Raw genomic sequence first — 232,382 nt, 5'->3', positions numbered from 1 at the left:
CCTGGTACTGAGGATGGCAGTCCTGTGGTTTCTCCCCCACATTTCTCTTCAGTTCCTGGTGCCTAAAGAGGATTTTTTTCTTCCAGTTTTATTTGTTTGGGTGTGAAGTCTGTGGGTAGATCAATGTATGAACTTTGAATGTCATTTTGATCTGAAATCTACACTCTCTGCGGCACCTCAGTGGCTCAGTCAGCTAAGCATCTGACTCTTGATTTTGCCTCAGGTCATGATCTCATGGTTTGTGGGATCGAGCCCCATGCTGGACTCTGTACTGACAGCATGAAACCTGCTTGGGATGCTCCCTCTTCCTCTCCCTACCCCTCTTCTGTGCTCTCTCTCTATTTCTCAAAATAAATAAATAAACATTTGGGGCACTTGGGTGGCTCAGTCGGTTAAGTATCTGACCGCAGCTCAGGTGTGAGTTCGAGCCCCGCGTCGGGCTCTGTGCTGACAGCTCAGAGCCTGGAGCCTGCTTTGGATTCCGTGTCTCCCTCTCTCTCTGCCCCTCCCCCGCTCACACTGTCTCTCTCTCTCTCTCTCTCTCTCTCTCAAAATAAATAAATAAACAAACATTAAACAGGTTTTTTTAAATAAACAAATACACATTTAAAAAAAAAAGAAGTCTGCACTCTTTCATTATCTTATTAAAAAACAACTAACAAGGGCAGCACACCCCACTCCACAGGAGATGTCTGAGTGTGCGCTCCCTCTCTCTGCAGGCTACAGCCCCACTAGCCCGTAGCACACCATGGACGGTACATCCTTTAAACAGCGTATCATCCCTGATGACAGAACAAGGGGAAGCTACAGTGATTCTAAACCTCTCTCTATTACAAAAACTGAAAGGTAAATTGCATTAAACATTTTCTCACAAGAAGAAAGGTAAAAAATGTTCACATGCATTCAGCTATAGTGATGGGATGTCTTGTGTCAACCTGGAAGACACAACTGGGCAGTGGCTGCGGCTTCCTTTCAACTACTGCCTCCTAGAAATTGTGAACCTCATCACACTGATGCTCCCATCTCTTGGTCACGAGGGAGGGAAAGCTGATAAAAATCAAGCATTGGCTCACCAAAGAAACCGCAAAAAACCCACTGTTTAATACGAGTTGTAATGGATTTTGAAATCTAGGATAAATGATACTTATAAAATAAACATCTCAGAATCATACTTGTGATGTTTTTCTCCCCTTTCTTGGCAAAGAGTGGGATGAAGTTGAGAGAGGTTTACATTTGGATTTGTTTTAAATTTTCAGAAGCTGTTCTTTTAAATTTACCATCTGTTATTTCAGTGCTTCAAAGTGGCTATGGTAACTGTTCAAGGATACCAGACAGAACCATGGTGTAATCGGGTATGGCTTGACCCCTACTGTGCCTTTCTAATGGAGGGAGACCAACTCATTGTGAGTCTTGTCACATTTCAAGAGAGTTTCTCTGCAAATATGTTAGCAGTTGGTTAATGCACAGCAGAGATAAGAATTAATTATAGACATTCTTATGAATCATTTGAATTACAAGGTGCTAATTCTGAGAACAAGACAATTCTACCATCGCCTCGAGCTGGACTTCCACGCATACTATCCTACTTCCACTGACCTTAAATAACACCACGTAAATATGTTTAAGCCATTCCATGAGTCTTTGCTTCCGAAAGAATCATCCATACTGTCAGTTTTCTGATTCCATCTCTTTCCTAGAGATACTTTTATTTGAGTTGAAGAAGTTACTGGAAATATATTGTTGATAGTGGTGTTGATATGGTAATTTAGAGACTGTGATGTGTGCACTGTGGTACAAAGTAAAAGAGTGTCATGTTTGTGTCATTGAGAACCGGTGTTAATAGCATGGGAGAAAAGACATCTCCACTAAGATCATGAGTTTAACTTTATGATTCTAAGCTGAACTGAATTGGAATATCAGTTCACACTCATTTTTAATAAAAAAAAATTATTTTTAGCACTATCCAGTGAAATGGCCTAGAGATATTGACCAATACAATAGCAATGAATTACCCTAGTGCCTAGATTTTGGTCTTTAAGTACCATTTTTCACCAAAAGAGACCAGATGTAATGACATAGATGGAGCGGGAGTGTGTTATGCTGTGCAAAGTAAGTCAGAGAAAGACAAATACAATATGATTTCACTCATATGTGGAATTTAAGAAATAAAACAGATGAACATGTGGGGAGGGGATAAAAAGAGAGAGGGAAACAAACCATGAATGACTCTTAACTATAGAGAACTAACTCTGGGTTGCTGGAACAGAGGTGGGTGGGGATGAGCTAAATGGGTGATGGGCATTAAGGAAGGCACTTGTTATGAGGGGCACTGGGTGTTGTCTGTCAGGGATGAATCATTGAATTCTATTGCACTGTATGTTAACTAGTTGGAGTTCAAATAAAAATTTGAAAAAGAGAGAGAGAGAGAGAGAGACCAGGGCTCTTGAAAAAAAAGGAGTTGGTTGGAAATCTGAGGTAGGAAATGTACTAGATGATTCTGAAACTTTTTGTCAAAGCCTAGCAGGATTGTGTCGAAAGGAACCAGAAGCCAACTTCAATAAGCTCCCGCTGTCCAAAGATCACACAACTCAAGTATCAATAAGGACAATAACTACCATGAGTTGAAACACATCAAATATGTTTAAATCTACAAGTTCAAAATGCTACTTAAATGCATGGATCATCTTTGGAGCATACTAGGGCTTTGAGTTATTATTTTGAAAACTGGTAAATAAAGGAGAAAGCCTTTATTCTATCTTTTCTATACAAATTATGGGTAACCAAATTATCAATGAGAGAAAGTATCTCTTAATAACTGTGTTTTGGCTAATAAATCAGAAAGGAAAAATAGAATGAGAAAATTGCTTTTTGCAATCTCTAACACATTGCTAATACCTTCCCCCCACAATGAAAGACATTATGCTCTTCTGACGAATGTACCCAATACCACTTCCTAAGTAGTCTTCACATACATACACCACACCACCACCACCACTGCCAAAATTAAATTTGACCATATCTCAAAACATAGAAATACATGGGCCAAGAAAAGTGTGTAAAATACAACAAAACAAAAATATAAACTGCAGGAAACTCTATGAGACAAGTAATTACCTTCTTTTCTTTCTCTCCCTTCTCCCCGTCCTCCTCCACTTTCCCTTTCTCCTTCTTCTTCTTCTACAACAACTACAAAATTCCGAAATGGGGAAAAACAGATGGAGAGAGAATCTGTATATTAAAAGAGACAAGAGCATGTTAACCAAAAGGCAGTGTATGGAACTTTCTGAATCATGATCAAAGAAACTCAAATAGAGAACTTTTATAGCATAATTTGGGGAATGTGAGCACTGTTTGGATATTTGAGGGGATTAAGGAATTCTAGCTGATTTGGGAAAGGTATTGGTGATATCGTGTCATGTTTTAGAAGTGTAAGCATAGTAAATGTAATATAGCAAGCACGCTATTTTAGCCACCGTTGAACCAGTCTCCTGAAGCTGGAATAAGTGGGAGTAGGTAGGGATGGAAGACCGGGGGGTCATGGAGGTAGAAAGGAAGAGTTGTTGCTTCCTTTTGCCAGAAGAATAAATGATAAAATGTGGTTCAAGTTTGGTTTTGGTTCACCCTGAAGCATGTACATGAGTAATTTAACAAATGAATTGATGATGCTTTTAAAGCACATAGATAGTGGAAAAATTTTCTCTCTGGCTCATTTTTCTCTACTAAAAACAAGAGTATCCTGAAATTTTGTAACAGATTCAAGCATCTCCACATATATTGGATTTATAGAAGTCAACACCTTATGAAAGAGTTAAAGATACAGATATATGCCTGCATTTTAAAATTCTGTGTTTATTAAAAGTGGATAGAACCGTAAGATTTTTTCCCCTCTTCTCCCTAAATTAACCATCCAATACTGAGCCAGAAGGCAACCGTAAGAGTGAAAAATAATAAAGAAAAAAGAATTCTTGAGGCCAAATACTTTGATACTTACATATTTTTGCTTCCTGAGGCACATATTTCCTTTTCTGTATCAAAGTATCATGGAGTTAATCACTTCAGCAGTATACACCTATAGCATTTCTTAAGTGATTTTGCCTCCATGTAACAACTGTTGAAAATTTTTCCAAGCTGTGCCATCTCCAAAGTAGTGAGATACTAGATCCAGAAACCCGGGTGTGCAAAGAGAAATGGTTGGTACCTGGTGAGTGGAAGTTATTATTTTTGTATCAGAAAAAAATTAACACTGGCATATGCTTTGGTTTTCCCCCATTTTCCTACCTATCAAAGAAAATCTGCATTGGGAGGCCTAATTTTCCACCTCTTCCCCGTGTCTAAAGGGGATGGATAATTTTATGCTGAATTTAGGACTAAACTCTGCTAAATAATGTGATGAGAAAGAGGAGAGAGAAAAGGAGGAGGGCAATATTCAGAACTGAGAGTTTAAGAGAGTTCTGGTGGGGAAGAAGGGTTGGGAATGAGGGAAGGAGATTTTAATAAAAGTGGTTGTATAGTATGTATTCGGAGCCCATTGAATGTCCTTTGAGAGTCACTAGTAAAAGAGAATTCTTTTTAATTACCCTTGAAGAATTGAACTACACTTCTTAAATGTAGCACTGTTATGGGACTGAACTCTGAGTGTGTCTGGATTTACAAGCTTATATTATTATTTACTTGAACGTTGTTATGTAGTAAAAATCAACCTAAAGAGAGATTTGGCCTTTCCCTGAGTCTCTGGGCAGGCAATGGTGGGGTGGGGGGGAGTGTTTAAAATGTTCTGCCTGCTAAGTGTGTATCTTTGTTTACCTGGAGGTCTTGGACCACTCCAGATATTCTCAGCTGACAGTGATAAATCTCAGTGATTTATGGTGGGGTTTTGGGCTACACACTGTTAGAGATTAAGGTCAACTATGCCAGCAGTCAACCAAGTTTACCTGACTGAACCCCAGTAAAAACTCTGGACACCAAGGCTGGGATGAGCTTCCGTGGTTGTCACAGCTCATTGTGTATTGTCACATATCATTGCTGGAAGAAACAGGAGAAGCCCACACAAATCCTCTGGGGGAAAGACAACTAAAGCTCTGTGTTTGGTGCTTCTTGGACACTGCCCTATGTGCCTCTTCCCCTGGCTGATGTTAATCTGTACCTTTTCACTGTAATAAACTGTAACGTGTATAATAGATTTTCTGAGTTCTAGGTGTCTTTTTGTAGTTATTGAACTGTGGTCCAGGAGAACTCTTGAACTTGCAGTAGGTGTCAGAAGTGAGGATGGTCTTGGACATCCACAAACTTAGCAGAAGTGCATGATGAAATGTATCTCTACACAAAATGAGAAGTGAAGTGTTCATGGAAAACCTTAAAGTGAAAAAGAAAACCAGATTTAGAAGGGAATAAGTCTAGAATTAGAGACCAATAAACTGTATTCCTAGAAGAAATATTCGAATACACATTCAAAGTAGCAAAATATGGAAAATAAAGGAGCAAATCCTGATCTAATTTTTTTACAATAATGATAAATATAGTAAATTGGGGGCATATTATGGATACAACACATATGAACTTCAGTAAAATTTTTATTTGGTCCCAGGGTTTGACTCTTTAAAGCATTTGACATTAAATAGGATCCAACTAATTTAATAGTGACACATAGAGAGTACCAAAAGCAGCTCATGAAAAAAGAAATCTATACAAATGCGAGCTAGGACAGAACTTGTTTTGCAAATGTATGGCATAAGATGATTTAGAATCATACAAACCACAAGATAAGTAGGACTTAGCAGTGTGTCACTGTAATTCTAAAAGTTAATAAAATACTGAATTACCTAAATAAGAGAATGGCATGTGAGGCTTAGTCTGTCAATGTGTTCCATTCTGGTGAGATCATTTTTAGATCATTGTATTCATTTTTAAACCCCACATTTAGTGAAAGAGACTTCAGCGTGCTGGTTTCCAAACCCAGTTTTGCTGCTGACAAACTGGCTGTATCATGGAACCGTTCAGAGACTCAGGCCCCCAATTCTCTTCATCTGCAAATCCCATAAGTTGAGAGCATCAGGTCAGAATCATTCTCAAAGAGCACACAGATCTAAAATCCTTTGTTTGTAGGGGGAAAAAAACCCTTATTAACAATGACTGTGGGGAATCTGATCACAATGTCTTTGTATACAAAGACGTGTTTTATAGGAGACGCTGTATTACTATCCACTGATAAGCTATCACAGGGGAAGGATGGGGAGCCCCAGGTCACAGGGTTCTGTATAAGGACTTCTACCTGCTCCAACAGCCCATTTGTCCATCTTCCTTTAGTAGTAGGAATCTCAAGTTATCTTAGCAGACACATGGCTAGAAACTATATGTCACCTTGCAGTTAGGTGTGGCCAATGGGGCATGAGTGGCCAATTGGATGTGAGTGGCAGGAATAGGGCAGCTTTTCATCACATTCTTTTTTTTCTCTCTTCCCTCAGGCAGGGCCACGGTTATGCAGCTGGTGAGCCAGCTTTGATTGGGAGATACTAGGCAATGGCCGTACAACGTATGCTCTAGAAAATTTCATGGACAGAGCCTCTATTTCTGTTTCAGTTTGAGAAGGAGAAAAAGCAGTCTTATCTCAGCCACTATACTTCAGAAGTTCTTTGTTACGGCCATTTAGTTGTGCCCTAACTTGTTTAGAAACTGGTGCTAGAAACAGTATGCTGTCAAACAAAAGCCTAACACATGTGGTGTTAGCTTATTTTTCGTGTATTAGGCGATGAGGGAATAAATGTTGCAGGCCGGATGGAGATCTGGTAACCCTTGTTACACCAAGGCCAAACATTTGGCAAAGTTCTCACTTACCTTAGCTATGGCGCTCATGATTCAAGAAGAGATGGAAAAAAGCCAGAAAGAACCTAAAACTAAAGCCTACATTTTATTCCGAATTCTTCAGTTTTAACTTAAGTTCCTTTTTTTTTTTTCCCCAGAATCTCATCCATGTACCACGTTACATTTAGTTGTCAGGTGTCTTCTCAGCTATGACAGTTTCTCAGACTTTATTGTATTTGATGACTGACAGTTTTAAGGAGTGTTGCCTCTTTAATTAAGATGTGTCTCCTGTTTTCCTCATGATTAGACTGGGGTTATGGATTTTGGGGAAGAAAATCACAAGGATATTGTGCCATTCTTATCACATCCTATCAAGGATACATGTTAGCAATATAATTTATTATCATTGATGTTAATCTTGATAACCTGTCTGAGGTACTGTGTATCAGGTCTCTCCACTGTCAAGTTGCTCCTTCTCTCATCCCACACTGTACTGTGGAAGGAAGTCACCATGTGCAGCCCACGCATAAGAAGTGGACAAGAAGTGGACAATTGTACTCTACCTCCTTGAAGACAGAGTAGTTATACAAATTATTTGGAATTCTTCTGCATGGGAGAGTTGTGTCTCCTTTATTTATTGAATTTATTTACTCAATCATTCATTTCAACCAGCATGGACTTCCAGACCTTCATTTTATACTTTGCATTATAATTCAATACTACATTATTTATTTAGTTGCTCAGATTGTTCCAACTTTGTCCATTGCAAACTCCTTCTGTTGAATCCTATGTCCCTTTAACATATCCACATTATTTTGAGTGTGTGTGTACACATGTGCATTTGAACACTTCCTTATTTTCTAGCACTATAAGACGCTCCAGATTCATTTTATGTACATCCTACGGCAGTCCTAAAACCAGCCATTTTTCCAAGAAGCCTTAGTCCCTTTCATCGGAAAATGACATTAGAAATCAAGATCTAGCTATCAGCATACTCATTGCTATTGGAGTTTCATTGCTTCTCGGCCCTCTCAGCTGACAAAGCAAGAAAATATGTGTGTGCGGTAATCCATGTGTATGTGCATATCTAGAGATATTTCTATATGTAACCATCTGTACCTATGTTAAGCTAAACCTGAATCCATACCAACATAGCCATTATTGCACAGATCATTCTAGCCTCCTCCCCTTGCTTATTATCTGTAACCTCCTACTCCAACTGTGGGAAATGTGACCCCACTATCCACTATGCACTTAATTATTCAATTCCAGAATTTATCTATAGTGATTTCAGAATTGTTAACCTGGACCCCATAGAAAACAACTGTATCAGCTAGAATATAGGGTCTATGTACAGTTACTTTTGTCATTAGTCTTACAGAGGCCACTCATCTCCAAAGTTACTTAGGTCAGCATCAGTGACATGGTGTCATATATTTGTAATACAGTTAAATTCTTTTGGCACATTCTGCATTCTATCCTGAGATCCCCTGCCTGTGACCACCTAAATGAGATTTTGAATCTGCACATGATAAAGTTTATTTTTTGTACTGAAAAATTCTATGGGTTTTGACAAATGCATAGTGTCATTTACTTGCCGTTGCAGTATCATATAGAACAGTTTGCTTCCCTGTGCTTCATTTATTCAACTCTCCATCTTCCTAGACCCACTTTCCCTTACCTCTCCACCCCCCTGCCCCCACCAGCAATCACTGATCTGCTTACTGTTTCTATGGTTTTGTCTTTTCCAGAATGTCACAGAAGTGGAATAATACAGTATGGAGCCTTTGTCAGATGGACTTTATTAATTTACCAGTAGACATTTAAGAAGTATCCATGTTTCTGCAGATTTGATAGTTCATTCCTTCACTAGCCTGAATGGCCTTGAAGCTTATGAATTCCTTTTCTCTTGGGAAAAGAGGTAAAATTAACAAATTGTGACTGCCAAGAAAGTTATACCAAGATCTGAATGTTTCTTTTCACCAGATACATTATTCATATTGCAACAAGGGAAGAGAACATGTAATGTTTATAAAATTCCTATGATTACAGCTTTGTAGTAGAGGCTAAAGTCTGGGATTGTGATGCCTCCCACTTTGGTCTTCTTCTTCAAAATTACTTTGGTTATTCGGGGTCTTTATGGTGCCATACAAATTTTAGGATTGCTTGTTCTAGCTTCGATTAGAATGCTAGTGCAATTTTGATTGGGGTTGCATTGAATGTGTAGATAGCTTTGGGTAGTATTGACATTTTGACAATATTTATTCTTCCAACCCATGAGCACGGAATGTTTTTCCATTTCTTTATATCTTCTTCAATTTCCTTCATAAGCTTTCTATAGTTTTCAGCATACAGATATTTTACATCTTTGGTTAGATTTGTTCTTAGGTATTTTATGCTTCTTGGTGCAATTGTGAATGGGATCAGTTTCTTTATTTGTCTTTCTGTTGCTTCATTATTAGTGTATAAGAATGCAACTGATTTCTGTACATTAATTTTGTATCCTGAGACTTTGCTGAATTCATGTATCAGTTCTAGCAGACTTTTGGTGGAGTCTGTCGGGTTTTCCATGTATAATATCATGTCATCTGCAAAAAGTGAAAGCTTGACTTCATCTTTGCCAATTTTGATACCTTTGATTTCCTTTTGTTGTCTGATTGCTGATGCTAGAACTTCCAACACTATGTTAAACAACAGCGGTGAGAGTGGACATCCCTGTCATGTTCCTGATCTCAGGGGGAAAGCTCTTAGTTTTTCCCCGTTGAGGATGATATTAGCTGTGGGCTTTTCATAAATGGCTTTTATGATCTTTAAGTATGTTCTTTCTATCCCAACTTTCTCAAGGGTTTTTATTAAGAAAGGATGCTGAATTTTGTCAAATGCTTTTTCTGCATCGATTGACAGGATCATATGGTTTTTTTCTTTTCTTTTATTAATGTGATGTATCATGTTGATTGATTTGTGAATGTTGAACCAGCCCTGCATCCCAGGAATGAATCCCACTTGATCATGGTGAATAATTCTTTTTATATGCTGTTGAATTCAATTTGCTAGTATATTGTTGAGAATTTTTGCATCCATATTCATCAGGGATATTGGCCTGTAGTTCTCTTTTTTTGCTGGGTCTCTGTCTGGTTTGGGAATCAAAGTAATGCTGGCTTCATAGAATGAGTCTGGAAGTTTTCCTTCCCTTTCTATTTTTTTCGAATGGTTGAGAAGGATAGGTATTATCTCTGCTTTAAATGTCTGGTAGAATTCCCCAGGGAAGCCATCTGGTCCTGGACTCTTATTTGTTGGGAGATTATTGATAACTGATTCAATTTCTTTGCTGTTTATAGGTCTGTTCAAGTTTTCTATTTCTTCCTGTTTGAGTTTTGGAAGTGTGTGGGTGCTTAGGAATTTGTCGATTTCTTCCAGGTTGTCCAGTTTGTTGGCATATAATTTTTCATAGTATTCCCTGATAATTGCTTGTATTTCTGAGGGATTGGTTGTAATAATTCCATTTTCATTCGTGATTTTATCTATTTAGGTCATCTCCCTTTTCTTTTTGAGAAGCCTGGCTAGAGGTTTATCAATTTTGTTTATTTTTTCAAAAAACCAACTCTTGGTTTCATTGATCTGCTGTACAGTTTTTTTAGATTCTATATTGTTTATTTCTGCTCTGATCTTTATTATCTCTCTTCTTCTGCTGGTTTGGGTGTCTTTGCCGTTATGCTTCTAATCATCAAGACAGCATGATATTGGTACAAAAACAGACACATAGACCAATGGAATAGAATAGAGGCTCCAGAATTGGACCCACAAAAGTATGGCCAACTCATCTTTGACAAAGCAGGAAAGAATATCCAATGGGAAAAAAAAAACGGTCTCTTTAACAAATGGTGCTGGGAGAACTGAACAGCAACATGCAGAAGAATGAAACTAGAACACTTTCTTACACCATTCACAAAAACAAACTCAAAATGGATGAAGGACCTGAATGTGAGACAGGAAACCATCAAAACCCTAGAGGAGAAAGCAGGGAAAAACCTCTCTGACCTCAGCCGCAGCAATTTCTTACTTGACACATCCCCAAAGGCAAGGGAAACAAAAGCAAAAATGAACTATTGGGACCTCATGAAGATAAAAAGCTTCTGCACAGCAAAGGAAACAATCAACAAAACTAAAAGGCAACCAATGGAATGGGAAAAGATATTTGCAAATGACATATCGGACAAAGGGCTAGTATCCAAAATCTATAAAGAGCTCACCAAACTCCACACCCAAAAAACAAATAACCCAGTGAAGAAATGGGCAGAAAACATGAATAGACACTTCTCTAAAGAAAACATCCAGATGGCCAACAGGCACATGAAAAGATGCTCAACATCGCTCCTCATCAGGGAAATACAAATCAAAACCACACTTAGATATCACCTCATGCCAGTCAGAGTGGCTAAAATGAACGAACAGGAGACTATAGATGCTGGAGAGGATGTGGAGAAATGGGAACCCTCTTGCACTGTTGGTGGGAATGCAAACTGGTGCAGCCACTCTGGAAAACAGTGTGGAGGTTCCTCAAGAAAGTAAAAATAGATCTACCCTATGACTCAGCAATAGCACTGCTAGGAATTTACCCAAGGGATACAGGAGTACTGATGCATAGGGGCACTTGTACCCCAACATTTATAGCAGCACTCTCAACAATAGCCAAATTATGGAAAGAGCCTAAATGTCCATCAACTGATGAACGGATAAAGAAATTGTGGTTTATATGCAGAATGGAATACTACTTGGCAATGAGAAAGACTGAAATATGGCCTTTTGTAGCAATGTGGATGGAACTGGAGAGTGTTATGCTAAGTGAAATAAGTCAGGCAGAGAAAGACAGATACCATATGTTTTCACTCCTATGTGGATCCTGAGAAACTTAACAGAAGACCATGGGGGAGGGGAAGGAAAAAAAAAAAGAGGTTAGAGAGGGAGGGAGCCAAACCATAAGAGACTCTTAAAAACTGAGAATAAACTGAGGGTTGATGGGGGGTGGGAGGGAGGGGAAAGTGGGTGATGGGCATTGAGGAGGGCACCTGTTTGGATGGGCACTGGGTGTTGTATGGAAACCAAATTGACAATAAATTTCATATTAAAAATAAAAATAAAAATAAAATAAAATAAAATAAAATAAAATCCCTATGAGACATCTCTCCAAGATCAGAAATGATGCTGGCTGTTTCATGTTTCCATTTGGAAAACAGAAAGGGACTTAATCCTTAGTGTCTCAAATGAAGTGAGGAACTGTCATACCTAACCCATGGGTTCCACTCCGTTTGAGGGCTGGTTCAGACGTCTCTCTCTTCCTTCACCAGCTTTTTTGGCACAATCACCAGAACATGCCTGTTGGCTCCTTTATCTAAGTGAGGAACTTCCGCTGGAGGCCCAGGATTTCAGGAGCTGTTTGGTATAATCCACCCCCCTGCAGAGACTTGAAAGCTATCTGAGTAGTATTTGAATATTGTTTTCCATGAGGAATAGAGGAAGCTTAACATTTTTTGGCTGATCTCCACCTCCTGGCATCTTTGAACTTCCATCTTATTATGTTTAAAAGGAGAAAATGTCTGACTTTGGCCAATACTAGGACCTAGTTACTGTGTTTTATTTCCTTCACGGGCCTTATTACTTTCAGAAATTACTGTGTATTTTTTGTCTTTAAAACTGTTCCATGAGGGCAGGAACCTTGGCTGTTTTGTTCATTGCTAAGACTGGAACATAGGATCTAAATGAAGATTTTTAAGTTATTGAATAATAGAATGAATGAATGAATAAATGAATGAATGTTGGGAGATTATAAACTATGCATTATTTTATACAGCACCTAGAACAATCCAGCAATTCAATGTTATTAGGAAAAGAATGTATCAAAGAAACTACAGAGGCAATGATGTGAAAACGTCCTTCTTATATCATTCATAAGGCAATCATGATATTTAGTTTCCTCTCTTCTAGTGAAAAACTGAAACCTTTACCTGACCCATGTATCTGAACATTTCACTAATCTCCCTCAGGAGCCAGACTTCTCAAATGATGGGACAAAGATCCAGGAAATAAGATTCAGATGGTGCCAAACATTTATATTGTGATAAAGCCAACATGCAATTCTGAAGTACAAGAAAATATAACACAGGTAAATATTCATGCAACTAGCATAGGAACACCAAAATATATATAGCAAATATTAACAGACCTAAAGTGAGAAATAGACAGCAATTAAATAATAGCATGGGACTTTAATACCCACTTAAATCAAAGGATAGATCATCCAGACAGAACATTGATAAGGAAACATCAGCCTTAAATGGCATGTTAGAGCAGAAGGACTTAACAGATATACACAAAATGTTTCATTCAAAAGCAATAGAATACACATTCTTTGAAAGTCTACATGAAACATTTTCCAGTAGAGAATATATATCAGGCCACAAAACAAGTCTTACAAAATTTGGGGGGATGAAAATCAAATAAATCATCTTTTCCAAGCACAATAATATGAAACTAAAAATTAATTACATGAAGAAAACTGGAAAACTCACAAATAGATGGAGATTAAACAACATGCTACTGAATAATCAACGAGTCAAAGAGAAATCAAAAGAAATTTAAAAATACTTTGAGAAAAACAAAAATGAAAATATAGCATACCAAAATGTGTGGGATGTAGCAAAAACAGTTCTAAAAGGGAAGCTCATAGTGATAAATGCCCACCTCAAGAAATAAGAAAAATGTCAAGTAAACAACCTAAAGTTACACCTCAAGGAACTATAAAAAAGAAGAACAAAGCCCAAAGTTAGAAGAAGAAAGGAAATAACAAAGATTAGAGCAGAAATAAATGGAATGGGATTTTAAAAAATGAAATAGAAAAAAAAAAAGATCAATAAAATTAAGAGCTGATTCTTTGTAAGATAATCAAAATTGACAAGCCTTTAGTTAGACTCACGAAGAAAGAAAGAGGACTCAAATAAATAAAATCAGAAATGAAAGAGACTGTTGCACTGATACCACGGGAATACCAAGAATCATAAGAGACTGCTATGGACAATAATACACCAACAAATTGAACAACCTATAAGAAATGGATAAATTCCTGGAGACATACAACCTAACAAGACTGAATCATGAAGAAATAAAAAATATGAACAGACCAATTACTAGTAAGAAAATTAAATCCATAATCAAAAGCCTTCTGACAAACAAATGTCCAGGACCAGATGAATTTGCTAGTGGATTCTACCAAACATTCAAAGCAGAATTAATACCAATCCTTCTCAAAGTCTCCCCCAAAAAAATAGAAGAGGAGAGAACTCTTCCAAATTCACTTATTAGGCCAGCATTATCCTGATAACAAACCAGACAAAAATGCCACAAATTATAAGCCAATATCCCTGATGAACCTAGGTGCAAAAATCCTTAACAAAATACTAGCAAACTGAATCCAACAACGGATTGAAAGGATCATACATGATTGTACCATGATCAAGTGGGATACAAGGATGGTTTGACATCCATAGGTCAGTCAATACCACCTTAACAAAATGAAAGATAAAAATTATATGATCATTTCAACAGATGCAGGTAAGCATTTGACACATTCAACACCCATTTATGATAAAAACTCTCAAGAAAGTGGGTATAGAGGGAATGTAATAAATGTCATGTATAACAAGGGCACAGCTAACACCATATTCAATAGTGAAAAGTTGAGAGCTTTTCCTCTAAGACTGGGAAAAAGACAAGGATGCCCACACTCAGTAATTTTATTCAACATAGTACTGGAAGTCCTAGCCAGAACAATCAGGCAAGAAAAAGAAATAACAGTCATCCAAATTAGAATGGAAGAGGTAAAAGTATCACTATTTGCAGAAGACATATTATATATAGAAATCCATCAAAAAAATGTTGGAACTAAAAACAAAACAAAACCTGTTAGAACTAATAAACACATTCAGTAAAGTTACAGGATACAGAATCAATACACACAACTCTTCTGCATTTCTATATGCCAGATAACCACAATAAGATATCATCTCACACCTGTTAGAATGACTATTATCAAAAAGAAAAGAAATAACAAGGGTTGGTGGAGAAAAGGAAACCCCTGCTGATGGGAATGTAAATTGGTGCAGCTACTGTGGAAGATAGTATGGAGGTTCCTCAAAATATTAAAAATAAAACTATCCTATAATCCAGCCATTCCACCTCTTGGTGGTTATCCAAAGAAAATGAAAATGTGAATTGCAGCAACATGATGGACCTTAAGGTCCGTGCTAATTAAAGTATGTCAGATCGAGAACAACAAGTACACTATGATCTCTCTTATATGTGGAATCGTAAGCAACAACAACAACAGCAAAAAACAAAAACAAGATCATAGATACAGAGAATAGATTGGTGATTACCACAAGCAAGGGTTAGGGTTGGGGGTAGGAGAAATGGGTGTAGAGGGCCAAAAGATAAGAAAAAATAAATACATATAAAACATTCAACAACTCCTAGGCATCTAACAAAAGAGATCATCTCAGAATGGGATAAGCAGCAGGAATAGATTCCCAGATTCGTGCAATGTTTGAGCTGGTGGCTACAAGTTCTAAATGTTCTAAATCTCACATTTTATTTTTATTAAAAATATTTTTTTTTAGTTAAGTAAACTCTACCCCCAACATGGGACTTGAACTCACAACCCTGATATCAAGACTCTCATGATCCACCGACTGAGCCAGCCAGGCGCCTTTAAATCTCACATTTTAAATAGTGAATAGGCCCATGAGGGAAAGGTCATGCCCAAGTTAACAGATATTTATGGGTGCCCCTGGGAAATGCTGAGTACTTAAGAATAGGTGGAGGCAACTTATTTACATTGTCACAAAATAACCAGTAAATTCAGTAGTATACACACACAAGAATAAAAATCAACATCATCATTGTTAGTTTGCCATAATGTAGACCAAACAGTCCCTTGTTTTGGTAGAGCTCTGAATCAAGCTGAGTAGGAAAACGTTCCAAACACTCATGATGTTTTTATGGTAGTAAACAAGTCCGACTCTGCATTGACAGTCAGAGCTGGACCATATGTTGTCACTCATATCTAAGTAGAGGAGTGGTTGCAATCAGACAATTAGGGTGTACAGATTACTTCTCCAATACATTTTTATTTCTTCGCCTTATTAAAACAAAGAATACTATCTTAACAAATTCTATTTCCAAGATTATTAAATTTCTTCCATTTTGCTTTTTTAGAAGGATATTGTCATGCTGCAGCAGTTCATTCTTTTTAGAGGTATCTCTTAATTAGCAATAGAATTCAGGACCTGGTATTCTGAGAGTTAGGCAATTGTGTCCAGGAAAAGTATGCCAATAATAACATAATTGATTGGCTGCAAAAAAAAAAAAAAAAAAAGAGATCTTCCAAATGTCTTAGAAATCTGTATTCCGATGGTGCAAATAAACCCAGACAAAATGAAGTGGTCTTCGTGAATTGGAAGCCCTGATCTCTCCACTCTATATTTATTCCATTTTTATAACAGCTTTGGGTTTAATTTAATACATTATTATAGAAGAAAGGGTCCATTAAACAGCTACAGAAAAGTGAGAAATATGTTCCTTTTAAGTTTTTTTAAATGAAGCATTAAAAAGTAGAATACTTCTGAAATGATATTCAAATGATTTTTAATTACTACAAAGGCATTGAGATGTTAATACACTTTATATAAAAGGCAGGGATACTATTCCATCCTTCCTTTTCTGTCACTAATTTCAACCCTAAGAAAATTATTTCTTTTGATCCACTTTGATAGCATGTAATAAAAGAACAATAAAACATATGGCTCAATTACCACTGCTTCTCATCAAGCATGAATTAATGAATATCAAATTATTATTAATTGTTTTTTTCTGGCTTCTTCTCCATAGGACAACAATTATACGCTGCTGCATTTTGATAAGCGTTTTGTGTTTAACACTTTGTGGACCAGGCCCTAAGAGGAACAGATGCTTGGAATCATTATTCAGAAGAATAATTCTTTAAATTTATCAACACTCGGAAAATACATGATGATCATTTATTCTCCCTAGTTGATGCAGTTTTTCACAACTACCTTAAGCTTCCCTAAAATTCCACCCTCCCCTCAGTGTTCTATGTGCCTTCCTTTGAGAAGCAGTTGCTATGTGCATATAAAATAGTTTATAAGTTCAATTTCTCAGTTTTAACACTAATACTCATTCCTCACATATGATTATTGAATTTTCAATTCCTCGAGAAAAAAGCTCTTTAAAACTGAAAGCTATAGCTCAAGCAGCTAAAGAATTAAATTAACTAGCATGGCATAGTCTATAATAAATTGTGATCTCTGTAATTGACAAAATCAATGTCAGTGAATGATATTTATAGACACTTCACAAAAAGATCCTGTGTAACTGGTAGTTCATTTTATTTTTATTTATAAGCTGTCTGTAATTGTAAAGTGCTATGTAATATGAGTAGATGTGATATGCCAAAGAGCATGTCTCTGTAATCTATAACCATTATTTCTCAGAAATTATTCATATACCCAGATTTTGAAATGCATGCAAAGAAAATTTAACAAGGTATAATATGTAAACTATACATGTCATGAGATTTTACCCATTACCCACAAATCCATGTTTTTTGTTTTTAAAATATTCTATAAAAATCATTTCTGTGGTAAATTGAAGGATAACATTAAATTGTTTAGATACCCTATTTAGTTCAATATACTTAACAGACACATATTCAAAGATACTTTCAAAGAGCAAGCAACACATGTTTTAGAATCAGATAATCTGAGGAGCAGAAAGGGACCTTAGAAATAATTTTTTCTGGAAAGATCAAGTGATTCTCTGAGGTCCATACAGCTTTATATGAAACACCTTTCCGCCAAACTTTGTTTAAAAAAAAAATTCTATCAACATTTCTTTTGCATGTGAAAGATATACATGCATATCTTGCTTTTTTGACAGTTCATCAGGATGTCAATAATATCTGTAAATTCAAGTCTGTAGGGAAACAAAGATGACAAAAAGGGAAACTTGTCTACTATGGTCACCACGATGCACAGCTCACATACAGAGCAGAGACGGACCAAGTTAGTGTTGACAGAGCTCGCTGCCATGAGAAGCATCATCCTTTTGACATTGGTAACTGGAACCACTTGAATTTCTCATGGCTAACTCTAGCCAGATATTAGATGGTTTCTTTTATGTATATGACTTTATGGAAGGCAATCAGATTATTTATGCAATAGCAGAATTGTTAGTTGTATACAAGAGTCAATCTTCAGTGTGAAAGCTTTTCTAGATTACATATTCTTAAAATAAAATTTTAACATCCTGATAAATGCTTTTATCTTGATTTCCATGTGCCAGAATTATTGAATCCACTTTGCTGAAAAATTTAAAGAAAGTACCAGTTAGAAATACAACTTCAGCACAAAAATAAGCCTGTAACGAAAGTTTTTTAAATAGCCATTCATCAAGGGGTAGTGGTGGATTAAACATTTTATTTTTTATTTCTGCTGCATTCATCACTCTGGCTTTTGGTCATATACCATGAACACAAAGTACCAATGCCTGGCGCTCATATTTAGGAGATTCCTGAGAGTCATATCTTGACAACTGCTGTGTCCGATAAAATAGCAATGCCTATGGGGTGCACATAGTCAGGGAGGAAGGCACAAAGACTTCTGAGTCTTTTGATAGTCATATTTCCTAAACCATTTCGTGGACTTCTGGAAGACTGAAAGTTTTAGAGCTGCCACCATGCACATCAAGTCCCTTAATATAATATTGTATCATGATAAGGCTGCTGAATTAGGAAGAAAATGGAATATGGGAACTGGCTAGGGAAAGCAGAAAATAGAAGGCGAAGTATGAATATAATTAGGTTTGTTCTTGTAATTGGATCTGCAGCCTGATGGAACGTGGGTTTCTGAATATTTCTCAGAGCATTTTCCAGATGTAGCCTCCCAGTACCTCATTAATGTCACACATTTGTCGTTAAATTCCATATTTTGGATCCCATGTAAGAATCACACATTCTCCTCCTTCATTCACCATACCAATGAGGCATCAGAAAACTCACCTTCACATTGTGCTGTTGACCAGCTATCCAATATCATTCTGATTATTCTATCTACTTACCATTGAATTAAAAATAAAATACTGGCTATTAAAAACTGATCAAGTTTTGTAGCATTTTATTTTGCTAATTTAGTGTACATTGTACATATCTTTTAAATCAACTTTTAAAGTTTTCATGCTGTTTAAAGAAAATGAATTAAAAACTCAAGTCCTTAGTGTTTTCTTCTCACACCATTTATGCCAATTAAAAGCCCAAATTATAGTAAAGTTGGTCTTAAACTCACAAAAAATACTTGATGCTATATTTAATATAGAAGTATATAGAACTAGCTCTAAACTTCCCATTTAAAAATAACATTAAAAAGCAGTTAGTGGAATAATCAAATTAGGTACAAACGTATATTTCAGGACAAATATGAAAGGTCATTCACAGAAATGGACTTCAATTCACACAATTATTTGAGCAGAAAAGATCTATTTTTGTTCAGAAAAAAATAGAAAATTTTCCAAAATAAATCCTCTTTGCCTAGTTGTACTATGTCTGGTCTGATATCAGGAGACAATAATAAATGTTGGCTGATTTTATACCCTAAAATACTACCATAGTATAACTATCTTCAGCTAAATTCTTAACTAAGTAGAATTGATAAAATACTTTTTACTTTATTGAAATCTTTCATTTCAACAATGTTAAGTGCACATTAATATTAGTAAAAGCAATCATTCCTTAAAGAGCTTAACACTTACCCATAACTTTAGAGTAGCAAGGCTCACAGTGTATCGTCTGTCTATAAATCCAAATACTGTCACCCGCTTGTAGGTTTTCCAAAGGCTGTTTGCATATTTCACACTAAGGAAAAAAACAATATGTAAAATTTACGCACATTATATATGTAGACTCTTAACTGTAATAGGATAGAAAAGCCCTTTCAATTCATTCAGTACTATCCTTCATAGCAACACTCAGATTTGAAAGAGGACCCACAGGGAAAGTGGGAATGCCCTTGTTTATGATCCTACTGCTGAAATTTTCAAATAAATACTCACAACATCTCTCCACTCTGAAAATGTACATTTCAGGGTATATATACCACTGAAGTTTCTCCTGAACTCACAATAGAGTAGATAAAAATGTTCAAAAGTTGGTTATGCCAAAGATAAAATCACCACTCAATATCTCAAACAAAAACACAAAGCATACTTGTTTGCTTACTAAAAGTTTTGCTGTTCAGTTACAGTCTCATTGGACAAAACAACTTCTGATCTTACATAGGGTTTAGGGAACAGTTTGTTTTGTGTTGTGTTCATTATGGAGATAGAAAAGGGTTGACATCTGCCTTAGATCTGTGCTCATTGGAAACAAGTTCACCTGCCAACTGGCTGACTTTCAAGCAGGAGCCTGTCTCTGTTGGCTTTCAGAGGCGAGTTCACTAAAGCAAATTGTCATTGATCAATTAGTCCAGGTAGTTCTATTATCATGGCTATAGAATAATATATCTTTTCCTATGAGTGTGGGGACATTTTTATTTTCAGTTAGTAGTATTTTATAACTAAATTGAAAATCAAAACAAATCATTTGAAATATAATAAATGGACATTATTGTTCTTTACTAAAAGTCATAATCAGGAGAACTCTTTATTTTAAAAAGTTTTCTGTATAATAGCTTTAAGCAAATAATAAATAAATAAACAAATAAATAAATAAAATAGCTTTTATTTTATGTGGAATTCTATATACTATGGCCTAAAATTGGATTCTTTTTCTCAAAATGAGACACCATATATCTGATTGCTATGTGTCACTGTCTGAAGCTAATTGAAGGAGAAGCAATCAGTTGTTAAAGTATTACATTTACTTGACTGAATTAGATAATTTACATCAACCACAGAACGTCAGCACAAAAAGGACCCTTGGATTTAAGCAAATGATTCTCAAATTGGCTGCCCTTAGTTCTATCTAAGGAGTTTTGAAAAATACCAAAAGGAAGCATCTTTGAGATTTTTTATTTAATTGGGGCTGGCCCCAACCATTCTGTTTTTCTCCTAATTTCCCCAGATGATTATGACATACAGCCAGCATTAAGAACCACTAGTCTAACCAGCTACCCCATTCTATAGATAAAGGAACTGAAGCCAAGCTAATTAGGTGATTGTCCAAAATTATAGCCATAGTTAGTGAAAGTTAGAACTCGAACTCAGGCCTTCAGGCTTCCAATTCAGTGCTCATCCGTTTACGTCAACAACCGTCACGTTGACCTACCCGATATTATTGTGAGAAGTAAAGGAAATGGCATATAGCCACAAGCTGAAGCATTGTACCACATAAGCTTTATTATTATTATACTAAGCCACAATTAGTTAGAATTAATCACGTTCTCAAAAGCAGACAGTTTCAACTATTGTGAGGTCTATCCATCCTGAATACATATACCATATAAAAAGCTGCTAACTTTCTTCTCAATAATTTCTTTTTCTTTCTGGAGTTCATTATTTTTTTATGTAATGCATCGTTCATTAAAATGTTGCAAAAACTTTTATAAACAGAACAAGTGTTTATATTTTCACAGATTTAAATCTCCAGGGTAAGAGTAATAAATGTGTCAGTAATCAACTCTAAGCCTAAAGCCAAGATAGTAATTATAAACCTTTGAGGTTGAGGCTGCATAACTCCTAGAAATATTTAAGTAGTGCATTATTAATGTGGATGAGAACATTTCTGAAAGTTTTAACTTCATCGCATGTATTTCATTAAATAATTATTTTTATCCCAGTCATATGCAATGCTGTGTTTAATTAACTGCAATAAACATACCCTTACCTTGAAGCAAGTAGAATGGCAGCAAATTTGTAATTCATCTAAAATCATTTTAGTGTCTGTGCCCAGTGGTTGCCGGCAGTAAGTGCACATTTCTCTTTCGATGACAGACCTATAGAGACATAAGCAATTACAAGTAAATTTGTCATCATGCAAACGATGGATGTATTCCCCACAAAGACATGTGGAAATGATAGCTTAATTTTGTTGATACTTCAGGAAATTGTGTGAAAATCAAAGAAAGTTGGGGACTTACTTGTTCTAGCGATAGAATTGATTCTCCTAGATACCTCAAAATGATATCAAAGAATTAAGATGAAGACAAATCTCAAGTTATTAATTCATTAGCAATCAAGAGTGCAGCTGGGCAAGGCAAAGATGTTCACAGTTTCTTAATTGAACTAGGTCATGAGTACCCCTTGAAGCTAGAAGAGGGTTTTGAATTATTAATTTGCATATATTATAGAAAAATTATGCTGTAGATTAATATAAAATTTTAACTCTCAAAACATTCAATAGGACAAAAGTACAAATCCGTTCAAGAGTGTTTTGGTAAATTTGAGGCTCCAGGGTGCCTCAGTCAGTTAAGCGTCCGACTTCAGTTCAGGTCATGATCTTGCAGTTCGTGAGTTTGAGCCCCACATCAAGCTCTGTGATGACAGCTCATCTCAAAGCCTGGAGCCTGCTTCAGGTTCTATGTCTCCCTCTCTCTCTGTCCCTCCCCCACTCATCCTCTCTCTCTCTCTCAAATAAATAAATATAAAAAAATTTTTTAAATCATTTTCATAAATTCACAAGTGATGGGTCTGTAGGACCCCAGACTCTGGGGTCTAGAGTCCCCAAAATGTTCTCCTATGACAAGTCTCTTGGTGTCATTGTAACAATCAGAATATTGGTGTAGCTTTCATGACAAAATTTATATTCTCCAACAAGATATAACCCCACCACAAATTTGATGAGGAAAAGAGAGTATTGTTATTTACTTTGGAAAGAGAGTGTTCAGTAACAAATGAACCATAGATATGATCAGCAAGTCCAAAAGAGCTCAGGTCACACAGAACCTTAAGAAAGGCCAACAACTCTGTGATTTTTTTTTCCTTTTGGAAGGGACTAGGACTGTCTTAAATAGTACCTTGCAGAATTTACTAGTTTCAGGGAACTAGCAGTCAGGCCTGAAATTTTCAGAGTAGGGTACATAATAGAAGGGTAAAATAAAAATAGCCAATATTTATATAGTGCTAATATGCTTTATAATATATGCAGAGTGCTTTCCATGCATTTGGTTATATAAACTCATTTCTTGCTTGCAACATTGCTGAGAAGCTGGTGCTGTTATTTTTACATCCTTTTACAAAAGAAGAAACTGAGCACAGAAGGGTAATAAATTTGCTCTCATCATGCAGCCAGTTGAGTGGCAGTGGCAGGATTTGAATGAAGGCAGTGTGGCCCCAGAGTCCCTGTGTCACCTCTAGGCCTGCCCATGAGGACTATCAGGCTCACTGTGTGAAAGTGAACTAGTCGTGCCCAGGAGCCATGTTCCTATGATCAAGCCCAGGACTAGAAGCAGAGAGGAGGGAAAATGGGTGGAAGGAGGAGGTAAAAGAAGAAAGGGATTTAAGTAGATGAAATGTGTCTGGTTTTATACTCTCAGTCATTCTAAGAATTTCCTAGTCCTTATGCATATTAATAAATATTTTCCCCTTTCAACTAACTCTACAGCTAATTCCTTATATGTTCCTGGCAAATACTTCCCTATGGGGAAATTCATACATATGCATACACATACACATGTATGCACACATACTTAAATTTCCCATGTAATATTGTAATCCTGTCAAGAGTAGAAAACAGGCACTCTCCAATCTTCTTCCATTCCCAGAGGCACTGAGGTAAGAGCTGGGAATATAAAGAAGAGTAAGACAGTCTCCTTTTTTCCACGAGGGTAGCCAGGTGTGTGATTCAATAATCATAGCATATTATGGATACGTGGAGAGAGTTAGGAGAGCACGGCTAACGAAGCAACTATTCCCTGGGGTAGAGTCAGGAAAGCCGTTGTGGAAAAAGTGCCACATGAGTTAAAGCTTGAAGACAAAGGGGCTCTCAAGGTGTGTTGGGCGAGGTGTGGAGGGGCATAATGGGGGAATTTCAAGCAGGACAAACAGGACGTACCAAAGTGCTAGAGAAATAAAGTATCTGGAGTGATTAAACAGCCATCAATATTCAGTAGGAGCAGGTTCTAAAGGCCCATAAATAATTGTGCAAAGGAATTAGACTTTATCTTGTTAAGTGGGAAGCCACTTTCAATGGGATTGAAATGCTTAGATAAGAACTCTGGGGACATAGCTAATTTCACACAATAATCAACAGAAAAAAGTTGCTTGATGGGTTGGTCTTACAGAGAATTGACTTTTGCTCTGATGACTAAGGAAAATTTCAAGGACCACTTTAATAACGGAACTGAAATTCTTCATATTAAGAGCAATACTTTTGTGAAGAATGTTTTCCTTCCTTAAGTTAACAATGATAATATCAGCCCAGGGAAGGCTCGGATGATAGTGTTGTCCTTATTAATATCATACTGTTGGGGCACCTGGGTGGCTCAGTCGGTTAAGCGACCGACTTTATTGACTAGCTCAGGTCATGATCTCATGGTTCACGAGTTTCAGCCCCATGTTGGGTTCCACGTTAACAGGGATTCTCTCTCTCACCTTCTTTGCCTCTCTCTCTCACACACAAAAGAAATAAAATAAACTTTAAAAAAAAGGATCATATTGTTAGCCAAAGACCTTCTCAAAGCATTATGAAAAAAAGCTGTTTTTATTTGTTTGCTTCTGGTTATTTAGGCAGCATTTGTAATTCTAATGCTTGTGTAGATGACTTTATTTTTCTAAGAAGTGTGCTTTAAAAGCAAGACACTCAGAAGATCACTAGTAATACAAGATCTTAAAAGAGTGACAGAAAGAGGATAGAATTTTGGTGCCTGGCCCATCCATGTTTTCCTTCGCAAATACAGCATTAGTTTATTTTTTTCAGAAAACATTTACTGAGTAGCCTTAGGTGCCAAACACTGCATTACAAGCTTAGGCTGTGCATAAAAATAAGATATGTCCTTACCCTCGATAAGTCATATTTCTAGCCTCTCCTATAAAGGAACATCACTAATAGAATGTTACACATTTGCATTACAGCTGATTTCCAGTGGTTGAGTTGAAATGCTAATTATTTTAATTTTCTCCACTGGAAATCTGCAGGTCATACTCTCACGAGCATCATCTATGCACCCCACTGAACATTAAATGGTAAAAAAGGATTACCAGGGGCACCTGGGGGGCTCAGTCAGTTAAGCATCCAACTTCAGCTCAGGCCATGATCTCACGGTTCATGGGTTCGAGCCCCACATCCAGCTCTGTGCTGGCACCTCGGAGCCTAGAGCCTGCTTTGGATTCTGTGTCTTCCTCTCTCTCTCCCCTCCCCTGCTCATGCTGTCTCTGTCTCTCTCTCTCTCTCTCTCTCTCTCAAAAAAAAAGTAGACATTAAAAAAATTAAAAAAAAAAAAAAAAGATCACCAACAGTGAAAGCCTGGGGTCAACATACTAGCACTAACTTGATAATCACTGCAACCCCTGTCCTCGGAACTGACTGTGGGCCCAGACTGGGTCGTAGCAGCATCTCTATGCAGCTGTTTGTAGGTGAGCTGGCTCTGGAAAACCACAAGGAGAAAGGGCTGAGGGCACAATCAAGTGATGCAATGAAGCCTAGACACTAAATATGTGGCATTACTGGGGACTCCTGGGAATCAGCAACAGCAGAGGGGCTGGTCTGGCAGGCAGCTGTAGGGCATGGAAAGCTGCTGGAATAAAGTACAGCAATCAAAAAGCAGAAAGAGCCAGGAAGCCTCGGAATGAATTCCTGGATGCAGAGGTTGTTGTACATTGTTCCATCCATACACACGTATAACAATCACTTAATTAGCATCTCTAAGTTCAATGGATGAGAATCATGTATTTCAGTATTATATATATAATAAAAATATATCAAATATGAATATAAAATATATATTACATGTAAAAGTATATATACACACATGTGTATATACATATACACTAAAATATATAAAATGTTATACATATAAGTATATACACCTATATATGCCAATATATGTATATATAAGTATGTATGTATATATATGCATACGTATATGTGTGTGTGTATATATATATATATATATATGTGTGTGTATCTGGAGTGATTAAACAGCCATCAATATGTGATGTGTGTGTATATATACTTTTAGATATGGAAATGTAGACCAACTCACCTATCTGAAGTTACATATATAAGTATGTATGTATATATATGCATACGTATATGTGTGTGTATATATATATATATATATATATATATATATATATATATATATGTGTGTGTGTGTGTGTATCTGGAGTGATTAAACAGCCATCAATATGTGTGTGTGTGTATATATACTTTTAGATATGGAAATGTAGACCAACTCACCTATCTGAAGTTGAATAAACAGTTTGTATGTATTTTCCAGAGATATTCTCCTGATATCCATCCTTCAGTAATTTACTAGAAACAAACAAAATTGACATGTGAGGACTGAGCTATTTCCCTAGTGTTGATGTACACACCCATACACAGGTGACAAAGCACACACACCTCATGCAGCTTTGTCATTCTTCTCTATGATGTTACAAGTTAGGACCATGTACTAACCTCTTTCTTTTTTTTTTTTTTTTTTAATGTGGAAAGTGTTGATGCACAAGCCACCTCCAGGTTGATATAAATTGACATATCTACTGAAGGAAATAGAGCATAAGACAAGGAGCGCAGGAAAAAGCGTGAGCAGGAAAAGAAGTTATCATTTCTCATGAAATGCATACTTGCCCCTCCCTCATTCATTTGCTATAGGAAAGCCACATGTAATCTAACACAGAAAAGGAAATATGCAAAGCATGGGCCAGTGTAAGCACATAGAAACGTCAACATTCACAACATCAACATTCTCTGTGTAGAGACACAGAGACTCTTAAACTTTTAGAGAAAGCTGTAGAAATGTTTATTTTTACTTGAAAACATCCAAGAAAGAAGAGTCTAGAATGAAAGCAAAAAAGTGTAATTTTAAGTCCCCTTTGTTCTATTTTTCAGACTGCCCCAGTTTGTAAATGTCAGTCCTTCTGTAAGACAAATGAAACTTGCAATGCACTAACCAGCTGGCAGCTCATAATTGCTTCCCAACTACTTATGCTACCTGTGAGTATATTAGGGCTGGAAGCAATACATTCCTATTATTTCATAGGGTGAGTGGTAATTCCACAGACTTTACCTGGGATTTTTAAATAAGAAATCTTTCTCCCTCCAATTGTCTACAGGCAGACTATTGTCAGAAAGAGCACTGGGTGTTGTATGGAAACCAGTTTGACAATAAATTATATTTACTTTAAAAAAAGAATATAAAAAAGAAAAGAAATAGAGTATCTTCGGAATACATAACCCACAATGCTCAGTAAGAGTTTGCACACATTTGTGCGTGATACATATATTATTACTTCCATTTTCTTGATAAGGAAATTGAGACTTGAAGAAGTTAAGTAGATTTTGCCAAAACCACTTGGTTAGTAAATGACAGACTCCATCCCAAATCTGATGCTAGGCCTCTACACTATCCTACACCATCAGTGTGGAGTTTAGGGAGATTTAGATTCAGCAGAAAAACCAAACTTAAGCCTGCATTTTACAAAGTAAATTAGGTGTGGTTTTGAGAAACCTTTTTTGGTTTTTTGGAAAATTGTCCATTTTCTGACATGTACTGAATTTCCCAGAGCCCTTTCAGGAACCCCTCTCTAGAGATAGTCTCCCCTCTTTGAAATGGGCTCTGGTTAACACATATGTCACGTACATCACATTTGTAGTCCTAACCAGTATATTACTCCACAGGTAGGCTAATTCTTATTTTTATACTCCCTGAAAATCAAATAGGTTGTGAATTCATGATCTTGGTTGACATTCTTCTCAACATCCATCACTCCAAGTAGCAGATTTTTTTGGATATCCATTCTCTGTAATTTGGGCCAGAGTGTATCTACTGAAGGTAACACCCCTTATTTCAGATGAAAGGTAAACAGACAGATAGATTCGATTAGATAGAACCAGAATAGTGTATAGAACTATTTAATTAAAGTGTGACTCAAATTAGCATGAGAGTATCTGAGTAACTTTGTGTAATTTTGCATTGTGTAATTTTGTAGGCTTGTTATAATGTATAGTTATATATGATCATGTGAGAACTTTCACATGGTTATCCTATTATGTGTATACTTGTTATATTCAAGCATTTGGTTCATCCAATGACAATGGTTATTTGCCAACTACTTAATATTGGAAACATTATAAAGAATCATATACCTAGAACTCAATATACCCCTAAATGGTCTTCTATTTGAGAAAAGCAAACATACTCCAAAATAATAGCATCTCTCCTAACATAGATGATTTCAAAATTAGAGTAAATGTAGCAAAATATTTTAAATAAATTTCCAGTACCTGTTCTCCACATAGGTCCTTGTGTATACCACAGTATCCTTTGGTCCTGCATGCCTGGTTTCAGCATTGGAGCTGTAACACGAACCATTTACTTAATGTTTAAAGCTTATTTACAAGGATAATAAAAACAGCAAGGCTATTATCCAATTCAATGCAAAAAATAGTGTTTATATATTCCTTTTAAATTATAACTTTTGAAATGTAATTGTTAAAGTGATACTAATCCACTTCTGCAAAATTTCTTCACATCTCCTATTTTGTTCCTGGTGTCCACTGTTTTGGCCTACTTCCAGAACGCTGCTATGGAAATTGGTCACTCAGAATATCTGTTGTAGAGCATGAGGACTATTTTGAATATTTATAATACATTTTAATGTGTTTCCCTGGTGTCCCATTCCTATTTTTCAAACCATAACTATCCCCACAAACCTCAAAAGGTTGACCTTAGCTGCATATTTTTCCCATATATTAGGACATTGAATATATCATGTCATTCACTTCTGGTCTGCCAAATTTCTGTGGACAGATTTGCTGCAAACCTGATCTGTCTTCTCTAGTAGGTTAAGGATTTTTTCCTTGCTGTTTTCAGGATTCTTTCCTTGTCTGTGTATTTTGTGAATTTGACGATGATGCATCTTGGTGGTGGCTGACTTTTGTTGAATCTAATGGGAGTTCTCTGTGCTTTTTGGATTTTGATGTCTGTGCCCTTCCCCAGATTGAGGAAGTTTTCAGCTATAATTTGCTCAACTAAACCTTCTGACCCCTTTCCTCTTTCTTCATCTTCTGGGACTCCATTTTAAGAAGTTGCTGAGGTCTCTAAGCCTACATTTGTGAGAATGGCTAAAATTAACAACATAAGAAACAAGAGGTGTTGGCAAGGGTGCGGAGAAAGGGGAACCCTCTTGCACTGTTGGTGGGAATGCAAACTGTTGCAGCCAATCTGTAAAACAGTATGGAGGCTCCTCAAAAAGTTAAAAATAGAACTACTATATGATCCAGTAATTGCACTACTATGTATTTACACAAAGGTTACAAAAATACACATTCAAGCACAGGTACATGCACCTGAATGTTTACAGCAGCATTATCAACAATAGCCAAACTATGGAAAAATGTGTGTGTGTGTGTGTGTGTGTGTGTGTGTGTATGTACACATATACATAATGGAATATTACTCAACCATAAAAAGAATGAAATCTTGACCTTTGCAACAACATGGATGAAGCTTGAGTGTATTATGCTAAGAAAAATAAGTGAGAGAAAGACAAATACCACATGGTTTCATTCATATATGGAATTTAAGAAACAAAACAGATGAACATATGGGAAAGGGGAAAAAGAGAGAGAGAGGGAAAAAACCTTAAGAGACTCTTAACAATAGAGTACAAACTGAGGGTTGTATGGAGGGAGGTGGGTGGAGGGATAGGCTAGATGAGTGATGGGTATTAAGGAGGGCACTTGTGATGAGGACTGGGAGTTGTATGTAAGTGATGAATCAGTGAAATCTACTGAAACCAATATTTCACTGAATGTTAACTAACTAGAATTTAAATAAAAATCTGGAAAGCAAAATAAAAAGTTGACTTTAATGAACTTTAATGAACATGATAACAACTAATTTAATGAAACTTTAAAATCTGCCTAAAGAACGTCAACACCAGTGTCACAGTTTTTTTTAATGTAAAATTTTCAGGAAAAAATAATATTTACACTTTCCTACCCAGATATCAAAGCTTACCAATGACCAAGTTGCTAATGCAACACCTTTGTGTGGAGCTGTTTACATAAAGCCACTGATAAAATTAGAAATTTCTGCATTTCAAAGCAAGGGGAGGTTTAAAGTAAGATGAGTTTTAAAAACAGAAGGAGAAAGTCCTGTCACTTGTATATAATTGGCCGTGGTACCTGTGATTCTTCCTGGCTTCATAAGAATGGGCAGGAGTTCTAGTAAACTGGATGTTTATAGCATCAGTGGATCCACCGACTTGGCTGTCTAGCCTGGGAAAGCAGACACAAATATTTGGCACTTAAATGAAGGCCACTAGAAGTTTTTTTGTTTTATTAAAATTCTATTCAATTAAGTTTACATACAACAAACCTCTTTATGTTTGTCTGGCTTCTGTGCAGATACATAAATAGAATACATGTACTATTTTACACCTCCAGAGTGACCACTGTCTTACCTTAAAGAATAATCTACAGGCATGTGTCATATTATCTAACATTAGAATAACCTTTTTATCAAGGGCAAAAACCATCTGGAATTGGTTCCAGTAACCTTGTAATACCAGCAGTGCCACGGTAGAAAGCATCTCATGTACAATATGATAAACTTGTGAGTGTATCAATTTATGAAAATTATCCAGTGGTTGCTTTTGGAAATTCGCTTCCATCTTGTTTTTAATAGAAAAAATATTTTGAAGATTACAGAACTCTGACTCAGATTTCTGCTAATTAAAAAGTGTCACAACGTTTAACAAAGTGCAGGCATATTTTTTTTCCTCTGAAACAGAGGAAAATTTTAATGCAGGAATAGCAAAAATTTTAGCCACTTTTCATCCCTCCAGGTTAGTAAACTCCAATATAGAAGAGATGTGAAAAACAAGAGGGCAGGTTAGATCTTAATCAAGCCTTATCATTTTTAAACACACTTTCCTTCCATTTCCAGATAGCTCTTAAAGAAGAGGAAAACATTGTTCACATATTATCTCTGGCATACAATCATCTTCTACTTTTAAGACAGATGTTTCACAAACCATACAGCTACATTAAAATTATACTAAGTAATGAGAAAGTAGAATGAACATTAGAAAACTTTCTAACGTAATTATTAGAATATGTCATTCCAGAAATAATAAACCTAGCTAGGAATTGCTTAAAAATATTCAAATCATATAACATACAATAAAAAACCCATTTTTAACAGACAGCTTCAAGGAATGAAGGTTGTCAGTGAGTTTGGAATGTGTTTGCACCATCCCCAGCAATATAAAATCAAATATCACCAGTTAGTTAGCAAAATCTTCAAAGAAGAAAGGGGAATAAACTGCATACAGTACTATAATGGACTGAATTGTTTCCCCCCCCCAAATTCCCATTTTGAAACTCTAACCTTCATTGTGATTTGGAGACAGAGACTATAAGAAGGTAAAAAAGGTTAAGTGAGGTCATAAGGGTGAAGCTTTAATATCACAGGACTTGTGTCCTTATTAAAAAAAAGTGACACCAGAGATTTGTGTATGTTTGTTCATACACAGAGAAAAGGCCATGCGAGGCCACAGTGTGAAAGTGGCCATCTGTAAGCCAAGGAAAAATGTCTCAGGAGAAGCCAAACCTGACAACATCTTGATCTTGGACTTCTAGCCTCCAGAATTGTGAGAAAATAAATTTTTGTTGTTTAAGCCACCTGGTCTGTGGTCTTGATCTTGGACTTCTAGCCTCCAGAATTGTGAGAAAATAAATTTTTGTTGTTTAAGCCACCTGGTCTGTGGTCTTTTGTTATGGAAGCCCAGACAGAATAATAATACAAGTAGCATCTCCTAGCTGTGTTTATCATAAGATGATGATAATGGCTTCACTAAGATTTAATTTTTATAATTGTGAATGAAAACTAAATACTAGTAAGCAAATTTGAAATGTGGAACAATAAACTTTTTGATGGGTTTTGCTATGCCAGTAGGTTTGGAAGATGACAGATTTTTTTTAAAAAAGACCTTTTATTTTGGAATAATTTTAAGTGTATGGGAAAATTACAAAGACAGGTGGAGAATCTGTCTACCCTTCACCCAGCTTCTCCTAATACTAATATCATACATAACCATGGTATATTTGTCAAAACTAAAGAATCAACATGGTACAATACTATTTACTAATCTACACACTTCATTTGTATTTCATCAGTTTTTCCTCTGATGTCCTTTCTCAGTTCCAGAATCAGAATCAGGATATATCTTCCACATAATAATCATGTCTCTTTAGTCTCCTAGGCTCTGTAATACTTGCCAAGTCTTTCTTTGTTCTTCCAGAGATGGTGATAGATGTTAAAAAGGAAATTCTATCTTCATGCCAATAAGTGGTAACAATATATTTTTTTAATTATTTAGAACCATAGAAATAGTTAAAAAATACTTTGGCAACCAGTGAAATAACCTGTGGTGCTTTTTACAATGCTACTTGGCCCCACATCCAGATATTCTCATTTAATTAGCTTGGATTACAGCTTGGGCACTGGGATTCTTTTAAGCCTTTTCACTGAGTCTCACATGCAAGTTAAGGTTGAGAACCACCACCTAAGAGGCTGGGCAGCCCATCATCTTACCCAGAAGAGTACTGGTTCTCAAACTGTGGTCTTTCTATCAGCCGGTGGTTGTGACATACACTAAAGTTTGGGAACCAGTACAATTGAGGAACCCTGCCCAAGTATTGCTCTCAGATGCCTTGAATAATCCTCATAAAGGAGAACTCATGACTCACAATGTTTGTTAATTAACAGTTCTATCTTTAAAAGTTATTATTCATTGAAACAAATTGTAGAATTATAACTTCCAATTAATGGTCATAGTTTTGTGTCTTAATTAATTAAATAACAACTCTACAAAATATAAATTCAAACACTGTGTTGGATCTTACAGAATTTCAAATGGGATTACTCTTGAGAAAATGTCTCCTGTGCTGGAAATTCAGCTTGAAAATTCACCTATCTGGAACCTTCATACATTGCTAGTGAGAGTATAAAATGGTACAGCTGATTTGAAAATAGTTTGGTGGTTCCTTAGATGGTTAAACATAGAGTTACTGTACAATCCAGCCATTCCACTCCTAAGTATACACCCAAGAAAATGAAAACATATCCCACACAAAAACATATATGCAGCATTGTTTACAATAGTTAAATACAATCCAAAATTCAAAGACAATTCAAATGTCCATCAATTAATGAATAAACAAAATGCTGTTTAGCTATACAATGGACAAATACTATTTGGCAATAAAAAGAAATAAAGTACTGATACATGCTATTAAATGGATGAATCTTGAAAGAAGCCAGTCATAAAGGACCACATATTATATGAGTCCATTTATATGAAATGTTCAGAATAGGCAATTCATCGAAACAGAAAGCAGGCTAGGGATGAGGGGTTGGGAGGAAAATGATGTGTGACTGTTCATGGGTATGGAGTTGATTTCTGAGGTGATACATATGTTCTAAAATTGATTGTGGTGATGGTTGTACACTCTATGAATATGCTAATTATAAAAATATATTTACTTGGACATCCAATTACTATACAAAGTGAATACATTCATAAAGTGAATCAAGTCTCAGTTTAGCAGATTGGCCCAGGACTCTTATTTAGATTTCCATTGTCTTACTAACTTAACATTAGCAACCTAAGATTCAAACACCATAAAACAACTTCAACTGATAAACATCGATACCACTGCAAATTTTATAAATCTCTTTTGCATAAAGAATAAAATCTTATTAAGAGCTTACTATTTTGTATCCTATGTGTTGGGGTTTACTTCTATAAAATGTCAAGGTCTTGAGCTCTTGTAAAAAACTATAAATTTTAAACATAGTTTTAAAAAGTAGTCTACTATAAAAAATAAAGAGAGGACGTGATGCCAGAACAATCAGGTTCATCCCAGCCCTCTAATTACTAAACTTCTACACTTAGTCAAGTCTCTTACTCTCTGTGAATTTTCTTAATTTTCTTCCTATTAAATATTTACCCATTTACCCATTTGGAAAGTCCTTTTTTGTAGCCAGAATACATGGGCACAAAAATTGGGCCCAGAGATTTCTTTTTTCCATTCTGTTCCAGGGGAAATTTTTTATTACAGTTCTTGTGTCAGTGCCAGGGTGGTGCTTACATTTTCCATTTCATTTCTAGAGAGCAGACCATGAAACATTGTACATATTCAGGATTGTGATCGAACTGAAGGAGAATGAACACTACCTGGAAACAGAAGTCAGGGATCAAAAAATGGTTTTGTAGTGGTGGTAGTTAAGGCTTCTTGACATAGTAACTGAATGTGATGATTCCTGTCTCACTGGGAGAGAGTGGGTACATTTGTGAATGTATGTCACAGTTGGATTATGTCAGGCAGGAGACACAGACAAAACTGCAGGAAGGGAAAGGAGAATATGTGTATCTTATTGTCAACCATGGTGTTTTCCATCTATACACCATCTTCAGTGCAGATGGCCACATCCATAATGCCTTGCTTTAGAAGGCCAGACAGGCCATGAAAAAGCTTACCATGAGTAAGCTCAAGGTATGAGGAGGTAGAAACTGCAAAGCAGCAAAGATTCTTGGTTATCAAATAGATATAGGGTAAAGAATAAGAAAGCCAATACGCAGAAGGAAAAGCAAGACAAAAATAGGAAGTGGCCAATATTCAGGAAGTAGCTAAGTTATAGTAATAACAAAGAACTAGGGTTAATGTCCAAGGATTCCTTACGGAATGTCCTCTGGCCAAGAAGAAATAACCTTCCAGATCAGGCCTCTATGAGGTCCGCCCATGCTACCATTCCTGCTTTTAAATTTCCATAATATTCCATTTCTTCATTAATCCTTCATAAACAAGTCACGCTGAAATTGGAGCATGTGTCAAATCATATTAAATGAGAAGTTCCTTAACCATACATAAACATTTACTTGCAATTTTTTACCTTAATCATTTCCAGATAATACTTGAGTGAGACTGGCTAACTGTAAGACCAGTCCTACTTCCAAAATAATGGATGTTTTTCTAAGATAAACAGATTCTATTGAAAACTTACCCTCCCTAGTTTTATCAAAACCTTTTGTGTGATCACAAGAAAAGAAGGCAGAAGATGATTTAGGGAATTAATGGAAGAGAAAGAAACTAACATTAGATGCAAGAGTCTTTTGTAGACATCTTGGGGACCCAGATCTCTTTCTGCTTTTCCACTCTCCACACACAACATTGACAGTATCATTTCTTTGTATAGCAAATTTTTTAACAGAAAAGACAACTGTACCTTATGAAGGTAAAAAATAGGAACCCATTGTTTTTAGAGTCCCCCATAGGTCTGGGGAGACTGCAAAACACGGAAAACAATTTAATTCTTCCCTAAACAGTCTGTAACGACAATGAAGTAGAGCTTCTATCCCAACTTTTCTTGTATAAGAAACAAAATACAACAGTTTTAATGCCATTATACTGTGCAGTGTAAAGAAATTCCAAAACTAGGTCTTGTTTTGTAGCTGTGATGAATTTGCGCATTCTTTTAGCACTGGGTATCCAAGAAAGACATTCCCAGAGTGCTTTCTGCACCACTGAAAAACTACCAAGCAACAATAAGTAAAAATAAATTTTCACAGCCAAGTGCAGAGCTTTGAATTTCCATGATGCCTTTTACACTAAGCAATTGAATAGAAGGCCCTTAGTCAGAAATTCCAACAGAATTTGACTTTTGTTAACTTTTTTCCATATTATCTATTAAGTACTCTGCATATTGATTTTTGTATTTCAATCGTATTTATATCTAAATACCATAATACAATTCAACTCCTCAGTAAATCTTCTAATGTTATATAATTTGTGTAGGCTCATATGAAATTGATAACAAAAAAAGTAAATTATAATAAGTCTTACCTTCCATTTTTATTTTCAGAGACATTAGAATTTACTTCAATTAAATTTTTCAGGTCTTGGTCGCTATAGGTGAAAAAAACCCACATAATTATTATGTATAGTATAAATATGTATAAATAAATATATATATCATATAGAACATTGGAAATCAGACATTGAGCTATTTGATCTATAACTCAAATATGAAAGCATAGGTTATGTGTGAGAAAGAAAGAACTAATCTTTTGGAAGATTTGAGAAATCTGGTCTGTAAATAAACAATTATTTATAGTCTCATTCAGTTAACATTTAATGAGTACTAACTTTGTGTCACAAAGTACTAACTATGTATTTTCACATGGATTATCTCATTCAGATCTCACAAAACCCTGCAGGACAGCATCTGGGGCTCAGGAAGGCTAAGTGAATTTTCCAAGGTCAATTAACTAATTTGTAAAAGAGTCAAGATTTGAGGCCAAGCCACCTGCCCATCCAATGTCAATTCTTGGATATTTAATTAGAGACTTCATTCCATCTTTGTAGATCACAGAAACATGAAACCCAAAATTTGAATAAACAATACATAATGTGGAGGATAAATGGGACAATTAGATTCTTGAATCTTGAGCTGCAGCAATGATTTTCATATGCTTTCACGATCTACAATGTCCTCTGATATGTTTTTTTTTCAAATATTAGTTATTTATATATTGGCTATATCACTGGTGGTTCTTGATTATTTTTTCCCCCATGAGTTTGGAAAAGCCTTTGTCATGAACCCAATTGATTAGGACAGTTGTTTAGAAGCCAGAACAATGAGGCCATCTCTTCTATTTCTGTGGACAAGTTAATCAACCTTCTTAATCTTCCTTTTGTAAACTAGACTAACCCTATCTAATTTCATTAAGTTGTGGTGAGAATGAATGAGTTAATGTAAGTAACATTCATGGCACAGCGACCTCCGTTGTGGGTGAACTGAATAAGCACAAATAAATGACAGCTAACAGAAGTTCAGTGACACAGCAGGAGGCACTATTGATTTCACTATTTTGATGGACTGCCTTTTCATTTGTATTTCTGCTCTAATTTCTCTCATCTTTGGAATTAACTCTAGTTTTTATAAATCTCCCTGCTCATGATTTTGAATAGTAGATTTAAACAAGGAATCAGAGTATGGACTCTCACTCACATGGAATCAGAGTATGGACTCTCACTCACAAAATTAATATTGATAAGGATGAACAATACTACAAAAATTTCTTGTAGTGTATTGAGATTTAATACTCCTTTCATATAACATCCAAACCACCAATAATTGATAAATCTGCAAATTGGGTAGCATTCCATAGCTACATTTAAACTTCACATTTAAAATACTAGCTGCATAATTTTGAAAATGTAGAAATTAGTTAGATTATTTTTTAATGGGAGTTACAGTAGGGAAAATATGCTAAGTAACACAAGTAAAAAGCACAAGATTTCAGAAGTAGCTCAGAAGTATTGCAATCATCTGATTCTGCAGTCTGAATGATGTAAAATTCAGAACTGACTCTCTCAATGAACTATGTAAGGAAACTTCCCAGATCACATCATTCAAATTTAGAAAGGGAGACAGAAGACTTTTGCTAAACCCTGATGGCCCTTCGCTAATTATTAGAGCTACCTTCTTGGCCTCAAGGGCCACTGTACTACTTTAATAATCTGGGCATTAAGTAATCCTCCTTTGATAATTTTAAAATAATACTTTACTACATACTTGGGGATAATGAAATAAAATTAAGAGAAGTACCATGATGTCACATATCCAGTTTCACCAGGATATGTGAATCTTGGGAGAATTAGAATTTTGTCCCAGCAAACGATTCTCCTACTGCTAACCTAGGATGAACTGAGGGCCACTGATGGACACTGATGGTTTTCACTATAACTTGAGAGTAGAGTCTCACTGCCATGGCCTTACATGGCTTTGCACTTAGAAACTGCTCCCAAAGATTTCTGAGATTAAATTTAAATTCCCTTTTTCCACTTCTCTAGGGGAGACCTTTAACTACCTTACCTAGCTCTGAGAACAGATATTAAATGGGTCCCCAAGGGGAAGACATTAGACCCCGAACTTTTAAGGCAGTCAGCTCCACCCACATCCAGACGCTTAGTGTGCACCATGACCTTGTAGAAAAAGATCAGTAAAGGAAGTGATGGACATTTCATCTCCATTGGTGTCAGTCACCAATTGCATATATTTCTTTTTTTATGCAGGTCTTAGATCTGGCTTTGTATCCTTGTTCTGGGACATTGTTAGGGATGGAATTGTGTTTCCCCCACCAAATTCACATGCTGAAGTCCTAATGCTAGTATGTCAGAATGTGACTTTCCTTAAAGATAGGGTCTTCACAGAGGTAATCACATTCAAATGAGGTCATTAGGGTAGGCCCTAATCCAATATGACTGGTATCTTTACAAGAAGAGGAAATTTGGACTAAGACACATACAGATGGAAGACAATGTGAAGATACAGGATGAAGGCAGCCTTCTACAAGCCAAGGAGAGAGACCTAGAATAGACTCCTCTCTCAATCATCAGAGGGAACCAACCCTGCAGACAAGTCACCTTATTCTTGGACTTCTAGCTTGTAGAACTGTGTGAAATACATCTCTATTTTAAGCCCCTCAGTCTGTGGTACTTGTTATGGCACCCCTAGAAAACTAATAGAGATCTCCTGTGCCTTCACAACATGATTACCCTCGGTTTCTCAGCCTGATCCTGCACATCCTCACTTCTGCTGGCACTTTCTGTTCCTGGCTTCTTCGGACGCTGGGTCTTTGCACATCCTCCATCCCCGCCCAAGGACCCAAGCCTTTGTGGACCCCAGCTACTAGGAGGGAGAGCAGGAATAGGCTTGGACCTGAGAAACAAGGAGAAGCCAGAATCTAACAAATCCAACAACTACAAGTAGGTAACTCAAAATTGGAACCTATGCAAAAGCCTTCAAAGAAGCGCATGCCCAAAGTGGTATAATTGTGAATCATCAAATAAACCACATTAGTGGTTTCATAGAATCTTTGTTGTTTTTATTAAACAGCATCACATATCAAATTTGACAGAGTGGATTATAATATTTTATTCTGAATAATCTATACTAATATGCAAAGCAAAATGAAAAGTTCCAGAGTATGAGAAGCACAAAATGTGTATTTGCTTTGGTTGCTCACTCTGATTGACGTCATCAGCTAGATTGGAAGATCCAATAAAAGAAGTTCAGATTGCCCATAAACTTCCCAAGTTGAAGGATACAAAAATAAATTCCCACTCTCTCAGTAAGAACACATCTATTGCGTCGTGTTTTTACACTGTGGTAGAAAAGGAAAAGCTGTGCGCCAAAGTGTGACAAGCAGATTTTTATAGAAGCCCAGCTACATGCAGCAGGGTGGAGCAAAGGCTTGATTCCAAACCCTTTCCATGACAGTTGCAGTGGAAGAAAGACTTTATAACTGTATACATTTATGAGCAATTTGAATTAGCTCCAAGAAAAATTGCCAGTTCTCTGTGGATACAGTGAGGAAGGCTAAAAAGAAATTTTGTTAACCTTTGCACCTAAAAAGGCTTTTTTAAATGTAGCTTTCAAAATTGGGGGTGGGGTGGGGAATGAGTTACCTGTTATGTAAAGTCACAGCACAAATCTTAGATATAAGCATTTATCTTTGTTATAGTAATATCTATTTTCCACTGTCCCACTACAGAGCAGATGAAGAAAAAAATAGGTATTACTATGTCTGCTTTTATACAACTTTTCTCAAGATACGCTCTGCATGAGAGAAAGTTAACAGCTCACTCACCACTCTCATGAGGGCGTGGGAGGTATTTATTAAAAGCTGCAATATGTTTCTCTCTCTACAGCTTACTTAAATTGCTTTTGTAGAGTATCAAACACATTTGCAAAATTAAGAGCCTCCATATAAAAAATTTACTATGGCACTTCTTCTATGCCAAGAACTAAATCTTAGGCATTAAGCTTTAGTTCAAAAGGAATATTTGTCTTTCAAAAGGAAGTACAGAATACAGAGAGATAAGTGGTATAATTCTTCAGCTCTGTTGACATGGCAAAATGGGCCTGGTTTTATATATCTTTATAGGTCTTTTCAATGAGAAAGTCTTAAATATTTTATATTAAAGAAATTAACAGGTCCATAGGTAATTGGAAAATGTAGGTATTTTAAATGTAAGATGTACTCAAGAATTTTAGTGGCTTTAAGTCATCACCATGGTTGATTGAGGTTATGTCATGAGCAAGAGATAGCCAATGGCTTCAGCAAGCAGACCAGTCATATCAGATTCCTTCAATCTGGTTTCACTTGTGGGGGCTCAGAATGTTAGAGCTGAAAAGCAATAAGCTTTATCTAGATGGACGACCAAAGGTCCTTGATTAGTTTGAGATTTTAGACTAATTCACAGAGTTTTTGTTAAGCACCGAAAATGTGTCAGGCATTGTGCTCTACCTATATTGTAAGTAAAGAAGTGAACAAGACAGACCCAATCCTTACCCTCAAAAATCTTATAGTTGGGGAGAGGTGATTAAATAATAATTCCCTCTAGGAGACAAAAGCTTGGGACAGGAAGGTCAGACAGCTTGAGAATATCTAAAAGAAGCATCTGATGCAGATGTGGTGGGTCCGGGGTAGGGGCCTCCCTGAGCTAAGTGAGAGACACCTAATTTGAGACCTAAAGAATAAGTAGAAGTTATCAATGCAATATGAATGAAAGATGGGTGGGGTTTGCCTGTGGAGGGAGCATCACGGTGGGTAGGGGTGGGGAAAGCCTGTGAAGGCAGGATCAGCTAGGCTTCGGAAACCAGGTTAAGGAGTATGGCCATTGTCCAACGGCAATGGGAAGCCACAAGAGGATTTAATCAGAATGACGTGATCAGATCTGTGCTTCAGGAAGATCACTCTACAGTGTGGCTAATGGACTAAAGGACAGAAGGCGAAACTGGTAGCAGAGGGACCAATTAGGAGGCCGAATTGTATTCTGGTCCTGGTAGTATCGGAAAAGATAAGGTATCTTAGTTCCTGAGATAGAGGCATGCAGAGTGGCCTGCCAATTATGGGGAATGAAGCACTGGAAAGAGTCAAGGTCACCCCTTCCCCCAGCTTTCTTCCTTGAGCAGAAATATGAGAAATCTGCAATAGGAAGATAGGAAGAAACTCTTCTCTTGTTGGAATACTAAAACTTGGAGGTATATGTCTTAGGAAGTAGGAAGCCCTTAAAATTATGGAAGTATAATAATACAAATAGTTCAGAATCTTTTTTCTACTTCAGATGAAGGATGTCTTTTCTAACTGTAAAGGCCTCCATGGCACTAGCTGCTTTTCAATCTTCATTTGGGAGCAGAAGTTTGTAGCCTCAGATAATTGAATGCCTCCTTTTTATGTTGGTTCATGACAATGCGAGGCTGTCACTGCTAAAAGCCATGCAGTTTCTCCCTGAATAAATGAAAATTCTGTGCACATTTGCATTTGTTCATGTTGTTATGTTCCTAGAAGGAGCTCAGGGACACCTGCTTATATTCTGATCGATGACCAAAGTTTATTCCACCCCTAAGTGTGAATTACATATACAGCTGCTGGAAATGTCAGCAAAGTCACATAAAAAGGACTCTAATTCACTGCTGTTCTGCTATTAAATAATCAGTGGCCATGTCACATTGAATTGGATGTAAAATTGCCTGTGGCTGTTATCCCTCTGGGAGATGCTTTAAAATGCCCCTCTCTTTACCCATTAAAATAAAGTGGGCAGGGTAGATACATTATAGTTACAGGTGGCTGAGCCAATTGAATGAAGTCACTTTTTTCAAGTAAACAGCTTTCCTGTTTGTCTGTTCTGCTCTAATTCTTGATAACCTGGCTGATTATCATTAAATCTGGTGTCACTCGTAAAGAAGAGTCAGACGTTGCTTAGGTTAGATTTATGGATCAAGCCTCCATCCGAAAGCCACATGATGGCCAATATTTTAAAATTTTATTTTTATAGGAATCTCGTCCATATAAGGAAAATGCCTTCTTTCTATAGATGTTTTATTAGAAGTTGCTGAAATACAAACTACCTCTTTATAAAATTGGCATCTTCTAATAAACAAAAGATAAAACTCTTACCAGAAAGTTACCATGGTCTGTCAACATAGCACATGTGCCAGAGGGAAGGAGGGAAGGAAGGAAAAGTGAGAAAAAGAGGAAAGTGTGTGTGTGTGTGTGTGTGTGTGTGTGTGTGTGTGTGACAGAGACAGAGACAGAGAGACAGAGAGAAGTACATTTTGTGGAATCAGACACCGAGGGAGGGGTTGGCTATAGGAGCCACTGTTAGTTATTCTGTACATGGTTATTAAACCTAATCACTTCCAGCACAGTTGGGGACCTCCTAACAATCCTAATACTATTACTAATAAAAAGAAAATTCCATCCCAACCAAAACCACTATGAAGAAATGCTTCCACTTAACAGAGATATTTCCATACAATCATCAGTGGCAGGGTTGACACCAAAATCTGTTATTTCAGCTGGTAGGAAACCTCTATGAGGTAAGTACTTTCTCTCTTCCCTGTCACTTAAGTGATAATTTGCTAGAATAAGCATACGTAATTGTACTTCTTTCGCTGCAGGAAGGGGGATTTAGAAGGGAAGGGACTGTGGTGAGTATAAAGGATGGAAAGAAGATGGGAGTCTGTTTTTCTTCTAGGCAGTGGCATCAGAAGGACGTGAGTTTAGACCCAGGATATGTTTTCTTTCTTCAGAAGGTCATTTAATGTCTTTGAGCTATACTCCCCTCTTCTATAAAGTAGGTTATATGAATATATTTCTCATGAATATGTTTCTCATTGTAAGGATTGAATGTATGTAAATTGCCAGTCACATGAAAGGGGCTCAGTAAATGCTACTTCTCTCAGTGACGGTGGCTCTTCCAGTGCCTCCCTCCTCCAAAGACACCATCACCCCAGTGATAAAACCATATAAGCAGAAATAGCAAAATCACATACTAACATAGACAACAAACTAGGAGACGCAAGAGTTGAGCCATGAATGTACTACACTGCCTTCTTTCCCCCAGTGGGTTCGAAGCACGTTTCCGTATGTTAACTTGCTTTCCTCATCTTAGAATATTGACACTATGGTTCCCAGCTTTATGTTTATAGTGATAACATTTCAGGTCAGCAGGACAATTTGAATTTCTGATATTAGGCACTTGGGTGCATTATCTATTATTACCTTATTGTCTATTAATAAGCCCCTTTAGGTGAAAGATGTAGATATCACATAAAGATACTAAATCATACTATATTTGCAGAACTCAAAATGGAAGTTCAAGGTTAAAAATCTGCTGTAATATTCTGTGAGTCCACACAAACTGTGGATCTGTAATTTGAGGACCCTGAATATCCTTTCTGATGCTCTATAGTCATCTATATAAGCCACCAGTTTGGTTCAGTTTCTTGGAAATACGTTTTCTTCTGATTTGATTGCATTCAGTTTTCATTTCAGTCCTAACATGCTGTAGACAACAAACAAAGTTGCACTCCTGTAAATAAATAAAAAGTACAGAACCGAGTCCCAAATAGTGCGATTCCAGAGGAGTGCAAGATGTTTCCTTGCTGACAGGAGACACATGACTTAGAACTGTGTCTTCATTTGAACACTAAAGAAAAATAAAAGGCTTCTTTTTAAAAAAATTTTTTATGTTTATTTATTTTTAAGAGAGAGAGAGAGAGACAGAGAGCAAGCAGGGGAGGGGCAGAGAGAGAGGGAGACACAGAATCTGAAGCAGGGTCCAGGTTCTGAGCTGTCAGCACAGAGCCTGACATGGGGCTCGAACTCACCATCTGTGAGATCATGGCCTGAGCTGAAGTCAGATGCTTAACCAACTGAGCCACCCAGGCACCCCAATAAAAGGCTTCTTTAAGAGAGAGAGAAAGAAACACAATTCCTAACTAGAACCTTGAGAACACCTCAAGATAGGCAAAGTCATTTACCGCTCAGTGTTTTTGAGACCTGAAGATTTCACTTTAATGAGACTGTCCAAGCCTTCACTGTTCAAAAGAGAAAAAAATAAATAAATTCAGCTTAGTGATAGGTTTTGGTTGCGCTGGGTCAATAAAGCCACATTATAAATCCACTGCACCCAGGGGCAACAGACAGATGAAAACATGAAATGACTATTTTATTTGATTACCTCTGACTGCTCCTGGTCACTGCAGGACTCACTTTGATGAGGTTATCCAGATCCTGGTTTCTTTAAATAGAAAAATAAAAGGAGAGAAGGTTAATGGTAAAGTTCTTTTGGCAGGAGCATTAAGGTTATAAATCTGCTTGAAATAATAATAAACCAAAATATTCTTCCTGCCCAAAGCACAAAAATTAATATAGTTCTATTACCTTTGGTTGTTAGTGAGAGTTTCAGGACTCACTCTGATGAGCTTATCAAGATCTCGATTTCTTTACGTGAAAAAAAAAAATTAAAGCAGCTTGGGTTAGAGGTAATGCGGGTTCAAGTTGGTTGGAATTAGAAGAAAGGATTAGCCGTCTTATCATTTAGCATGAGACATACTGGTTTGGCATAGAACAGCCTTCAAATAAGTTTTCTAGCTAATTTGGGGGGACAGTCTATGCTGGATTTGAAGAGAAGTTGCTCTGACTTTACATGCTTCATAGCCAGAGCACATCTACGAGGGCACGCTGGCTGGTGTTCACAGCAAGCATCTGGGATTAACAACTTTCCACTCTGCAGTGTTTTAACGTTATGAAGATACAAGCTGATTTTAATGTCCTTGTCCTTGTTAGTTTTTAAATCATATTCACCAACTGAAGATATTTTTTAAAATAAGCTCTAAAATTGGGATTATACTTAGCATAAGACTTGGCAAGGAGCGTTCTAGAAATCCTTCAAAACCATGACATTTCTTTCCTTTACAATGACTAAAAAGCTGAAATGAACTCAGCTGTTCATGGTCAAATTAGTTACATGCTCTGAAGACTGTCTGCTTCCTATCTGAAGCCACACCAGTTCGTTTCCTCAGTCAAGAACAGTATTTCTTCCCACATAGTTTGCTGCCATTCACTGCCTTCGTGTCATACCTTGTTTTAAGGGCTGGCAGGTGGTGATTTTTCAGTTGTTCCCGTAAACCCCTTTTTAATATTTATTCAGAGAAATGTGTCAGCCTGTAATGGCAAGAAATCATAGGACTGGGGTGCCTGGATGACTCAGTCAGTTAAGCTTCCAACTTTTCATTTCAGCTCGGGTCATGATTTCACAGTCTGCGGGTTCGAACTCCATGTCAGGCTCAGCGCAGACAGTGGACACAGCCTGCTTGAGATTCTCTGTCTCCCTCTCTGTCTGCCCCTCCCCCACTCATGAGCATGTGTGTTCTCTCTCTCTCTCAAAAATAAATAAACATTAAAAAAAAAATAGAAATCACAGGACTGAGAATGCCTGCTTTCAGTACATCTTGGACACCAACTTGCCTGTCTACCCTTCCCTCCAAACAGTCCTTTCTCCTTATATAAAAATAAGAGACATTTTACTTGTCAAAAATATTAAAACAATGTTGAGAGCTGAAGGGGAGCCCTTTAGAACTTCATCACTGAAAAGTTCTGAGAAAAAGTCTGCATTTCCCTCCCCCAAACCTAATATTTCCATTGAATGTGCTTCCCAGCCCCTGGCTTCCATCATTGTTCTCAGATTTCCACGGTAGACAGAAAGCTGCTAACTGAATTTTCACTGTTTTGAATTATCTTCAGGAATAGTATTCGCAATTAAAGATAACCAATTGGTTTCTACAAATACTATTAAAGGAAGGATTATCCTATAAGAGCTATCCAAAATATAATTTCCTTGTATAAATTGATTGCAAGATTTAGTATAAAGTCAACTGTGCCTAAAAGACAATGACCTCTAAAGTGAGATTATTTTACACCTTAAAACTATTGTAACACTGTATGTTAACTGTACAGGAATTAAAAAATTTTTTAAATAAAATAAAGTGAGGTTAATTTCATATATTAGGATAAAAAATACAAATAAGACATTGTAGAGAAGATAATGTGTTCAAAGGCCATAATATTTTTTAGTGTAACTACATACAACATTCATGTGCCAACATGATTAAACTGCACACACAACCATGGGAACTTCCATTTTCACTCTTCTGATGAGCACAGAAAATGTCATTTATACAACAACCTAGAAAAGTGATATTCAAATTACTGTTTCATAAAGCGCATTAAGAAATACATTTTAGGGGCGCCTGGGTGACTCAGTCAGTTAAGCATCCAACTCTTGATTTTGGCTCAGGTCATGATCTCAAGGTTCGTGAGATTGAGCCCCTGCCATTAGCACAGAGCCTGCTTGAGAGTCTCTCTCTCCTACTCTCTCTGCCCCTTACCCACTCACACTTGCAGGCATTTGTGCTCTCTCTCTCAAAATAAATAAATAAACTTAAAAAAAAGAAATAAGGTTTACATCACAACTCAATACTCTCTTCAGATAGAGATATGCACACTCACACACACACATAAGCAAACACAAATTTCATTAAATAATACCCTTCCTACATAATAACTCTCATGTTTTCCACTCTATTTAATTAATTTTATTTAATTGAGGGAAAGTGCTGATTGCTACTTGCTGTATTAATTACAAGACCCGTTGGTGGGTTTTGACCCATAGTTTGAGAAATCCTGGCTTAGAAAATATATAATTGTATGCTATGTTCTACCACTACTGAAAAGACAACAGTGTTTTAACAAAACGAGGATCTCAGTATCAGTTCTGAATTGCCTTGATTGATAGCATCACGCAATTTATCTCAATGACTTGAAAATAACAAATTTATAGACCCCTTTTTCAGGCCTTGGGTCCCTGAAAATGCAGAAATCTTATATCTAAACTTTATCCGGGAAAAATGTGACATTCTTTCTGTAACAAGTTTCTGCTCTCATTTGTTTTGCTTTAAGGATATAGTAAACGGGTATGTTAGAATATTTATCTATCACTGACTCCATGTAGTTTAAGAGCTGCAAAGTGTTTTGCAGCCATTTGCACATTTGTGCCATTGTCACCTATGAAATAATATTTCAAGTGACCCTGTAGAGCAGTAAAGGACACCTTCTGGCTGTCCCATGGCAAGAGCAACAATCCTAGCTCTATAAACCTCCACTATTTCTGGAGGTGTTTAATTAACTTTCATTTCTTTTAAGATTAAAGTTGGTGTGCTGGGAGCCCCCAGGAGTTGGGCTGGGAGTCAGAAGAACTCACGGAGTCTATGAGATTTTTGCTCCTGGCCTCAGTATTCTCATCTGTAAAATGAGGAGACTGGAACATCTCTAAGACTCTGCCCGTCTCCAACGTCTTCTACTCCTAGGAAACTATGGATATGGGCTTGACTGCCTGTCATGTTTATTAAATGAGCTATTCAGTGCTTCTTTTCCCTTTTAAATGCAATGTACTGACAATGCATTCTATATTCAGCAAGCAGTACATGAGTGTTCCAAAATGTAATATATTAAATTGACAACCTATTCTTCTCTTGGAGTAACATCTCTGTGCCCCCCAGTACATAATTAGCTTTAATCTATGATAATTGCCTGCTGTTAATAAGACTGAGTATGTCTACTGAATTCTCTTTTTGGCATCCATGGCCTATAATTATACCTAATGTGCAACTAATGATACCTAGTTGCAAGCTTCAAACCCAATAGGTTCCTCATAATTATTCATTCCCTAACAGATCACAAAACTATCAGTCTTCCACTAGTTTTCTCCATGACCCTGGTCAGATCACTTAACCTTTGTGAGTCTGTTTCCTCTTCTGGAAATTGAATAGGTTTGACTGAAACAGGGGTTTTCAAAATTGTTCAGACTAACAGGGCTGGGAGTTCTTTGGGATTCCTTCTTTGATCTCTAAAATTTTGCAGTTTTTATATGTACCAACTAAACTCAAAAAGGGAAATCAATATATGTATATAGTGTGCAATAGTTTAAAAATCTTCATATACCCAGAGACAAAAAGCGAGTTTTATTATCTTACAGACACTGCCTAAAGAAATACCAAATTTTATATCCACAACTTTGCTGGGAGCATCAAACTATCTAAGAAACAATAAACCTCATAAAATTTCCACCGACTACCAGAAAATGTTCTATGAAATGAAGTAAAGGTAATGCTGCTACTACATCTAATAAAGTGTTCTAGGTGTTTTTAGGAATTAACTATTATTAACAAATTGTCATCAGTTCAAGAGACAAAGGTGTTAACATCAATATCATAAAGGAAAAAACAACAAATTAGCACATAGACCAGCTATGTTCTCACAATCGGTCTCTTCAACTGCTTCACTTGAGGTGGAAAGAAGTAAAGACACCAGCATATTATTTTCTTCAGCTACCTCTCTTTCTTGCTAGGAACAAATAGATATTTATTTCCAGGAATATATCAAAATCATGATGGTTTTTCAAGACCTATATTCAGTTTGCCCACAGAATGACTACAAATTATTTACATCTGTATTGTGTTTTAAGAGGAAAAACAAAACACAACAAAACAAAACAAAACAAAACAAAACAAATTAACATCTTTCTCTTACCCAGTCATGTTTTTGACAGCTTTGGGGCCTACATTAATAAGTTCATCAAGACTTGCTTTACTGCTAAAACAAAATAAAATAAAAGGTCAAATTCAGCTGGAAACCAGCAAATTTTATGACTGACATTTTTTCTTTTGACACATGTAAATCATACAATGGGATCCTAGATAAAAGTAACAAGTTTACTGAGTTTCTACTTCCCAAAGTTTTTAAAATCCTCAAAACAACCCACTGAGGTAGATATCACCATCTTCCCTTTACAAATAAAGAAACCGAGCTTCCTGGAAGGTAGGGCACTCTTTGGGGGCAGGTAGGAAGAAGTGATTAAGAATGAACCAGTTTTTAAACCATAGCAACTGGACCCCAAACCTCACGCTCCTTCCCACTATCATCCTTTCTCTCTGTCCACAGTAACTGCTTACATCTCCACCATGCTCTTCACCAACATCATCACAGTAATCCTGAGAGGGAGCTTGGACTTATTCTGGTATGCACTTCTTGACTTTTGACCCCATATACAATGAGTCTTAACTTCCCAAGAAGACAGAAATATATTCAATGTCATCCAAAAATATTCTAGTATAAGAATATTATAAGAATAGTATAGGAATGTTATGCCACCAACTTTCTCGAGTCATTTAAAAATCAATCTTTGGGTTTGTGAAAGAGTAGAAAGCCAATATTCTTTGTTTTATCCGGCTTTATGAATTTACAATTAATTTACTGTGAATTTACAGTAATGATCTAGTTATGCTATTATTGTGTCAAAACGAATTTCTCAAATGGTAATTATGAAGAATTTGCTTCAATACTATAATAAAGTAAATTGAAACAATGAAAAAAGAAGAGCCTATCCAACACCACTACATATCAATAAATCAATTTGTTCTCATTTTTTTTCATGTCCTCTTTCAGAATGCCTTTAGCCAAATGATTAATCTTATTTTTCGGCAGAAATTGGAAACTTGCTCAAAAGTCTCAATAATCTTGGTAAAACCTACCTTGTGTATGCTGAGGGAATGAGTTTGGATCCTAAAAAAATGTTGCAAGTTGCAATAGGTGGTAAAATCAACTAAAATCAATAATAACGTGTACATTTTTTTCAACTTGAATATTAAATTAAATAATTGTTGCCAATTTAAAACTTCATCATTACTTGAATTCTTTTTAGCCCAATGTAAAAGCAGGTGGCTATGAATTCATTTCTTACACAATTATGTACATATGAGAATTTAATTTAGTTTTATTCTTGTTTCTTTCAAGACAACCCCAAATTTAAATTACTCTTGAGCTTTTGACTTTCCACATTATATTTGGTAGCAGAATTAGCATTTAGGATATTTTGGGAGGTTGTAACAAACAAAAGAAGAATATAAACATATAAGATTTATCATTTCCATGTGTTCCCCATTTCCATCCCCTCCAAAAACAACAAAAACGAAAGCAAGCAAGCAAAACAACATAACCTAGGACTTTTAAAAAACAGAGTTACTTCCTGATTTAAGGTATGCAGGTAATACATATAACGTGAATCTGTAACATTGAGGCTACTCTAAGATATTAATTAAATCACTTCAGAATTGCACTTCATGTAGTGCTAAATCAGAACAAGCAAGACTTCAGATTACATAAATTGCTTTTATTCTAAACACTCAAATGAATAATCATAGCTCTAAAGACACATTATTATAACAATGGGCTTTCATACCAACATTAACACCAAAAGCCTAAACAAGAAGGTTAATGTGGTATACCTTATTATTGTACAATATGCTATATACCCTGAAGAGAAAAAAAGGCCAGAAATGTTTGTATCATTTAATTAATCTTTCCAATTAACTCATAAACTAATTTAATCACACACAGGCCCTTTCATGTAAATGATTGCAACGTATTATGTGGACCTATTATACTGAAATAGAATTATGTTGAAATCCCAAGCACAATCGCATACTGATAAGAGACATTATAAGAAATTCTCTATCCTCCATTAAAGCTCACGGCCTGGGAGCCCTGAGCAAGGACCTGAACACCAGGTTTCTAACACAGCTGTTGATTTTTGGTCCCATCACTGGCTGTCTCCATGGTGGGACAATGAGTTTTATTACATTTTTTAAAGTTAAACAGAAAAACACAGAGGTATAGAAGAGTTCCATGAACCTCACCTTTGGTTAGTTCTGTTTGTTTCAGGAGCCACTTTGATGAGACTGTCAAGACTGTGGCCCCTTTAAAACATGGAAGAAGTGATCAGATCAGTGGTTGATTTATATCATGTGGTTGCAAATATTTGTTAAAACTGAGAACCATTTTATATTGTAAAAATATTTTATTGTAAAATATTTATAAATATAGAGTTCATCTCAAAGGATTGGAATTTTCAGTCTTATGAATATATATATTTGGACATAACTACAGCTGCATAGAAGTAATAAAAAATAATCAGTGGTTTTAGAAAATTCATGATATGCCAGGCACTGTTCAAGTGATTCACAGGATTTATATAATTTAATCAATCATCCAATATAGGAAGTATTATCATCCCATGTTCACAAAGGGAAAAACTGAGACACAGACACAGAAAGATTAAGTGAAAGTGAAGTAATATAACTCAAGAGTCAGATTCCATGATACCAACTTTCCATGATACCATGATTCCATGATACCAACCATTGTACTGGAACTTAGTAATTGAATTAGCATTGGAGTGACGAGACAGCACCTGGTCCAATTTCCTTACTGTGAGGACAAGAAAACTGAAGCCCAAATAGAAGTGACCAACTACATTTCACACGGTTAGTGAGGGCAGAGCCAGACCTAGATCCAAATCTATAGTCTCCCATTTAGTTCTATTTCACCTCTTCTATGCCATCCTCTGCTTAAGAAAAATATACAAATTGGGACGCCTGGGTAGCTAAGTCAGTTAAGCATCCAACTCTTGATTTCGGCTGAGTTCATGATCTCACAGTGGGTCGTGAGATTGAGCCCCACGTCAGGCTCTGCGCTGGCAGCTTGGAACCTGCTTGGAATGCTCTCTTTCCCTCTCTCTCTGCCCCTCCCCCACTCATGTGCGCGTGCGCACACACACACATGTTCTCTCTCTCAAAATAAATAAACTTTAAAAAAAAGAAAAGAAAAATAAAACAATAAAGTGTCTTGTCTATTCTTGGAAATCAACTGTGCATCTAACTAATCAAAGTTACCTCGATTATATTAAAACTTAACCATTTTAACATTAAAAGTTAACCATTTTATTATTTTTTTTAATATATGAAATTTATTGTCAAATTGGTTTCCATAAAACACCCAGTGCTCATCCCAAAAGATGCCCTCTTCAATGCCCATCACCTACCCTTCCCTCCCTCCCACCCCCCCCCCCCCCATCAACCCTCAGTTTGTTTTCAGTTTTTAAGAGTCTTTCATGCTTTGGCTCTCTCCCACTCTAACCTCATTTTTTTTTCCTTCCCCTCCCCCATGGGTTTCTGTTAAGTTTCTCAGGATCCACATAAGAGTGAAAACATATGGTATCTGTCTGTCTCTGTATGGATTATTTCACTTAGCATCACACCCTCCAGTTCCATCCACGTTGCTACAAAGGGCCATATTTCCTTCTTTCTCATTGCCACGTAGTACTCCATTGTGTATATAAACCACAATGTCTTTATCCATTCATCAGTTGATGGACATTTAGGCTTTTTCCAAAATTTGGCTATTCTTGAGAGTGATAAACATTGGGGTACAAGTGCTCCTATGCATCAGTACTCCTGTATCCCTTGGGTAAATTCCTAGCAGTGCTATTGCTGGGTCATAGGGTAGGTCTATTTTTAATTTTTTGAGGAACCTCCACACTGCTTTCCAGAGTGGCTGCACCAATTTGCATTCCCACCAACAGTGCAAGAGGGTTCCCATTTCTCCACATCCTCGCCTGCATCTATAGTCTCCTGATTTGCTCATTTTGGCCACTCTGACTGGCGTGAGGTGATATCTCAGTGTAGTTTTGATTTGTATTTCCCTGATGAGGAGCGACGTTGAGCATCTTTTCATGTGCCTGTTGGCCATCCGGATGTCTTCTTTAGAGAAGTGTCTATTCATGTTTTCTGCCCATTTCTTCACTGGATTATTTGTTTTTCGGGTGTGGAGTTTGGTGAGCTCTTTATAGATTTTGGATACTAGTCCTTTGTCCAATATGTCATTTAAAGATATCTTTTCCCATTCTGTTGGTTGCCTTTTAGTTTTGTTGATTGTTTCCTTTGCTGCGCAGAAGCTTTTTATCTTCATGAGGTCCCAATAGTTCATTTTTGCTTTTAATTCCCTTGCCTTTGGGGATGTGTCAAGTAAGAAATTGCTGCAGCTGAGGTCAGAGAGGTCGTTTCCTGCTTTCTCCTCTAGGGTTTTGATGGTTTCCTGTCTCACATTCAGGTCCTTTATCCATTTTGAGTTTATTTTTGTGAATGGTGTAAGAAAGTGGTCTAGTTTCATTCTTCTGCATATTGCTGTCCAGTTCTCCCAGCACCATTTGTTAAAGAGACTTTTTTCCATTGGATATTCTTTCCTGCTTTGTCAAAGATGAGTTGCCCATACTTTTGTGGGTCTAGTTCTGGGGTTTCTATTCTATTCCATTGGTCTATGTGTCTGTTTTTGTGCCAATACCATGCTGTCTTGATGATTACAGCTTTGTAGTAGAGGCTAAAGTCTGGGATTTTGATGCCTCCTGCTTTGGTCTTCTTCAAAATTACTTTGGCTATTCGGGGTCTTTTGTGGTTCCATATGAATTTTAAGATTGCTTGTTCTAGCTTCAAGAAGAATGCTGGTGCAATTTTGATTGGGATTGCATTGAATGTGTAGATAGCTTTGGGTAGTATTGACATTTTAACAATATTTATTCTTCCAACCCATGAGCACGGAATGTTTTTCCATTTCTTTATATCTTCTTCAGTTTCCTTCATAAGCTTCCTATAGTTTTCAGCATACAGATCTTTTACATCTTTGGTTAGATTTATTCCTAGGTATTTTATGCTTCTTGGTGCAATTGTGAATGGGATCAGTTCCTTTATTTGTCTTTCTGTTGCTTCATTATTAGTGTATAAGAATGCAACTCATTTCTGTACATTAATTTTGTATCCTGCGACTTTGCTGAATTCATGTATCAGTTCTAGCAGACTTTTGGTGGAGTCTATCAGGTTTTCCATGTATAATATGATGGTATCTGCAAAAAGTGAAAGCTTGACTTCATCTTTGCCAATTTTGATGCCTTTGATTTCCTTTTGTTGTCTGATTGCTGATGCTAGCACTTCCAACACTATGTTAAACAACAGCGGTGAGAGTGGACATCCCCGTCGTATTCCTGATCTCAGGGGGAAAGCTCTCAGTTTTTCCCCATTGAGGATGATATTAGCTGTGGGCTTTTCATAAATGGCTCTTATGATGTTTAAGTATGTTCCTTCTATCCCGACTTTCTCGAGGGTTTTTATTAAGAAAGGATGCTGAATTTTGTCAAATGCTTTTTCTGCATCGATTGACAGGATCATATGGTTCTTATCTTTTCTTTTATTAATGTGATGTATCATGTTGATTGATTTGCGAATGTTGAACGAGCCCTGCAGCCCATGAATGAATCCCACTTGATCATGGTGAATAATTCTTTTTATATATGCTGTTGAATTCGATTTGCTAGTATATTGTTGAGAATTTTAGCATCCATATTCATCAGGGATATTGGCCTGTAGTTCTCTTTTTTTACTGGGTCTCTGTCTGGTTTGGGAATCAAAGTAATGCTGGCTTCATAGAATGAGTCTGGAAGTTTTCCTTCCCTTTCTATTTTTTGGAATAGCTTGAGAAGGATAGGTATTATCTCCGCTTTAAATGGCCGGTAGAATTCCCCAGGGAAGCCACCTGGTCCTGGACTCTTATTTGTTGGGAAATTTTTGATAACTGATTCAATTTCTTTGCTGGTTATGGGTCTGTTCAAGCTTTCTATTTCCTCCTGTTTAAGTTTTGGAAGTGTGTGGGTGTTTGGGAATTTGTCCATTTCTTCCAGGTTGTCCAGTTTGTTGGCATATAATTTTTCATAGTATTCCCTGATCATTGCTTGTATTTCTGAGGGATTGGTTGTAATAATTCCATTTTCATTCATGATTTTATCTATTTGGGTCATCTCCCTTTTCTTTTTGAGAAGCCTGGCTAGAGGTTTATCAATTTTGTTTATTTTTTCAAAAAAAACAACTCTTGGTTTCATTGATCTGCTCTACAGTTTTTTTTTTTTAAGATTCTATATTGTTTATTTCTGCTCTGATCTTTATTATTTCTCTTCTTCTGCTGGGTTTAGGGTGTCTTTGCTGCTCTGCTTCTATTTCCTTTAGGTGTGCTGTTAGATTTTGTATTTGGGATTTTTCTTGTTTCTGGCGATAGGCCTGGATTGCAATGTATTTTCCTCTCAGGACTGCCTTCGCTGCATCCCAAAGCGTTTGGATTGTTGTATTTTCATTTTCATTTGTTTCCATATATTTTTAAATTTCTTCTCTAATTGCCTGGTTGACCCACTCATTCTTTAGTAGGGTGTTTTTTAACCTCCATGCTTTTGGAGGTTTTCCAGACTTTTTCCTGTGGTTGATTTCAAGCTTCATAGCATTGTGGTCCGAAAGTATGCATGGTATGATCTCAATTCTTGTATACTTATGAAGGGCTGTTTTGTGACCCAGTATGTGATCTATCTTGGAGAATGTTCCATGTGCACTCGAGAAGAAAGTATCTTCTGTTGCTTTGGGATGCAGAGTTCTAAATATATCTGTCAAGTCCATCTGATCCAATGTATCATTCAGGGCCCTTGTTTCTTTATTGATCATGTGTCTAGATGATCTTTCCATTGTTGTAAGTGGGATATTAAAGTTCCTTGCAATTACCACATTCTTGTCAATAAGGTTGCTTATGTTTGTGAGTAATTGTTTTATATATTTAGGGACTCCCGTATTCGGCACATAGACATTTATTTAGTTCTTGATGGATAGACCCTGTAATTATTATATAATGTCCTTCTTTATCTCTTGTTACAGCCTTTAATTTAAATTCTGGTTTGTCTGATATAAGTATGGCTACTCCAGCTCTCCTTTGACTTCCAGTAGCATGATAAATAGTTCTCCATCCCCTCATTTTCAATCTGAAGGTGTCCTCAGGTCTAAAATGAGTCTCTTGTAGACAGCAAATAGATGGGTCTTGTTTTTTTTTATCCATTCTGATACCCTATGTCTTTTGGTTGGTGCATTTAGTCCATTTACATTCAGTGTTATTATAGAAAGATATGGGTTTAGAGTCATTGTGATGTCTGTAGGTTTCATGCTTGTAGCGATGTCTCTGGTACTTTGTCTCACAGAATCCCCCTTACGATCTCTCGTAGGGCTGGTTTAGTGGTGACAGATTCCTTCAGTTTTTGTTTGTTTGGGAAGACCTTTATTTCTCCTTCTATTCTAAATGACAGATTTGCTGGATAAAGGATTCTCGGCTGCATATTTTTTCTGTTCAACACATTGAAGATTTCCTGCCATTCCTTTCTGGCCTGCCAAGTTTCAGTAGAGAGATCCATCACGAGTCTTATCGGTCTCCCTTTATATGTTAGAGCACGTTTATCCCTTGCTGCTTTCAGAATTTTCTCTTTATCCTTGTATTTTGCCAGTTTCACTATGGTATGTCGTGCAGAAGATCGATTCAAGTTACGTCTGAAGGGAGTTCTCTGTGCCTCTTGGATTTCAATGCCTTTTTCCTTCCCCAGTTCAGGGAAGTTCTCAGCTATTATTTCTTCAAGTACACCTTCAGCACCTTTCCCTCTCTCTTCCTCCTCTGGAATACCAATTTTGCGTAGATTATTTCTCTTTAGTGCATCACTTAGTTCTCTAATTTTCCCCTCATACTCCTGGATTTTTTATCTCTCTTTTTCTCAGCTTCTTCTTTTTCCATAATTTTATCTTCTAGTTTACCTATTCTCTAGTTAACCATTTTAGACATGAGGTCAGGGAGGTCACATTCTTTTTTTTTTTTTTAATTTTTTTTAATGTTTATTTATTTTTGAGACAGAGAGAGACAGAGCATGAACGGGGGGAGGGTCAGAGAGAGAGGGAGACACAGAATTCCAGAATCCGAAGCAGGCTCCAGGCTCTGAGCTGTCAGCACAGAGCCCGATGCGAGGCTCGAACTCACGGACCATAAGATCATGACCTGAGCCGAAGTTGGACGCTTAACCGACTGAGCCACCCAGGCGCCCTGGGAGGTCACATTCTTAAACTATCATTGACCTCAGTGTCAGTCTCTTAAAATATTAATTTAATTATCTTTTCAAGCATTGATATGTGTGAAACCAAAAAAAAAAAAAACATATTAAAACTTACCCTTGCATACTTTTTCCTGTTCTCGGAACCACTTTGATGAGGTTATCAAGATCTTTGGAACTTAAACAAAAAAAATGATTAGTAAAAATGGAATTAAATCAACTAAGTATTTATTTAAAAGATATATGTACTCAAGATGAATTTTTCTATTAAGTTTTAAGAGAAATCAATACCAGTCTATGTCCTTAATTTTAAAGAGTACAATTTTGACTTCTATATAGATCATTGATATACTGGCTCAGAATCTTATTTACCCCCAAAATAAAACCATAATATCAGGGCAATATTGAGTTTTTAAAAAATCAATCAGGAACAATATAATGATTTGCAAAAACTTTCACACACCTCCTAAGTATTTAATCCAACACTGTAGCTGTTACTTAACTATGTTTTGGTAATAATTTCCATTTTTGGTGCTTTCTTGCTTTAAAGGGATTTTATATCCATTATGTCATTTGATCCTTCAACAATCAAATGACAAAGGTAGAACAGACATGACCCTCATTTTATGACTAAAGAAGCCTCAGCTCAGAGTGTTCAAGGGACTTGCTCAAAGGCACCCAGCTGGGAAGTAATGGATTTCAGACTTGCTGATTCCAATGCAAAGATTTTTCCACATAGCTTCTCTGATGAGGGCCACAAATTGATGCAGTCAGGGAAGGAAGAAAGATAAGACATAATCTTCACCCTGCATTACTTCTGTTTACTTCAGGGGTCACGTTGATGAGATTGTCAAGGCTCTGGCCCCTTTAAAACATTGAACAAATGGTGAGGTTAGTGATAGATTAACACCAAATGATGAAAACTATTTATTAAAACTCAGAAACTTTATTAACTTTTACTGAGATCATGCCAAAGAATGGAATAATGTTAAAGTTGACTATGTAGGTATTTATACATCTCTGAGATTCAGTGAGACAATATTTTAATCTTGGCCACTTTAGGCCAGTCACAAATACTGCACTGGAACTCTGTCTCTACTGTGATTCGTTTAATGTCATGCTCCTAACCTTTGCCAGGTGCGCTAAACATTTTCTAATAGTCTATATATGCATCTCATGGAACATTCCAGAAGGCACATCCTCTTAATATCAACTTCCAATATGCTGTGGGAATTTAAAATTAACCTTGAAGAATCCATATTTTGAAAAATTGACATTTATTAGTAGGTTTTCTATTCACAAGACTGGATGAAGATTAATATACCAGTTTGTTAAAGTCCGTGATACAGAACCTGGTATCTATCTGGCATTTATAACTATGTGTTAAAACTACAAATTTTGAGTAGTTGCATTGGCAACAAACAATAGGAAGATTAAAATCTATAGAGTTCTGAAATGTAAGATATATTTACTATAATAAAAAACCCCATGTAGTCATTAAAAACGTGTCAGTATTTTGTTGTTATCTTTTAACATTCTGTTTCTAATCTTAATGGAATTTTGCTTTTCTTATTGTTTCTGTTTTCCACATACGCAGCACAAGCCAATAGCCCTGTGACCTACAGAGGATGTCACATGGGTAAAGGACATCCGCAGAAGGTGCTTTTTAAAAATGTTTATTTATTTATTTCAAGAGAGAGAGAGAGAAAGAGGGAATATGCACAGGAAGGGTAGAGAGAGGGAGAGAATCCCAACCAGGGTCCATGCTGTCAGCGCAGAGCCCGATGTGGGGCTCAATCCTACGAACTGTGAGATCATGACTTGAGTCAAAATCAAGAGTTGGGAGTTTAACAAACTGAGCCACCCAGGCTCCTCTAAAGAAGGTACTTTTATACCCTGTTTCTCCATGCTCTGTGGCCCTACTAAGATTGTATCACAAAGTCTTTGAGGTTACATCTAAACAACATCACAGATACAGGTATTTTGAAGCAACTAGATGTTGACTTAAGATTTTACTTTTATCCAGATATCTGAGAATGTATATACCCAGGCTAAAAGCAGCAACAAAAAAAATGTGTGGACTTTTTTTCATGCAAAATGAAACAACCTGAAAGAACCAACTATTCTACCCCAGAACACCCCCTTTTTGATGTGTTGTTGTTTTTTTTTTACCTCTTGTTGATTTTTGCCTAAATGAAGTATGTGAGATTTAAATTCCAGAGTCAGAGAAAAAATATTCCAGGATTCTATTTTCACATTTGAGTACTCAAAGAAATAACACAACAGTAAGCATTACAACCGCTCCCTTGTAATACTTGTGTTGATTTTGGAGATAGCTTTGATTATATTGCCAAGAACTTGATCTCTTTAAACATATTAAATAAAACATATATCAATGAGGGTTTATTTAAATCTCAAAGTAAATAAAATCAATAAAGAAGAGTGTTCTAATTAATGCAGTAATTTAAAATAATATTTGGAGCTAAACTGTGTGAATCAATGCCCCATAGTGTACGCATCCTCAGTATTTATTCATCCCCTCAATCCACAAATAGTTATGGACACCTGTGAATAATACAGACATAGGCTTAGCCCTCATGAAGCTTCCATTCTAACTCAGGAAGAGGCAGGCAATATACAATCAAACATATAAATGAATGTCACAATTCTAAATAACAATACATGCTCTGAAGAAAATTAGAGAGTGCCTGGTGCCTGTGTTCTGGCACAGAACACAACTGGGGTTGGAGGAGGGGGTGGTCACAATTACATTTGGTGGTCAGAAATGACTTCTTTGAGAAAGTGACAATATGAGGGTAGAGCAGTCCCAAAATGGGAATAGCATATGCAGAAGTCTTAAAGCAGGAATGAGCCAGGAATACAAAAAAGATCAGTTTGGCTGGACTTTATTGAACAAGTGAAAGACAATTGCTAAGGGTTCGAATTGTATTCTACCTGAAATGGACAAATATTGTACTTTTTTAAATAAGAGAGGGAGCAGGATTTGGCTTTACTTTTAACAGATATACAGTGGTGCCTGGGTGGTTCAGTCAGTTAAGTGTCCAACTTCAGCTCAGGTCATGATCTCGTGGTTCATGAGTTCGAACCCCGTGTCTGGCTCTGTGCTGACAGCTCAGAGCCTGGAGCCTGCCTTGGGATTCTCTGTCTCCCTCTCTCTCTGTCCCTCCCCTGCTTGAGCACTCTCTCTTTCTCTCTCTCTCTCTCTCTCTCTCTCTCTCTCTCTCTCTCTTTCTCTTTCTCTCAAAAACAAATAAACAAAAAAAAGTTAGGGGCACCTTGGTGGCTCAGTCAGTTGAGCGTCTGACTTCAGTTCAGGTCATGATCTCACGGTTCGTGAGTTTGAGCTCTGCATCAGGCTTTGTGCTGACAGCTCAGAGCCTGGAGCCTGTTTCAGATTCTGTGTCTGCCTCTCTCTCTGCCCTTCCCCCACTCACACTCTGTCTCTGTCTCTCAAAAATAAATAAACATTAAAAGATTTTTTTACGTTAAGAAAATAAAAGACCTACAGAACTTAATTATGCGTAGTAAAAGAAAAAGACAACTACTGTCCCTAAAAGCTCTCAGCAAGCACAAACACACACTGTGCATACTCCCAAGCATTGCACATGGGTGCACACACATACACATCCATGTACATATGTACTCATATACATACAAAAGCATAGATATACAGGTATCCATGTATACACAGCATGCGTGCATTGTTATGCAATCACACACAGTTGCGTTTGCAAAAACATGCACATACTCATATGCATGTGGACTGGTGTACATACAAAGGTGCAATTGTACATATATGCACATTCATGCAAACACAAGCACACACACATAAAACATTTATTTGCCTGTAGACACATATAGGCATGCACATAGTCACACACCAACATATGAAAAACAAGAGGTGACTATTTGATATACTCTTTTAAATAAAAATTAGCATGGAAGTCATGGATTTTTCTTAGAAAATCAAAGTAAATTAAATATTTGAACAGTATCTGAATCATTAAGAAAACATAATTCACCTGAATCTTTATCTTTGCTCACAATTTCTTGCAGCTACTATGGGCCAGGCAGGATAATGTTATGATCCCTATTTTGTGGATAAGTAAACTGAAGCATGAGAACTAGCAAATGACCAAGCCAGAATTTGAACCCAGGTCTTTAGGATTCCCTGCTCACATTCATTACCTTGAGTTACCTCCCTGAACCCCCATGTAGCCAAAGAAATCAATGCTTTCTTCTCAGTCTACTGGGTGCAAATACAAGTCTCGAACTCCCTGGGTTGCTGGACCATGTCATGTTGCTGAGAATAGCACACCAGCTTTTCAACTAGCTGAGTCCTTGCACTGCTAACTGGGCCTGCAGACATCAGTGACACATTTTAGAATCAACTAATAACATCATGTACTGAGTTAACTGAATGGAAAGAAGTTCAAAGGAAACCACATGGAATTATTTGGTGCACTGGTTTCAGCAACGTACCAACAAGCTCAGTTTCAAATATATTCCATCTGCTTTTTAAAAAATAAAAAGCAGGAGAATATAAGCTTTCCAGATTTACTTGAAAGTTAATGGGTAGGAAAACTCTTTTTTAAGTTTATTTATTTATATTTAGAGAGAGTGTGTGAGAGGGGGAGGGACAGGGAGAGAGAAGGAAAGAGAGCCCGACTCAGAGCTCAAACTCATGGAACTGTGAGATCATGACCTGAGCTGAAATAACCCAGACAGCCTTAGGAGAACAAAGTACACTTTGTTAAGCTCTTCATTTTTATACACTACACTACATAGATATATACATGCTACACACAAAAACACTATATATGTGCACACATTGTTTGCACATAAACACATCTACCTATATCCACACATACCACATACATATATTTACATGTAGTTATACTATATACACACACACATTTTGATGGTTAATTTCATATGTTAAGTTGGCTGGGCCACAGAAAGCCTACATATTGGATCAAATATTATTCTGGGTATGTCTGTGAGGGTGTTCGGGGATGAGATAAACATTTGAATCTGTAGACTGAGTAAAGCAAATGGTCCTCCCTAACATAGGGGCCATGACCCAATCAGTTGAGGATTAGAATGGAACAGAAAGACTGAGTTAGAATGGAGTTTTTCTGCCTGACTGACTGGCCTCAGACATCTCTTGGCATTGGAAGCTAAACCATCAGCTCTCCTGATTCTTAGGCATTTGGGTTTGGACTGGAACTATAAATCACTGGCTCTTCTAGGTATCCAGATTGCCAACTACAGAGCTTGGGACTTTTCAGCTTCCATAAGAGCATGAGCCAATTCCTTATCCTATTGCTTTTGTTTCTCTGGAGAACCCCCTTGAGTACACAGAAATACTCTTATACCCACACAATTATACATACACACTACTTATATACACACAAATACATTTATACACACACATGCAGTACTTACACATACACACACATACACACTTAAACACACACACACATACACACACACAGAAAGGAGTCATTTAACTCAATAAAGTCAAATTCCCATTTAATTTTGCAAAATCTGCCAGATAGTAAACTTTACCCATAAATTAAATGCAAAAGATCACTTCTGACTATCACTTGTATAAAACTGCTTAATATGATTTGTTTGGGGAAAAAGAGAGCTTGGTTTGAATTTCAATGCAGTCTCCTGACAAGCAGTCAGGATTCCGATGTGCTTATAAATGCCAAAGGAAGGGGAGGAAGTTTTACATGTCTTACCTCTTGATATTTTTATTTGTTTCAGGATTTGCTTTAATAAATCCATTGAAGTCTTGTTTTCTTTGAACAAAGAAATGAATTTTAATGCATGTTATTAAGTAAAACACTAGTCAAGTGAACAATGATTGGAGAAGTCATATAAGTCAGATAAAGTCCTAGACTGGATCAAGACAGGATATAGATTTCTACTTAACAAATCAGATATAATTGCTTATTCTGGTTTTAAATAATGAGAACAATATCAATAATAATATTTTAAAAGTTATAAGGAGAAGAATATATGTCTTCCTATAAACTGAACCATTTCCCCAATGCAAGCCTTTTAAAATATAATTAGGTTATGAGGAGTTACAAAGAGGAAAAAAAAAAAAAACAATACGTCACATGGTAGGAAAATGAATGAATCATTTCTCAGGGGTACACATGTGACCCTCACGGAAGAGCATTGACATTGAACGATATCAAAAGGGGATGACCTGAACTCAAAAGGATGACAGTGCACAGGGATGGCAGAGGATGGCAGAGGTGACGGGACTCAGTGCTGCTGCCATGTTGACAGAGCCCTGAAGAGGGGAAACCGTGGTGGAATTTCCAGTGGATACACCTGCCAGTCCCTCCCCTGGGTTGCCTTCAGAGACCATATCATCCTTAGAGAAGTTGATTTACAAGGGTTTTAGTCAAGCCTCCACTTTGGCTTTGCTATTTTGGAGATCTACCTTGAAAACGTTGTTAAGACTATGCTTCCTTTGGATACAAAGAAACAATTCAGTAATGCATCCATAAACCAAATCAAAGCCCTAAAATCTGGGATAAAGGGCAACTTAGTATCAAAAATTAGGACGGTTCTTCAAAAATTAAGTAATTTTATTAGGAACAGGAAGGGAAGGTCATGGGGCCCACTGCTACTGTCTCACTCCATGCTAATAAAATATGGTTATGAAGCTAAAATGCAAAATCATTTTATCATAAGATTGTCATTTACAGAAATCAAACTTAAAGACACTAATAATTCTTACCCAGTGGCATTTTCCCTTCCTTTGGGATTCACTTTGATAACATTATCCAGGTCTTTACCTCTTTAAAAAAAAAACATTTAGATCAGTTTCCAAGAATTCCCACAGTATTGCATATAACTAAGTATTCCATATTATTGGATGATTAATTGAAAACTTTTGGAGAAAATTATTATACAAGTATTAAATTCATTTTATTATGAAAATTGCCTATCAATAATATAGTTAAGTTAATCTCTGGGATTTTATATTGACCAAATGTAAATTTAGATAGAATCCATTGCAGACCCTCCAAAGTGAAAATCAGGGTGGTAGAGATCAGACACAGAAGACAGAGGGAAAACTCAAAGATGTGACCCCTTCAGTGTCACTGAGAAGATCACACAGCAAAATTTGGGGGAAATCAACCAAGATTCAGAAATCAAAACAGGTCTCATCCTCTCCTAGTCTTATCTGTCCTGGCATTCACTTGGATAATCATTTGGAGATCTTGATAACATTATCAAAAATATATGTCTTCCTATAGACATATATATATATGTCTCTGGGGGGAAGAAAAACACATGAAAATTTTGTGTCACTTAGGTTATGTTCAATTTTCTCTGATATCTGTATAAATGAGTGTCCCGGAAAGTGTATCAGATATTTCCAGGCCAAATGACCTAAAAAACTTGGATGTAATTATCCTTAGCTGATCTTTATTAACTCCCACGGCAGCACTTAGTTTAAATCAGTTTAGAAAAGCTTCCTAGCATACCTCTCACTTTGCAATTTTGTCCTTTATATTTCTTAATTTAAATACAAAACTTGGCTCATGTTTTAATTGTTTAAGAAAGTATAGAATAAGAGATTATGTAGCACATTTCCTGTACTTAGTTCAGTATAACTCAAACATGTGGTCCTATGGAAACAGATTCATCATATTCCTTTGCTTACTCTCTAATTGGCTTAAAGTACAACACTTCATCTGTGACAGAGGAAAGCATAACACTCCCACTTCAAATGACCTATGAAAAGCTAACTTGAAAAAAGAGAGCCCCAGCAAAGTAGGACCTGCACTTACCCTTTCTCATTTTTTTCAGTCCTCTGATTAACTTTAATAAGACTTCCAAGGCCTTGGTTTCTTCATAACATTGGAGCAGGGAGGAAGGCAGAGCAACAGAGAGGAGAGAGAGGAATTCAGTCTCTTATGGCAACAGAAGATTTCTCACAATAGGAGTAAGATGTTATCAGTACCTAAAGCCTCAGAAGTCTTTAGAACTGTTTAATGCAAGTGGCTCTTCTCATGCAAAATGCTGAAGAGATATGGTAACTTTTCTAATAGTAAGGTCCCAGTCATTACTCAGTTATGATTAAATCATTCTAACAGAGAATAATTTTTAATAAAACAATAAACATTCCTGCCATTTAGAACTGAGTTGTTGTGTTGATCATTTATGCAATGTTACAATTTTCAGGTTACTTTTATTACTATATATCATAGCCCTAGCGCCCAGTTTCAGTATAAGGAAGAGATCTGGATTCAAAGTCTAGTTCTGATTTTAACAAGATTGCAACCCTGTTATTTCACTTTTCTGCACCAAGTTCCCTCACTATAAGTAAAGGAATTAGACTATGCTATCTGCAGGTCTTTTTTTTTACTCTACTATTTTATTCTTCATATTCTCAAAAGACCTAATGGTCAAAGAGCCTGACCTGTGGGTTGAAGCCAAGTGATTGCAAGCTCTTTATTTTTTTTAACTTCTTTTGCAAGCTCTTTATTTTTTATTTTTAAAGTAAACTAAATGTTTTTAATTGAAATAGAGTTGACACACAGTGTTTACAATAGTTGCAGGTGTACAACATAGTGATTTGACAACTCTATACATGATACAATGCTCACCACAAGTATAGCTGCCATCCGTCATTATACAATCCTATTACAATACCATTGACCATATTCCATACACCATACCTTTTATCCTCATGACTTACTCATTCCATAACTGGAAGCCTGTATCTCCCACTCTCCTTCACCTATTTTGTCCATCCCCCCACTACCCTCCCCTCTGGCAACCATCAGTTCATGTATTTATGTATTTATGTATTCTCTGTATTTATGTGCCTATTTCTGCTTTTTCTTTGTTTGTTTCTTAGGTTTCACATATAAGTAAAATAATATGGTATTTATTTTTCTCTGTCTGACTTATTTTACTTAGCATAACTCCCTCTAGGTCCATCCACGTTGTCTCAAATGGCAAGATCTCATTTGTTTTTATGGCTAAGTAATATTCTAGTGTGTGTGTGTGTGTGTGTGTGTGTGTGTACACTACATTTTCTTTACCATTAAATAATTTTAAAAGCAAAAGTTCCCTTCAGGTCTCAGTTTGTGCTTTCTTTTTCCTTTGAGGGGTGACTGGTGGGAAGCTAACTTTAATATATTTGTTGATATATTGCTTTCTTTAAACATGAAAATCATTCAAATCAGGGGTGGAAATGAGACAGTCAACATTTTAAATCTAAACCCTTTGGAAGCCCTGGGTGGCTCAGTCTGTTAAGCATCCGACTTCTGCTCAGGTCATGATCTCACAGTTTATGGGTTTGAGCCCTGCATTGGGCTCTGTGCTGACAACTCAGAGCTTGGAGCCTGCTTCAGATTCTGTTTCCCTCTCTATCTGCCCCTCCCTGCTCGCTCTCTCTCTCCCTCTCTCTCTCTCGAAAATAAATAAACACTAAAAAAAATTAAGAAACAAAAAAGAGAAATAAATAAATAAATAAATAAATAAATCTAAACCCTTTGAAGATTTAGACATGTCATTTTTAGTAAAAAGTTCTCAGGTCTCATGTACCCTTGGAAAAGTAGAAATAACTCTATGATGTCTCCAGTGCTTTATATAAATTGACTACAAACAATAATAAACCTTTTCCATGCAAATCGCTTAAAGCTATTAGGGGATATCAAAGTTAATCCCTCTAAATCCCCCCAATTGCCCAGGTGTTTTCCTTTGCTATTTTCATCTGTCTCTGATTTCACCGTGATAAGACTATTGACATTTTAGTTTCTTTCAGTGTAAGAAAGAAGGCAGGGAGGAAGGGCGGGAAGAAGGAAAAATAAGGAAGGATGGATTCTCCCGGTCAGTGAGCTCAGTCATTCCTGCATCAAAAAGCCAGTTTCTCAGGATCCACATAAGAGTGAAACCATATGGTATCTGTCTTTCTCTGTATGGCTTATTTCACTTAGCATCACACTCTCCAGTTCCATCCATGTTGCTACAAAAGGCCATATTTCATTTTTTCTCATTGCCACGTAGTATTATTAGTTATCCCACATTATAAATCACATCTCTTTTCTTCTCTTTACCAGCCCGGAAATGATTTACTTGAGATGCTCATCCTAATTTTCTTATTTTCCACCACTTTCATGGACCCTTCCCAATTTCATTTTTTAAATATCGGAAATCACATCTTTTCCTATACAGCTCATATAACCATTCGCAGAGAATTGACTGTTTTCCCATTTCATCTGTTCTCCATGTGAAAAAAAAATTACCTGTAATAATACTTGTACAATTACATTATAATAATAGATTGCTAATAAGGATTCTGTATCTGTGAAATTCTTACTGCCAGCCCTTTTCATCACACAGACTTCAAGTGTTCTACATCAGAGAGGCTTCAGCATGTATTTGGCAAGATTGACTTGGAAAGCCAGAATACCATTCTGTGCACAGACTGGCACAGAGAGATGGCTTTAACAGATAATCGAGACAATAGAAATAATTATCATGTTAGGAAAGTAAATCTAAGAACTAACCAAGTACAAGGTAAACATCCAGTCTGGGGGAAAGACAGTAAAGATCTCATAAATTCTTACCTTTCATCATTCTTGACTATTGCGGGATTTTCTTTAATAAAACTGTCAGGAGTTCGGTTTCTTTTCACATAAAAAATAGTATCATAATGTAAGTCAATTTTCTAGTACATCAGTATCAGTGTAGAACTATAAATTAACCTCTTAAATGCTATCAGTGCAGTTACTAATCATTCCCTAACCCTTTTTATAATATAAAATAAGTAAAAGCAGGACTCTTGATCTTGAGATATTTATAAATATATCCATGATATACATATGAAGTGACTCAACCAAGATTCCAACTGAAAAGTGCCTTAGAACATCATAAAGACTTCAGTGATGAGAGGCTGTGCTCCCAGCATCAAAACATCTTATAGTAAATATGTTTATTTCATAAGCCAGTCCACTAGTTGTAACAGCCAGCTAGAGTTTTTTTTCATTTTTAGATACAAAAGGGAACTTGGAGATCATCTAGGTCATGCCCTTCATCTTGGGAGGAGGACACAGTGGTTCCAGAGGTTAAGTGACTTGCCCAGGGTCATCCAGACGGATGTTGGTGGCAGAGCCACCACCAAGATATCCACCCGTCTCCTCACCCCCATCCAGGGAGGGCCTGTTCCACCAGCCTGCCTTGTCTTGAGCCAGAGGCTGAACCCAGGATGGTATATAGTCTAGGACTCAATCAAAGAGGCCTGTAAGAGTCTCAGTCAAATCTTACCCTTTGTCATCTTTGTCTGTTCGGGCACTCGTAAAAATGAGATTTTCAAGGCTCTTGGCTCTGTAAACACAAAGAAACTCAAATAAAAAAGACTACATATTGAAATAAAATTTTGTGCTATCTTAAAAGGTCGGATACCATAAACATTCTTCACGAATTGCTCATTTACTCTTATTGAATGGAAGAGCAGAAATCCTTCTGGGCAATTATGTCTGAGCTTAATGTACAACACAGAGAGCACTACCCCATCTGCTAGTACATTTCCATGCCAGAGGATACAACTCCCTTCCAGCTAATGTCTGAAAGAACACAGCAAGGAATCTGGGAGACCATATTTTCAGGTTAGGGACAGCTGCACTTACCTTTTCTCTGTTTGATCTGCCTTAGGATTTGCTCTGAAGAGACCGTCAAGACCTTGATTTCTTTAAATGTATTAATAAAAAACCTTGTCAGTGGTAATAAGACATACTTAACTCTAAAGAAATATAGACCAGTTTATATTTCTATATAGAGGTCAGTTATAGACAGGAAATAGTAGCTGGTTGCAAACGATGAGGCACAATTCTTGAAATTGGTTTATTCCAAATAGGTATTTTCAAAGACTCAAAATTTAAATTGCAGTGGACCTTAGGGAAAAATACGATAGAAGATGCAAACTGGGGATCCACACATAGTAGATCCATGACATGTTGTTTGGATTCAGAGCATTTTGTTTAAAAAAAAAATTTTTTTAATGTTTATTTATTTTTGAAGGAGAGAGAGACTGAGTGTGAGTGGGGGAGGGGAAGAGAAAGAGGAAGACACAGAATCCAAAGCAGGCTCCAGGCTCTGAGCTGTCAGCACAGCGAGATCATGACCTGAGCCGAAGTCAGACGCTCAACCAACTGAGCCACCCAGGTGCCCCAAGAGCGTTTTGTTTTTAATGTGAGCCAATGTTTACAAAGATGGCCATGACACATCGAAACCTGGATTTTCAAGATATCCTGAGAATGGTCTGCAACACTGGGCCTGTCAGCAGCTGAGAAACAGCTGGAGTCCTTGGACAGGGCATTGCCCTATATTTCATACAGTCAGGTCCCTTCTGCCCTGGGAGGCCATGGAGTCTGTGATCCTTGATCTAATACCCTCTCTTTTTGTAAATGAATAAACTGAATAGAAGCAAACTTAAATGAGTTGATAGTCAATCATAAGATCATATTGTCATAACAGGGTATGAAAACCACATCTCTCTGAACAATGAGCTCCTTTGACATTTGCCTAGTTTCTCTTTTTCTCTGATTCCTACCCATTTAGTATGTTGGTGGGCAAAGGAACAGAGAGATAGCAAAAACTGCACTCACTTCCAACACAAACCTCAATTATTATAATTTTTAAAGTGAGCAATTATAAATGATTTAAAATTAAGGAGATAAAGTTAACCAAGATAATAAGTGGCTTTTGTAAAGCATAAAACTGAAAGCACTGAGTGACCAAACTAAACGCTGCCTGCATGCTAATATTTCAGGAAGAGAACTGTGGTTTTATATAACTGCCTCACTAAACAGAGTATGAAAATCAAAGACACCTTAATATTAGTCTCTTTAGATTGGAATAGCCTTTCATTGGTAGTGACGCCCGCAAGCTTTTTATTCAAGATTTGTAGGCCACTTTTAATTAGCCCCATATGTGGGTCCTTGTGCTCAAATACTAAAGAGACATAAGAAGTCACAATATGCAATTCAGTAATAGAACAAAAATTGGATGTTTTCAAATCTTACCTATTCAAGCTTTTGTTCATTTTGATGATATTATCCAATTCTTCACTTTTGGAAGAAAAACCAAAACAAAAAAAATCTCACATCAGTAAAAGCCTGTTCAGAGTCAAAGGGCCGGTCCGCCTTAAACCCCTGTTTTGGTTAGTTCTCTGGAATACAACACAGGCCCCACCTGTTTCCTCTATGAAAATCTTGTTTATCCTTCAAGGCTCTTTCAAATACCTTTCTCCAAGACATATTTCCCAGGCCTCCAAAGGAATAGAGTCCTCTACATTTTTGGAAACTTTGCTGCATTTTGTTTTTGTTCATCTCCTTTATGACACTTAGACTACAATATTTTGTAATGTAACAACTGCACACTTGTCTCATGATAATGTTTCTGCTCCTACATCTCTCTCTCTTTCACACACACACACACACACACACGCTCCACTTAAAATTTAGAACTGTATTTTACAGTGGATTCTCTTCAGTCTTTAATACCGTGTCCTTTATACAATAAATACTTAATACAGGTTTTTGACTGAATCAACAAATATATGTACATTGACTAGTTACAGATTCTATACATTTGCATAATGTACCTGTACAAAGTAGCTATCAGAAAACACCTGTTCATCCGTAAGTCTGGCTGCTTTCTTGAATTGTGCTCCTATCTCATTTCAAGTCCACTAAATTTGCTATCTTGTTTCTGCTTTTGAGAACTGCAACTTTCTGCCTGTTTCTTGAGGAACAAACAACCTCTTTAAGCTAAGCCCCTGGGTTCTAGAATATCCCTTAGAGCCACCTGAGCTCAGGTCTTTCCCCCAGGAAGGCAGCCTCAGTGGGTTTCTTGTTCCTGTTTGCTCCTCACAGCATGGTCTCTCTTCAATATTTCTGTCACCACTTTGCCTCCATTTCTCTTGCCTTCCAGTTTTAGATCACAAATCATGGTTTTTCCTTCTTCCTGCTCTAGAATCACACATTTTCCACACTTTCTCAATGTTCCTCTTGAGTCATCACTGGTACTGACCAGGAAGCCATGGGGCCAAGTAACTCGGTAGTTACATACTCAGGGTCCCATGTCAGGGGTACCTGGATCCCAATCCAGGATTCACCACTTACTGGTTGATGACTCTGGGTGTGTTACCTAATCTGTTGTTGCCTCAATTTTTCCATCTGTCCAACAATACAAATTGTACTCACCTGAGAAAAGAATCAATGAGCTAATAATGAGTATAAAGTTTGTAGCATGCTGTCTGGCAAGTCATAAACTTTCAATTAATTTTGGCCATTATAACAAACAGTTCCCAGTCTATTAAATTTTTCATTTAATAAATGCTTCCTATATTTATTTTTTAAACAGCTTTCAGAGACATCAAGACTTTGGCTCAGGCTAGAGAAGTATAGTTCTGAGTCATTCATGTGCTTTGAAGGTGCCTGGCACCACGCACTGCCAGAATAGCCACTGGGCAAGTCCTCTCAGTGACCCTAAAACATGTTACATTAGCAGCCATCACATAAATGAAACGTTTCAAATAATGTTACATATTCAGTGGTAGGATTGAAGGCTGAGGATAAATACTGAAATACAAAAGTTGCTGACCCTGACAAGAATTAACATTCTATCCCTGACACAGTGCCCCACTGTTGTTTCTTGCTTGAAATCCCACCTTCTACCTCTGAGGGTATGACTCTCTCCATATCTCCCAGGATAAGAACAAACCTAAGAATCCTATAAAATTGTAGCCCCAGATCTTTCTGGCTAATGTGAGCCACAACAATGTGATTATCAGAATCTGGGGTTGCTCATGTTTATCACAAAAAAATTGGCATAAATCACGAGAAGACAATCTGTGGCAAATTAAATAAAATGGAGATAATATTCTGAAGAAAGAAGTTGGGCTTTTAAAGTGACCTTACATTGATAAAAGCTTTGAATATTAAATTTCACCATTGCATGTGCAAGAAATTAAATGCTCTTAATCAGATAGGAGTGACAGTCCACTTCACGAAGGAATATCACAAAGAGCAGCTCAGGTGAATGAAGCTAATTCTAGTCCCTACAGATGGCCCATAGTAATGGTCCTTGGGTATGTCAATCCAACAGACATTCCCCTTGGAGGAATGCTTCCAGAGCAGTAACTTCTCCCTGCAAAGAACACATCTTTCTGCGGATTTCGTGCATCGTGCCTAGGGAGGGGACAAGACTGACAGTTGTTCCCAGTGTTTCTCTTTGTGCCAAACCATAACTTCCCTTCAGCATCACTCACATATCTCCCTCTCAAACATCCCCACCACTCACCAAAACACTGTCCAATCTCTCTTAAAAACAAAATATTACCTCATAAAAGTAAAGTAAATAGAATTAGAGATCTAGGCACTCAGACAAGAGAAGGTAGAAGTGAAACATTCAGGATACTTTCTGGAGTCCCCACCTGGATGCAGAGCTCCAATTAGTTTTGTGCACAGAAGAGCAATGTGTCACCTCTGTTTCTTCTCTTCAGTTCTTTTGACTGAGACCATGGTCCCCAATCACACTCAGCATTGCATTGCTGACTTCCACCAAGCAATGAGAATTTTTGTAGGCATGGCATTTAAAATATGGAATTTTTATACTCCAGGTCTCCCACTTTTCATTCATTATTTACCATAATCTATTATATAAGTACCTACATTGCACGAAAGATTCCTGTTAGACACTGCAAATGACTTACGGTGAATAAAACAAAACATCTGCTCTAAGAAACTGAAGAGATGACAGAGAGGGTGAGATGCTGACATAGATACCATGAAACAACATCAATTATGATTAGTTGTTATAACACATAAATAGGGGGTTCAAATAGCTTAGATAAATAGAAGTCACTGGAATGATCTCACTGGATCATTCTGTGAAGACTTCACAGAAGAAGTGATATCTGACCTAGATCTTGAAAAATACGTAGGACTTGGATGGATTGATATGGTGGCCTTGAGGCCGGGAAAGGCTGCTATGTAGGTGGGATGGCATAAACAAAGGCACAATGTCTGGAAACTTCAGAAATCAAGTGGTTTAATTTGCTATTTCGTGTAGGGTAAATGTGAGGGCAAAGTCAGAAATAACTCTGGAACATTAGGTAGGAACCAGGTTAGCAAAGGTTATATGTAATTGAACGGGCAAGGGGGAGCCAGTGAAGTAGTTGTTCAAGCAGAATTTTAAGAAGTGGCAGTGATGGCTTAGGGGAGAAGAGACTGAGGGAACATAAGTAAATCTGGGTAGCTACTCTAACTTATGATGGTGCCCATGACGGTTTGAACTGGGGTGAGGCCATGTGAGCATGAAGAGAATTTTAGACATTTAATGCATATATGCGTGACACTACATTAAGGGGAAAGACATGGAAGAATGAAGAATGATTCCAGAGAGGTGAGCTTGGCTGAAGGAAAGAACAGAAAGAAGTCAGGAAATAGTGCATTTGGGAAGGAAGGTAAATGTGGCCTAGGACACTCTAAATGAGGGTGCTGGGAAGGCAGAGAAGTTGAGATCTGAGCCAGCAACATAAATACAGGATGAGGACTTGGAACAAGGTCAAAACCACAGACAGCAGAGGTGACAAGGATGAGTACAGTCACCAAAAGACAAAGCAGAAGAAAAGTATCCATAAATGTCAGTGTTGCCCATTTTTCAGGGACACTTACTTAGAGAGACGGACTCTTTCTTCTTTTAAATTATATAAATAGCATTGGAATTTTGTTTATATTTGGAACTTTTAAAGGAACCGGTTAAGCCTTTTTTGAAACATTAAAAAAGAAGAAAAACATAAGCTCAAAGCTCTGAGCTCTTACCCCCTGTTAGTTTTCTGAAGTGAAGTGGCCACTTTGACTATGTTCTCGAGATCCTGACTCCTTCAAATGATGAAAAATAAACACAAGTCAATGACAGTAGAGCTATATTTGAAGTAGCTAGAAATTCTTATGTTTTCAGTAAACAATAGTCCATGTGTTCAGGAGTTACTGACTTTAACTGCATAATGAAATTGTTCTATCATACCAGCTCATGATATAGGGCTGATATGATAGATATCATACACACACACACACACACACACACACACACACATACACAAAACACCAGTCATTTCACTGGACATTGGCTCTGGCATCTAATGCTCACTGAAATAACTACAGTGTCTCCTAAACACATTGGCTTCTCCCACATTTCCTTTAAAAAAGGAAATGGAAAAGAAAGTATGGTTAACTGCACAAGTGAACACAGAAGTGTGTTCAGAGGTTTTTCAACTACAGCCAAAGAGCATTAAGGAAGATGTCCAGATGATTAATTAGTCCCTCACATGCAGTCAAAGTATCTGTCTTCTTAGGCTTCCAAAGGGAAAGATAGTATATTTTAAACTATAGGGTAGGAGGAATCACCTGACACATAGAGTATTTGAATCCACACTGGTGTCCCTAGATCATAAAAAGATCATAAAAAGGGAAAATGCTTACTGGTGTCCCTGTATTTAAGATTTTCAAGACAGTGTTTTATAGAAGGTTAATAGGGTTCTATGAAGAAAGAATTTTGCAGTCAAGTAAATTTGGGAAATATAACCAACTTTCAGAGATTCGGAATATGTGTAAACACATTAAAATTTCTGAGAAGTCCTGTGGTAGAGAACTGTTTTTTTTTTTTAAACATTTTTTTATTTATTTTTGAGACAGAGAGAGACAGAGCATGAACGGGGGAGGGTCACAGAGAGAGGGAGACACAGAATCTGAAACAGGCTCCAGGCTCTGAGCTGTCAGCACAGAGCCAGACGCGGGGCTCGAACTCACGGACTGTGAGATCATGACCTGAGCCGAAGTCGGACACTCAACCGACCAAGCCACCCAGGCGCCCCATCCTGTGGTAGAGAACTGTTTAATTGTGTCTCCTAAATGTGTTGGCCATTAAACCCTTCTTTCACAGAACATGCATTGACGTCTTGTGGTACATGGGACACAGCTTGGGCAATGCTGAGATACAGTTATACTTAAGTTACTAAGTGAAAGGAAAAGGTGATTCTCCCCAAAGGTAAGGTATCCATGTGATGTATGTTTCAAACTGGGACTCTTCTGAGAGTCAAGGGAGATAATAATAAAAAAAAAAGTATGTAAGTTTTGAACTTTGAAACATTGGTTGTCACAATGGATAAGATGGTAAACTTACTATTATGTTTTTTACCATAATAAAAAAAATGGTCTATCATATTGATAAATCTATAAAATAGCATCATTCAAAACTAATTTCAAAAATAGTGTTTTTTCTAAAAAATAAAAATATAAAAACAATATAACCACAATAAATAGTAAACTAGATGGGATGTGCAAGATAATAGGCATAAATCAGGACTGTCATGGGGAAACCTTACCCAAAGATCAATACAATTTGTGAGTCTTTTCCTGATGATGTGAGTGGAGCTGGATATGGCCTTATTTTGCAGCCAATACTAGCAAAGCCTTTGCAGAACTAGTTCAGTCAAATGACTATATTTCCACCTATTCATTTAAACAACACAACTAGGGACACCTGGGTGGCCTAGTTGGTTAAGCTTCTGACACTTGGTTTTGGCTCGGGTCATGATCTCACAGTCTGTGGGTTCAAGCCCTGCATTGGGATCTGTGCTGACAGTGCCTGCTGGGGAATCTCTCTCCCTCTCTCTCTCTGCCTCTCCCCCCTCCTTCCCTCTCTCACTCCCTTTCTCTCAAAAATAAATAAGTCAACTTAAAAAAATAAACATCTGGGAATGCAAGCTGGTGCAGCCACTCTGGAAAACAGTATGGAGGTTCCTCAAAAAACTAAAAATAGAACTACCCTACAACCCAGCAATTGCGCTACTAGGCATTTATCCAAGGGATACAGATGTGCTGTTTCGAAGGGACACATGCACCCCCATGTTTATAGCAGCACTATCAACAGTGGCCAAAGTATGGAAAGAGACCAAATGTCCATCCATGGATGAATGGATAAAGAAGAAGTGGTATATATATACAATGGAGTATTACTTGGCAATCAAAAAGAATGAAATCTTGCCATTTGCAATTACTTGGATAGAACTGGAGGGTATTATGCTAAGTGAAATTAGTCAGAGAAAGACAAAAATCATAGGACTTCACTCATATGAGGACTTTAAGAGACAAAACAGATGAACATAAGGGAAGGGAAACAAAATAATATAAAAACAGGGAGAGAGACACAACAGAAGAGACTCATAAATATGGAGAAAAAACAGAGGGTTACTGGAGGGGTGGTGGGAGGGGGGATGGGCTAAATGGGTAAGGGGCACTAAGGAATCTACTCCTGAAATCATTGTTGCACTATATGCTAACTAATTTGGATGTAAATTTTAAAAATAAAAAATTAATTAAAATAAATAAATAAATAAACATCAATACAACTATATCACAGACCTTGGGACAAGTGCTGGGAACAGAGAGGTGTTTTCCTTTCTTAAGGGGTTTGATTTTATTCTGTTATCATGTTCAGACAACTTTGGTTGTTTCCCTAATGTAAAGCTTGGGATAGAAAAAAAAAAGAATAAAATTCTGTAGGTGCATATAAAAATATTTATTACCCACTATCTCAAAGCCAGCTGGAAAACCGATTTTGTCTATTTAATTATTAATTGTCTTGTACTTTAAGTATGCTAATAAAGCAAACTTCATCATTTCTACAATTACATAGATAGAGATAGAGATCCTTGTACCTTATATTTCTTTCAGCAGATCTGTTGGCTTCTGTATATACACCTGGTTTAGATGGACATATCTGCCTATATTTTCAAAGTTAAAGATAATGTCTGTTAGATAAGAAAACACTTTTCTGTTAAATATAAATTTTTAAGAAAACATTTTTGTTCAAAAATATCACAGTGTGTTGGAGCAATAACTACTTGAGATAACAAACTTTATCTTACTCTTTTGTTTGGCTAGAACTCAACCATTTCCTATGTGAAAATCTGGGGTCCAATATAATACTTTTGCAATTTAGCCTGTCTCCTTTAATACATTTTTAACCACTAGATATATCCAGAAATATCTGTTCTAAATATGTTTATGTTCATTTCATTTTAGTCTCCAATCATCAATAAAGCATTTTCATACTTATCTCTTAAGAATCGTTTTTATTATTAGGCAGCAAAGGAATTATTTTTTTTTTCTTAAAGACTTACCTCATTTGAATACGATCGAGAAATATATTTGCTCAGATAAGATAGGAAATATTTTAGATTTCCAACAGGCCCACCACGTTGAGAATGATCATATTGAGTTGATAGAATAAAAGCTTATGAAGTTAGGTTCTGTCACAAGATATGATATAAGGTTTTTCTCTGTTATTTTCCTAAGTATCTGATTGACCTACTTAAACATTCTTGCTTGTTCTCAAGAAACTATATTCAACTATTTTTTGTACTCCTGAGGACATGTGTTAATTACATAGGAAACACTTCCTTTTCATGTTCTTTCATTAAAATCATCTTGCTGTGATTAAAGTAATGAGGGTTTAAAACATGCAAGTTGTCCTAATTTTATTTTTAAGATCATTGGGAGAAGAAAGAAATTAAAGTAGTAAAAATGGATTAGACCAATTCCCGTGAAATTTAGATTTTTTTGAATCTATACAAGCTCACTGTTCTAGAGTTGCTGATTTTAGATTAGAATTTAGATAGTACTAAAGGCAATTTATTTAAGGTCCCGTAAAAAAATCTTATTCAAATTCAGATTTAATTGGTCAATACTATAAAAGGAAAAATAATGTAAGTTAGAAAGCTTAAGAAGTTGTTTTAAGAGTATAATTATAACCATTGCACAAATAAAAAGTTATAAATGGTCTATATTTTTAATTAATTCAATGAAGAGGTATTCTCCTGGCTCATTAAAAGGGAAAAAATTATCTTCTCATCTTAAGGACAAAATTTCAAAGATCTTGTGAAGTTTCACTGAACAGAAATTCAGACATAGTTTTTTAACTCAATAGGCTGAACACCTAATGCTACTTAGCCCTGCTGCCCAGTCAGCATTTTCTATCTGAAGTTACCCACTTTCTGAAGAATAGTTCTAGAATTTTCTTTCATGTTGTCAACAAAAATCACCATCAAAATGCAAAAATACAAAAGAATCAAAGGCAGGCAATCAAGTGGATCTAATGTAGTCAGTCTTCAGTGAAATAACATTTTTTTTAAATCTCACAATAATAACGGAAATGTGCAATGCACATCTTAAAAAACAGCCTGAGACTTTTAAACAGTTTAACATAAACACATGGGAAAACTTTCAGATCTCTGAATTTGTTTGTAAGTATTAATTATAGACTGTCAGAGATTCAAAATGGAAAAGCAAGTCTGTTTTTGTTTTTTTATTTGGAGACAGGTTAATCAGAACATTTTTAAAAACGTAATTGGTTTGAAATAAATTGCAAATTCCTTAGCTAACACAAGACTAAGGAGCTACCCAAAAGTATTTCTAACATAAGGGAGAGCTTGAGTAGTAACACAAAGTTGAAGAACATCTTTTATCAGAAAATGTAGCTTTTAATGGGAAACTTAACTAGGAGTAAATATAAACTGTATATATAGATAATACATATATATTACATATATATATGTTTTCAGTTAAAAAACATATGTATAGTTTCTGTGTATTTATATATGTCATTATATATGTATTTATATATGTATTCATGTATAATACTTCAGCTTCTATCTTGAAAGTGTATTTCGATAAGATGGGAAATGGCCATAAGTATTCAAAGGCAAACATAAATACATATTTGTGTCGGCAAACAGAAAACTAGAAAAGCTTTACAAGTGCTTCTTCAGTGAATGTGTGCACAAAACATACCCATGCTTTGCACAAAACAGGTCACAATTCATTTGCTTTCATTTCTATAACTGCTTCTTTTGGCCAAGAAATTCTGGAATGCCAGGTCTCACCTATTCTCCCGTCTCTGCTGGTTAGGAGATGAAACAGGAGAAACAGGCTTTGGAGGTATTGGAGGGCGAACAGTTGGTTCCCTTTAAAACAGAAAACAGCAGTTCCTTTCACCATGGAAACATTGCAAATTTTAGCATCTATTAACCAAATGTATTTATTGCCTATATGGAAATAGCTTGTGCATCTTACAACTGCCTCACCCCCCTGGCATGAGGTAGATGAAAGGCCAGAATCTATACCGCGCTAAACTTTAGAGGAGTCAAATATTTAAATTACAGGCATTTTAAAAGTTCATTTAATCAGATTTTTTGAAATCTCATCCTGTTTTACTATAGTTTGAAATATAATGTCCTTTTAAAAGCTTAATATTTCCTAGACTATCTAGCTCAAGTTGTGGCATTTTGGGTCAGCAGCCCATGAGTGTAGTAAATCATTCTTGGGCATTAACATATAATCTTCTTTAGGAATTATGTCAACCATCAGGCTGCTATGGAAACAGCAAGAAAGGTTTTCAGTTTTACAGACATCAAGAAAAAGTTGACTCAAAGCTCTTAACTAAATCTGGCTTAAATATTGGCAGCACAGGCCAGTTTGCTGCTAGCAAAGCATACATATGCTGTCAGCCTAAACTTTCCAACCCAGAGCCAAGGCGGTTTCTGAGCCAGCATGATTCGATGACCCAGAAATTGCAGACAGGCAAGTATGTACATATTTTGGATGGAGTCAGCAACTTACCCAGGGCATGTCACCCCCCAACCCCACCACTACCACTCCAGTAGCTCCCTATTATCCTCAAGATCAATTCCATACCTAGTAAAAGTACCCTTGTGATCCAGAATCCAGGTACCCCTCTGGCTTCTGTAGCATGCTAGGTGAGCATGTAGGCTCTGGAGTCCAGCTGTCTGAACTGCCTGCTGTATGGTAATGGGCTAACTTGATTCCATCTCTTCATCTATAATAACCCTTCTCATAAGATTGCTGGGGTGTTGTCAGGGCTGAATGAGATCATGCTTTTATTTAATAAACATGTATTGGTAGCTTTCTATGTACAAGGCATTCTACAAAGTGATAATTTCTCTCTTCTCAAAAGGCTTTCAATGCACAAATAAATATATGACAGATGAAGAAAATAAAACAGAGTAAGAGAATATAATATATAGACTGATGGTGCAAGAACACCATTTTATATAAAATGGGAAGGCCTCTCTGTGAAGTGAAATTTGAGCCAAGACCTAAAGGAAATGATAAAATGACCCATGAGGATATTGGAGGAAGAGCATATAAATATGGGCATCATCAACTTAGAGATGCCATTTGACACTTGAAACTGGACGAGATCACCAAGAGACTCAGTGTAAATGAAGAAACAGAGAGGGCTCAGGGTTCAGCCCTGCAATATTTAGATGTCAAGGGTATGAGGAGGAAACAGCAAAAGAGTCCAAGGAGAAGTGGCCAAAGAGAAAAGAAGAGAAATAGGAAGGTGTAGTGCCCCAGAAGTCAAGTGAGGGAAGTCTCAAGCAGGGAGGAACTGGCCATACCAAATGCAATGGACAGATCAAATAAAACAAGGATGGGGAAGTTTCCATGGTTTTGGCAAGATTGTGCTCACTGGTAACGCTGATGAGAGCAGCTTTGATGGAGCAGTAATGAAAAACAACTTTATAGGAGTGTATTTAAGAGAAAATAGGAGACAGAGGTGTTTTGCAGAGAAATGGGTGGCTTCCTGAAGGTTGATAGGTCAAGGAAGGTTACTAGAGTTTGCATACAGGGCGATGAGAATGACCCAGTGAAGGAGTGAAATTTGATGGTGCAGCAGAGTGAGCAGAAAACAATGAGACTTGAGAAGTAAGGGTACCTGAGACACAAGTGAGATGATTGGTTGGTCATAGATGGAAACACAGAGAGCTCTCTCATTTAATCCTCACTGTGATCCCAGAGATAAGTATCATTCTTCTTTCTACCTTATACATGAGAAGACTGAGGCTCAGAAAGTGAAGATAAATATCCCTAATGATACAGCTGGTAAGTGGCAGAGGGAGGAATCTGAACCAGGAAGTTTGGCTCCATAAACCCTCCCCCATGATATCCTAGGGATCCCTGGGCAACACCAGTAGCTCAATGGAGGTTCGTGGCCATTGAATTAAAATAAAACCAGCTGCCATTGCTTTCTCTTGCCATATTCAGCTGCTTAGGGGGCAGAAACAGGTGAAACAGAGAGGTGGATTTAACTAAGCTTATAATTCAGCCAAGTGAGTGCAACAAAGAGAATGAGGGCAAAGGAAGGGAAGGGGGGTATGAGGAAGTGATTATAAGGAAGGACTGTGGGATCTGAGATGCACATGGAGGGAACAGAGGATATGAGGGTAGAGGCAATGTGAAAAATCAGTGGATTGGTGATTGGTGGGGCTGAGGCTGAGAAATTTCTAGAATCAGAGGACTGGAGAGAGTGGGCTGAATGGAGTAGAGACAAAGTAGAAGCAGAATGGAAAAACTTTGAAATGCATATGGTTACTTACAAAGGCAAGATGTATGGATAGCTGAGGTAGGGCAAAGGACAAGAATATTGGAGAGGAGATCAAGAAAGTGAGAGGCCAGTTGGGGGAAGGATCCTCCACATGGGTTTGAAAATCACCAAGCATTATGGCAGGAGGCAGGTGTGACAGAGACCATGAGCCTGGTGCCAGAATCTTGAAAGAGGGGTGGTGAGTGACTCTGAGACCTTCAATTGACTGCAATGATGAAGAGAAGTTCATGATGCCATAATTTCAAGGAAGATAGGGGATCTTTAGGGAGGAGAAAGCTAACATTGATAGGAAGTAGCAATGAAGAGCAAACAGGACCTCTCCTCTTCTTCTGGACCCCATGGAAGCAGAGTCTTCTGGAAGAGCTCAACAAACAGATGAGTGCTATTCAAAGACAAGACTGCAGAGCAGCCAGTTTTGATGGTAATAGATGACACATCCAGGGAGGTACTGTGGAAGGTTGAGTGCTTAGGCTGCTGCTAGTTTGGGTCAGGGTCAGTGATGGACAGAGCTCTGTGGGGCTACTCAAGGTGACAAGAAATGATCAGACCGAGCTTCTCATGGGGATCTGTGGCCATAGAGATGGAGGAGGTGATGCAATCAGTCCTAAATCTTTCTCAGCAGAGTGTGATGTGTTAGTGATTGTCTGGGTGATGGGCAGTGCACAGAGTATGGTCAGTCGCCTGCTCCTTGTATTGATGGTGGCATTGAACCCAGGAGAAGGGCCTGCAAAGAATTCGAGCACTGCCTGGCTCACTGTAAGTGCTCACTATACACCTAGTGCTGTGGCTTTTGTTACCCCACATAAACCCAACACTGTAGGTGTTGCACTCCTAACCCTTGCACTCCTAACCACCCCATCACCATATTCCCTCTGTTCTCTGGACTACCTGCTTCTCCCTTTCCCCTGGATACTTCTTCCTGTAGCTTCAGACTTGGCTTTGTCATTACTGTCCCTTGTGGCACCCAAACCTGTGCTGGATACATCCCACAGCATACCCTCTTTAGGCCCATACCACACTGATCTGGATTACACATAATTTTCTGTCTCCATACTGGGCTGAAAGTTCTTAGAAGTATAGTTATATCATAAATACTAGGATTGTGTATGATTTAGGTGCCCAATACAGATGTGTTGAAAGAGGGAATGATTGGATGCATTTCTATTTGTTGAGGGAGGAAATGAGAACTGAAGGGCAGCTTGAAACGTTTAAAACCTGTTTAGGTTTTAAAACCTGAAAAACAATTTACCTAAAAAAATAGTCTCCCCATTCTGGTTTAGTGTTAGATTTTATAATTAGATATTATTTTATATGAAATGCCATAACCTTCTCTTTTCAAAAAATATCCCTGTGTTGGGGATAATGGGATATCACAAGTGATAACGTGTCTTTAGTGTACCTGGGTGGATTCACTGATTATATGCTTTTCTTCCAGGGGTAGATGAAAGGGGTAAGAAGGTGGTCAGTCCTGGGAAATAGTAAGTCTGCACAGGACACTGGATGTCTGAGAACAGGCAGGAGAGAGATAAAAAGATGAAAAGGAGGATTACAAAAAGGAGAAATAGAATGGTGCCAAAGTTTGCCTATGCCAGAATCACACTGATGAAAAGCTAAAGTTCCTCCATGTTAGAATGGCTAAGCCCTCAAAGAGGCAGGTGATATTGACTGGGTATATCTGGGAAGCAGGTATGGATACGGAAGTAGTACATGGTACAGATATGGTTTGGGGACTACCCTGGAAAGAAAAGGTGGGTGTGCAGTTGTGAAGGCCAAGAAAAACAGAGGGGAATATTTATTTCGGAAGGTGCTGCATTTAGAGCCCTGCTGGGCTGGGGCTAGGCAATGCCACATTGACTTCGATTCACCTCAAAGAAGCTTTCATTTGCATCTCCGCAATGACAGCCACAGATGACAGAACCCAAGCCCATAGGGGCAATGAGAGAAGTCATTCATGCCATGCCAGGAGCTTGATGTAATGCCAAGCCAGGGGATTAAAATGCAAGAGCGAGGCAGGAAGCTGTGGCCCAGAATGTTTTGAAGAGAAGGAAACAAGAGACATGCATGTGGAACGATCTTCTTTGAATACCACTGTGAGATGCAATATTTAAGCTTGGATAAGTTGACCCCTGGCTCTACCCCGTCTTTCCTTCAAGCCGACAAGACCTTTGCAGGATCCATGCCACCACATGAGTGACTATAATTGTAAGGAATAACTTCTGGGAATAAAAAAGACAGCTTTCATAAGAATTGGGAAAACTTGCAGATGAGCCCGAAGGCCAGAGCTAATAGAAATGACATCATGAAGCAGTTTATATTACTTCTTTTTCTTGTGCTGCTACAAAAATCACTTCTCTTCATCATGGCTTTTTTGCAAAACATGCCTGGCTCTGGGACTTCTGTCTGCACACTCTCGTGAAAAACATTTCATTACTACAGCACATGCCTAGATTGAAACAAGAATAATCGACTCTAACATTTAACTGTGAGTTTTGTTTTCAACTTCCATCATGCTTAGGCTTTGTTTTTCACACACTGAATTTTTATTCCCACAAAGTGACAAAGGAGATGGAACTTCTAGTTTTTGAGTTTCAGTACCATACTAACTTGGTCAAGCTCTCACAAGCATTATTTTATTCCATTCATACATCTATCTCATGGAGTATGTTTTGTTTTTTGTTTTGTTTTGTTTTGTTTTGTTTTGTTTTGTTTTGTTTTTCGATGAGTCCCAGAGGTTAAGTAATCTGCCCTACGTCACGGTGCTAGTACGTAGTTCAGCCAGCCAGGGTTTCAGCTTAGTTTTTCTGATGTTGAATCTCATGTGTTATTCTCTAGATCATACTGGATCAGACCAATACCAATACACCAGTATTCCCAGTGAAAATCTAATAGCAATATGTTGTCATGCATTACTTTCTTGCCCAAGGAAGGAGTCATTAGCTCAACAAGCATTTATTCCACAAATGCCCCAGCTTTAATATTAGGACACATAGCAACATATGAGCAAAACTGGGCATTCAAAAGCTAGAAAAGATGTGGTCCCTGATCTCAAAGAGCTTATAGAACGTAAGGCACATGTTCAAAAGAATGATTACTATAATGAAGTCTCACTTCCTAGTGGCCAGGGGCCATTTCAAGAAACCATAACACAGCAATAGAGCATGCACCTTCCTCAAAATTCCAGAGACCTACGTTTTAGACTAGCTTTGCCACTAACTCAGTTGGACCCTAGAAAGAGGGCTGATTCTCTGAACCTCTGCTTCTTTATCTACAAAAGGAGAAGATCTGTCCAGATCTGTGGCTGGCAAACCACTACGTGACTGTGGGAAGGCAGAGTTATTACAAGGCATCCTTAATTCCACCAAGCCCCAAGTACTTGCTATAGACTAAGCACCTTGCACATTGATATACTGCACTTTCCAAATGTATGTAGATGTGGTTGTGGTTAATACAATTTAAATTAACATAATTTAATTGCTCTATAAGATAATATGTAAACTTTAGCTAGCCAATAGACACAAAGAGACAGAAATTTTAACTATTGTTAAATTCATAGCAACTTTTGGTCCCTAGATATTTTCTCAAAGACATAATAAGAACAGTCCAATTACTATCAGGTGAAGTTCTAAAATTTTTTAGCATTGAAAAAGAGTCTACTCCAGGGGCCCCCTGAGTGGTTCAGTCAGTTAAGCATCTGACTCTTGATTTTGGCTCAGATCATGATCTCACAGTGGTGAGATCAAGCCCCATGTCGGGCTCTGCACTGAGCATGGGGCTTGCTTAAGATTCTCTCTCTCCCTCTCCTTCTGTCCTTCCCCTGCTTGTGCATGCTCTCTCGTGCGCACGCTCTCTCGCTCTCTCGCTCTCCTGCTCTCACTCTCACTGTCTCTCAAAAAAAAATCTATTTAAAATGAATCATAGACCTGTGTATAAAACATACAAGTATAAAACTCTTAGAAGAAAAATCTTTGTGGCTGTGGGTTAGGCAGAGGGCTCTCAGATATGACACGAACAGCACAGTTTACTAAAAAAATAACAATAACTTAATAAACCGGACTTCATTAAATAAAAACTTTTGCTCTTCAAAAATACATTGTTAAGAGAAGGATTTTTCTCCCAAGCCACATTGGGAGAAAAATACATGCAAATCACATATCTGACTTAGGACTTGTAAGCAGTACATAAGTTTTTAAAACTCGCAAATATACGGTAAGGAAACAAACCACCCATTGAAAAAATAGGCCAACGATTTGAACAGATATTTAACCAGATGTACAGATGACAAATAAACGAATGAGAAGATTCTTGACATCACTAGTCTTTAGGGAAATGCAAATTACAGCCAGGATGAGATGCACTCCACACATATCAGAATGGCTAAAATAATTCTTTTAAAAGCTGACAGTACTAAGTAATGTTAAGGAAGTGAAACAACTTGAACTCTAAGTAATGTTAAGGAAGTGAAACAACCAGTGTGTTGCCGGTGGGGTGCAAAATAGAATAGTCACTTTAAAAACTGCTCAGGGGCGCCTGGGTGGCTCAGTCGGCTAAGTGTCCGACTTCGGCTCAGGTCATGATCTCACTGTCCGTGGGTTCGAGCCCCGCGTCGGGCTCTGTGCTGATGGCTCAGAGCCTGGAGCTTGTTTCAGATTCTGTGTCTCCCTCTCTCTGACCCTCCCCCGTTCATGCTCTGTCTCTGTCTCAAAAATAAATAAACGTTAAAAAAAATTTTTTTTAAATAAATAAATAAATAAATAAATAAATAAATAAATAAATAAAAACTGCTCAGAAGTTTCTTATAAAGTTAAACAAATGCTTACCATATGACCTAGCAATCCCACACACCAAGAAATAGGTACACACGAAAACCCATATGTGAACTCTTAGAGCCTATGAAAACAACCTGAATTTCCTTCACCAGTTGAATGGGTAAATGAACTGTATAGCTCGAAATAATGGAATACTACTCAGCAATGAAAAGGAATAAGCTACTGATACACGGAACAGCATGGATGAACCCCACATCCATTGTGCTAAGTGAAAGAGCCATATTCAAAAGGCTATACATACTGTGATTCCATGTATCTAATATTCCGTCTATTTCTGACAGAGGAAGAAGAAAGATCAGAGGACAAAGCAGTGCCCCCAAGTGTGCAGACACTCTTAAGTAAAATGTGGGCCCTTGCACACACCCCTCACCCACTTTTCCCACTACCCTCCTCCTACGTTCTTGGAAGCCTAGTCTATGCCACAGTATGCTCCTGTCACTTACACTATACCACACCTAGGACTCTCTCCCTCCGAGTCTTCTTCCTCCAAAGCCATCCCCTATTCATGAAATTCAAGCCACCATCCTTCAGCCTGTCCCAATTTTGCTCAGTTTTACCAGGAAAAAAACATGATTTATGTAATTGACACTAAGATTTGAATCGCCACAGACAGCCCCTTTAATCTCTCAGAATTTTCATGGCTTTTAGAGGTGAGATTTACAATCTCTATTTGATAGACCTTCAGACAATACTACTACAGGGTGAAATCACTTTTTTAAAAAAATCAAACTGTTTTTATGGCTGGGACAGAGGGAGCTGTAACCTGGAGGGTGATGGTTTCGGCAGGACCCTTGCCCCTCCATACCCTGATTCTCACAGCTTTTTCCTTGCTCCTGCTTCTGAGTCTGAGGGTTTGCCGCTTCATCATAGTTCAAGGAGCAACCTGGGGCAGCAATAGAGGCAACAGGGGCTCCAAGGGAGCAGGGGTGGTGAATCTGATGGGGGGTGGGGAGCAGGGATGTCTTTGATGGTTGTTGTTTGAATGCATGAGTTTCTTAAAACTAGCATTAGGAGAGCAGAGCCTGTCTATGTTGACTTCATAGGACTGAGGAAAAAGCAACTTTCTGCTAAATAAAGCTTAAGCCCTCCACTGGCACATTTTTAATTTGCTTTCTTTTCATTCTATTCAAATGACACACTTCAAAAATAATAAACCTTGATTCAGGTTAACACTTTCATTATTTTGAATGTCCAGAAGGGCTATTTGTAGGCATTCAGATTAGATTTTAAAATCACTGTAGTTTGATATTTTACTAAGAGTTTTAGAATCTTAATTTTTGCAAAACAGATTCTAATTAAAATAAAGACTTTTGTTGGGATACAAATGAAACATATAGATTTAATTTACCATGACAACAAACTTTGCAGAGGGTCTGGTACCAATAGAGTTAAAAATGTAGCAGTATAATTAGAAGGGTTACATTTTACCATTTATAGTTACACACAGAAAAATATAACTGTAGTTGCCATGGCAACTCACATCTCAATCAGGATTTTCTTTCCTCCTTCAACTCTACCAATCAACTCACTGACAATAAAAGCCACTGAAGAAGAGGTTGAACAAATACAGATGAGAAATTATAAAAGTACATAGCAAGCATTTAACTATGTGGTAATTTCCTAGGGAAATTTCTTAGGTGTGTTTCCACTATTTTAATTTTATCGGAAGCTATGTTTTCTTCTCTGTCTTCTGAAACAATTCCAGAAAAAAACAGATTGGTGTTTTGGTAGTGGTGGTGGTGGTGGAATTGGCTTCATCGGTGGTCCTGAATCGCCATAATGGGTAACATCATAAACATTCTTATTGTCTGTTCAGAAACTACCTTAATTCAGCTTCACTAAGTTTCTTAAATGAGCTCCACATGCCATTTAACCACGGGCTCTCTAAGTCACATAAAAACATAGGAACACTTGAATGTATCATAAACAGAATACAAACATTGAACAGTTGGTTCTGAAATTGGAAGCAACTTCAACATCAACTTCCTAGAAATGCTGTGCCCATATTTCATCATGATGTGACTGAATATCTCCCATGAATGGAGTCTATTATCCATGCCCTGGCTCAAGGCTGGCAAAGGTTATCTTATCGATCTTGTGAAGGACTCAAAAATGAGGAAAAGTTTAACAACTTGAAAACTGAAGGCATACACTAGCGATTGCTAACAAATTGCTTTCTGATTCTTATTCAAAAAGCAGAAAGTGGGAAAGGCAGACTTCACTGGCTCTTACCTAATAATTATCCACAGCGATGACATTTGTACTTTCTATGATATATATCACAATCTCAAGCACAGCCAGAGCTCAAATTACACAATAGCAAAGCATTAACACAAAAAAGAAACATGATATTCTGAAAAGGTACCTAAGCTTATCACAAATTATAAATGTATATCTATAAATGGTTATCTAGACATTTTTCGAAATGACATTGAATTTGTAATTACTAGATTTCCTGCTATGACTAAACATAACTGATAAAGAAGAATGCAGAGAATGCTTCTTGGATAGAAGTCCCATAGTTCTATACACACACACACACACACACACACACACACACACACACACAAACATACACACACGGACACACACACCATGCTCTCTGGTATTAGAACATTTGCCCCTCCTCTCCTTTCTTCTTGGAATGGTTCCACCCCTACCTCATCTCTGTACCTAGCTTTCTCTTGCTTACTCTTTAAGGTTTACCTTAAGCATCTCTTTTAATCCTACTATACCTCGAACACATTCTCTACTGTCTCCCTCTCCTTGGTCCACATATTTTGTGGCTATTGCAACTTCTGTGTTTATCATACCCTCAGGGACTCACTCTTAACTAGGGCCAGTCTTCATGTTTAGTACTCCTGGCTCAAACTGACTTCCTTATACACTTTGTCTTTCTTGAAATTGGGACTAGGTCTTACACATCTCTGTATACCTGGCTTTTAGCAAAGTGAGCTCCTAGCATTTAGTCAGAGATCAACAATTGTTTTGGAAAGACAGAGAGACAGACACAGACACAGAGACACAGATACAGACAGGGGAAGTGAGGGGAGATTATATATGTATTATATATGCATATATATATATATATATATATATATATATATACACACACACATATATATATACACACACTATATATATATATAATTAATATAATATAAGCTATATATTATATATAAACACACACACACACACACACACATATATACAGTCCTCATAATTTAAGCATATAGAATAAAGCCTAACAACAAAAAGATAAATATGATAATGGGTTTAGGGAATCCCCTATTTTGTAGTTACTGAGAAACATTACAATACATTTATCAATATGTACTTATTGATAAGTTACTATGGATGAAGTCATACAGATGACTCAAAAAATTATAAGACGATGCCATCTAGCTAAGTACACCATGAAAATAAGTAATGTTCTAAGGTCATGCACAATTAATTGCCAAGTGAGAATTGCAGACAATAAGCTTTCTGAATTCAGATGACAAAAACAACCTCGTGGGCTGAGAAGGGTATGTGGTGGAAGTAAGATTCATACCAGACTTTGAAGGATGATTGATTTTGGATGTAGAATGTATCCATTCACTCTGCCTCGCCACAACCAACCTCGTATTACACTTCATCTTTACCATGTAATTGCACTAGTTACAGTCTCATTTTCTGGTTCTTCCCTCAACCCCTTATGTGTAGACACACATCAAAGTTCCACTTTCATTGTCTTCAAATTTAGTATTTTCTCCATAGGTAACTTCACTTGGAAGATACCATATTTAAAATCTCTGGGATCATTCCCAAACCTGGATCTCTGGCACCAACCTCTTACCTGAGCACCTCCCTCATTTCTCACTGTTCGGTAATTACCTCCACAAATATAACCAACCTCTTACCTGAGCACCTCCCTCATTTCTCACTGTTCGGTAATTACCTCCACAAATATATCCTTTCAGTATCCCAGACTGTACCTGCTCAAATCAATGACAGCCTCTTAAGACCAATTGTGTATCCCATTCTGCTCCTGTTTCTTCCTGTACTGATCGGTGGCATCACTACACTTAAAATATCACCCTGGGCTTGAAAACTTAGTATTATGTAATTCCTCTCTTTCCCCCAAATGCCACACCTCTTTCAGGACCTTTTCCCTGAACCCCCTTCTAGAAGCTTTCCCCACCACATCAGAGCTCCCAGAGAATGTTGATGCTTTTCTTATGATACCATAGCTGATCTTGTGTTATGATTATTTGTGCATCCATATTATCCAACTTTGAGAGCCATAAAGGACCCCAAACCCCTGCGGCCATGCTGCTGAGGGCATCACCTGGACAGGAAAGCCCCCTCTGTGAATCTCCTTTTCTTTCAGAGTTCCCTTGCCCTCCTTCCCTTCTGAATGGCAGCTCCTGTGCAGTTGTTTTGGAAAGTTTTATGCCCAGAGTGACTGGCTCCCCAGGCAAACCCGTCAAAGCACCATCCAAATAAGGCTCAGAGTGTGCAACTGCCCCCCAGTGGTCATATTTTTTTTCTCGATCAGCATCCAGATCCCTCAAAATCACTATGATGACTATTGAATAAGAGAAATACAGGAGATGGGCCAGTGACAGTTTTGATGATTTAAGTGTGGATGACTGAATGTTTATATTATTGTGACACAAAATAATTTTGTGTTATAAAAGGTAGGATAAAGTGCCTCTCAAAGAGTAACTATATCATCAAGTTTGGTGGTGGGGATGAGATTCTCTGAGGAGAGCCTGGCACAGCAAAGAGAGAACTAGACCACCCACACAAATAATGAATATAAAACTGAGGAGTGGAGGTAAGAAGGGAGAGGAGAATGTGGGGGTGGGGGGAGAAAAAGAGAGATGGAAGAAAGAAGGCATGAGAGGCTACTGAGCAAAAGAGCAACTGAATCAGGCCTGTAGAGAAATGTCAGCCAAGAAGAAATAACCAATAACAGGTGTGGTCAAAGAACTAAAGAACAGGAATTTGTAAAATCACATTTGACCTAGTTTGGTCTGGGCTTCTACAATGGACTGTTAGCAGTTCATTTTTATTAAAATCTTACACAAGTGGTATTAGGACAAATCAAGGCGGGAAGCTGCCGTCTCCTATACCTGAGTTAGTGTGAAGCAGACAGAACAGAACAGACATGAGTCAGAAGTGATATTCTGAAGAGAAACTAAATGAAAATATGGCCACAGGAACATAAGGGCCCCAACTGGCGGAGAAGATAGGATTCTAAGCAGACATGACCTTATACGCTAAGGGTCTATAGAAGGTATGGTGCATTTAAAACCAATTACCTTACTAGAACAGAGAGCAAAGTGGAGTTATGAGGGATGGAAGCCAGGGAATAGCAGGCGGTCAGTGCTAAGGATGGGAGTCTTTATTTTAAGAACAATGATAAGTCATATTTTTCTTTAGGAGGGTGACATGTTTCAATTACCTTTTATAAATATCACTTGGGCAGCTGTGTGGAGAAGAGATCAGGGCAGTGGGTATCAGGGTGGTTGAAGGGAGAATATCCAGGTAGCTACTACTGGAGTCCAAAGGAGATATGATGAAAAAAATGAAGGAGGTATATGGATGCAAGAGTCATTCTGGAGCTAAATTGATAAGATTTACTAGATGGATTGGATATTGATGATTAAGCAAAGAAAAATGTGAAAAATAAGTTCAAGTTTTCAAGAGTGTCAACAGGCTGGAGGATAATGTTATTAATTAAGATAGAGCATCAGGTTAGTGTGAAAAATTATGAATTTCCTGTTAGGTTTGCAATGCTTTTGAAAAAGTTAAATGAAGGTGTTGAGCAGGCAGTTGGCTATCTAAAGTAACTCAGAGAAGAGGTGTGGAGTGGATATAAATGAAGGAATTAAGAGCACACACATGGCCATTGAAGCTTTGGGCATGGGTGACCTGTGGAGGGGCAAAATACAGAATGAGAGGAAAGGAAGTACTTTGAGGTTTTAGGAGCATCAACAATTAAGGATTGGTAAAGGATGAGATAGTAAAGGAGACTGAGAAAGAATGGTTAAAGAAATGAAAGCCAGGAGTATATTTGGGATGGGGGATGGGGGGGGAGGAGAAGTTTCTCAAAAGATAGAAGAGAAATATCCTAAAGGCAAAAACAGCCAGTGATGCCTTTTGAAAGGTCAAGTAGTCACAGAGGCTGATATGTCAGCAAGAATTTATCAGAAGGTCATTAGTGACCTTGAGGAGAGCTGTTTCTGTGAACTAATGATGATGAGAACCAGAAAATAAAGATGGCAAGTATCATCAATTTTTCTGAAAATTTTGGTTGTGATGAAGAGATCAGGTGCCTGTCAAATGAATTTGTATAATTAGGCTATTAATTTTTAAGAAGTTTATATTTTAAGATGAAAGGGGTTTGAACATGGAAAGAGAAGGAAACCAGTGAAGCAGGGATTTGATCACAGAGGTAGGAGGAGAGACAGATGACAGTAACAGGGAAGAGCAATTATAAAAGCTAAAATCTCGATTCAGTCTTAATTAAAATGAAAAGAAATTATAAGTTCTGGGGGAACTGGATAAGAAGATTTCAAAAGAAATAATCTTGTTGACGTAGCTTGGTCATTCAAAATGCTGTGCTGGTTGTTTCCCTTCTGACAAAAGAAGGTAGAGGAGGTCAGAGAATATTTTCATCCCAATGACCAAGGAGCTGCCTTAGAAACCAGCTAGAAAAGTTTTGACTTAAGTTCCAAAATTTACATGCTATGTCTTATTATCATGAATTATAGCTTCTCTCTTTAATCTTATTTTTTTTAAAAAAGGCAAGAGGCTTTCAAAGATATTTAACTCTTAACTCCAAAATTCTGTTTGATCCCCAGATCTTAACCTCTCACCATAAAACTAATGTATATCATACATAAAATGATACCTGTTTGAAAAAATTGCTTTTTTTCTCTCTGTTTGGTATAATATATGGTTATTTTAGAAAATTAAATTCTCTCATTTAATCTCTAATTGAACTCACCAGTCTCATGCTAATTGATACAGAATTACATGCAGCTATAGTTATAGGTGTAGATACAGAAATAGATACAGACATAAACACAGTCTTATATAGTCTTAGCTATTGATAGATGTATACATATAAATATAGATAAAGGTGTGATATCATGGGTTCTTCTGCTGACAAAAAAGCTTGACTACCTTCTTAAGGCAGCTTACATCAAACCTGTAATAGATTTTAATCCAAATACAATCCCAACACAAATTTTTAATCTAAACACAAGTAACTTTGATTTTTCCATATTCTGTAAGTCAAGAAAGGAACAACTGGGGGAATGGGGATGATCCATGGTGTCAAAGGCCACGGAGAGGTCAAGGGGGGAAAAGGTTGAAGAAAAGGACTCACTCCCACAATGGCTGGGAAGTCTGGAGGTCTTTTCAAATGTGCTGCAAAGACAGGGGTGTGTGAGAGAAAATGAAATCTCTGGGAAAGATTTGGTGATGGGAAAAATGAAGGTTCACAAAATGAACAGAAAAGAGAGTAAGAGTGTTAGTATTAAGGGGTAATTCTGTTACAGAAGACATGAGAAAGGGAAAAGAGAGGAGGAGACAAGTGTATAAGTGAGGGATGAGGGAAATAAGGTTAGCACTGAGCTATTAGCTAGTATTAAAAACCATAGTCCCCCATTTTTATATTTTTGACCTATTTTCATTTTCTTTGTGTTCTTCTGGGGACAAAGATTTCTTTTTTAAGCCTTTGCTTCTTTTATCATTTAATGATTGCTTCTATTTTTCAGCTTTCACTAAAAAGGCTCTTTTTCAGCCCTAGGAATACACTGGCATTAAAGGTGAGAAACAGAAGCTTACTCTGAGCTCTTCCAAAGAAAAGCATTTTAGAAATCAAAGGCATTGCTGTATTGTTATTATTCCCTCCTTCCCCTGAAAGCTTGGCATGACATTAGCTCTGATCCTCAAAGAGAAATCTTTCAGTTTAGCCATTATATTAATAATCTGTGCCTCTAAAAAAAGGAATGGATAGCTAAATTGATCAACCTAGTCCAATAATCTTCTCTTTCCCTTAGTTCTGGTGCTATGGACCTAATCCAGGAACCAGAAATAGGAGCATTGTGACTCATTTTATCTTCCATGTAAATTACATCCAGCAATGCATAAATTGTAAGGGCATATAGCCAAGCACTACCAGTTCTATGCAAACAGAGATCCAGAAGCTCAATGGGCATTGAAAGCATGAGATAGTAACTCATGAATTATCCTTCTGTATTTTTACACAGTTATATAACCAGTTTCTAATTGTAATGATAATTTACATTAATATTGGAATAATACATAGAAGATGAACATAAGTTTTTGGAGATAATAAATATTTCTAAGTACCAGTTATTATCTATTAATACAAAATTGGATGGGTCTTAAAATACTCAGGAAACAATAGTAACTACCAAAACTCCTAGTTAATATTTCCCCCACTTCGGTAGCTCCATGAAAGGTATCACTCAAAAAGAGAGAGCTAACTGCCTGAAGGGAAAGAAGGTTATAAACTAGAAACATAATCCATATTTGGCAGTTCATATAATTGGAAGTCACCTATAGATGAGGAGGCTTAAAAAGAAAATATTTTAACAGATAAGTTAGATGTAATTCCAAGTTGTGATTGTTCAACATGTTTAATAGTTATGCATATATGAATAATATAAAATATATGTAAATATATTTTCTGCACAGCAGATGAAAATTTTGGGAAATAAAACAATCTAATACTAAACAAGCACATTGTTTAATAAACTCTTGTTTCCAATTGTTGAATTGGAAAAGTAAGACCCATTGGAACATGGAAATGTTTGGTGGAGATATTCTAGGGGCTGATTCCATAAAAACAATTTTGGATCCCCTAAAGCAAAACCAAATCGGAGACTTATTTTTCTTTGTGTGGTAGAGATGGCATAGACTGTAGGAGTTCTCCACATGTGTCTGCTTCTTTGAAGGTCATGGTAGGCTCCATTTTTGTGCACTGACATACCCCCAGGTCCTAGAACAATATCTGGCACACAATAATCACCCAATAAGTTAAATGATTGTTGACATTCCTAGCATGGATTTTGTAGAACAAGGTGCCCTCCACACGGTCTATAATTTTAGTTACAATTATTGCTAGCGACAAAACATTGAAGTATAAACAACCCTTTTATCCCTTAAAGTTTACGAAGAACTTGTCAGTCATATCCTCACCCAGTCATACGGGTTCATCACAGCCTGGAAGCAGTGGTGCACTGGGAGCCCATAGCGGAGCCCAGCCTGGTGCTGGACTCCGTTCTCTCCTCTGCTGCTTGTATGGGTTGAATTGTGTGCCCCCAAAATTCATATGTTGAAGCCCTAACCCACAGTGCCTCAGATGCAACTTTATTTGGAAATAGGGACAACGCAGATGTAATTAGTTAGGTTAGGAGGAGGTCATACTGGAGTAGAAAGGGCCACGTATGTTATATGACTGGTATTCTCTTAAGAAGGGGAAATGTGGACAGACATGCCCTCAGGGAGAACACCATCTAAAGACGGAGGGAGAGATCTGGATGATGCTTATACCAACTCAGAAATGCCAAAGGGTGCCTGAAAACCACCAGAAACTGGGAGAGAGTGTAGAATAGATTCTCCCTCTCAGTGCTCAGTGGGAACCAACCTTGCCGAAATCTCGGTCTTGGACTTCTAACCTCTGGAACTGTGACAAACATTTTTGTTAAGCCACCCAGTCTGTAGGACTTTGTTACAGCAGCCCTTAGCAAACGAATACAGCTACATACTCCTTGCAGATTTCCTACCAGACGCACTGGTACCCTGACCTCACTCCCACTGGGCACCGTCTTATTCAGCACTAAGAGTTCACAAGATACCTCCGATTTATTGCAAAGATTCTGCAATTGTACATTGTCAAATTCCAACACATTCTTCCATCAAGTTACCCAGCAATTACATCTGACACCTTTCCCTTACCTTCTGCTTGCTCCCATGCTTGGAGTGGCACTGTAACCAGGAGGAGGGGGCGGAAACCAGGACTGTCTGTTAGGAAACGACATTGGTTAGGAAACGACATCGTTGATAAACATGGTGCTTGAAAGACCTGATCCCACCCACATGTCTACCAGGAAAGGCTGAAAATAATTTGACAGTTAAAAGGCATTGAGATGACTTTTCTATAAGCCTTGGAAATAAAATGAAAACTATTTCATCAACTCAATAGGAAGTAACTAGCCTACAATCTAGGCTCTCTGCTCACAAGTAAGCTCCTTTCCCTGCTTTCCTGACACGAATATGTGGACATTTCTTAAAGAGAAACATGAAAAGAATCTGGAAAATAATATTTGTTAAATCTAGCTAGTGGGTTCATCAGTGTTTACCATCAACATACTTCTTTTTCTCTTTATTTTTCTGCATATCTGAAATATTTTATAATAAAAAAACAATCTACTCTAAATATGGTTTTTAAAAAGCTACATGATAAAAAACTCTGAAAGTAAGAATAATGAAAACATATGTGAATGTCACAGTAATATTAACCTCAATTATATATACATATACGTATATAAATATATATGTGTGTATATGCATAAATATAAACACATGAATATCCAATTAGAAAGATGTCTTCACATTCCCAGGATGTAATTTTAACTGATAGAGATAGCTAAGGGCTCTGTCAAAAAGACTTAGATATGGACCAAAAATAAAGACATTCAGAGGAGAGTGACATATCAGAGGAAAGCCCAGAGAAGGAAAGTCTGGGATAAGGAGAGAAGGAGAGCTGGCTTTAAATTTCTGAAGCAGGTCTATTCTCTGAGGCACTACAGGACTGAACTAAGATTTAAAAAATGGGCATAAATTGGGGTGCCTGGGTGGCGCAGTCGGTTAAGCGTCCGACTTCAGCCAGGTCACGATCTCGCGGTCCGTGAGTTCGAGCCCCGCGTCAGGCTCTGGGCTGATGGCTCGGAGCCTGGAGCCTGTTTCCGATTCTGTGTCTCCCTCTCTCTCTGCCCCTCCCCCGTTCATGCTCTGTCTCTCTCTGTCCCAAAAATAAATAAAAAACGTTGAAAAAAAAATTTTAAAAAAAAGGGCATAAATCAAAGCAGATTTCAGCTCAATGTAAGTAGTCAATGCTACTCACAAGAGCTAGTCAAATGTATATCACAAAAAGAGTCTTATTGATGGCTTCAATGATCCTGAATTATGTCTAACCTGCCAGAGGAAAGATTCTTGCAGTGGGTAGGAGATGTGAAAATAATATTTCTCTTGGGTCCAAGCGAAAGGTGATCACATTTTCTGAGACTCTGCAGACACAACCAGAATTCCAGCTACAGGAGCATTTTTGGCAAATATCCAGTCTATCAACAAACATTGAACACCTACCCTACAATAGGCACGGTCCTAGGTGCAGGCAAAGAAAATAAAACATTTTAGAAGTACTGAAGTTCATGAACTTGTTTTCCATTGGATCATGATTCACTAGCACTGTGTTCTCTTCAGCAAGCAAAAATTGCTTCCACCGTCACACTCTGTCTCATGAAGAATATTCTGCCACCACAGGTCTACCTAAGTAAATCGAAGTCAGCACAAGCAGAAGGTGGGAGGCCAGGCAGAGGATTTCAGAGAAGGAAGAAATAAACACACAAACACAGATTGATGTCTCGAGATAGGGCCTTTGACTCTACTTGGAAATAGGGTCAACGCAATCTGCAGAGGAGGCAGCAGCAATGCAGGCTGAACGCAGGAGCATGGCAACATTTGTCCACACCACAGCCATTATTTCAGGGTAAGGCATCCCCTGTCGCAGGGCTCTACTAAAAGTGTTACCTGAAGTAGCTTACCCTTTGGTGAGCTCTGTCATTGAAAATATTACCTAGGTATTCAAGACCCCAAGGGAGCTGGAGAAAAGACTGCATCTTTGAAAAGGAAATTAGGGGGAAAAGGAACAAAGTTTGAGGACATCAGAATCCAGTAGGCATTGGATCCCTCAAAAGGGAGGAAGAAACAATGATGAGAGAGCAACTTCTGAATGCTGCCTGCAGATCTTGGTAGATGATTTGGTTCAGAAATTAATAAAATACAGCCCTCTCCAGAATATCGACAGGAGGCAGATACAACAAGCCCATCATACCTCTTTTTCTTTACAGGAGTTGTAGCAGAGGCAGGAGCCGGGGGGTTGGTGGTGTTTCCACTGAACGAACCTCCGGTTTGCCTGTGTAATCACAACAAACCACATTCTTGAGACTTTTTTATGCAGTCCCACCTTTGAAAGGTCTTATAATCTACTCATATTCCCACCTGCTTTCTAACCACCACAAAATGTTTCAATGACAAAGGAAGGACAGAAAACAAGTTCTTCCTTAGTTTACCCATTTTATGAATCGTCAGGTCCTCATCTAAGTAATTAGAACTGAAGGAACTGAATTAAGTCATTCATTATATGACTTTGTGTGTCTGAAATCCAGACCAACGAATTCTCATGTGCTCTGGGTTCATAATATATATTTAATATTGTATATATTGTGACTAACAGAATTATATTGCAATTTTTTGCATTAAAAGCACTAGGATGGGGCGCCTGGGTGGCGCAGTCGGTTAAGCGTCCGATTTCAGCCAGGTCACGATCTCGCGGTCCGTGAGTTCGAGCCCCGCGTCAGGCTCTGGGCTGATGGCTCGGAGCCTGGAGCCTGTTTCCGATTCTGTGTCTCCCTCTCTCTCTACCCCTCCCCCGTTCATGCTCTGTCTCTCTCTGTCCCAAAAATAAATAAAAAACGTTAAAAAAAAAAAATTAAAAAAAAAAATTTAAAAAAATAAAAAAAATAAAAGCACTAGGCTGTTGGGGCACCTGGGTGGCTCAGTTGGTTAAGTGTCTGACTTCGGCTCAGGTCATGGTCTCACAGTTTGTGAGTTCGACCCGTGTCAGGCACTGTGCTGACAGCTCAGAGCCTGGAGCCTGCTTCAGATTCTGTGTCTCCCTCTCTCTCTGCCCCTCCCCCTCCCCTGCTCATGCTCTCTCTGTCTCTCTCAAAAATAAATAAACATTAACAAAAAATTTTACAGCACTAGGTTGTTTAAGAAAACATTTAAAAATCACACCATTTTAAATCTCTATTTAGCATTTATTAATGTACACAGACCTTCAAAAAAAAAAATGGAAGTGACCCAGGCCTGTTTCAACTACTGACAGGTGTGCTCCAACGTGAGAATTCCTTAATTTTAAACAAAGATTTAAAAGCCAACTCTGTTTTCAAAAATCCACCTAGTTTGGCTGTTTATAATCACCACTAGTACGTTCCAGAGAGAATGGACTTCATCTAAACAGATTGCTAGCAAACCTATGATTTTATGACTTAGATGAATTGTAACATGATGGGTGTTTTGAAAGACAAGTGATAGTGGTCATAAAAACAAGGAAAAATAAAGTTCTGTGTGGGAAAAATAAGCAATAAAATATACAATGGGAATTAAGGAGGGTACTTGTTGTAATGAGCACTGGGTGTTGTATATTAAGTGATGAATCACGAAATTCTACACCTGAAGCCAGCATTACATGTATGTTAACTAACTGGAACTTAACTGTTAAAGTCCAAATAGTAAATATTTAAAGCTTCATGGACCATTTCCTTCTTTCTACCTAAACTCTGAATAAGCTACAGGAGGGTGATTTTGTTATAGTTGAAACTTTGGCCTGAGCGGGGTACACCTGGTTTATCTTGAACACATACAAAGAAATACACTTTATTCTTAAAATGTAACTTCAGTCAGTACATACGTCTTTGCTGCTTCTGGTGATCGAAACGTGGACGTGTTTCTGGTAAAAAAAAAAAAAAAAAAAAGGAAGGGGGGACAAAAATTTGAGCAGCCACAAAGAATGAGTACTTGCATCAATTTGCAACTGTCCATGAATTTAGAATTGTTATTTAAAGTTAGACATTATTTGAGAGAAAGAAAAAGAAACCATCAGTATTTGAATAAATTTGATAAGGTGACCTTTTTGCCTTATGCTAGGTTCTAAAGGAAATCTTTTTATATCAGAAATTCAGTATCGTTTAAGCCCGATGCTTTTATTTGTGGGGTTCAGGAATTTTCTTTAGCAATAAGAATGTAAAATTGGCATTTGCATGTATTTCACACTCTTGCCACCAGGATGACTTAAAACAAAAACATGAATGTCATAAGAACAATGACCTGAAGCAAAGGGCTCTCTTGATTTTTAAGCAAGGCAACAAAGATTTTCTATTCCTCTAACCATGAGGAGGAACAATGGTTTTCACTCCAGAATTTTTGTGTTTAAAAAATGGAGGATAAGAATTTACAGAAAGATATCAAGTAGGACAGAAGAATTGTAAGTAAATAAGTAATGCTTAGAAAACTATTGTACTTGGGTCTTTCCCAAAGTCAATAGATACTGGTACCTATTGGTTAGTCGGTTATCCAAGGTATTGGCCTTATATGTGTTAGTGGCATCATTTCTGTCTGAGATCCTTTATAAAGAAACAAGATAAAAGTTTGGATGAACATTCAGATCATTAAAGTCCTTTCAGACCTCTTTCACGAAAGAATAACTTCACAATATAACCTTTCACTAGTAAAGAGATTTGTTTTCAGGTGTTACATTTTAGAATATTTTGCAATTAAATAAAAACTACTTAAACCAAAATCTATTTATGAAGCTATTTTGATACAGCTTGGAATTTTTTAAATTTATGCTTTTCTACTAGCCTCTCTGATTCACTGAGCATTTAACTCACTATGTTATATTCATTATTGTTTAATAATACAGTTGACCCTCGAACCACATGGATTTGAATGGCATGGGTCCACTTATATGCAGAATTTTTTGATAAATACAGTACAGTATTGTAAATGTATTTTCTCTTCCTTATGATTTCCTTAATAACATTTTCTTGTTTCTAGCTTACTTTATTGTAATAATTCAGTATAGGATAAATATAACACACAAAATATGTGTTACTCAACTGTTTATGTTATCAGAAAGGCTTCTGGTCAAGAGTAGGGTATAGTAGTTAAGTTTTGGGAGTCAAGAACTGTGGATTTTCGATTGCACAGGGGTCAATGCCCCTAAACCCTGTGTTGTCAAACGTATATCCACCAATGACAGTACTTCCCAAGTCTGTAAAACACATCAATGGAAGACAAGTATTTTTTTTTAATATTTTGTGGCATAGACAATGCTATATGTTTGCCAAACTCATTTTCGTTTCCTACTGAGCACACAGGAAGACCACATTTCCCATTCTTCATTGATATTAGTTGGAGCCATGTGATTGAGTTCTAGACTAAAGAATGTGGGCAGAAATGTTGTTTGCCACTTTCAGACCCATCCTAAAACCTCTTGTGTAATCATCTATGCTCTTTCTTTCTCTTCCACTATAGTTTTTGGTTGCCCTGTGTTGAAGATGGCAGCATCAAAACATGAAAAGAATTTAGGTCTCTGAGTGACTTCATGGAGCTGAGACATCCCCTACGCTTCTAGCCTATCACACTGGACTCTGAAGAGAATGAACAGTAATCTTCTGGTGTGTTAAACCACAATAGATTTGGGGGCAATAGAGGGAACTTGTTAAAAGAGTCACTCTACCCTGGTGAATTAGTTTACTGTAACTAACACATTGAGTTAATAGCCCCTACTGGCCATTAAATCTCAGGTCTCCTAGATGTGTCTGTCCCTTGTGTCAGAAAAGACAAATCAGGAATCCCATACTGCAGACCCTCCTTCCCTTTCTTCTCTCACGTCAGATAGGATAGGAAGTTTCTTCCTGAGACACGGGGCTATCCTGGGGAGCATTCTGCAGGCTTGCACAAAACTAGGATGTAGAAAAATTAGGTTCAGGAAAACAAAAGGTCAGCAAAACTTTTCTGTTGATCCGACATTATGGATCTACTATAACTTTCTCTAAACTTTTAATTTTACTGTCAACTTTAGTACATGGCTTTATATAAGCTACTCTTGGAAAGATGGGCACTAACTTTGCCTCATTCTAAAAAATAATTAATGTGGGAGAAAATATGACTTAACTGTCATAAATTTAAAATGATTTCAATTCATAATGTCATCTTGATATGTGTAACTAAAATATGGGGTAAATAACTCTAATACATTAAAATGCTATGAGTTAACTCCAAACAAGGTTTTGTTTATAGTCCATAATGCCATAAATTGATAGCTCTTGAATGCAAAAAGGAAGGAAGGTTGAAATCTTCCACAGCTCTATATTCTCAACAGACTGTTCACAATATAGGCTTTAACTTGTACAGGCTCCTAGAACCCATGTATTCCTAGAACCCATGTTTAAAAAACTCATATCTAAGGTGATTGTCAGGCAAAGGACTATGAATTTATACCTTTCACTAACTGCTACTGAGCCTCTGGGATGTTTATATTTAAAGGGCTCTGCAATAAACCACTGTGGGTACCATAAGTAAGATGTCAGATGACTGTAAATCTTAAATCTTAAATGTTCCTTGGAGGGGTGCCTAGATGGCTCAGCCAGTTAAGCATCCAGCTATTAATTTTGGCTCAGGTCATGACCTCATGGTTCATGAGATTGAGCCCCACATCGGGCTCAGTGCTGACAATGTGGAGCCTTCGTGAGATTCTCTCTCTCCCTCTCTCTCTCTCTGCCCCTCTCCCACTCTCACACATGCTCTCTCAAAAACAAATAAATAAACTTTAAAAATAAAATAAAATTAAAAAGAATTAAATGTTCCTTGGAAACTCTACTCAGACTTTATAGCTACCGATGAGACCCTAACATGAGACAAAAGTAATCTTGGGAAATTGCTACTCTGGTACATGGAAAACAACAATTTATCTAAAGTAAACAGATCCTTAATATCAAACATTCTCAATGTTTAAATAAAGGCAAAGTCTGATGTTAAAATTAAATGAAGTTACTCAAAATGCTATGGTGTAAATCTATGTAGGCAATAGTGCATGTAATAATAAAAATAGCTACCTACTCTTTGCTGCTTACTGTATACATGTTAGTCTCTACTCTTTAAAACATCCTCACAAGGGAGGTATAATTATTTTCATTTTATAGATGAAGAAATGGAGTCTCAGAGAAAGTAAGTGACTTTTTCTTGGTCACCCAACTAGGAAGTGGTTTGTCTCCAAAATCGTCCCAGTAGAGCCCAATGTCCTACATCTAATTTTGTAGTGTGATAGTTTCAACACTCATCTGTTGGGTCAACATGTCTTCCTTCACTTACTGTTCTTCACCTCCAGGATCTCTTCTATGCCACTAGGGGGATCAGTCTTTGAGTAATAGTGGAGGGAACTGTAAACCACCATTCCAATACATATGTCAGTTTCTTATTAGGAAGATTAACTTTACTTTGTATTTCTCTTGAAAATTAAGTTTTTTCCAACTTGTGTATGGAATAGGTTGTTTTGAGAAGCGTCAATCTTAGAAACAGTAAATACCCAAATATGGTAATTAGCAGCATGATCAAAAGACCCAAAGGAAAAGTTACATTTCCACAAGAGAACACTAGAGGTCACCCTAACCTAGGTTTTTCAAATTAGTCAAACCACCTTTAGGATTTGGGCCATATTGCATGCTACATACATAGTTATTTACTTATGTTTCTTTAGAACACCTCATACTTTAACCTACATATATATTTTTAAAAATACAACTCCAAAGTACTTTTCTTCTATTCATTTAAAATAAATGCATTATTTGGAGCATGTGACTTTTGATCTCAGGGTTGTGGATTTGAGCCCCACGATGGGTGTATAGATTACTTGAAAACAAAATATTTTTAAAAATTAAAATTAAATAACAAATAAAATAAATGCGTTCTTGAAATGCATACGCACATGTATACCAGATGTTGGTTGGTCATCTTCCTCCTAAAATTATTTCATGTCTTACATTTAGAGTGGCCAGCATTATGAAAATCTGACTCCTGCTAATAGGACTTGCCTTTCTGTACTGATTCCTGAGTTCTCTCCATCATATCTATTTCCACACTTAGAGGATGTAGCATACTACTGGAACTCAGGACTGCCTGGGGAATGAGCTGACCAAACATGCCACTAAACTTCTGGGTAAATAAACCGGGTAATCTCTGGCCTCATTTTCTAGTGTATAAAATGAAGGACTTTTGGGCTAGATTAGTGGTTCTGAATTTTGGTTGCATATTAGAATCACTTCATAAGCTTTAAAAATGCCCAACTCTCACCTCAGACTAATTAAATCAGAGTTTTGGGGGTGAGGGGTGGTGGGACCAAGTTATCAGTAAAGTTTCAAAGCTCTCTCAGTGATTCTAAATTGCAGCTGAGGCTGAGAACAACTCAACTGATTAGTCTGTAAGGTCTAGTCTAATTCATTGCTAATGAATGAATTAGGCTCTGTCTTGACTGGCCTAATATAGACCTTCAAATACACAGCTTACAAAGTTTCCCACCTATTTCCCTTTCTTGAGGCATAATTATCTCACTTCCAGATTCATTCCTAGAAATAGGGTTTCCATCTTCAATTAATGGTGCAACAGGACAGCCCTCAAGGCCACCATGAATGGACAGTTATTTTGACTCCTCTTTCCACTCAGTGCCATGGAGATGAGATCTTGCGCAAATACTCTACACACTCATTTTTGTTGAGGCTATTAATTACAAGAGAGAAATTAACTTCTTAGGAACACCAGTGTGGATTAGCCTCTATTAGAGAAACTGGTTTGAAAACCTATGAATAGTGCAGAAGTATATACATTTCCTACATGAATTAATACTGGCAAATACTGAGTATAGAATCTATAAGATACCATAAATTACAGCACATCTGCTTAAAATACAGCAGGTGGCATTTTTGTCTACAATGACAGCATATCTTTAGCTACAGAGAGTGACCTCAACTGTCAGTGGTCTCAGGTGTCCATTGTCTAGACTCCAACTAAAGATGTTAACTTTACTCTTTATATGCTTATTAAGCATCACTACCAAATATAAAATAAAAGTGTGATTTGTAGCATTTACACTTCAATCTAAATAGATATTGCTCAATTTTCTCCACAGAAATGAGCCCTTTCCCTCTGTGTAGGAAGGAAATAACAACAGGCACAACACAATGGACCCTTCTATAAGCCATATGGGGACTCTACTGCCACCACAAAAATAGTTTCACCTTGTAAAGAGCTAATGGCTTTATACCAGAGAGGATAAAAATGATTGTATTATTATAATTTACAGTCTCTCCATAAAAACAGAAACTGCTGTTTTTCCATCGGGGGATGGAAAGACCAAAAGTCAGAACGAGAACTGACTACTCATATTCACAAAAATAACTAGATTCTCCATTTTAAACCAAACAGTTTCCATGGAGTGTCCACCCTACTTATACCCAAACCAGTTTCTTCAGAATTGTTTTTATCAATCTAATATTGGCAAGATTTTAGGAAAACAGAATATTGAGTCAAGATTTTGTGAATTTTGAAGAAGGTAATTCGATCTGAATAGCCCTTATGTCCCTGGATATAAAATATCTTGTTCAAAACTTACTTTTGCAAACATTTAAATACCTCATGCTTGACAAAAAAAGGGGATTTAATAGACATTATGCATTCTGCTTACATGATTAAAAAAACATCTTACCTGTCTAAAGTGTCATCAGATCTGTACCGACTAATTGTAGCTTTTGGCTCATCTCTCTCATTTGCTTTCCTGTAGCAAAAAATAGTTACAGAAGATCAAACAAATTACCAAAAAGTTTATAACCTATCATGCCTTTGGTAGAATTTTGGCCTATTCAAGTAGGAGATGTACATGTTACCAAGGAAAGACAGCTTCAGAGTATCTAAATCTTCCAAGGTTTTGACTTGGATGGAATAAATTATGGCAAACCCAACTCCCTATGCTAATAAATGAATTATTCTCTAGGTCCAATTATTTCTAACTTCAATGTAACATATTTAAATTGGAGATAAGGATAGGCAAAACAAACAACACGATATGCAAAATAGTTAATAACTAATATGTACTCTTGTCAATACTGTTGACTTTTACATCATAGGACTTAAACACAATAGACTTAAAATCAGTTATGTTTTGTTTGCAGAATTTTAGTAGCACCCTACGCCAGGTCAACAGGCTAAATACAAATAGCTTTATTTAAACTTCAGCACCGTGGACAGGGTTGAAAAAAAAGAACTTGCTGAGTGAAGGGAGAGGGAAGAAAGGAAAAGAAGGAAACAGGAAAGTTGGAAAAAAATGAAAAGCAAGTGGGAGAAGAGAGGAAGGATAGATGCAAGGAGGAGAGGTGAATAAAGGGAGATAAGGAGAAGTAGGGAGAAGAGAGAAAGCAAAGAAAGTTGAGGAAGACAGGTAAGCAGAAAAGCAGAACAAAGGGAAGAGGAAAGAAGACGAAAAGGGAAGAGAGGATAGGAGCTTCAAAATAGGAATCAAGATCATCAAAGCAAATGGGAATATCTTGATCAGACTGCAGCAAAAACAAGCTGTTTAATGCCTTATATAGCTCTGTGATACAGAAAAAGCAAGCTCTTTGGGGAATTATGCCATGATTCACTGTGTTTGCATTTCAAAGTATCATTTGAAGCTGACAGATCAAAGATACTGAATCAGAAAAAGTACTAAAACAGTATATGCACTTAAAATTTAATTTTAAACTTGATATAGTGTACTTTTATTAGACAAAATTTTTAAGATAAATAATATACTATGCACCGTGTTGGTGACTATGAGGAAATCAAGAATAAAAACTACGGACCCTACCCTCGCAGAGACAAGTTAGATGTGTACATACAAAAGAACAAAATGGCTTGTGTCAAAAAATGTTCAGGTAAAGTGCAAGAAAGTTCTAAGGTGAGACAGTTTAGTTCTCGATAAAAGAATCAGAGAGGGCCTTATGGATAGGGTGCAGTTTGAGCAGGGCTTCAGAGGATAAATAGATGTGAACATTTTCAAACAGAAGCAGAGGGAACAGTGTCTGTTGATGAAAGAGAAAAGTAAAGACAAATGCAATTCCCTTTTATTTTTTTTAACGTTTTTATTTATTTTTGAGAGAGAGAGAGAGACAGGGTGCAAGCTGGGGAGGGGCAGAGAGAGAGAGGGAGACACAGAATCCAAAGTAGATTCCAGGCTCTGAGCTGTCAGCAGAGAGCCTGACGCAGAGCTCAAACTCACGGACCACAAGATCACAACCTGAGCCAAGTCAGACACTTAACCCACTGAGCCACCCAGGGGCTCTGCAACTCCCTGAGTTTTAAAGCAACCTCAGAATGAAATCACAGTATAGTCCACCACTGTGTTTAATGCATGAATGCAAAGGGGCACTGCGGGGCCATCTGGTCCCCTTCTGTGAAACAGCCCCTTCTCAAACAGCCTCCTTTATGTCTCATTAGCTGACTTTATTCTTCCTAGCACTTATGGCAATACAAACACGTTGTATCGTGTTTATTTATTTTCAGTCTCTCCCATCCTCCATCTTCAGCTAAGATGTGGGTTCTATGGAAGCAGGGACTTTGTTTTGTTCCCAGTCCTCAGGCCAGTGCCTGGTTGGCAACTGACCTCTCTGCAGGTATTTGTGCTACCAGGCTTATTTAACTGGTTTAAACAATCTCGCAGAAGTACATGGCAAAATTTCTTAGTTTGTGCATACTGTGAAGCTGTTATCTAAGGTAAGGAGAATATATTGTTTATCTTCCCTTTCCTTTATTATCAGTCTGCTCACAGGAAGCTTTTGCACACGTTGCCACTTCTGCTGGAAGCACTTCTCATGCCCACCAGCTGCCCTTCCCTACTCGGAAACCCCTCCTCATTCTTTGAACATCAATGCTGACACCAAAGACCTTTTTCTGGGTGGCATCTATCATTAATTCAAACAGACTTGGGCTCTCTCTTCTCTATTCCCATGGCACTGTCACACACTTCCCCAATAGCACTTCCATGGTAGATTTCTAGTATTGTAGTCTATGGATCCATATGTTTCCAGAACCCTAAGGCCAAGGGTGGTGTCTTATGCATCTCTGTATTCCCAGCACCTGATACTATGTCAAGCATATGGTAGATGTTCCAAATGGTGTTCAGTACTTAAAGTGGGTACAGCCTCTGTGAAATGGCAGAAAAGGGCCAAGTGGGCATCTATCTGAGCAAGCGCAAGGAGAAAAATAACCTGCATTTCCCTTCTTAGAACATGTTTTGTGACACTAGTTATGAGTCAACAGGAAAACATCATGGGCTCGCACATTTTTGTTACTGAAGATATAAGTTCAATGTGCTGCTTTAGACAGAATGTTGTTCACCAATAGGAAGGGCTCAGGAAACCAGTATAGTTTAAAATATAAATAAGCACATAAAGCATTAAACTCTTGTCCTAAAACACACTAAGAATATGAAGATTACTTTTCACTGCCATACTCCAAAACAAGTATATTTGTTCTGAATAGTTCCAGAGAAAGACAAATAAAATGGAGGCAACAATTGCCACTGGTGGCTGGACTGAAATAATCAGATTCCCTTTGTTTGGTGAGATGAGAGCCAAGAGGAAACCAGGCTGAAATCTTCAAAGTCATGAAGACCAAGGAGAGGGCAGAAGTAGTCACAGAACGATCAATCAGATGAACTAAGGCTGGGAACCAGAACACCCAACAGATACTTTGTGTAGAAGATTCTAAGCTCGGTACCCTCAGAACAGGTCAAAATTATGAACAGGTTTAAAAGGGTTTAGAAACATTCATGAATCGGAGCGCCTGGGTGGCTCAGTCAGTTAAGCGGCTGACTTCGGCTCAGGCCATGATCTCGCGGTCTGTGAGTTCTAGCCCACGTCGGGCTCTGTGCTAACAGCTCAGAGCCTGGAGCCTGCTTCAGATTCTGTGTCTCCCTCTCTCTCTGACCCTCCCCTGTTCATGCTCTGTCTCTCCCTGTCTCAAAAATAAATAAACATTAAAAAAAATTAAAAAAAAAAAGAAACATTCATGAATAAAAGTTTATAAAATATTCAAGGTGTCTACATAACTTTTTTCTTTTTTTTAAGTGTATCTATTTGAGAAAGAGAGAAAGAGAATGAGTGGGCGAGGGGTAGAAAGAGAGGGAGAGAGATTGAGAATCCCAAACAGGCTCTGTGCTGTCAGTGAGGATCCCAACTCAGAGCTCCATCCCATGAACTGTGAAGTCATGACCTGAGCCAAAATCAAGAATCAGAGGCCTAACTGACGGAGCCACCCAGGCACCACAAGGTGTCTACTTAACTTTTTAAAGTCCACGCCATGAAAAACAATCACACTCTTTTACTAAGTATGTCTTGGTGGCACACAGGCACGGTCTACTGGACCAGATAAAACTTGTGTCTGATACTTGGGTTCTTTTGATGGGTGTGGTTGTTTGTATGTGTGTGAGCATAAATGTGTTTTAACAAGAATATTATCTGCTTATGTGATCAATCTTAGATTAGTTACATTATTGTGATTACAAGTTTTGCCTGATTCTTTCTACAATATGTCTGTCAGTCTTTTTACACTCAGTATCATTTAATGGTTTTCCACAAGCCTAGAAGTTTCTAAAAAGAAGGTACTGCTCATAAAGCAGGTGGACTCTAGGGCTGTTATTTCTGTATTTTAGGGGTTCCTTTTCCTAAGGTTCAGAGATCTCTTATCTGGTCACATTTCTGTGAACGATTTTCCCATCAAGAGGGTCCTTTCCTTTCCCCATCAAGTGGGCTACCTCAGGGGATTGGTTATTCTACACCTCCAAGCTGTGGTTCTGGAAGCATAGAGCTGCAGAAGCACAGACTTTGCCTTATGGAAACTCCTGATGATATCACAGAGTCTTCCAGAATGCCAGGGAAAGCCTGAGGCAAGCCACAAATATTCAGTTTGTCTTGAACAAGTCTTCTCTCAAAACTATCGTCTTTGTGTTTCTTCTAATGATGTAACTTGTCTGAAACACCCACCTGTCCAAGGCATCATGGGAGTTATGTCGACTGAGCACCACCCTACCATAATTTTCATCTCTGCAGAGAAAGAACAAAATTAAGTCACATGCAAAGTTCCCACAGTATTTGGTAAATAAGGGAGATAGGGGAAGGAGCTCACAATTTAGGGCAAGATGAATTCATTTTATTTCAGGCATAAGAACACAACAATGCGTTTATTTTTATTAGCCTCCCTTTGAAAGTGCATGATGAAAAGAAACAAGTTTGTCAGTACAAATAATCATTATTCTGATATATCCCATCAGGTTTCCATATGATTCAATAATGGGATGAGTATTATTTTTTTTATCAGAGTGTGGGAACATGTACATATCTACCTTGTGTACATTACAAGAGTGCTTTTCTGCAGGAAGGCAAAAGCTTTCTACAAAAATATTTTAAATTATGTCCTTTATACTTGGACATTTTCATTGGATGGACTTGATAGTTTTCCTTGACAAAAAGTAGGAAAATAAGTACCAATATTTGTGGCTAAGAAGGTGGATCATTCATTCACAGGAGATTTAAACCATTTTTGAACCATGAGAATACATAGTTTGCTTTTTTTTGGTTCTTAAAATAACCCTATGAGGGGTGCCTGGGTGGCTCAGTCGGTTAAGCGTCCGACTTCGGCTCAGGTCATGATCTCACACTTCGTGGGTTCGAGCCCCGCATCGGGCTCTGTGCTGACAGAGCCTGGAGCCTGCTTCGAATTCTGTGTCTCCCTCTCTCTCTGTTCCTACCTAGCTCATGCTCTGTCTCTCTCTCTCCTTCAAAAATAAATAAAAACATTAAAAAAAAATAATAATAATCCTATGAATTAGGCAAGGAAGACTCTGTCACATCCAATTCACAGAAGAAGAAATTGGTCAGAGATTTTGTGGTTTCCCTAAGACTAAAAGGTTAGTAAGTGACAGACGTGGGTCTAGGACCCAGATCTTTTTATTTCAGACCTCTGCTTTTCCCTACTGCTTAACCCTTCATACATAGCCCTTCATACATACATAAACCTTCATACATAAAATCCCAAACCATGTCTTTCTTACTTTGTATGGTGGACCTGAAAGTACAGGCAATTTTAGGAATTGTCAAAACATGTAGAAGAGCTTTGGGCATTGAACCAAAGCCAAAGAGTAAGTACCTGAACCTTTTTCATGTCAACCCAACCAAACCTGAAATACCACATTGTTCCTGGGTCTGCTCCCTTAATGTTACTCAACACTCTGGAACAATTTGTAATAAAGCTCTACAAGAAACTGTGGTGGATAATTAAAAAGAAAGATGAACGGTGAGGTTGAAACAATCCCAGCAAATTTATACCCTCAAAAATCCCAAGAGAATTGTTTCATCTCTCTTGGTATCCCCTTTCTTAAGCTTATGAGAGAGTATCGGACACCAGACACATCCTTACCTGAAGAAGAATCACAACACACAGCCCAGAAGTGGGCCAGTAAGAGTGGGCAAAGCATCAGAGCCAATTTCCCCTGCATTCAGCAGCTGGCACATCCTCTAAGCCGGCTTCCCTGAGCCTTTATAAAGGAGGCACGCCTGGCATAAAACCGTCATTCCTACCAATTACAATTTGTCTTAGACATCTCTGTTTTCACCCATCTGTGCATATATTTGCAACACGGAATTTATGATTCACGTTTGACATCACTCTAGGGATGTCAGAAGACAGAAATTAGGGAAGACAGAAATGCCATATTAGGCTCTGACAGAAGTAGTAAATGTGTTACTAAAGGAAATAATCGTTGTCCATGAATGTTAACTCCAAAAGTCAGTGTGAGTCTCTAAATACACCTATATTCCCTTAAAATAATAATATTTAATGACAGAAACTAATAGACATCTTCATTTAATGGTTACAAGTATGTCCCGCAAATAACTATATATGGGCAGTTTAGTAGAAAGCGTACAGTAAATATCCTGTAATGCAGAGCTTCTCAACTTTAGCACCATGACACTACGGGCTGGATAATTTTGTGTTGTGGGGAGAGCCCTGTGCATCGTAGGATGTGTAGTGGCCTCCGTGACCTCTACCCACTAGATGTCAGGAGCACTTCCCAATTTTGATAACTGAAAATGTCTCCAGACCTTTGCAAACATCCCCTGGGGACACAACTGCCTCGGAATGAGGACCATCAGTGTAACAGAAAGACAATGGGTCATGTTAAAATCTCAATTCCATCACTTAATAGTTGTGGGGATTTGACAAGTTACTTAAACTTTCTGGGCCTCATATCCTTCTTCCATAAAATATAGGATGCAATAACTACCTTGTGTGATTTGTGAGATTTTTTTTTAATTAGAGAGAAAGAGAGAGCATGCAAGTAGGAGAGAGAGAGAGAGAGAGAGAGAGAGAGAGAGAGAGAGAGAGAGAGGAGAATCTCAAACAGGCTCCATGCTCAGTGTGGAGCCAGATGCTGGGCTCAATCCCAGGGCTGTGAGATCATGACCTGAGCCAAGATCAAGAGTCGGATGCTTAACTGACTGAGCCACCCAGGTGCCCCAAGATTTTGTGGTACTTTATATGTAAAGTATGTACCTAGTATCAAGTATGACACATAAGAGGGAAACAAAAAATATATGTATATGTGTCACATAATTTGTAATAAATATATCTGGGCTGGAAAAATGTCTATGTTGGCAATGAGGTGATATGCCTACAGTTGTAGTTTTTAGGTCTATAACATACACCTAGTAGAAGCAATGCTCAAAACAGACAAAACTTTCTTGGTGGCAAATGTTTTCCCTTACAAAGTAATATCACATTTACCACCCACTGAGTACCTAGATATATATGACCATTGGGACTAAAATGAATTGAGAATGTATTGACTTCATTTGCACATATCAAAATTTTAGATAAATTATTATTAAATTTGCGAATTAGGAATCATACTATTATCTGTTTCAACTGACATAATTAACATGCATCTGGAATCTCCCTACCATGGATTGAATATTATCTTTTGGGAAACTGGAAAGTCATGTTCTTTTCTGTTTATCAAGTAAACACAAATGTCTATTCAGTTCTAACAATGAAACTCTGCTTTTTCTCCCTGATGACTCACATCCTCTTTGGTATGTGGATAATAAAAATGGTAGAGATAGTCTTGAAAATCTGAAAGCCGATATATTAGGTCATGTAACAGTGTTTTAAGGAACGTGCTTGTTTTCCAGATGGCCGCTAGCTTCCCAACTGGAGAATGGCTCTCCCTACTTGTCCACGTACCCACCCTCTCCACACCCTCTTACTTTTCTTCTTCAGGACGGTTTTTGATCCAGCTGTTATCCTGCAAGAAATTCCTTCTTTTGTTCACCTCGTGGAAACCCTGTTGCCTCAGTGTGGTCCCCTGTGTGGTACTCTTCATATCTGTCAACAGAAAAAAATAAGAAACTGGGCAGTGTAATTGCATGGGGCTGAGAGTGAGTTTGTTAACCTCGATGTCTCGAGAGGCACATCTGATTGGCCAGCATCAATCTTCTAGACTGACAAGGCCAGTACTATTTCAAAGTAGGATGTGCTGGCAAGAAAGAACAAATCCCATCTCTCATCATCAAAGATAACATATAAAATCGCTTAGCTGCCAACTGAAACTGACAGTGTGGCATTCAGGAGGCCTCGTGAGGCACCCAGGAACACAGAACCATGGGCTTGAGATAAACCAAGCCGGGGTTTGGTGGGTTGGCCATTTTATTTAAAAAGAAATATGCTTCAGAAGTACACACAAGATTTTTTAAAGTACCTACTAACTAAAAGTCAAGCAGGTCTGGTGCTTTTGATTATAAGTAACTGAATTCTTTAATCTCAGGGGAGTCAGAAGCCCAGAATGTCCCCCACACAAAAGAACATTTGTATTGATTTTTTACAAAATCTTTGAATCGCAATTACATGAGTAAAAGCTATAGCACCCTTACATTTTCCTGAAGCCTAACTTGGCAATGCTAATTAAGTTAGATTGTTGCTTCTAAACATTCAATATCTATATAAAAGAATTAGGAGCTATGAGTTGTTTTTCTCATATACTTAAGTTTTCTGAGTAAGGAAAATATTATCTACATTACCATTTCCTGTGGGAGACATTTTTCTCAAGGTAAAATTTGACATGCTGCCTTCCAGGAAGGATCTAAAAGAAAAATAGAGAGAGGGAGATACACAACAATGACTCTAAGAATCTACAAGTGACTCTTTCATTGCTAATAAAACACATTTTTCAATGACATTAAGAAAGTCACATGATCTGGTACAACAAATACATGACATAAAGTGCCCCCTAAGAACCAGAGAGTTCGTTGATTCCAACGTATTTATTTTACAGATGTAAAAATTAAGGCCAAGGGACACCTGGGTGGCTCAGTCAGTTAAGCATCCAACTCTTGGTCTTGGCGGTTTGTGATCCCACAGTTTGTGAGATCCAGCCCCATGTCAAACTCTGGCTGACAGCGCAGAGCCTGCTTGGGGTTCTCTCTCTCTCTCTCTCCCTCTCTCTCTGCCCCCCATCCTCTCTCTCTCAAAAGAAATAAATAAACTAAAAAAAAACGAAATTGAGGCCAAGAGCAGTTAGTGTCTCCTATATTATATAACAAGCAATTGGCTGAATGAGGTCATCAATTAACTCATTTATTCAATCAATAAATACGCATCGAATGCCTATAGTATGCTTGGCACTAAGCCAGGAGCTGGAGACAAAAAAATGAGTGAAAGAAATGTTTGCTCAGGTCAATAGGGAGATAGTGACATGGAATTCACAGCACAATATGTACAGTGCCCTAAGAAAGGAAGTGACCCCTGGGGAAGCCAAAGTGAGTAACAGGGCTGAATTATGACTTTGTGAGTCCTAGACACTTTTGCTTTCATCGGCCTCTTCCTTCACACACACACATACACACGCACGCACATGCCCACACCGTTAAAAATTATATTTTACAACTGTTAGTACAAAAGTGAAAAATAATCCAGGTTGGCTTCATCATTATATATTATTATTATAATATTTATTTTTTCTTCTGTTGTTATAAAGAATTAAAATTAGAACCTTTTTGTAGGCTTCTAAAGGTATACTAGGCCTTAGGCACTGCTTTTTTCTGCTTAATGGTTATGTTGGCCCTGGGCTTTCCTGAAGTGTGACATTTTCAGTTTTAAAACAGAAAAAGTCTTGGGCAAATGAGGATGCGGATGCCTGGTCCCCCTACGAGGTATATTATGTTTTTTGCAGAATCCATCCAACCATACAGTGTATGAAATGTTGGAGGCACATCAGATCTCAAGTCAAAAGCAAGTCATAGGCCCAGCTTTATCACATCAAAGTTATGTAACAGAACCACATAATCTCCCTGTAAAATGGGCTAATGAAACTTGCCATCATAAGCTTGTGATGATTAGGCATGCCTGGGTGCTTCGGTCAGTTGAGTGTCCGACTTTGGCTCAGGTCATGATCTCGTGGTTTGTGAGTTTGAGCCCCACGTGGGGCTCTGTGCTGACAGCTCAGAGCCTGGAGCCTGCTTTGGATTCTGAGTCTCCATCTCTTTGCCCCTCCCTACCTCGTTCTCTCTCTCTCTCTCTCTCTCTCTCTCTTTCAAAAGTAAATAAACATTAAAAAAATAAGTTTGTGATGATTAAATGAATAATGTGCACAAAAACCACTCTGTTCAACTCTAAGTACTATTTCAACTTAAGACCATGTTATCAGGCCATAGGACCTGAAATGGCAAAGACACATTTCTTTGGATCACATCATTGTTTTCCTTGGGGTCTTCTTTTAGAGTCATACCCTTGCCCTAGAGTAGGTGGGAAGTGGAATGTGCCGGTGCCCAGACCAGGTCTACCTGTCTGGTGTTTGACACTATGGGCTCATGACTACACCTGCTCTAGAGAATTGCCTTTAACTAGTGGGGCTGCCTGGTTACACACACTCCCCACACACTACAACCTGCAGTGCTGAATTACCAAGGGTAAAATGTGGGTCTCTTGCCGCAAGGTAGAGCCAATTCTGCAGGTGATTTGTGCTTCGGAGCTCACTATGGGATCAGGCTGAAGCTAGACTAACAGAGAGCATATGCTTGCTCAGCCCCTTCCTCTGCCTCTTCTTCCTCCTTTCTCCTTTCTCCTGAGAGCCTACCCTCAATAAGTCACAGGCACCAAAATTCTTGAGCACTGCTTCTAGGAACCCATCCTAACACTAACCACCAATGTAATCAGCCATGGCATTATCTTCACAGAGATCAGCAGCTGTTCACATCACTAATAGCTAAGAGGCTGAAGGTTTTAGTGAAGTTAGAACGATGTGCATTTAAAGGATGCTATTTACTGATTGTTACTTAGGGTGTGTTGTAGTTCTGCTCCCTCATCTATCAAATGAGGTGAAATACGGCTGCTCTGAAGGTCAAATTAGATGACATATGTAAAGTGTCTAATTATTGCCCAACACATGGAAAGTGCTCAATTTTTAACCTCATGCCTCTATCATCTTGGAAAGAAGAGATCAAATACAGAAGGCAGGTGTGGTTGGGTGTGGGGAGGGGATGGAACAGCCTTGAATTTGGGCCACTGGGTGTGCAAGGAGTATGGGCAACCTCTGGCTGGCTGTTTCTGAAGCTCACTAAAATTTGGCAGAATTGGGTGGAAAAGAGGCATGTGAAGACACACTTCAATCTCAGCTACTTCATTTCCCCCTCAGTTTGGCCCAGCTTCTCTGGGTTCTTGGCTAGCCTTTTCCTGTTTCTAAGTGGGCTCCAATAAATTCTCTTCCTGAGCTGGTAAAGACGTGGAGAGTTCATAGCTGACTGAAATGAGATTCTGAGGTGGTCAAAATACTGAATGTATATTTGATGATATATTTGTAAACACTGCAAATTTAAGTGTAAGATACAGGCCAAGGTAAATGGAGAAAAGGCATTTTACAATTGTCTATTTGTCTGTCTCTTTCAAAAGACTGACAGTCCTGTGGGCAAGACCTGAGTCTTGCCCTTCTAGATCTCTGGCGCCTGGGACAGACAGAGTAGACGCTCCTCAGGTGCCTATTATGGGCTGTATTGTGTCTCTCCCAAAATTCCTATGTTGAAGCCCAACGCCCAGTACCTCAAGATGTGACTGTATTTGAATACAGAGCCTTTAAAGGGTTGATTAAGTTAAAGTGAGGCCATTAGGTGGGCCCTAATCCTACCTGTCTAGTGATCTTATAAAAGGAGGAATTTGGGACACACAAAGAGACACCAGGGGTGTATGTGCAGAGAAAAGGTCATGGGAGGACACAGAAAGTGGCCATCTGCAAGCAAGAGAAACCAAACCTGACAGCACCTTGATCTTGGATTTCTAGCTTTCAGAACTGTGAAAGAATAAACTTCTGTTGTTTAAGTCAACTAGTCTGTGGTATTTTGTTATGGCAGCACTAGCAAACAAATAGAGTACTTATGGGAAACATGATTTAAACATTTCTAACATAGTTAGGTCATTCAAAGGGCTTTGTGTCACCCTGTCTCTGACCTGTGCCCTTTGTGTCTTCAACTGTCCTACTGCACAGGGCAACTACTAATAGCAAGAGCATCTGCTCTGAACAGGATACCTCACAGGCATTGTCTCATCTTTGCATAAGCTCTGTGAGTTAGCTATTATTACTTCCATCTCCCAGATGAGACAACTGAATCTCAGGGAGAGTATGTAACATACCTATGGTGGGAAGAAGCAGAATCTGTCTTCTAAACCAAAGCCAACTCTTTCTGTATCAACCAGCAGCAATGCTCATCACGACTCATTGCAAGACTAGACCGGTATCCTCACTTTAGGGTGAGAAGAAAGGGGGACAGAAGCGGCCCACCTGATTCTAGACATTTCACTCTTTGGAAGTCCCATGAGCTCTGGCCCCTAGTGCTTGGCAGTAGGAGCGCCAGGACAGCCTCTGCAGCAAACAAACCCTCACAGAGAAGGCGTCTCTGTGCACTCCTTGATATTCTCTTGGTTATGAACATACGTCTACACAAAAAACTTGTGCAAGAATGGTCATAGCAGCATTATTCAAAATAGCCCAAAGTGGAAACAACACAAATGTCCATCAATGGATGAATGGGTACATAACATATGGTATATTCATATAATATGAAAATGCTATGTTCATACATATTACTCAGCAATTGTTAAAAGCTGAAGTATTGGGGCACCTGGGCGGCTCAGGACATTAAGCACCCAACTCTTGATTTTGGCTCAGGTCATGATCTCACGGTTCTTGAGATTGAGCCCCACATCAGGCTCTGTGCTGACAGTATGGAGCCTGCTTAGGCTACATACTACAACATGAATGAAGCTTAAAACATGCTAAATGAAAGAAGCCAGACATAAAACACCACATTTGTGTGATTCTATATGGATGTTGTTTATTAGATTTTCTTTGGTATTCTACTCACATCCCACCTCAATTCTCCTCCCAAGCAAGGCTTCTGCTGCCCCTTTAAGTTCTGCTGGGTAAGGAGGAGAGTTCAGACAATAATAACACTTTACATAACTTTATAGAACTTTATAATTTATCCCATTTGGTTTCCACAACATTTAAGAGTGATATAATTCCACAACAACATGGGTAGAACTAGAGTGTATTATGCTAAGTGAAATAAGTCAGACAGAGAAAGAGAAATACCATATGATTTCACTTATATGTGGAATCTAAAACAACAACAACAACAAACAAACAAATAAAACAGAAACAGACTCATAAATACAGAGAACAAACTGGTGGTTGCCAGAGGGGATGGGGATGGGGGAATTGGAAAATAGGTGAAAGGGATTAAGAAGTACGAACTTCCAGCTATCAAATAAATAAGTCATGGAAGTGAAAGGTTCACCATGGGAAATACACTCAATAATTTTGTAGTAACATTGTGTGGTGATAGATGGTAACTGCATTTACAGTAGGGAGCACTGAGTAATATAAAGAATTGTCGGGGCGCCTGGGTGGCTCAGTTGGTTAAGCAGCCGACTTCGGCTCAGGTCATGATCTCGCGGTCCGTGAGTTCGAGCCCCGCGTCGGGCTCTGTGCTGACAGCTCAGAGCCTGGAGCCTGTTTCAGATTCTGTGTCTCCCTCTCTCTGACCCTCCCCCGTTCATGCTCTGTCTCTCTGTCTCTCAAAAATAAATAAATGTTAAAAAAAAATTGTCAAAATCACTACATTGTATACCTGAAATAAATATAACATTGCATGACAACTGTACTTAAATTAAAAAAAAAATACAGTGATCTAATCCTTTCTTTGCAGAGGCAGAAGCAGAGACTCGGCTCAAATAGCTAATGAGTGGCAAAGCTGGGACTCGACCTGGGGCTTTCTAGCTGGAGGCTCATCATTATTTCCTCTATGCCAGAGATTCCCACATCCTCAGCACTTCCTGCAGAGTTGTACAGAGAAAAGCAGGTATCTCCTCTTTACCTTATATTTAGAGAATGGCCCTAATCAGATCCAGCATTCTGCTAGAGGGTCTGATATTTTCATGCCTTCTGTAGCTAGGCATTCTCCAAAAGTCCTGGTTAAATGGAGTCAAAAGAGATAAGACATCCAAGAAACTCATGGCCCTTAAGCTCTTTCTTCCGGACAAGCTTCGGGTGTCCTGTAAACACCTCAGTGGCTCCACCCCAGAGTCTCTGTAATACTTTCTAGGAAAGGTTCCAACAATCCCACTTGCTCTAAGAAACTTGGTTCTATCCTGTTGCCAATGAAAGTCCCTGGGAAGGACTTAGCTTTTTGTGCTTCACTCTCCCTCTTCTCTCAAACTAGGATGCCATGAAGAAGGTAGGAGCTGCCATCTTGGGACCATGGACTAACCATGAGGACTAAGGTCGCATACTAAGAAGGGCAGAGTGGGAAGTTGAAGGAACCTGGTGCATTGACAGTATCACAGAGCTGCCACCATTGACCTGGATTATCTATCTCTTGACTTCTCCTTGGAAGAGAAAAAGAAACCTACTAGTTCATTCAGAAGATTGTTTCTCCATATTTTTATTACTCAAGCTTAATGTTCTTCCTGCCTATTATGAGTCCATGGTGGAGCAAGTAGAAGGTGTAAGGTGTAAAAAAGCCATGATGGCCTACAAAATATAAGATATCTGTGACTCTTTTATCAGTAAAACACTATTTCTTACAATATGTCCATGTGTTTAATGTTCCTAGCAAGAAGGATCCCTTGTTGAGTCCCTACTATTGCTTCACATGCTTTGTGCATATTATTTTATTTAATCCTTCCAAATGAGTACTATCACCTCTAATTATAGGAATCCAAAACTCAGAGAGGTTAAATAACCTGCCCAAGGTCACACAGTAAGTGGCGGAACCAAGAATTATAATTAGGTCCACACTAGTGCAATGCCAAGGCTGTTTTGAGTACATGATACTACATGTTGCTCAAAGTACTGTGTGATATAGCCAACACCAGACACTCAGGGAAATGCCCTGGAGTTCCAAAAGATGGGAGATAATGGAAGAGGAGCTGGGAGGAGCAGTAGTAATGAATGGTTGTTCCAGTATCCCCGGACAGCTCAGCCTCGAGCCTCACCCCTCCTGAATCTACACTCAAGTCATGAGTGGCCTGGCACTATTCCTGATTGGACTCCTTTCCTGGATAGATCTCCCTGCTAGATAACTTAATAATGTTTTATACTCTTCCCTAGCCTATTGTGTCCACTGACACAAAGTAAATGAGAAAGGAACATGTAACATATTCTATTTTCAGGTGGTAATAGTTTAATAAATATACAGAGGGTTTTTTTAATGAACGTAACTAATATTGCGAGAAAATAAATTTTTCTCATTAAATCTGCATGTGTTCCTCTTATACCCCTCACACAATCTCCTTCAGCCCCACCTTTGTGTCTATATGTGTCTGTAAGGTATCTAATAATGCTGCCTTAGTAGCCTCAGTTCAGCCAATTTGACTTTTTTCCAAGTGCTGTCCTTCAGTTTCATTCCAAATAAGTTTTTTAACTTCTCAGGAGAAAGATGAGACTCTAATGTTGGCTCCTCAAAACACTGTTACCAGTGCATATGCCTCACTGATGGCAGATTACCAGTAGCTCTATTTTATTTTATTTTTTATTAAAAATATTTATGTATTTTTGAGAGAGAGTGTGTGTATGCAAGTGGGGGAGGGGCAGAGGGAGAAGGAAAGAGAGAATCCCAGGCAGGCTCCACACTGTCAGCGCAGAGCCCAATATGGGGCTTGGACCCACAAGCCATGAGATCATGACCTGAGCCAAAACCAAGAGTCAGACCCTTAACTGACTGAGCGACCCAGGCACCCCACGAGCAACTGTATTTTAAATGTGGTATTTTATGGGAAAAGATGTATGAAAGCTGTTTGTCTCTATTATACTGGGAATTTAAAAAAACGTTTTCCTTTAAAGCATCAAATGCTTAAGTTGAAAATTCTAGTATGAAATCATGACGTCAAGTCAATAAAGATAGAGAGAAAAACTTTTCAGCTTCTGGATCATCTTTCATTTCCCCTTTGTGGCCAAACAGCAGAAAGAGCTGGTTTTTACCCGATGCTCACAGCCTACACACAAAGACATCTGTCCTTAGGTTTTAGATGAAATCATTCTCCTTAAGCTCTGAATCACAGAAGCAATTAAGTTTCTTAGTTCTCTTTGGATGTATTTAAAACTATCAAACATCTCCTATTTCTTTGATTTGTCTTCTCAGTTTTTCTTCATCTCCTTATGGTCTGTCTCAATTTTCTTCAGTGTTTTCTATTTGTAATAAGAACATTTCCCCAAGAGCCCTTAGGTCTGTTAGGTTAAACCCAATCTCAGTCCCAGCTCCACCCGTCCAAACCCTAAAAATTTCCGGGGCCACCTCCTAAGCTACACTCTTTTCCTTCATCATTTGGGTCTTCTTGAAAAAAAGACTGTGAATCGGTCTTCCCATCCCACACAAGGGCAAAATGACTCTTGGCTTACCTAATAAGGCCTTCACTATTCTCTGCTAACTTTCTATTCAGAAAGATCTGGTGAGCAAAGAAACCGGAATGGGTGTTGCATAGAGGAAAGGGAATAGGAAAAATGAGGCAGAAAAGAGCAGAATATAGGCTAACAAACTAGAGGATGAAAGAAGAAAGGGAAAAAAAAAGAAAAAAGTCAATTCTGACCACTGGTCATGTGATAGTGTCAGCTCTATTGAGTTCAGATTTTACATGTATTATCTCATTTAAGACCTACACAATGCTTTAAGTTTCATGCTGTTATTATCCTCATTCCACACTTAAATGAAACTTTATGATGAATGATTTCAATGAAGTCAGACTCTTTGCAGAAGGTAGGGCAAGAGTTGGAAATGTGGGCAGTGGCTGAAAGTAGTTGTTTCTGGAAAGAGGTTTTAGGATGAGTAGCTTACCTGAGGCTGCATAGCTAGTGCACAGCTGGTATTCAACCTGGTAATGAAGTTCCTGTCCCAGAAGCCCAGGAAACAAAAGGGACTGATGGATGGAAAGTGATAGGCTAAAAGAAAGGGTGAGAAGAATGACTTTTCCTCCACTGTAGATTGCTGAAGGACCTCAACCGAGAGTAAGATTGGAGTAGGCTTTCTTGGATCATTGTACCAAGGTATCCAGAGATCTGCATTGAGTGATATTTCTTTATTTTAACTCCAAAATCTTCCAATTTATCAAACTTCTTTTTTATTTTTTTAATTTTTTTTTAAATTTTTTTAATGTTTATTTTTGAGACAGAGAGAGACAGAGCGCGAGTGGGGGGAGGGGCAGAGAGAGAGGGAGACAGAATCTGAAACAGGCTCCAGGCTCTGAGCTGTCAGCACAGAGCCCGATACGGGGCTCGAACCCACAAACTGTGAGATCATGACCTGAGCCGAAGTCGGACGCTTAACTGACTGAGCCACCCAGGCGCCCCTCAAACTTCTAATACACCTTATATCTTTATGAAAAAAAACTCAAAGAGTCGCCTAGGGGAAATCACTGTAGTGATGGAAAGTATTAAGAAGCTAATGTAGAATAAGGAAATAAATATAGCAAAAATGGCTAGAAAATGGCATATGTACATTCACCTCTGTGTATGAAAGTCTAGAGGGTTTAACGGCTCAATAATAGTGCCATACCCACCAGGACTTGCTTCCCAAAAATCACTAGTAACTGGGAAAACCCCCTAGAGACTGGAAAAAGACAAATGCTACTAAACTATTTTCTATAGAAGAATGAGAGGAGCCCGGTAATTACAAACCAATAAAGAGAAGCCTTAGTTTCTGGAAAATAAATAAAACAAACCCCAAACAACAATTACCACCTAAAAGAACATGAAATATCCTGGAAGGAGAAAACAAACAGGTCTTCATGAAGAGCAAACATTAACAAGTCCATTTAAATTAATGGATAGTGTTTAGCCTTCACATGCAGCGTAGAAGGAAATCCAATAATTATCAGGCTGGTAAGGACTCATTTAGCTTGCTGGGATGGTTAGAAATTTGCTATTTCTTTAGTCACACAGCCTCACAGTCTGAGCTTAGCACTGGGAAACTTGCTTACTGACAGTGAAACAGTTGGGAATGCAGTGTGGATGAAAGCTTTCAGCCAGCCAGATGTCTACATGCTACTGGTTCTTTGGTACCCACCATAAAATTTTCTGACTGTTCTATTTTTACTATGAGCCCCCACCTGCCCGGGTTGCTACCACCTAGCTTTTCCATGGAATGACAGCATCAAGTTCTAGCATGAAGAGTCTTGCTATCTGAGACAATGATCTGTTTCACTTCATTAAAGACACTGATCTAATATTCATTAGTAAAAAACACTAACAAAAATTATCTATCACCTGAGCCCTTCATGGGCTATTTCCTTTTTTTTAAGTTTATTTCTTTATTTTGAGAGGTGAGAGAGCAAGGAAGGGGCAGAGAGAGAGAGGGAGGGAGAAAGAGGATCCCAAGCAGGCTCCAAGTCACCAGCCTAGAGCCGGACATGGGGCTCAGTCTCATGAACCGTGAAATCATGACCTGAGCTGAAATCAAGAGTCAGACGCTTAACTGACTGATCCACCCAGTGCCTCTCATGGGCTATTTTCAGTTCTATCCGAAAGCATTTGTTAAATGAATTAAAACCCAAATTTTTACCACGGACTATGAACCAAAACCCCATTAGTTACTGTAAGTACTTTACCATATTTCACATTCACAATGGCTCTGTCATAAGGTCATTCTTTATCCCAATTTTACACAGTATCATCTTTTTCATTATATCAGTAATACATGCTCAGTAGAAAATGCATAAAGTCAAAGAAAGCACAAAGAAAAAATGAGACACTTTTCATGTATCATTATTTTCTTCAAAGGTTCTCTTTGCCTATTAGATTTCACTGATCCACATTTTTCAATGTCATTAAAAATATTTAAATGATTATTCCTTCTGCAACTAAAATATATTTCATTTTATGTGACCATCTATTATTATAACATAATTTCTCTGTTGTTTCCAACAAAACCATACAAAAATCTTTGATCACATGTCTGATTATTTTCTTTGGATGGATCCCTAGAAGTGAAATTACTTGCTAAGGGATATAACTTGTGAAATTTTCTTGATCCCTATTGTCAAATCTCCTTCCTTAAATCTTGTCAGTTTATAATGCACCAGCAGCATATAAATGTCCATACATTTGCCAGCACTTAGAATTACCATTTATTAATCTCTTTAATAATTTAAAGAGATTCTATTCTATTCTATTCCTACATATCTCTCGATTGTATTTCTTTCTGTATTCAAGCTACCAACTCAAACTGCCATAATCTCTTTGTTACTATTTTAACAGCTTCCTAGGTGTATTCCCAAGTGTCTAGACTTAATCTCTTCTAACCCATTCTCTACCGAAGCAGCCACCATCTTGCTTAAACCTCTTCAGTGGTGCTCCATCTCCGTCAGGATAAAAGTCAAGTTGTTAACAAGGCTCACAGGTCCACAGATGCTGCCTCATCTCTCCCCACTCTCCATTCCTCACTCAAGCTCTAGTTTCAGCCACACTAAGTCATGCCAATTCCTTGAGGGTTTCATCAATTTTACCACCTTTAGGCTGTTGCTTACTCTCTGCACTATGCCTAAAACAGTCTTCATTCTGAGCTTTCCTTGCCCCTTACTCTCTTTTCAGGAAAGACTTCTATTCATTCTTCAGGTCACATAACCTCCCAGAAGCATTCAGTGACACCATTGCAACCTGGCCCCCCACCTCCCCAGGCTGAATTAATGGCCCTACCAAGTGTTGAAATAGCAAAGAGTATCTCTCCATAAAAACATTTACCAAACATATTGCCTGTTAATGTGGCTGACTATCCTTCTATCCCCAGGGCACAACATGCATGCACACACACGTACACACAGAGTAAATCTTGAGAAAATTGAGAAATTGAGAAACAAGACCATCTTTGCCACAGTTGTGTTTCCAGAACTTATTACAGTACGTGGCACATAATCAGTTCTAGAGGTATATTTGTTGGACAAATAAGATTAATTAAATGTTTACACATGTTTTCTTATAATTTTTTAAAAAATATTTTAGGTGTGCCTGGTTGGCTCACTCAGTTAAGTGTCTGACTCTTGATTTTGGTTCAGGTCATGATCCCAGGGTCATGGGATTGAGCCCTGCATGAGGCTCCATGCTGAGTGTGGAGCCTGCTTAATATTCTCTCTCTCTCTCTCTCTCTCTCTCTCTCTCTCTCTCTCTCTCTCTCTCCCTTTACCCATCTCCCCTGCATGTGTGCGCTCTTCCTCTTCCTAAAAAAATTATAAGTAAATAAATAATAAATAAATAAATAAATAATAAAATACTTTATTGTTACATGGAAACTCTAATACATATGGAGTTATTTGGCTAATGGTGGAATGAATCCCTTTCCTATTGACATATGATTTTTCCTTTGTCACATATAAAATTCTTACATATTCTAGAATGTGGCTGTATGTTCCAGAAATCTGTTTTTAGTTTCTTGCAATAGAAACAAACTTTAATTATTATCTTTTTAATACATTTTAGTGCCAGTGCAAGCACCCCTAATTAATTTCCTATGTATAAATGCTATCGGCTATTCCCATCTATTTATTTCTTTCAGATAAACTTTAAAATTATTTCATCTATTTCCAAAATAAATATTCTTTTGGAACTTTTGATCAGAATTGCATGAACCCTATAAAATGATTTGGGAAGAGGTGACATTTATGATATTCAAACTGTCCATCCAGGAAGGTTTTACTCAAAAAATTCTTTGTTTCTTACAGTAAATTTTTGTGATTTTTTAAAAATCAGGGTCCCACATTTTTCTTTTGGAGATTTTTTTTTTCAGAGATTTTTTTTGATGTTTTACTTTTCTTTGTGCTATTTTAAAAGAAATAGTAATACAATACATATGTCATTAAGAATTCTAAAATTTCTTTTTATGTACTGGTGCTGTGAGATATGCATGATTGTACAAGTTACCCTTGGTTCAAAGTAGGATAACGATTAAATCCAAGTCTCTCTGTACTCTAACCTCCTGCAGTTTTTTTTACATGAATTCCTTTCAAACTTTTACCTAATGACAAAGGAGAGGATGCTGGCAAGGAATGGAGAAAAGGGAAGAATTGTTACAGAGCATTTTTCTACAAAACGTTTTAACTAAAATTAGCTCTCAGTGCAGATGTACAATGAGGCATCTGTACATTTTCTCAAATACCGCCAGTCTCCTGGGATGTTGATATTCCAGTTTGAAACTATGGTCTACATTACTTTCCCCCAGGAGGTTCCATATAAAGGGGACTTAATCATATTTTAGGCCAGGGAAACTTGGGTCTAGAAATGTAGAATAAATAATTTAGATGCTTAGAGCTCTCAATACACATCTATGATGAGGATTCAGCAACATTAATTCTCATGTCTAGAAGTAAGCCAGTTATCATTTAATGGACAGCCATTAAATACACTCTTCCAATTAATAATCACAATAAAAGGATGACTTATACCCTTAATAAGTTTAGCAGCTAACATAAAATGCAATCTGATAAATATAGCTGTCATTTGACAAAGCATCCATTTGAAGAAGGGCCTTTCCCAAATTCTAAAATCACATGGATTTTTACAACAGTAAACTAGAAACACTTAAGAAACACATGTGATGAAGACTTTTGATTAAAAGTAAATTCTGAGCAACTGAAAACAGTACATAGATATTAATACATAAAACGCTTATTTCAAAGTTCTCAGCAAGAGAAAAGGAAATTTGATCAACAAATGGCCTAGACGCAGATAGTATCAGAAGACAAACTGTGTGGGACAACAGAGATTTCCTTTGGACTGCTGGCCAAGGATTTTATTACTTCCTTCTTAAAGAATGCTTCAAGTTAATGCCTGAAACTTAGGGACACCCTCAGTTAAATCATGTTAGTGAATTATATGCAGCTCATTCCACAGCATGAGTTCAGCCATTCAGAGCATATTCTCTTTGCTTTGTTTACAGAAAAATGATTGTTTTAGGTATTTCAGTCAAAATTCCAGTGGTTGGAGAAGACAACCGGGAAAGCAGAATGGTACTGCAGCTACAGAATGGTGGCTGAGCTGAGGATGTCACTGATTAGGTGCACCACAACCTCCACACATGCTACATTGCCTTCCTACAGAGGGCTGACCGCTCCTTGGATGGAAACTCTGGGAACACAATGAATAACAAGACTGAGCCCAGAAACCACAAATAAAAATGTCTCATTATGTCATGGTCACACTATACACACAAGTATATTACTGGATAAAGACATTCTTATTTCTATATCATTTTAGCCCTTTTATAAAGCCAGAGGGAAGCTCATTTATTGCTACTATATATTTTATGTGAAAGAAATTTGAAAAAATCATTGAAAAAACTCAGTAAGACAAAGGTCAGTCTTCTCGTTCTGGTTCTGTTAACTATGTCTTGGCAAGTTGCTCAACATTGATGTTTTTGTTGTCCTCATCTAAAAAATTCATGGGTTAGACTAGACAAGGCTATGCTCCGTACGAATCAAATTTATGTCAACTGGATTAAAGATTTACATGAAGCTAAAATTTTAATAAAAACCCTAGCTTGTTCATGTGTCCTGTGTCACATGATATTTAAAATCAACCAAATGTTTTACTAAAATTTCTACTGATAACATATCTCAGTTTTCTCAAATTGATTGTTCCAATAAAAATTGGAGTACAACAAATATCAGAAAGACTGTATCTGTTATATCAACTGTGAAAGTGAAAGCCAGTGTTAAATTTGATCTCATTTCACGAAAACTCAACTTATAATCTACAAATGCTGATTACTATAGATGTTTGAAAGCCAAGTTATAAAGTTCCTCAGTAAACCTTTGGGAATTGACCTTTCAATCTCTGAGACACACATGACCTGGTCACCAATGGGAAGTGATGAGAACGTTAGAACGTAAGGCAGAGCCAGGTGTGCTGTGGGAAACACCCCTTTGGAGGGGACAGAGCTCCTGTTACAGACGACAAGTGATGGTGGGTTGGATTCCCACAGCTCTGTATCATGAATGGAAAATGTGGAGAAACAAACACCAGTCAGAGAAGTTGGCTTTGCTATCAATTACAAAGGAAAGCCTGCTTAGAATAACTTTTCTATTCCTATCAAAGAATCTGTTTCTAAAACTGATTTTTCAGGACTAGGGTATAAATAGAGGTGGAAAATTGGTCCCCATCTACATTAATCAATTCTCAGATTAGAACCCAGGATATAATATAGAAAAGTTAGCCAATTGCACAGGAATCCCTGGAGGATGCCACACTCCTGCCAATTCACCCACCTTGCTTTATCCCATGGTACACTCATGCAAGAAATGTGATTTTTCTTACTAGGGGAAGATAGGATACAGGGGATATGGGCTTGGCATCTCTCCCCCACAGCTCGGTGATTGCAGTGTTTTTAGCAGGCAAGAAAAACATCTATGAAACAATGGAGTTCACCATTTCAGTAAAAGCATCATCTGTGAAAACAGGGAGGTCCCTTTAAAAAATGTTTTTATAGTCACTTGAGACAATAGAATTGCCTTGAAGAATTTACTATCCTTATGGGTGACAGGATTCACCAGCTGACAGCTCCCACACAGAAACTCAAAGAGGTTCTCATTTCTCTGCTGCCCGGAAATGTGTTAAGTTGCAGAGAAGTTAAAAGGCAATGCCATATAAAATCACACTCAGCAGCAGAGCTGTTGACAAGCAGAGCAGTCCCCTTGGAAGCTGTCGAAATTTAACTGGAGAAATGACAAAGTTAATACAGTAAGTTCTGATTTTAATCAATTGCAAAGAAAACAGGGAAAGTTATACACATAAAGCAGATATGTTTCTGTTTGCAAATATAATTCAACTTACCTCTCTTGGGCAGAAAACCGGGACTTTGTATCTGAACTGCCTTCAGTTCCTCAGGTGGATCTTGCTGAAACTAATGTGTACCTGGAGTTTTAATGAATGTCGTTTCCACCTCTACTTGACTGTGTTAATGAACAGTTCAGAGGCTTCTCCCTCAGTGGCTGAGTCACCCAGGGAGGAGGTGGGTGGTGTGAAAGAGGGTGTCACCTTGTATAAATACCAATTCAATTAAAACAGGCTCACTCATGGACCTACTGTCTTTGTTTGGTGAATTCTTTGTGTAAGTTATGGCCTCGTTATGCCAAAAAGAATGTGCTCCTGTTATCGCCCTTTTAATTGACATCAACAATACACACAACTCTATCAAGGACAAGGAGGCATGGTACCCAACCTATTTTGGATTCTCTTCAAAATAAAACAAAAATTTAAGGTAGGAAGGATTGTTTTCTCTCTCTACCCATAGTGGCTGGAAGGCTGGGGCACAGATGCACAAGATGGGAAGTCCACTGTGGGAACCAACATTCTTTAGGATAGAAAAGTCCTCTGAAACTCTGAGCTCAGGAAATATGAAACAACACAAGTTCGGGGCTCCTGGGTGGCTTAGTCAGTGGGTGTCTGACTTCAGCTGGGGTCATGATCTCACGGTTCCTGAGTTTGAGCCCCACATCAGGCTCTGTGCTGACAGTTCAGAGCCTAGAGCCTGCTTCAGATTCTGTGTCTCCCTCTCTCTCTGCCCCTCCCCTGCTCACGCTCTCTCTCTCTTTCATAAATAAATAAACATTAAAAAAAATTTTTTTAAAGAAACAACACAAGTTCTGCACATGGGATATTTTGTAAAACCATCAGAGGAAAAATAAATTCTGAAATATAAGAATTCTGATCCTTTTATTATTTTGACATAGATAAAAATGTGATGAAGATGCTTGAAAGTTCTTTCACATCTGAGGGCAGAAGTAGATTCCAGCGTCAACACCTGCGTCTGGCGGGGAAGCAACAATGCACAAAAGTCATGCCAGGTGGGGGTTCCTACCACAGCTTCTGAAATGCGTCTTCCATAATAGCCTGGGAGGCTTTGCAAGAAGCTTAGCAAACTTGGAGAACATTACTGAGAGAAGTCAAGTCATTAGAACTCCCAGGGTCATCTTTATGCATCTATCATTTCAACAATTAACCGAATGCTCCCATTTTCAAGACAGCTCCTAAAAATTACAGTCCAGCTGAGCTATAGCACAGAAGTGACTGTAACAAGAGTAGAAAAATGTTCAGGTTAGAAGGTACAGGCAATTGTAGTATGCAGTCATTATAAACTAGGACATCACTTTTCTGATGTGTCCTCTCTCTGGGCTGACGAATTTGAAAATGGAAAATGGAAAAATGTTCTTTAAAAGTAAACATCCATATACATGTCTATTCGGTCCTTCTATGGAATTTTATAAACCCAAAATATTTTAGAAATAGGGGTGCCTGGGTGGCTCAGTCCTTTGAGCATCTGGTTTTGGCTCAGGTCATGATCACATGATTTGTGGATTTGAGCCCCACATCAGGCTCTGTGCTGACAGTACAGAGCCTGCTTGGGATTCTCTCTCTGTCCCTTCCCTACTTTCTCTCTCTCTCTCTCTCTCTCTCTGTCTCAAAACAAATAAATAAATAAATAAATAAATAAATAAATAAATAAATAAACTTTAAGAAAGAAATATGTTCTAAATTTCTGTGCTGCCCATAAATGTTGGTTGAATTTAGGTTGGATTTAATACTATAGATTAGAAAATTGTAAAAACATGTTTGGCTCAATTCAAAAAATAAATCAGGAGTTATATGCAGCATTATAAAGACGTTATATTCAGCAAAATAAATCAGAAGTTATATTCAGCATGATTCAGCATTCATTTTGCCAAATGAAGGGCTAAAACAGTTTCAGAGCCAGCTTGTAGGGACAGGTAGTAACTTATATTATAGAATGTTTAAGTGTATGTTTTTGTCCTCATAAAATATAGAACCAGAAAAATAAGTTTTTAAATTTTAATGAAGTAAAATATACTGCTCAAGATACATCCTAGGCTTTTGAACTCCCAAGCAATTATTCCTGCACATAACTGATGGTTCCTCTTATTTTATATACCAGGAGCCCGTACCACTAAGCCACACCAGTGTCTTTTCATTTAGAACGAAATCTTTGATTTAAAAAGGGGCTAATTCTAAACACTTGAGGAAAATGCATACCTCCTCGTGGCTCTCAAAGCTTGAAGAGGTCAATCAAGAATGCGTCTGGGTGTGGAGGTGGCCAAATGGGTTCGGCCTTGGTTTCACTCTGGCCTTGAACTGGGAAGCCTTGAGCATGCTTGGAATAACTTTGATTCATCATGCCTATCTCACTGTGCATGTCTGAGTTCTTGAGGTCTCTTTAGAACATAGCTCCTACCCTGGGGATGGCCAATGTTTTATTGCAGATGCTAATGCCAATTGCTTCGTGGTGGCTGCCTGGATGGATACGATGAAGTTTGTAAAGCAAACCTTTTTGGCTGAGTATATCTCCTAAAATAGAACAGTGTTTTTGCTATGTCTTCTATCCAATGAATAAATCAGCCAAAATGAGCACTTATTACTTATTACTATATAATAATGAGGATAGTAAATACTTATATAGCACTGTTAATGTGTCAGGCATTGAATTTCTAAGTACTTTTCATACATTAACTTAATAATTGTTATTAAATGATTGTCTCCTCGTACTATGGTCTGAATGTTTGTGTCCCCCTGAAATTCAGATGTTGGAATCCTAACTCCCAAAAAGGATAGGATTGGAGGCGGGGCCTTTGGGGGGTGCTTAGGTTATGAGGGTGGAACCCTCATGAATGGGAATAATGTTCTTATAAAAGAGACCCTTCAGAACTCTCTAGCTTCTTCCTTCATGTGAGGACACAGTGAGAAGGCACAGGCTATGAACCAGGAAGAGGAGCCAACCATGCTGGCATCTTGATCTCAGACCCCCCAGACTCCAGAACAGTGGAAGTTAAATTTCTGTTGCTTATAAGCTGCCCAGTCTGGGATATGGTTATAGCAGCCTGAACAGACTAAGATACCTCCTCACCCCAGAGAGATTCCAAAAGTGATGTGAAAATGCAAAAAATGCAAATAGGACAAATCAGCATCTCAAAGTTCTCTCATCTATTACCTAGGGTCTCTGAGGGTTGAAACATACAGGGTTCCCCTTCTTCCTCCCAGATGGAAAAAAATGTTATGTGCATGCTAAAACAAAGATATATCATTAGGATGATACTTGCAAAGCCATTTTCCCTTTGGCTGGGAGTAGACAGATGTCAGAATTAATGAATTACTGTCAGCACCTCAAGAGCTGGTGCATTGCTTAATGCACTTTGATGGTGCCAGCATAATGCAGACTAATGGAGAGCACAGTGGAGAACGCACAGGGGCCTGGGTTCTCTTTCCTTACAGATCCACTCTTCACTGTTGGCAAATCACTTAACCCTTATGCCCATGTCTTTCCTGGTATAGTGAGACTGATGAGATCTATTTCTTTACCAACTGGCAGGTCACAATGAAGATGTCACAATTTTTTTAACCAGGTCTTCAAACCTTAGGTTTATAGCAAATGTCAGGAAGAACCAGGAGGACTCAGCTGAGAATCCTTTCTGACTCTTCATGCTACAAACAGGCAGAGATTAGGCATGGTTAATGATGATTGTAATGCTGATGATAAAAATAACAATAAAAATAGCAACACCAATAGTTTAAATATATGCCGATTACTGCTAAGTGCTTCACATGTATTATTTCATTTGATCTTCACAAAAACCCTACACTATAGGAACTGCTGTTATATCCATGATAGAGATAACAAAGCAAAAGACTAAGGCTAACACAGCTAGGAATTAGATGTGTCTGGAATTCCAATCTAGGCACACTGACTGCAGAGTCCACCTTCTTGGGTGGGAACCTCCACCGTCTCTCCAAAGTGCCAGAAAGGAATATGAGTACTTGATCCAAACTATGGCTAGATCAGAGGGTGGGCTAAACTTATAGCAGGCCTGAGCACTAACTAATAGGTGGCAGGAAAGTACAATGGCTTTTAATAGTTAATGTATGTGTGTGTGTGTGTGTGTATATATATATATATATATATATATATATATATATATATATATATATACATATGCATGTATAAATACATATACACTTATATCCTCATAGCCCACATGTGTTAGATTGCAATGTTAAACCAGAGAATGGCCTTGAGTGGCTTCAGAATCTAGGGTCCTTTAATTATAGTGTAAATCTAACTCATCAGTTTTCTTTTTTTTCTTTATTTAAGGAATACTTCTTTGTTTAAGACTATTTTTATAGCAACTTTTGATTCTTAGCAAAATTGAGAGTCAGGTACAGAGAATCCCATACACCCCCTCCCCCTACACATGTACAGCCTCCTCTGTTAACATTTCACACCAGACTGGTACATTTGTTGAATGGATGAATCTACACAGACACATCATTATTACTCAAAGTCCATAATTTACATTAGGACATCATTCTTGGTGCTGTACATTCTATGGATTTGGATGAATGGACAATGACATGTATCCATTATTATGGTATTCTGCATAATAGTTTCACTGCCCTAAAAATCCTCTGTGCTCTGCCTAGTCATTCCTCCCTACCCCCAATCTCTGGCAATCACTGACATTACTGTCTACATAGTTTTGCTTTTCCAAAATGTCATCTTGTTGGAATAATATACTAGGTAGCCTTTTCATATTGGCTTCTTTCATTTTGCAATATGCATTTAAGGTTCTTCCATGTGTTTTCATTGCTTGACAGCTCATCACTTTTTAGCTATTCCATTGTCTGGATATACCAGTTTATTTTTCCATTTGCCTAATGAAAAACATCTTATTTGCTTCCAACTTTTGGCAATTATGAATAAACTTGTTATAACCATCATAGGCAGTTTTCTTTTTAAAAAAAAATATTTACGCAAATATATTTTTCTTTTTCTTTTTTTCTAAGTTTATTTTATTCATTTTGAGAGAGAGCGAGCGAGTCGGGAAGGAGCAGAGACAGGAAGAGAGAGAGCATGGAGCCCAATGCTAGGCTCAAACTCACAAACCATGAGATCATGACCTGAGCTGAAATCAAGAGTCTGACACTTAACCAACCTAGCCACCCAGGCACCCCTACACAATGTATTTTGAATCAGCCATATATTTAGATTTTTCAGAAATTAAAAGTATAGAAAGAAAGACAGTGAAAAGTCTCCCTCACTCCCCAAACCTTGATCTCCAAAAAAGAGGAATGGGCAATTATTTAATTTCTTCTGGGTCATTCCAAAGACATTTATACATGTACGAGAAAATGTAAGATACAGATATTTCCTCCATTTTTTATACAAATGTTTGCATATTACACTGTTCTGAATCTTATCAATTTATTTATTTTTTGCTTTAACATTATATCCTGAAAATCTTTCCACACTGTGTTTTTCATTAGCTGATTGGCCTTCCATTGTATGGGTATGTCATAATCTATTTTATCAATCCACTATAAATGGACATTTCCATCATGTCTAAACTTCTGCTAACAAACAATGCTACAGTGAGTAACACTGTACATAAATATTTGGTACATGTACTTATATATATCTAGGATAAATTCTTATAGACATAACTGCTGGATCCAGGAATTTATACGTGTAATGTTGGTAGGTAAATAATACCAAATTGTCCTCTATAATGGATTTATCAATTTATCCCTCTTATTCTCACTTGTCTTCTTCAATAATTTGCTCATTTAACAAATATTAAGTACTTAATATGCTTTAGTACTGTTTCAATTCAAAGGACAGGAAACTTAATGAGATCCAGTGCTTGCTCTCCAGGAATTCACCATGTTGGGGGAGACAGACATTAAGTTAAATAGCTATAATACATCAGGATAAAGCAATACACAGCAATTTTATGAGCATAGTTACATGGTAGAGAAACTGAAGAACTCTACCTGGACCTGGGGGCTGATGTTGATACTGAGTTTGCGTGAACGTTGATTAGATGGTTGAAGGGGAAAAAAGCCATCCACCCACTCTGCCTTCCTAGATTTGCTTCTTAAGGTCTTTCAGATTCCTGCTTATGACTATAATTCAGGACCTGGCAGTGTAAGGCAGTGTGAGGCATGGCTGGTCCAATTAATGAGGGAAGTAGGAGCAGAGATATAGTTGGGTAAGTAGGACTTGCAGCCAGATTCTCCTCAATAGTGCCAAAGTTGACAAAGCCTGCTTGAAACTTCTGCTACTTTCCTCCTCGTTCCAGCACCACCTAAACCAGCATTTTTGCAGCAGCAGTGATAGTTCCTCAGGGTGGTATATGTCTGCCCACATTTTCCTAGTTTCCTATAGACAAAAGTGAGCTACGCTGCAAACAGTGCAAGTCTCCTGCTTAAGGCTGAAATAAACAATTTTGTAGGGGTTAAAGAATTGCTCTTCCTTTCACTGAAAAACTTAGAATGGCAAATCTGCTGTTATTATTTTTTTTGGCAAATCAATTTTTATAATTAAAGTCCTTACTTTCAGATTGTGAGTTCATAATTTCATGATCCTCATGTCTGATTTCTGTTTTCGATTCATAGTCAGTGCTTCCACTTTACTCCAGTCTCTCCAGTACCTCATGGTATTACATCACAAGCCCCTTGAGACCAGAGAGCAGGGTTTACATTGTCTGTATCCTAAACATGTAGCACCTTTCCTGACTCATAATAGCACTCACTAATTATTGATTTAATGAAAGAATAATGATGGTAAACAAGTGGGCATACAAGAGGGGTGTTCACCATTTGCCAAAAATCTAGTTTATCTGTTTCATAAGTCTGATTTTGTTATCGGATTTTTCCATCCCAGCCTGAACTATAGATTATAATAGGCTGAACTAAAGACTATAGTATCAGTTCTTCAACTCACTTGTAGTACTCACCGTTCTCTTAAAACAGGAAAAGATTTCTCAGTATTTTATAGAGATTGCTCAAACAATAATTACCATAACTGAACTTCTTGCCCAAGGTTAGAACCTCCATGATCCTTGTCTCCTCTCTTGCTCTCTCCACATTCACATCCAATTAAATGGTCACTGACCCATCACCGTCAAGCCTACCTCCTGCTTCACTCTAACCTTTTCCTTCCACTTGACTCCCACCACCTGTGCTAGAGTTGGGACCCTCATTATCATGAGGGAACACTATTTCAATCACTTGCTAACTGGCCTCTTCTCTGTTCTGATCTGTCCCCTCTTGAGTCACTCAGGCTCTTTCAGGTTGTAAATATCAGAGATAAGCTCCAGAAGCCTCAGTCAACAGGATCACACTAACAGTGGCAATTAAATAGGGAAGAGCCACAGTACCCCCAAATAATGACACTCAGAAATCTACAGTTTAATTCAGGAACAAGATCAAATGTAGCAACCACATTGAAGTAAAGATTGGCATTACAGGTAAAGGCTGTTTCACAGTAAACGGTCCAAGAAGCTACTTGCTAGCTCCAGCCATTCCCCCTCTGAAAGTGTCTTTGCAGAATCTGCTTTCTCTCCCACACAGAGAACCACTGACTATGAATGAATTACCCAAATGGAGTCTCAGCTAGAATTGTTTATACTCTGCTGGTCATGTAGGCATATTCCTGCTAGGTGACCAGGCCTTCTGGGGTCTCACCAGGTACAAATCGTCAGTTTTACTGTTATCAATAAACAATGCTATCTAGGGGTGCCTGGATAGTTCAGTCAGTTAAGCATTGAACTCGACTTCAGCTCAGGTCATGATCTCACGGTTCATGAATCTCTTGGGCTCTGTGCTGACAGTGTGGAGCCTACTTGGGATTCTCTCTCTCTTCCTTTCTCTCTGTGCCCCTCCCCTGCTTGCCCTCGCGCTCTCTCAAAATAAATAAATAAACTTAAAAAAAAAAACCCACAATGCTGCCTAAGTGGTACAAACCATCCTGAAACTATTAGGGCACATGGTTACAAAGTAATGCTATTAACATGTTTCAGACGAAAACTGTGCATGTTTATTTCTTATTGTAGTAGAATAACTCAACCTAATCCCATATTCGTTGAAATTAACCCTCACAGCAGAGAAGGTTTGGTGCAAAGACTCAGCAGACTGAAAGGAAGACAGACATTGTCAGAAGGCTTCTTAGAAATTATATAACATTTCCTGGTGGTTACTTTGCAAAAACAACACAGGTTATTTTGGTACCCAATAGCAAATCCATGAATCTCTCTACCATGACTCAGTTCCCCTCCCTCTGATTCTCTTCTTCCTTCTTTCTACCATGTTACCAGTTTATCAGAGTCTCTACATGTATGAGTGTAACTCCTCAGAGAGACAAGTGCTTTGAGTTGATGAGTCACCTGAGTTTCTACACGTAGAGCCCTTGCACCAGTCCATCTCTTGGGCTTTTGGTGAGCCACAGAGGATAGCTTTGCTCAGACACCTAATCCATCTCAATCAGATGTAACCAAAGCAATAGGACTGCATGGTTCAAAGTTCTTGTAACTGCTCAGAGGCACACATCAAATTATTACTTTCTCCCCAGTAAAGACACATCACCCCCTAACATGTTTTTCCAAAACACATGCAATCATATCATTCCCCAGCTTCAAACATATCCTAAGTTCCTAGGTCCCATAAAATTCAAACACCTTACGTTTATGTAGGACTGTGTTGTCCAATACGGTAGCCACTAGCAATGTATGGTTACTTTAATTTAATCAAAATTAAATAAATTCAAAAATTCACCTCCTTAGTTGCACTAGCCACATTTCATATACCACATTGGACAGGGAAGATAAGATGAACAAGAAGTTGGTCTGGATGCTTTATTGAAGCCACTTTCGACTATTCCAGGCTCATCTCCCACCATTTACCCCCCTGCACTCTAAGCTCTCATCAAAATCCTCACCTCTGTCCAAATGTACTATGTACTTTTGGCCTTTAATATTTGCTCTCACAGCATATCTGTGGCCTGAAATATGCTTGCCTCTTGTGCACCTGGCAATGTCTTATTTACTTTTATAAGGCCCTGCAGACACATAACTCCCTGAACACAAGCAGGTACCCCTTTCTCTCTGTTCCAAGGGAACTCTGCATGTAGCTATATTGTAGTACTTAACTATGTTATTTGGTAACCTAGTTGTACCCAGCATAGTGGAGGCTGTGTGGCTAGTAGTTAACACTCAGGTGCCTGATGGCCTCTGCCAGTGCCGAGTTGTGTAACCTTGTGCTACCCTTGTCTCAGTTTTCTCATCTGTGAAACAGGGATAATAAAATAATACTTCCCACATAGGGTCATAGTGATGATCAATTGTGTTCACAGTCACAAGCACTTAGAATGGGGCCTGGAACTTAGGATGCTACTAAAAATAAGCTATTAGTAAAGTGTTAATGCATTTTGCTTATTTACATATAAAATATATCTGAGGGGACCCTGGGGGGCTCAGTCGGTTAAGCGTCAGACTCTTGATTTTGGCTTATGTTATTATCCCAGGGTCGTGGAATCGAGCCCGGTGTTGGGCTCTGCACTGATCGTGGAGCCTGCTTAAGATTCAATCTCTCTCCCTCTGCCCCTCTCCCCCTCTCACACATGCTGTCTCTCTTTAAAATAAAATAAATAAATATAAATAAATCAATAAACAGTATCTGAGAAGAACAAGGATTGTAAGTGTGATTAATCCTACTCTTCTAGACACATTCACTGTGCCCAAAGGCCAAAGTCTTTAATGAGCAAGTATAATTAGTTGTCTATGACTAAACATAGCTTTTGGAAGGTGTATGATGATCCTCTCAAGAGTCAGTCCTGGAACTTATGGATATATTATTGATGGATTTATAAAAGGCTTCTCATGCAGGAAACTTGGGTCTTTTGAGCAAGAAAGGATTAGTTACAAACACTAGACTGAGAAGTGCCTGTGTATGTTCTGGTGTTCACCAGAGTGTTCCACAATTCCTTCTCTTTGATGATGGCTTGTTACTATGCACATTCTCTTCTTTTTGATTGGCTGGATGCTTCTGTCTTCTCAGTCCCAATCTTTCTTCTCTTCCTCAGTGTTCCCACATCCATCTACCATGGTAGAGTTTCATTCCTTTCTTCAAATCTATTTTCCCTCTCCTCTAATAATTCACTATTATATAGCTTCCTATTGCTGCTGTATCCAATTATCACCAAGTTAGTGGCTTAAAGCAATATAATTTATTATCTAACAGTTCTGGAGATCAGAAGTCTAAGTCAGGGTTCATTGGGCTAAAGTCATTGTGGTGGCAGGGTGGGCTCTTTTTAGAGGTTCATAGAAAAAAATACATTTCTGCCTTTTTCAGATTCTAGATGCTGCCTGTTTCACTCCTTCCTTGCCTCATCCCAACCTCTTGCCATGTCATTACATCTCCTACTTCTGACTCTGATCCTTAGTCTCAGGACACCTGTGATTACATTGGGCCCAACCAGATAATCCAGGATAATCTCCTCATCTCAAAATCTTTAATTTGATCATATCTGCCAAGTCTCTTTTGCCATGCAAGGCAACATATTCTCAGGTTCTGGGGATTAGGAGGTTGACATCTTTGGGGAAACATTATTCAGCCAAGAGCACCTATTGCTTTTTACAATTTCACAGCATTTTTTCTAATTTCATCTACTTTTATAATTTAAAAAACTAAACATTTAACTTAGTAGAGAAAATGTACAAAATGCAAACAATTATTTGATTTAGTAAATACATTTAAAATCTATACTCTTAAATAGTATAGTTATTTAAGAGTAACTTAGTTGACATCAAGAGGTTAGAGTGGGAGAGACATCTAACCTCTTGGGAGAGACATCTTAGTTGGCATCAAGAGGTTAGAGTGGGAGAGAGCCAAAGCAGAAGAGACTTTTAAAAACTGAGAACAAACTGAGGGCTGATGCGGGGTGGGAGGGAGGGGAGGGTGGGTGATGGGTATTGAGGAGGGCACCTGTTGGGATGAGCACTGGGTGTTGTATGGAAACCAATTTGACAATAAATTTCATATATTAAAAAAAAATAGTTGACATCTTTAGAATTGCATCTAAAGTTCTATATTTAAAAATCTTGTGAACAAATGCTAGAAATACATGCAAAATTTTAAATTGTCATTCTCCCCGTCCTACTGATGAGTAATACAAACAATATTAACACACATGTTTTCAGATGGTCACTGGATGCTCGAGTGACAAGTTGCAGTGATCATGTGAAATCAATTCTCAGCTGAATTTGGGGGAAAGCATACTTACACTGAGTATATTACTTATGCAAACACACGTGTATACCTCTGTATGTTCACATTTACATACATACATGATGCATTCATTATATTGATACACATATCTCATATATTAGATTAATACATATATAGCATATATATATTAGATTTATACATCACACACATGAACACACACACATCAATTGGTCTACCTGTGTTTGTCTTCCCTATTAGAATGTAAGCATCTCGCGGGCATGAACCCAAGCTTACTTGCCCTCAAATTCATAATGTCTACACCAGGCCTGACTTAACCAATTCTCAGTGACTATTTCTTTTTTTTCAATATTTTTAAACGCTTATTTATTTTTGAGAAAAAGAGAGACAGAGCATGAGTGGGGGAGGGGCACACACACACACACACACACACAATCCAAAGCAGGCTCCAGGCTCTGAGCTGTTAGCACAGAGCCTAATGCAGGGCTCGAGCTCACTCAGATCATGACCCGAGCCAAGGTCCAGCACTTAACTGACTAAGGCACCCAGACATCCCTCTCAGTGACTATTTCTTAACTGAATATATTGCATTACCATGTGACACATAGGAAAATGGAATAGAAGCCGCCTGACAAAACAATGAAATCCTCAGACCCTTCCTTCTGTGTCTTCCTTCCCAATATCTCAGCCTTCAAAAGATTAGACCAAAGAACTGGGTTCAAACAATTCCCCTCATTGATGCTTACTTTTCTGTTGCTATTTTCCTTCACCTCCTACACTTTCTGACTCAATCTCTCAAGCCACTTGGTTTTCCCAAATTGTGTCCTTGCTCGCTCTCCACACACTTTATCTGAAAAGCCCCACTTCCCGACTTTCAGCCTCTCCCACTCACTTTCACCCAGGACTTTACTCCTTCCACCCACGTCCTCCTCCTCTTGTGTTTCTTGTCACAACTCATCTTTGGATTGTCTTCCATGTCCTTTACTTTATACAATCAAAAGATAAATTCTCCAGAAGAGAGCAGAGAATTCTAGAAAACTTTTAATTTCCAAACATCATTGTAAACCAATGGATACTTGTTTACTGAGACAAAATTTGGAATAACTTTAATGATGTCCCTAGAAAAGAGGGATCTGCAAATATTTTGGAATTGATATGCCTTATTATTTGCTTTAATTTTGCAACAATTCCTCTCCTCACCTAGTCATTTAAAATTATTAAAAAATAGTTGGCCTCAGTAATTTGGGAGTAGTGTGTGTGTGTGTGTGTGTGTGTGAGACAGAGAGAGAGAGAGAAGACTTGAGGCCATTGAGAATACTACAAGGTAATTTGCTTTTTTTTCATGCATCTCAGGCTCTTTTTAAATTTTGTATGTTTTTAATGTTTCTTTTTTTTCTACTGTTGGTTTGCTTTTTATTTTCCATTTTCCCTATGTAATATTCAGTTCTTTTAGGCAGAAAAAACTTGTCTATGTTTATACATTCAAATGTCTTCCATGAAAACAAATCTTGACTTTTGCCAGTTCTACTACTAATACCTAAAAAAGAAGAGTAAAGAAGGTGAAGACAATTAAAACTAACAAACTAATCAAATTCCCAAGGCAAGCTAACATGTAACCCAAAGACTTGATTAAATTCATATTTATACATAAAAGGCACAATAATGACCCATGGTTCCAAAGTCAATGTTTAAAATATGACAGTTACAAAAGTGGATCTTATAGACTATTTCTTCCCAATCAGAAAAAATTTCCAAGAAACCATCAAGATCATTTTTCATAAATTTGTCGTTAGCAAACAAAATATGACACCCCTTAGCTCTGGTACAGATAGACAAAGGTTGTTGTGAAAGCATCAAGCATAATACAAATGTTATAGCAGTTTTCATTATTTTTTTTAAAGTTTGTTTATTTATTTAGAGAGAGAGGACGCGCATGTGCACAAGTGTGGGTGGGGGGAGGCAGAGAGAGAAGGGGAGAGAGAATCACAAGCAGGCTCTGCACTGTCAGTGCACAGCACGCAGAGCTCTATTTCATGAAGGGTGAGATCATGACCGGAGCTGAAATCAAGAGTTGGATGCTTAACCAGCTGAGCCACCCAGGTGCCCCTAACACCTTTCACTATTAACATAATTGATGCAACTCAGAATCAATCCTTCTTTTTGTTCTTTGTTCTATGGCCAGAGGTCAGCAATCTTTTTCTTAAAGGGTAGGATGGTAAATACTTTATTTTAGGATTTGTGGGCCATATCCCAAAACTCAACTCTGCTGTTGCAGCAGGAGGCAGCCATAGACAATATGGTCAAGGAATGAGCATGGACAGAATGTTCTGCAGGAACGGGAGCTGGCAGTACTGAGCCAACTGCTGGCCGATGCTAACTGAATCCTACTGAAAAAACCATGCCTCTTCCTTTTCCTCCTCCCTGTGGAGGGGGAACACTAAATGAGAAAAAAAAAAAGATCATAAACATCTACTGTAAACCTCATTTTCTAGAAAAGAATACTGAGGTTCTGAATGGTCAGGTGACTTTGCCAAACTGCCAACAACTTCATTTGTGTAGAGAAGCAAGACCAAAGTCCGTTCAAAATTATGGAACATTCCTTGACCACCTACTCTCTCAGATAAGCTTCAAAGCACTTAAACCTTATCTGACATAATCCTCGCAACGTCTTTCTAAAGTACTATTATAATCTTCATTTCATAGATGAAGAAACTGAGATTCAGAGAGGTTAAGCAATATGCCTAGGGTTTCACAGCAGGCAGGTGGTACAGAGAAGAGCCAGGACTTTTAACCTCCTGCTACTTGCTTCCATTCTTCCTGCTGCTGCTGCTGCTGCTGCTGCTGCTGCTGCAACAGGCCCTACCTTCCACTTTCCATTGCACACTATTCCCTGTCCTCCAGGGAGAAGTCTTTTCATGCTAGTGCGCATGTTTCCTGTGCTTGGAAGCCGACGCTAGATTTCCCACCGTCACATGTGATCTAAGCTGCCATGGTTAGGATTTTCTCCCCTCAGAAGCAGTCCTATAACCTGACTTGCCTATCCAGTCTAACTATAGTTCTGCAACACAGAAACAGGGAGTGGACCCTGACTTCACACACCCATGGCCAACCCCGTCTAGAAAGGCTGGGAAATGTTAAGTGTTTGATCTTTGCTTGCACAACACCAACCCGAGGAGGCCCACATGAGGAAAGTCAACCTCAGGCTCCCTCCCTCTGTTAGACTTCTGGAGCAGCTCCAGAGTCCACAGCCTCTGGGAGTCCAGGGAAGGCCCCCACAAAAAACTGGACTGGAATTCACTCCCGTTTCACAGCTGAAGTGCGTGACTCTTAAAAAGTTGGGCCTTCCCAGCACCCTTCACTCTGCACTGCATTAGCATCTGCCCACTTCACCTGCTTTGTTTCTCCATAAGTCCTGTAAAACAAGTAGGTATAGAAAATGTAGGCAGCGAGGAGGACACATTCAGTTCCTACTTCTTTTCTGGATAAATGTATTTCCTTATGAAGGTTTGTTGTGTCATACCTCAACCTTCCACTATTAAAACAAAAACTCATCACAGGCTAAATGGTAAGCTATGAGCTGGAAAAAAAGTTTTCTAAGTTGATGTGTTCATGTTACAGAATCAAATACTATTCTTCATGTATCCTATGCATAAATGTAAGCCACTGTTTCTTGTCCTTTACTTAAGAGGTAAGGTTGTCTGCACACTTTTACTTTAATCTCAGACTCTAGAAAAAAGGCATATATAAACTGCACTGTCCCCATATTACTGAAACCTGTAAGCATATATTTCCTCTCTGCCTCTCCTTTCCCAACCAAGCCCTATTTTGCCTCTGTTAAAATTAAATGAAAAAATTAAATGGGAGCAAACTTCTGTCTTGCAGCAAGAATAATTCCTAGTGGGCTTCTAATGAAGCTACTTGATAAGGTCTATGGTCCTTTACTCTTTCACCCAGATCCTTATTGCTCTAACAGTAAGGAAAAAAACCTGGAGTCACATTGGGTAAGGCAGCACCTAGTAAGACGAGACTGGGATAGAAAAGCAATGGGTCACATCATAAAATAGGAGCATTAGGGGTGCCTGGGTGGCTCAGTCGGTGGGGTGTCCTACTTCGGCTTAGGTCATAATCTCAGAGTTCGTCAGTTTGAGCCCCACATCGGGCTCTGTGCCAGCAGCTCAGAGCCTGGAGCCTGCTTCAGATTCTGTGTCTCCCTCTCTTCCTGCCCCTCCCCCACCCCGTGCTCTGTCTCTGTCTCTCAAAAATAAATAAACATTAAAAAAAATAGCAGCATTAAACACCTTCCTCTCTCTTTCATTCACTCAGCAGAGTCCACAGCAGTGAAACAGTGTGGGGCTCCTTCAGGGGCTTCCTGAATTGCCTGCAAAGATTAGAAGGAAAGAAAGCCAACATAACTCACATAACTGTGATTTGCCTTGATAGCAGTGGCAAATCAAGAAATGGTAAAAGTTATATCAGCGAGACACAACTGAAGTTAAATAAAGTTATTAAAAAATAACAACAAAAAATTACCGTCAAGAAGCCCTCATGAAGCACTTCAGATACCTCTGGGCAAATGCCTAACCACACACAAAAATTCTAATGTGGCACCTAAAGTTCCCAGTGCCCTGTGAGTGGCTGGGTAGCTTCTTGGGTGTCCCAGGGAAGGTATGTAGCCCAGCCTGTGGGCTGACCCACCCTTCACAGCCCCATCTGACAAGGCCTGAACAAATACACTCTTAAAAGCAAAGACATTCTTTAGGGATTGTGCAGAGGAATTTGGCAGCTGTGACTTCCTCATGTGTGGCATTAAGAGCAAGTTCCTTGGCCAGGGGCATAAGATTATCTACAGCTTCTTTAGAGGAAGTCAATATTACAGTGTTTTTATCTAAAAATCCACATTTATTTTAAAATGCCTGCAGCCTTCTTCTGTTACTGGTATCCTTAACATATTAAAACAAAATCAGGGGTGCTCAACTGAGCACTTACGCTCAGGCCATGACCTCTCAGTTTGTGAGTTCGAGCCCCATGTTGGACTATCTGCTGTGAGCACAGAGCCTGCTTCAGATCCTCTGCTCCTTCTCTCTCAGCCCCTCCTCTCTTCGTGCTCTCTCTCTCTCAAAAATAAAAGAAATTAAAAAAACATTAAAAAGATCATTACAAAACAAAACAGCTTGGCTAATATTACTTGTAATGAACCAAGAAAAGAGTGGAACTCATACAGGACATTTTGCATAAAAACCATTTCTACTTCTCTCTTTTCTGCCCTCCTTCCCTCCATGAGCACAGGTGAAACAGCTCCTGACAATCTGGTACTCCTTATATCTCAGGAAACAGTAGGCCTCAGACTGAGAACAGGCATGGGGTTCTTTCTCAATGGGGTTCTTTTTCCATGGGGTTATTTTTCAATCCTAACAGCCACTGTGTGTGCAGAGAGGTATTAATGACTTCTAACCATAACCTTGTTTCCACAGGCCATATCAGTCATGGGAAAAGTCAAAGGCTTGAGAGGAATTTGGTTCCAGCCCCCACATTTTTATCCCAAGGATTCCTGCTAGACCCAATCTGACATCACTATCTTTCTATTTTTGATGTGTGATTCTGCTTACTTTGGACAGAATGCAATATTGGGTGATAAAAGTGCTGTTACTCTGCTGGCCTACAAGGGGTAAAACTACCTCTCTACTGGAGGGGAGGAGTCTTACAGTGAGTGAGAGAATCCCGGAGACTGCAGAGGTGAGCTGAGCTGTCAGACTGGGTGAGAGCTGAGTCTCATGTTGATTCTCAGTGGGAGTCAATTGTGGTGGCCCTGTGAATGAATCACTTGTGAACTAGGCATGACCCTCATGAATGCCAGCATTGAGTGGGTGGGGCAATGAAGGCGATTTGTTGTTGTTATTTTGTTTTTTGCACTAAGGAAGACTCTCTGACTTATCCACGGTAGGGGTAGATGAAATAATCGGCCAGTTCCTGGAGGCCAGAAAGACAAAAACTGAAAGACAAGGGGTTGCTGGGAGAAAGAAGTCATACAAAATGTCTGTGGGATGTTATCAAGACCCTTTGGGACTAGACCAGAGTTACCTCAGGGACAGAGACCTGTACTGTCTGTGATCATTTCTGTTTTTGTGTGCTGGAGCAAAATTGATTCATGAATGGCAGTTTATAGACTTCTCTCCCCGGCCCCTATTCGAGCATTTGAGAATTGCCCACTCAACTGTACCTTCTAAGGCCTGTATTACCCAGGTGGGTCTTCGGGAGGAAACTACTCAGAGCCAAAGAATGACGACACACCATAGGTTCTGCACAAGACAGAGGAGAAGGAAATTGATGTGTCTTAAAAGTCTGTTGCATGGTGAAGGAGAAAGTAATCAAAAAGCAAGATGACACAGAGGAGCGTTGTGAATTAGAGAGACAGTAACGGGATAAGTGAGAGAGTCCCTAGAGTCGCTGGGCACTAGGGAAGTACTATCTAAAAAACAATGGATTACATATCCTTACTAGCATAAAAGCATTTTGATCGCCTACCATTATCTAGTACATTGACTTCTTATTTGCACTTTTGTATATTTTGTGTTGTGCAGATCATGCATAGGTAACCCAGCTCTATCCACCTTGAAAGATATCTTATTCACAAAGGCTAGAAGAGTAGGACCTACATTTCTCAGAATCCCTGCCAATGGGTTTTGTGTTACATTCTGCCTATGAGAAGACTCACACAAACTTTGGACAGTGGGAGAGATGCAGAAACCATAATATTGTTCCTTGCCACTGGTACCCATGTCATGTTCTTTGGCAAACAGTAAGTAAGATGTTTCCAGAAGCTTCTGGTATTCTTCCTGTGAATTATTTCATTTCAGTGGTGAACAGGTAGCTGAGTCATAGCCATTTCCTACAACTCCTGCAAATCCTGATTTCCTGAAAGCCATCAGCAGCTTTGTTTAGCCTTCATCCTCTAGGTCTTTCTATTTCCTTAGCAGAAATTTGACTGACACATATTCCTTATAAAGCATAATATACATAATAGAAATAAAAAAGAAATAACATAAATAATATTTTAATTATTTTAGTTGATAAGTAAATTTTTTCTGAATAAAAATATTAGTTTGTAATTAATTCTTTTCAATTAGCATATAATTCAAACATCTGGTTCTAAAATCATTTTATTTCAATATTTAGCTTTAATAGCTATAAGAACTTAAAAAGAGATATCTCACAAAAATATATAGATTAAAATAGAAGAAACACCTCATTAGCTATGCTTACTAAATTGCAATATACAAGAAAATTATGATATGCAGAAAATTATGAAGATTTCTAGAAAGTCATTAAATAATATCTGAATAAAATGTAAACAGATCTTGTGTTCTTAGATAGGAAGATTTAATATTATAAAGACAGTAATTTTTCCCAAAATAATCCACAGACCTAATGAGGTTTCAAATAAAGCATCAATAGAGCTCTTCATGCAAATGCATAAATTGATTCTAAAGTTTACATAGACAAGAGAGAACACCCAAGAACTTTCTGCATAAGAAGGCAGTGGTAGGATGCAAAACTTGTCTCACCAGCTATAAAAACTTGTTATAAAGCTGTAGTAATTAATGTGGTGGTCTATAGGGATAGATACATTGATTAGCTGATTAATTGGACAATAACCACAGAAGGAAATTCACGCAAATATTTAACTTTGATATATGACAGAGTTGTATGTATTAAGCCACCCAATCCATGTCACTTTGTTATGGCAGCCCTAGCTAACCAATACAGTCTCCAAGCCTGAATTTCTTTTTTATTTTTAATTTTTTTTAAAAAAAATTTTTTTTTCAACGTTTTTTATTTATTTTTGGGACAGAGAGAGACAGAGCATGAACGGGGGAGGGGCAGAGAGAGAGGGAGACACAGAATCGGAAACAGGCTCCAGGCTCCGAGCCATCAGCCCAGAGCCTGACGCGGGGCTCGAACTCACAGACCGCGAGATCGTGACCTGGCTGAAGTCGGACGCTTAACCGACTGCGCCACCCAGGCGCCCCTATTTTTAATTTTTTTAAGTTTTATTTATTTTTGAAAGAGAGAGAGAGAGAGCGAGAGAGCGAGCAGGCGATGGACACAGAGAGAGAGAGAGATAGAGACACAGTATCCCAAGCAGGCTCCACACTGTCGGCACAGAGCCTGACATGAAGCTTGAACTCACGAACCGCGAGATCATGACCTGAGCCAAAATCAAGAGTCGGACACTTAACTGACTGAGCCACCCAGGCACTCCAAGTCAGAATTTCTAACAGTCACCCCTCCTCCATATTTTCAGGTTTACAAGAGAGTACAGCAAAGCCTGAAACACACTAACACATTCTGCAAAATGAATTCTGTGTAGCTACTCTGGCATCATTACACAAGGAAAAGGAAACTGATAAACATTTTTAGATTCCAAATGCTCTCACCAAATTTTCTTCTGACCCATGATTATAAAATTAAATTTCATACTATTGCCACCAATGTATGTATCAACTCTGCATTTTGCTTCTTTCTGGTGATTATCACATTTGTCATTTATTATATTGACAATAGCCAACACACTTGTATTATTAATAGCTAAATAATATCCCTTTATATTCATGAAATCTATCAGATGGCTGGCATGAAAAGGTTATGCTGCTGTTACCAAAAATGGGTACCAGAGAGATGACATGAATCATAAGACTGGGAGAGACATTGGAACCGATCTGAAAACCACACTTTTCATCAAAGCCAACCCGCTTTAGACTGCTACTCTCTCTTCCATTCAAAGCCAAGAGAAACTAACAGAGCAGAATATCAAGGCAGTTAACCAACAAGGATACACAGTCCCGGGGCACAGCTGCATAGCTGTGCTCAGAATGAGGAAGCCATTTTCCAAGTATAAAGTAACTGGCACAAAAATTTTGCTGAGGATCTTAGAGCAAATGGACTTATACTTAATGTAGGTGATCAAGGTCACTGTCCTGAAGATGCAGAGAAAGAGAATCCTTTGCCCGACTACTATGGGCCCTGATACAAAACATAACCCATCTGTCAGTGCTCCCTGAGCAGTGTCTCCCATGGCTGCAGAAAGAAAATAAAACTGTGTGTCTCCCCAGAAGTCAGGCCCAGGAACATGGCTGCTTCTCCACAGTTAGAGAACCAGGAAGCTCAAGAAAGAGTAGTCACCACCGTGAAAGCACAATTCAGGAGTCTGCTAATCTGAACTCAGATTCAGTGGGCTGACCACTGAGAACAGCCCAGAAAGTCTTCATAGCATTGTAATTGCACAGTGCAGAAGGGAACTGGATAATTCCAATAGGATTTGCCTTAGTAGAGTTATGAGAGTTTATTTTAAAGATGGTTTAAAGATCATTGAAAGTCAAAAAATATATAATTATTTCTACTTTTAAAAATTTCCAAATGTATTATAACTTCTATTTATTAAAATAGAAAAAATTGACAAAAACAACAATAACAAAAAGCCTTTGGCAATATTTAGTTCAGCTTCTTAGATGATGCATTAATTAATGACTGTGCTGGGTTTGTTTTAAAAGCTCTCTGTGGGAGGGAGGCAAACCAGAAGAGACTCTTAAGGGCTGAGAACAAACTAAGGGTAGATGGGAGGTGGGGGAGAGGGGAAAATAGGTGATGGGCAGGGAGGAGGGCACTTGTTGGGATGAACACTGGGTGTTGTATGGAAACCAATTTGACAATAAATTATATTAAAAAATAAAAAATAAATAAAAGCTCTCTGTTTCTTTAGTTGAGTTTTTTCTACATTTGAAATTTGTTTTTTTTTTTTAATTGAAAGACTATTTACTAGAGAGGGTTTAGGTTTATGAAAAAATTGGGTAGAAGTACGAAGACCCCATATATCCCCTTGACCATCCCATCCTTCTAGTTTCCTCTATTATTAACCTCTCTCATGAGCATAGTACATTTTTTACGATTGATGAGCCAATATTTTTTTCTTTTGATTAACATTTTGTTACACTCCCAGGGAAGATTCCTCTACACCTGAACTAGTCTCCCTATAAGCCAGTTTGCCAATGGTCTGTCTGTTCCTTGGATAGGTGCCATTAACAACATACAGCAATGACACATGGGTGTCCTTTGAAAGCTCCAGACAGTGTATACACATTTGCTCTGTAATGAGCCAACATTGACAGATTATTATTAACTTTATTGTTAAAGTGCATAGTGAATGGTACATTCTTTGTGTTGTACCATTCTGTGGATTTTGACAAGAGAATAAAATCATATCTCTACCATTAAACTTCAGAAAGAACAGTTTCACTACCCTAAAAATCCCCTGTACGCCACGTATTCCCTCTCCCTCTCTCCACCAAGTCCCTGGCAACCACGAATCTTTTTGCTGCCTCTATAGATTTGCCTCTTCCAAGTGACACATAATATGTAGTCTTTTTCAAACAGAATTCTTTCATCTAGCAGTATGAATTTAAGGTGCAACTTGCTATTTTTCTGTAGGGAGTGGTGTAAAAGAGAAAAGGGTAAAGCAAACACAAGCAATTTTAAAAGAAATACTCTTGGTGCTTTACCAATCATTAGCGTGTGCAGGGCACGCACACACACATATCCTAGTCATTTAGGATTTACACTTAACAGTATGAATGTGCCAAGTACAGGAACCACTGAACTTTAGAGCAAACACTATTTCCACATTCAATCGACAGTCTTGTGTCAATAGTAGATGAAAGTCTCTCAGTGACTTTAAAATTTGTTCTTCCATTAAAATAATATTTATGGGGTGGAAAGTGGGGATAGAGAATTTGCAAACAAGTTCTAAAGTCCTTTTTAGTAGATTTACTTATTGTAGTGGAATGAGTGAAGTGATTCTGAAACAACTGAGATATTTTATAGGATTAAGCAATCAGTAAATGTGTTGTTGAGAGCCAGAGTTCTCACTAACGAAGAAGGGACACAGAAATATACAACAGTGAATGGCAAGATAGAACCTCACGGGAATGGACTGGAATTGGAAGTATTGATGTGGATTCTTAATTTCTAAAATATATCAGAAAGTGTATATGCATGTGTTTGTACACATGTGTGTGCATATGTATCTATATGTTTACATGTGCATATGTATACATATACATGCATACTTCCTAACTTTGCATACTTAAAGGGCCAAGAAGCAAAGACACCTCAGTAACCAGAAACATACCTAATCCCAAAATTCGGCCTTTAATACCATTCCAACTAAAGGAAACAAGGCTGTACTTCATGGAGCTATGCTGAGCTAAATGCTTTAAAATTTATATCAAACGTATCTGCATAAATGCTTGCTATGAGTTAGGCTGAGGGTTCAAAGATATAATGTGCTATTCACTAATCACCCACTAGATTCTCTAAAGTACAAGATTAGTCAGGAATATATTGTTATGTCAGAAAATGAAGAAGAGCTTAAAAAAAAAAGGAATGGGGCTTGCAACCAGGACACGGAACCAACTGGAAAAGGGCCTTCAATTGCCAAGTCAAACTGGGGATAATATAAACACCAAACTATTAATTACAGTAATGAATCATAAACCATTGAAAAATATGAGCTAATGAGTATGTTACTGAATAAAAAAAGATATGGTATCTCCATATAGTTTTGTTTTGTATTTCTCTGATGATGAGCAATGTTGAGCATCTTTTCATGTGTCTGTGAGCCATTTGTATGTCTCTTTTGGAAAAATGTCTATTCATGTATTCTGCCCACTTCTTCACTGGACTATTTGCTTTTTGGGTGTTGAGTTTGGTAAGTTCTTTATAGATTTTGGATACTAACCCTTTATCCGATATGTCATTTGCAAATACTTTCTCCCATTCTGTTGGTTACCTTTTAGTTTTGTTGATTGTTTCTTTTGCTGTGCAGAAGCTTTTTATCTTAAGTCCTAATAGTTCATTTTTGCTTTTCTTTCCCTTGCCTTTGGAGACATGTCAAGCAAGAAGTTGCTGCAGCTGAGGTCAAAGAGATTGTTGTCTGTTTTCTCTTCTAGGATTTTGATGGTTTCCTGTCTCACATTTAGGTCTTTCATCCTACATTGCATTTCGTAGCATTTCATACTACATAGCATTTCATGCTACATTGAGATACCACCACACACTGGTCAGAGTGGCTAAAATTAAAACCCAGGAAACCACAGATGTTGGCAAGGATGTGGATAAAGGGGAACTCTCTTGCATTGGTGGGAATGCAAATCAGTGCAGCAACTCTGGAAAACAGTGTAGAGGTTCTTCAAAAAATTAAAGATAGAATTACCCTATGATCCAGAAATAGCACTACTAGGAATTTATCCAAAGGATACAGGAGTGCTGATTCACAGAGGCACATGTACCTCCCAAAGTTTATAGCAGAATCATCAACAAAAGCCAAATTATGGAAAGAGCCCAAATGTCCATCAACTGATGTATGGATAAAGAAGATATGGTACATATATACAATGGAATACTACTTGGCAATGAAAAAGAATGAAATCTTGTCATTTGCAGTAACATGGATGGGACCGAAGGGTATTATGCTAAGTGCAATAAGCCAGTCAGAGAAAGACAGGTATCATATTTTCACTCATATGTGGAAGTTGAGAAACTTAACAGAAGACCTCAAAGGAAGGGAAGGAAAAAAAAGAGTTACAAACAGAGAGGGAGGCAAACCATAAGAAACTTTTAAATATAGAGAACAAACTGAGAGCGGAAGGGGGTGAGGGTGGAAGGGGGTGGGGGAAAATGGGTGATGGGCATTGAGGAGGACACTTGAGGGGATGAGCACTGGGTGTTTTATGTAAGTGATGAATCATAGGAATCTACTCCCAAAGCCAAGAGCACACTCTATATACACTGTATGTTAGCTAACTTGACAAATAAATAAATAAATAAATAAATAAATAAGTTTTTGAAAAGATAAATAAATTAGAAAGGAGGTCTCATGCTTTTAAGGCAGAATGCTGAGGGCTGGCTGGTTAATGCAGAGGGGATGCTGGAGTTGAATCATTTGCAGCATTATAGTAAAGACTAGATCAGGCAAGAATCATCAATGGATGCCAGCTAAATCCAGAGAGAAATTTGGCTGAAAACAAGAAGATTTGAATGGACTTAAAGTGCCTTATCACAAACCACCAATTAGTTTCAAGTGAAAAAATAAAGTAATTATACAGGGGAGAAGCTAGGCAACATGTTCACTGGGCAATTATATTAATGTCACCAGTGAGGAACAGATGGTCACTGTGTGTCTCCAGATGATATACCTTGAGAAAGACACACGTCACCTATGAAGCATGTGTTTGAGAATGTATAACCGGACTCTAATCATGAGGAAACATCAAACTAATGACGAATATCCTAATAAAAAGAGGGGAAAATGATAGTCTTTAAGAATATTGTTAGCATAGGGGCACCTGGGTGGCTCAGTCAGTTGAGCAACCGACTTCAGCTGAGGTCATGATCTCGTGGTTTGTGAGTTCAAGCCCCACATCAGGCCGGCTGCTGTCAGCAGGGAACATACTGCAGATCCTCTGTTCCTCTCTTTGTACCCTTCGCCCACCTGTGCTCTCTCAAAAATAAATAAAACATATATTATTGGCATAAAACACAAGAAACATCTGTGGAAATGTGCCTGATTAAGAATGCAAGATGGGGCACCTGGATGGCTCAGTCGGTTGAGCATCCAACTCTGGGTTTCACCTGGGGTCATGATCTCATGGTTCTTAAGTTTGAGCCCCACATCCTGCTCTGCAATGACAGTGCAGGGCCTGCTGGGATTCTCTCTGTCTCCCTCTCTCTTTGCCCCTCCCCCACTTGCTCTCTCTGTCTGTCTCAAAACAAATAAATAAACTTAAAACAATTTTTAAAAATGCAAGGCAATTTGTTTTACTACATTCCAGGTTAAAGACACAAGACAACTAAATGCAATATCCGACCCTGGACTGGATTCTAAATTGGAAAGGGAAATGCTATAAAGAGCATTACTGGGGCAATTGAATAAGGACAATCGCTTGGATGAAACTATTGCATCAATGTTAAATTTACTAAAGTTGATGAGTGAACTATGATTATGAGAGAGAATACTCTTAGGAAACATACAATAAAATACTTAGGAGAAAAGTGGTAATGGGTTAAAGGGTCATGATGTATACAATTGAATATTGGCAATATAAGATACATAAACAGAGGGAGGCAGCAAATATAAGCAAATAAGACAAAAAAAAAATGTTCACCATAGAAATCTGAGTAAAGGGTATAGAGGTACTCTTTGTATTATTCTTATGCTTGCAAATTTTTTGTAAGTTTGAAATCATTTTCAAACCAAACAACACAAACATTAAGGAAAACAGTATCTAATGAAGTAAGTAGTGACAATGGATATTCTTCTACTGGAATCCTCATCTCCTATGACCTGGGCAACTCATATTCATCCTTTAACATAATCTGCCAAGGCATTACTTTCTCTCTGTTACCTTCCCCAACATCTTTGTCTTAAAACAAAACAAAACAAAGCAAAACAACCTGAACATTCCATATCATCTGGAATTGCATTTAGATTCTGGTAACACAGTGAAAATAGCAGCTGCTTAAACAAGACAGAAATGTATTTCTACCCCAAAATTGAAGGAGAGGCAGTCCAGGGTTCTGCTGTGTCATCAGTGATTAGACTCCTTCTCTCTGCCTTTCTTATCATCCTTTATATATTGTTTTCATCATTGAGGTCACATTATCCTCCAATATTACTCCTGGAGCTCCAGCCATCACAACCACAATCCAGCCCGCAAGCCCTAGCCTTTTGTCCCCAAGCCAAGGAGACTTCCCCAAAGTCCAATCCCAAACTTCCACTTGCATTACATTAGCCAAAACTTAGTTCCATGGCCACATCTCCTGCAAGGGAGGATAGAAAATTGAGTGTTTTGCTGGGCATTTTGCCACCTGGTACAAATTGGAGGGCTTTTATAAGAAAGAGGGGAAAATTAATATTGATTAGGCAATTATCAGTCTCTGAACACCATCCTGTTGTGAAATTTGCCATTATTTTGTACATATTCTATTATTACCTGTGTCAGACTATATTTTGTTTGTGTTTATGTCACTATCCTAAACTATAGCATATAATTTTTGGATATGAAATATCTATGTTGGCTTTTAAATGCCCCAGTGCTTGGCTCAGAGCCAGTCCCATAGTAATTGCTCATGTAAGGTTCATGAAGGTAAATGAGTTGATAAGCAGCCATTTGAGATATTCAAGATATATATATTTGATATTCCACAGGATTACCCTGCCATTATGGAGAGACCTTGAGGATAAAGTTCGTAAAGTTTTATGTGGTTATAAAACTCAAGTGCTGACAAAATTAGCTGGTGGCTTCAGGTCATAGAATATAGAAGATGGTAATCAACTGAAGGTTTTAACAGTGAAATGCAATCCTTTTTCCTTAGTTTCGATGACTTGTCCCTTTATAGACTCCAAATGCTGGGGGTCCTTCATTTATTAAATATTTTAAAACATAAATGTTAAAAAACATTTAATATTAGATGTATTTCTGACCTCATTTAACCAGTCAATGAGGAAGTAGGTTTAAAAAAAAAAAAGGAAGTAGGTTTAGAAACAATTTTGTTAGCATGCTTAACAATGAGCAACATAATAGGAAATAGGAAGCAAGGAATGTGAGATTGCTGAGTGATGTTTTGCCTTCTCAAGCATATGACATGCTGCAGAACCCAACTGATCTTAGAAAAGAGCAGAGGAGTCTTTTTATATAAAAACACTAACTCAAAAGAATTATCATGCATAGAAAAAAAAGCCCTTATCACTCATGTAGTCACCAAATATATTTGAGCTTTTACTATGCATCAGGTAATTTGCTAGATATGAAAGACAGAATGGCATTTAAGGAAGACTTAATTTTTGCCTCAGAGAGTTCTCCCAGTGGAACATGTTTTCAGCCTCAAGGTTGTATACTTCCAAAACCCATGCACTTGGCCACTATATTTTCACATTAAGATTCAACTCTTCTTGGGGCATGTGAGTGGCTCAGTTGGTTAAGCATCCAACTCTTGATTTGGGCTCAGGTCAGGATCTCATGGTTGTGAGCTTAAACCCCAAGTTCAGCTCCGAGTTGTTCATGGAGCCTGTTAAGATTCTCTCTCTCCCTCTCCCACTGCCCCTCCCCACACTCTCTCTCTCTCAAAAAAAAAAAAAAAAAAAGAATTAACTCTTCTTGGGGTGCCTGGCTGGTTAGGTCAGTAGAGCATGCGACTCTTGATCTCAGGGTTATGAGCTTGATCCCCATGTTAGGTGCAGAGATTACTTAAAAACAAAATCTTAATTTTTTTTAATGTTTATTTATTATTGAGAGAAAAAGAGACAGAGCATGAGTGGGGGAGGGACAGAGAGAGAGGGAGACACAGAATCTGAAGCAGGCTCCAGGCTCTGAGCTGTTAGCACAGAGCCCAATGCGGGGCTCAAACTCACAAACTGAGAGATCATGACCTGAATCAAAGTTGGATGCATAAGTGACTGAGCCACCTAGGAGCCCCAAAAATAAAATCTTTAAAAAAAAGAATTAACTCTTCTTGAACCTTTCCATCTTAAAATTTGGGTCTATAGTCAAGTGATAGTTGAAGATCCTAAAATGTTGTCTTTCTTACTTGTTATTTCCATTAAAAAGTGAAGCTGCTGATAATGGGTAAGAGAACTGAAATAAATTTTTAAGTGAAGTAAAATGTTCACTGATATTTTATTTTTATAGTCTCACTTCGCTGAGTTCTATTTAAATGAGTTGCCAGAATTTTGCAGTGTTCAGATTGATTTACAGTTGTCTCAACATAACAACCAACATTCCAAACTGCAGAGCAATTATTTGGACGTTATTTTTCTAATTGATGCCAAAAATTCAAATTACTGGAGTTTTCCCCTAAATTGACCAGATAATTTGGAACTGTGAGCAGTCTCAGCTCAGCTGCCAGGGATATCAGATAAAATATTACCCCAAATAAAAGGTGGGGCTCCAGAATGAGTAAAACAAAAGGCATGCCAAAAAAGATAAACACACACCCTCCTTTGAAGATTACTGCCAACTGTCTTTAAAATAATGCCAAAGAAAACTTCTCATCCAGGTTTACTTCATCTCAACCTTCCCTTTTCTAATTCAAAATACCCAGGATGTCCCTTGCAGCTCAACAGTTTTCTCTGGAGCTTTAAAAACACATCAGGGAACTGAGTGAAATCCAAGCGATGCTTTTATTGTGTCACCTGATTATCATCTGATGGTGAATAGGCAAGGAAGGAGTGTGAAGTTGAGGCGTCTGGCCATATATTTGAGGTCACAAAATGTCAGGGTTGGACAAGCTCACAGTGCATCCAAGTGCTTCTCAGTTGGCCTGTCCAGGACCTTCTTCTTTGAGAAGAGGGCAAAGGCATCTCTGACTGGTTGTCACACCTACATTTCCTGATTAATAGACCTGTCATTGTGGGAAGTTGTCCAGTCTGAACTGTGAGGTCATCAAGCCCTAGAAAAGCCTTTAAAATATCATCTGACCACACATACTCTGCCTCCTGCAGAAGGGAATTTTAAGTGGCTCTGAATCACACTTCCAGAGCACCAGCCCAGAATGACCAAAAACCATATTCTTCATCATTTAGAACATCAACATGGTAGTAATTCTCTCCCAAACTAATAACTCTTACTATGGTAGCAAGGTTTGATTATTGTTCTCTTTTTGAAGACCAGGGGAAAGACAGACACGTATTGCCTCAGATGCTCAAGAATGATCACAAATATGACCAGGATGATGTCTCTGGCTCAAAACAGAGTACTTGACACCAGAAATCCAAATATTAATCCAATTCCCCCTTTTTAAAAATCACGATGTTACAGCATAGTAAAGCTAATGTTTGTATTAAGCCTATAAGCTGATTTGATTGTATTAACCTACTAGCTAAAAGTGGTTCCAACTCAAGCCTAAAACCTTTACTTCATTACATTTGTAGAATTATTAAATTTACGAAAATACCAGGTCTAGGCAGAAGACATGGAAACAAACATAATCATGTGTTTCGTCCCTTGAAATCTGAGTATTATCCAGAAAAGAGGTGTTCAGCGGTGCTCGTGGATTCAAGGGGGAGAAGGGATTCAGAGCTATGGTCCACACGTGGTCCTGAAAGGGGAGATAGTGCCCAGGTTCTAAGCGATCATAAGAGTGAACTTCCCAAGTTTTTTTAAATGAACAAATGCCTTTGAGTTGGACATGTCTCCATATAAAATACCGAGGCACTAGAGGGAAACAAAATAAGAAAGAAAAATGATGAACACTTTTCTTTTCATTTTATTAATGTATTCTATTTCTTTATAGGGACAGAGTCTTTCAAATGGTAGCCAGTTTCAAAATATACCAGTTTGGATCTTTTTTCACAATACTTCAATCCCACTTCTCAGGAACAAATCTATAGCTGGAAATTCAGAAAAACATCATCTCCCGCAGAGGCTGAAAACAATAGTGAAGCAGTGAGTCATGTTCAAGAAGGGTTTGGGTTACACTTGACTATTATTCAAGGCCTACTTAAATTCTTTTTAGGAAATTACTTTCCCAATTACAGGCAGGAGCACATTTTTCACTGTTATTATGAATAGGAAATAACAACCCATTTCTGACTTCAGCTTCCTTTTAAAGGACACCAATAGGAAGTTCATGGCTTTCAGAAGTACAAGAAAAAAGAAGTGTTACAATGTAGTGCACACACTTCATCACCATCTTTCCATAAAGAAAATATGTCGGGGTTTTTTGCTGTTGATAATAACAAGCATCAGTAAGCCATTCTGGGAGTTCCTAGTCTTTAACCCTCCATCTGCTGTCCATTTCCACCTTTAAATGGAGCAAAATTTCAGGTGAAGGAAACCTTGTCTTCCAAGTGCTACCCCATGATTGTTTGTAATCATATTTTACATACGAGTTACCTTGATATTGAAATGATAATGATAATGTCTGAACTTGAACTCATAGCTGGCCACATAAAACCATTCTTCAAACTTATGAATTATTCTTACCAAGAGGGGAAAAAACCAACAACCACTGTGTCCTAGTAAGTTTACTCAAAGTATTTGGTGAAGTAATACCTGATTTAAAAAAATTTTAAATATATACATGCAACGTGTGTGTGTGTGTGTGTGTGTGTGTGTGTGTGTGTTTATTAAGAGCCACTTGTTGTTAGACTAGCAAAGTGATAAATGCCAAATTTACTTATTTGAATTATCTTTGTAAAATGAAAATACATGTATTTTGAGTGCTGGTATACATTTGGTCTTCATTTGCAAGGGTGAATGAGAATAAATTTAGTCCTTAGCCTCTTCTTGGTCCCTAAAATCTGGGGGGTTAAAACTTAAATGCTGTTTTGTGGCTCTAAATTTTTCATATAGTTATAATGAGTCTGAAAAAGTAGCATTACACCTGTCTTTTACTTATTTCTAAGTTCTAAAACTATAGGTTATTAGAATTAAAATAATTATAGTAGGGATGATGATGATAATAATGGCAGCATTTTTTTTTGTCTTTCACCTTTAGGTTTTGTGTTTGTGACACTCAAATAATAGAGAAATGCAGCAAGCCTTGCCCTAAAACAAATTTGTCTGAAACAAAAAGGGAAAGTAAATGTTGTAATAAGGTATGGTAAACATATTTACAGTTTGTACAGTTATTACTAGAACGTAAGCCCCATGAGAGAAGCAGCCTTTCTACCTTGCTCAGTATTATGTCCACATGACTGGATAGTGCTGAGCACAGATAGGGCATTCAGTCTTATTTGGGTGCATTTAAGTAAGCCTTGAGCAATGGGAAATAAAAATGTGTCCTCATCTTGAAAACAGAAACCACCACTGACAACTAAATAAAATCAACGGGAGAGTTCAAATTGCATAAATTCTAAATATTTTGACTCACTTACAGTCTAGTTTCAGCTAACTAATCAGAGTTCCCAAGAAAATGGGCTGATCATACAGAGCCTCTTACTTGACCCTATAAGCTGTGGGAGCCACTAAAAAATTATGTGGGAAAAGAACCATTACTATTATACCCATTTTATAGATGAGAAAACTGACTTACTCTAGGTAACTGGTAGAGATGGAACAATCTCTGTCTCTCTGAAATAAAAACTGATGAGCTTTACCACTCTTCTAGCTCAAGAACATTTAAACCAAAGTGAGGAACAAAATACAGGATACAGTAATTTAAATAGTGATGGCCCATGTTCCTTTTTCATGCCAAGAACAAAGATGGATGGAAGAGAAGACAGAGTTAAGGAACATGAAATTTTTAACAAATCTATCACTCCAGTATAATAACTATTGCTAAATTTTAAATGAAATACAGGATGTGAAATATTCTTCACCTGAATGCTTCTCTGGGCATCTTGTCATAAAGCAGATTCTGAGTTAGCTGATTCAAGGTGGGGCCTGAGATTCTGAATTTCTAACAGGCTCCCAGGTGATGCTGATCTACTGATCCACAGACAGCTCTATAAGTGGAGAAGTTTTTCCTGATACCTGTTTGATTTATGAGGTGAGAACTGCATCTCTCTGCTTTGTCAAATGAAGCAAGACCTTTTCAGGTTCTACCAGCTTGAAACAGGTGCGGTAATAGCTAGTTGTACCAGAAATCATAGCAATCACGACAGACTTATAGTGAGATTTAGGAGATTAGAAGTGGGGTTTAGGTGGAGTCATAATTATGCAAAGATTCTAGGACACCTCCCTTTTGGTTTCCTTATTAAAGCTGTTGTTTTCCCTGAACTTCTCATCACTCATAAAACTAGAATATAAACATCACATTAATGGAGTTTAGTACAGCATAATGGTAGAACATGCTAAGAATCATGATTTTTCCAAGAGATCAGATTTACAATTACCAGAAGCAAAGGGTGGGGATAATAGGGATTGGAGGAAGGTGGTCAAAATGGACAAACTTCTAGTTATAGAAGAAATAAGTACGAGAGATATAATGAACTCCATGATGACTATAGTTTACACTGCCGTGTGATACATATGAAAGTTAAGAAATTAGATAATAGAATGCATGGGGGCCTCAGTCGACTGAGTGTCTGACTCTTGATTTCAGCTCAGGTCATGATCCCAGGGTCATGGGAACGAGCTCCATACTCAGCACAGAGCCTGCTTAAGATTCTCTTTCTCTTCTCCCTCTGCCTCTCTCCCCCCTTATACACTTTCTCTCTCTCTGTCAAATAAATAAATAAATAAATAAATAAATAAATAAATAAATGTTTTAATTAAAAAAAGAAAGTTTTTAACTTTCTCATCACAAGAACTGTTTTAACTGTTCTCATCACAGACATTTTATTCTTTTTCCTTTTTTGTATTTAAGATGATGGATGTTAACTAAATTTATTGTGGTATTTATAGGTCAAGTCATTATGCTCTATACCTTAAATCTATACAGTACTATATGTCAATTACATCTCAATGAAACTGGGGGAGAAAAAGAATCATGAGTTTTCCATGTCATTTAAAGTACTATGGAGGATCATACTATGTTGTTGTTTTTGTTTAGTTTGTGCGTGATTCCCCACCTGCTCATTTTAAGAGATAGCAAGGAAGTTACATTACATTAGTATCTTTCTTGCTTTTTACAATGGTACTTATGAAGGGCACACAATGTGTAGATAGTATACTAAGTATTTAAATAAATTATTTCCTTTCTCTTTACAATATTCTTATAAGTACTGTTATTATACCCATTTTAAAGACGAGCAAACTGAGGTTTAAGTAGATGGTGCAGTTTCCCCAAGGTTACAGAGCTGACAAGAGGAAGTTCGGGTTTCCTGAGATCTGCCAGAATCCAAAGCCCAATCTCTTATCCACCACCCTGATAGTTCCTTTTCTGAAAGATAGGAGTACATTTTCTTTTGAATATTTGCAAAGATCAAGTTCGAGGATCCTTTTTACAGGTCATTTTCAAACCAAGAAGGCATAATGGTTTGCCAAGGGATTACCAACAATCTCAGTGTGCCTGATTTTGGTTTACATGATGATAAACTTTGACAGATTGCATGTTTGTTCTCCAGGGGTTCTTTGGTTTGTTTCTGTGAGGAATCCTTCTGCACTGTGCATCTATCAGCTTCAAGTTTAATTTGTAATTGCAGCTACCATTAGCAGGGTCCTCCCTCTGCCAACTATTCCACCCTTGACTGTGTCTCTACAGTGATAAGTATATAACTAAACAGGTTTTTGTTGTGTTTTCTTTTTTAACATCATGCTAATCCAAACTTCTCATCTGATCATCAGGCATATGAGGTGATAGTATTCTGGAATTGACTGGATAGGGAAGCAGAAACCCAGAGAATAAAAACACCTTAGTGGAATGAGCACTCCAGAAAGCTCCAGGCAGTGCCCAGAATCCCAGAGTGGCATAATGGCTCAGCAGTAGGTAGCAAATGGGCGTCTCAGCATCAGGGACAAGGCAACAGGGGACTCTACAGAGTGTAAAGTTGGATGTGGTTGACATCAGAGGCAGATGATGCAGGACCTCAGAGAAAGCATGAGCACTTGTCCTTTGGAGGAATGAAAAGAACCTTGGTCCTGGAGGACCTATTAATGAAGTTCAATGCAAGGACTTATTTTATTAAAAAAAAGTTTAGAAACAAGTAAAGTGTCTGAGAGGGAAATCCATGGGATGTGACTCTTCAAGCCATAAATGTAAATTTTTAAAATTTCTTCCAGGTCAGAATGGAATTACTCTTCCAACCAAGCATGCACCTGACCCTGTGGGAATCTGCTATGGGAAGTTAATAAATATGGGTTTAGGAAGCCAAGCAGATCACTAAAATTACATCGTCTTTTACTGAACTTCTAATTCACTCCTGGAAATAAGTGAGCTCCTTTGTGATAATTAAGTACTATATTTTAAGAAACTGAGCTATCAGAGATGGCTTTGAAATACCTAGATGAATATTCCATTGCATTTTGCATTGTATCTCATTTTACAGGTTGATTAATAGTTACCCGGACCCAGGATGGCAAAGGCTGCTATTTGTTGCAAGACAGCTAGTCTTCCTTCTTCCCAAGCACATGGCTGTACAAAATAAAGAGTACAGCTCTCAGTTTCCTTTACAGCTAGGCACAACCCTGTGACTAAGTTCTGGCCAACAGAATGTGAGTAGAGTGTTGTCTAAAACACGAGGAAGGGTCCTAAAATGGTGGGAACAAGCCCTTCTTCCTTCCTTCATTCCCAATGTCTGGATAGAGATATGCTGGCTTGACTTTAGAAATGGAGGCCATGGGATGGAAGAGTACCAAGACAGGGTCTTTGAGCACCTCAAGAAGCAGAACTGTCTGCCATTAGAGCCACGGAATGCCTATATCCAGGCATTAATGGGAGAGAAATGAATGTTGTTGATTCAAGTGTTGTCACTGAGTTTTATTGAAAGTCACAAACAAATGCAATTCTAAATAATTCACAGAACCATCATCTTTGCAAAAGTCACATCAAGGCTAAGTGGTCGTATTGGCTATCAACATCCAAAGTGGTAAGAATGAGGATTATCAGTTCTCAGATCATTTAACATTCCACTTAATGCAACAGCCAATAGAGCAGTGATATTAACATTCCCAGAATAAACATGTTTACTGCCATCAAAATTTCTTGAGAAATCTTCACAGTCACCAAACTTTCCTACATAGATATAAGATTTACCTTGAACAAACTTTGTACTCCTATTGCTTAGTACAAAAAAAAAAAAAAAAAAAAGCTTTTTTAAAATAAATGGAACTGGAGGGAAAAAAATAACTGAATAGGGAACCAGAAAACTCTCCCACTGACAAACAAAAGGGTTAATGGGCTATATGGTGAGAGAGAAGATGTATACAAATCTTACTCTGGAAGCCAGAGTAGTAAAGGTGCTTTTATCAGTAGTTGGCTAGGTGATTCTCTGCAAAGCTATGAAAAAAGGGAAACTAATAATTGATGCCCACTGCCCTTCTGGGTGGGCTCTTCATATTATTTTCTAGCACTCACTCTGTTTTTACCCCTACTATTCTTTGTGATATTCTTTGGCCGCTCCCTATACACACACTTACACACACACATCTCTCATTAAGACAGGATTCCTTTCTCTGGACTTTTCCTCTTGTCTCATTAACATAATAGGAGTTGATACTTGTACAGTCTTTAAATATAGCTCATTCGACCCTATGGAGTATGCAACTATGAGATACCTTTATTGTCCCATTTTAAAGATGAGAGTGTGAATCACTAAGCTAGTAAATTTTGGAGGTAGAATCCAAGCGCAGGCAGTCTGGCTCAAAGTGAGTTGTGTCTTCTCAAGAAGAATCAGCAATCTATTGGGAGAGTACTTTGGGAAGAGAGCCTTGTGTATTCCTCAAATCACACTTTAGACACTCAACCAGTTGGTATAAGCTGGTCATCCATCAGAATCCTATGTATAACTATGCTTGAGCTACTGATAATATGAACATTAGAAATTAGGTTAATTTTGCAATTTTTAAAATGAGGTTAGTAAGAGTGAGCCCTAATATACCTGAGCACAATAGTCAAATCTTCCAAATGGTTCTCTTTTCTCTTTTATAAGACTTAAGTCCTTGATCTGAGGAAACTGCTAGAATTTTATTATTTCCAGCTTACTATTGAGCTGTTCTTCTTCAATATCACTTATGCTTCATTGTTATCTTCATTCCATCATTGATTTTTTTTCTCTATGCTGCTGGCCTTTTGAATCTGGCAAATACAGATATTAAAAAGACTTTTTTTATCTATTGTGATCATCATGTACTCTTTATTTCTGAATCTGATGCTGAGTTTTTCAGTAAAGGCACTATCCAGGGAAACTACTCCCTATAAAGTAGTATATTTATAATAATAACTGATACTTCACATTCTGTGAAATGGATTTTGTGTCCCTAATTGCAGATGAAGAAACTGATGCTCAGAGAGTGCATTGCACAGGATTAACCAGTGGGTAAGGGCAGAAACCAGAACTCCTCCAGATCCAGACTTCAAGCTCTGTACTCCTTCCATAACACTGTCATGTATTTGCCAGATTTAAAGGGTTCATCTTAGTAATAGTAAGAATCTATGAATTATATCTTTGATGTTATAAAATCAATGAAAATTACAATACAATTTTTAAAAACTCATTAAAAATCCAATCAATATTTGCAAAAATATATTCACTTACATCTTTGGCCAGTACATATTTTATGGTGTCTGTTGCCTACCCTCTCTTCCACTAGAAGCTGGGAAATTGACTAGCCTGGTGAGAGATAGCAGCCATAAGAATGCAAGAAATTCCACCCTCAACACCTATATATAAGATTGTACCAAAGCAAGGCACTTACAGCCTGCCCACTGGCCTGCCAGGAACCAATACCAATGGGGCCCAGTCTAAAAAGATGCTGAGCCAAAGAGATTGTTTTCTTGGGAGTATGGGACTGAGTTAAGAGGAGCACCAACCTATCTTGTAGGACATATCACGACAACGATGATGGTGCACAATCAACTGAAGTTACAAGGAAATAAAAATAAAATGTATAAATAATAATAGCCACCATTTATATGGTACTTATTATGTGTTTCACTTTCTTAATGCATTTACCCTACAAAGTAATTACTGGTATTAACAACTCGCCACCACCACCACCCTTTCACTGACGAGAATACTGAAGCACAAAGGAATTAAGAAACTCACCACAAGCTATAAGTGGGAGAGCAAGATGGAAATCCAGGCCATGTGGCTTTGCTGCCAAATTTGATGTCACATAAAGGCAGCTTAGTGCACAGACAAGAGAAGACAACAAGCAACAACATACATGGCAAGAGAAACAAGTCACAAGAGAGAAAGACTCAGCAACAGACGGAGAGACAGTGCACGATACCCAAGAGGTATCCAGTTCCCAGCTATGTGCTTTAGTTCCCCTTCTCAGATTCTCGTGAAATCCCTGATTATGTGCTTACATAGGACACCTTAGTGCATTTGTTCCTTGTAAATGAGAGATCCCTAAGTAAAATAATATGACTCCTTTTAGGACTTCGTAAATACAGTGCTCAAAGGCAGTAGAAGTGATATCACTGTATATTCCTTGTTTGAGGTAACGATTGGCTCTCTTACAGATTTACGATCTGATATGGAAGAGAAGGTAGAGATATACACACACAAGAGAAATATTTATAATTTTAATAGTACAATGACAGTATGATGTAGATTGGAGTTAAAATAAGGTGAATAAACTCAAAGCTGTTGGTAATGAATCATGAAAACTTTCCTGAAGAAATAAGGCACAAACAGGGATATGTTTGTTGAATACACGCTTGAACCAAGGTGGGTAGAATACTTCTTGCTTCAGTGAAGAAGAGGAAAAGGCACTGTGGGAGTTGGATAGTAAAATCTGTGTGTATGTGTGTGCGTGTAAGCGTGGCATATGAGCACATGCTTTTGGAATGTAAAGGAAAGAAAAAGATAAAGCAGAAAATTTAAATGAAGTCAGGTGTTGAATAATTATACAACAACCAGGCCAAGGTGATTAAATTCTCTGGTCTTATAACAATCTGGTATATTTTTAGCTGATGCCTTAGTTAAAACACTTAAAACAATAACAAAATTTTATGATCATAATAGGTGCATTACTGAATTATCATTTATGACATTTAATCAAATAATCAAGCATCCTGAAAGCAAATGCCTCCTTGCTCATTTTTTTCCAGCCATGCTGTGCCTTTCTCTTTTTTTTAATGTTTATTTATTTTTGAGAAAGAGAGAGAGAAACAGAGGACAAGCAGGGAAGGGGCAGAGAGCGGGAGACAGAAGCTGAAGCAGGCTCCAGGCTCTAAGCTGTCAGCACAGAGCCCAACGCAGGGCTTGAACCCATAAACCATGAGATCATGACCTGAGCCAAAGTCGGAGACTTAACCAACGGAGCCACCCAGGCGCCCACACGGTAACTTTCTTGAAGTCCTTTGTGCTAGTACACAGCAGGCACTCAATAAACACAAATAGACTGAATAACCAAATGTTCCTGTTATCTCTCTGTTCGAACGTGAGATCATATCTATAAAATTCAAAGTCCCATACAAGTTTTTTTAGATAAATCATTTATATTTATGTCTTATGAAACCAAAAATTCTTTGCTCATGTCTCCCTGCTTTCTGCACCCCCACCAGACTATCTAATCATGTTGTGTCATAAGGTTTTTGTGATTGCAAACATATCAGTTAAAATATAAACTTTCAGTTATTTGAGCAGATTGATTTTGCCCTAGAATGCTGGCAATGCTGTGTCTGCACATAGTCCAAATAGCATCCCAGTCCTGTCTCACCTGGAAGAGCCACATGGGCTGGATTCAAGGAACCATGATGCTAAAAAAAAAAAAATGCAAACTAAAAACACCAGCAACAGAAAAGAAAAGAAAGCAATTCATAAATATATTATCTGAGAGTAACTGCCATATAATTGCTATATTCTCTTCTGATATTTGGTAACCGTTTCCAAGTACAAAAGAAAACAGTCTGAAGGGTTGTATGGATAAATGAATATTCATAAAATTACAGAGGAGCATTAGTATATACAGTGTTTACATAGCATAAGCAAACTGGCAGACAACTCAGAAAGCTAATACTTTTCCTTTCCACTTTTCTGAATTTTCCAGATTTTCGTCAATAAATATGTGTGTTTTATGACAGAAGAAAACCCTTCTAGAGAAAATTTTTTTTAATTAATGTGGATAAGTCAGGTCAACCAAGCCATATTTTGAGGAGCAGTGAACTGACATCATTTTTCTTAACATTGTTAGCAAAGAACAACATTTGATAGGAGGAGATCTTCCCTTTGCAGTTTAATGCTTGGCATCAAATCCAAAGATACTCAGCTCAAGGACAAAAGCTAATTCACTTTATACAATCAAATGGGTGGATTCTGAAAACAAGTGGGTTGAAAGATAAACCTTTGCATAAATCATTCTTCTTTTGTTATACTAAGCTTCCACGAAACCATTCTGAACAAACAGATTTTAATTTCAGTTTAGACACCAACATCCAGCAGGCTATTCCACTGATTAATGATGATAAAACTGAGTGGAAAAAGAAGCCATTTATGAAACAAACAATATAACAATCAATCAAGCTTCGTTAGGGCTGATAATATTCTAACTCTGTATAGTCCTTGACTCTCTAGCACCACTCCATGGAGACGAGCTGAGCTGCTAAACGCTTTAGAATTAATGCCAGAATTGTCAGTGCTAAGGTTCACAGTGTCAGAATGAGGACTCAAAGCTATAACGTGGTATCTACTGATCACCCCCAATGAGATGGATTCTCTGTTGCACGCTCAGCTTAAATTCTAATATTAAAACACAAACACTTCTTTCCCCAGCATCCATCCTCCTCTTCCTGCACCTGCCACACAGGCACATTAAATGGAGATCAGATAGGGAATGAACACCCCTGTACCTTTTCAGCCCCTGCTGGTGACTTTTTATTCCTTCTACCATGAAATTGGTTTTTTGTTTCTTATTTTATCCATTTGGTGTCATATGTTACTTCATTATTCCTTCAAACTGTTTACACTGTCCACCAAAGAAACCCAGGACCCTCACATTGGCCCCCATCCCCTTGTAATTCCAGTTGGCTCTGAGAAATGAGGCAATCCTCTACCTCACTCCATCCCTAATTTAGTTTCTCTGTGGCACTAACCACTACCTGGCATACCATATACTTCACTTATTCATTTGTCTTCTTCCTCTAAGATTTTTACCCCACTAAGGCAGAAATTTTTATTTTGTTTATTAACAAATTACCATGCATAGGTTCTGACATGTAGTAGGCAATTTATAAAAGTTGTCTGGATAAGTGAATGAATGAATGAATGATATTTTAAAAACCACTAGGACGCCTAGAGGCTTCTACTAGGCAATTCTTATCATAATTACCTTTACTCCATGTGTCAGAAAGTCAACAAAGGAATTTCGTGGTTGCTGGAAGTTTTAATTCCAATCATAAAATCAGGAACTGAGTAAATTAATAGAGATGAGCCTGCATTCCTTCAAGGTAAATTCAGTTCAAATTTTTTAACTTATTACCTGATGCTCATAGGCCCTCACTCTGACTGACTGGTCGCAGTGGCGATCTGGATCCTCAGGAAGTGGTGTTAGCTCAGAGCAACTGTTGTGTTATACCTGAAAGATCCAAGCATTTCCCTCCCCTAATGCAGGGCCATCTCCACAGCTGAAGGTCCGTTGGCAGAAGGCTAGAAGAAATGCACACTGGTGATATCTATCACAGAATTCTTTTTCAAGAGTACCTAACCTTCCTTTTCATGTTTAAAATTTAAGTTTGGAAATTGGACAAAAGGCCAAGACTTTCTTCAGTGGTGGTTCAAATTAGGTCTTTGATTGACATACCTAGAGTTTGAGGGTTTGGTTGATGTTGGTATTGTTTTACAAATCAAATGTTTTCTTGGTGGGCTGTACTAGAGTACAGGTACTCATGACCATACTAGAGTACTCATGACTGATCAGCAAATACCAAAAATCTCTAGGGGTCAGACCATTGTGATTGCCCACCACTCACCTCTTCCTCCCCACCACCCACCCAGACCCTAATTGTCTCCAATGTTAATGTCCTGCTGGGTGGCTTCTGCCACTCTGGGATTCTAGTAGTACCACAGTAAATCAGAGAGTTCACTTCAACTGTGTCTCCTCTCACTGGATTCTAGGTCCACAAAGAAGAGACTCTACAGGCATTTCCTAAAAATTCATTCAGGAATTTCTTACAGGCATTCACCTCACCAATGAATTTCTCAATGCATGGCTCAGGGAGGCCTTGGGGCCACAGTCAAGAGTTAAGGGAATGGATTAAACACAAAAAATTCCCTCTTGGTTCCCTACATCTCTAAGTCTTTTAATTTCTTCCTCTATCTTATATAAGACATGTCTGGGCCACTGTTGAGTACAAGTTCATCAGCAGACTGTAAGAAATAATTAAAATCACCTCCAGTTGAATACAGAATTGCATATAGGTACATATACAGGTACTGGCATAATCTTCTTGATCTAAATCACATTCTTCAATCCTTGTTCAACAATCCTCAGAATTCATTCTCTCATTGTATCACCCAGAGTTTTGCAAATATGTTAATAAAATCTTGCGATTCCATTGGGTTGACTTTGTAATAGGACCAGGGGCACGCTTACTCTGGGAGTAAGGGCATAGGGCACAGTGCAGTGGTTTGATGGTCTGAACACTGAGCAACTCGATGCCTCTCACACATCTCCACCCCATGTTAAGACCTCTACTTAGTATCCTATCAATTAAAATGTAAATTTCTATCTAAGAGACTAAGGAAAGCTATAAACTAGTATGAACAACCTGGAGGATAAATCTTCGCGTATAGGTTCCAATCGTCTCAGCCTTGTGGCTGAAAGAGATTATACATTTCTATCTTAGAAAGTGACTGGTTTGCAGTTGGTGCCTTGAGCTGAGAGCTAAGGACTTTGAGTTTGTCATTTTCTTCTGCTAAACTGTCCACTGCTATGCTCCACAGACCTTGAATTCCTCACACTCCTCAACTGCCCTCTTGGAGCAATTACTTTGCCTCACAAACCCAGCCTTCAGCTTCAATGGGACTGTCATTCAAGGGGACAACAGATGGTAATTTGATTAGCTGGTTTTTTTCCCCACTAATTTCAATGGCTGCTCAGGTCCATTTTCTTAATAGCAACTTGATTTCTGCTTTCTCTTACCCCCTCCAAGGACTGCTGATAAATTCCAGGTTACCTTCGATTTTTTTGAAGGTGTATGGGCTCCAATATCTCTCATACAGCTTTCAGTAATAGGGCTTTTGGATGCAAATAAAAGAAACCAGTGCCAGTTAATTAAAGCAGAAATGGAAATGTATACTTAAAAGATGCTAGATAGTTCACATACTCTCTGGAAGGGCTAAAGAAGCAAACTTAGGGATTTTATAGCCAGAAAAAAAATTCCAAAAGCAAACCACAGGACTTGTCAGGTAAAGACATCCTGAAACTCCTGCCAGCCACAGACACCACAGCACATGCAAGCAGCCTCAGTGACCAGACCCTGGATGCTGCCTGGGGAGCTGCTACCACTGCTCCCCTCAGAAACCAAACGTGGTTGTGTATGCTGTCCCCAAACCCAAATGTTGTCCAAATATACTCCGGATGACCCTTGCTTCTTGGTGTCACTAGTTACTGATTCACGGTCTGGAGAGCAGGTGGATCTGATTGGCAGAGCCTAGATCCATGCCTGAACTGGAAGAAGCCTGGAAAGGTGAGTGTTCAAAGGTAGGGGAGGGACAGTAAAGTATCCCACAAACTGAAAGAGCACTTTGAGACTGGAAAAGGGAGTGTGTGACTCCATACAGTTTACGCAGAGTTTTATTCAGAATAACTTACTGATGGGGGATCGGAGCAGGCTATGATCCAGCTGGTGCACAGCTGTTCTCAGCAAAGGCCAGACCTTAGTCTACAGATTTTATACAGCAAGGGGATGGAGGCTGAGGGGAGTGCCCTGTAGTAAGATGAAAGGGTTTGCATGCATCTAACTGACAGCTAACCTTTAATCAGACCTCATGGAACCACCTGTGCATCAGGAAAGGGAAAGACTATGTTACTCTAACAGACTTGTGGGAGGCCAGAGCCGGCTCTCCTCACCCCAACCTTGGGAGGCATTTCCAAGGTATGTCCAAGGCATTTCTAAGGTATCTCCAAGGGAAAAACATACAACCCCAAGAGAAGTCACTGAGTGATCATGAACAAGATGGAGGGCCGAAGATGGAGTCACTGTCATCAGCACTCCTACAGAGAACTCTGGCAAGGCATCATAAGGGAGAACATTTCCCAAACATGGAATACGGGTTCTGATGTTTGGGTGGACAAAAACAAGATTGATAAATGTCCACCACTCATGCTTTATAAGAAATGGCAGGGGCTAAGGTGACACAATCAGGAGATAATGAGATTAGTGACCATGTTTTATACTATTTTTATTTCCCCACAGAATCACACACACACACACACACACACACACACACACACACACACACACTAAATCAACTAATATCCCAGATCTCATAAGTCCAAGTGAGAGATAGCAATGCTTCATCCTATAGCAGTGAATCAAAGAATACATGAGTACAGGGTACATCACACTGACTTTGAAGTGAGTTTCTAGAGGGCCTCTACTGACTGATCAGTGCACAGTCACAGGTGTCTTATTCTGCATTATACTGGGCTCTAAGACTCCACTAAGCATGAAGGCTACCAAAGAGATATTGACCACTATAAGCAACTCAAATACAAATTTCCACTGAACCAAATCAATTCAAGGAAAAACAAACGGCAGTATCTGGAAATAATATGATAGTAGCAAAAAGGTAATATATTTCTTGTACAGCCAAAAAAAGAAATCACACCAATAAAATTAATTTGTCAATAAAAACGTAGTGAGAAATATTTTTTAAATACATATAGTTTTTAAAATTTATTTGCAGTACTGAGGAGTAAGTCTTGATAGAGTAACTCCTAAAGTATAAATCTGACCATTTCACTATCTTCCCCAAATTCTTCATGGATTCTCAAAATAGACCCTAGACCTTTGAAATGGAGATTATATATGAATAATAGGTCAATAAAACCTGATTTAAATGTTTAAAAAGTTCCACCTCCACTTACCCAGTGTTTAGAGTTTTTCTACTCTCTGTACCAAATATTAATGATTCTATGATTCGACTAAGGAGAGGAAACATGGGTTCTTATTTCTGTTCCCCCAGGACGGCCCTGGCAAGTCATTTGGCCTTTCTAAGTTCAGTTTCCACATTGCAAAATGAAGAAATTGGACAAGCTCCTTTCCAGCCCTGAAAGATCGTCAGCTCTACTTGGCCAAAGTCTACTTGCCCATGCCCCACTCCCACCTAAAGTAGGCTTTATTTCTATTCGGTTTGATTGATCAAGGCAATCATCCAAAAGAGATAAAACACAAATTGCAAAGTTGCCAATTCTGAGTGACAAAAGCAAAAAATAATCTAGTTGCTCAGAATTTCCATAATGCTTTATTATATTTTCATACAGTGTTTAGCCATTAATCAACACAAGTCATAGTTGCAAACATAAAAGACCCAGAAATGAAGAAAATCATCATTGACAAATTTTACCTTAAAAAATCAAAAGCAGAAAAAGTAACATTTAAAAATTATGGTTATTTAAAAATAACCTGGTTGGCTCAGTTGGCTGTGCCCGACTTTGGCTCAGGTCATGACCTCGTGGTTGATTAGTTCAAGCCCCACATCAGGCTTGCTGCTGTCAGCACACAGCCCACTTCAGATCCTCTGTCTCCCTGTCTCTACCCCTGCCCCTCCCTTGCACTCTCTCAAAAAAGAAAAAAAAAATGTGGGTGAATGATCCCATAGGTGACTGAGCAAGGCACATGCATTTCGGTCACAGGTTTGTATAACATAATGCTCAAATCAGAGAAAGATGCCACAACGTGGATTGAGCCCTACTTCTTGGGTCCTCATCCCCTCCCTGTCCTACTCACCCTGGCTCACCTGGAGCTGTGAGGATGGCAGTTATTCTCCCGCCTGACACCCAGGGACCACTATTCTGACACTCTCCTACATCCCTCCTCATTACAACTAGGAAATTCATTCAACCCTGCCTGAGCATGCGTTGTGCATGCCAATGTTTCACATAATCCCCAAGCAAATGAATAACTGGACTCTTTCTCCCTCATCCCTATCCCCTCTCTGGCCTCTGCTCTCTGCCTTGTTTTGCTCCAGTCCCACTGGCCTCTCTTTCCTCCTCACACACGGTGGATGCCTCTATGTGTTCTCTGCTCCCTCCCCCTTCTCCCCCTAGGACTCCAATTGCACCACTCAAGGGTCAGTCCAGCTCCATCTCTACCTGCGCCCCTAGCCCTACTTCCTCTCATGCCTCAGCTTTCCCCATACGTGGGGCTTTATCTTATGTGTGTGGGACTCCCTCAAGCTTCAACCTGGTATTCTCCGGACAAGTCCCCCTCGCTTCAATCAAATTTCAACCAGATTAGAGGTGATAACATTGAGCAGTGACTGAACCTTAACTTTTGGTAAGGAAGTAACTTAGGGAAGTTCAAAATAAAACTTTATTCAGATAGTAATACATAGTGGGAATGATATCTCCAAAAATTAATAAGTTTTTCAGTGAAGATATAATGGAATCATACTTTATCTAACAAAGATACCGAGTGCTTAATATGTCCTAGAGATAAAAAGATGTAAAAGATATATATTTGTGTGCTCAAAAAGTATACTCACAATGGCATGGCTGCTGCAATAGAGGCATGGTTTAAGTGGGAGAAAATGGAAAGCGGGGTGCTCTTCTGTCCTAGCTCTATCACGGTACTTACTGGAAGATATTAAAATTGTGTGTTTATGTCCCTGTTTTTCCCTCTAGCTGCAGACTACTGAGGAACCAAACTATGTCTTTGACATCTTTGCTATCTCCAGCACCTAGAAAAATGCTGCACCATGCATATTGTAGTCACTCAGTAAGTGTTGCCTTGAATTATCAGTTCTACCTAGGGGAGGGGGAATATTCATGAGTGTATTTGCAGAGAAGGTAACATCTGAGCTATATCTTAAAGGTGAGTTGGTCTTTTCTATGAAGATAAAGAAATAGAATAACATTTGTAAAGTCATGGGAGATATGAAATAATAAGAGTAATAATAACAGTTAACATATAATATGCCAAGAACTATGCTAAGAACCTAAATGTATTGTCATTTTATTGTTACATCAACAAAATGATGTAGGTACAGTTTTTGCAAATTAGGAAAGTGAGGATGCGGTGGCTAAAAAATATGTCCAAGGTGAGTGGGTGAGTGTTGAACTGGGATATGAATCTCAGGGACCCCCATGATTCTCTGACTCCAAAGCCTGTGAACTAGATAACACTATCTATCTACTCTTTCAGAATTGAGCCAGCTCAAGTATCCCCAGCAATCCAGCACCTAAAATCACTATTTGTCTCACTACCCCTGAGGGTGGACATCAATCCATCTCTTCTCCTCTTGTGACTCTACCATTTTCATGACACAACTGCGTGTCTCGCCTGCTCTGAGTCTAGCTCATCTTTGCTTCTCTCTGTTATTGCTTCTCTATTCCTACTGCTTTCCACTGATCTCCTCTTGCCTCACATTCACGTTCTCCATGAGAGCCCCTCCTTGTGTTAGAGAACCATCTACAATCATCATTTGTTGGTTTGGACTCTGTAGCATCCAACTCCTGTTAACACTCTAAGAATCTCCTCTCTAGGGTATCTCCTACTGTATAGAAATGGGCATGGAACCCACATCCTACACAGTAACCAAGAGCCAGTGCTCTCTCTCCCTGCCCAGCCTGGCTGTGGAGCAAGCATGTCACTCAGCCTAGGCCAGTCACACAAGTATAGGGACAGCTGAAGACCAGCCCAACAAAGGAGCAGGAGTGGAGGCAGCAGGCTGAATACTCTACTCTTCTTGCATAGCTTTTGCTGTGCTCCCCACTGCAGACCACCTTGGTTCCCACCTCTTTTCTAAGCCAGGTCCTCCGAGTCCCTCTAGATATCTGAGCCACAGACATCCTTCCAGTAAATAGTCTGTTAAGGTTAAATTAGCCAGAATCATTTTCTATTGCTTGCAAACAGGAATCCAACCAGGACTCAGACACCATGTAGTTTTGGCTCTCAAATCTGAGCTGTCTTTGGCTAAAGCTCTTACATCTGCTGTCTTTGGCTACAGCTCCTATCCATAATATAATCCCTTGAAGCCAGTGTGTCAAGGCCACATAACTGAAAACATGGCTGCTCTGTCAAAGGAGCCACCTGTGGCCTCTGTGTTCAGGAAGGAGCTGGGAGCTGTCACTTGGACTCTGATGGATCCTAAAGCAATCCTCTGGGAGAGATCACATCAGGTTTACATGCTGAGCAAACTGAGTCAGTGATCAGTGAGAGACTGTAGATGTATGCAAGAAAAGAGACAAGGGTGGAGCAAGGGCTCTGAGGAAACAGGAGTGAGATAGAGGGACCGGTTTTGGAAAATCAGAGGAGTCTCCTTGCCCCTGAGATTGCAAATGTAGGTATGTTTATCGAATGAAAAGTACTTGAAGGACTTCTTGTAAATAGAGTCTACTTCCTCTGTGAGGTAAGAGCGAAGGTCATCTGGTGACCCTGAGTACAGGGAGTTGTGGGGTGGATTGGAAGAGAGGGTTGAAAGCTTGGAAAACTCACAATGAGAACCGGGAGAGGGGACCTACAAGGGACTGACAGAAGGACACTGAGCGGCACTGAAGCAACTCTTTGTATCCATATTCGTTGATAGAAATTACCCACTCCATGGACACTATTTGAACAAAGACCCTGACAAAGGAGAACAACAAGCTTACCCTGAAACTTTTTCAGTGCAAAACCAGGGACTTGGCAAAATCTAACAAATTTCACAAAACAGAAAAACCCTTAACCTAGCTTCTCAATTTTGCAATTTTGCAGCTTTGGGACTTTTCTGAGTGAACCCCCTTGCCGGCGTGGAAGATGGTAATTATTAGACTAAAAAAAAAAGTTTGAAACAGCAGAAATTTTTTCTTAAGGAATCTGGATTCTGTCTTATTCAGTTCTTTTTGAGGTCAAAAAGTTGGTCCATTTTGTATACAAAAAGGAATTTAAAAAATTTAAACAAGAGACTTTAAGGGTCTTTATAGAAATATTAAGTAGTGATAGCCATATTGGCAAATTTATTCAAAGTGGCCATTATTATTATTGGAGAAAAATGTAAGCACCCAAATGATCCCTGCTGAAATTTAGTTAGACAGTAAAAAGCTCATCTCCAAAATCTGAAGGATAACACAGCTTGGGTGTGGTTATGTTTGATGATTCAGCACACTGAATTAAATCTTAAAATGCCCTGCCTGCTGGTTCTGATAAGCTAATGAACTGATACATAAATTGCAGACTGTGTTTTGGATTGCTAGTTAGATTCATGAAATAAAGATGTGCTTCTGACATGTTATAAGAAAATGAACAATCGCTCTGCATCAGTTGGCATGTCCTAAAAGAAGACAGCATCTGGATAAAATTCAACATGTAATTTTAGCCTTTGTCACATTTTGAATAAAAATAGTTGGCTGAAAAACTACCTATTTAAATTATTGAAAGCTGGTGATTACAAATAAGCGTCCTGGCTGATAATTAGAGTGGCAGTAGAAATTATTCTGAGTATGAAGAGCTTGGAAAGGATTCCAGAAGTAGTTTTCCCTTAAATCGAGTGGCACAGACAAAAGCAGTTTGCTCTTCAAAAGCGAGTATTCTTAAACTATTGCATTCATTGATGGAGACTGCACAGACGTGGGTTAATTTACTTAACATTTCAATGGTTTGGGGTTTTCAAACTGTAGCAAAGATGAAGCAAAATAGAGATTAAAATTCATCATTATTCTCTTGTTTTTTCAAACACAAAAGCATCACATCCTTAAAGGACAATTCCCAGCACACAGGTTTTTATTTGAGACACGATAAAGAAACAAAACGACAAACTCTCTCTTTGAAACCTATGATTCAAAACAGCCACTAGAGGACAGTCAAACCACTGGGATGTTGCAAGGCAAGCCCACAGATCAGTAGCTTCAAAAGAAAAGATTTTAAACGCAGTTGATTGTTTAGAGAGAGACAGAGGCAGAGAGACAGAGAACAAAATACCTTCTTGATCACATTAATGTAACGTTACTGAGAAACAACAGTAAAAATGTGGCACAAGCCTGCCAAGATTTTTACTGGCACACATTTCCATAACAGTGTGATGACAAGCAGTGCCTTCTGCCCCATGCCTTGGGGACAAGAGTTGTAGGATGGTGATTCAGCACATATGATGTAATGAGGTCAATTCTCCAACACACTCTGCTGTCAAACACTGCCTCCAAAACAGCAGAAGATCAAGGATACTTACTACCCAAAACACAAATCGCTGGCATCTGCCTAATGGAACACTCGCAGGTAAGCTACATGGTAGGTCATTCACCGTGTGTGTGTTTTTAATATAAGTGATGTTGTTTTAGATTCCAATGCTGGAATTATTACTTTAAAAAAAAAAAATTCCCATGGCTCTACTTAACCCACGCTATTTGTGGGAGGTGAAGAAGAGATGACTCACAAGATTGCTAAAACCTCGTGAAAATGCAGATAAAATGGTGACAGACACTGAAGCACTCAGCTCTTATTCTTTAAAAATCTTCCCAAAAAGAGAATTGGGATAGGAGTGAGGAAAACACGAAGAAAAGTTAATCCTATACATTATGTAGATTCCCAGACCTTAAAGCTAAAAGGTGTTTTAAGGTCCTTGGCATCTAATATTTTCCATTATTTCCACTCTATAATTTTTCTCTTAGCCATTTTAAAGTAGAAGAATGTGTATACTGTGATGTCACATTCAAGAAGCTTTCCAAATCAGCTACTGCTGAATTACCCATGGAAATGTGGCTATAGATTCAGTCTGCAATTGTCAAAGGGAACTAAAGAATCTTGGAGGCATAAGAGAAATGAATATAGACAGAAGTCAGGGTCAACACATTTTGATTTCCTGAAGCAGAGCTGGGCCAACCAGTATGGGGATTTCCTTGAACATCACCCTGGTTCCTTGGAGGAAAAGGCTCTAGGTACTTTGAGCCGACACAAAGGGAAATAACTACATCCTTGTTCCTTCAGAGTGAGAGACTAATCCTAACTTGTCGACAGTAAAAGGGAGCACGTGTGATACATAGGTCTCAGATACTTAGACCTCCGACCATTTGTCTGAAATATAGCTGTGATTAATTTATTGAACAATTTGGCTTACATTTTTGTAGGTAATACTTATTTTTCATACGAATGCACTGAAAAACAAGTCATTTAGCCTAACATAAGACATCTTATAATGGGTCTTCTGACCACGTTTTATTCAAATCTCCCCTGTAATAATTTATGTGTTCCTGGGTTTGCCTTTCCATCTCATGAACCAGATTCACACAGGGGCAGTAGAATCAGGCATGCCTTAAATATTTGGCTACTTGGGTTCACTGGAGTGATTCTACTTACCACGAGAGACAGGGGAGTTTGAATTAGTGATTTCTAAGATTCCTGAACAGCCTTCATACACTGCAGTGGTTTTGAGCACCAAATTTATATATCTGGCTCCACTGCACACCTAGCCTATAACTAGGTAAATTTCAGGACAGATTGTAAAATAAATTAGGCATATACAAAGGTAAATGGTCGGACCTAAAGTGCCTGCAAGTTCGACATTTTTAAGCCTAGTTCAAATAGGTTCCTCTCTGAAACCTCCCCAGTCTCACCAGGAGAGAGGTGTACCGTACAGTTCCTAACTATATCTTTCAGATAGCCCTGTCTGTCTTATATTATAGTTGCTGTCCATTCCTAAAAAGCAGGGTTGTGTCTCACACATCACTCAATTGTCCAGATTGTCTTGCACATCTGTAATTCAATAAATGTTGACGGGATGAAAGAGACAGCAAGGTAGAAGGTAAAAGAAGAGATAGCAAGGTAGAAGGTAAAAGAGATGCGACTCACCCAACACATCTCCCTGGGCACTTCCCTTTTAAGGCAATAGAATCTTCCATCCAGAGGCAAGGCCCAGGGCTTCCAGAGATGGCTCTCCACTTTGTTCCCAGGTGTCAGTGCTGCCTCAGGCCATGCCTTCCAGACACGGGAGCTGGTTAGCCTCCTTTGTGAAGGATAGTCAACCTTGAGGTTCTTGAACTGCTGGACAAGCTTAACTGATATACCTCAAAAGGATGTATTGACTGGGTAGTGTCTCACATAGCATTTCTCACATTGGAGTTGCTCTGTACAAGAGGGAGGAAAGAATGATTATGTGGAAAGACATTAAGCTCTAGTTTCCTGAATATCAACAGAATTTTCAAAATCAAATCTGCCAGACTGCTAGTGTAGGCCCCTTGTTGCTCTGCTCTGAGCCCTTCCTGTCCCTTCCATCCTCACACCCAGTGATGCCATTTGAATGAGTCACAAAATTCGTATAAAGGTTGACTGTTTGGGGAAGAAGTTGGGCTCTTTGTTCTTTAATCTGGTTTGGAGCTGTTTCTACTTATTCACTCCAGGCTCTGCTCTTCTCCCCAAACCTCCTCCAGGTATTGGTGTTTGTGAAATTGTTTGTTCTTTCATTATTTTTAACATGTCCTCCACCAGAAGCCCATAGTACTCCTGCACCAGGAGCTAATGCTGATAGGCAGAGGGTTAAGCTGGTATAACTAAAAGAAAAGAAAAATAATTAAGCCTGATGCCAAAGCAAATACTGAAATAAAATTCTGCATGTTTATTTTTTTTCACACTTGGGAGAAAAATCTCAAAATTTATCGGGCTCAACTGTTTAACAAAACAGCATTAAAATGTAAAAGTAAGTGTGCGTGTGTTCATGTATTAAGTATGATTTTTCCTCCCCCATCCCTCCTTTCTTTTTCAATTTTTCATTTGTTCATTCATTCTTTCATGATAACACATGTAAGCAGATAAAACAAGGGGGATTTTCTTCTTTTGAAGATATGAAAAATGAGAGAAATGGGAAGGGGTCAAATATCCTGCAAAAATGGCAAAAATGTGACTGAATTGTCTTCAGTGGATACTATAATATTCCTAATTGTTTCGTCATGGAAACATTTAATATATTGGCAGTGTCACAATTCTGGCATATCAACCATGTATGTTTTTAATCTTCAATATAATTTCATACATTTGATTTCATTTCCTTAACTCTGTATGTCAAAATGTAATGGTTTCCCAATAGTAAGATTCTTTGCGAACTTTGTATATACCCTTTATGGTAGCCATATTTTAACTTAATATTTTAGTTAGTCATTTGATTAATAGAAGCAGACACTCCCTCATGGCATCTGTGCCAGCAATGAGTTAGTTGTTCACCAAATGATTTTTCCTTTCTTTCCAAGTACACTTCTTGGTGTCAAGGTATGGCCACTTTTCCAATTGGATGTAGCCTTGTGACTGGTGTTGGTAAATGGGATATGAATAGAATGAACAGTATATGAATAGTCATATACTACTTCCAAGCCTCATATACACTTTCTCTCTTTTTTCCCACTGCACCTATTGAATGGAGAAGTCTAAGGATCAAGAAAAGGCTCTGAATGTGGAGAAAGGGGAACCCTCTTGCACTATTGGTTGTAATGCAAACTGGTGCAGCCACTCAGGAAAATAGTAGGGAGGTTCCTCAGAAAGTTAAAAATAGAACTACCCTACAACCCAGCAATTGCACTACTAGGTATTTACCCAAATGATACAAAAATACAGATTGGAAGGGGTACATGCACCTGGATGTTTATAGCAGCAGCATCAACAATAGCCAAACAATGGAAAGAGCCCAAATGTCCACTGACTGATGAATGGATACAGAAGATATGGTATACATATATATATATATATATATATATATATATATATATATATGGAATATTATATATATGGAATATTATATATATGGAATAATCCATATATATGGAATATTATTCAGCCATCAAAAGGAATGAAACTTTGCCATTTGCAATGATGTAGTTGGAGCTAGAGTGTATCATGTTAAGCAAAATAAGCCAGTCAGAGAAAGACAAATACCATATGATTTCACTCATATGTGGAATTTAAGAAATAAAAACAGATGAACATATGGAAAGGGGGAAAAAGAAAGAGGGAAACAAACCATAAGAGACTTTTAACCATAGAGAACAAACTGAGGGTTGATGGAGGGTCGGTGGGTGGGGCATGGGCTAAATGCATGATGGACAATTAAAGAGGGCACTTGTCATGTTGAGCACTGGGTGCTATATGTAAGTGATGAATCACTAAATTCTACTCCCGAAAACAATATCACACTGTATGTTAACTAACTAGAATTTAAATAAAAAATTTAAAGAAAAAAAAGAAAGAAAAGAAAAGGATCTAAAGCCTACATTGCTATTTGGAGGACACCTGCCCAGTAAAGCCAGCCAGCCAGGCTAAGGTTGTAATATGAGTGACAAATTTTTATTTTGGATTTTCAATCCAAATTCTCAACTTTAAAATTTTGGCATTCTGTGTTGTAACAGTTGGCCTGTCCCCACTAATACACCAGTCTGAGAAAATTGATGAAAGATCTTCATGGATGTGAGCTGGAATGGGAAAATCAAGCTACTGGGAATTGGTGTGAATACAGAGACTTTCTGTTTTCTCTCTCTCTGTGTCATTCACTCATGAAGCACCAGACTAACAAGATAGCCAAAGCAACGATACTGTGAATATTTAATTCAAAAAACATTTAGTAAGCAAAATTATGTGCCAGAAACCAACACAGTCTTCTTTTAGTTAACCACTAGATGGGAGTGGCAAATGGTTCTTATGAAAAGGGTAGAGAGCCAGAAAACAACACAGCTCAATAAGACAATTAACTACAGGCTTCCGTAGGGAGAAATAAACCAGGCATGAAGAAATGGGGGAGAAAGGGAAGAGGACACCAGAAGAAGGTAGGAAGCAGAGCTTAGAGAGATTCCTTGAAGTACTCCAGAGGATTTTCAGGGGAATCTGAGGTCCTGCCCAGCGATGGGGAGGAAATAGAAACAAGCACCAATCTTGGATCTGATGCCTTCAGCCTTCTATTCACCCTTCCCCATCTTCTCTAATCTTTCCTCATAAATCTTATTTTCTAACCATGTAATTATCATTGCATTCCCTTTTCTCTCTTTTAAAACAGATAGGCTGTTTCTTGGCTTTATATAGGCAATTTCCATTTAGTCTCCTAAACTGTATTCAAGATAAAAGACTAACCAGAAGAAGCACCTCTCCATATTTTCCCAGGCCATGCTCCACAGTTATACCTCATGGCACTCTCCAGGTATCTGGTGGGAATCTTGAAGGGACTGCCACACCAATCAAGCAATAGCAATTCCTGCACCCCTTCCTGAAATGGTGAAGCACAGACCACCATGTAGAGCCCTGGATTTCTATGCAATACTTTTGGTAGGATATGAAAAAAAAAAAACAAATCCTGCCTTAATTGTTGTGATTCTCTGTAGTTGGCTGCCACTGAGCAAGGTTGAGCAATCTATTTCTCTGAAGGGAACACCCATTTTTCTGGGAAAATTTAGGCACATTCCTTCCTAGAAGAGAAGGGAAAGACTAAGTGGCCTTTGGCAGAATGTTAAGACCTGTCTAAAAAAATGACATTTTACAATGATGACATGGTGTGGCAGGGAAAATCTTGATTTGACATTGCCCATTGTCTCCAAAAGAGTCACAATACTTTTGCACATAAATCATTTTGCCCAAAGATGCTTATTTTGGTAATAGCCTCACTTGTAGACCCAGGTAAATCAGCCTGTTCAAGGCTTCCCAGGGAATACTGTAGGCTTAGAACTGGTGCTTTTGTTCGGGAAATAACTAGATAGAGAGGCTGGAATCGTAATGTTATCCCTTTTGAGTCAAAGGGCCTTGAGCAGGCCAGATAACTCTGCCCTCAGCATCTTTATCTGTGAAATGGCTGTAGGGCACTGGACCTTGACCCCTTCCCCTTAACTCCTGTGATTCTTCTCATTCTCCCCTGGAGGTCAAGGTGGGTTCTCTTTGTGTCCATCCTCACCCTCAGTGGAGAGGGGTCTTGCAGCACAATATTCAGAACTTTCCTGACCTCCCAATCTGAAGAAAATATTCAGTTCTCTACCACATTGCTCTGGTTTATTTTCTCCATAGATTCATCATAAACTGAAATTATCTTTTTTTTAAGCTTATTTCTTTATTTAAGCTTATTTATTTCTTTATTTATTCATTTATTTGAGAGAGAGCAAGAGAGAGCACACGCATGTGGGGGAGGGGCACAGAGAAGCTCTTCACTCCCCATCAAGCCCCACGCAGGGCTGATTTCACAACCCTGAGATCATGATCTGAGCTGAAATTAAGAGTCGGACGCTTAACAGACTGAGACACCCAGGCACCCCTGAAATTATCTTTTTAAAATAATTTATTGGTTCACTCACTAAGCCTTTGCACTCCCTCATCCATGCACACACATTAGACCATAAACCCCATGTCTGTTTGTTTACCACCATATAGTACAGTACCTAGCACACAACAGTCATTTCATTAAGTGAGTAAGTCCAAGATGCACTATGTGAACTGATCGAGATTAGCTTCTGTTGGACTTTATGGATGCTTCCCAAGAATGGGGGATACAATGCAAAGAGAACTCATCAGTGTAGGTCAAAGTAGTACAATGATATAGTCAGCACTGAAGGAGAGGGCAGAGAATGATGTGGGAATGAGGAGAAGACCAAGGGAAGAAGGAATTCCATGAGCTCCTGCTGAGAACAAAGTTGGCAGTGACTGGAAGACAAGTAAGGGGAGCAGTATAGAAACATCTGCACTTTCCTCTGAACTCCGAGGATATTTCTAGTAGATGTGAGTAACCTGGAGTCATTCGCACTGGACTTCTAGTCATTTAGATTCTAATGACGTGTTTGTTATAACTGTGATATTTTTTCGTAGTGCTGTTGTAAGGCTTAAAGTGGGCTAATGTATGTAACATCACAGTGTGTCTGTATCCTGTATCCAGTGTATCATGGTACCCTGATACAGAGTAAACATTGGCCTCAACTCCTTCAATCCCTTCTTTCCAAGGCATCTTCAGCATTTTTTTCTCTCTCCTCATTAGTGCCCATCAATATTCAGGCATGCGCTCATAGCTCCTATCTTTTGAATAATCCCTTTGCCCTTGCATCTATCTCTATTTGTCTCTGTTTCTCTGTGTCTCCCTCAAAACTAAGCTTCTGGAGAAAAACAAAAACAAAAACAAACAGACAAACAAAAACTCACCCCACCCTATCACCAATTGACCTATCACAATTTGGTTATGGAAACTGCTCTCACAAAAGGCACAACTCACTTGTCAAAAACGAAGAGCCATTCAGATCCCTTCTCTCCTACTTCTTCACAGCATTCAACATTCTTGAGCACTTGCTTCTTAAATTCCATTCTTCTGTATTTTTACATTTTTTTTTATTTTTTATTTTAGTTGGGGGAGGGACAGAGGGATAGAGAAAGAGAGAGACGGGGGCAGGGGGTGGAATCAAGCAGGCTTCAAGCTCAGCATGGAGCCCGACATGGGGCTCGATCCCGTGATCCTGGGATCATGACCTAAGCCGAAATCAAGAGTTGGATGCCCAACTGACTGAGCCACCCAGGAGCCCTTGGATTTTTTGATGCCACAGTCACCAGGTTCCTCTCCTACCAGTCTGGCCACTCCTTCTCACTCCCCATTGTTGCCTTTTCCTCTTTCACCTGATTTTTAAATGTTGAAATTCCTCAACAAGGCTGAAGGTCAGTTTTTGAACTTCTCTGTCTTCATTCTTTATGTATCCTCATCTGTTCCTATGCTTTAAATCTATCTGTATTACAACTCTCAAATTAATGGCCTCCAGATTTATATCTCAGCTCCACATCTATGTATCCAAATGTCTACTTGACATGTCCACTTGGATATCATACAGACATCACAAACTTAACGTGTCTAAAACATAACTCTTGCTCTCCCCTCACCCCGGCCCCAACCAACACACTCCTATTCCAATCTTCTTCTTCTTGGCAAATGACACCTCCATTCATCCAGAAAATAGCAAGCCTCTCCCTCAACTGCTGTGGCCAATCCATTACTAAGTCCTGCCAGTCTTCTCTCTAGATTACCTTTTGATTCCATCTCTTTCTTTCCATCTCCATTTCCTTCACTCTGTTCTTTCCTTCTTTTCATCTCTCACCTGAAATGTTTTTTTCTTCCAATTTGCACAATTCCAATTCATTCTTAGAATTCGTATTATATCCTAGAATAATTTAAAAATTAAATTTGATTATATCACTCCTCAGCAAATAGAAATACATTTGTCTTTTCCATGGCCCATTCAGAATAATCTAGCCTCTGCTGCTTCTAAATCTTCATCTCATCTTAGTTTCTTATCCCTTGCCATGCCCTAGGCATATGGTCTTTTCCTACCCTTCCTGTTTGCCAAGATTTTTCCTACCCCTGTACCTATGCACAACCTGTTTCCTCTAGATGGGCTATTTTCCCCATCCCCTTCACCTGCTACTCCTTGTAACTCTTCAGGTTTTCATTCAAATACTCCCTGATCCACCAACCTAAATTAGACCCTCCCCCATTTTTTCCTGAACTCTGTTCTTTTCTTTCATACCATCTAACACAATTTGTAATTATATACCTGTACATGTGATTATCTATAATATATATCTATAATTATATAAAGCACATATTTAATATGTACATGATATATTGTATACAATAATATATAATATATATATCTGATATATATAAATATATATATAACATGCAGATACACAGACAGATAGACAAAGATATGTCTATAATTATATAGCTGTGCATGTGATTGTTTCCCCAACTAGACAGCAGGGATTATACATGTTTTCCTTGCTATTGTATATCCCACCCCAGCGCAGTGCCTGTCACAGTATGCATACAATAAATATTTGTTTCATGAAAGAATATCATTACTTAGTAGTAGTAACACAAATATTTATATAGTATAGACCTAAATCCCTTTTCTGAGTCCCTTATAGTCAGAGGTGTTTGGGAATTCAGAAATGCTCTGATTTTTGTGCACATATCACATTATGGAACACTCCTGGCAGGCTCTAGGGCAGCATGTGTAGTCAAACATTAATATTTCCACCGTTCAATGTACAAATATTTATAATAAGTAGAACTAGTTAAAACTCTAGCTACATCAGGTCATCTCCAATAATATCATCAATGAAGTTGTAAAAACAAAGTCTGAGTTTTCAGAAGAGTTTGGATTTGGGGAATTGTCCATGAAAGACTGAGGAACTATCTTTGCCATGATATCTGGGTTTCATAGGAAGTGCCCACAGAAGAGCTCACTTTCACCATGTGAAAAAGCACTTGACATTTACTCAGACTGACCCAAAATAAATTCAAACCGTTCATGAGGAAATAACTGATTCCGAATGGACTCCAATCACACAGACTTTCCACCATGAAATTCATTGTCACTGACATAACCATCTCCTGGGAGCACTTGAAACTCTACATTTTGCAATAGATTTGGGAGAAAAAGATAATTATAAGGAATCTTGTCCAAAGCCAGGGTCACTGCTGCCCAAGATGCATTTAACGATAAAAGTTCTGCCTCACCTGTCCTTGCCCCTGCTGCCACTCATGACTTAACAGGACTTCTCTGCTAAAACCTTTCCTGAAACTTCCAAGTGTGTTTGTGCTTACATTACAAATGCTTTCACCTTTAAATTCAGTACAAAATTACAGGTTATTGGTTATTCTTTGTAAAGGTTATTTTACTCTAAATTAGTTTGTCTATAAAAGAATTAAGAATTTATGAAAGGCGCGCCTGGGTGGCTCAGTTGATTAAGCGTCTGACTTTGGCTCAGATCATCATCTCACGAGCCCCACATCAAGGCTCCATGCTGAAAGTGTGGAGCCTGCTTGGGATTCTCTCATTCTTTTGCTCTCTGCCCCTTCCCCACTTGCACTTTCTCTCACTCTCAAAAAATAAACTCTAAAAAAAATTAAAAAAAGAATTTATGAAAAATTTCTATCAAAACTTAATAACAAACTCAACATTAAAAAGGTCTTATTTAGGGGGGCACCTGCATGGCTCAGTCAGTTAAGTGTCCAACTTCAGCTCAGGTCATGATCTCATGGTTTGTGAGTTTAAGCCCCACGAGTTCAAGCCCTGTGAGTTCAAGCTCCACATCAGGCTCTGTGCAGATAGCTCAGAGCCTGGAGCCTGCTTCAGATTCTGTGTTTCATTTTCTCTCTGCCCCTCCCCCCAGTTGTGCTCTGTCTCTCAAAAATAAATAAATGTTAAAAAAAAAACCTTTTTTTTTTTTAAAAAAAAAAAAGGTCCTGGGGCGCCTGGGTGGCACAGTCGGTTAAGCGTCCGACTTCAGCCAGGTCACGATCTCGCGGTCCGTGAGTTCGAGCCCCGCGTCAGGCTCTGGGCTGATGGCTCGGAGCCTGGAGCCTGTTTCCGATTCTGTGTCTCCCTCTCTCTCTGCCCCTCCCCCGTTCATGCTCTGTCTCTCTCTGTCCCAAAAATAAATAAAAAACGTTGAAAAAAAATTTAAAAAAAAAAAAAAAAAAAGGTCCTATTTAAGGTGCTTATATTTGGTCAAAAATATGTCTAGGTGCTTGGTGTCCTCTTTTATCTTTCACCACCAGCCTAGGGTGGGGGTAAGTCCTATTCTAAAACAAATATCATGCAAGTTTTTAGATGAGAAATTGAATTTTAAAACACTTTATAGAGGGGCGCCTGGGTGGCTTGGTCGGTTGGGTGGCCGACATCGGCTCAGGTCATGATCTCCCGGTCTGTGAGTTCGAGCCCCGCGTCGGGCTCTGGGCTGACAGCTCAGAGCCTGGAGCCTGTTTCAGATTCTGTGTCTCCCTCTCTCTCTGACCCTCCCCTGTTCATGCTCTGTCTCTCTCTGTCTCAAAAATAAATAATGTTAAAAAAAATTTAAAAAAAACACTTTATAGATTATTATAACTTTACTTTTAAAAAATGGAAAAATCATTCTCACTTTTGTACTATTGGCGTGAAACTTTGACAAATAAAGGTATTCATGAGAGTTATTATAACAAAATAGAAAAATAAACAACTTTTCAGGCATTATTAGCTTACTTTAAGCACCATAAAAAGGTAAAAGAACATTAAGATTTGGTCAAATATTCATAGGGGAACAAGAAGCATATCATCAATAACTGGGGTTCCCAGTTAAAATAAGAAAATATTTTATAAGCATCTTTTACTTGATGCCAAAATGTCCATTTTAAAATGTGTTCACTAAGTAGACATGGTAATATCACATCTTTTATATAAACTGTCATATGTATAATTTTCCAAAAGGCAACTTTCCAATATGGTAGCATTATTTTTCTTCATTTACTGTCCATATTTGTAGTTGTAAAACACATGGAAGATGCAACTTAAATATAATTCTAATTTTATCTGAATTCAGAGCCACAAAGATTGTCTCAGAGCTGATGGCTACCAAAAGAGACATCCTAAAATGAGTCAAAAAGCCATTGGCGACATTTTATTCACACTTAAAGCAGCAGAGACACAGAATTTTGGAGAAATAGGACTTACGCCCCTCTTAAATTAGGACAAGGGGTAAACATGAAAATGCAGTTGAAGTCATTTAAAAAATTCTTTTTCTTAAACAATTTTTTGACTGGGATAAAAGAGACATAACATAACATTTCTACTTTAACCACGTTTAAGTTTACAGTGCTATAGCTTCAGGATGTTCACATTGTTGTGTAACCCTCACCACCGTCCATCTGCAGAACTTGTTCATCTTCCTAAATTGACACTCTGTACTCATTAAACACCAGCTCCCCAATCGCCACTCCTCCAGCCCTTGACAACCACCATTCTACTTTCTGTCTCTATGAATCGGACTATCCTAGGTACTTTGCCTAAGTGAAATCATACAACGTCTGTCCTTTTGTGACTGGCTTATTTCACTTAGCATAATGTCCTCAAGGTTCACCCATGTTGTAGCATGTGTCACAGTTTCTTTCCTTTTTAAGGCTGAATAATATTCCACGTTTGTATAGATCACATTTGTTCCTTCATTCATCTGTTGATGGACATTTGCGTTACTTCTGCCTTTTGGCCATTGTGAATTATGCCACCTAAGCTCTTTTTTTAAAACACATAAAATATGGGCTAGAAAAATTTCCCAACAAGATAAAACCGACACTCTTTCTTTAAGAGAAGTCCATTTAGTCAGGGAAGAAACTCCACTTTTTTCAGTGATACTACAATTACCTTTCAAAAGTTAAGCATTGTTTCAGTAGATGAAAAGTAAACGGTCCTCTTAACTACCTTCCCTCCAAATCACGAAGCTCAGTTTTAGAGCTTATGTAATATACAGATTGTAAGAAAACACTCTCCTGTTGTTATCAGATTTGTGCCATTGAAAAGTGGCAATCATTGGCCAAATTCACTAAGTTAGTAACAAGAACAGAGAATAAATCCTCATCTCCTAATTTTCCAAGGAGTTAAATGTATAACTCTGTGAATACATGTAAGCTTCAGAATCACAACAGTCCAACTACTAGGTAGATTCTAGGATGAATTTAGGTCTATCTTAACCACCACATAAGGAGGTTTATCATGAAGACTTCGCCTTATGGTCTATTATAATGAAGTTTTGAAAGACAAACTCCCCAAAATTTCTCATAAAAGGTATAATATGGAAGACACCTTACAGATTATCTTGGGCAATCCCTCATTTTACATCAGGCCAAGAAACAGTACTTTCCTATCCTTGCCAGTTGCTTTAAATCATTTTAGGAATAAAGAGAGACGAATTAGTAACATGCTGTGTGTTATGAATGTCTTCCTTTTGTGTCTAAAAGTAAGATTCTAGCATAATTTGATGGTTTTCAAGGCAGCATACTAGTGTTTTAATTTCATATTTTCAGGCGCAGAGCCGGAGTACCATGAATTTGTGTTTCCTTGAAAGAATCCAAACCTTTCATCTCAGAGACTGCTATTAAAGTGGATGTGTTTATCAAAGGCCAGATCTGTTGATAGCTCTCCTGACTGAATGCTTCTTGGAGATGAACTTTTCAAATGGGAGGATCATCACACAGCTCAGTAATACATACAATTACCTTCCCACAAATCTAGCGCTGTTTCTTAGATGAAAATTATACTGCCTTTCTCACATTCGCCTTTCCTCCTAATCACTGTCTTAAGGTTGCCACTCAATGCGATTTCATCGTGAAGGAATAGAGGAATAACTTTGGGGTTTCATATTAAAAAGAAATCATAATAAAAACTCCACTGTTGCTACTAAATTTGTGCCACTCAAAGGTGACAGCCTTGTCATCTGTTTAAAAATTTTGTGCTCAGTCTCTCCAACAATGTCACATAAAAAGTCAGCTACAGGGAAAAAAATTCATTTCCCTTTTTGTCGAATAAAGGATTCAATCATTGCAGTGAAAGCTGAACAGCGATTTCTTGCTTTAAAGGGGAGAAAGTTCTCTCTTTACAATTCTAAACTTAAAAAACCAATAAATTGGGAAAATTATTATCTATAATTGCAAACAAGTTCTTTTTTTTCATACATGGTTTCATTGAGCCTATACATTACCTTCGGGATCTTGCATGAGTTCATTTCATTGACAGAACATAAATTGTGCCCAGAAAGCCAAAAGCAGAGGCATCTCAAAAACAGGGTTCTCAGAGCTTCCAGTCCTGCAACACAGGGGAGAGCATAAAGAGTGAAAATAAATGCTGCTGATACATAGATAGACACATAGATACATAGATAGATAGGGAGAAATCAGCACTTATTTTCACATTTTTTGTTGTTTTCTTTTCCTTTTTTTCTATTTTTGAATTTTTTATTTGCGTATAGTTGACACAGTGTCACGTTAGTTTCAGATGTACAGCACAGCGATTCAACTTCTCTAGATGTTATGCCATGCTCACCGCAAGTGTAGGTACCACTTCTACCCATACAATGCTATTACAATACCATTGACTGTATTCTCTGTGCTGTGTCTTTTATTCCCATGACATATTTATTCCATAACTGGAGGCCCACTTGTTTGCACCCATTTTGCCCATTTCCCCTATCCTCCTCCCCTGAGAAAGACAAATATCATATGACTTCACTCAGGTAGAATCTAAAAAACAAAACACATATTTATAGCAGCGCTATCAACAATAGCCAGGTTATGGAAAGAGCCCAAATGTCTATCGACTGATGAATGGATAAAGAAGATGTGATATTTTGATATATATATATATATATATATATATATATATATATATATATATATTTATTTATATATAAACCAACACTCCTCAAGCAACCCTCAGTTTGTTCTCTGTATTTAAGAGTCTCTTATGGTTTGCTACCCTCTCTGTTTTTATTTTTGTTTCCCTTATTTGTGTGTGTGTGTGTATGTGTGTGTGTGTGTGTATATATATATTACTTGGTGATCAAAAAGAATGAAATCTTGCTGTTTGCAGCAACATGGCTGGAACTAGAGTGTATTATGTTAAGTGAAATTAGTCAGTCAGACAAAGACAAATACCATATGACTTCAATCATATGTGGAATTTAAGAAACAAAACAGATGAACATAGGGGAAGGGAAACAAAACTAAGAGAAAACAGAGAAGGAGGCAAACCATAAGAGACTCTTAAAGGTAGAGAACAAATGGAGGGTTGCTGGAGGGGTGTTGGTGGGGGATGGGCATTAAGGAGGGCACTTGCTGAGATGAGCACTGGGTGTTATATGTAAATTCTCCTTCTGAAACCATTGTTACACTATATGTTAACTAACTCGGACTTAAATTTAAAAATTTAAAAAATAAAAATAAAATTTAAAAACAAAAGGCAATCACAAAGATAAAAATTAAAAACACATTAATAAAATAAAAGCAGAATCAGATCCTATAAATGCAAAGAACAAACTTATGGCTGCCCATTTCCACATTGTTTCATGCTCTCCCCTGCATATATGGAGAGAGAGAGAACCATATATAGAACACATTCGTGTAAGACACATACACGCATCTGCCAGGTTGGTATACACAGACACACTTCCCGCTTATCAACTGTGCTTGCCAGAGGCCACACCATTCCATGCTTCCTGCATGGAATCATCTCTACGTTCTTCCATGGAGATGGTTATAACACTGCTTCATGAAAGGTCACTCCTTACTTTACTCGTGCACCCTCTTCTTAATGTTGTCACAGTTATCCAACAATGCATAGTTTAAACAAACAAAAAATAAATAAATAAACAAGCCAGTGAGGCCTGGCAATCCCATTTCCCATTTACGAATTAGATGAAGAAGGCTTTCTTCCTAAGAGTTGGTCTAGAGCAGCCAGCTGGCTTGCATTTTAAAAGGCAGTTTCAGCATGTGCTCTTGTGTTAGCATCTAAGCAGTTTCTTATTTGGCAACATTTCTTGAATATCCACACTAAAGGGAAACAAAGGAAAACCTCAGACATTTCCCTGGATGAACATACATCCTAGTTAGTTTCCTGAGCATTTATTGAGCAGCAGAAACTTTACATATGTGTGTGAACATTACTAAAATAAATCTGCAAGGTAAATATGAAAGGGTGGACCTACGCCAGCTGACTCCATCTTGTTCTCTGTCCTCCACCTTGACCACTCCTCCTCCCCTTGAGTAACTTCCCGATCAAAACACAACCGGTGACCTGCCTAACAGGACTCAGACCCTTCCCCAGCCAATCGGCTGAGGCCACAGCCATTACCTCACCAACTGCCCCTAGGCCCCAATAAAACCTTTGTCCTTTTGAAACTCTCTCTCTCTCCCCAGTATCTCACCGCTGAGTCGGTGCAGGTAGGGGATTGAGCTCGAGCTAGCTCGAATAAAGGCTCTTTTGCTTTTGCATCGGACTCGGCTCCCTGGTGGTCTTTGGGGATCACGAATTCTGGGCATAACAAATATTATCCTGATTTCTCCAATAAAATAAAATTAAAAGGAGAAACTGTATATCTTAACAAAACCCAAACTCCAATCAACTATTTCAACGTGTATTGTAATTGCTAACCTCCTTTGTTCCATATACAAACTTAAGGAAGTGACATTTACCTCCATTTCCCAATGAAATACCTTTGCTTGCAATGTTTAAAGTCTGAATGTCCTCTACTAACAAAATTTGAATCACCATTATTTAATTTTCTAGTACGAATCTTGCTCCCACAGGCTGCTAATTCTCTCTTCTGTGCATGATCTCTTTCTCCTAGTAAACTATGGATTCTTCAAGGACAGGAGTGACGTTTTATTTCTATGAACACACAGGGACTGGCAGACTATATGATGTTTATTGACGCTTTACTGTATCTTATAAATCACCTCAGTAGAATAATAATTATATCATTGCTGTCATTACAGGCCATGCTTTCGTATTTCCAAGAAATATTTCCAATATAAATATTTCCAATATATATATTTCCAATATATAATATTTCCAAGAAAATATAACAGACCTTTCCTCTAATCTTTTTTGGGGAAAAAAGAAAATGAAGCACAAAAACAGAAGGACAAAAGTTGGGAAATATTATAGCACACAAAACAGTATTCATATGTCATTACTAAAATGAGCCAGTGTGTGAAACTATTTGTAAAAGTGACAAAATATAAGGTGACATTTTGCAGAGTCTAGCTCATTTTTAGCTAAGATGTGTATTACCTGCCTACATGCACACATTAAGAATTCATTCTGGCCTATAATGCAATATACTCTTCTGTGAAAATATTACATCAGGTACTGTTCTACTGGACTTAGGGCAGAGAAGGTCAGCAAGAATTTGGGCCAAGATTTGGAGATTCAGAGTCTAGGTTAGATGCAGCTACCATTTCAACCTGGTTTTTTAAGAGCCCAGTAGGTCTATAATAAGCAGAATAACATTCCCCCAACCCCACCCAATATATTCACATCTTAATCCCTGGAATGTGGGAATGTATTGTTTCACATGGCAAAAGTGATTTCTAAGACAGGATTAAATCAAGGATCTGGAGCTGGGGAGATCATCCTGGCCTATCTGGGTGGGCCCAATGTAATCACAAGGTCCTTCTAAGTGAAAAGAGGGAGGCAAGAGTGAAAGAGTCAGAGAAGGGGCTTTGATGAGGGAAATAAAGTCAGAGTAAAGAGCATGAAAGACCTGACTGGCCACTGCTGGCTTTGACAGTGAGAAGCCACCACAGAAGGAGTGCAAGGTGGCCTGTAGACGTGGGGAAAGACAAGGAGCAGTTCTCTCCTAGAGTCTCTAAAAGGAACACAGGAACACAGCCCTGATGACACATTGATTTTAGCCCAATGAGGCCATTCCAGCCTTCTGACCTCCAGAAATATAGACAATAAAATTATATTGCTTTAAGTCACTAAATTTGTGGTTATAGCAGCAACAAGAACCTAATACAAGGTCACTAAGGCCTCAGAACTCTGGTCCTAATATTCAATAATCCCATTGCAATTTTCACATGGAAAGAATTACTGCACAATTCATACCTGAAGGAAGATAATGTGGAATGGAAGGAAGGAAGGAAGGAAGGAAGGAAGGGAGGAAGGAAGGAAGAAAGGAAGGATCTACTTCAGCAAGTTCACAAAAAAACACCAGGGTTTCACAAAAACTCAAAATTTGGGGCATTTTGTAGAAACGTGGTACTGAGAGGAGAAATGTTATGAAGCAGACAAGTTGAGAAAATCCAGGCAAGACAATGAGCTTGGGTTTCCCAAGGACAAAGATAAAATGGAAAGAATTTCAAATTAATGAATAAAAAACATGATTGGATGTTTTTGAACATCATGGATGGGAAAAACCAAGCTAGAGAGCATATTCTCATGTGCCTTTGATGGAGGAGTCTCATTATGTGCACAGGGCACTGCCTGGGCAGTGGAGAGCACAAGGGAAACACACCTGCTCATTGAGTGCATGAAGCCCTGCTGCTCAGGGCTGGGGCCAAATTCTTCCTCCCAGAGGCAAAAGCTGTTTTCTGATCTAATAAATAGTACCCCCTGGTGAGCCCTAGAGACAAAGAGGGCTCCAGTCCATTCCAGTTTGAGTGAGCACAGAGAAGGCAAGCAGAGTTAAGATTAATAGCTTAGTCAGCACTTCTTCAGTACTCCAACCTTCACCCTAGCAACACTCACTCAGAGCCAACTTGGGGCTCAGAGCCAGGAAAGTCAGATCTTCATTCCCTGTGGCAAATTCAAGCAAGGAGATAAGCAGTGTTGCAACACTGTACAGACTTAGAAGAAAGACAAATGGGGACTGTTACTTGTATCTCGTGACTTTGGCTAGACCAAACTTTTTTTAAGCACATTTTTAAAAATTGGGATTATTTTGAGTGCAGGCTAAGGAAATTTTATGAAGTGAACAAAATGTTTTTGATTCTCTCACACCACTTCTTGGCGTCTTCTGCCCTCTTGCCTTGCTCAGCTCAGAGAGGCTCTCCTTGCATTATGCTTCCTGTGTCAAATCTTATTCTAAAGGTTGCCCCTCCTCAGGAGTAAGGGCTCTGTTAATTCCCAGCTGTTTGGAAATGCTCTGCTCCCCAACTCCCCCCACTGTGCTGTAACTGTTAACAGCCTAAAGTGTTCCTCCTCAGGGTATCCTGCCCTTTAATGTGGAGTGCATGGAGACCTTTCTGTGGTCTCAAGAAATGCAACTTAGCACCCAAGATTTTCACCCAAAAGGCTTCCAATCAGCTGAAGTCTTATTGTAAATTTGATAATGGCCACTCCTCTGGAAGTCCTGTCCACGTGAATGTGACACTCCAAGAGCCAGACAGAGAGAATCATAGCATGCAGAGATCAAATCCTGTGCTCCAAGATTATCTCCATTGGCTTGCAAATTAACAGGATGATTGGAGGAAGTGCAAACTGCTCTAGTGTTTTTTTTTTTCCTGTATACAAGGTTCAATTTTGGAAGATCCAACAAAGGCACCCAAAGGTGCATCATGCTTTTGTAAAGTTAATACTTCCCTGCTTGCAAAGATGTTCTTTTGTCCTTGGAAAGGAGTCTAATTGAATTTCATTGGATTATGAACTGATCTCCCAAGGATATTATTTTTAGTCTCCTTTGGAGACTTCAGTATATTCTACAACAGAACCACCAAACGCTTAATAGATTGCATGCAGATTTTCTTGTTGCTGTTTTGTTTTGTTTTTAGAAAGTGATACTGTTTTCAAAAAGATACAAACTTGTAAATGCTGCTGCAACATATAATGTTATGCTGATCCAAGACATACCAATTAATAGGAAATTCACTCTGGGTAATAATTCCTGTAATATAAACAGTATCATCTTCCTTATAGCCATTAGTATAGCAATGGCCCATGTGGTCTGAGGCTGACTCTCCAAGCCCTGGGAAGAGGTTCGTTAGTGAAATAGGGTTGTTTAGTTTGTCAATATATCTAAGGTGGTTACATAGTAATCATTTTTATGACTACAAGCACTAGAAAGACTATTTTAAAATCACAACTGGGGAAAGATAAAAATACAGACTGTTATCAATGTGGTTGTGACCTGTCATTTTAGATCTATTCTTTTGTTGGTTGCCACTAGCAACAAGCAGATCAAGCTGAAGAAATTTTAATCAAATAAATATTGCTCTTTACCTCCCTGATCATATACTCTGTTGCACTGAAAAGTAGGCAAGTTGAATAGAAATCAATAATCTGAGATATGAATACCTTGGATGGGACTTTTATGTATCCTAAGACAACAGTCATCAGTCATAAAGATTAGATTCTTAGAGCTATGAAAAATAACCTCCATTGAGCTCAGGAGCATCTTTTTGCTCTGCAGCATATGGGACAGTGAGATTGGCTTCTCTAGCCCTCATAAACAGCGGCAGAGATAAAATTAAATACACACTATTTGAACCAGAAATTGATCTGAGCTCTAACATTGCTGACTGCAATCCTGAGGTTGTTTTTTCTTTTCTTTTTTTTCTTTTAAGTAAACTCTACACCCAGTGTGGGGCTTGAACTCATGACCCGGAGATCAAGAGTCATATGCTCTACTGACTAAGCCAGCCAGGCACCCCCTGAGGGTTTTGATAATTAGAATACAGTGAAAATAGAAGGCACTTTGAAAGAAAACCTTAATAACAGAAAGTCTTAAGAGTACAAAAGTGATATAACTGAAGCTACTCTTAACTGAGCATTAATTATGCCATGCACTGTGCTAAATGTTTACATAACTCATTTAATCATTACATGTCTACAGATACAATCTTCTTTTCCTTTTTTTACACATTGCGAAATAGAAACTCAAAGAGGTTAAATAATTAGCCTAAAGTCAGATGGCCAATGAATGGCAAAAGAGAGTAAGTCTTGTTCTATGCTTCAAAAGCCTTGCTCTCTCCCATCTGCCACACCGGCTCTCTGACTATGCAAACACTACTAGTCACTCACAGCTTATTGTATTACAGGTCAAGGAGGGGAGAACACAGACAGTCTCTATGTGCCAGCACTTTACATACATTATTTCCTCTAAAGCACACTGTAACCTTGTGGAGTAGGCATTAAAAATATTGACATTCAAACCCCTCAAGGGACACAGTCAAGATTACAGAAATACTAGTATTTGAACCACATCTGTCTGAGTCAGACATATTCTTTCAGCTCTCTCCATCCCACCTCTACAAAGTGGAGCCCTTAAATAATGCCGGTATTTGAGGATTGAACAAAAATCATTTTAGGTGAGGCTGTTTTACTGGCTGTAGTTATGCTTCAGAGAATAATATCAGTACTGTGGCATAGCCAAATCCATATATGTCACAAGTTTCTGGGTAACAATGTTCTATGTTTTCTAGTTTTTAGTAGAGGTCACAAATCTCCTTTAAACACTTTGGGCGGGGGTGTTTGTTTTGACTTGCAAAGAAAGAAAAAGAAAGGAAAGAAAGAAAGACAAAGAAAGAAAGAAAGAAAGAAAGAAAGAAAGAAAGAAAGAAAGAAAGAAAGAAAAGAAAGGAGGGAGGGAGGGAGGGAGGGAGGACATGATGAAGCAAAATAATGTTATGGTGAAATGACATAATAAAATGCAATTGCTTATGCATGAATAACCTATTCAACTTTTATTGAGTCTTATGAATGTCACTTAAGAAAAGAAACTAAACAAAAAATCCAAATTCAAATAGAAACTAACACCATTCATTGATCAAATTGTCATTTTCCATAGACCAAATTGTAACTTACACTCTTACAAATGTAAATTCGCAAATACCATGAAAAATGTACATGGCATTTGTAAGTTTTAACAGCATGTTAAGTGGAAATGAGAATATGTATCCCTCTCTTCTAGACAGTACTCTCTTGAAGACCCTGTAATAAGACCAAATCCAGCCCTGAGGGCTCCCTGTCTTGAATGGAATCTACATTAATTTGCATATTGCTGTGACCCGGCAAAGGTAATAGTGAGAAATCAGGAAGAGGCCTTGTCAAGAGTGCTGAATGGCAAAGAAAGAAATTGGAGGCATAGAAAAGTGGCAGACACTTCCTTTATTTTGAGCAAGATAAGATTATACTCATATTTTAAATTTCAAAATGCTGTTAAAAAATAACACATGCCTCACAACACTATGGTAGAACAACAGTGACCAGGTGTTTTTTTTTACAAAGACCTAATGACATTCTGTCCCTTGGACCAATCATCCTTCCATTGGCATCCCCAGACCACTCAGCTTCTTCCACTCTGAGTTGTGGCTTTGCTAAATTTCTCTATCATTTTTCTTTAATTCCACTGATTTGTAGTCTTTATTATTCTTTCCCTCTATTTTAACCTTCCTTTGCTTTTTGTTTTCAAACTTCTTTTTTTTTTTTTGTCTATTTATTTATTTATTTTGAGAGAGCAAGAGAGAGAGAGAGAGGGAGAGAGAGAGAGAGAGAGAGAGAGAGAGCAAGGGAGGGGCAGCGAGAGAGGGAGACAGACAATCCCAAGCAGGCTTCATGCTGTCAGCACAGAGCCTGACGTGGGACTTGATCTCATGAACCATGAGATCATGACCTGAGCCAAAATCAACAGTCAGTCACTTAACCAACTAAGCCACCCAGGCACCCCTTATTTTCAACTTTCTTAAGATGGAACCTTAGATCATTGATTTTAGACCTTTCTTCTTTCCTTAAATAAGCATTTTAAGGATTAAATTTCTAAGTGCTGCTTGTGCTACATCCCACAAATTGTGATATGCTGTCATTTTGTTATCATTTAGTTTGAAATATTTTCCCATTTATCTTATTCTTTCCTTGATCCACAGATTACTAAAAGTTGTTCAGTTTCCAAAATTTGAGGTTTTTTTATTTCCAGTTTGTTAGGTTTAGAAAACGTACTTTGTATGGTTTTAATCCTCTCAGATTTATTGAGGCTTGTTTTATAGCCTAGCATTATCATCATGTACATTTTTAAAGAATACATACTTTGCAGCTGCTGGGTATAGGGTTCTATAAACATCAGTTACATTCTGATTGTTCACATCATCTATGTTCTTACTGAGTTCTTTGTCTAGTTGCTTTCTCAATTAGTGAGAGAGAAGTACTGAAATCTCCAGATCTGATTGTGGAATCGTCTACTTCTCCCTTTGATTCTATTGATTTTGCTTCATGTGTTTGGAGGCTCTATAACGAGTCATTGTGGTATAGTGGAATATAAATATTTGGGCTTTGTCTTTGGTTCCTGGCACAGAACTCCTAAAACCTCTGGAATTCCCTATCTTGTTTATGCTTATGAGATGACCCGTGAGAGGGACCTAGATAGCTTTGGGATCAGGGCTGGTCGCCAGAAAAGCCACCCAAGTGATTAGAGACAGACAGGGAACCTGGAGATTGAGATTGATCAGCAACGGCCAATGATTTAATCAATAATGCTTACATAATAAAATTGTCATTTAAAAACTCTAAAAGACTGGGTTTGGGGAACTTCTAGGTTGGTGACTTCATCAGGGGGCTAGGAGGGTGGTGTGCCCAGAGAGGCATGTAAGTTTTGCATACCTTCCCCCTATACCTTGCCCTAGACATTGCTTCCATTTGTCTGTGCTAGAGTTGTATCCTATGTAATGAACCCTTAATTGTAAACTGCTTTCCTGAGTACTGGGATTCATTTGAGTGAATTACTGAATCTGAGGGAAGGCTGTGCGAACCCCAGACCCTGTGGTCAGTATGGCAGCTTCTGTAGGTCTCCTGGGGACCCCATTTGTGGCAGGTGTCTGAAGTGAGTGCAAACTGTGGGACTCAGACCTTAATTTGTGGGGTCTGCACTAAGTCCAGGTAGTCTCAGAATTCAATCGAATTGAACTGTAGGACACCTACTTGGTGTCAGAGAATTGGAGAATTCGTTGGTGTCAGGGGAAAAAACTATACAGGCATATAAATATCTATAATTGTTAGGGTTTCTTGTTGAATTGAATTTTTTCTAATTATGAAGTATTCCTATTTATCTCTCATAATACTCTTTGTCCTGTAGTCTCTTTTATATGACAGTTGTATGTGTATCTTTCTATATCCTTATACTTAAAGTGGATCTCTTGTAGACAATACACAATTGGATCTGGCTTTTCTTTTTAATCCATTTGACCTTCTCTGTGTCCATTATTGTCTAGTAGAACTTTCTGTGATGGTGGAAATGTTCCATATCAGCACAATCCAATATGATAGCCACACATGGCTATTAAGCATTTGAAATATGACTGGTGTAACTAAGAAACTGAATTTTTAATTATATTTCATTTTCATTAATTTAAATTTCAATAGCCTCATGTGGTAGTGGCAGTCATATTACACAAGGCAGGTTTAGTTTATTAATTTTTAAGGTAATTGCTGATATGGTTGGATATGGGTCTACCATTTTGCTAATTTTCTGTTTTGTGTTCCTCTTGGACAATTTCTACTGGTCTATCTCCAAGTTGTGTGACACTTTACTTTGTCATATGAGTTTTAACTTCTCTGCACACTCCATTCCTCTCCATCATTTGGAAGCACACACCCAACATTCAGTATTCAGTTCAATGATTTGAACTGTGCACACTTCTCTCTCCTGGTACCCTTAACCTTACTTTTAGGTGATAGCCGTGTCTCTCCCTCCTAGCTGTCTATGTCTCATTCATCCTTGATCATTCTAACACTGATTTTTTCTCCTAAAACTGTATTGATTCGTTTTTATAAATCATTTTGTAAATCTCATGAAAAGATCCACTAGAGGTAAAACTATTCCCTAGATTAGAACTTTTCTCTGCCATGGACTGGACAGATGTTAATAACGCTATTCTCGGCTTCATCTGACTGAAAAAGTTATGAAAGAATTGCCTCAGAAAAACCCCTAACAACAGCACATCCTTTGTCAAGACAGTGCCTTGTTGTTATTAGATTGAATTGAAATCCACATCAATGGAAATAATTTAATCAACTAAAGGGATTCTGGATTCTAGCAAAGAAGAGAATGCAGGATTCTCTCAGAGGTTGTGAATTTGGCAGCAAAAAATTTGATATTCACTAAGGAGATAAAACCACCTGCTGATTTTCACTGCATTGAACTAGAAGGATAAATTTAATAGACCACTTGGCATGGTCGCTGAACATCAGCAGGTATATCAGAAAGAACAAAGGCTCTGAAGCAAAACAACCTGGTTCTGAATCCCAGATCTTCTGTTTACTAGTTGTGCAGTCTTTGAGATGTTCCTTAATCACTCTGAGATTCTGCTTTATCTATAAAACATGAAAATTGATACTTAATTGTTTTAAGTACTTAAAATTATATATATATATTTATTTTCTATTGAGGTATAATTAATATTCAGTGTTACATGGGGGTTTCAGTTGCACAATACATTGATTCAACAACTCTATACATTACTCTGCGTTCATCATGACTAAGTGTACTCTTAATCCCTTTTATCTATTTCACTCATACCCCCAACTACCTCCTCGCTGGTAACCACCAGTTTGTTCTCTGTATTTAAGGGTCTGTTTTTTCATTTGCCTTTTTTCTTTGTTTTGTTTCTTAAGTTCCACATACGAGTGAAAGCATATGGTATTTGTCTTTCTCTGACTTACTTCACTTAGCATTATACCCTCTAGGTCCATCCATATTGTTGCAAATGGCAAGATCTCATTCTTTTTTATGGATGAGTAATATTCTGTCATGTATATACACCACACATCTTTATCCATTCATTAATTGATGAACACTTGTATTGCTTCCGTATCTTGGCTATTGTAAATAATGCTGCAATAAATATAGGGATGCATACATCTTTTTTTAATTAGTATTTTTGGTTTCTTTGGGTAAATATCCAGTAGTGGAGTTGCTGGATCATATGGTAATTCTATTTTTAATCTTTTGAAGAATCTGTACTGTTTTCTGCAGTGGCTTCACCAGTTTGCTTTCTCACCAACAGTCTACAGGGTTCCTTTTTCTTCACATCTTCACCAACATTTGTTATTTCTTGTCTATTTGATTCTAGCCATTTTGACAGGTGTAAGGTAATATCTCATTGTGGTTTTGATTTGCTTTAATTTGTGCCATTGTTATAAGTACTTAAAATTACATATATAAAGTTCCTGAGAGATAAAATTTGCATTGAACAAAAAGAAAACATTAATATCATTTTATAAGAATTATCATTATTATTTTTATATATAATATACATATAGTCCAGTTCATTGGAAATAATTTAGGGTATATTAAGGCTAATTTGATGGCAATTATTCTGGCAATATATTCTGCTTTGCACAAATGCAAAAATCTCCAAAGTTTTACTTTATTGGAGGTATTCCTAGGACTTATAAATCAACCTAGATGAAGGGAATTTCAGACAAAGAATGATTCTCCGGGATCACATGTCAACAGTAGAAAAAGCAGTCACTTACCAAGCACTAAGCATGTGCCAGTCACTGTGCTAAATACTTTACATGAATTATCTAACTTAATCCTTACAATAACCATTGGAGGTAGGGGCTATTGCAAAAGAAGATAGCAAAGCCTTTGAGAGGTTAAAGGACTTGCCCAAGCTCATCCAGTTAGATACAAAGCTGTGATTCAAAATCACATTTCTAAAGCCCTTACCCTTTAAACTTTCTTTTTTTTTAAAAAATGTATGTACCTATTTTTGAGGGGGAGAGTTCACTCACGTGTGAGTGGGGGAGGAGCAGAGAGAGAGGGAGACAGAATCCTGAGCAAACTCTGCAGGCAGAGCCCAATGTGAGGCTGGAACTCACAAACCTGTGAGATCATAATCTGTGAGATCATGACCTGAGTCAAAATCAAGAGTTGGATGCCTAACTAACTGAGCCCTTACCCTTTAAACGCTCAATACTGTTTTCCAGATGACCCAAATCCTCTGTTCTCTATTCTTGCTACACCTGGAGGTCAACCCAGGGTTCTATCTACTTACCAGTAAAGGCAATAGTAAAACCAATATGAACCAGAAAAGAAAATGGCTTGATATCAGGAAACCACATCATTTTAAAGGTGCTACAAATTAATGTTTCTAATAAGGCAGGGGTCAATAAATATTACTAAGCATGAGCAGTCCTCCACTAAGTTTAGCCTTCTTCCAAACACTTTGTTATGTATTTCCCTAGTGTTCACAAGGGGTCTCCTGACACAGCTGTCCTCGCACCTGTTTACTGATGGAGACAGCAGAGCCTGCTCCTATTCAGGGACACTGCTCACACAAAAGAGTCAGTCACCCTTAGAGCTACTGAAGGTATAAGTTCTTTTCTCCATCATAAGAATTCCTTCCACTTTGTTGCTTCAGCTTAATACAATGGCAAACTTGAATATAAAAGAAAAGATGAAGGGGGTGCCTGGCTGGCTCTGTCAGTAGAGCGTGTGACTCTCAATCTCAGGGTCCTGAGTTCAAGCCCCAAGTTGGGCATGGAGGCTACTTAAAAAACAGAAAGATGAGGATTAATGGGAGCTACAACAGATACTGAGATCCATCCACAGAGACTACATTTCCAAGTGCATTAGGGGACTGGAAACCATTGTTCTAACCTGAGGATTCACAGGCTGAATTGAAGCATTCTCTACTCCCCGTATGTTCAAAATTGAAAACAGTTCTGTGGTCCTTATTAAAAATAAATACAAATATTCTTAAAAGGCACATTATATCAGAGCTATAATCAAAGCAAAAGAGGTTTTTAATTGGCCTTTCCATTGGTCAAGAAAGGAATGTTGGCTTTAATTTCTTAATTTTTGAAGTGTGTGCCTAAGTGACATGAATTGAAGTTTTAAGATTTAAGTTTTAATAAACTCCTCTTAATAAACTATTACTACAATGATCATTTGCAATTAATCAGAGCTGTTCAGAGAGCCACTGATCCCAACAGAATTCCTGTGTCTCTTGCTATGAATCAGGTTGCCCCTAAATTCCCACTTAGCACAGAAAAAAAGCTGTGTGTATGTGTGTGTGTGTGTGTGTGTGTACATACATCAGAAAGAGAAAAAATAATTTCATGTTTTTAGACACTGGTTTTAGCTATTTTTTTCTAGTGGCTCACCTAAAACAAAATATGAAAAATGTCACAAGCAAATCAGTAGAAAATTCAAAAAATGTTCCAATACTAAAATACACAGTTTCAGGGCTCAATATTATTGGTTTACAAAATCTGAAAATATCCTATAAAAATTGCTTCTAGATTATAGTATAAGGAGAGAAGGAACTAATCTAGCTAATGCACTTTCTTTGAATAATAAAGACTGACATGGAGATTTAATAAGGTATAAATCAATAGAATGCAATCATTTTACATCTTTTCAAACTAGGCAGACTAGTGTTTTCTTGATTAAGAAAGACAAAAAGACACTTGCCCTACCCCCACCACACCCCCCAAATCAAGGGAATGGTGAGGTAAACCCTGACTAAGGGAGCAAGTGGGCTTGGAAATCTAAGCTGTTTGCCTAGTTGGACTCCACTGCTCTCTGGAAGAATCTCTTTACAGGGCTAGGTCAAGTCAGGGAGAGCACATCTACCCAGTGGGTTCCTTGTCCTAAGTCCTAATTTATACACCTCGGGAGAGCACTTTTTCTAATTTATGAAAGGCCCTAAAGAGGCTGGCTGTGGTAGAATGAAAAAAGACATTTTTCATGATACACCTTTTCTTGGTTTCGATCTAAAATTGCTAGTGCTCAATTTCTTCATGCTTCATTCATTCAACAAGTCGTTATTGAGCCCCTTGGTTGTGCCAGCCACTGATACAAAAACCATAGCACCCGACCATAAGGATCTTTCAATCTAGGTACATGAAGACAAGTAACCAAAGATTACAATACACAGTTACTTTCAGCCTCTTGTGTGGACATGTTCCTAAAATTACCATGACTGTCAAACCTGAAACTGAAAAAATTAAGATCCAGCAGAAATAGTTGAAAAAGGATCTCACTTACACAACAAACCAGGTACCCCCATGTTAAAACCTGTTCCAACAACAAATATTTCCCTTGACTAATTTTATTCAATTATTCAGAATACACTGTTGCATCCCTGTGATCCAGGAAATTGTAGAATCTCCTACCAATTTCACAATTTCCGGGATAAGTCTAACACAAACTCCACAATTTTTTAGTATACAAACTGGGCAGATTCTATTCCCAAGTTTCTCATTTGTTAAATATGGGTCATAATAATGTTTATTTTATAATTGCTATGAGTGTTAAATGAGATCAATATAAAGTGACTGGTACATAATAAATATTCTCTATTTTCTACTTTTATTTTAAAGTTTGTAAATCTAATATTATTGGTGAGTTTGAATTTAATAGGTGGTTGTTTTGTTTTGTTTTGCATTTCTATTTTCCCCTGACTTATTTTCACAATTTCCAATAAACTTTTTATTTATCTCATGAGGCTTTCACAAGTATTGTGGTACTTTAGGGCTGATTTCCTGAATCTGAAGGGCATAGGATAATGGTAAATATATTAGTTCTGAAACTATACACTCCTGAGTTCAAACCAGCCTCTGCCACTCTCCAATCTAAATGTATGACAAGATGATCATCTTAGAATTTGTGTAAGGCACATTTCCTTCTCTCCCTGAAAAGCTACTGTTAAATTAATAGCATTTTGGTGTAGTGTTTTGAGGTTTGGGTGTTCTTTTGTTTTTCCTCATTTTATTTTTATGAACTATGGTACCTTGACATTTAGGAAACACAGTTTATTTAAACTCCTTAAGTTGCTGTTTCTTCATTTGTAAACCTATTTTACCCATAAACCTATTTCTTAAAGTTGATATAAGTAAATGAAATAATACATACATGGTGCCTGGAACAGTGCCTGCATGTAATAAATGATTTGTATATGGTAGCCATCAATAATTATATCCATGTTTTGTATTGAGAGGATGAAATATAAATAAGCCCTCTTTCAATAAACCATAAACTTATTCCCAGAAGGGTCTATAGAAACAAGAGTCATCCTCGCTTCCTTTTTAAAGGAAAACACACTAGAGGATTAGAGATCTCTAATTTTGTCTTTTGCATGTAAGTGGATCTTATATTAGAGATCTACATTTAGATCTCTAATTGCTGTAGTATGGTGGCTATTTTGAAAGGATGAGTAGAGTCCAAAGACAATTCACAGATCCGCCCCCTTGGAAATCACCTGTGGAAATTATCTTTGGGGAAGTGACTTATAGTATGTAAACTGGAGGATGAGCAGGAGTTACCCAGGTAAGCATAGGGAAAGCACTGGGGAAGACATCTTCAAGTAAGAGGAACAGGATGTGCCAAGTCCTGAAGGTAAGAAAGAGCCTGGTGTGTTTGAGACTCATCAATGCTCTTCATAATGTTGTACTATGTTTATAATACAAAAGTATATTTGACCATAAGTAATGAATGCATCTCTACCAAGATGAGGGGATTATTCCTAAATCACTGAACTTTAGATTCTTAAAGATTTCAGATATCAAATTAAAGCCTTTTATTTTTGAGATAAGGAAGCCAAAGTTTGGATGAATGAAAGAGGGGGCAAGACAGAGAAGGTAACTAACATGATGAGTACCTATTATGTATCAGGTAAGTGACATTGTGCACATGTAATAGATGAGGAGACTTGGGACATAGAGATTTAAATAATTCACTCAAAGCCATAACTTTAATAAGAGTAGAGCCAGAATTCAAATCCAGATTTACAATCCTCCAGATTCTAGGACTGTTTTCACTATACTCCCTGGAATTTGTGTGAGCATCTCCAGCTGTGAATTTATCTCCATAGTGGCATTATAATTATTTGTATGTTTATTTTTACACCAATCTGTAAGCTTCTTGGGAGTCTTTCTATTTGCAAGCACATTTCCTCGCAGATGAATGAATCCAAAAAGATATCAGAAGGATGGATGGATGGATGGATGGATGGATGGATGGATGGATGGATAAGCATTGAGGAGATTACTTGGATGGTTTTTTCTGAGGGTCTACCCAATTACCTTTCAAGCTTATTGTGATACCCTCAAATATACTTCTAAATCTAATTAATACCTACATTTCAAAAAGCCAATAAGTAATCTACCATAATTTTAAATTTAACAAATTTAAAACTCAATGAATAAAGTAATAAGTGGCAGATCCGGAAGAGAAGCCCCACATATTGAGTTCTTTGCAGACACAGTCTGTGACCCATATATCCTTTCATCCCTAATATCTGGACTCTGAGCACATTTGGCATGTATGTACTGAAAGTCTCATCAGTCAACAGTTCAGATTAGAATCATGTATGGTTACCTATCAAATAATAGAAGGAGTCCAATTCTGAAAATAACATTTTCTAGTGGACAAAAAATTCCAGACTGATCGCTAAAGTAAGAGGAAAACTAATGTTTTACCACACAAAAGACCTACATTTATTATCTTCATACTGATTTTCCAATGATGATTTCAGATATCACATTAAATGTCGATTATGGGCAGGAATGACATGGAACACATCTAACCACTGGTATATACAGATACCAACTAGTCAAAACAGATGCCATGGCCCAACGAAAGGATGCTCAATACATCAGAACAGCTATCAGTGTAAATAAGCATTTCAATGCACAGTGTAGAGCATGAATGTCAGCTCTGCTCATAGGTCTTTGGAGATAAGGAGCAGAGACATAGTTGATGAGGAACAGAGAGATTGATAACAGGAAAGAGGCTATAATGTAAAAGGAGAGAGGACAATTTCCAGAATTCACCCACATAATCCTTATCAGTCTTGTAGCAAGGTACAAGTTTGCTAGAAAGACTGAGGACGAATCAGATGTTTGCATATTTGGTACTGGATAACCTGAGTATTGACCTAGAGGTCCTGACAAAGGATGGAATTGGTCCAATGGTCTCGGGTTAAACTGACCTTCTAGGTGGAGATTATTACATGGTTCAGCTGTGGGGAAGAAGAAAAACACTCTGACTTTGAAAAGAATATCATTTTTGTTAGCAAGGCTGGCTTCCATTTTTCTTTTCTCCTTTTGTTCCTTTTCTGTCTGAATTAGCAGAAAACATTTTTATTGCTTGCAGTCAGAGAACAACTATTACATAAGATACTTTGCCTTATTATTGACACAATATCCTTATTAATTCTATCTAAGCTCACTAGCTCTTTGAACAACCAACTGCTTACTCATTTGGTGTTCATGTAATTTTTTGAGTTTAGCTGTAAAATATTTCAATGAAAAATAATGGACAAACACTGGCTCAGTAAGGTTCGGCCATGTAAGTAGTGGACTTTCCCCTCATGACTTTATATTGAATAGGCCATTGTCAGTTATTGACTAATGCCAAGTTCCAGTGCTCTCTCTCCACAGCCTCATCCTTTGGTTCATGCTGCTTTTTCTCTCAGAAATGCCCTTTCCACATTCACCTATAGAAAGCATATTTATCCCCCAAAATACTGATTTAAATATCAACTCTGCAAAGCCTCCCCTATTTTGCAGATTAGAACTAATCACTCCACATCTGTGATTCCTGGCAACATCACCTCTGTTGGAACAGTGTCCTGGTGTGCCTTGAACAGTAGATAACTGGATTCCTCAAAGAATTCATCTTAAGTTATCCAGAGCTACAACGAATACAAAAATTTTATTTCTGGGGGTGCCTGGGTGTCTCAATCAGTTCGTCAGACTCTTGATTTCGGCTCAGATCATGATCTCACCGTTCATGAGTTTGAGCCCTGCATTGGGCTCCACACTGACGGTGCAGAGCCTGCTTGGGATTCTCTCTCTCTCCCTCCCTCTCTCTCCCTCCCTCTCTCGCCCTGCCCCTCCCCAGTTAGTGTGTGCTTTCTCTCTCTCTCTCAAAATAAATAATTAAACTTAAAAAATTATATTTATGACTCATTGGCATAAAGATGAAGGTATTAATATTATACACTAAAACATTTATTTGACCTAAAAGTTCATTTCTTTCTTCCAGTTACAAAATAAAGTAAACCATTTTTGTGGACCCCTAAAAGTAGAGTGGATCCTTGGCACTGTGTCCACTGTCTCATGAGTAAGTTTTCCCTGTGTACATGTGCTCTCATTTATACATCTTCCTCACTTATACAATCCACAGCTTAAAGGGGCTTCTCCAAAGGACAAGCTTGGAGAATGTCAGGATAAGATCAAACTTGAGCTTAGAGTAAATGATTCAGTGTCAAGAAGGTTCTCTTAAAGGAGGATTATATTTTTTTTCCTAATTGAATGATTCAAATACATAATGACTCTTTTTTGAAAGAGTCTAGAGCCATTGACAATTTGCTAATTAAAAGCCTAGTTTTCTAAAGAAAATTTTTTTAGATAGAACCAAGGCTACTATGGACATTAACAGTCATTTGTTTTGTTTGTGTCTTACCAATTTAGAGCAATATTTGAGTTCATCTGAAATAAAAGTAAGTATCATTTGTATGATGGTTTACAACTAACAAAGCATTTTCACATATATTACTCATTTGATCTACATACTCAACCTGAAAGTTTGGGGTCTTTTATTTTTCGTTTGACAGGCAAGAAAAACAAGACTCAGATGGATGAAGTGACTTCCCCAAGGTCATACAGCTGGTAGCGCAGAGTCTGGGACTCATGCCCAGTTCTCCTAATCCCAGAATCTCATATTCTTTCCAGTGCATCATGCTGCCTGTAGGGGAAAAAAAAGCAACTATGTAAACACATGCATTAAAAAGTTGAGCTCATACTTCTAAGTAGATTGGTGTTCTTTTAGAAAATCTAATGACATTTTTGTAGATGTAATTGTTATGGGTTTAGTTCTAAAACATTTTAATAAGAAGGTGGTTGACAAAATTTATTTTCAATGGAAGTCAAAATGAATAATATTTTGAGTTCATATGAAATTCTATGGATCATGAAGTTTTATAGAAATTATGATGAATATGTCAGGAATGGATAGATAAGGTATGTATTTTTAATGTCAAATTCCAAGTCTTTGTTTCTTAGCTTGTTAGATTTCCCTTTCCTTCCTTTCTCTTCTCAGTTTCTTAAGGCTTACTGTGGATGTAGACTCCTCTCATATCCTCTTTTGGTAAACAACCTAATACAAACTTTTCTGTGAGTTATCTTTTATCAACTCCTTTGCCCTTGAAAGGGGTAATTTCCTCACAAATAAAACAATGGAAGGAAGGAATGGCATCAAGCAAGTCTGATCTTGAAAAAGGCAAAGTTCTGCAAAGCATGAAGATTAAATCATGCATTATCCAGAAAAACAAATGAGGGTTATTAAAGTTAGCATGAATACTCACTCTTCACAAGAAAGTTGGGTGAAACAAAGAATGAGATTTTAGAGATTTCTGAAGGACTGTAACCCAACACCATACAATATACAAATTGGCTTTTCAAGTATAAATTTGATAGTTTCATAGTTCTGGGAACTAGTGTGACCAAAAAGAAACTCTATTAAGCCAAGTTTGTAAGGTCAGGAAGTGAATAACTGAATGTGAACATGTCATCCCAGTTCAATTTCATTTTGATTACTGACAGAAGAAGGGTCAGGAAACATTTATTGTATTTTTCTGGAATGCATTTCTGAAGTTTAAAAATATTATTTTACTCAGAAATAATCAAATTAATTTCACAATTGTCTTGATGTTACATATCTTGCCACATAGTATTCTCTTGTGATATGAATATAAATAATTATACTGTATGATTTTTAAATACACAACCTAATTTCATTTTACGTTCTATGTTTCTCAAACTTGGTCTCTGAGTCACAAAACAAAAGGTATGTTTCAGGTGTAGCTTCATGAAGCTAGTGCTGCACAGATTGCTTTATCTGTTACAGAAACTAGTCTGGATCACCCAGCAGAAGAACCAAGCGGCACTCAGAGATCATGGAAGGCAGGAGGTTTATTTTATATGGGTGGGCTCAGAGGAGATCATTCTCCAGAGGTCTGAGCCCAGAGCATCAACAAAGGGGACAATTTATATTCTGTTACTTCTGCATTCCTCATTAGTAGTAATTTGTCACCTGAGGCAAGCAGGGTGGGAATAAGAACCCAGCTGGGAAGTCTTCAGGCAGGGACTGAAATTCCCTTATTAGTCCTGTCGGCCAACGTATAACAGATTTTTCCCTAACATATCCACAACAGACATCCTATCCAGAAAGTCAGCAGTTCAACCAAATGTTGCATTAAAATCCAACTTGGGGCACCTGGGTGGCTCAGTCTGTTAGGTGTCCTGCTTCAGCTCAGGTCATGATCTCCCAGTTCGTGAGTTCAAGCCCCGTGTCGGGCTCTGGGCTGACAGCTCAGAGCCTAGAGCCTGCTTCAGATTCTGTGTCTCCCTCTCTCTGCCCTTCCCCTGCTCGCACTTTCTCTCAAAAATAAACATTAAAAAATTTTTTTAAAAAAGCTTAATATAGCAATCAAGTACCTGAAGCAATGTTTGTGCAGTGTGTGTTCTTTATACTTAGGCAATTTGCTACCACAGTAGCGAATTTCATTTGAAACTCTAAGAACAATATTTTACTGACTGGTACATGGAATATCCCCAAAATTTGAATAAACATTATTGGAACTAAGAGGAAAGAATCAATACAGATTGGATACTTCATAGGCAGATGGACTTTAAAAGGGGATACTTTTTTAAAATTTTTTAAAATGTTTTTATTTATTTTTGAGACAGAGAGAGGCAGAGCATGAGCAGGGGAGGGGCAGACAGAGAGGGAGACACAGGATCCAAAGCAGGCTCCAGGCTCTGAGCTGTCAGCACAGAGCCTGACATGGGGCTTGAACTCACAGACTGTGAGATCATGACCTGAGCTAAAGTCGGACACTCAACTGACTAAGCTATCCAGGCACCCCCAGAGGATACTTTTTTTAAAATTTTTTTAAAGTTTATTTATTTTGAGAGAGAGAGACAGAGAGACAAAGCAAAAGTGGTGGAGGGGCAGAAAGAGGGAGACACAGGATCCAAAGCAGGCTCCAGTCTCTGAGCTGTCAGCACAGAGACCGACACGGGGCTTGAACCCATGAACCATGAGATCATGATCTGAGCTGAAGTCAGACACTTAAACTGACTGAGCCACCCAGGCCCCCAGGATACTTTTAATAACAGTTTTATGGAAGGTCAGCCATGAGTCAGGTGTGTGTCAAGCAAGAGAGATACGAGAATGAACAAGACATAACCCCTAACTTCAAAGAGCTCAAAGTGACCATCATTATCTTCAAAATCTAACACACTAATTGGCACAGAAGAGATGCTAATAAATCTTTGATAAATCAGCAGAAGGTCTGCTTAATATTACAAAAAAAAAAAAAAAAAAAAAAAAACTGCTACAAACACAGATACCCACAGGAGCTCTAGGCCAGAAGGTCAGAGTGAATAAAAGAAGGAGGCATGAATGGAATGGAAGGGATATAATAGATGTGGCCAGGATTAGACAACATGAATGAGACGTAGTGTGGAAAAAATTTCCTAAAATGAAAGATAAACGTGAATTTTATCAGAAAGGGAAAAGGAAGCTAATGAAAATACTAGAACAACCTTCCCCCACCAAAAAAAAAAAAAAGTACAATAAGAAAATTATAATAGAAAACCAAAATTTAGGTTGAAACCAAAAACTTAACTTCATTGATAATGTATATTTTGTGTCAGTTTAAAGTATAAATTTTAAAACAAATTTTGGAGACCGTGATTATGACTTGCCATTAACAAAATCATCATTGTTTTAAAACTTCCGTTTTCTTCAACCATTGGAGCTCCTATGCTAAATAGTGGTAGATTGTTAAACATTGTTTTCATATAGTATTTGTTAAGTAATTTTTTTTAATTTGTTTTGAAACTTGGGGAAAGCATGTGGCGCTATAGATACGGTGATGGAAATTGTCAAAACTAAAATTCAAGAGTGCATTTTAGAAAAGCTAGTACCCACATAATTGAAGACTATCCCAGAAAATTCCTAGTTCAATTTTTTGTTCAGTTTTACTTTTAATGAGACTACACAAAGCAATAACTGGTAATAATTTGCATAAGTCTACTGAAAATAATCTTTCATCTTCACAATGAACTTTTCATCCACTTAAGTGAATAGGAATGGAATCAGAAATACAAGTGATTCATCACCTTGACTTAATTGTTCAAATCCGTCAAGTTTCAGAGAGCAACTAGCAAATCAGACAAAGCAGAGAGTACAAGAATTCGGTATCTCAGATATCAGTGACATTTTGGCTATGGGAGTTTTGTTTCATTGAAAAGCATGATAAATCTTAAAAGGACAATTTCCACTTAGTCTTTATCAGAGATAAGCATTGTTGACAAACAAACTAATATATGATTCTGGAAAAACACATCTTCACTCCAGGGGCTAAAATGGAGCCAACTATCAAAGAGCTACTTGCTGCCAAGACCCCTCCTTAGTGCTTTGTTGTTCCAACAGGGATTTTTCTATTCTAAAAACCTAACAAAGTTTCCAAGCTCTTTCAAAGAGGTCCTGACTTCCCAAAAAATACATATTTATGTTTTCTTTACCCAATAAAGTAATACAATCATGACACACTTTTTTCCCAAAGACCTGTACAATATAAATGCATTATTTAATTTTAAACTTTTTTCATTAGCCAGAAAAGTTTTAAATTATGACAAATTTTATGTGCTCAGTGATATTGTTTACAGGTGAATGTTTACTTTTTATTTCACATTATATAATATGGTCTTATAACTGCTTAGCTACTTAAACATTAGGTGAGACTTACAGTATCTTAAGCATTTCACAGAATAATATATTATTTTTTTTAATTATTGGAATAAATTATAGATTTGTTTTAAGTCTATACCTACTCTATTTTATGAAAACTGTGACAAATTAAAACACATATGCTAGTAGCATAATATTATAGCCAAACTGAGAAAATCTGGCCAAATTTGTTTCTACTCAAGAACAAATTTTCACTTTCAAAAGATATAATGGCAACTTATCAAAATTAGTAAAACTTTCTATACACATAGGCCCTTTATAACCTATGGACTCCATTGTATCCCAGGAATTCATGTTTTATGCTGTTTAAAAAAAAAATCTTAGGGGCACCTGAGTGGCTCAGTCGGTTGAGCATCTGACTCTTGATCTCACCTCAGGTCTTGATCTCAGGGTCATGAGTTCAAGCCCCACATTGGGCTCTGCAGTAGATACGAAGCCTACTTAAAAACAAATCAATCAATCAGGGCACCTGGGTGGCTCAGTTGGTCGAGTGCCCAACTCTTGATTTCATCTCAGGTCATGATCCCAAGGTCGTGGTTTCCAGCCCCAGGTTGGGCTCTGAGCTGAGCATGGAGCCTGCTTGGGATTCTCTCTCTCTCTCCCTCTGCCTCTCTCCCTCACTCACACTCTGTCTCTAAATAAATAAATAAATAAATAAATAAATAAATAAATAAATAAAATATAAAAATAGATCTGGAGTTATCAATTAATTTTGGAAATAAAGATTAATTCTATCAAAAACAGTAAGAGCAATACCTGGAACAGATAGTCTCCCATTGGAAGCAGGGCAGGTATTTTCCACAATACTAGGAAGAGAATGCTGAGAAGATGCCAATGTTCTGAAGATACAAAGAGAAATCTAATCAAGAAAAAAATAACCTGCAGAGGGCCAAGAAAGGCAAGATGTTGCAGTCCCAGAAAGCACTGAGGTTCAGGAAATATAAAAAGAGGTAATAAGAATAGAGCTTAGGTAGGTTTGGCTCAAAAAGGAGAGAGATGGAAAGAGACAAATATAATTATTAAAACTGGGACAAGTAATGAGAAAAGGTACAAGTAAAATTTTCTGTTTTAAATTGATACTGAGCCCAGTGCTTATGCTTTGCCTGAGCCTACTGATGGCAAGTAACTGAATTTAGCTGCTGGTAGAAAAAAATCTGGGGCAGAAGCCAAACAAGCAGTGTACTATCAGTAGATTGTACTGAAAAAGGAATAGGCTTTTATACAAATATGCACTATGGTAGATTGCTTTTAAAGATGACCACCAACAATTCCTCTTATGTGCATGCCCCTTTTCCCTTCAGGAAGGGGAATCTATTTCCCCTCATCTTGGTTCTGGCCTGGACTTGTGACTTATTTTGACCTGGAGGATGTGGAAGAAGTAATATACAATGTGACAGTTCTGGGCTCAGAATTTAGGAAACATGACAGCATCTACTTCTGTCTGGAAACCAGTTGTCAAGCTTTAGGAAATACAGTCTAGACTGCTGGAGAAATGGACGTACATGGAAGAGAATCAAGGTACTCTAGCCCCTTAGCCCACCACAGCTGAGGCACCAAACATGTGAGTAAGACCGTTTTGGATGTTCCAGACCCAGCCCAACCACCAACTAATTACAGCCATGTGACCCCAGCTGATAGACACTACATGGAGCAGAAAAACTGCCAACCAACCTATAAGAGAAATAATAAATCATTGCTTTAATCCACTATCTTTTAAGGTGGTTTCTTATACAGCAATAGATACTAAAATTTGGCAGCAAATTAAAAGGAAAAATAAAAAGTGGCTGGAGAGAAGCAGATGAACTTAAAATGAACTTAAAAAAATACAAGAAGTAATCAATGTTAGGGTAGAAACAAAATGATGGCAATAGAAAGTGGCAAAAAGCGCCAAGAAATGAGCCTGGGAGGACTGATGTTTGAGTTAAGTTGCTTTTTTCAAAAGGTAACCTAAAAAGTATCATGAACATAAAGAGAAAAATTCATTGTTCTGATAAAAGAAAATTAGGTCATTTCAATAATAGTAAAGAACTTACTGCATTCTAACTTGAATATGACAATAATTCTAAATTTAGACAAAATTTAAAAAGAAAATTTCTTTGGAGAAATCAGGAAGCTATCAAGGCAGTCAATATTTAAAGTGCCAGAATCTCAGAGAGAAAGGAAGTTCACTGATATGAACCCAACATTCTGTAGCACTTTCCCCCAGAGGAATTTGATGATTTCTGAGCTACACAGGAGGAGAGACTAAGAAACCAAGCAGAAAGCAGTGTATAAAGGCTGCCTGGGATTTCAATAGTGTTACTACTGAAAAATTGGGGCCCTACAAGGAGGGGGATCCCTAGCAAATCTCTTATACTTTCAATTAAGAATCCAGCACTATAAGATAAGAAAAAATATGAACCAAAAATAGACAAAACCTTACCAAGGACTGAAACCTGTCTTTGAATCAGATAAACCCCAGGTAGGAGTGAGGTGATCTTCCCTTAATCTAATTGCCAATTAGAAAAAGTGGGGGTGGGGGGTGGGGGGGCAGAATCGTCCTTAGAAGAAGATAGTGTCTGTGAAAGTGTCAAATTATTTCTACAATTTTTCACCACAATATCTTGTGCTCAATCAAAAACTCCAAGGCATGCCTGGAGAGGACCAAATACCTGGCAAATAAAAGAAAGAATAGACAATAGAGGCAGAGCTCCAGGTGATCCAGATGTTAGGGTTATTATATATAGTTTTTGAAATTACCATAAATATATCCAAGGAAACACATGGCAGGATGGATGATTTCACCGGACAACTGGAATATTCAAGAAATAATTAAATTTAAATAAACACTCTATAAATGGATAGTATAATAATAAAAACTTTAAATTCAGTAGATGAGATTAACACAAATTAGACACAACAAATGAAAGGATTGGGAACTGGAAGAAAGGGCAATAGAATGGATCCACTGAAGCATGGAGGAAAAAAATATGTTAAAAAAAACCAGTAGAGTATAAACATATAGGACACGATAAAAAAAATCTAACATATTTATAAGCATCCCAGAAAAAATGCCAAGAGAATGGGGGAGTGGGGGGAGAAGGGGAGGGAGGATGAGAAGAAGGGAAAAGGGAGGGGAATGATGCAGAAATAATAATGAAGAGAAACTGGCTGAGAAATGATCAAAACTGATAAAAGACAACATGTCACACATGTAAGAAATTCTATGAATTTCAAGCAGAACAAGAACAACAAAATACCCAAGTACTTCATAGTAAAACTACTTAAAACTGAGATCAACAACAACAGCAAACACCTTTAAAGTGAATACTGCAAAATAAATATTTAAAAATGTGAACTGAGTTGCTTTCCTTGAAGCTCCTCCACGATTAAATGAACACACACAGAGGCACCTAGGTGGCTCAGTCAACCATTTGACTTCAGCTCAGGTTATGATCTCACAGTTTGTGGGCTCAAGCCCCATGTAGGGCTCTATGCTGAGAGCTCAGAGCCTGGAGCCTGCTTCAGATTCTGTATCACCCTCTCTCCCTCTGCCCCTCCTCTGCTTGTACTTTGTCTCTCTCTCTCTCAAAAATAAATAAACAATTTTTAAAATTTTTAAATCAAAAATAAACACACTCAGTGTTGTCTTATATGTTCTTCCACTGGCTTGCGACAGAGCAGGCAGATCCACAAATATTTGTTGGGTCCCTTTATGTGATTACTGACACACATGGGTAAGGGAATAAGAAACTTTGCCCTTCAGGCTTCTCTTCTTTCCAAATCTCTTAACCTCCCTTAAGACCCTCTTTAGAAAGCTTCTCTATCTCTCTGGCATAGAATCTTAGAATTGACTTTAACCCTACACACACACACACACACACACACACACACACACACATTTGAGCCTTGAAACTCAAAGTGACATCTCCATCTATAAAATCTCTCTCTAACCAAATTTAGGCATCAGTGAAGTCAAAAAAATGTTTTTCCGACCTTAATCATTTAAGCTGTGATAGAAACTGCTTTGAATTTAATTAAACTAGAGGACAGTTACTTCCTCCTGTAAGTATCTTCTCAGTACCTCAAGGATAGCCTTCAATTATTCATTTCTATCTCTTCTTCTAAGTGTGTGACAATGTTTCCTTGACTACAGAAAGTGTGTTGCTAAGCAGCACATAGTTTTGCTGGATATAAGACAAAAACCAACACCAGCAATGAAAATAGTCATGTGATATAATTATTTCCTACCTGTAATTAGCTGTGGGGTTTTTGTTAAAACTCAACAGACTACATCTGTAAAACAATGTGATTTGAGATGAATCAACATTCTTAGAAAACTTCCAGTAACTCCTACTAAAATTGTACACTATCATTAAATAAATTCGCATGTTGTTAATAGATAATTGAATTCAATGACTTTACAATTGAAACAGTACTATGTTAGGAAAAAAAACAGCATTTTAACTGTCATCACTAAGCATTCCCCCATTCTACTTTGCATAAAAACATTCATTTTGCCCTACTAGTGCTACTACTTGGGATTTGAAAACTAAATTATTTTAAAAATTCTCTAGTAGCACAATTTGTCTGAAATGGTAAAGAATAGTGGGAAATGTATAAGGCATAAAATCAGCAAATATTTATGCAAACAGATGAATAACCTAAAAGTGAAATTTCTTGATTCTTTTCTACACCTGGAAATTCAAGGGAGCTTCTATCCATTCTTCCATCAGACTCTACATGATGTTTCATTACACTGTCTTCTAATGAGTGACATTCCTAAGAATTCCTAATTCTTATCAGGAATTTTTCCGTATATATCCATTTATTTCATATTCATATATTTCATATATAGGTCCATATATTTCCACCTGTATCACTAGAATAATGAGGGACCAAATTAGGTTTATTTAACTACCAGCCGAAGTGGGTTCCCACCAACTTGAGCAGTTTCATCTTTGTTGATAAGGCAATGACAGGATTGCTGTGAACACTGTCTGCTTTCATAAGAGGATTAAATTTTGGCTCCAGTTTTTAGACTTCTGCTTTAAGGTAAGTCTTTCTTCTAGAATATTCCAACTAGGACCCTATGTAATGTAGCATGTTTTGTTTACTTCACATTTAAAATATGTCATATTCCTTCTATGGAACAGATTCTGTTTTGAGAACAATAAGCTTTTCAAAATACGGTATTGTGATTTTTTTGGTTTTGTTTCTTTGTTTGTTTCCTTGTTTTTGTCTCAAAAAGGATGCATTAATGTCTGTATGCTAGGCATAGCAGTTCCTAAGAGCACTACAAAATTCATTACAGCAAATTTGGTGTTTTCAAATGGGCAGATCCACCGGAAGACTCATTAGCTGCTGGCTTAGTTTGTCTCCCAGGAATAGAATTGAAGTATCATACGAAGGGACCTGTTTACTTCTGAATGGTAAAAAAAAACAATCAACAAAACTAAAAGACAACTGATGGAATGGGAGAAGATATATGCAAATGGCATATCAGATAAAGGGTTAGTATCCAAAATTTATAAAGAACTTATCAAACTCAACATCCAAAAAACAAAATATCCAGTGAATAAATAGGCAAGAGACATGAATAGACACTTTTCCAAAGAAGACATCCAGAAGGCGAATAGACACATGAAAAAATGCTCAACATCACTCATCATCACGGAAATACAGATCAAAACCACAATGAGATACCACCTCACACCTGTCAGAATGGCTAAAATTAACAACTCAGGCAACAACAGATGTTGGTGAGGATGCAGAGAAAGAGGAACCCTTTTGCACTGTTGATGGGAATGCAAACTGGTGCAGCCAGTCTGGAAAACAATATGGAGGTTCCTCAAAAAAAATAAATCTACATACTCAATGCAATCCCTATCAAAGTAACACCAGCATTCTTCACAGAGCTAGAACAAATAATCCTAAAATTTGTATGGAACCAGAAAAGACCCCAAATAGCCAAAGCAATCTTGAAAAAGAAAACCAAAGCAGGAGGCCTCACAATCCCAGACTTCAAGCTATACTACAAAGCTGTAATCATCAAGACAGTATGGAACAGACACTCAGATCAATGGAACAGAATAGAGAACCCAGAAATGGACCCACAAACATATGGCCAACTAATCTTTGACAAAGCAGGAAAGAATATCCAATGGAATAAAGACAGTCTTTTCAGCAAGTGGTGCTGGGAAAACTGGACAGCAACATGCAGAAGAATGAACCTGGACCACTTTCTTACACCATACACAAAAATAAACTCAAAATGGATGAAAGACTTCAATATAAGACAGGAAGCCATCAAAATCCTCGAGGAGAAAGCAGGCAAAAACCTCTTTGATCTTGCCCACAGCAACTTCTTACTCAACGTGTCTCCAGAGGCAAGGGAAACCAAAGCAAAAGTCAACTACTGGGACCTCATCAAAATAAAAAGCCTCTGCACAGCAAAGGAAACAATCAGCAAAACTAAAAGGGAACTGACAGAACAGGAGAAGATATTTGCAAATGACATATCAGATAAAGGGTTAGTATCCCAAATCTATTAAGAACTTATCAAACTCAACACCCAAAAAACAAATAATCCAGTGAAGAAATGGGCAAAAGACATGAATAGACATTTTTCCAAGACATCCAGATGGCTAACCAACACATGAAAAAATGCTCAACATCACTCATCATCAGGAAAATACAAATCAAAACCACAATGAGATACCACCTCACACCTGTCAGAATGGCTAACATTAACAACTCAGGCAACAATAGATGTTGGCGAGGATGCGGAGAAAGAGGATCTCTTTTGCATTGTTGGTGGCAATGCAAGCTGGTGCAGCCACTCTGGAAAACAGTATGGAGGTTCCTCAAAAACTAAAAACAGAACTACCCTACAACCCAGCAATAGCACTACTAGGCATTTATCCAAGGGATACAGGTGTGCTGTTTCGAAGGGACATGTGCACCCTCATGTTTATAGCAGCACTTTCAACAATAGCCAAAGTATGGAAAGAGCCCAAATGTCCATTGATGGATGAATGGATAAAGAAGATGTGGTACATATATACAACGGAGTGTTGTTCGGCAATCAAAAAGAATTAAATCTTGCCATTTGCAACTACGTGGATGGAACTGGAGGGTATTATGCTGCAGGAAATTAGTCAGTCAGAGAAAGACAAAAATCATAGGACTTCACTCATATGAGGACTTTAAGATACAAAACAAAAGAACGTAAGGTAAGGGAAACAAAAATAATATAAAAACAGGGAGGGGGACAAAACAGAAGAGACTCATAAATATGGAGAACAAAGTGAGGGTTGCTGGAGGGGTTGTGGGAGGGGGGATGGGCTAAATGGGTAAGGGGCATTAAGGAATTTACTCCTGAAATCATTGTTTCACTATATGCTAATTTGGATATAAATTTAAAAAAAATTAAAAATAAAATTAAAAAAATAAATAAAAATAATAAAAAAATAAAAATAGAACTACCCTACAGCCCAGCAATTGCACCATAGGTATTTACCCAAAGGATACAAGTGTGTTATTTTGAAAAGGCACATGCACCCCAATGTTTATAGCAGTGCTATCAACAATAGCCAAAGTATGGAAAGAGTACAAATATCCATCAACAGATAAATGGATAAAGAAGATGTGGTGTGTGTGTATGTGTGTGTGTGTGTGTGTGTGTGTATAAATATATATGTGTACGTATAGCTCAGCCTGGGTGGCTCAGTCGGTTAAGCATCCAACTTCCACTCAGGTCATGATCTCATGATTTGTGAGTTCAAACCCCACGTCAGGCTCTGTGCTGACAGCTCAGAGCTTGGATCCTGCTTCAGATTCTGTATCTCCCTCTCCCTCTGCCTCTCCCCTGCTTATGCTCGCTCTCTCTCTCACTCTTTTTTAAAAACAAACAAACATTAAACAAAATTTTTTTAAAAGATCAAAATCATATCATGAATCCTACTACAATGGTATGAAACTAGAAATCAACCACATGAAAAAAGATCTGGAAAGAACACAAATACAGATACATGGAGGTTAAATAACATGCTACTAAATAATGAACAGGTAAACCAAGAAATCAGAGAGAAAATCAAAAAACATATGGAGACAAATGAAAATGAAAACACAATGGTCCAAAATCTCTGGGATGCAGCAAAAGCTGTTCTAGAATGAAAGTTTATAGCAATACAGGTCTACCTCAAGAAGCAAGAAAAATCTCAAATAAACAACCTAACCCTACACCTAAAGGAACTAGAAAAAGAAAGACAAACAAAACCCAAAGACAGCAGAAGGAAGGAAATAATAAAGATTAGGGTAGAATGAAATAGAAAGTAAAAATGCAATGGAACAGAACAATAAAACCAGGAGCTGGTTCTTTAAAAAGATCAACAAAATTGATACACCATTAGCCCCAAAGAAAAAAAACAAAAACAAAAACAAACAGAGAAAGGACTCAAATAAACAAAAATCAGAAATGAAAGAGGACAAATAACAACACCACAGAAATATGAAGAATTATAAGAGAATATTATGAAAAATTATAGGCCAACAAACCAAACAACCTAGAAGAAATGGATAAATTTCTGGGAACATACAACCTCCCAAATCTGAATAAGAAAGAAATAGACAATTTGAACAGACCTGATTACAAGTAATGAAGTTGAGTCAGTAATCAAAAAACTCCTAACAAACAAAACTCCAGGACTAGATGCCTTCACAGATGAATTCCACTGAATATTTAAAGAATAGTTAATATACAATCTTCTCACACTGTTCCAAAAAATAGAAGAGGTAGAAGGAAAGCTTCCAAATTCATTCTATGATGCCAGCATTATCCTGATACCAAACCAGATAGAGACACTACAGGGTTGCCTGGGTGGCTCAGTCAGTTAAGCCTCTGACTTTGGCCCTGGTCATGATCTCACAGTTCGTGAGTTTGAGCCCCACATTGGGCTCTGTGCTGACAGCTCAGAGCATTTTTTGTCACCCTCTCTCTCTGTCCCTGCCCCATTCACATTCTGTCTCTCTCAAAAATAAAAAATAAGACATTAAAAAAGAATTAAAGACACTATGAAAAAAGAGAACTATAGGTTGATATCTCTGATGAACATAGATGTAAAAATCCTCAACAAATATTAGCACACCATATCCAACAACACATTAAAAAAATCATTTACTACGATCAAGTGGGATTTATTTTTGGCATGCAAGGGTGATTCAGTATTTGAAAATCAATGTGATACATCATATCAACAAGAGAATGGATAAAAAGCCATATGATCATTTCAATAGATGACGAAAAGGCATTTGACGAAGTACAAGATCCATTCATGATAAAAAACCTCAACAAAATAGGTTTAAAGGGAACCTCCACATAATAAAGGCTATACATGAAAAACCCACAAAAAAACATCATCTCAATGGTGAAAAACTGAGAGCTTTTCCCCCTAAGGTCAGGAACAAGACAAGGATGTCCATTATCACCACTTTTATTCAACATGGTACTGGAAGTCCTAGCCACAGCAATCAGACAACAAAGGAAATTAAAGGCATCCAAATTGGTAAGGAAGAAGTAAAGTTTTCACTAGTTGCATATGACATGATACTATATATAGAAAACCCTAATGACTCCACCAAAAATCTACTAGAACTGATAAATGAATTCAGTAAAGCCACAGGATACAAAATCAATGTGCAGAAATCTGTTGCATTTTTATATCCTAATAATGAAGCAACAGAAAGAGAAATTGAGAAAATAATCCCATTTACAATTGCACCAAATCTAGGAATAACTTAACCAAGGAGATGAAAGACCTGTACTCTGAAAACTATAAAACATTGATGAAAGATGACACAAACAAATGGAAAGATATTCCATATTCATGGATTGGGAAAATCAATATTGTTAAAATGCCCATACTACCCAAAGCAATCTACAGATTTAATGCAATCCTTATCAAAATATCAAAAGCATTTTTCACAGAACTAGAACAAATAATCCTAAAATTTATACGGAACCACAAAAGACCCTGGATAGCCAAAGCAATCTTGAAAAAGAACAGGGCTCCTGGATGGCTCAGTTGGTTAAGCGTCCAACTCCTGATTTTGGCTCAGGTCATGATTTCTCAGTTCATGAGTTTAAGCCCCACATCGGGCTCCTGCTATCAGTGCAGAGACTGCTTGGGATTCTCTCTCTGTCCCTCCACAGCTTGCTCTTTCACACACATACTCTCTCTCTCAAAGGAAATAAATAAACTTAAAAAAGAAAAAGAAGAACAAAACTGGAGGTATCAAAATTCCTGATATCAAACTATACTACAAAGCTGTAGTAATCAAAGCAGTATGGTACTGGCACAAAAATAGACCTATAGATCAACGGAACACAATAGAGAACTCAGAAACAAACTCACAATTATATGCTCAACTAATCTTCAACAAAGAAGGCAAGAATATGCAATGGGGAAAAACATAGACTCTTCAAAAAATGGTGTTAGGAAAACCGGACAACTACATTCTGAACAATGAAACTAGACCACTTACAGAAATAAAACTCAAAATGGATTAAATACCTAAATGTGAGATCTGAAACTATAGAAATCCTAGAAGAGAGCACAGACAGTAATTTCTCTGACATTGGCTATAACAACATTTTTCTAGATATGTCTCCTGAGGCAAGGGAAACAAAAGAAAAAATAAATTATTGGGACTACATCAAAATAAAAAGCTTCTGCAAAGCAAAAGAAACAATCAACAAAACTAAAAGACAATCTACTGAATGGGAGAATTTATTTGCAAATGACATATCTGATAAAGAGTTAGTATGCAGAGAATATGAAGAATTGATACAACTCAATATCAAAAATACCAAATAATCCAGTTAAAAATGGGCAGAAGACATCCAGATAGCCAGAGACACAGCAAAGATGTTCAGCATCATTAATCATCAGGAAAATGCAAATCAAAACCACAATTGGATATCACCTCATACCTGTCAGAATGGCTAAAATAAAAAATACAGGAAACAACAAGTGTGGGCAAAGGAACCTTTGTGCACTGTTCATAGGAATGCAAACTGGCTCGGCCACTGTGAAAAACAGTAGGGAGGTTCCTCAAAAAATGAAAAATAGAATTACCATATGATCTAGTAATTCCTTCACTGGCTGTTTACTCAAAAAATACAAAAACACTAATTTGAAAGGATATATACACGCCTATGCTTATTGCAGCATTATTTATAATAGCCAAGATATGGAAGCAATCCAAGCATCCATTGATAAAAAAATGGATGAAGAAGATATAAGATATGTATATATGAATGGAATATTACTCGCCCATAAAAAAGAATGAAATCTTGCATTTGCAACAATATGGATGGATCTAGAGGATATAACACTAAACAAAATAAGTCAGTCAGAGAAAAATAAATACCATATGATTTCATTCATATGTGGAATTAAACAAACAAAACAAATGAACAAAGAAAAAGGACATAAACAAACAAACAAATACTCTTAATTACAGAGAACAAACTGATGATTCCCAGAGGGGAGGTGGATGGGGCAATGGGTAAAATAGGTGATAGGAATTAAGAGTATGATGAGCTCAGTATGATGAGCACTGAGTAATATACAGAATTGTTGGATCACTATATTGTATACCTGAAACTAATATAACACTGTTCATTAATTGTATACTAGAATTTTTTAAAAATTAAAAACTAAAAAAGAAGAGGAGGAGATTAGGTCATAGACATGCACAGAGGAAGGGCCATGTGAAGACCCAGGGAGATAGTGGCCATCTGCAAGTCAAGACAATAGGCCAGAGAAGAAACTTACTCTGTCGCTAACTTGATCTCAGACTTGAAGCCTTCAGAATTATTAGAAAAATAAATTTGTGTTGTTTAAGCTCCCTAGTCTTGTTATGACAGCCCCAGCAAACTAATACAGTGTGTGACCTTGGCAATAGTTATTTAAGTATATACATTAGTAGCTTCTAGTAGCTGATCTTATATATTTATGATTCCGGAAATGTTAAACCTATTAAAATTATGCTGGGGCCCCTGGGTGGCTCAGTCGGTTAAGCCACCAACTTCAGCTCAGGTCTTGATTTTGCAGTTTGTGGGTTTGAGCCCCGCATTGGGCTCTTTGATAGAGCCTACTTTGGATCCTCTGTCTCCGTCTCTCTCTGCCCCTCCCCTGCTCATGCTCTCTCTCTCTCTCTCTCAAAACTAAATATAAAAAAAATTTTTTAATTATGCCATGTTTCATACATACACATACATAGACACACATGCATTTTTGTCATGCCTTAAAAATATTAACAACTTACAAAGGCATCTGAATAATTTTGAAACCTTCAAAATATAACATTTACATCAAATGCCAGCAGACATTTTTTAAACAGTCACTATCATTATAGGAGTAAATAGACAAATTCAATATTCTATATGATTGGATAGAGTAGCAAATAGGAGTACTTTTCCCAATTTTAATTCAATACCACCTGTGTAACAATAGGCAAATCACACATAGTTAAGGGGGGAAGTGACGATGCATGAGAACATATGGAATTTTCCTTTTTTGGTAACTGCGACCAGTTATAAGTAGCCCATTGGTCAGCTAGAGCTTATGGATATTTTGAGGTGGGTTGCCTAAAGAGCCTGTTTGCATTCAGCCCACTGGTCACTGTGGGCTTGTTTACCCTACTCAGGTCTCCACTGCTTAAGCCTTCTGTCTAAACCTGCTACGTTAACCACGTGGTAAAACTCCATTATGGTGAATTGCATACGAGCTTTACAATTTTTAGTCAAAATAAAATACTAGAAAAGAATTCAATATTAGCATTCACATATTGGTCCCATAAAACCTAGAGATGAAATGGCCACAAGAGATATATATTGAAGGACAAGAAAAATGAAATTAAAATTAAATTAAAAAGAAAAGAGCATTTCCCTTCGATCCCAACCCAACAAACCCAGGACGCTGCCTGTATAATAGGGGCTCTGTGAATTCAGGTGTATTTTCCTAGTAGGAGTTGTTGAAATATAAGAGAGATAAGAAAGCAAAATGGAGGAATGCTTGTTAGTTGACATTCTTGACAAAAGAATTCAAGAACTACATAGGAATGTGATCTTACAGCTATGATGCAAACAGCACACAAACAAGCTATTTTGACAATGTGTGACAAAGACCAAGAAAAAACACTTATAAAGGAGCAATTCAGAGTACAGAGCCAGCAGAAGACTTCCATTAGCAAGGACAGAGAAAGATGTTTCGTAAAAAAAAAAAAAAAAACAACACTTTTTGTAATAGCTTTATTATAATTACACATTTAATTATAAATTCTTTCTTACCTGAGGCCTGCCTGACCTGTCCACTCGCACTGGGTACCCCTAGCACCCACAAGTTGGGTGTGAAAAAGACCAAACACATTTGTAGAGAACAGATGAGTGCATATGGCTGCAGGCAATTCTTTATTCCCAGAAGAACTAACTTGTTCTCACAGAAAGCTTTAGAAAAGGAACTGAAGGAACCACTCTGTTCAAACAAAGCAAAACATCACCATTTACCTTTTGCATACACAACTGGAAACAACATGCTTCAGTCTCTTTGATTATAAAAAGCCAGTAAATGAGTAGAACATCTACAGTTTTCTGCTACCAACTGTGAATGACTTTCATTAGATTTAATAGTTAATGAACTGAGTTACTGGGGATTAGGGAGAGGGAAAGTTATTTTAGTTTCACTAAAAAAAAAAAAAAAAAAAAAAAAAAAAAAAAAAAAAAAAAAAAAAGTCTAAAATAAAACCAACTTGGTCATGGATGGTACCAAAAGGCTTTCAAAAACAAAAAGTCCCCTGACCACTAAACAGAGTTTCACCTATGAAGATAATAGTTTTAGAGATAAAACAAAACAAAAGCAAAGTTTAAGCAATTAGCAGATTATTTTTATCAAAGACACAATAGACCATCAACATTTACTTTTTTCTCCCTCTCCAAATCAGATACTGGGTAATTTCCCTTAAGGTATATTACAAGGCATGCAGTTTTTCAGGAAAAACCACATTCTCTACTAAGCTCAAAATCAGAAAACTCCTTCCTGGTTCCTTTATTTATTTATTTTTCTGACTTGTTACGCTTCATCTCATCACTGACCTGAAGGACAAGTCTGGCATAGTTAGTAACGGTCAGGTGTCCATTAGACCTGGCATGCTAGTTACAAGAGAAGCTAGAGAACATCCAGCAAAAGAACATAGGCAATCAGTCCTGAACATAGTTCCTTAGAATCTGCTTCAGGGAAGCTACTGGATGCAAGACTTATAAAGTCTAAGCTGCCCAAACACTAAGATGCATTAGGTCTCAAAGGGTAGGCTGATGTCCTAATACCCAAGTGTGGAGTAGTCAAAACTATGCAATATAGCTCTCTCATGGCCTGGCTTGCCCCAGTGGTTAGGCTTATAATATCTGAGAGATAAATGGCATCTCCTTCAAGCAATCACATACCTATGAATATTAGATACTCATATATATGGGAATATTATTCCTTTAGATTTGGTTTTAAATATTAGATATTCACATTTATTAATTTTGTTCCTCTAAATGAAGGTTTTGAAAATGATTGAGTAGCAGGGTGTTCAAGGTTAAAACTTTGGTAGGCAACTTGAATATGGTTAGTCTATGCTTCCAACTAAGGGCAGATCAATAGGCTTCTAAATTAAATTAAAATAGTGAATTTCCTCTATGAGTGCTAAAGAGCTGGACTAGGACTCAAAGTCACTAGACATCTGTATAAAGGAGCAATAAAGCATTGTCATTGTGGAGGTCACCCCAAAGCTACCAGTTAAGCATCACTCTCAGCACAGCACAATACTTAAAAAAGAGAAAGTTCTAATAATACTCTGATTACTTTTTATTTTTCTCTAAAACGGATGAAAATGCTTCTATTTTATTATTTCAGTGGTGTGTGTGTGTGTGTGTGTGTGTGTGTGTGTGTGTGTGTGGTAACTGGAGAAAATTGAGCCCAGCAAGGTAACAGAGAGATTTAATTAGAAGTAATTTCTTCATTCTTGAACTATTCTACATGATGTATAAGCAACTGGACACTTCTGTTGAAACCAGTGATTGAGATCAGGGAGGGTAAACGACAAACTGAATTTTCCACTTTCAACCAGTCACATGCTTTTGCTTGAAAAAGCTACCAGTACATCGTATCAATCATCTCATTATGCAAAATGGTACAAGTCACAAGGTGCAATTTCAAAATTCCCTCTAAAGACAAGCCACTAAGCTGCAAAATCTACAAATTATCTGCTGCTAAAAGACAAGCACAATTATATTTTCCTCTATGTGACATCAGACAGAAATCACTCAAACTCAAAATAAGGCACTGGGTCTGTGAGGTAACTGGATTATCTTAATTGTTTAAAACAAATGTTCTTCTCTTGCAGTACAGAAGCAAAATAGGACTGTTGCAGCTGCATGTTCATAGGCTAATATGCAGCTCCTTGGAGATATTATGTGAACACGCAATAATTTTAAAATTAGAAAGGTTTACAATGCTTTGCTGGAGAAGAAAAAAGGGACAAAGTTTTCTATGTATCTTCTCTAACGTATCAATTCAGCTCTCAGGTACCTTTTAAACTTTGTTCAAAATTGTTTTCCACAAAATTTCTATGTGTAGCAATTCTATACAATATATCCATAAAATGAATAAAGATTCAAGGTAATAATGTACTAATGAGATTTAAAGCTAGAAACAACCAAAGCTATTTCCTATTAAACACATGAAAGCTTATGTTAATATTACACTTGCTCTCATTGAAATGTTACACAAGCTATTCTACCAAATTCCCCTTTCAATATACAATTCACCTCCAGTTTGGTAAACATGATCTTTCCCAGTTATGCTGCAGGAACTAAATGTCCAATCTGTGAAAAGATTTCACAATATTTAAGCAGATGTTTCAACATCTGTTTCTTAGTAAACAAGCAAAAAGTGAGCAGGCCCTTCAGAGAGGTGCCCCGTGTGAAATCAGTTTCCATCATGTGACATTGCTTATTCTGTGTTGAGCACTGCATTACGCATGTTGAAGGGTAAGCTCATAGGCCTGAAGGAGCTCAAAGGTGAGATGTGCAATGATCACAATGACTGTTTAGGGCAATGACAATGCTGTATTCAGAGCAGACTGCAGGTATGAGCATGACTTGGTAAACAGGAAGCAAAAGATTTTAGTACAGGCTAAGCAGACTACGTGCAATGATCAGGATCAAGCACAGTAGAGGAAGGAAAGCTGGCTTCCGTGGAGACAGCCTGAGAGCTGCTTGCCAGTCCCCAAGGAGGAGGCTGATGTAATGGTGCTATAACCTTCAGGTTGCTGAACTGCAGAGAACAGCCCAAGGGGCCCTTGACAAAGATGATGTTGCTTTCATCTGGTCTCATGTGGAAACACATTAACTGTGGAATCAGAACTGAAACGGTTGCCTGCATAGGAACCAGACAACCTGAGTTTTGTTATCTGCTAGGGCTTGTGTGATGGGATAATGGTACTTTTCACAGGGCCTTTGGGAAGACTCTGGGAAAGAGCTGTGTACTGGGATTTGGGAGCACAGCCTCACATTAGTTGTCTCCACTTGTCAGAGTCCCTGTCAGCCACTCCTCAATCTCTTTGTTCCTGCCTAGGCCATGTATGCACCATCCTTCCCACGGTCATTTCAAGCCTCCTAAGTGATCTTCCTGTCTCCAGTCTCTCATCTTTTCAACTCATCTTTCAGGAATTAGTTTTTCAAGGTTACATTTATTCTTTAAATACAAAAGCAATACATATCTATAATAGAAAAGATGTTAAATATAAAAAAGCCAAAAAG

General features: G+C 37.9%; 1 protein-coding gene across 2 annotated transcripts; it reads right to left on the bottom strand.

Moving 5' to 3' along the window:
• Positions 1–16,477: 16,477 nt before the first annotated feature.
• Positions 16,478–224,215, bottom strand: SCEL (sciellin). 2 transcript variants are annotated; one of them, XM_042928400.1, is made up of 37 exons: positions 224,162–224,215; positions 216,293–216,375; positions 211,296–211,462; positions 191,972–192,075; positions 180,320–180,594; positions 114,195–114,256; positions 113,385–113,502; positions 110,103–110,162; positions 105,791–105,859; positions 100,584–100,652; positions 99,941–99,979; positions 98,300–98,380; positions 96,142–96,207; positions 78,807–78,887; positions 76,581–76,646; positions 73,684–73,743; positions 69,880–69,924; positions 68,485–68,544; positions 68,123–68,182; positions 67,426–67,485; positions 64,636–64,695; positions 63,576–63,635; positions 62,560–62,619; positions 57,594–57,653; positions 56,907–56,966; positions 50,700–50,759; positions 48,535–48,597; positions 44,329–44,388; positions 44,126–44,185; positions 43,926–43,982; positions 35,933–35,995; positions 30,209–30,301; positions 28,304–28,375; positions 26,255–26,329; positions 21,743–21,851; positions 19,672–19,774; positions 16,478–18,229 (listed from the first exon to the last, which is right to left on the bottom strand). In XM_042928400.1, exons 5-37 carry the CDS (start codon positions 180,367–180,369, stop codon positions 18,213–18,215), a joined length of 2,178 nt encoding a protein of 725 aa, XP_042784334.1. In that variant the 5' UTR covers positions 180,370–180,594; positions 191,972–192,075; positions 211,296–211,462; positions 216,293–216,375; positions 224,162–224,215; the 3' UTR covers positions 16,478–18,212. The 2 variants fall into 2 exon arrangements, with proteins under 2 accessions (XP_042784334.1, XP_042784341.1); XM_042928407.1 differs by lacking the exons at positions 180,320–180,594; positions 191,972–192,075; positions 211,296–211,462; positions 216,293–216,375; positions 224,162–224,215 and adding an exon at positions 129,476–129,758.
• Between the last annotated feature and the right edge of the window lie 8,167 nt (positions 224,216–232,382).

This window comes from Panthera leo, chromosome A1 (assembly GCF_018350215.1).
Source record: "Panthera leo isolate Ple1 chromosome A1, P.leo_Ple1_pat1.1, whole genome shotgun sequence".
Classification (NCBI taxonomy): Eukaryota; Metazoa; Chordata; class Mammalia; order Carnivora; family Felidae; genus Panthera; species Panthera leo.
The sequence above is the reverse complement of the archived record's forward strand: the minus strand, read 5'-3'. Positions and strand labels throughout refer to the sequence as shown.

What these genes read in the sequence shown, in the direction of transcription:
- SCEL (XM_042928400.1), bottom strand. Translation starts at nt 180,369, where the DNA reads ATGGAAGATTCTATTGCCTTAAAAGGGAAGTGCCCAGGGAGATGTGTT. An exon ending in ACAGACAAAGATGACAAAGG is followed by an intron (nt 67,486 to 68,122) that starts GTAAGATTTGAC and finishes TTATGTGAAAAG; the next exon opens with AAACCGAACTCCTGACAGTT. An exon ending in GTGACCAGGAGCAGTCAGAG is followed by an intron (nt 43,983 to 44,125) that starts GTAATCAAATAA and finishes TCTTTTGAACAG; the next exon opens with TGAAGGCTTGGACAGTCTCA.